This window comes from Trichoderma breve, chromosome 6, assembly GCF_028502605.1.
Source record: "Trichoderma breve strain T069 chromosome 6, whole genome shotgun sequence".
NCBI lineage: Eukaryota > Fungi > Ascomycota > Sordariomycetes > Hypocreales > Hypocreaceae > Trichoderma > Trichoderma breve.
This window is the reverse complement of record NC_079237.1, coordinates 3245929-3480061: the sequence shown is the minus strand read 5'-3', so window position 1 is coordinate 3480061 and position 234133 is coordinate 3245929. Positions and strand designations below refer to the sequence as shown.

The 234133-nt window shown below is 48.8% G+C and overlaps 78 protein-coding genes across 78 annotated transcripts; 32 read left to right on the top strand and 46 right to left on the bottom strand.

Annotated features, from left to right (window-relative positions):
• Positions 1 to 2597: 2597 nt before the first annotated feature.
• On the bottom strand, positions 2598 to 4387 carry T069G_09970 (amidase domain-containing protein; the record flags this gene model as incomplete). Its single annotated transcript, XM_056177180.1, has 5 exons — positions 2598 to 3850; positions 3908 to 3975; positions 4027 to 4148; positions 4203 to 4302; positions 4356 to 4387. The coding sequence occupies 5 exons, from the start codon at positions 4385 to 4387 to the stop codon at positions 2598 to 2600; spliced, it is 1575 nt and encodes a 524-aa protein (XP_056025658.1).
• A 267-nt stretch (positions 4388 to 4654) lies between these two features.
• On the bottom strand, positions 4655 to 6508 carry T069G_09969 (ankyrin repeats (3 copies) domain-containing protein; the record flags this gene model as incomplete). The annotated part of the gene is made up of 2 exons (XM_056177179.1): positions 4655 to 6180; positions 6256 to 6508. 2 exons carry the CDS (start codon positions 6506 to 6508, stop codon positions 4655 to 4657), a joined length of 1779 nt encoding a protein of 592 aa, XP_056025657.1.
• A 1377-nt stretch (positions 6509 to 7885) lies between these two features.
• On the bottom strand, positions 7886 to 9063 carry T069G_09968 (lipid-droplet associated hydrolase domain-containing protein; the record flags this gene model as incomplete). Its single annotated transcript, XM_056177178.1, has 2 exons — positions 7886 to 7959; positions 8013 to 9063. 2 exons carry the CDS (start codon positions 9061 to 9063, stop codon positions 7886 to 7888), a joined length of 1125 nt encoding a protein of 374 aa, XP_056025656.1.
• Positions 9064 to 9789: 726 nt separating this feature from the next.
• Positions 9790 to 11247, bottom strand: T069G_09967 (indoleamine 2,3-dioxygenase domain-containing protein; the record flags this gene model as incomplete). The annotated part of the gene is made up of 2 exons (XM_056177177.1): positions 9790 to 10932; positions 10984 to 11247. The coding sequence occupies 2 exons, from the start codon at positions 11245 to 11247 to the stop codon at positions 9790 to 9792; spliced, it is 1407 nt and encodes a 468-aa protein (XP_056025655.1).
• Positions 11248 to 12624: 1377 nt separating this feature from the next.
• Positions 12625 to 13668, bottom strand: T069G_09966 (uncharacterized protein; the record flags this gene model as incomplete). The annotated part of the gene is made up of 1 exon (XM_056177176.1): positions 12625 to 13668. One exon carries the CDS (start codon positions 13666 to 13668, stop codon positions 12625 to 12627), a length of 1044 nt encoding a protein of 347 aa, XP_056025654.1.
• Positions 13669 to 14462: 794 nt separating this feature from the next.
• T069G_09965 (peptidase family m28 domain-containing protein) lies at positions 14463 to 17675 on the bottom strand (the record flags this gene model as incomplete). Its single annotated transcript, XM_056177175.1, has 5 exons — positions 14463 to 15957; positions 16016 to 16362; positions 16420 to 16936; positions 17004 to 17294; positions 17353 to 17675. 5 exons carry the CDS (start codon positions 17673 to 17675, stop codon positions 14463 to 14465), a joined length of 2973 nt encoding a protein of 990 aa, XP_056025653.1.
• An 898-nt stretch (positions 17676 to 18573) lies between these two features.
• T069G_09964 (ATP-NAD kinase domain-containing protein) lies at positions 18574 to 19890 on the bottom strand (the record flags this gene model as incomplete). Its single annotated transcript, XM_056177174.1, has 1 exon — positions 18574 to 19890. The coding sequence occupies one exon, from the start codon at positions 19888 to 19890 to the stop codon at positions 18574 to 18576; it is 1317 nt and encodes a 438-aa protein (XP_056025652.1).
• Positions 19891 to 20739: 849 nt separating this feature from the next.
• T069G_09963 (heterokaryon incompatibility protein (HET) domain-containing protein) lies at positions 20740 to 23600 on the top strand (the record flags this gene model as incomplete). Its single annotated transcript, XM_056177173.1, has 4 exons — positions 20740 to 21643; positions 21693 to 21862; positions 21912 to 22581; positions 22786 to 23600. The coding sequence occupies 4 exons, from the start codon at positions 20740 to 20742 to the stop codon at positions 23598 to 23600; spliced, it is 2559 nt and encodes an 852-aa protein (XP_056025651.1).
• Positions 23601 to 23914: 314 nt separating this feature from the next.
• T069G_09962 (uncharacterized protein) lies at positions 23915 to 26119 on the bottom strand (the record flags this gene model as incomplete). Its single annotated transcript, XM_056177172.1, has 4 exons — positions 23915 to 24209; positions 24272 to 24325; positions 24384 to 24672; positions 24730 to 26119. 4 exons carry the CDS (start codon positions 26117 to 26119, stop codon positions 23915 to 23917), a joined length of 2028 nt encoding a protein of 675 aa, XP_056025650.1.
• A 1668-nt stretch (positions 26120 to 27787) lies between these two features.
• Positions 27788 to 28284, top strand: T069G_09961 (uncharacterized protein; the record flags this gene model as incomplete). Its single annotated transcript, XM_056177171.1, has 2 exons — positions 27788 to 27801; positions 27858 to 28284. 2 exons carry the CDS (start codon positions 27788 to 27790, stop codon positions 28282 to 28284), a joined length of 441 nt encoding a protein of 146 aa, XP_056025649.1.
• A 1477-nt stretch (positions 28285 to 29761) lies between these two features.
• On the top strand, positions 29762 to 31305 carry T069G_09960 (acyltransferase domain-containing protein; the record flags this gene model as incomplete). The annotated part of the gene is made up of 4 exons (XM_056177170.1): positions 29762 to 29952; positions 30023 to 30266; positions 30408 to 30856; positions 30933 to 31305. 4 exons carry the CDS (start codon positions 29762 to 29764, stop codon positions 31303 to 31305), a joined length of 1257 nt encoding a protein of 418 aa, XP_056025648.1.
• Positions 31306 to 33754: 2449 nt separating this feature from the next.
• On the top strand, positions 33755 to 35518 carry T069G_09959 (major facilitator superfamily domain-containing protein; the record flags this gene model as incomplete). Its single annotated transcript, XM_056177169.1, has 6 exons — positions 33755 to 33957; positions 34007 to 34053; positions 34101 to 34138; positions 34195 to 34521; positions 34572 to 35423; positions 35483 to 35518. 6 exons carry the CDS (start codon positions 33755 to 33757, stop codon positions 35516 to 35518), a joined length of 1503 nt encoding a protein of 500 aa, XP_056025647.1.
• A 1567-nt stretch (positions 35519 to 37085) lies between these two features.
• T069G_09958 (uncharacterized protein) lies at positions 37086 to 38396 on the bottom strand (the record flags this gene model as incomplete). Its single annotated transcript, XM_056177168.1, has 2 exons — positions 37086 to 38077; positions 38135 to 38396. 2 exons carry the CDS (start codon positions 38394 to 38396, stop codon positions 37086 to 37088), a joined length of 1254 nt encoding a protein of 417 aa, XP_056025646.1.
• A 1319-nt stretch (positions 38397 to 39715) lies between these two features.
• Positions 39716 to 41435, top strand: T069G_09957 (calcineurin-like phosphoesterase domain-containing protein; the record flags this gene model as incomplete). The annotated part of the gene is made up of 2 exons (XM_056177167.1): positions 39716 to 39830; positions 39892 to 41435. The coding sequence occupies 2 exons, from the start codon at positions 39716 to 39718 to the stop codon at positions 41433 to 41435; spliced, it is 1659 nt and encodes a 552-aa protein (XP_056025645.1).
• Positions 41436 to 41648: 213 nt separating this feature from the next.
• T069G_09956 (snoaL-like polyketide cyclase domain-containing protein) lies at positions 41649 to 42053 on the bottom strand (the record flags this gene model as incomplete). The annotated part of the gene is made up of 1 exon (XM_056177166.1): positions 41649 to 42053. One exon carries the CDS (start codon positions 42051 to 42053, stop codon positions 41649 to 41651), a length of 405 nt encoding a protein of 134 aa, XP_056025644.1.
• Positions 42054 to 42636: 583 nt separating this feature from the next.
• Positions 42637 to 43290, bottom strand: T069G_09955 (uncharacterized protein; the record flags this gene model as incomplete). The annotated part of the gene is made up of 2 exons (XM_056177165.1): positions 42637 to 43037; positions 43116 to 43290. The coding sequence occupies 2 exons, from the start codon at positions 43288 to 43290 to the stop codon at positions 42637 to 42639; spliced, it is 576 nt and encodes a 191-aa protein (XP_056025643.1).
• Positions 43291 to 46044: 2754 nt separating this feature from the next.
• T069G_09954 (cytochrome p450 domain-containing protein) lies at positions 46045 to 47822 on the bottom strand (the record flags this gene model as incomplete). The annotated part of the gene is made up of 6 exons (XM_056177164.1): positions 46045 to 46221; positions 46273 to 46283; positions 46340 to 46487; positions 46542 to 46880; positions 46935 to 47430; positions 47494 to 47822. The coding sequence occupies 6 exons, from the start codon at positions 47820 to 47822 to the stop codon at positions 46045 to 46047; spliced, it is 1500 nt and encodes a 499-aa protein (XP_056025642.1).
• A 790-nt stretch (positions 47823 to 48612) lies between these two features.
• On the bottom strand, positions 48613 to 50448 carry T069G_09953 (GMC oxidoreductase domain-containing protein; the record flags this gene model as incomplete). The annotated part of the gene is made up of 2 exons (XM_056177163.1): positions 48613 to 50042; positions 50097 to 50448. The coding sequence occupies 2 exons, from the start codon at positions 50446 to 50448 to the stop codon at positions 48613 to 48615; spliced, it is 1782 nt and encodes a 593-aa protein (XP_056025641.1).
• Positions 50449 to 54073: 3625 nt separating this feature from the next.
• T069G_09952 (amidohydrolase family domain-containing protein) lies at positions 54074 to 55483 on the bottom strand (the record flags this gene model as incomplete). Its single annotated transcript, XM_056177162.1, has 1 exon — positions 54074 to 55483. The coding sequence occupies one exon, from the start codon at positions 55481 to 55483 to the stop codon at positions 54074 to 54076; it is 1410 nt and encodes a 469-aa protein (XP_056025640.1).
• Positions 55484 to 56730: 1247 nt separating this feature from the next.
• T069G_09951 (glucanosyltransferase domain-containing protein) lies at positions 56731 to 58507 on the bottom strand (the record flags this gene model as incomplete). The annotated part of the gene is made up of 3 exons (XM_056177161.1): positions 56731 to 57437; positions 57494 to 58328; positions 58424 to 58507. The coding sequence occupies 3 exons, from the start codon at positions 58505 to 58507 to the stop codon at positions 56731 to 56733; spliced, it is 1626 nt and encodes a 541-aa protein (XP_056025639.1).
• Positions 58508 to 62133: 3626 nt separating this feature from the next.
• Positions 62134 to 62910, top strand: T069G_09950 (uncharacterized protein; the record flags this gene model as incomplete). Its single annotated transcript, XM_056177160.1, has 1 exon — positions 62134 to 62910. One exon carries the CDS (start codon positions 62134 to 62136, stop codon positions 62908 to 62910), a length of 777 nt encoding a protein of 258 aa, XP_056025638.1.
• Positions 62911 to 63100: 190 nt separating this feature from the next.
• On the bottom strand, positions 63101 to 64114 carry T069G_09949 (hhH-GPD superfamily base excision DNA repair protein domain-containing protein; the record flags this gene model as incomplete). The annotated part of the gene is made up of 1 exon (XM_056177159.1): positions 63101 to 64114. The coding sequence occupies one exon, from the start codon at positions 64112 to 64114 to the stop codon at positions 63101 to 63103; it is 1014 nt and encodes a 337-aa protein (XP_056025637.1).
• Positions 64115 to 75983: 11869 nt separating this feature from the next.
• On the top strand, positions 75984 to 77231 carry T069G_09948 (uncharacterized protein; the record flags this gene model as incomplete). The annotated part of the gene is made up of 1 exon (XM_056177158.1): positions 75984 to 77231. One exon carries the CDS (start codon positions 75984 to 75986, stop codon positions 77229 to 77231), a length of 1248 nt encoding a protein of 415 aa, XP_056025636.1.
• A 1403-nt stretch (positions 77232 to 78634) lies between these two features.
• T069G_09947 (sugar transporter domain-containing protein) lies at positions 78635 to 80397 on the bottom strand (the record flags this gene model as incomplete). Its single annotated transcript, XM_056177157.1, has 3 exons — positions 78635 to 79380; positions 79445 to 80031; positions 80099 to 80397. 3 exons carry the CDS (start codon positions 80395 to 80397, stop codon positions 78635 to 78637), a joined length of 1632 nt encoding a protein of 543 aa, XP_056025635.1.
• Positions 80398 to 88961: 8564 nt separating this feature from the next.
• On the bottom strand, positions 88962 to 90112 carry T069G_09946 (glycosyltransferase sugar-binding region containing DXD motif domain-containing protein; the record flags this gene model as incomplete). The annotated part of the gene is made up of 2 exons (XM_056177156.1): positions 88962 to 89646; positions 89739 to 90112. The coding sequence occupies 2 exons, from the start codon at positions 90110 to 90112 to the stop codon at positions 88962 to 88964; spliced, it is 1059 nt and encodes a 352-aa protein (XP_056025634.1).
• Positions 90113 to 93490: 3378 nt separating this feature from the next.
• T069G_09945 (retinoic acid induced 16-like protein domain-containing protein) lies at positions 93491 to 96840 on the bottom strand (the record flags this gene model as incomplete). The annotated part of the gene is made up of 7 exons (XM_056177155.1): positions 93491 to 93873; positions 93913 to 93962; positions 94026 to 94886; positions 94929 to 95468; positions 95555 to 96492; positions 96597 to 96704; positions 96832 to 96840. The coding sequence occupies 7 exons, from the start codon at positions 96838 to 96840 to the stop codon at positions 93491 to 93493; spliced, it is 2889 nt and encodes a 962-aa protein (XP_056025633.1).
• An 827-nt stretch (positions 96841 to 97667) lies between these two features.
• On the bottom strand, positions 97668 to 98459 carry T069G_09944 (acetyltransferase (GNAT) domain-containing protein; the record flags this gene model as incomplete). The annotated part of the gene is made up of 2 exons (XM_056177154.1): positions 97668 to 97978; positions 98033 to 98459. The coding sequence occupies 2 exons, from the start codon at positions 98457 to 98459 to the stop codon at positions 97668 to 97670; spliced, it is 738 nt and encodes a 245-aa protein (XP_056025632.1).
• Positions 98460 to 99166: 707 nt separating this feature from the next.
• Positions 99167 to 101162, bottom strand: T069G_09943 (ABC transporter domain-containing protein; the record flags this gene model as incomplete). The annotated part of the gene is made up of 3 exons (XM_056177153.1): positions 99167 to 99293; positions 99368 to 100509; positions 100572 to 101162. The coding sequence occupies 3 exons, from the start codon at positions 101160 to 101162 to the stop codon at positions 99167 to 99169; spliced, it is 1860 nt and encodes a 619-aa protein (XP_056025631.1).
• An 870-nt stretch (positions 101163 to 102032) lies between these two features.
• On the bottom strand, positions 102033 to 103561 carry T069G_09942 (uncharacterized protein; the record flags this gene model as incomplete). The annotated part of the gene is made up of 4 exons (XM_056177152.1): positions 102033 to 102336; positions 103069 to 103231; positions 103283 to 103454; positions 103517 to 103561. The coding sequence occupies 4 exons, from the start codon at positions 103559 to 103561 to the stop codon at positions 102033 to 102035; spliced, it is 684 nt and encodes a 227-aa protein (XP_056025630.1).
• Positions 103562 to 104131: 570 nt separating this feature from the next.
• On the bottom strand, positions 104132 to 107478 carry T069G_09941 (kinesin motor domain-containing protein; the record flags this gene model as incomplete). The annotated part of the gene is made up of 9 exons (XM_056177151.1): positions 104132 to 104191; positions 104253 to 105512; positions 105561 to 105970; positions 106027 to 106110; positions 106168 to 106308; positions 106774 to 106987; positions 107054 to 107178; positions 107236 to 107383; positions 107458 to 107478. 9 exons carry the CDS (start codon positions 107476 to 107478, stop codon positions 104132 to 104134), a joined length of 2463 nt encoding a protein of 820 aa, XP_056025629.1.
• A 1561-nt stretch (positions 107479 to 109039) lies between these two features.
• On the top strand, positions 109040 to 110051 carry T069G_09940 (uncharacterized protein; the record flags this gene model as incomplete). The annotated part of the gene is made up of 2 exons (XM_056177150.1): positions 109040 to 109070; positions 109126 to 110051. The coding sequence occupies 2 exons, from the start codon at positions 109040 to 109042 to the stop codon at positions 110049 to 110051; spliced, it is 957 nt and encodes a 318-aa protein (XP_056025628.1).
• Positions 110052 to 110386: 335 nt separating this feature from the next.
• On the bottom strand, positions 110387 to 112258 carry T069G_09939 (dehydratase family domain-containing protein; the record flags this gene model as incomplete). Its single annotated transcript, XM_056177149.1, has 4 exons — positions 110387 to 111422; positions 111483 to 111857; positions 111909 to 112115; positions 112173 to 112258. 4 exons carry the CDS (start codon positions 112256 to 112258, stop codon positions 110387 to 110389), a joined length of 1704 nt encoding a protein of 567 aa, XP_056025627.1.
• A 1246-nt stretch (positions 112259 to 113504) lies between these two features.
• Positions 113505 to 114482, bottom strand: T069G_09938 (clp protease domain-containing protein; the record flags this gene model as incomplete). The annotated part of the gene is made up of 5 exons (XM_056177148.1): positions 113505 to 113938; positions 113993 to 114134; positions 114190 to 114215; positions 114270 to 114288; positions 114342 to 114482. 5 exons carry the CDS (start codon positions 114480 to 114482, stop codon positions 113505 to 113507), a joined length of 762 nt encoding a protein of 253 aa, XP_056025626.1.
• A 220-nt stretch (positions 114483 to 114702) lies between these two features.
• T069G_09937 (uncharacterized protein) lies at positions 114703 to 115953 on the top strand (the record flags this gene model as incomplete). Its single annotated transcript, XM_056177147.1, has 3 exons — positions 114703 to 114730; positions 114788 to 115024; positions 115079 to 115953. The coding sequence occupies 3 exons, from the start codon at positions 114703 to 114705 to the stop codon at positions 115951 to 115953; spliced, it is 1140 nt and encodes a 379-aa protein (XP_056025625.1).
• Positions 115954 to 117983: 2030 nt separating this feature from the next.
• T069G_09936 (thioesterase domain-containing protein) lies at positions 117984 to 118940 on the top strand (the record flags this gene model as incomplete). Its single annotated transcript, XM_056177146.1, has 1 exon — positions 117984 to 118940. One exon carries the CDS (start codon positions 117984 to 117986, stop codon positions 118938 to 118940), a length of 957 nt encoding a protein of 318 aa, XP_056025624.1.
• A 538-nt stretch (positions 118941 to 119478) lies between these two features.
• T069G_09935 (uncharacterized protein) lies at positions 119479 to 121182 on the bottom strand (the record flags this gene model as incomplete). Its single annotated transcript, XM_056177145.1, has 4 exons — positions 119479 to 119600; positions 119666 to 120136; positions 120202 to 120259; positions 120322 to 121182. The coding sequence occupies 4 exons, from the start codon at positions 121180 to 121182 to the stop codon at positions 119479 to 119481; spliced, it is 1512 nt and encodes a 503-aa protein (XP_056025623.1).
• Positions 121183 to 122371: 1189 nt separating this feature from the next.
• On the bottom strand, positions 122372 to 127009 carry T069G_09934 (ankyrin repeats (3 copies) domain-containing protein; the record flags this gene model as incomplete). Its single annotated transcript, XM_056177144.1, has 6 exons — positions 122372 to 122398; positions 122455 to 123832; positions 123881 to 125249; positions 125306 to 126083; positions 126149 to 126736; positions 126776 to 127009. The coding sequence occupies 6 exons, from the start codon at positions 127007 to 127009 to the stop codon at positions 122372 to 122374; spliced, it is 4374 nt and encodes a 1457-aa protein (XP_056025622.1).
• Positions 127010 to 128307: 1298 nt separating this feature from the next.
• On the top strand, positions 128308 to 129135 carry T069G_09933 (enoyl-(Acyl carrier protein) reductase domain-containing protein; the record flags this gene model as incomplete). The annotated part of the gene is made up of 1 exon (XM_056177143.1): positions 128308 to 129135. One exon carries the CDS (start codon positions 128308 to 128310, stop codon positions 129133 to 129135), a length of 828 nt encoding a protein of 275 aa, XP_056025621.1.
• Positions 129136 to 129268: 133 nt separating this feature from the next.
• T069G_09932 (fungal specific transcription factor domain-containing protein) lies at positions 129269 to 131124 on the bottom strand (the record flags this gene model as incomplete). Its single annotated transcript, XM_056177142.1, has 3 exons — positions 129269 to 130922; positions 131008 to 131044; positions 131097 to 131124. The coding sequence occupies 3 exons, from the start codon at positions 131122 to 131124 to the stop codon at positions 129269 to 129271; spliced, it is 1719 nt and encodes a 572-aa protein (XP_056025620.1).
• A 944-nt stretch (positions 131125 to 132068) lies between these two features.
• Positions 132069 to 132590, bottom strand: T069G_09931 (uncharacterized protein; the record flags this gene model as incomplete). The annotated part of the gene is made up of 2 exons (XM_056177141.1): positions 132069 to 132321; positions 132379 to 132590. 2 exons carry the CDS (start codon positions 132588 to 132590, stop codon positions 132069 to 132071), a joined length of 465 nt encoding a protein of 154 aa, XP_056025619.1.
• A 528-nt stretch (positions 132591 to 133118) lies between these two features.
• T069G_09930 (iron/manganese superoxide dismutase) lies at positions 133119 to 134021 on the top strand (the record flags this gene model as incomplete). The annotated part of the gene is made up of 3 exons (XM_056177140.1): positions 133119 to 133307; positions 133369 to 133836; positions 133899 to 134021. 3 exons carry the CDS (start codon positions 133119 to 133121, stop codon positions 134019 to 134021), a joined length of 780 nt encoding a protein of 259 aa, XP_056025618.1.
• A 1559-nt stretch (positions 134022 to 135580) lies between these two features.
• On the top strand, positions 135581 to 137493 carry T069G_09929 (uncharacterized protein; the record flags this gene model as incomplete). Its single annotated transcript, XM_056177139.1, has 2 exons — positions 135581 to 135621; positions 135681 to 137493. 2 exons carry the CDS (start codon positions 135581 to 135583, stop codon positions 137491 to 137493), a joined length of 1854 nt encoding a protein of 617 aa, XP_056025617.1.
• A 377-nt stretch (positions 137494 to 137870) lies between these two features.
• Positions 137871 to 139622, bottom strand: T069G_09928 (uncharacterized protein; the record flags this gene model as incomplete). Its single annotated transcript, XM_056177138.1, has 6 exons — positions 137871 to 138101; positions 138166 to 139015; positions 139078 to 139197; positions 139257 to 139387; positions 139465 to 139535; positions 139601 to 139622. 6 exons carry the CDS (start codon positions 139620 to 139622, stop codon positions 137871 to 137873), a joined length of 1425 nt encoding a protein of 474 aa, XP_056025616.1.
• Positions 139623 to 140727: 1105 nt separating this feature from the next.
• On the bottom strand, positions 140728 to 141383 carry T069G_09927 (promethin domain-containing protein; the record flags this gene model as incomplete). Its single annotated transcript, XM_056177137.1, has 2 exons — positions 140728 to 141105; positions 141192 to 141383. The coding sequence occupies 2 exons, from the start codon at positions 141381 to 141383 to the stop codon at positions 140728 to 140730; spliced, it is 570 nt and encodes a 189-aa protein (XP_056025615.1).
• Positions 141384 to 142369: 986 nt separating this feature from the next.
• T069G_09926 (ATPase family associated with various cellular activities (AAA) domain-containing protein) lies at positions 142370 to 143931 on the bottom strand (the record flags this gene model as incomplete). Its single annotated transcript, XM_056177136.1, has 6 exons — positions 142370 to 142557; positions 142609 to 142876; positions 142939 to 143477; positions 143517 to 143745; positions 143807 to 143863; positions 143929 to 143931. 6 exons carry the CDS (start codon positions 143929 to 143931, stop codon positions 142370 to 142372), a joined length of 1284 nt encoding a protein of 427 aa, XP_056025614.1.
• A 1385-nt stretch (positions 143932 to 145316) lies between these two features.
• On the top strand, positions 145317 to 146155 carry T069G_09925 (ubiquitin-conjugating enzyme domain-containing protein; the record flags this gene model as incomplete). The annotated part of the gene is made up of 3 exons (XM_056177135.1): positions 145317 to 145574; positions 145650 to 145924; positions 145987 to 146155. The coding sequence occupies 3 exons, from the start codon at positions 145317 to 145319 to the stop codon at positions 146153 to 146155; spliced, it is 702 nt and encodes a 233-aa protein (XP_056025613.1).
• A 789-nt stretch (positions 146156 to 146944) lies between these two features.
• On the bottom strand, positions 146945 to 148263 carry T069G_09924 (coA binding domain-containing protein; the record flags this gene model as incomplete). The annotated part of the gene is made up of 5 exons (XM_056177134.1): positions 146945 to 147534; positions 147613 to 147701; positions 147774 to 147900; positions 147975 to 148003; positions 148103 to 148263. 5 exons carry the CDS (start codon positions 148261 to 148263, stop codon positions 146945 to 146947), a joined length of 996 nt encoding a protein of 331 aa, XP_056025612.1.
• A 557-nt stretch (positions 148264 to 148820) lies between these two features.
• T069G_09923 (radical SAM superfamily domain-containing protein) lies at positions 148821 to 150597 on the top strand (the record flags this gene model as incomplete). Its single annotated transcript, XM_056177133.1, has 3 exons — positions 148821 to 149115; positions 149174 to 150129; positions 150187 to 150597. The coding sequence occupies 3 exons, from the start codon at positions 148821 to 148823 to the stop codon at positions 150595 to 150597; spliced, it is 1662 nt and encodes a 553-aa protein (XP_056025611.1).
• A 1073-nt stretch (positions 150598 to 151670) lies between these two features.
• On the top strand, positions 151671 to 152718 carry T069G_09922 (short chain dehydrogenase domain-containing protein; the record flags this gene model as incomplete). The annotated part of the gene is made up of 3 exons (XM_056177132.1): positions 151671 to 151722; positions 151773 to 152374; positions 152443 to 152718. The coding sequence occupies 3 exons, from the start codon at positions 151671 to 151673 to the stop codon at positions 152716 to 152718; spliced, it is 930 nt and encodes a 309-aa protein (XP_056025610.1).
• A 386-nt stretch (positions 152719 to 153104) lies between these two features.
• On the bottom strand, positions 153105 to 153575 carry T069G_09921 (uncharacterized protein; the record flags this gene model as incomplete). The annotated part of the gene is made up of 1 exon (XM_056177131.1): positions 153105 to 153575. One exon carries the CDS (start codon positions 153573 to 153575, stop codon positions 153105 to 153107), a length of 471 nt encoding a protein of 156 aa, XP_056025609.1.
• A 4508-nt stretch (positions 153576 to 158083) lies between these two features.
• On the top strand, positions 158084 to 159569 carry T069G_09920 (uncharacterized protein; the record flags this gene model as incomplete). Its single annotated transcript, XM_056177130.1, has 6 exons — positions 158084 to 158192; positions 158264 to 158285; positions 158339 to 158594; positions 158735 to 158941; positions 159007 to 159462; positions 159534 to 159569. 6 exons carry the CDS (start codon positions 158084 to 158086, stop codon positions 159567 to 159569), a joined length of 1086 nt encoding a protein of 361 aa, XP_056025608.1.
• A 306-nt stretch (positions 159570 to 159875) lies between these two features.
• On the bottom strand, positions 159876 to 160613 carry T069G_09919 (uncharacterized protein; the record flags this gene model as incomplete). The annotated part of the gene is made up of 1 exon (XM_056177129.1): positions 159876 to 160613. The coding sequence occupies one exon, from the start codon at positions 160611 to 160613 to the stop codon at positions 159876 to 159878; it is 738 nt and encodes a 245-aa protein (XP_056025607.1).
• A 518-nt stretch (positions 160614 to 161131) lies between these two features.
• On the top strand, positions 161132 to 162992 carry T069G_09918 (ferric reductase like transmembrane component domain-containing protein; the record flags this gene model as incomplete). Its single annotated transcript, XM_056177128.1, has 2 exons — positions 161132 to 161585; positions 161644 to 162992. The coding sequence occupies 2 exons, from the start codon at positions 161132 to 161134 to the stop codon at positions 162990 to 162992; spliced, it is 1803 nt and encodes a 600-aa protein (XP_056025606.1).
• A 158-nt stretch (positions 162993 to 163150) lies between these two features.
• T069G_09917 (pro-kumamolisin, activation domain-containing protein) lies at positions 163151 to 165441 on the bottom strand (the record flags this gene model as incomplete). Its single annotated transcript, XM_056177127.1, has 8 exons — positions 163151 to 163196; positions 163260 to 163366; positions 163419 to 163659; positions 163714 to 163769; positions 163848 to 164037; positions 164125 to 164593; positions 164651 to 165096; positions 165152 to 165441. 8 exons carry the CDS (start codon positions 165439 to 165441, stop codon positions 163151 to 163153), a joined length of 1845 nt encoding a protein of 614 aa, XP_056025605.1.
• Positions 165442 to 166375: 934 nt separating this feature from the next.
• T069G_09916 (uncharacterized protein) lies at positions 166376 to 167087 on the top strand (the record flags this gene model as incomplete). The annotated part of the gene is made up of 2 exons (XM_056177126.1): positions 166376 to 166428; positions 166487 to 167087. 2 exons carry the CDS (start codon positions 166376 to 166378, stop codon positions 167085 to 167087), a joined length of 654 nt encoding a protein of 217 aa, XP_056025604.1.
• Positions 167088 to 168249: 1162 nt separating this feature from the next.
• Positions 168250 to 169455, top strand: T069G_09915 (uncharacterized protein; the record flags this gene model as incomplete). The annotated part of the gene is made up of 5 exons (XM_056177125.1): positions 168250 to 168550; positions 168604 to 168726; positions 168789 to 168919; positions 168974 to 169073; positions 169145 to 169455. The coding sequence occupies 5 exons, from the start codon at positions 168250 to 168252 to the stop codon at positions 169453 to 169455; spliced, it is 966 nt and encodes a 321-aa protein (XP_056025603.1).
• An 859-nt stretch (positions 169456 to 170314) lies between these two features.
• Positions 170315 to 171112, top strand: T069G_09914 (acetyltransferase (GNAT) family domain-containing protein; the record flags this gene model as incomplete). The annotated part of the gene is made up of 3 exons (XM_056177124.1): positions 170315 to 170594; positions 170648 to 170779; positions 170850 to 171112. 3 exons carry the CDS (start codon positions 170315 to 170317, stop codon positions 171110 to 171112), a joined length of 675 nt encoding a protein of 224 aa, XP_056025602.1.
• Positions 171113 to 171261: 149 nt separating this feature from the next.
• T069G_09913 (uncharacterized protein) lies at positions 171262 to 171885 on the bottom strand (the record flags this gene model as incomplete). Its single annotated transcript, XM_056177123.1, has 1 exon — positions 171262 to 171885. The coding sequence occupies one exon, from the start codon at positions 171883 to 171885 to the stop codon at positions 171262 to 171264; it is 624 nt and encodes a 207-aa protein (XP_056025601.1).
• A 3018-nt stretch (positions 171886 to 174903) lies between these two features.
• On the top strand, positions 174904 to 176301 carry T069G_09912 (amidohydrolase family domain-containing protein; the record flags this gene model as incomplete). Its single annotated transcript, XM_056177122.1, has 1 exon — positions 174904 to 176301. The coding sequence occupies one exon, from the start codon at positions 174904 to 174906 to the stop codon at positions 176299 to 176301; it is 1398 nt and encodes a 465-aa protein (XP_056025600.1).
• Positions 176302 to 176594: 293 nt separating this feature from the next.
• T069G_09911 (mitochondrial carrier protein domain-containing protein) lies at positions 176595 to 177956 on the top strand (the record flags this gene model as incomplete). The annotated part of the gene is made up of 1 exon (XM_056177121.1): positions 176595 to 177956. The coding sequence occupies one exon, from the start codon at positions 176595 to 176597 to the stop codon at positions 177954 to 177956; it is 1362 nt and encodes a 453-aa protein (XP_056025599.1).
• A 222-nt stretch (positions 177957 to 178178) lies between these two features.
• On the bottom strand, positions 178179 to 179201 carry T069G_09910 (NAD dependent epimerase/dehydratase family domain-containing protein; the record flags this gene model as incomplete). The annotated part of the gene is made up of 1 exon (XM_056177120.1): positions 178179 to 179201. One exon carries the CDS (start codon positions 179199 to 179201, stop codon positions 178179 to 178181), a length of 1023 nt encoding a protein of 340 aa, XP_056025598.1.
• Positions 179202 to 180274: 1073 nt separating this feature from the next.
• T069G_09909 (uncharacterized protein) lies at positions 180275 to 180774 on the top strand (the record flags this gene model as incomplete). Its single annotated transcript, XM_056177119.1, has 2 exons — positions 180275 to 180300; positions 180381 to 180774. 2 exons carry the CDS (start codon positions 180275 to 180277, stop codon positions 180772 to 180774), a joined length of 420 nt encoding a protein of 139 aa, XP_056025597.1.
• A 295-nt stretch (positions 180775 to 181069) lies between these two features.
• T069G_09908 (short chain dehydrogenase domain-containing protein) lies at positions 181070 to 182200 on the bottom strand (the record flags this gene model as incomplete). The annotated part of the gene is made up of 2 exons (XM_056177118.1): positions 181070 to 181716; positions 181819 to 182200. 2 exons carry the CDS (start codon positions 182198 to 182200, stop codon positions 181070 to 181072), a joined length of 1029 nt encoding a protein of 342 aa, XP_056025596.1.
• Positions 182201 to 182772: 572 nt separating this feature from the next.
• T069G_09907 (short chain dehydrogenase domain-containing protein) lies at positions 182773 to 183927 on the top strand (the record flags this gene model as incomplete). Its single annotated transcript, XM_056177117.1, has 1 exon — positions 182773 to 183927. The coding sequence occupies one exon, from the start codon at positions 182773 to 182775 to the stop codon at positions 183925 to 183927; it is 1155 nt and encodes a 384-aa protein (XP_056025595.1).
• Positions 183928 to 184633: 706 nt separating this feature from the next.
• On the bottom strand, positions 184634 to 186218 carry T069G_09906 (aminotransferase class I and II domain-containing protein; the record flags this gene model as incomplete). Its single annotated transcript, XM_056177116.1, has 4 exons — positions 184634 to 185487; positions 185538 to 185943; positions 185999 to 186040; positions 186090 to 186218. 4 exons carry the CDS (start codon positions 186216 to 186218, stop codon positions 184634 to 184636), a joined length of 1431 nt encoding a protein of 476 aa, XP_056025594.1.
• A 714-nt stretch (positions 186219 to 186932) lies between these two features.
• T069G_09905 (peptidase family m1 domain-containing protein) lies at positions 186933 to 189792 on the top strand (the record flags this gene model as incomplete). The annotated part of the gene is made up of 5 exons (XM_056177115.1): positions 186933 to 187036; positions 187135 to 189066; positions 189126 to 189357; positions 189406 to 189654; positions 189748 to 189792. 5 exons carry the CDS (start codon positions 186933 to 186935, stop codon positions 189790 to 189792), a joined length of 2562 nt encoding a protein of 853 aa, XP_056025593.1.
• An 830-nt stretch (positions 189793 to 190622) lies between these two features.
• Positions 190623 to 194473, top strand: T069G_09904 (ankyrin repeats (3 copies) domain-containing protein; the record flags this gene model as incomplete). The annotated part of the gene is made up of 5 exons (XM_056177114.1): positions 190623 to 191237; positions 191332 to 191971; positions 192030 to 192186; positions 192232 to 192636; positions 192709 to 194473. 5 exons carry the CDS (start codon positions 190623 to 190625, stop codon positions 194471 to 194473), a joined length of 3582 nt encoding a protein of 1193 aa, XP_056025592.1.
• A 2247-nt stretch (positions 194474 to 196720) lies between these two features.
• On the top strand, positions 196721 to 197485 carry T069G_09903 (uncharacterized protein; the record flags this gene model as incomplete). The annotated part of the gene is made up of 2 exons (XM_056177113.1): positions 196721 to 196786; positions 196850 to 197485. The coding sequence occupies 2 exons, from the start codon at positions 196721 to 196723 to the stop codon at positions 197483 to 197485; spliced, it is 702 nt and encodes a 233-aa protein (XP_056025591.1).
• Positions 197486 to 198077: 592 nt separating this feature from the next.
• On the bottom strand, positions 198078 to 198866 carry T069G_09902 (uncharacterized protein; the record flags this gene model as incomplete). Its single annotated transcript, XM_056177112.1, has 1 exon — positions 198078 to 198866. One exon carries the CDS (start codon positions 198864 to 198866, stop codon positions 198078 to 198080), a length of 789 nt encoding a protein of 262 aa, XP_056025590.1.
• Positions 198867 to 199914: 1048 nt separating this feature from the next.
• Positions 199915 to 201213, bottom strand: T069G_09901 (exonuclease domain-containing protein; the record flags this gene model as incomplete). Its single annotated transcript, XM_056177111.1, has 1 exon — positions 199915 to 201213. One exon carries the CDS (start codon positions 201211 to 201213, stop codon positions 199915 to 199917), a length of 1299 nt encoding a protein of 432 aa, XP_056025589.1.
• Positions 201214 to 204180: 2967 nt separating this feature from the next.
• Positions 204181 to 204890, bottom strand: T069G_09900 (uncharacterized protein; the record flags this gene model as incomplete). The annotated part of the gene is made up of 2 exons (XM_056177110.1): positions 204181 to 204740; positions 204797 to 204890. The coding sequence occupies 2 exons, from the start codon at positions 204888 to 204890 to the stop codon at positions 204181 to 204183; spliced, it is 654 nt and encodes a 217-aa protein (XP_056025588.1).
• A 2514-nt stretch (positions 204891 to 207404) lies between these two features.
• T069G_09899 (endonuclease/Exonuclease/phosphatase family domain-containing protein) lies at positions 207405 to 209484 on the bottom strand (the record flags this gene model as incomplete). Its single annotated transcript, XM_056177109.1, has 2 exons — positions 207405 to 208585; positions 208656 to 209484. 2 exons carry the CDS (start codon positions 209482 to 209484, stop codon positions 207405 to 207407), a joined length of 2010 nt encoding a protein of 669 aa, XP_056025587.1.
• A 5336-nt stretch (positions 209485 to 214820) lies between these two features.
• Positions 214821 to 216650, top strand: T069G_09898 (methyltransferase domain-containing protein; the record flags this gene model as incomplete). Its single annotated transcript, XM_056177108.1, has 1 exon — positions 214821 to 216650. The coding sequence occupies one exon, from the start codon at positions 214821 to 214823 to the stop codon at positions 216648 to 216650; it is 1830 nt and encodes a 609-aa protein (XP_056025586.1).
• Positions 216651 to 218048: 1398 nt separating this feature from the next.
• Positions 218049 to 219104, top strand: T069G_09897 (uncharacterized protein; the record flags this gene model as incomplete). Its single annotated transcript, XM_056177107.1, has 3 exons — positions 218049 to 218396; positions 218464 to 218625; positions 218685 to 219104. The coding sequence occupies 3 exons, from the start codon at positions 218049 to 218051 to the stop codon at positions 219102 to 219104; spliced, it is 930 nt and encodes a 309-aa protein (XP_056025585.1).
• Positions 219105 to 223210: 4106 nt separating this feature from the next.
• T069G_09896 (uncharacterized protein) lies at positions 223211 to 226123 on the top strand (the record flags this gene model as incomplete). Its single annotated transcript, XM_056177106.1, has 2 exons — positions 223211 to 224570; positions 224616 to 226123. 2 exons carry the CDS (start codon positions 223211 to 223213, stop codon positions 226121 to 226123), a joined length of 2868 nt encoding a protein of 955 aa, XP_056025584.1.
• A 651-nt stretch (positions 226124 to 226774) lies between these two features.
• On the top strand, positions 226775 to 227753 carry T069G_09895 (uncharacterized protein; the record flags this gene model as incomplete). The annotated part of the gene is made up of 2 exons (XM_056177105.1): positions 226775 to 227440; positions 227508 to 227753. 2 exons carry the CDS (start codon positions 226775 to 226777, stop codon positions 227751 to 227753), a joined length of 912 nt encoding a protein of 303 aa, XP_056025583.1.
• A 362-nt stretch (positions 227754 to 228115) lies between these two features.
• T069G_09894 (serine carboxypeptidase domain-containing protein) lies at positions 228116 to 229990 on the bottom strand (the record flags this gene model as incomplete). The annotated part of the gene is made up of 4 exons (XM_056177104.1): positions 228116 to 228959; positions 229017 to 229471; positions 229537 to 229718; positions 229780 to 229990. 4 exons carry the CDS (start codon positions 229988 to 229990, stop codon positions 228116 to 228118), a joined length of 1692 nt encoding a protein of 563 aa, XP_056025582.1.
• Positions 229991 to 230771: 781 nt separating this feature from the next.
• Positions 230772 to 231509, bottom strand: T069G_09893 (ubiA prenyltransferase family domain-containing protein; the record flags this gene model as incomplete). Its single annotated transcript, XM_056177103.1, has 1 exon — positions 230772 to 231509. The coding sequence occupies one exon, from the start codon at positions 231507 to 231509 to the stop codon at positions 230772 to 230774; it is 738 nt and encodes a 245-aa protein (XP_056025581.1).
• Between the last annotated feature and the right edge of the window lie 2624 nt (positions 231510 to 234133).

Here is a 234133-nt window from a genome sequence, read left to right as displayed (position 1 = left end):
ACACAGGTAGGCGTTTATACACACCTTGCATAACGTACTGCTGCACTGCTGCACACGCCAAACCAGCGTTAGTGGCGCCAACACCAACACCAGAAAAAGCCTGTGGCTTGCGACGGAGGGTGGCATTCCTTCGTATTTGGCGGACTGAGGCTAGTTTGCTTTTTTTCTTCTTTTTGTGCTTAAAATAGGATTTGGAGGGTGCGGGAAGGGGAGGAGAAAAAAAAAAAAGAAGGCAAAAGCTGGGGAATGTTGATGATGCTGTTTAGCTGAGATGGGCCAATTTGCACGCTTCGGGGCCGCAATTTGGCGTTTTTTGCGCGAGACTGGTAGGGATTACTGTAGAGAAGCAGAGTTTTCTTTTTTTCGATGTATTGTGCTTGTTTGGTTGCATGTTCTGCTTGGACGAGGTTATACGAGGTACGCGGTGGTACGTACCCTCGTACCTTGCTGGCTTTGGGTGGGTGTGGAGGAGTGGGGCGGGTTATGACGCGGCTTGTGCATGATTTGTGCATTGATGCATTGAGTGGAGAAGCATGTGCATAAAGCTGCATAATGTCACTTGATGAGTGTGAGTGTGACAGTGACAACGACAATGACAACTACAGTGCAGTACTTTGACTCAACTGGGAAATGCTGTAAAGAAAAAAAGAGGAAGAAAGACAAGGAAAGAAAAAGGCCGAAAAGTGTATTCTCCATGATGGACGATGCTAAGACACTTTGAGTAATTCCCTGCGTTGTGGCAACCAGGCAGTGGCATGACATGGCGCCTCACCACCAGCTTTTACACCAGCCTCAAAACCAGCGGCGAAAATTGTTCTTTCTGCCTTCTACTGTCTCTTGTTAGCCTGTTCTGTGTCTAGGTAGTACCGAGGCGCATTCCACAGAACACGCCACGCCTATTTATTAGCATTTTAACTTACACCGACACAAGCACAGGTATACACATGCATGTATTACGTTCCTCGAGGCAGCCTCCGTACAACGCCAACAGCCAGCCAAAAGCCCAAAAGCCAAAGCCAAAAATAATAACTCACAGACGGATCACCGGCAGAGGCGACAAGAATCAAATAGCTTCAACATGCCAATCCAATAGATCCATTGCCAATTCCGGATTTGCTCCCTCCTCGGCGAACAATGACGTCGCGGCGCATCCTCGAAACATCGCCCCTCGGCCAATCATGATGGCGAAGTCGCCCATTTACGGGCACGAGGGGAGGGATTATACACGGAAAACCCTCTACGTCTGACAGGATTCATAGGCGGCCAAGGCATTTTCTCACCTTATTTTTTAAATTCTTCCCTCTAATCATTTCCTTATTTTTTCTTTTCTCCGAGCGTGTGGGACGCTGCAGCTCTTGGGGGATTCTTGGCACGGCATATGTCAGTGTCAGGAGGGCGATCGACAACGCTTGTCTGCAGGGGCCGCCTTCACAATGTGTACTTACTTGCTGCGAACTGGACGATTTACGGGGGGTGTTTGTCTGTCAAAGATGGGGGGCGGTCTCGGATTGGCCGGTCCCAAGTATCTACAGAATGCTGGCTGATGCTGTGCGTGTGTAGGGCAAGCAGGGCGTTGTGTTCCCCCATTATGGATTATCGTCTCCACGATGACACTCACAGAAAAAACTCCCAGTCCATCACATGGGAACACCCAAAACAAGGCAATACCGAGATACAGTGACGTCAGAACCCATCACCGGGGCAGATTGACGTCTTACTTGCCCCAGCTGAATCTGGATTGGATCCCCCCAGTAATCCCAAAATGCCTTTCAGCAAGCCCTTTTACCAGCAAAAAGATTTCGTTCACGAGCTTCTCATTGGCTATGAAAGTGTTCCAGCTTTGCTTCGGCTCGTGCGGGATCTCGGAAAAGAGGCTTCAAGCCATGAAGCTTGAAACCACAAAGCTTGCCATGATCACGGGCTTATACAATGACTTCATCTGTTTCACATCGTGCTGCTGTCGTCTCTATCGTCACCCTCCTCATCCTGCCAGTCTCGCATCTTGGCCGTCGGCTCAAGGCCAAAAGTCAAAATAAAAGAGCATCATCACGACAGGGAACCCCCGTCTCCGGTCTCGTGTCTCCGTAGGCCCGCGCCGTTCTTACCCACCAGCTCCGTAGCCGCGCGATGGTCTGTCGGGATGGTCGCGGCCCACAGAGCCGATTGTACACTACTCCCGCTGTTCCACAGGCGGTGCCAATTAACGAGTATTATAAGCAATTGCTTAGAACACATTTTCTCCAGGTTGATAATCATGGGCCCAGTTTCTATAACAATGGGCCTGAGAACGACCCATTGAACTTAAACGATGGTCCCTGGATTCAAAATCAACGTCACATTTCTCTATATTGCCCGACACAATGCGAATTAACAGTTAAAAACTTCATCTTTGACTACGAATAGCTCCCGATTCCCTGAAAGATGCTGTTATAGATGATGGAGCTCGATTTTGCTTATAACGTCTCCCAGTCTCAAGACCACCATCTTTCGGATATGTCGATCGTTTACTCTAAAATCGCTGGAGAAACTCCACAGAGTAAACTGCATGAATCGCTATCTAGGTGCTAGTTCTATAGCTTCACTTCTTTATATGCCCATCATATCTCGGCCGTCGGCACAACCACCCTCTTCACCGGCCTGCTTCGCACCTTCATCCTCTGCTCATATCCATATGCCAGTCCAATCAAAGTCTTCTCAGACCACTTGTGTCCCATAAAGGTCACTCCAAAAGGAACCCCCGGACCAGTTTCCACCAACTCGCCATCCTCGTGCACCGGCTCCGTGTCCGAGTGATAACCCATCGGCACCGTAATCGCCGGGGCTCCTATCACGGCGGCCCACATCGAAGCCATGCTCGTTGGCATCACCACCGCGGTCAGTTGATGCTTGTTCAGGACCCCTGGGAGACCGCCCGGACCACCAAGTTCCTGGAGACGCTCGTAAGCCGACTGGAACCTCGGATCGGTGTTGTCCCACCCTTGCTCAAAGATGATGTCGTCCCAGATACCTGTGTCACGCTGCGGATATGTCTCTAATGGGTGTTTCTGCGTCTGCTCGCGTATGTCGGCGAGAGTGTGAATGTTGTTTGGATTCGAGGTGAGTTGGGCGAGGTAGGACGCAACGTTGGCGTAAAAATCTGCCCTCATAATCACCTTTTCGGCGTCGCGGATGTCCTTTATCGCTGAGTCGAAGTCGGCTTCGATGATGGTTGCGCCGACGACCTCCAGGATGATGAGCGTCTCTTTAAAGGCTTCGACTTCTGAGGCGAGATGCGCGTCCTTTTCTAGGCTTTGCTCGATGGCTTTCCAGGGGACGCCAATTCGGGCTCCTAGCAATGTGTCCCTGCATGCGGCGACGTAGTCTGGTATGCGAGGGATTGCGGCCGTGTAGTTGTCTTGAGGATCTTCTCCCACGATGGCCTGTAGCAGGTACGCTGCGTCTTTGACTGTTCTTGCCATAGGCCCAACGGTATCTTGATGCTCCGAGATTGGAATGACAAGAGCTCTGGATGTCAGTCCAACAGTAGGCTTGAACCCTACGATGCCGCTCCTCTGTGCCGGACAGACAATCGATCCATCCGTCTCACTTCCAAGGGCCGCCCACGCAAGGCCCAAATCAGCAGCTACCGCGCTGCCGCTGGAACTTCCAGAGGGATTCTGCTTGGTGTGATATGGGGCGAGTGTCTGGCCTCCGTGAGATGACCAGCCGTTGATGCTGTAGTCGCGAGCGCGGTAGTTGGCCCATTGAGACATATTGGTTTTACCCAGGATGACGGCTCCGGCCTCACGAAGCTTCTGCGCGACAAAGGCATCTCGAGGGACGGTGGCGCCGATGAGAAGCTGTGAGCCGGCTACTCGACTCATGAGAAACAGTCAAATTATGTTGAGAGATAGTTGGGAGGGCAAACCTGTCGTGTCCATCTTGTCATGTGTGGCAATGTTGTTCTTGATCAAGACTGGGATACCATGAAGCGGGCTGTCCTCTGTGAGCTCGAGTCTGGTAAACATATAATTTTGGTAGATTTACCCTCGAATAGAGCCAGAGGCTCTCTCCTCGTCGAGGTTCTTGGCAATGTCGAGCGCATCGGGATTTGTTTCCACGACAGCGTGAACTGCCTCGTTTACTTGCTCAATACGCGCAAGGTATGCCTTGTGATGATGAGCGACAGGATCTTTGATGGAAGTTAAATCATATTTACCTACTTTTGTGAGCTCGACACTGGTGAAGTGTCCGCCTTTCAGGCCATCGGCGAGCTGGTCGAGTGTTGCATTAAGGAGGCCAGGTATCGGTCCTGATGAGCCGCTGAGACGTAGTCAGACCATTGCCTCTATCAGAGACTTGGATACACGACTTACACACGGCCAATTTCTGGTAGGAGGTCTCCCATTTTGCTCAGCTCAAGTAGGTGATTTAAGATGCTAAAGTTTTCTTGTCGTGAATTTTGATCCTGCGAGTGACAGTGGCTTGGACGTTGAATGCGGGGCATGACAAAAGTGCCATTCATTGCCCACCAGCGGCTGACACGATGGCTCCGCTGAGAGATTGAAGCTGGGAAAACTGAGAAGATGATTGACTAAGTTTGTAACATCGGAAACTTTTCATTTAATATGAAGCATCTGAATGGTCCGCATATTGAATACAGCCCCCCCAAGTATTAAATTTTTGCTCCTTTATCGAGCAGCAGCTGTATCATCTCTTCTCCCTGCCCTGTGGCGACTGCTGCCTGAAGTGCAGTTCCATAAAATTTCCCCCATGACTTGACCTTGAATCCCCCCTCAAGTAGAATCTTCGGAATCTCCATTCTTTCCATAGTGGGCTTGAAAAGTAGGTATGTATAGCCTATAAGTCCTCGAGCATTGACGTTTGCTCCGTTCTTAAGAAGTATCTCCACAATCTCTCTGTCCCCTCCCGTTACTGCTGCATGCAGTGCATTACCAAAAAGTCCTCTCCCGGCGTTAGTCTTTGCTCCTTTCTCAAGAAGCACCTCCACCGTCTTTACATGTTTATTCCGTGCTGCGCATACAAGCGGGCTGCCGAAAAGTCCTCGATCGTTAACATTGGCTCCCTCCTCAAGAAGCAGCTTCACGACTTCTATGTATCCTTCTAATGCTGCGCATACAAGCGGGCTGCCGAGAAGTCCCCGATCGTTAACATTGGCTCCCTTCTCAAGAAGCAACTTCACGACCTCCATGTGTCCTTCTATTGCTGCGCATGCAAGCGGGCTGCCGAGAAGTCCTCGAGTATGAATCTTTGCTCCCTTCTCAAGAAGCAACTTCACAATCTCCATATTTCCACCTGACGCTGCGAATGCAAGCGTGCTGCCGACAAGTCCTCGAGTATGAATCTTGGCTCCCTTCTCAAGAAGCATTTCCACGATATCTTCATACCCTTCATTCGCTGCTGTGCAGAGAGCGTTACCCCCGAGTCCTAGGGCATTGACCTTTGCTCCCTTGTCGAGCACCATTGCTATGATATCCTTATCACCAGTTTCTGCTGCGTGATGAAGCACACTGCCGTCGACAATTCTTTCCAAGGTGCCAAGTGTGGCTCCTCTGTCAATCAACATGGCTAGAATCACTCTGTTGCCCTTCTTGAATGCCCTAGATAGCATTGTATGACCATAGGGCCTTCCACGAGGATTAACTTTGGCTCCCTTGCTAATCAGCATTTGAACAGTCTCTTCGCTTCCAAACTCCATAGCCGCTTCTAGCGCAGTCCCACAAGGTACTCCTTCAGCATTAATGTTGGCTCCCCCATCAAGCAGACTCACTACTAGTTTAGGGAGCCCACGGGCCGCCAGGATCTGCAGTAAGTTGAGAGGCGCGCGGTTTTGACCGTAATCCACGAAATAGTTATGAAAACGTTCCACTCGCTTAAAAACGGTGTCGTGCTCCAAAGTCCGTAGTAACTCAGCTTGGCCCACCGATGTCGCTTCTTCGGCATGATCAAACAAGTAGCGAGAAGCGTATTCGAGGAAAGGGAAGCGAGATTCTATTCCTTCGATGTTTTGCAGTTCTAGTGATTCCATCATTAAGTATGCCATACAGCAGCCCTTGAGGCGATCATGGCTTTCAGCAATGGGATCTGGTATAAGCCCCGGGTCTAGCTTCTGTAACCTGCTGTTACGAACTAGAAAGTCGTTGACGGAACCATGAATAAACTGCACTGTTTCCTTTTCGTCTTCGCTTGTCTTGACATCTTTGTTTGCCTCGTCGTCTTCATTTGTTTTGCCACCTTGGCTTGTTTCAACTTCACCTTTGTGTATTTCAACAAGCCCCCTGGATGAACTGATGATGCGCCGACGAATGACATCAGTCGTTACCTGCAAAGAATTCCACATGCCCAATGCTTGGCTATTTGTCCCGGCTATGATAGCAAAATAGATTTCCTCCGGTGTTAATGGTCGTTTTGCGAACAAGACGCACTGCAAAGTCAAGATGGTCTCATCCTTGTCAGGATTGTCCCTATCGAGCAGCATCGCAAACATTTCCTCCAATTCGCTGGGCATTGCATCCAACATATCTTTCATAGCCTCAACTCTGCCATCTTCATATGCCTTATTCAATAGCCTAATGACGAGCACAACCCACATAAAAATACCAGATGATTTTTTTCTGATCGCTTCTTCAATCTCTTCATCTTTTTTTGTCAAGTTGGAAGAGATATACTTGATAATGTCGTCATCATGCTTTTTTTCCTTTTCCAAAACCAGTTCTTGATATTTTGTGCAGCGGATGGATGGGAAGTGACGGCTTGATAGACATATATTGAGCGTAAAACCAGCATCTGTCGCATTATTGCTCAAATGCTGCAGAAATTCTGCGACGTTCTGCACATCATCTTTACTGCACTCGTCTAATGCGTCTATTATGAAAAGGAGCGGTCCTGACTGGCATTTTGGTATCTCTGACAGGAAGAAGCTTTTAAGCTCTTGTTCGCGCCACTCCCAGTCCCCCGAGCAGTGGTCTTGCTGTTTTTGGCGATAAATTGGAAGAAGCTGATCATATAAACGAGGCTCATGCCGGAGTAGTTGAAATAGTATGGAACGCAGCATACCCAGAGGTGTTTGCTCAAGTTCGGCCCCTCGAGCGTTGAAGAAGTATGCCGCGATGGCATATTTTGCTTTGGTTTGGCAGTATTGCAAAATATGCTTCATCAATGTCGACTTCCCAGTACCAGGGTTTCCTTTGATCCAAAGAAATCCATTATCGCGTTCAGTTTGCTCATACCAATTCTGGAACAACGGCTTTTGAAAAATCCACTCGCAGGTACCTTGCTGTACCGGGGAGATGTTCTGCAAGCGGGCGTCAAGATCGCGGAAGCTAAGAGAGCGCCGACAGTCTATGCAAGGTCAGTTTTGAATCTCTTTTGGAGGTTAATTAGCTGACCCATCCTCTCTTCCCTTCTAATTGAGCTTGTACTGCAGGGGACGGCGTGCTTTCGGGGGAGACCGCTGCGTTTAATTAGCTTGGATTATGAGAGGAAGAAGTTCCGAAAGTCACTTGAATTTCTGCGGTTCCTGAAGAAGATGTTTAGAAATGCTTGTTGTATTCGAATGTTGTCCCCAAAATTAGATCCACTGATGTTCGCAGAGTGTGCTGGCGCACGGGTTGTGCCCATTCGGTGCCCTGCGTCATCATTCATTATTCAAATACGTCAGGTAATAGAGTTGAAGTTGATGATAAAAGAAGGAATACTCTTAATTAGCTGTGGGAGAGAGTATTGGGCTGTTGTTGGGCATTAAGAGTACCCATGTGTCCTGCAGCTTTATTTATGCAGACCAATCATGTCGAATCCATTGCATTGGTGAGCATGTAATAATTCTGGCAAAATGGGCGTAGAGTATTTGCATATATTCTTTATAATTCACCAATGTCTAAGTTGTCTACAATGTTCGTTGACCGTCTTCAATCTCCTTCACCCACTCGTACACCCTTTTCGCAATTACCCAGCTTGTGTCTAGATTGCCCCAAGTTAGCATCACTCATGTTTAAAAGCACAGCTCGACAGACAAAACTCACGCTCTTTGACGCAAAACGCATGTGGAATATCTCCCTCGTCAACTTGTATCTTGGTATGTCCCTTTTCGCTCTTCCTCTTCTCGATAAACGCATCCCGGACATGGTTCGCCACCCAATGGTCATTTTTACCGTAGAAGATGAAGAACTTTGGAATCTGTTGCTGTGATGTCTCGGCACCGCCTTGAGACTCTCCGTTTGCAGAAATTTTGCTTTTGCCGTGGTAGTAATTGTAAGTATCGATGTCATCGTCTTCGGCCGTCGTCTCCCAGAGCTCTTCCTCCCACTTTTCCTCGCAAATGGTGCGCATCTCTGAGAGACCAAGGTGAATCGCCTGCCAAACGCCACCTTGACTCTTCAACCACCGGGCCGTTACCTCTGCTGTCTGAGGTGTGAAACCCAAGACGTGTCTGATGATCCACAAGACAAACGCATATGGAATACAATTGAGGATGAAGTTTGCTAGATTGTGTGCGTTGTTTTCCAATCGGGGGATGCTCATTACCAGACCAACATTTCTCCCTTTGGGCGAGTCGGCAATGTGGGTGAGAGTCGGAAACAGCAGGAAGCCGTGCCGGAGGTTGAGATGAGGCGCTCGAGATGAATCCTGCATGTGCCGATGAAAGATTTCGACTGAGATGTAAGCGCCTACCGAGTGGCCCATGAGGACGACAAAGTCATATGGCCGCGCTGCCTCTCCCTCTTGGCCCTCGGCACCAGCTTCGTCGGGAATGACAGTCCTGGACGCAACATCGCGATATATGCCGTCAATCTGGCCATCGAGATCCCAGGGCTCGTTGCTGGCGCTGAACGGCTCATGATCATCATCACTGAAGCCCAACAAATTGCGCCCATATATGTCATAGGCGGTGCCACCGGAGCCTTCGTCATCCGCATCGAGCATCCCGCGCAAGCAATCTAGGAAGACGGCGTAATAATTGACGAGTCCCGGGTTGCCGCAGATGAAGTAGATGAGGCCGTGTCTCTGGTAGGGACGGACGCCTCTTTGCCGTGGCTTGGCGAGGAGTGAAATGGCGGGGGCCATTTTAGCTGATAGTTATTGATAATTATCAAACTCTTCGTATCCGCATGAGTTCTATTAGCGATCTGTAGATTGCGAATTATTGGAGCTGATGATGATGATGAGAGTAAAGAGTGATTCGCATTGACTTTACAGAGTTGAGGCTTTGGAATGAATGACGGCAGCTAACGTTGATAACAGCCCGCAGTGGGTCAATGCCGAGGCTCTAAGCTTATAAACTCACTGAATTGAATCCATTGCAATCAACTGGTATCCTCCATAAGGGTAGATGCAGCCGTCATCAAAGTCACTGTCGCTGGACGACAGTTAATACTTGATCGTGATTTCAAATATTTAAGTGAGATGAGAAATGCGACATCATGGGAAAGTGTATTCCAAAAGATGAGGTTCTAGGAAAATCGCATGCTGCAAAAAAAATGGGACGACTCCGGAAGGTGGCTTGGGCAAGGGTTGTGAAATGGGAAGCTCAAGTCGAAAAATAGAGGAAAAGGAGAAGAAAAGGATAAGAAAAGGGGCATTTGCGGAACCAGAGCCATTACTCTACAGTTTGGCACGTAGCAGAGTTGGCTAGACTTGACGATGAAGAGATCATGTTATAGATCAATCCAGTGGTGCAATTCAATCTTAGACGCTATGGACCACAGTAAAACGATATACTTACTAAAAGAAAAGAAAAGCCATCTTGTATCAGGCGAATCGGAATTTTGAGAAATATAATCCATCTAATAACTATTCTATACAGTTTTGGCCGGTCTGGTCCCTAAACCCTTTCAGAATCTTTAACAACTTGGGTACTTGATCAACCGTTGATGCTGCCTCTCCAGTGTGCTCATTATTCGTCTCAGAACCTTGCTCATGGTCTCCCATCTCCCCACTGACTGGACCAGTATCTACACTGGATAATTTGGTGTCCATCTCAGAGATTCTCGCCTTCTTTTTTGAAGGTATTATGATGTACAACGTCACAATAACAAGATGTGCGTCTCTAAGGCTCTTCATCGCCTGGATTGTGGCATTGTATGCAACTACGATCGGCGTATTGGTCCCCCCTTCTTTTGCTATGCTTTGAACGAACGATCTAATGACTTTCTTTCTCAATCGAAGGCTCTGGAGGTATTCTTTGTGTTGGTGATCCATATAAACTCGCACACGATCCAGGAACGAGCTTTTGCTGTCGTCCTCCTCTATGCCCAGGTACGCATCCAGAGTAGGAATCAAGGGACTTTGACCAGCAGTCGGACTGCTGACCTTTGTTAGCATCTGTTCCGAGTTTTCAACCTCCTCTTTACCCTCCCAAACCCATTTCCGACCCCACTTGTCGGCATCAGCCCCAACAAGCCATGGTCGAATATCGTTGAAGAATATCTCAGGTCTGACCAGCTCCTTGGTAGTCATCAAGATACCTTTCAGCTCTTGGATAACTTTAGTTGTTTGCGTGAGATACGTTGTAATGCGATCAACGTCGATGTTATTACCAGCTTCGATCTCATTGGTGGATAGTCTCAGTGACTCAAGTGCTTCAGCGCCTTTGAGTTCCATGCGTAGACCGACAAGATACAATCCGGCTTCGTCTGGAGTTCCCGATAATGTGAGCTGAGACTGAATATTATCACTCATTGGAACGGCGTCTTGACCGCGAGGATCATTGAGAGACCAGTTGTGAAGATCATGATCGGAATAAGTCACGAAAGGCGCATGGTTCAGCTCTGATGAGACACCAAGCAGAGGGACAGTAAGTGAACGAGGAATAGTAATGGACTCTGTTGGAGGGGTAGTATGCGCGTAGAATTGAACCATAAAAGTAAGAACAAGATGTGCTCTTCTGAGCTCTCTTTCACATCCTTTGATGTTATCGATCGATAATACTGGCATCTAAAATGGAATTAGAACAGCACAACTTGATATAACAGTAAATTTTCCTACCTTGTCGATTAACTTCCTCCATGCTGAAGCTTTTTTTTCCTCGACAAATTTCTGTGGGCCACCCAATGCTGCAAGTTGCTCAGCTGCCTTGAAACGCTGTGAAGTTGCAGCATCCAAGGTCGCCTCCCATGCTTCCCATGCAGTAGGGAGCCTTGAAAGTGGCATTTGTGGTGGCAGGAATCCCATTCGCCAATCCACTTGGAAATCTTGGGGAACAGCTGTGCTCCCGTCGGCTGATTTGTATGGCAAGATTTGGGAAGACATTGTTCGAAACTTAGAACTTCAAAGATTGAGGATTTCTTCAGAATTGATTTGATTTGAGAATATTAAACAATATTGCAGACTTGTTTTCTGTTGCTTGAAACGGCTCAGACATATATACATAAATATTGAACAACTGGGTACATTCGACATGATGGAGCATTCATCATTCGTATGCTCACAAAGTTAGTGGTTAGCGCTTATCACGACTGCTCACTGCATCATTTCAAAAAGCAATTGGCATCTTTAAGTGACTGAAGAATTAAACTTCACAGATATACTAAGACGCTAGTACGATGATTTGAAGTCATGAACGATCACTAGCATCCACTTACAGTAAGTTTTGGTCCGGAAAATCAGAGAAACTATCCGAACTCAGGATTCTATCCGAAACTCGAGTTCCATTTCCTCCGGCATTTGTTTTAACTGCATCCTCATTAACTCTTTCTTCACGGTCACTGATGAGAAGAGTTCATCATCGGTTTAGTCTTTCTGGGAGGTATTGGTTTGGTCGAGCCTCTGTGTTTGTCGTTCTGCCACAGTTTTGTAGGCCCTTTCTTCATAAAATAGCCACGTGCAGAACAAAGGGTTTCATCTGTATACAGGTACTATGTTACTGCTGTAGACTTCAGGGGATGCAGTCTATTGTGGCGCTTCCCACACACAAGGTCTTCAGATAGCATACACTGTATGCGGCAGGTGTATTTGGCAAAAAAAGTCCCGAGTAGATAAATACATTAAGGATGTCCATTTACGAAGTTTTCGACTGAATCGGAATGTTTTGGGATCATCTGCAAAAAGATAATTCTCCGATACTGGGAATCGAACCCAGGGCTGCTCGGAGCTTCAACTGAAGTTGAGAGCGAGCGATGTTAGCCACTACACCATATCGGATATCGAGATCAAGCGAATCGCTGTCGCCTGACTCGTGGCATGGTCTCGACATGAAGTAGATGATAACTCCTTGCTTCTGATCGTGTAAACAATTTCTGGAGATTCCTGGGCGGCGAGAATTCCTACCGAATAAGAGTCACAGTTCAATTAAAACAACAACAAACAATCATCTACTATTTGTGCGTATTTGCTCGTGTGACTCAATCTTGAGGCAGGTTGATTGACTTCATCTCACTGATCTGAACGAATGGCAATGGTTGAGGATGAATGTTCGCATGAATCATGTAGAAGAGGCTTTGATACGCGATGCTTTCAGCTCATAGTATCTCAAAAAGCCACACAAATGAAGTTTTATTGCTGAATATCTGCATTAAAAACCCTATTTTCCGAGTCGTGACGCAAAAATTTCCTTTCTTCCTTTGCTATATCCCTTCCAATCCATATCGTGGCTTAAACCTAGCCTGCTTGCCTGCCTCTGGTGAACTATTACTCCGGCTCGGGACTTTCGACCTTGATTGCGATATACTGAGCCTTCTTTCTGAGATACTCAATTTCGCTCTCGATATCCTCCTGCTGTAGCGAGATCGACGGGATGAGGCGGTTAAATGGATGCACATACTTTAGTATCTTCGGTATGTCAGATGTCTTCAGGCGCATCTTTTGTATAGAGATTAGAAGCCTGGTTGTTTTGTAGACGTCTCCATCTATTCCTTGCAAGGTATATTCAAAACTGCGACTTCCATCTTTAACCTCCTGGCCAAACATTCGGCAAACAGTATGCGGCAACCACTCCTCCAAATTGCTATCCTTCCAGGAGCTTTCCTCTAGCAAGCCCAGGAGTTTTTTCTGATCGCGCTCAGTGGTTTTCAGAGTCGCAGTCAGGATTTCGAGGATCTTGTGTACCGAAACTGGTCTCTGAAGAGGATGGAGTTGACCGATTTGGTGTGCTGCATTTTCCCAAGCGCAATGCTTTCGGGATGCTTCGAGCATATCGATCAAGAATCCGAGCTCCAATGTTCCCAAATATGGGTTTGTCGGATCGTTCTCCACCACATATATGAACCCAAAATTGTCGACGCAAGCCCGACGGCTTTCATCCCAAGACGCGTGCTCCTCCATCAGGCGAGCTGCCTCTTTTTGCTGCTGAACAAGTTTCTGAAAGTGGTCTCGCTTCAGGCCCACAGCGGAAGTCATGTTTTCAGCAAGAAGAATATCGATATCCACGGATACCATGGCTAAGACATAACGACTCATTGCAAGTAGAAATGAATTGTCGCCGGAATCATTTGGAACTAGCCCTTCGAGTCTGGGCTGCACAATGGAAATAGGCTTGCCGAACCAGTCCCTTTCCTCCTTAGCGATATAGGGGTACGTTAGGTCGATAACTTCGTTTTTGCTGGAAGGTTCATTCGCACTCCGATCGTTTGTGGTCGGATTATCTGAGATGGAGACATCTTTGGAGACAAGGTTTCCACCAATACCGCGACTGCCATCGTTGATCGAGTTTCCACGAGCCCTCTTTCGGCTCATAGTGTCGTGAGGCTGCATACGTGGCATCGGATTATGATCATCTGCCACCTAACGTTAGAGTGGACAATTGATTCTTGCCGAAGAGTACTCACCGGTGGATAGTCTTGGGGGAAATCTCCCATGAAGGCAGTCTGTGATAGCGATCGAAAGGGAGCCTAAAGTCAAGGTGAGCAGAGAAGGCTTTGTTCTGCGGTGATGCGAGAAAAGTCAATGGAGATGAACGTGGAGAGAAAAGAAGGAGAGAGGAATTGAGAGAGAAAAAAGGAAAGGGAAAAGAAGAAGTAGAATAAGGTGGAAGCCGGCAGAATAGAAGCAGCTGCAAGAATTTTAGACAGCTGTCTGGCAGCTGATGGGCTTCGTGCCATGCGAGGCAGAGAGGCGTGAACATTCAGCAGACGCAGGGATGGGCATTGAAGGCTATTGATCCTGTACTCACGATAATATTGTCACATGAGAAAGGATATAAGCTAGGCTACGAGAACACAACAAAGGATTATACATCAGCCATTTTCGAAGGCGTACATAATTCGTCGCATACCTCCCATTTCCACCAGCCCATAGCAGTTGAAACTATCAATGTCACTGTTTGGCGGCAAAATGTGACAATTCAGATGCTAATGGTAAATCACTACATGCTTCAACTTGCATATATACAAATCTTCGAGCACACGAGTATGATTGGCGAAAATAATTCATAATATTCAGTCATGCTTGGATATCCACAACGTCGCCAAACAATAATGGTAATGATACATACAAGCTCAATAGCTGCTAAACCAAACTGATGCGCTTCATCATGATACAGTAAACTTCTTCCTGACTTCAACAAGACCAACCGCCGTCTTGCTGATGACTGCCCACTTGGGCATGTACTGGTAGAGCTCACGCAGCACTGGTATCGTCTTGTCATCATTCATGTCGCTGTAGGCACACCTCACCGTCACCTCCAAATCATCATCGCCCAGCAGGACACGGCCGTCGTCGGTGGCCAGCTGCAAGGTAAGGTCCCACGGCCCCTCCCATTCTCGTCGGAAGAGAGTAATGGTTCGCAATCCATCGCGCGGGATTGTACCAAATCGGCGGTCTGCGGGGGCTGTATCCTTGACTTCAAATCCAAATACAGGCTGAGAGAGGCTCAAAATGCACATCTTGGTATCCAAGGCGTCCACCTTGAGATTTGCAGTCTTGCCGTCAAGTGACTTTGAGCTCGTCGCAGTGATCAAATCTTTCAGTTCTGTGCCATTCGCAAGATAGGGCGGGAGAGATGACGCATCATACTCGCAGGCAGTAAGACCCGAACGTGTCGATGCTTTGCATTCAACCTCTTGGCCGGTAGCAGATGGGATAGTGGAGACGACTGAGTGAACGTATTCATGGATGCCCGACAGAGAAGCCACGTTTGTTCCAGCATCCACGTCGATGACTTCTTGAAAGTACAATTTGTATCGAGCGTTATTGGAAAATGGGAAAGCGGCAAGATTGTAGATGAATGTGGCGACGAAGACGACAAAGAGAAATAGCGGCACGTGGTGAGTGATGCGGTGCATGAATGGTGTCAGAGGGAGCAGGAGCAATATTGCCATGATCCCGACTCCCATGATGGGAGGCAAGAGACTACCACCATCGGCACCATTCATGGCCATTGCGGAAGTCTGCACCAATCCGAGATTTCCTACCAGAATGACATGGATAGGGGCGAGTAGGAGAAACTGAATTATCCAAGTCCAAGTTGGCAGTCGTCCAGACCACGACTGTTCGTGTTCATACGGAGGGTAACTCTGCAGAGGCGATGGAGCAGGTTGATCATATGTCTGAGCCGAACGTCGGTAAGTGCTGGCAAATGTCGGCTGGTCGCTCGATCCATAACCCTGTTCTCCAGCTCTCAGCGGCGTCGTCTCTGTAGCACTCTCTGCCGCTGCATACCCTTGTTCGTCTTGATCGTCTTCGTTTCCAGTGATGGTGTTATCAGAGCTGGTAATTCGAGTATGTTCTGGGGCTGCGTCGTCTTGATACTGGTTGGCAAATTCTTGCTTTCCTGGTAGTGCGAATTGCTCGACCAGCGAAATGAAGAGCGACACAAAGATGGCCGTGTGGAAGAATGCTGTAAAATAGATTCCACCGATGTGCATGCGATCTTCAGCTAGGGCGGCAATGACTTGAACAATCCAAGAGAGGATAAACAACCAAATGAGGGCAAACCCGCGATGGAGAGCAGTTGGTCTAACAAAGTTGGCGCCTCTCATGATGAGCCAGAAGCTGCAGTAAAATAGAGACAACAGTTGAGCCCAGCTAGAAATTTGTTAGTAAAAAAACAACCATGATGAATGACATCAGAGGCAAAACTCACACTGCATATCCGCTGCTGTAAATGATGAGTGGGTTGACTTTAGCAACGAGGAGGACAGCACCGATTGTCAAACCGACGGCAAAGATGAGGGCCAAAGGATACCGGAAGAAGCCACGCCATCCGCTGAGAGCAATAGGGTCATCATGTATCTCAGAGTGCTCCAACTGAATGTCCTTTGCCCAAAAGTAATATTTGTCAGAACGAATGAGCAAAAACGTGGCAACGGCAAGGACCAGTGGCGTCACGATGAGCAGCGTCAGCGACCACGCAAACAACCCTCTAAGCGGGAACGCTGACCATCCACTGCCATACCAATCAAAATAGACACCCTCGGTGGGCTTGCCAGTCTGAGCCAAGTTTTTATCACCGTCTGGGCGATCGCCGCTGAAGACTGTCCCAGTAACCTCAGAGAATCTCTCTGTAGAGGCCAGAGCAGCAGACAGCATGTGCCAAATGCTGCGAACAGAAGTGTGACGAGCATCGTCATCCTCGGTGTGATAGCGTGAGCGAGGATGATAAAAGGCAATGTCCATGCCTCGCTGTCCAAAGTTGGGCGCGAATACTTCAAAATCCGTTCCGCTCTTGATGACTCCTCGCTCGAACGCGTTTGCCGCAACAACGGATCCAAAGGGATGAGGGCTCTTGGAGTAGACCTCGGCAGCTTCAAGATCCGTGGTTCTGAAAAGCATAGCACGGCCTCCTGCTCCAGCTCCCTCCAAGTTGACAAAGGTGTGGCAAAACTTGAGAAGTGGGCTGTAGCCAAACGCACGAGCTCCCAAGAGACCGTCTTCTTCCGCATTGTTGAAGAGGAGCACAACGCCATGCTTCGGCTGGTGTCCCTCGGTGGTGAAGTAGCTCAGTAACTGTAGCATGCTTACGCAGGACACGCCGTCGTCAGTGGCGCCATATCCGGTTGACACACTGCAAAAGTAAGCATACTGATGATTCATTATCAATTGAGTAAGGGGAAATCGGCATATGGACTTACGAGTCGAAATGGCAGTTGACGAGGACACCGCCAGACTGGCTGTACTTTGCAGCACCAACCTGAGAGGACCACCAATCGCCCTCGGGGTCTTCTTTGCCGTGAATATAGACGTAAAAATTGTCACCCTCGAAATAGTAGCCTTGCCAAGTCTTTGATCCGCCCTTTGTGCTTTGTAGCAGCGAGTCGACAGTCCAAGTCACGTTCGAAATGCGGTCATCGAAGATTGTGGCACCCGGCGCTCGATTGGCTCTCGGCGCGTCAAGGGTTTCTCTAACAGCAGATTGTTCGAACCTGTGATACCTGTCAGCAATCTGAAGAAACGACTCCTAGGTATCCTCGGTGGACCAACTTGTCGTCCCAGATCACTCCTCCAGATGTCTCTGTCTTGTAAGGAACGCCATTCCGGTCCAAGATGTTCTGAGAGCGTTTGATCAAGTATTCGCGGACTTCGGCATTTGCTCGACTGTTGTACGGATGGTACTGTTTCGTGATGGTTTGTAGATCGAACCATGCCTCGCTCAGGTTCAACCCTTGCTTGAGAGAATGGGCGGATGGAACAGGCGGCACCACTTCGTGGACGTAAATCAGCGGTATGGTGATGGCAAGATAGATTACCGTCGTCCAGAAGGTCACGGGCCCCGGGCTGAAGCTGAATGGATTGAGGAACTTCATGGTGATTTTGCGATCGAGAGATGACAATGGTGCAACCCGGAGAGCAGCGCCCCGATCATGGGACGATGCAAGACGAGCGCGAGGAGCTGCGGCTCGGCGAGCGGATGAGGTCTAGCGGCGCAAGCGATGGAATTGGGCAATGTCAGAGCTGTTCTTGAAGGGCGTAGAGGTTGAGAATAAGAATAATGGGAATTAGGTCGTATGCGTCATCCCTTGGCCAGCGCCTCTCGAGACGCTCAGCGTTGGAAATAGGAGAACAAAGGAGGAAGAAAAAGAAAAAGGCTGGCTGGCTGGTGAAGCACAAAGATGCAGGATTATAGTACGAGTACAGGATCAATGCATCATGAGGAATGTGATAAAGCAAGGTACCGTCCATAGTGTGGGGTGTCATGTGCAGCTCAGTGCAGCAGCGCTAGAATTGCAGCCAGTGGGAGCCCTGCGGCCTACAAAAGTCCCCGCTACCACCCGCTGTAGCTCCCCATAGCTGGCAGCTGGAGCTTCTATGGGGTCATAGCTGACGTCAACTTGAACCATCTCACCTCGGTTTTTTTGCGCTAGCTGGGTGACATTTGGGGTTGGAGATGCATTCAATCGCAATGGATCAACCAGCGTTGGGCTATGGAATTGATATCCTGGCTGAGTTGAATTTTTCTGAATAAATCTACAAGCTACAACCGCCTTCAAATAATGGCTTACATTCGCCAATAGTAAACCTTGTACTCGGCTTCTTCCCATTGTAAGTATTGATTTAAACCTTCGAGAACCACCAATTTTGCATGATGGTAATGATATAACATGTTATACAACGCCTACCACTTCAACGAGCTGTAGAATAGGGTATCATTTCGAGGATTGCGAGGTATCCAATATAGATTTACGAGGCTCTAGGCCTATACCACTAGTCAGAAAAGTCCTCGTTGGGGGGCTCTCTGCCAAAGGGGTGATTGAACTTAAGGAGTCCATTGAGGCCGCCAACCCATGGATCATCATCCTCTGTTCGTATCACACATGGGACGCCGCCATGCCACTCCTCGCCAGGCCCTGCTCGCCCAACGAACTCGCCTTCAACGTGAATCTCTGACCCAGGTGAGACACCAGCACACCGTCTGCCATCGATGCTGAGATCTAGCTCGCGGCCTCTGTTCTTGGGGCTCATCCGGAGTGTCACCTTTGTGTCCAGCGGTAGCACGAGGGATCGGAAGCTGAGACTGCAAGGACTGATAGGGGTAATAAGCAGCGACTTTACCAATGGATGCACAATAGGGCCTCCAGCGCTTAGACTATAAGCTGTTGAGCCGGTAGGGGTGCTGATGAGGATGCCGTCGGCAGTCGTTTCGGTCAGAAAATGGCCGTTTTGGTAGATGTCAATGATGGCCAGGTGCGGGTGTGAGCCACGGTGGACTGAGATTTCGTTGATGGCGCGCAGGGGAGGCGATATCTCTTTCGGAGTAGCAATCCCCGACTTTGGCTGGCTCGCCAAAGTATTGGAGACTTGGTGGTTGATGTTGTTACCAGCCCTGTCAAAGATGTCGGCCTTGATCCGATGCCGCAGCAAGACTCGAGATGCTCTGTTCATTCCCAGGCTCTTGCCTTTGACTCGCTCCCAGCCCTCACCAACGGTTCTGCTCGTGTCCATGCCATCATCTCTTCTTCTCGGCACCGCTGCATTGCGCCCCGCACTGACGTCGCTTCCGCTCATGTACATCTCCCTCCACGCTTTCTTGTGCTCTGCAAAATTCCATTCCCCTAGAAATCCCAAGGTTCCCATACTAAAGGCCAAGATTGGAGGAACGGATCCGTGTAGCTTGAATAAGCTTGCAGCACGCAAAACGGTGCCATCACCGCCAAAGGTCGCAATAGCATCGATCTTGTCGGCAATGCTGGTACCGTTGTCGACGACAAAGATGGGGAAGTCGAGCTCTTGTTGGATCGGGACGGCAACGCGAGCTTCAATGACAATGTTGACTTCGGGATAGTCGCTTCGGATATGCTTTGCAAACTGGACGACAGACTCGGTCACCTCGGGAGAGTAGAGCTTCTGCACCAGCAACAGATTGCGGGGTGGCCGCGGCCAGTTTAGTGACAGCAAGGACGAGCCAGGCTTTGAAATCTGAAGGTATCGGGGAATCGTCCTTGCTGGAAGCTCTGCAACACTGCGCGACTGTGCGGGCTTTAAAGCATCCGTGGTGGACAGATGTCGCCGGTTAGAGGCCATCGACGGCAGCCGAGCTGGCCGAGCTTGAGCAAGTTGGCGCCATGGTCCTCGGAGAGCTCGAAAGTGTGTAGACATGACTTGGGATCAAGAGGTGCTTATCATGTTGGCAACGCAACAAGAAGAAAACGGCCAGACTTGGTGTTCACAGAATCGTGAGCCAGGCTCTTTTGCAGCAGAGTGAAGATGGCTTCCATGATGATGGAGCTCTGCTGTGGATGAATTTCTTAGCGTTGCAGCGAGCAGATGTCTAGCAAAAGACAATTTTATTCACATAGAGGAGACGTATTGCTATAGTGTGGTTTACCCAACTATCCGTGTCGATGCTACCATTTGGTGCTTGGACAATGCAGCAGCGCATGACGACATTTCTCCAATACTTGTCTATTCATATTAGATTAGATAGATGTCAAGTATTCGTGCGTCTTAATATCCATGTCAGGCAATTTGTTAGGGCTGCACTGTAGGTACGTCAGGCTGCATGATGTACAAACAATTAGGCGCATAGAGTGATACATTAGTGCCAAGGGAGTTGAGGCTGAGATGAAATCCTGCAGTATCCTCAGTTGTGCTGGGCTGAAAGCTAGGCTGAATGCTGAATGTCCACTCAATCTTGTCCTTAGACGATTATACATGGGCTGTTCATTATGTTCTATCTACATGTAGAAGGTAATATGTAGTCACACAAAGCTGTGTTGCCTCGTAAGTCTCTATAGACACATCTACAGGTACACATATTTAATCTCAACTCCTCCATTTACCTCTAGTCACTTACATATCGTGTAATAATTGTTCTATTTTTTTCATTCCTTGCCCGTCATAATCGCCAATCTCGCATCGCCATCCCTCGCCATGAGTTACCAATTATGCGACCAGTGCCAAAGACTTGAACTTAGCGTTGACATGTTCAAGATTGGCGGTGGCAGCAGTTGCAGCCCCTCGTCATCACAGTCTTTGCGACCAAGTAATGGAAGCCCTTTCTTCGCCACTCTAAAAACAATCGAGGCGAGGGCGTCCGAATGTTCGCTTTGCAAAATCATCGCCGCTGCTATTCCTCCGGAAGTTCGTTCAGAGGTCAAAGCCAGAAACACAACTTGCCACCTGGTGTGGGAACTGGATGGTCGCGATTCTCTCGATCCCTCAAGCAGAAAACGAACACGGCGATTAAGAATCCGCTGGAGTCAGGAGCGTCTCAAAGCTTATGAAGCATATCTCGTTCTCGCCGCACCTGCTTCTTATGACGAGTCCAATCTGGACTACCCTCTTCTGCTGAATGAAGAAACACAGTTCTTGGGTCGGCGCATTGGACCAGTTGTCAATAAGAGAAACTTGATTAGAGAGTTTCTTAGACTATGCGAAAATAATCATGACGAGCGCTGCACTGGAAAGCTGGGTATTGAGGATCCCTTTGCTGAGACACTCAAGCAGTCATATTTTGGAGTTATCGACATTCAGAACCAGAACTTGGTTCCGCTGCCTTATACGAACAACAAAGATTACCTCTCGTTTCAACCATACGCGACAGTGAGCTATGTATGGGGCAACATTCGCGATCATAGAACGACTCTGAGCAACATACAAGACCGATTAAAGTCTGGAGGTTTGGCCGCAACCATCGACGCACTGCCTGTGGCACTTAAACAGAGTATTGAGTTGATTGAGAACTTGGGTATCCGCTACATCTGGATTGACTCTCTCTGCATAATTCAAGATAGCAGCCATTCCTGGAACTTGAATTCTCGCACAATGCACCTAAGTACGTCCTCCCAACCCCATCTTCAAGGACATATTCTTACAGTCTGCAGTTTATGGCAACTCTACACTAACTATTTGCGCCGCGGATGGCGCCAGTGCTGAAGTAGGCTTAAGGGCTATTGATAAGAACCATTCGGTAGAGCAAAATATTGGACAGGTTGCCCCTGACGTTCATCTCGTCTTACATCAATCACCAGAATCCAACATAGAAGACTCTGTGGTAAGCACTTTGGGATCAGCCAAAACTGTCAGTCACTTACACTAAACAGTGGAACCGGCGTGCTTGGACATTTCAAGAGCGTCTCCTCTCTAGAAGATGCCTCATATTCACCAAAGGGCAAGTCTATTTCCAGTGCAGAAGTACTGGAATGTCAGAAGACATCTTTGTCGACAAAACCGGCCAGGGCTGGTCTCTGGATCTCACCGGAGCGCCGCTTCAAACACTGACGCAGCTGAGGCAGAGAGCCCTATGGTTCTATGCAAACTGTGTCAGCTTATACACTAAGAGGGAGCTTTATGAGCCATTTGACATTCTTGCAGCGTTCAATGGAATGTGCAAGCTCATCGAAGGGACACTGAGATCACCTTTCACGTTCGGACTACCGACCTCACACTTTGATTTCGCTCTGCTTTGGCAACCCGTCGGCAAATCATCTCTACTCGAGAAACCCATTTCGAAAGACGAAAAGTATCAGAATATGAAGTTCCCAAGCTGGTCTTGGTGTGGATGGAAGAGTGAGGGTGTACTGTATAACCGGCAAATGATTGAAGGATGTTTGTCAGACGTACGTACCTGGCTGAGGGACCACACTTGGATTGATTGGCATATTCGTGACGGCTATGGAACGCCACAGCGAATTTGGGACAATGCCTGGGCAAAGGAGGATCGAAGTACCGAGGAAAGATGGAGAGGATACCGTGGCAACGACAATAGCAACGGTGATAATGATGGCTACAGATGGGCCAGAGACAGGAATCCGAGCCGCAGCCGGAGTCGGAGTCGAGACAGCAGCACCAGAAACAGAGCCACGGTCAGAATCGTAAACAGAAGCAGAAGCAGAAGCAGAAGTAGGAGCAGAAGCAGAAGCGGGAGTAGGAGCTTGAGCAGGAGCAGTAGGGAAGCTAGCGAGGCTTCACATCCAGAAATTTGGGCATCAGCGAAGCAAAAATCGAGAAGTCGCACCAACAGAGCATTACTCAATCGGATTCCGACTTCCCGACCTCCTCCAGAGTTTCTGAGGCCCGCTTACGATCACCACCGCTACTACGAAAATCGCCGTGACAGGGAGCTTAGGGCTATGGAGGGAATGCTGCCACGACCCCCAGCTATTGATCCTTTCGGCCGTCCACTGGAGGAATCTGCCAGAGCCAACGTCAAGAATCCAACAAAGCCTACCTTTGCGCTTACACTACCGGAATACCCTTTCCATGTCCCAGCTGCAGAATCTAAGTGTCGGACTGGGGACCACAGAGAATTTCCCGATTTACCCATTTTACAATTCTTTACCTGGTCAAACAAATTGCGCATTGCCATCAAAGAGACTGATGCCACCTCTGATTTGAAAAAAGAAAAGCTTACCAATGGCAGTCCGTCACCAACAGGTGCCCAAAGCATTTCCAGCCAAGGACCTCTCAGTCAATGCTACATCCTGGACCGACGAGGTGACCGCTGTGGTTCCATCATGGTTGACTCGGAATGGCTGGCAAAAGGACCCTTGCCGCGTCAATGCCGGTTCATTGCCATTTCAGAGGCCAAGTCGTTTACAACGGAAGAAATGCCCGAGTGGACGTATTACATTCCCAAAGAGAGGGTTGAGTCAGAGTGGGATATATACTTTGTTTTGCTTATTGAGTATCATGCTCAGGAAGGTCTTTGGAGAAGGGTTGCTCTTGGAAAGGTATTTAAAACGGCATTTACTCATGATGAAGATACATGGAGGGAAATTTTGTTGGGTTAGAAAAGCTGCATGCAATCTAGAGGCGCTGCTTGGCTCCATATATGTATTTGCGAAGTATTGGAGATCGTGAATATGTTTATTTATCCCGATAATAATAGCAATAATGAAATACTTGGTTTCATTTTATTATACGAAAGTAGTTATTCGCTTGATTGATTCCACTGGTTCATCAAATGTAACAACGATACTAAATATATTCACTCTATGCCCCCTATGCACTAACTCTACTGGTTGTTGGATTTTCTTCTTTTTGCCACATAAATCCATATAATAACAATAACAATAAAATATGTGATCGAATAACAAAAACGGCTCTAGATTGTCTCTTGGCTAGATGGCGCTGAATTGGACCCGTCCTCTGCGGTCTGGTACGAAGAAGGGGGGCTATCATCGTCAGGTGCCGGGCTAGGAGACTTCGAGTTCTCAATTTTCTCATCCATAGAGTCATTCAATATCTGAAAGCTCGAAAATTGCGTGGCAGACGACTGCGTTATTGCTGCGTCGTATGAACCAAAGCTAGTTGGCACAGAGTAATGCTGCGTGTCTGCTTCGCTGGGGTAATTCGGCATAGGGCTGGTCGGACAATCAACGTAGTGGCTGCTGCTGCTACTAAAGTAATGTGCGTTAATACCAATGTTCTAGTTCAGCAATATCTGATAGCATCTTCTTACCTTTCGCTGTCATAGGAATCATCCCCAAGCCATCGTGGCTCAAAATTTAATGAACTAGGAAACTCGTCAGCGCTATCACAATGATGTTGAGATATCCTTTGCTGCTTCATACCTGATATTATATAAATCTCTCTGGGGCCAGTATTGATGTAAATATCTGGTGAGCCCACGAACTTTGCTGGTTTTAGGAGGTGGTCTGGGTGTACGGCGTTGGTCGAGCATCATGAATATTTCGGGGTTACCGTAGGAAGCAGGTATCATCTCCGTTATCTGTTCCAAGACTGACTGTAATGGAATGACGTATAGCTCTTGAAAGTGGTTGATCCCAATGATGTATCCATAAAGCTTGCTCGTCAGGCAATCTATGACAAGGGCTCCACTGTCTCCAACAGATATTTCGCCTGTGCCATGCATGCAATTAGCAGCGATAGTAGAAAGAAGATTGCAAAAAGCCATACTTGGGTCTAGAAGAGAAACAGTCCAAACTTTGCATAGCTTGCTAAGCTTGTTGGAATTGGCAATAAATGAGGGTATGCTGCAAATAGTGCCAAAGAGCGCGCCCCGAGATGTCATGACTTCCACGCGCCGTTCTTGATAACCCGAGCCAGGGATATCAGGCAGCGCTAGACGGGGTCTTTCTGCTTTCCACTGTTCGCTCTTTTTAATCTCTATCAACGCCCAGTCCAGATTGAGAGAGTCGCTCCATTCAGCTTCCCGAGAACGACCCCAGACTCGGTTGGGGCTGACAGAAACTGTCTCTCCAGAATCCCAACCAAGGTCACTGTATAGGTCTTGTGTGTATCGTCTGCGATCTTGTTGCTGTCCGGTAGCTTGGGGCGGTTGGTTTTCTTTATCACATTCATAAATATCCCTAATTTCAGCCATGTCATACTCTACATCTCCAAACCTGTATATATCCCCATCTCCATCTTCGCCTCCATTAGGCTCGACACTCTCCTCATCCTCATCATAATCCCCACTGCTGTCATTTTCTTCAAAGGCATGAGCGGTTGATAGAAGGAACATAGCGTCCTCCACATTTGGAAACCTGATGCCACAAGTAATCGTACTAATCCTATAATGATCATCATCCAATAGTAGTGCTCCCCAAATGTACGAACTTTCCATTTGAATGTTGAGGCCATCTATAGGGCGTCCCAAATATGTCCAAGCAGGCCCGCTATACCAGTAGATTTCGAAACTCACAGCCATTTTGCTAGAGTTGTATTGCTTCCGGACCTGCGGGCGATGTAGATGGCGCAGGATCCTTTGGCCCATGCTTGTATCAACCTGGGGGTGGCATATTAAGATCGAAGGTGTAGCCTTGTCTATACTAGTGCCGCACATGCTCAATTTGTAGGCCGTTTTAGCTGGATGCTTGAGAATCGTGAGATCGATTTCTTCAAGATTCCTTTGGAAAATATCCATGACAACCGGATATCGTTTGCGGTACTCCTCGGGGATGCACCAATTCGCACGGGGGAAAACATAGACATGACTGCCGTCCAGATGAGTAGCACCAGGAAATTCTTTGGGAGCATGCATGTGGTGCTGATGTACCAACTGCTGATCTGGTGCATTGACTTGCGTGGAGCTTGTCACCAACCTTCCCGCACCAGGGTTGTTCTCTTTAGGGAGTGCATCTGGTCGCAATGCGCCGCTAGATGCTGTTGAGCCTGTGGCAGGAAACTTTGCTACTGAAGCCGAAGATTGCAAACTATGGCTAAATCTTGCATGCAAACTTTTCAACTTCTTGATAGGTCCTCCGGTGCTCGAGCTCCCACTTCGCGTTCTCTTGGCTCCAGCCGAATTCAGAGGTGTTGTTCCTACCGAGATATGGGAAGGCATTTTAATGACGCTTTTAAATGTGTTCAGAATATAGGACCGAATCTTTGGAATCGTATTCTTGTATGTCGGTTGGTTGAGATTGAGAGTATGGTCCGAAGTAACGTAATGCGGGTAATATTGAGTGACATTCAGATTTACGCAATACGCGATTATATGGACTACATACATTTTATCTAAATATGATAAATCAACTATAGTCGGCGGTGAAGACGTAAATTTCGATAGATAAATAAGAGGCGGTGGACAATTCCAGTTCTCCTCACAAGGCTCTGCGATGACCGGCATTAGCATGGATGATTTGTATATTGACTATTGGTCCAAATATGGTCCCGGTGGCTTGGTTGCTGCAAATTGCTGCAGATTGCATCAATGGTGATGTTCATGAGCCAATGAGGCAGGCAGATGCAGCACATACATGCTTGCACACGACCAACATGCAGTTGCATTCTGTGGCGGCTGTGCGTACATGCAGTCAATTATCGGTGAGGCTCGCAGTGGGCGCGGCCTACGACAAAACGCCTTATTTTCCTAAAACGATCAAGTCTTAAGGCTAGTGGTATGAGTTCCATGGATATATATTCTTACCCAAATGCCCGGTTTCGCGAGCTCGAATGTCTCGCTCTTACAAGTCGCCGACAAGAGCTCATAAGGACATAAACGAAACTACAATTTTCCAACTAAAAAAAAAATTATGAATCAATAATAATTAACGAGAAAAACATAGTATAGAGAATCATATATGCCTCTTCTCATTATATACATAAATATATATAGAGGCCATATTTTTTAACAAGAGGGTCAGTAAAGCTGCAATAGCTAGGTCAGAGGAAGGCTACGCCCCAGCCTTTGACATACATATATATACATATACTTCATGTGCATCTTCCTGTATCTATCCATGTCTTTCTGCATTATCGAGAGGCTTACTGGAATTGCAGAAGATCCCCTTATAAGTTCTGGGCTATTTTTTGTATCTTCGCGGTTAATATGGAACTTGGCACTATGGGCTCCTCGCAAATAACATCTCTCAATGATGCTATTATAGCTCTTTGCAATGTAGCCGAACCTGTCAAGTCTCAGTTTGTTGCTTTTCGCCGATTTTATCACGAGATGACACACACTGATGAGCAAACTGGCGACATTTCGATCTACAGTGGCAATCCGGGGCTGACATCTCACACTGCTGTCCTTCGGGCTGTTGATATGCTAAAGTCTCTATGCAATGAAGCATCTGGTTTGGAAGCGTTTCAACAGGCTGCTTTTCCGGATTGTCTACCCAAAGACAGAGAAGTAGCGGCAAGAGTCACCACCCGATTAAGTTTCATGATTGACCCATCATCAAGAGATATCTACTCCATGCTATACAGAATCGAGAACGAGGATGCTTACCCTGTCAAATGGTTGCCGAACCAGACATTTATCCAGTTTTTTCATGCTGTTTTTCCAACCGAGTCAGTGGATTGTTGGCACAGTAACACGGAATGCACGAGTCTGATGGCATGGAATTTGAGAAAGAGATTGGGTATCGAGATAATTCCTACAAATGATCTAGCCGAACATCTTGTATACAACCCAAAGAGGAAGACACTAGCGGTTTTTCACCAAGTCGAGTGGCTCAAGGCCCAAGTGCGATATACAGCGGATAGAAACTTGGAAGAGAGCATAGAGATGAGTTTTGCCAAGTTTGACATCTCAATATTTCTTACGGGAACCTATGCAGATGCTAATTCGAAACCAGCGGGACTCTTCCTCCACAGCTTCTCTTCGAGACCCTGTACACAATTTACGAAATTTTGTTCCGATACGTAACGGACGATGAGTCAGATGCGTTGGCACGAGAGCTTACTTCAACATATGAGCTGAATGATTCGTCTGACGCTGCCTTTGATCCAAATCTCATTGTATGGGACGGCTTGTTTCGCACCCCGCCTTCCTTTAAGCTTGTATACTGGACGAAGAGGTTGAGGAATCTACAAGCAGCCGTGGATCACCCTCCGCCATCGAATGATCTCGTGTCATGGGTCGAAAGACACACATCGGAGAGAACTGCACTTACGGTGGCTCTCATAGGTCTTTTTCTTACGGCGGCGTTTGGGCTGCTCAGCGTTCTGATAGGCATTGCTCAGCTTGTGGTTTCTCTAGAACAAAACAAGCTTGGTTCATAGCTCTGGATGTTAGCCATTTTCTTCTACTACTACTCTAGGTTCTTCGTCACCACTGCTATCATCATATCGTCTTGAAATCTTCTGATGCTATACATGATTAAAGAACATGTCGCTTCAATACATGTACTTCCCTTGGATGGGCACGTGCTGTCGACATCAACGGTATACAAGTATAGGTTAACCACTGCTATCAATAGCAAATGAGACCTAGCTCGTTGAAGAGCCTAGAATTACTATGAAATAATAGTTTAATCACGTTTCTGATAACTCTACAGACTCATTTCAATGCGATCCTCCCGGATTTATCGGGCTGATTGGCTCCATTTCAGTGAATACACGCTGCCACCGCCTGCCGAATGCAGCAGGCGGGGTACTGCGTTGACGAGCTACCGCTGATACGAGCTTTGCGATATTGGGACGGAGGAACTGGATGACCCGCGCAGTGGCATGTGATCAAGTCACTTCTCAGTAATAGCTTTCACGGTTGCATGAAGTAGGAGAGCAAGGCTTCTCGCTAATGGGTAAATCGTCACAAGAGTTTATGTAGTTGAGATAGATGACCTTTTTTCAGTAGAGAAAACACCAGGTCACTCGCTGAATGAGTACATCAGATGCCAAGTGCCGGAACAAGTACCCTCAGCAATATGTCCGCTCAATCCGCCGCCGCTTTCAGTCACCGCCCAAAATGACCAATAATGCCTGTGTCCAACACCAATCATATCCAATCCTATCCGATCCATGCCAGACATCAATCATTTCCTGTAGCCACTTTATTGCCACGACGACCACTTTTTTTTCTGCGGTCGCACCAGCTTTGCCATCCACTGGCAGCGACTCACGGGCTCTGGAAAAACCCGAAGCTCCCGCTAAGCCTCCCAGCAGCTTGGGCTTTGGCCTAGCCCCAGGGCTGAACGAATCCGCCGTGGTTGGGCCAATCCAATAGCGCTAACACTATGACAGACAGCTCGAGCTAGGCAGAAGCAAGGGAGCGAATAAGCAGCCGCAACACCTGCGTCATCATGTGCTGCTCTCGAGCTGGGCCAAACCTTCACCTTACACCGTCTGACCTCGACTCGACTCAAAGCGGAAAAGCGAACAAGCAACGGGTGTCTTGTGTCTCGAGGGCGCTGGAACCGCTCTCTGTTGGCCTGCTGTTACGTCCTGCATCTGACCAGCTGCCCTGACTGGCCGTTTGCTCTAGCCCGGCTTGATCGAGGCTGTCGGCAGTCTACATCCGTGAGCATATCCTATCAGGAAAGGCGTTGCCTGGCGGGCTGAGCTGCCTGCCTGACCTGGCCCAATAGCTGCTGCAAGGCGAGCTTCACCACCAGGAAGCCACATCACCGCCTCTCTTCTGGATTTGTCCTTTATCTGCCTTGGGGCTCATGCCAAACTGCTGGGTTGAGCCTTTTTGTGCGCCTTGACCTATATTTACACCTTAGAACGACGCATATACATATTCCTGAACATTACCTTTATGGCGGTTGATACCGAGGGGTCCGACATTAACATTCCTGCTCCCGCAGCCGCCATGGGACTCACCCAAACGCCTGGAAAAGGCGCTGCGAGCCACGATGTCCACCCGTCGGGCAAGCGGGCTCATGGCCGAGGAGTGCAGATACTACGAGGTCTGGCTCTCGCTGTGTACTTTTTAATCTGCTGTGTGACGTACGTTTGCGATTCACTTGCTAGTAACCATCTCATGAGTTTGGATAGAACAATGCTTACGAGAATGCAGTATTGTCGCTTCGCAAGTCCTCGGTTGTTGGCTGTATTTCGTGAACCGCGAGATATACTATGATTACATGGCCTTGACCAAGCGGTGGTTTGCCATAGTCGTAACTTGGATGACACAGATCTGGGGCCCGGTAACGATCCGAATCAGCGGCGATGAGTCAGTCGCGGGAGAGATTCGTCCCACGGAAGATGGCGGAGTGCAGTTCAACTTTCCTGAGCGTTTGGTGATGATAGCGAACCACCAGGTAAGAAGCTCTGGAGTGCGACAGCGTCGACGCCAGTCGATTAGTCACTCTCATAGGCAATCTCATTCACACGAGGACACTTTGTTTTCGACTTAGTTTTCCCAGGCACTGCTTCAACATTGAGCTGACGAGCTTGAACAGATTTATACTGACTGGCTGTACCTCTGGTGGGTTGGCTACGTCAACCGAGCTTCGGCGCACGGCCACATTTACATCATTCTGAAGCAGTCACTGCAGTATATTCCTATCATCGGCTGGGGTATGACGTTTTACAGCTTCATCTTCATGTCTCGAAAAATGGCAACAGATCAGCCCCGCCTTGCCTACCGACTGAAGAAGCTCAAGCAGACTAGGACCGATCCCAGTGGAAAAGAGTATCGCATACCCATGTGGCTGCTGCTGTTCCCTGAAGGCACCAACATTTCTGGAAACGGTAGACGAAAGTCTGCCAGTTGGGCAGAAAAGAAGGGGTGGAAAGATCCCGAGCACGTGCTGCTCCCCCGTAGTACTGGCAGCTTCTTTTGTCTCAACGAACTCAGAGGAACAGTAGAATATGTCTACGACTGCACAGTGGCGTATGAAGGTGTTGGGTGAGTGTCCTGAGATGCCTTGATCCAATCACTAAAAACCGTGATATGCCAGAGATGACTAACCAGTAATACCTAGGCGAGGCAAATACGGTGAGAACATCTTCACACTCTCTAGTACCTACCTCCAGGGCCGGCCACCCAAGTCCGTCAACTTCTACTGGCGAAAATTCAAGCTTTCAGATATTCCACTCGATGACGCAGACGAATTCGATGCCTGGCTGCGTGCAGAGTGGTACAAGAAGGACGCATTGATGGAACAGTACCTGACCACAGGACGATTCCCTACCATGGCCGGATCCAAGGTCGACTTTATCGAGACCAAGGTCCAAACGAAGACTCCATTGGAGATTCTGCAGGTTTTTTCCGTTGTTGGCATTGCTGGTCTCGTCTGGCACAATTTGCAGCGATTTGGAGGTGCGGTCGGAAGAAGGTTCGGCTTCTTTGTGTAGAGTGAAGGTTTGTCGGTTTGACATTGTCGAATGGAGAAGGGTCTTTTCCATTGGCACCTCACCTTTAAACCCTTTCCTAAGAGCGTTTTGGCGATGTTTGTGGTTTTCATTAGCGTTAGTATGGTATGCTTTCTGGCACGGATTTAGTATTTTCTTCTTGGATAACCAATGGGGCAGGATAATCAAGACGGCGAGTACAGAAGATTAACTGCAGACTTTTGGGCGTCTTCTGCTGGTGCGGAGTTTCGAGGAGGGACTTTGCCTTGGGTGAATCATGAATTACCGAGGCATCGCGTATCATGGTGAACGGAAGGAATCGGGTTTGACTGGGCTTGGCTTGTTTGGCTTGGGTTGATTGGATTCTATTGGATTTAGTACCACTTTACAAGTGGCAATAGTAGATAATGAAGCGTTCTTCATTGGACAGTGTGCTGCTCGATCTGTTGATGCCCGAGGATGAAGAAGCCAGGATGAGGGGACAAAGGAGATGGACCGAGCAAGTTGAGCGATGAGGCGCCGCGTCACCAAGCCTCGAAACGCCAGCTCGACCAAATCGTAGATGAAATTGGTGTAAGAGAGACTGGTGACTGGATGCCAAGAATAAATAGTCGCAGCCCAGACTAGCCGGAAGGACAAGAACCTTGCGAAGAAGGAGTACCAGTAGGTGAGCAGCGAATCGGGTATTTTCTAGTATGTCTTCTTGCTGATGTCGGCGTTGGCTACCCATCTCGCATCTAAAAGTCTGGAGTACATCCTGCTTGGAGCTGAAAACCAAGAGCAATGTCGTTGTTGGAATTAGCTTAGCTCTGAGGAAGGGCGGGTAGATGGGCCGGGGGGGAAGATGGCGAGCCTCGGCATCTTCGAGGCCAGAATCGCTTATAATTGGTCGAAAAGAGAAGATGAGGAGAAGATGGGAGGGGGGAATGTGGCGTTTTTTCGAACCTGGGGAGAGTGGATAGAGGTCGGGAGTTTGTTTACGCGTGGAATGAAGGGTTATGAGATTGTGGGTGTGTACGGACTCTTGGAGTTTCTCATAGGATGGCGGTGATCAAGATGATGGTTGGTGAATCTGATGTTGCAGCACAGATGCCAAAATGCAAGCCTACAGTACAACACGGCATCTCAAATCTGGATGATCCATCAACCGACTCCTTCGCTTCCTGGTACTACATACACACAGAGAATCCCCCCATTTTCATGCACCCCAGTATGAAGCGTTACGCATGAATCGCCAAATCCGACCTAGGGACAGCAAAACCCCCAAGGCCCTAGATAGAGAAAGCATCGCCACTTTTTTGCTGTTGTGATATACACGCGGCTAGCCATTTAAGCTACGCAGCTAGGGTCTTTAGAGTCTTGTCTAGCCTGCTTCTTCCCCGCGGATGGGCCAACTTCCAAATCTGGGGATGATGGCCGGGGTGGTTGTGCAACGCGAGAGTTTCTGTCGTTTGCTTGATGGTATAACGTTATGATGATGGAGTATGATTCATGAGTGACTGCTCACTGTGTTTCTAGGAGGCTTATCTTGCGGTGAAATCTATTCGGATGTGAGATGTTGCGTCTATTTCCGAGTACCGGTGTCTCACACTGCAAAAGACGTAGGCTTCATCGTCCCCTGTATCCCTCGCAGTATGAAGCAACTTCCGTTATCCATATCTATCTGCTATCCGACCAACAGTGCATATCTCAGCCAAGACATCGCTCGGTCCGCATAATGTCCAAGCGTGCGTTGCCCGGCTTCCCCCAGCGGCAAACATGGATGTACGAGTATATCCCCCCTCGAACGAAGCCTGGTCCAACACCCTGGTATAAGCATAAAATAGGCTACTGTTAGAGTAGGCCCAGAGCGGCCCAGAATCTGGACCCTCACAGTTGGGAGTTTAAAAAAAGGGCGGGGACCCCACTTGGAAAAGTCTGGGGCAGAGAGGGCCCGGCTCTTTTTTATTTTTCTTGGCGAGAGGCCGGGATGAGGGATGGCTTGCGAGGAGGAATTCGATGTTCTGTAGCTGCGTGCTGTTACTACTGTACTGGAGGGGGTGAGGGGAATTGGGGACGTTAGTTTGCTCGCCACATGGATAGACATGGATGGGATAGGATAGGCTGGAGAATTGTCTTGGTATTGGAAGAACTAGTAGTATGGATTGAGCTTTGATGTGGATGGTTTGTCCGCGTGGGAGTTAATTCCTTGGTCGCGAGATGCGGAAGAGACCGCCAAGTTTGCTGGGGGGAAGATCTTGGCGACGCATCTGCTTTTGTGTATATATAGGCCGATATGCGTGTACATGATTCTCCCTGCCGATCCCTTTTCGCGTGTCTCTCCATGTCTCTCGGGCGCGGGAACACAAGCACCTTTCCATCCATTACCTCTTTATTTTTCTCATTAGTTTTCTCATCTCTCAGGACTTGACCATTTCCATTTCATACTCATAAGTGAGAAGACACAGACACAATGGCTGAGTCCGAGAAGCGTGACCTCGAGAAGCGCGAGCTCGAGGACGTCGGCGTTGATCCGATCCGCGACTCGGAGAGCAATGCCAAGCCCATGACGCTTCAAGACAGTGAAGAGGACTTTGGCTTCACGCCTGAGGAGCAGCGCAAGATTCTGTGGAAGGTCGACAGACGCTTGGTCGTCACCGTTGGAGCCATGTATTGGTAAGATTGATCCCAATCAACCATAAAACATCATTTTAACGCGTCTAAGTGTCTCGCTCATGGATCGCACCAATCTTTCAGCCGCGAATATCGCAGGTATTTTTCCTGTTTTGAAGTAGAAAACCGCAAGCTGATTCCGTTAGGTATGGGTGTTGAGCTGAAGCTAATCAACAACCGCTACGTAAGTCCTCTCTCAACACCACACCTCTTAGAACAAAACACTCACAAACGCTCTAGAATATCGCCAATCTCGTCTTTTTCACCACATACATCGTTTTCCAACCTCCTTCTACCATCCTCATCCGCAAAATCGGACCTCGTCTACACCTCGCCTTCATCACCCTGCTCTGGGGCGCCGTCATGATCGGCATGGGCTTCGTCAAGAACTTCCCGCAATTAGCAGCGATGAGAACAGTCTTAGGCGTCCTCGAGGCCGGTTTCTTCCCCTCTTGTGTCTACCTTCTCTCTACTTGGTACACCCGCTACGAGGTTGGCAAGCGATATTCCATGTTTTATCTCCTTGGCTGCGTTGCCTCAGCCTTTGCCGGCATTCTCGCCTACGGCGTAAGTTATATTCATTATAAACATGCGCAAAAAACTAACAAAGTGCATAGCTTATGCAACTTAATGGTCGCGAGGGCCTCACCGGTTGGCGCTGGATCTTCATCATCGAAGGCACCCTCACCTGCGCCCTGGGCATCGCCGGCTACTGGCTCCTCGTCGACTTCCCCGACTCAAAGCGTCTAACGTGGAATTTCCTTGGCCAGCGTGAGCTCGACTGGATCGTCCATCGCATTCAGCGTGATCGAGGCGACTCAAAGGTCCCAAAGTTCAATCTGCGAAAGTTCCTTGGTGCTGGAACTGATTGGAAGATTTGGGCATATGCTCTAATCTTTGGGCTTTCGACTACGATAACCTATTCATTGGCCTTCACCCTCCCTTTGATCTTGAGACAAAGCCTCCATTTCTCCATCGGAGCGTCCCAGTGTCTCGTCGCTCCCCCGTATGTATTGGCAGGTATCGTCATGTTCTCAGGTGCCTGGGTGGGTGACAAGCTGCGAGTCCGTGGCCCCATTGTCATCTTCAACATGGTACTCTGCCTCATCGGACTACCCATCATGGGCTGGGCTCCGAGTCCTGGCGTTCGCTATTTCGGCGTCTTCCTTGTCACAGCCGGTGCCAATGCCAATATTCCGGCTGCCATGTCACTGCAGGCGAATAACGTTCGTGGACAATGGAAACGTGCCTTTTGCAGTGCGACCCTCGTTGGGTTCGGCGGTCTAGGAGGCATTGCCGGCAGTTTAGTTTTTAGAGAGCAAGACGCCGCTACTGGATATAAGCCAGGTCTATATGCCTCTATTGCTTGTGCTTTATTGAACATCATACTTGTTCTCCTCCTCGATCTTGGATTTTGGAGAGCAAACAGCAAAGCAGACAAGGAAGGTCTTCTACTTGAAGCTCACGATGTAAGTGACACGCCCCGCTTCTTGACATGTGATAATAACTAATCTGTAACGATGAATAGGAGGATGCTACGCCTGGTTTCAGATACACGTATTGATGAATCTGGAGGAATATGGGTGAATCAAGGTTTACGTGTATATGACCAATAACGGCAACCAATGAGTTGTGATGCTACGTATAATTATTCTTTCTTTTAAAACGACAATAATGATGATATAAATTATATCTTTATACACTATTAAACTCTCTCGGATGATATATAACGATATGAACCGGCTGAACTTGTCGTGAGTGACGAGCTATGTCTCAAACTACGTGACCTGACGACTACTCGCCGCTGGTCAAACGCCCCACAGCTGAAGTAAAACATAAGCTAATTCAAGGCGTTTGAGTATCTGAAAAGTGAGATCCAAGAATATGTTCGTATACCAATTGTGAACAAACGTGACTGCATGATGGGTAGATTACATGGGCCATAAATGATGAGTTTGGGAATCTTGTCACTGCTATCATACTCTCTCCATCTCTCTTTCAAACCGACATATTGAACAGGAAATCCTCTCGCCCTGTTTGCCTCTCATTCTCTTTTCCTTTATCCTTCTTAGTCCTCCCTCTCACCGGTGCATGAACCACCAAACTCGACGCGATTGACGACAAGCCATCTCTATGTTCCGGCGCTTGACTGCCTTCCCCCGAAAACGCTCTCGGAGTGAAGGTCTCATGCTCTGAGGGACCCCTATGACGCACAACGCTGCCCTTTTGCGAGTTGAATAAGACTCTTCGTGCCGGCGTCTTCAGAGGTTTCGTGCGTCTTCTCCCGTCATCACGAGAGCTTCCACCGGCTTGGTTAGGCGGAGGTTGTCTTTTAGCACGTATAATCGGCGCATTGTCTTTTCGGTGCAAGAATTTCTGCGGAATGCCAAACATTGAAGCGGTCCTTCGGGGAGCCTCATCTTCAAACGGCCCGGTAACAGATCTTTCAAAAGTGTAATATCTTTCATCCGGAGAAGCCTCGCGGGTGGCATTACGTTCAAAGATTATGCTAAAGACTGTATATGTTAGGCATGCTAGGATGCCGATAGACATGAGGAGACATATGAAGAAGATAATTGGCCAAAAGTGGTCAGGGAGCATTTTGTTTATTCCGAGGGTATCTAGGAAGGTATTGGACCTATTCGTGGGATATTCAAGAGAGTCAAGGTATATAGCGATATCATTTACATCACAATCACTGCCGCATGTGCGAGGAAGAGCTGGCACCTACGGCCTACTCATCATCACAAGTGAGTTGTTTGTTGTCGCACACTTTTTCTCCTAAAACGTGAATCACCCACACCGTCAGCCTCAATCATAATGAGTGAAAGGGTAATTATCGTAACACTAGTTTGCGACTCCTCTACTACCAACCTTGGCTTCATCAAATGTTTCATTAGTTGACAACTGAATAACTGCTTCTTGAAAAATGAAAACTTTTAATAGAACCTGATGAATGAGGTTTGGCGAGCTCTTTTGCTTTGTAACTGAATGACTTCCTAAGAATAGAATCCTCCCAACGCTCCAATGAGATGTCGCTCCCCTAGTCAAACGCCATAGACATTCCCATTGTATAATCCCATACCGAAAACCCCGTCGTTTAGCTCACCATCACCATCCATGTCGTCTGCTCATAGCAGCCAGTTTGTCTTCGCTCCATCATCGTTTGCTGCGTTTTCCATGTTTGCGCGGCGTTTCTTCCAGCAACGTTCGTCATTCTCTTCGAGGGAACGACGAATGAAGCTCACATCAGTCGCGATTGCTGCCTGACACTCGAGCAGTTCCTTGCTGAGCTCTTTATATGCCCACTCCTTCCATTTCCCCTCCATTCCCATAATGTAACTTCGGATCATGGCCATTCCGTCACGAATCTTGTGGCGTGCCGCGATAGATGTGATATCTTTGCTGTGCTGCAGTTCGTCCAGTTCATTAATGACAGCACAGATTGGCTCCATGGCTTGAGTCTCTCCCCATTCGTAGGTCTCGAGGTCTTCAGTAGCCTCTCTGACCCATACCTCGACTTCCTGCTTCCCTGCTTGTCTGCTCCACGTCTCTAGCCATTCCTTCATATCCGGGGGTAACACTATGATGATCTCCTTGGTCAAGGCTGCCGCACACTCATCGTTTGTAGTCGTTGACCACAACTCTCTCATGATCTTGGTCATATGGGGGACAACCAGATCAACCGCTTGCTGCCGGGTAATCTTCTTTGTTGTCGGGTTTGTAAAAGACAGTAATGGCATCTGGGACTTGAGCATTATGCCAGCCTGGCTCTTGGTATCCTCCATCTCAAGAGACTTATTCAGGACTAGCCAGGACAATCCCATGTCACCGAAGCTGCCAGGGATTTCAGCCTTCAAGGTTTTAGGCTTCCAGTTTGGTATGACGTGTTTGGTTCGTATGATCTTACTTCCTCGCCCGTTATAGTGCTTGACTGACGCGTGTGCAAACTCAAAGACCTTGTATCTCATCATGAGGTAGATAATCTCATCCACTCCATCTGTGTTAACTTTGCGGAGCTGCTTGACAACAATTGAGGCTACCACACTTGTAGCAGGTAGAATGTGGTATCTACCGTGTAGCTCAGAAAGGTACACGATGTCTCTTAGCTTGGAAACGACATCTTTGTAACCTCCCTATCGGCTCCAACGTTGTGCTTCCAGAGCATGTGAGACCAAACATTTGCGGATGCATGCCTCAAAGCAGTCTAGATAATCTCCAGGCTGGAGATGCAGAAGCTGAAATGCGCCTTGCACTAGTTGGCGACAATATTCGCGCTGCTGAATCTTGCTCAAGTTTCGGGTGTCTATGGCGTCAACGCCATTGTAGTCTTTCTGCAATGCCTTAAACTCCGACTGTATTCTCTCCAGCTCCGTCTCGTCCCATGTAATCTGAGGGTCCGAAATCTCACCTATCAGATCATTATCACGATATTTGGCCATGATCGTTTCGTAACCCGTTTGCCTTAGGGAGTGTAATGCGTATGGCTGCTGGGTGGAGGTTGTGGTGTTGGTGCTTGTCAAGGGCCACAACGTTGAGTCGGAGTGTGTGATGAGAGAAGAAAAAGAAAAGAGGTCAGAAAAAAAAACTTCATTTTTATAGCGAGAGGAAAGCAGTCCAACATAAAAATCTGCTCTGGCACCGCGCAGCTGGCAAACAATTCACACGCTCATCAGCTACTGTAAGTGGCGTCAGTTGTCAAGTTCAGGGTGATACCTCGTTGCCAGTTTAGCGCTCTTTTACAGAAACAACCATATCTTAAACATGGAATGGCATTTCAGCGTCCTAGACTTGCTATCTAGTATCACATGTCCCAAATTTAAATGTTACAGACATGTAGTGGTAGCGCCAGATACTGGGAGGAGGTAGCTATAGTGGCAGATGCAAACTTGGGCAGCTGTAAATTAAAGAGTTTCCTTTGCGTCTTGTCCCGACCCGGAAATCATATGGCAAGTTGCCCGATACTGACATGGGGAGGAAAGGGATCTCAATCTTCAGTCCTCACGGTCACGATGAGTGATTCAATAGAAGAAAGCTTATCGAGCGAAATGGAGTGCAAGATCGAGGAGGAGCTGGTTAAACCGGTAATAAACAATGAAATTCTATTATCGAGGAACAACTACAGAATGTAACACGCTAAATAGGATCTTCAAGAACTTGGCTGCATCCAGATGCTATAGATGTTGGTAATGTATGCTATCATCTCATTGCAATCGGTGTCTTGTGCCAGGAGTTGACTTGTCCTCCCTGCATCTTCACGGATAAGCGCCGATGGATGATGCCGAGCTGAAGCGACCGTTACAGTGCAGATGAAGATGCATGCAAGAACAAGATAAGATGCTGATGCCGATGCCCAGACTTAGACCTAGGCTTTAAACTCCATCTCCAACTGAAAGCTGACACAGTGTCTTCCGCACCGTGACGTGACATACCCACGTGGACCTTGGCAACACAAGCCCCATTCGTCAAAGCAAGTCTTGGCCATCAAAAAGTTCTTTCAAGGGAGGCAGGTAAGAAATAGAGAAAAACGTTCAAACCCACAAGACTCGGTGAACAAAACAACGTGGTGGGCGAGAGTTGAGCGCATATAAGAAAGCGAGCGTCTGTCGTCCTGCGGCTTTATCGATACTGTCTGATAAGCTTCAACTCAAGCCTTTTTGGGTATTGATTCGTCACGATTCTCTCCAGCAAGGCTTCGCTAGGCCGTTGCTATACGAAGAATCCAGCCGGTGGGGGCATCTTAAGAGCCAGAAAAATCATCATGAAGGCCTCAATCGTGCTGTCGGCTCTTGCGGGCTGTGCGGTAGCAGATGATGTGCTCTATAGCAGACGGCTGCTCAAGCGAGGGATTGACGATGAAGGACATTACAACATGTGTAAGGCTTCACTTCACTACTCTCTCATCTAGATCTACTATGCTGACTCACTCTTGAACAGCCTTCTTCCACGTCAACGACGTCCATGCTCATCTTGACCAGTACGTCAAGGCCGGCACAGACTGCACCGACCCTTCCAAGGGATGCTTTGGCGGCTACGCTCGCATCAAGACAAAAGTCACCGAGCTGCGCGCCCAGTACCCAGACCATCTATGGCTGAACGCCGGCGATGAGTTCCAAGGCACGCTGTTCTACTCATTCTACGGCGGGGAGAAGATTGCCGAGACGATGAACGACCTCAAGTTCGACGCCATGACGCTGGGAAACCATGAGTGGGACGGTGGCGATGAGAAGCTGGGCTTGTTTCTGAAGAATCTGACGTTTCCTGTTGTTTCCTGCAATGTGAAGAGCGAGTACACAGATCTCAAGTCAACGATTAAGAATTATCACATCTTTGAAGAGCATGGGCTGGCTGTTATCGGGGCAACGACGCCGACGACTCCGACGATTTCGCATGTTGGCGAGCTGACTACCTTTCTCGACCCGGTGGAAGAGGTTCAAAAGGCTATTTGGGAGATTCGCAACACAACGGACATCAAACGCATCGTAGCTTTGACGCACATTGGTTACGACATCGACCAGCAGCTTGCGGCTCAGACTGAAGGCCTATCCCTCATCATCGGCGGTCACAGCCATACGCTGCTTGGAGACATGGAAGGTGCCCAGGGCAAGTATCCGACTATTGTGGATGATCTGGCTGGCAACGAGGTCTTTATCGTGACTTCATGGAGATGGGGAGAAAATCTGGGGTCAATCTCAGTTACCTTTGACGAGGACGGAAAAGCTCTTGCATATCAAGGCGCCCCGATCCACATGGACAACACGACCAAGCTGGAGCCCGATCTTCAGGCCAAGGTCACCGCGTGGAGAGGTCCATTCGAGGACTTTGCCAACGAAGTTATCGGCACAACAGAGAATACCCTCGACCAGACTGCCTGCCAGAGCGGCGACTGTCTCCTCGGCCAGGTCATGGCTGATGCCGCCTTCGAGTACCTGTACAATCTTACCACAGACGCCCCGGAAGACAAGAGGCCGAGCTTCGCACTCATCAACGCGGGCGGTGTTCGGGCAACCATCGATGCCGGCAACATCACGCGAGGCCAAGTCATAACGTCGTTCCCCTTCGGCAACGCCGTAACCAAACTGACCTACTCGGGCGAAGATCTCCTCCAGATCCTCGAGGGATGCGTATCCCGCGTCAACCAATTCAACAACCAGAAGCTCTCATCCTGGTTCCAAATCTCGCACAACCTCAACGTCAAGTATAACCCATCGAATCCTCCTGGGTTCATGCTCATAGATGCAAGGATTTCGGGGCAAAGAATCGACCCGGAGAAGGAATACGTCATTGCTACGGTGGATTTTGTTGCGGGTGGCGGAGACAACATCTTGCCTAAGAGAAGTGATTTCGTGGTGTTGGATACGCTGGATGAGGTGCTGGTGGATTACATTAAAGCGAAGACACCGTTGACGAATGCGCTGGAGAAGAGAGTGGGAAAGGTTGGGAAATGCACAGACAAAGTACAGAAGGTCTTTTCAGCTTAAACATGGAGTAGGTTACATGGGTTATAAATAGATTTCTTTTACAGACACCGTGGATAAGAGACCCATGCAACATGGCGGATCGAGCGTTGTGTCTTTTTGAAGATGCACCGAAGTTGTGGCGAACCTCTCACACCGTATTCAATCTCACATCCACATCCATATCTTTTAGGAAGCGACTTCGTAAACATGTCATTCTTTCATCTCGCCCTCCTCTCAAGAGATCTGCTTCACTACAGACTCTATATCCACAAGATCCCAAACATCCCCAAACTTATTCCCCTCCACAACATGATACAACGTAAACTGCGTCGTCGCAATCTTCCGCCCCGTAGCCTCAATTCCCTGAAAACTCCCCTTATGCGTCCCCGTAACTTTAAAATGGCACGCAAGATAATCCCCTTCAATCGTAAGATGCCTCAACTCCCAGTGCCAGTCGGGAAACGCAGTCACCAGCGGCTCAAACTGCGCTGTGACTTTCTTTGGGTCCCAGGGCTCGTCGTTGACGTTTAAAGGCGAGGTATAAAATTCTTCCATTCCCTCAAAGCTGTGTGAATTGCAGTGTTGGAGGTATGAATCGTACAGCGCTCGGTACTCTTCGACCTTGGTGTTGGCTGCCATGGTGGCTATGAGTTGACAAGCCAATTAATTTGCACGTTTGAGGTTGTGGGTGTGTGATGGATTGTCGAAAAGACTTGTAAAAAAGTTGTCAACTAACTGCTGCACAGAGAATAGAAACTAAACTGCAGAAAAAACAGTTGAATATATATACGCATTTCATCTCAGCTTCCGGGCACCTGCAACGGTAATATCTGCGCTGACTGAGCACAATGCTTATGTTGATTTCGTAATTGTGACAGGATGCCTTCTTGGCGGGCCGCACTGCCTCAAGTAGGAATAAATTGAAGGATGCGCAATGCCGCCCAGGCTCTAGCAGCGCTTTCTAATGGCTCTGTAAGCCTTACGAACAATTGAAGTCGGAATAGGCTTTGGCTCCTTGTTACATTGAGCTGCTTACTGGATGCTCTAGTGACATGCAGCGCAAGCCAAGCCAATCGCACGGTTTGTCATGAAAGAGCTCGAGACCAGAGAATGGTCATGCATGGTTTCCTTGCAGAAAACAAACTCCTTGTATTCTCTCTATTGCTCATAAATGGCTCCTCAAAGTTCCAATAATTCCCAGCCTGACGTACTCGGAGATGTATCACGCCGAAGGGGGTTGCCTTGCCACAGCATCCAGGGGAGGGAAAAGCCCATCAAGAATAGCTAATTGAAATCGTTCTTCATTACATCCTTGACAGTAAATATGGCCTCCAGGGTACTTCAAAGTCTCAGTGAAGAGAGTTTCTTCCTTGCAGACGGTACAGCGCCCTTTCTTGAATTCTTCCCCCTGGCTAGACTCTTCAGCTTGGCGGGCTTCTTCGGTTTCTGTGAGGGTAAAATCAGCGGCTGCAACTGAATTGATCAACGCGATGTGCTCATCCTCTTGACTGGCTTTATGGCATTGGTTGGGTTCGTCTGCTTTACCTGTCTGGGTGTCGAACTGAGAGTCTTCAGTGTGACTGGCGCTGGTAGCCGCAGTTAACGGATCGGCCAGTGCTTCTTCTTTGGGTGCAGGTCCAGCGGTGGCCTGAGGCTGGTCATCATTATCCTACGATGATGCAAATCCGCTGTTCAAGTCACGATCCGCGTAAAATGTCTCCAGTGACAAGAGTTCTTGCTCATAGAGCCAGGCTGCGATTTCGGCATCGGGAGGAGGATCGCCCTCTCGGTGTTTTCCTTTCATTTGTGAATCGGCATCCTGAAGCTCCAAGAATACCATCATCCGTAGTGTTTCTTGATCGATGTTATTGTCCATCTTGGTTGATTTTTGAAGGATGATGCAGAGTAGGAGGAGAGTAGGAGGAGAGAAGAGTAGAGGGGAGAAAGGCGCAGGTGAAGGTGTTTTGCTCGTTTGTTCAATGGTCCGTGCACAAGCATCCGACCATGGATCTATTCTTCTCCATGTTTCCCATCTGATTACACCCAATAGGTGTGTGAGATTCTGGTATGCGGCGCGTATGGTAAAATGACATATTGCGGTGGGAAAATATGAAAAATGCCACTTTTAAGATTCCAGGCAGTTTGTTGGTCGTGTCAAAATTTGTCAGCGTGATATTGATCCCAACAATTGACTTTGAATTCGATGAGCAATTCACTCTTTAGGAATGAGGCTGCTCAAAAAGTGAGGTTTGCGGGCTCGTGCATTAAAACGTTTTACGAAGAAATAAAAGAATTGAAGTATATGTCAGGCGGCCACGGTAAGTTGCTTCCAGGTCCCCAAGTCAAGATAGACAAGCTAGACCTATGTTGATGGTGATGATGATGAATTTCCGTGGTGGGATCCATCGTCTGTCGCCTCAGGTTGGGTTGGATTCTCAGAATCCCGGCGGTGGCCTGTATCATTCCAAGAACAGACGATAATGCAAGATGATACTCGATCTCGTTCTCTCGAACGGCGAAGTTGATCAATGGAGCGGCTGTGGGGTGTATGTGGAAGTGCATGTTTCTCCTGTCACTGAATCTGCGTCCACGCATGGGCTTGCATTTCCACGGGAGCCACAGTGGTCTGTGGGGTTTGGTGAAGGCGACTGGGTGCTTGTAACATGGTCTAGATTGCGGATCAGCACTGTCCAAACCAGTCCAAGGGTGGCTGTAGAACGTACGTCTGATAACGAGTGAGAGTTGAGATTGATAGGATGTGTCGGCATTAAGCGATCCGGATCAGAAGTAGATGTGGTGTGGAGGCTTTTTCTTGGGAAACAAGAGGGTGTCTCCAGCGAGACGGCAAAATGTAAAAGAAATCTCCTCAAGAACGTGCTCTGATGGTCGAGTCTGATCTCTTGAAAAAGCATATCTGCGTAGTCCAATAGGGTAACTAAGAGAGAGTGAGTAATCTGCACTTGGGTAGTCTCTGGAAGAGCACTCACGCCAAACATTCTCGAGATCAAGAGGCTGCAAAAGCTCAAGATGCAACCGCAAAGACACACTAAGGTGATGTGAAGAAGTAGTGCGATGTCGAATGCTAGCGTGGGACATAAGCCGGGCTCTACTTCTGTGCTGTGATCGCAATAGCGATGCTGCACTGACGACCACAGGTTTCAAGATGAATCGTTCTCGTATATCTCTATGCACAAACTAAATCCTGGTGTTCTCGAACTTGAAGGCTTCGGAGGAGAATTATCAACCCGAACTGTGCTGCTAATTCCATCGTACAAACCATAATAAAGAATGGAATCGAGTGCTGCTCAAGCATCTGCTGTTGCGTGAGAGATGACGGTGTTAGTAGAGAAGGGAAAGTGAAGGGGCAAAGTGAAGCAAGCAGAAATACCAAACAAGCTTAAGATTAAGTGCATCTTGCAGTGCAGATTGAAGCGAGTCACTTGATCACACGTGATGCACTCGTCAAGAAGTACTGACAACTGGCAAGCGCCCTCAGTGGCTTATAAACGCGTGATATGCAATTTTGATGCTGTTGTTTGGGCATTCACACCTGCGTTATGGCAGAGATAAAGTTGATATTCGTACATTTCGACATCTTGGTCTGGTATCCAGAAAAGGAGATTGTCCGCTGGGAGCAGCTCCGAGATACCCTCACCAACAGTCATGGTTGACATCCTCTTGGGGGACAGAGGCTTGGCTTGTGCCGCTGTTGAACTCCTAAAGGGCCAACTGCTTCGGCCAAAAAAGGTCACCTTAAAAGCAACCTGTGAGATAGTCAGAGTTTGTTGATAGGCGAGATGAAAAAAAAAAAAAGAAGATGTTGAACTTTAATAAGTCACGGGACCCTGGTCGAGTGAATCACTGCAAGATGGTATATCACTATAGCAACAATAACATCACATCTTCATAGCAGAATTTCACCTTCTTCTTCGCTTTCTACACTCCACTGCCGTATCAGATTCCTTCCAAGCCCAATATCCTGCAAACCATCTTCTCATTAACAATGGCAAATCGTGAAGCAGGCCAATCTGCTTACCAGCAGCAGCTTCCCCCAACTTATCCAGGCCCAGTCACGAGCACAACAGAATGTACATCAACTTCCGTTAGCATCATCCCGCATCATCAGTAAATACATACTCATCATCCATCTAGCACCGTCTCAGAGCCTCCTTGCAAAGCAGCGGAACCTCGCCCCGGCACTCACTTCAACACAAGATCAGAACAAGATGCCCTTGGAAGGTCCCGACAAGGAAGTCTTGGCGGTAAATAAGAAGAAGTCTTAAATCTAGAGACATATAGCTGACGCTATGGCTAGGGGCGGACTTGCAATACGGGTGCTCAGACGCCAGGATCACTTGTCGCGCAGATTGAACACGAGATGCAACAAAAGACTTCCACCTAGAAGTACTTATGCCTATCAGAGTCTACACCTAAGCAAGCCCAACAGACACGGATGAAAAGCAGATACTCTCAACACCGAAGCTATTCATTCTCCAAAAAGAATACACCGCACTGTGGCTAAACATCGCGTCCCTCTCCTCGCTGTGCCATCAATATACGGATCATGGAACCTCATTCTCCATCGTTCTCCATCTCCATCTCGAATATTATTCAGTGTCAAAATTCTTACCTAGAACCTACGATCGCATTTAAAATAGACCGTGTCAATCATGCGTTTCGCCGCCAGAGCATTGCTGTCATAAGAAGGCAGAGGCCCCGTCGCCGGATTCCCATTCTTGTCCACAGCTTTGAAGTCAAACATGGCGAAAAAGGTGGCCGTAGAAACAAATAATTCCAATTTTGCAATCTATTAACCCGTTAGCTTTTCTCTTCAATTATCACGGCTTCTCATGCCTACTCTCATTCCCACTGTGTCAATGTTAGCTTGTGTCATCATAACAGTTTCAACACCAGAGCCCGCTTACAACATGGGTGCAATCCAGTTCCCCAGCCAATATATCCATGCTGGCGTTTCTTATCTTCTCCTCTTTCGGGGAAATATCGTCCAGGATCCCATTTGAGAGGGTCCTTGTAAATCGCCTCGTCCATGTGGATATCGGAAACATGATAGACCTTTCAGCAAAATGTCAGCATCGCTTCCTCTCACCCTTTAGCCATAAAACTTACCGCGAAAGCTTGATTCGGGACAACGACGCCGGTATCACCTAGCACAATATCCTTGCCAGAAGTATTCTGACGAATCGAAGCCCCCATGAGGTTCAGTCGGATGCTATCCCGCACTCCAAAGTCGATACAAGGGAACTCAGACTCCCATGCTTCAAGAGAAAGCCCTGCCAGGACATCTACCGGCGTCTGATCGTTTGAAGTCCGATATTTCTCAACAGCTGCGTCGACTTCAGCTCTGACCTTGGCGTACCAGACGGGGTCATAGGCGAGGTAGCAGAGGATCCACGCGGATTGGACTCCCGTATTGATCAAGCCAGCGAACAAGGCGCCAATAATAAACTATTTGGTAATAGGTTAGTTCAAATCACTTTACCGATCAAACAAGATACTTACAGCCGAGGACAGCAAATCGCTCTCTCCCTTGTCCATCAAGTACTGCATTACGTCTTCCGCCTTTCGACCGCTTTTTCTCCTCTCACGTATTATATCCCCAAACAACATATGCAACTTTGCCCCCGCCCATAACTTGTTGAGCTTCGTAGGCGTAGGTAGCCACGGAAACATGACCTGTATGGCGGCAGTCTTATCCAGCTTCTCGTAGAGCCGCATCGTCTTCTCTTGAAGTGCAGGGTCTTCGGCAACGTCATGGCAGCCGACGGTGCGATGAGTGAATTTGTAGAGTAAGTCATAAAGAACTACAAAGGGATCCAATGGAACAGACGTGTCGATTGCGGAGAAGGCATCGCGGGCGTCTTTATTCAGGTAGGGAAGACAGGTGGCCAAGTGTTCCTTGCCAGTAAGCTTCTTGAAGAGCACTATGAAGTAAGCACTCATATTACAGCCAAGCATATGGTCAATGTCAGGGCCAGCAGAAAATAGTTTCCTGAATCTATGGCCTGGTCAGTCTCTTTCGCCCAGAACGCATGTGTTTATGCAAGGGAGGAGTTCATACCCAGCGCTCAGATCAAGACCTCTCGTGTTAAAATAAGCCGAACGAGCCTTTTCTCCTGAGAGAGCAACGATAGGATACGAGCCATAGTAAAAATTAAAGTAGCCGTTGGGACTACGTTTCGTGCCTTCTCGTAGGAAATCGCCTCTCTTGGTGAAGAAGTTGAGGGAGCCGATGAACGGCACACCCCATTCCGTAAAAGACGCACCCGAAGGGAGGCCAGGCCGCCTCAACAAACGAACAAGGAGCGAGATAACAAGAGTAGCCGCCAACAGCAGAGCGCTAGCAGGCCAATCCCGCGGCGAAGCAAGTGTAGCGACGAGGCTCACCATCGTGGAAACCCTTCAGCAGCGTTTGCGAAAACTTCCAAATAAGCAGAATCAAGATGTCTCTCTTTTCCAACATCATCCTCCCTCCCTTTTTTCGAATGGGAGCAAGACGGGCATTTATACCAACACGATTATACTTTTTCGGAGACCTTGTCCAACCCGACGCTGCGTATTGGCTGCGCCATGTGAGACATCCCCATATAGAAACCGTGATGACGGGTGCGACAGCCGACTAACATTTTTAACCTTCAACCTGTCAGACTATAGCTCTTCTTCTAACTCGGAAAGAAACTAGATCGGAGGGACGATCGATTGACACGAGGGGTAGAGCGGCTTGTTGAATTGAAGAGCATTGTCTTAATTCGTTGCGCGGCATCGCGTGGCTTGGGATACGTGGTCGTACTGCTGAGGATGATGCCGTGTCCCGCTTACAAGATTGCCTTCGGATGCGGAGAAGGGGCATGTCATGCAGGTGAGTTTGCTGCAGCCACTTTGGACGGGATGATGATGGCGAATCAAGGGGGCAATGAGACACTGCCTTGATGTAGACCTCTCATTCACGATTATGGGGTGGCAAGGAGTAAGAGGGAACGAGAACTGCGGAACCGACCCATGGCTATTTGTGACGAAATACTTATTCGATACATTGTATGAAATGTGTAGAACAATAATCGTTCATTAATTGATCCTCTAAAAGACTCATAATGTAGCATGTAAAGACTCAACTGATAGGACAAATCTCTAACAACACCATTACACCCCCACATCCCTTACATCGCTCTAGCATCTCGCATCACACAGCATCACGAGCTGGAGCAATAAATTCCGCCACTGCCCTCTCCGCAATGGCATACAGTGTAGCAGTAAGGTGTCCGCTGATCTGCAACGGTATCACAGAAGCATCCACCACCCGCAGATTTTTCGTGCCATACACGCGGAGCTGCGGATCGACAACTCCACCAAGTTTCCTTGGAAGCATCGCTGCAGTCCCAATGGGGTGTGCGTTCGATATCATGGTACTATCTGTAAAATTCTTCCATTGATTCCATGAAGCGTCTGGTGAAGGAATTCCCTGCGGCACAGCCTCAAAACTAGTAGATATGGGCGAGGTACCCCAGAACGTTGCTGCAAGGCGTCCGATGGCGATTTGAACAATCATGTCAAAGTCAATAGCCATGAATCTCGGGTTGATCTTGGGTGTGTTGATGTCCTCAGACGAGTTGAGGTGTACACTCCCACGGCTGAAAGGCAAAGTACCCCAATATGCTGAAAAAGCACCAGTGCCACTCGCAGTAGATAATATTTCAGCAATGGTCACATCCTTCTCAAATATTAAATCGTATTGAACCCGAAGTAGTTGCTCGACTGCCGTAGCGTTTAAAGCTCTGTTTGTCTCCTTGGAAATCTGCCGTGCCCAGTGCGGTAGGAGCAGCTTTGTTACATCAGATACCCTTTTAAAGCCGTCCCCGAAAAGAGAAGTAGCATTAACAAATGTGGCATATGGTGCGTATCCGGGGAACGTGGAGTTGGTCGAGTAGGACAGAGCCATGTTAGGTTGATCGATCATGTTTTCTCCCACGCCTGGTAGGTCAACAACCGTCTCAATGCCCAGTTCCTCCAATATACTTGGGTTACCGATACCGGAGAGCTCAAGAATAAGCGGCGTACGGAGGGCACCTGCGGACAAGATTACTTCTTTCGCAGCCTTCACAGTCTTGTTCTGTCCATTCGGCATCACGTACTCAACGCTAGACGCTTCAGGAGTCGAGCCCGTGTTATTCTTCCACAGAATCCTAGAAACTGTGCCATTGATTAACGTCAGGTTTGGTCTATCTTGTACAGGCCAGTAAAACGCCGTGGCAGCGTCGCATCGCGTGTTATCGATTGGATTCAGAGTCTGCGGCCAAACGTCGAATCCAGCCGTGTGTCCGCTATTCACATCTCTGTCGAGAGATTGCCCGAGATTTGCCCAAGCTGCCTTTGCGTCCCCGTAGAAAGAGCCGTTGAGCAGGACCGGGCTAAAGGCGACGTCAATATTTCCTGAGGATCCATGGTACTCCTCTTCATATAATGCGCCAACAGCCTCCTGCCATGACGAGGGAGGGAAGAATCGCTCAGCCTTCTTGTAGTACTGTAGCATGGTATCCCAATTCCATCCTGACCCGGGATTGAGATCCTCCCAGGAATCGAATTGCGCTTGGTCTCCTCGAATATATGTCATCCCTAGCTGACTCAGTATTGATCTCATCTCCATTTAAGGGTTTCGTGCATTCATACCATTTATCAAGCTGGTCCCACCTATCCCCTTACCTGCATCGTACGGGAGAACTCTTCCACCAATGTATTCCTGAGGAACACTCGAATAGTTCCAGTCGACAGGTGTCCCACTTAATCCCAGCCATGCGAGCGGATTGACAACGTTTGTGTTGTTTCGTTCATCGGCACCAGGATCAATGACCGCAACGTTAAGGTTGGCATCTTCGGTTAGGCGATTAGCCAAGAGAAGGCCACTTGTTCCTGCGCCGACAATGATGTAGTCGTAAGAATCGATTGGCGTGGCCAATGACTGAAGTGGTAAAAACACGGTGGCCAGCGCAAGAGCGCCAAAGCGTGTCTTGAGAGGCGGCATGTTGTTTTGAGATGAAACCAAGACGCTACCTACGATCAATGTCTCGAAGGTTCGGCCCCTTGCTAGTATATATATCGAAAGTGAGACACATCGTATTGACAGTACTTTTGTATTTCTTTCGTTTAACTTTTTGGAGAACTCTGTTTCCTCGAAACTGGAGATGGAGGCTTGTCAAGTCGTCACGACTAGGAGTTTGTAATGTTTTCGGTCCGATGGTGACACATTAGTCGATAAATCGGCAGTACAGCGGAAGGATCTGCGAGCAAATTGCGCGTGATCAAAAGCAGCATATTCCATGGAGTTCTCGGAGTTTGCCAATATTTGCGAGATCCACCTCCAGGTAAAACATCCTCTTCATCTCATTGTTCTGAGGATAAGGCTAGTGGACACAACCCCGGATATGAGGCCATCAATCCGGGCCTTCAGCACATGTTGAATACCCCAGCCTGCACGATTTTCGAGGGAGCTGTGATCCCTGTTCAGGTTCTCCGCATATGGGGGCTGAGGCCATTTCGGCCTTTCCATGGTTCCTAAAAGGCTAAATAGAGTTGCCTATCTAGTAGTATCAGTGTTTGCGCCAAAAGTACCAGGAACGAGGGGTAAACATGCCAATCGATGAGGAAATGCATGACTTCTTATGCATATTAAGATTTTTCGTTTCCTGGGTGTGTCAAGAATACTCCAAATCTCGGTGCCGTGGCGCTCTGAGAAGCGACATGAAGGCGAGTAAAAATACCCGTATGATCTTGTCATTGAGGTCACACTTGGACATGGGAATGGGCACTTAAGTTCACAAAGGAAACTGACGAAGATTACGATTCTTGTATATCTACTGCTTTGTATCAGGTAACTTTGAGCCCATCATAGTACAGAGACAAAAGTCGCCTTGGCTATCGTTGCTTCCCCCATGATCGTGTTATGTGTGTATGGGATCCCGCGCACCGATTGCGGCCGATTCTGAGCTGGTAAGATCCAGTCACGATGCAAGGAACATGAAACACGAACTTTCCGACCGGAGTCCTTGACGATTCTGTCTCGTGATTTAAGGTGATTATACGGAGATCAATTTCGCATATTTACATATGCTCCATGGACTCTTGCCAATAGTCATCCATCTTGGGATAATGACCTACCTAGTGTTAGACAGTAACCAACAGATGGTAAGTCCATTAGTACAACATTGGCTATGAGACGTACCTTTTGAGAGTCTATGATGCTTTTTTTAGATAAGGCGATTCTGAGGTTTCTTTGACTTATTTTCCGCATTCCAGTTATCGTAGCTTTTTGGTCACTTGGAAAGTCGCCTTTGAACATCTAAGTGCCTAACGTGAAATACCTATTACCCTCTAACTTCTCTTGGAGAGAGATTCTAATGTTTTCTCGTGTACATCCACCTTACTCTCTTCGTTTGACCCATAATGTTGGTTTCCAAAGCATCTCTTCTTGATCTCGCCAGAGACCGTTTGTTGAAGTTCAAGAATGCTCGGAAATGGAACTTCTCGCACAAGGATTGGGTCTTGCAAGCTATTGCGACTGTGTTCCGTCTCTGGGTCCATTCTACTTGTGCAGTAGCAGAATTTGACATGATTTCAGAGAAGAACTGAAAGCCAACCTTACAGGACCTGGGTGTCTCTGTCTGCACGGTGGGGCATCGCCCAGCAGCCCCATGCTGTCAGGCTACCTCGTTTGGTCCTTGTAAAACTTTCATCTACAATAGACATTCCTCTGAATCATTATTCATCTAGCTCTTCACGCAGGGGGCTTGCAGTCTCTGTTGCACCATTCGAGGGAGTTGAAGTGCCGCAGCTGCTCCTCGCCCAGAGCCATTCAACCGCCTCTCTCTCCACCCCCAATAAATCATCAAACTATCACATTATGACGCACTGGCAGCAAGAACAGCATTCACTCTTCCGTCTGCTTCTCCACACCCACCAGATCCATCCACAGCAAGAGATAACGGAGCATTGGAGCAACAGCTCCTGAAATTCTCCCCAACCCCCTAGACTCCATTATCAATCAGAACCAAAGGGCCTTGTAATCATCCCAACTCCCCCAAGAGCTAGCAGTACAAACGCGTTCAAATCTGCATGTTGCTCCACTGTTGATGTAAATAAAACTCTCCGGGCCAATGAGGTTTTCCCGGGTCTTTTCATTCACTCGCTAGTTGAGCCCAATACTTTCTCTCGTTATCTATTAATAAGGATCCTCTCTCTTCTTTCTCTTCTCTTCCTCTTCTTCTTCTTCTTTACCATCTTCACTCATTACGGTCACATCCATTAATTCTTCCAACCACATCACCACATCTTCCCCCATCTCTCCTTGCTTCTCCTTTCATCCAATCACCACATCAGCATTCCAACCATTTTCTCAACAACGAGAAGAATGGTGATGGCTACAAGTACTAGTGAGCCTTCTTTGACTTTTCCTCTCTCGCTTGCCGCCCGTTAACCTCGATTCCAGATTGATACAATTCTCCCTCCCAACATCACGCCCTCCTCAGCGGCAAACCTACCTGTAGAGATGGCATGTGGCGAGCATGCGTGGGACTAGTTTTCGTGCTGGTACCAGACGAGCAGAAGACTAGGCTCACTCATGCTTTGTCGTCTACGTGGTGTGTCGGAGTTACAACTCAGCTGATGCTGAGAATGCTGAGTGAGTCAGTCTTTGTGTTGGTACAAAGATTGGCAAAAGACTGGCTCACTTATGCTTTCTTTTTTATGTTTGTCGGTATTTGGCTCGCCCATCAAACATGGATGGCCTGGTCTTTGTGCTGGTACCAGATTGGCAAAAGACCAGTGCCATTCATGCTTTGTCGTCTACATGGGTTGCCGGAGTTACAGTTTAGCTGATGCTGAGAATGCGGAGTGAGTCAGTCTTTGTGCTGGTACCAGACGAGCAAAAGACTGACTCACTCATGCTTTGTCGTCTACATGGCTTGTCGGGGTTGCGGCTCAGCTGATGCGGAGAATGCAAAGTGGGCTAGTCTTTACGCTGATACAAGACTGGCAGAAGGCCAGCCCATTCATGCTTTGTCATCTATATTGTTGCTGCTCTGCCACAAGGTGGTGTCTTGTTTTGAACGCGCGGTAAGTTCAACATGCTGCTCATATTTTCCATCGTGCATTTTCCTGACTGAGTGTGTGCAGGCGAGAAGGGCCACATTGACGGTGGGCTGGGTTTTCTCATCGGTCTGGGTTTTCTCACGGGGGGGATTCATTGATGGTAACACGTTGGTGGAAGTTTCAGGAGCACTCGTCGAGTCTCTAGAAGAAAATCGAAGCATTCTAGGAGGACGAGAGGTTGCAGATCTCTAGGAGGCATTGGGCGCGAAGGAAAGCGGAAATACTATACTAAATCACATCACACTCCAGTTCAGCCGATGATAGTGCTTGTCATGTTGTATCTTGCCTCTATGTTTCCACTTGATCTAGAAATTACCCGTCGTATGCCAACCCTAGATACAGTATTTGCTTGTCTAGGGCAGTAGGCATATCAAAAGGCTTCATTTCCACTCAAGGGGGCATCATTAGGTCATTATAGCAAGGTTGTACCGTTTGTCGTCATTACCATGATTCTTGAGCACTCTATAGCGGAGAACATTCAACTCCCCAAATCTCTCCAATCTCTAAACATCCCCTCCATGAACCAACTTTCCTCTGACATACACCTGTGCAATATTTCGATCATCCCCCGTCATGACAAACTTTTCCAGCATCCTCTCCGCTGAATCATTCTCTTCATCCAAAGGCACATTGACCCCCTCCCGCCCATCTCGCATATCAATCACCAACGCATCAAACTCCATCCCAACAGCAAACCCACCAACCTGTTCGTCGAAACCTACGACTTTGGCTCCGCCCTTGGTAGCCATGTAAAAGACCTCTTCCCAACTCAGTGTTTCTCCTCCACCTCCTTCTTTGCTGACGCTTTCATCCTTCTCGGACTCGAATTTAGGATACAGTGCCTCTCTTGCATACGAAGTAATGAGAGAATGCCTCATGGCATTCAACATGCTCGAACTATATCCACCACCCGAATCCGTGCCCAAACCGACATTAATCCCCTTCCTGAGAAATTCTTTGACAGGAGCAGCCATGAAGCCTCCCCCGACGGTCATATTGGCGGTAGGACAATGAGCGACGCCACATCCCAAGTCTTGCAGCTTGTTGATCTCATATGGCGTCATGATGGTGCAGTGCGCAAGGATGCTTCGCGGCGTGAGAAGTCCAAACGAAGAATACAAGTCAGCCTCGTTGCTAAATTCCGGGAAAAGAGATAACGTGGCGTTGATTTCCTGTGCAGCCTCGTTGAAATGCGTCTGAATTGCCAGAGAAGGATCTTCGTGCGCCATTTCTCCCAGAGATTTAAGGAGCTGTGCTGTACATGAAATTGCAAACCGAGGCGTCAGTACAGGCTTGACGAGAGAGCCTTCCGGATCAATGGTTCGAATGTGCTGTATACAAGCTTTCGTCGCAGAAATAGACTCCTCAGCAGAAGTCTCGCAGTAAAACGACGGTGAGTTTTGATCCATGTTGCATTTCCCTATCAGAGCCCTCTGACCTCCTTTCAAGCAAGTCGATGCCAACACGCGAGTTGCCTCCCCATGAAGCGAGCCATAGTATGAAGCCGTCGTGACGCCTTGCCTGAGCATCCCCCGAACGAGCTTTTCATAGACTTTTTCCGCATGAGACGCATCTTCAAACTTGGCTTCGTTGGGAAAAGTTATGCCGTCGAGCCAGTCTAGGATGTGCATTCCTTGGCCGAGGCCTCGCTGCATCCATTGTGGGGCGTGGTTGTGCGTGTCGATGAAGCCTGGGATGAGAAATTGGCCATGGGAGAGTTTGGTGAGAGGAGTGTTTTCAATGTTTTGCTCAGCGAGCATATTGGAGATTTTAGATGGGGAGATGTTAGGCTGAATAGTGAGGATAGTGCCGGAAGAGGAGACGGTGATGAGGGCGTCAGGGATGACCTGGAGCTGAGTGGGAGAGAGGGAGTGGATGAGTGTTGCGTGGATTGCCTTGGAGGGTTCCGCCATGATGAATCTTAATTGTGATATCAAGGAAATTTAATAGTATTATTGGAGTGCTGTTGATGCTTGATTCAGCTCATAGATGTAGACACGAGATGACGTTGAGATCAGAATGCCAGAAGAAGCCGGAGCGGGGCCGTGATCCTTTGATCCAAACTTGTCATTCCAAGGCGGGGGCTGACTTGGTTCCTTATCGAACGGCATGTCTTACATTAGGCCATTGTTACAGTTGTCTATCTTATCATATCGTTTTCAATTGTTTCTCTGAAGTTGCATACATGTATATTTACGGAGCAATTGGCGTATTGCACGCTCTGTACTCATTAATCTCCCAGGAAACAGTCATTAAGCTCTGCATCCAACCCACATAAGACTCGCACATACATACATACAACCACCATTAAAATCAACCACCCAAAAGAAAACCCATCCCCAACTCCTCAAAAACAACCAATCCCCAGACCAACAAAACGGAGCAAATAATAGAGATAAAAGGCAAAAAGAATGTCCTCGGTGAGGCTCGAACTCACGACCTTCAGATGGCCCAAACTATCGTTTAGATCATATCGAATTTGATATGAGACTGACGCGCTAGCCAACTGCGCCACGAAGACTCTTTGATGTCCTGCCGATCCACATGATTGGATCATATGGGCTTCACCAATGGGCATCCATTCACTTTGACGAAAATCGCCACCCAATTGACCATGTTTGAAGACCATTTTCACAGACCAAGATTCAAAGTCAGATATGTAGACACAAAATCATTCCTACAAATGTTGGCACGGGATTCTCAATTCTTACAAGATCCTGTATAAACCATCACGATACCCCACACAAGAGGATATCTCAAAACGAATATATATACAAGTCAGAAAGAAGCAAAAAGATAAAAAAAAAAAAAAGTCAAAAGCAAACGGTAAAAAAGAAGTCAAAAAGAAGCAGAAAGATAAAAAAGAGTCAAGAAAGAAGCAAAAAAGGTAATTTAAAAAAGAAGAAAATTTTCAAAGTATTGTAGAATCGTAAAAGTCAATACTGCTACCGTTCTAATAGCCAAAAAAAAACAAAAAGTTGCGGACACGCAACACCAATGATGCCTTGTATATCAAAAACAAAAAGTTTGCCATACAAATCCTGGATCCAAAGATACATGAAAAAAACGACGATAATTATTTCACTTTCCTATAAACCTCCAAATCTACATACACAATCCCACTGTAAAAAAAAATTCCAGAAACCTCCTTTTTTTAAATTTACAGGGCAATCATGGCACCGCCGGCAAGCATGGCGACACCCATGTACAGGGCGACGGACAGCTCACCAATGCTCAGCAGCTGAGAGCTGGGGCGGCCGGCAACAGCGGCGCTCTTGCTGGTAGCAGCGCCCTTGTCGCCAGTGGAGGTGGAACCAGAGTTGACGGGGGCGGTGGCAGTGGCAGCAGCCTTGTTGATGGCGCTGGCAGAGGCGAGAGCGGCAGAGCAAGAAGAAGCAGGCTTGGCGCTGACAACCTGGGCCTGGCCGTTGAAGTCACAGGCGCTGCTGGACTTCTGCTGGGAGTTGTAGTAGGCGTCGAGGACGTAGTCAAGCTTGGCACCGTCGTCGCACATGCTGTAGGCACCGTAGACACCAGTAGAAGCATCACCGTTGATACCGGCGCAGACGGCAGGAGACTTGCCGCAGATGAAGCCAAAGATGTCACCGAAGTCGTCAGAGGAGAGATCGTCGGCACGGACGCAAGACAGGGAGGTCTGCATGCAAGAGCAAAGGCCGGAGTCAGGGGTAGGGGGAAGGTCGTTGATGGCCTGCCAGTCATCGGTCAGAGCAGGGCAGCTGGCGGGCTTGTTGGTAGGCTTGTAGTCGCTGGAGTCAACACCCTTGGGGTCGGCCTTGGTAACCTGAGACTGGAGAGCGCTGAAGTCCTTGAGCTTGGTAACCTGGTTGTTCTTGACGGAGACGAGACCTGGGTATTACGTTAGTCATGCGGTATTCAATTTTTTTAAGTAGTTAAAAACTCACCATAGTCGTTGGCCTCCTCGAAGAACATGTAGACGATACCACCGCTGAAAACCTCAGTCATGGTGTCAGAGTACAGAGCAGCAGTCTCCTGGAAGATACGGTTGGCAGCACCGTCGGGCAGGTTGCAGCCGTACTCGGCGAAGAAGACGGGGACGGAGTAGTTGGAGAAGAAGGTGGTCTGCTCGTCGTATCCGGACTTTTGCATGGAGCTCTGGCCACACCAAGAGTAGATGTTGTAGCCCCAGAAGTCGATGGCGGAGTCCTGCTCGCCACAGTTGAAGTAGTCGGCAATCTCGGCGCGGATGTCGACGTCGTCGTTGGCGGCGTAGCCAACACCCTGCCAGCGGTAGTTCTTGGACTTGATGTAGGCCTTGGTGTCACGGACGGCGGCCTTGACGTAGGCAGAGGCGCCGGTGTTGTTCTTGGCGTTGGAGACCTCGTTACCGGCAAAGTAGCCAATCACGTTGGAGTACTGGGACATCTCGTCGACGACGGCCTTGTAGCGGGCGAAGAGGTCGGTGTTCCAGCTGGGGGTGTCACGGTTGATGGACAGGGAGGGCTCTCCCAGGTCGGAGAAGACGTAGATGCCGGCATCGTTGAGGAGCTTCATGCAGGCGGAGTGATCGGCCGTGGCGTCAATGGCGTAGGTACGGATCACGTTGGTGCCCAGCTGCTGGAGCAGAGGAATGTCACGCTTGCAGTTGGCCTCGTTGGAGAGAGGGTCGATGAAGGTCGAGTTGCCAGAGGTGGTGGTTCCGGCCTGGCCGACATCCTGCTGGTACGCAACACCCTTGATGAAAAACTGGGTGCCGTTGGGGTAGAAGAACTTGGAGCCCTATTTTTTGCATCGACAATCGACGATTAGCGGTTGATCTTTGACGTTGGCGAGTTGAAGATCTGGAGAAGGAAAAGTGGAAAGTGGCTGCTCACCTTGGCGGTAATGGACGGCAGATCAGCAGAGAGGGCGCTGCCAGCCAGGGCGAGCATAGAGACGGAGAGCTTGGACAAGCTCATTTTGACGATTCTTGATGGTTTTGAAATGTGATATTTGCGTTGTTTCTAACGATTGGAAGTGCTGAAGAGCAACAAGGGAGTGGTTAGAATGGTAAAAGTTGATATGGTTGGTGAAGCACCGGAATGATTGTTGTTTCTAAAGAGTGTCTGAAAGGCCAACTGTACGAGGCGGCCACCCTCAAAAATGATGAATTAGCTACAAAATCAAAAGAAAGATGCGAAAAAGAGATCTGAACCGTTCAAACGGCGCCATGGAGCAGGCGGCGAGTGTTTTGTTGTCGCGCCAGGAGAGTCGGAGGATCCAGGGCAAGGGGAAATTAGATGCGACAGAACAGGGGTCACCCCTGGCTAGCAGGCCTAGGCAAGGTACCCGAGCGCCTACCTGCCCTGAAGCCATTGATCAGTGGATGATCCATTTGCTGGACATATGTAGCCACTTGCGCTACTGGGACTAATGGGAGGCGCAGTTGAGGAGACTTGGAAGCTTGTTTTGGGGGAGATCAGGGCCAATGGCGGCTCCGTTCAGGGGGTCCGCGCACCCCAGATCCCCTGTCACAGGACCCTGGCCTGCATTTGAACGGTGCGAGCGAGCGAATTAGAAGTTTGAGTCGCCACTGTCGCATGTGTCGTCGTTTCATAACACTTCATCACACACGAAGGGCTGTACGTCTGCTAAGAAATAACTACACGAGTCTTCTCGAAGCCGAATTCCTGCACTGTGTGCCATCAGGTGAAAACAAGGTGTGGACCCCAGCTCGCTCTGGTGAGAAAATACGGAAAGGGGGCTTTCGAAATGCGACTAAAGAGATGCTCTCTCCACAGGCGTATTTCCCCTGACTACTGTACAGCACGACAATGCGAGGCGAGGCGAGGCACGTTACAGGTCCCGTCTGGGCGAAATGAAGCAATAAAGTGACATTTGACCGCTCGCAGAATGATCTTCACTCTCGCAGTCCTTGCATATTCTGGGCGACTGGTGTTCAAATTAGCATGGAAATGAAGCTTTCGGGGTTCCTAGTGCTTGGCACATGTTTTTGCTTGTCGAGGCACTATTTTTTCTACATTTCTTGTTACGAACAATGAGAATGCGTGGTGATTTGATTCAGCCATTTCAATTACGAGGTACTTGGCATTTGCTTGGTTTTTGCTTGGTATCAATTACAGCCCTCTCCCTTTTTCCCTCGGGTGACGCGTCAAGGGCCTCCAAGTCTCATCTGAGCCTCTTTTCACATGCGACAGGCCGTGCTCGCCTTGTCTTGGCCAGCCTTGTTGGCACATGTTGCTTCATTGTTGCAAAAATATCTGTGCTTGCTTCCATGCTGTAACTCTAACCTCCATACCATACCGTACAGAAAAAGATTCCACCCTCCTCCTCCAGCCGAGCCTCTCTCCTCTCTCCAACCTGTTACTGTTTCGCATCGAAAAAGCGGCTAGCCCAGGAACCAAACATGCCCCCCCGGCCCACCCTCGTCTGACACTCGCATTATTCCCTCCTCTCTTCGCCATTCTTTTTTCGCTGCTCCTCTCTCGATCCAGTTCTATTTTTCCCATTTTCGGGACCTCGGTGCCGTAGTGGCTGAGGAGCTGCGCTACTCCGTTCAACTGCCCTTTCGGACTCGCGATTCGTGAATGTTGCTCTTTTCCTCCCTTTCTCGGAGCCACGGCACACTGATGGGCTGCGCTTCGGATACGGCCCGTTTGGGGAGCCGACTATCCGGCCCTGGAAGTTGCTCCGGGGGCTCATTGACGCTGCTTGTTCTTTTTTTGTTTCTTTTTCTATTCTCGCCTACCTAGGTAGGTGAAGATGCGAGTTTGAATGGTGCTCAGGTCATCCGTATCGTAATGCAATCTGCTCTCTAAAATGGAACCACTCGCTTATGCAACGCCGCAAAGTATTGAATCGATAGAAATGAAACTTATCCTCTCCGCACTTTGTAGTAAAAGTCGCCAATGCTGTAGAGCACTTCGTCCCAAAACTTCATGGCGCTCCAGTTCTCTCGTCTTGGGCGGTGTCGATCGCGGTTCGACAAGTCCCGGCGGTGGTAGTGCCCACACGCATGGTGGTAGACGAGCTCGCCTTCAGACATAGTTAATACGAGTAATACTGATCTGCGCGGAAGTGCGTTGCCACGGATAGCAGATGCCGGAGACTGAAACAGTCTGTGCTTTTTCAACTGGAGTGATGCTGTGATGTGGTTGCTTTTATTGTATCAATCGGGTGCTGATTGGCGTTTGACAAAAATACGTGTAATTTGAGCTTGCATCGAATTGTTTTGGTGGTGGTGATGCAGGTGTTGATGTCAAGAGATGAAAACAGCAGAAACAACCATCAAGGGATGATGGGTTCACCGCTTTATTTATTCTTCCTGCCTGGATTCCTTCCTGACCTAAACAATACATGATCAACTCTGTACGTTTCATCCAGTACAATATGATTCTGCCTCGTGCCTTGGCTTGCAGTCATTTCTTGGTCATCTGCGTCGCCGGCGCCGTGACGGACAGTCACGAAGGATTCCGGCCGCCAGATCGGGTGTCCACTATGCCGATCATATGCATGTCCGAAGGCAAATTCCGTGACCTAGGAGGACTTTTGTCCAACATGCGATCATTGGAGCGCTCTCGTACTCGATTGTACCGCAGAATAATACAATCGAGAGAGGCGCTGATGGTTGGACCCTACGTGCGTTGGCTTGTACATGCGCATTCGTGAGGCTTCCAGCTCGGCTCTCACAGGTGTTTACCCTACAGACATAATGAGAAGCATCGATTAAGGCGCGATATACTAGTTGATTATTATGCAGTTTGTTAGCAGAGGATATAGAATGCTCGCTTGGGCTACCGATAATAATAGTGTGCCTATATAGCCTAGGGTTGTTCTTTGGTGAATGATCAATGCTGTCTTTGTAGAGTGCGGTGTACCAATCTAGAGGCGTGAAAGGGAATACTCCATAGGTACTTAAACGGATCCCCCAGCATCTTGCATCATGGTAAATTTAGAAAGGGTACAAATAGCAATACTAGAAAAAACTAGAAAAAGACATTCCATGTTAGTCGCTAAAGACAACAATACAAGAAATTTAATCGAGCTTGCTTATGCTGAAGTGTGTTTGATACTCCAAACGCAAGGCTGCGATCACCAACCGACTCCACCACTAAATTACTGTACTATTACCACAGCTCCTAAACATCAATCATCCATGGATATAAGTCTTTCTTTATTAATTCTAAAAGTTCAAAAGCTTTCAAATGAATATAAGATGGATTTGATGTCTTCCATGCCCGCTTGTCATTGTGGCTGCTTGTTTCCCAATAGTTTGAGGTAGGGAGAAGCACGACAAGCCACTTCGGCCAGCCACCAAAGGAAGGATCCATGTAACCAAAACCTCACACCTCAACCAACCTCCAGGCAGCTCCCCCGCTTGCTCCCAAACACCTACAATGGCGAATGCAATACCTTAAAAAGGATTCACTACTTGCAGTCTTATTTCTTTCAGCATCAGATACGATACGACGTTCCCCCCTCCAGCTTGCTGCGCGCAACCTGCGCATGACAAAGGCAGCTGGCTGCGATCTTGTCTGCCCCGCATCGAGTGCGGCACGCGATTCACGACTTTTCCAACACAACCATGAATCCAAGCGGCCTCGGGGCGTCCATGTGGGCGTCAGCCAGAAGACGCCCCTACGAGCGATCTTTCGACAGCCGCTCGAAATCCATGCCCCCCGTTTCAGCCTTGCCGACAGAGCCAAGCTCCGAACCGACGGCGGCCGTCCTGCCCTCAGCCTCGTCCGCCTCGCTGTCGCCGATACAGGCCTTTCACAGATTCGAGCAGGCTTGCCAGCGCCTGCGGTGGAAGTACATCGATCTCGAGTCCTCATACCAGCGCGCTTTGTCTCCGCAAGACTACGGCTTCTCGACGCAAGACGCAGAGGTCAATTTCAAGGTCGATTTTCACGAATTCTACGTCCGCATCGAGCAGGCGCTGGTGTTTGTCCTTTTGGTCTTCGGCATTACTGTTCCTCGGGGTAGTGGTGGGCCGAGAAGCCAGGCGGCGCATACGTATCATCATAACGTGCTCAAGACGTTGGAAGAGGAGGATAATCCGCTGTTTGAGGCGCTGGGGAGAGGGGATGTCAATCATGCGCTGTGGAAGGCCAAAGAGTTGCGGAATCGGTGGAAGGATGCGGCTGAAGGGAGAGAGACGCCACCGCTAAAGATGTATGATTTGACGTGGATCGTTAGACAAGTGCTTGGAGGCCTGGAGGTGTCGTATGGCATTGCGGCTGGGAGGATTGAACAGCTCAGGATGGAGGGTGATGGGCTTGCAGAGAATGGAGGTGCAGGCGGTGATGCTGGGAATGGCGATGGGTGGGAATGGATGGTAGAGATGGATTGGGAGGCGTAAAAAACACACGCCAGATGAGCGTCTCCATCTGCTGGACGGTTGGAGTTTTCTTGTATGATACAATACCCGCATATGCACATAAGCCGGCGATTCGAGGTGGGAGCAAAATAGGTTGCTGTTATAGGACGGTCTTTATATATAGAGGAGCCAAACATTGAAGAAACGCATTTAATGACATTTACATATAACTTCAGCATTCCTCCTCCTTTAATTTGTCTACTTTCCCCTTGCGAAATGCCTTTCTTAGAGCACATTTACCATCATTTCGTCCTCCAGCGCGACACTCGGCACACTTTTTGCCGTGATTGACCAGCAGGATGTGCAGTCCGTATTTGTCTTCATCCGGCACCTTTGCTTCCAAATGCGCCTGTGCTTCTTCTCTGTTCGCCGTGGCTGGTCGCCATCCTAAGAGACCTGTTATGCGATATACATGAGTGTCTACTGGGAAGCTATCCCGCTGCAAACAGAACAAGAGAACGCAGCTCGCAGTCTTGGGTCCCACGCCTTGAAAAGAGAGGAGCTCACGCATGGCGGAATCATTGGAAGCGTGGAGGAGATGATCTAGGGAGTAGGTGCCATATCGAGCTTTTGTCTGATGGAGGATGTTCATGATGACTTTACTCTTCACCACGCTGAGACCACCTGACCGGATCGATCGCTGCAGCTTCTCTGTCCCTCCTTCGACAATCGCAGCCCAGTTATCGCTTCCACCGTATGTTTCGTCCATAGCGAGCTTCGCTCGAGTACTGTTTCTATCACTCGTGTTCTGACTCAATATTGTCCTAACGAGGGCATCGAGAACGGATGGCGAATCCCCACATCCGGCGCGCGTACTTGGAGCGACGATGGCTTCTGCTCGGCGCTTACGCTCGCCGTGGAGAGATGCGAGGATGTTATGAGCTAATGAACATTCCTGAGGCGTCGGATGGCGAAAATCTGGGAAAGGGGATGTTTGAGAATGAGCCGTGAATGATTTGAGCTTGCGGGCTTGCAGGATGGCGGCCTTGTCTAGAGATTTTGGTGGAGGAAGTGGTTTGGTCGTAGAGAAGGGTATTTTGGACATGGATAGATCGGATTTGTTGGATTTGGGCTCTGATTTGATTGATGGAACTGTGTCTTTGATGTTGAGGTTGATGTTGGCTTCACGCTTGATGTTGCGGAGGCTGCGCCGTGGAGGCGGCGATTCTATAACTTCTTGTTTCATGGTTGAGGGAATTGTTAAGAGGAAATGCTGGATAATATTAGGTAGTGATGTATAGATTTATTTCTATAGATTGAAAGCATCGGTTTGTCTAAAGCATTAATGAAGCTATTGGCGGTGTAAGATGAGCGATGTCGACGTCAAGTCGATGAGGTCAACGATTGCCACCATGACTAAGCGGCGAATGGCTCCCTTCATACCGTCCACAATTGCATCTGGATTTCTGATGTGACCCAGCATACATTTTCTTTCAAATTAAAAATTGATGTCGTTACTAAAAATGGCTTCGCAGTGGTCAATCATGAGAAAGAGACTCTGATCTGACTTGCTGACGTCAATTTAGCTGCCTCTTCAGCAACCCAAGTCTTCCTATCGTTGACCGTCTCGTCTTGGTTGTAGAAAGATTGTGTGACTTTGCGAGCCTCTCTGACGTGGTAGTTGCCTGATGACCGATTTTTTTTCCTTTAAATTTCTTCAATTTAATTCCTCTTCTTCTCCTTCTGCTTCATTTTGGCTTCGACTCGTTGATGCTTGGCATTTTGGCCCGACTGTCCTATCCCCCACCATGCCGCTCGAGAAGATAGGTCGAAACACATCATCAGCTTCAGGTACGTTGGCCAAAGTAGCTTGGTTGTTTGTTTGGGCTTTCTTGCGGTGACGCCCTGCATAATCTCACTGGCAAAAGCAGCCTACAACTCTGTTCTGGCAAGTGTCTTGACCATGTCTAGGTATCAAGCAGTGATTGCAAACTTTCCATCCAGAGATTATGACGATGCTGCCTCGTGATTTAAGGTGATCATACAGAGTACAACTCTGCATATTTGTCTAAAACGTCTATGCCATTCTCTTCTAAAATTACTATTAAAATGAATAACTAGATCTAGTAGATGGATATAGATTTGGTAGATGTAACTAGGTCAGGTAGATAGAAATAGATATATGCACAAATTTTAATGTAGCAAACAGGCATTTTCTGAATTTGTCCACAATTTCATCCATCTATACTTCCAGATCCGAGCTCAATGAGATTATCTAGCTAGGGCTTGTGCCTAGTACTTGTTTGATACTCTCTTTGGATATATTCTCACATATGGCACAACCATGATCGAGTTGGCTTATATCAGTGCCCAAGCGGTCGTGTCTTCATATAAGGAGTATCGCAAGGCTTTCCTAAACCTGCCATCAATTCTTCTCGATATACTTCTCAATCACCTCTGACTCCTGCTCAGCACTGTTTGAGATTGTAATCCTGCGATTTGCTTCGCGACTCGCTCGCATACGCGCTATGCCATCACGAAAGGCAATACCAAGGTCCCAAATCAACAACAGAACCTCAACTGCTATGACAACAAAAACAAAAGTGCAGATGTTTGCATCTTTAATCTTTCCATCAGCCTCAAAATTTTGACGCCACTGATCCAGTCGAAAAATGAACCTGAGATGAAGTCCCGAAACAAGGATACACCTAGCATTTAGGAGACCAGGATTCGCACAGAGCAGATCCATTTCCGCTTCAACATTTGAAACGACTCGTCCGTACCTACGGCAATACTTGGACCAAAAATACCAACCAAGTCCATTGTAGAATGCTGTGATGGGGAAAGCGGCAGAGGCTAGTGCGGCATAGCATTCATCTTCGATTCGGTGCTGACTGTTAAACTGGCGGATAAGTCCCCACAGCCAGATTTCGAAGTAGACATATCCAATGGCGAGGATGATTTTCACTGATAATTTGAGCTGTAACAATGCAGATACAAATTTTTGTCGACTCGTTCGTTGGTCAACTGCGCCCGCAACTATAGATGGCTTTCATCATGGCATTAGTCCAAAGAGCTAGATTATAATATCAGGTAGAGGGACCAAGGCCGTTATAGATAAAGCGGCGGGTAGCAACGAGTGAAAGAGAGGCCCAGCAGTGAGATGGAGAGACACACCTTTGACGTGGATTGTTCCATGCTTGTAGAAATAGCAATCAGAGTGGTTCGGGTAAAGAAGTAGTAACAGGTGTAGAATGCAAAGTGTTTAGTGCTGAAGATAAGACTTGGACAAAGAAAAGGGGTAGAAGAACGAGGCAATGAAGTGGTATTTATATTTTACTCTCTGCACCAAAGTTGAGTGCCTACACTCGGGTACTACGAGCCTAACATCCTTTGTTCAAACTTGTTCTTGTTCGCCAAGGGATTCTGATCTAAACTTAGAGTACCGCTATAGGAGAACAAAGGACCTGAAACTTCTGCAGCAGGCAGCAATCGGAGCACAAATGATAGAAAGACTACTTCCACATCTTCATTGGAGGATGTCGATGGTCATTTGATCACTATACTCGTATCATGTTCCGTAATTTGGACAGTAGACACTATTGATATGCTTACGCATTGCTGGGGCACCTCTCACCTACGACGTTAGGTAGGTACTTGGTCCATGGCCTGACGGTAGTTGGAGAATCATCATAGGCAATTCTTTTCTACACTATCCCCTCTCATCATCGTTCATCAGTGATGTCTGAATGTGCCCTGTGATATTGATACACACTCCTGAAGGCAGCAGGCCGATTACGGCATTCATCCTGTGGCTTATCATCAAAGGTTCTATGCACACAGTTGGATGTGCCTTCACTTAAGTTAGTTTGCTAGGTATGTAGGCAGAGCCAAACATCAACTTGTATAACAGAAACTTGTTCAATAAATCAGGCTCCAATAGATCATTTTCGGTGGGTACCCTCCTTGCTATCATGTTTGCTCATTCCCAATGTCCTTCGCTTCCAAATACGTCCCAATGTCCCCCTCAAGGTTCTTTTCAGTCATCCCAAGTGTTTTTAATAGTTATATACGGGCTTCTGTGATCATCTCGTCGCCCCTCTTGGTATTCCCATGTGTCTCTCTCGATCTGTTACTTCGGATTCTTTCCAGCAAATACCCCCAGAGTGTTGTAGGCCATACTCCATATAGAAAACATAGGAGCCTAAAAGGGAGTTCGACTATCATGACAAGAATGCATCCATAACAGAAGATGACATTCATAGACTCATCTCTGACCTTGAGCTGCTCAATCCATGCGAAAAAGCGAATGATGAGCAAGGTATCAAGGAACACAGCGTATAAAACCGGAAGGTCTCCCTTCTGAATCTTCTTGATGAAGGAAGATACGTATCGTGGATCGAACATCAGTACACCCTTGATGGCCTTGCAAAGGAATACAATGGTGATGAAAATGCATTCCATTTGATCCGTAATTAGATTCAGATGGCGAAAGCCGCTTACAAGATAGATCAACCAGCCGCCGAGCGCAGAGAATGTAAGCGCATTGTAAATGCCTATTCCAATAAAGAGCCTGATAAAGAATGGATGAGGCGGGTCGTACATTTTTGAGCACTAAAACTATTGCCAGAGGAATTGTGACAAGACACTGAGCCGAGATAGTTGAAACGTGTAGATAATGTTCCAGCTAAAGTAAAGATCAATAGCGAAACGAAAGATGGTTGTTTCGAGATCTCTACCTCTTTCCTAAGAGATGTCAAACAGTGGTGAAGAAGTTCAAAGGCAGTCCGTAGCAGGCGTAGAGTATTGAGTGCTGAAGGGGGGGAGCTGGATGAAGACACGCGCAGAGCGAAGCAGTATTTATGCTTCGCCCTTACCGCTATGTAAGAGGTTATCTGAAATTACTGAGTACATTTACGCGCAACCAGTCGGAAGTTCTTTGTTCAAATTTGTGCTCGTGACCTAGGATGATTCGGGTTTGAGTTTGCCGAAGCTTCGAGGGGCAACATAGGCAACAAAGGGGACAAAAGGGACAAAGAAAAGAACCGCCATAAATATATCGGACTAATGCGTAAATATAACCAGACAGTTACACGAACATAACTCGTGGCTCTGCAATTACGCGCTCTCAGTCCCATAATGTAATATAACTGGATGGCCAATCCTAGGCAGTTCTCTAACATTGTACATATCTACCATCCCAAGTCGTCCATTTGCGGATGTTGATGGTCATCTCATCGCTCATACTTATGCTACGTCTGGGAGATTGTCTTTGTTCGAATTCACTTGGTGAGTTGGGATGACGCCAATCCGAGTTTGCTTGCAGTGGTTTCAAGGGAAAACAAAGGGGCCAATTTCCTTATTGTCTCTAACTTAATTCTCAGGTCGTCGATTTCCATATGTTATAGGGAGCTTTTGTGATAGACTTATAGCGGTAATTTAGTGCTGAACATTAAAAAATCGATTCATTCACAATGTCGTGAGTCTAGCTCCTGATGCGGCCAAACTACTAGGTATCAAACACGTCAAGTCACAAACAGCTCATGTCACATACTTTACAACATTTACAATACATTTATTACAATCAATTGGGTAGCTTTTTACTCGGAAGGTGTATTAAATTCTCCACCGCCTACATGTATTTAGATCATACTTCTCAGCTGGCCTTCTCACTGTCCCTCTACATCCCTCTCGATTCTTTCCGCCATTCCCACGATTTCCAAGCTTTCCGTCCTTCCTGCCCTTCCTGCCCTTCCCTCCCTTCCCAAGCTTTCTATGATATCTTGCATTCTCGACATCATTATATTCATATTCACTCTCTCGGCGTCTCGTTTATCGTGGATATGTTGAGCTTGCGCAACCCACCAGTGCTCTTCAAAACAGTAGAACCAGATGTGATCCAACCATCCCCATGCCAGAGCAAAAATACATGCAATGCAATATGCGACGTTCTCTGTTTCTTCACGGATCTTAAAGTGCGATAGCCAAGTAGAAAGACGAATGAAGAAAACGATTCGAACGGCCATGTCGGCAAGGAAAGCCCAATGCTTGGGGAACACGGCAAAGAGGCCCAAAAGCCTGGGGAATGAAGGCGCGTAGTATTGGGGAAAGAGGGTGACGAAAAAACAAAGGAAATGGGAAACGGCCCAGAAAGTAAAGAAGGAAAATGCAGCTTTGCCGTATCTTGTATCTCCGCCTCGATGCCGATGGTCAAATTCTTGAAATAGACGACACAGCCATATATCGAGGACGACGTATCCAGCCGTGGAGAATGCAAAATAAAAAACTATGAATGCGTAGTGTATAACATCCTTGGCTCGCATCTTTGCTAGACGGCTTGTAACACGGCGTTTGATATGGGGCGTCGGGTTGCAGTGTTGGATTGAAGCGTCAGGTGGAGATGCAAACAAAGTGCATGTAGTGAGCGAGATGAATGAGCTAGACAACCGCAAAGAAAGACAGTACAGCAGTTGTGCCAAAAACGTGTTTCCCGCTGCTGATGGGACACCAAGAAGAGGTCAGGAGTAGAGAAGAAATAGTAGAGATAGAGTGGTGATTGTTGAAGAGAAGAGTTGGGTGAGAACAGTTGAAGAGCAAAGATCTCATGAGAGGGATTTATACTCGCCATTGTCACTAGCAAACGCACGCACCCCATGATGTAGAGTTCTTTTCTGAACGATTGCGGGATCTGAGTGTTTCTCTAAAACTACGATTCTTAGTTAAAGCTCATTGTAGGCTCAAAGAAGAGAAAGTTGGTACGACCTCGGGGGAACACTTTGTTCAAACATGTCCTTGTTCATCGGGGATACCGGCCTCGGCCTGGTACCGAAGCTTCAAGGGAGAACAAAGGCGGTTTGCCAAGAACACAAGAGACTTCAACTGGGGTCAAGCATGTAGGGCTTTGACGCCGTGTTTGTTTCACAATCGTAACCAAGGCAGCTTCGTACAAAAAATCGCATATTAATTTTCAGTCAGCGATCGGGATTATGTATTTCAGGCAGATGCTGATGAGAAATCAAGTTAGCTGACCAACACACCAATGACTGCGTGTAGTTCAAGTGTCAGAATGAGATACGAGGGAAGCCCTTGTCTTTTAGCATCTTAGTAGTAACTGCCTGTGTCTACCTCTTCAAATCATCTACTACTATGAGAAATTTCCGCTGCTGTCAATATTTTCTTCCAGTATCTCCTACTATTGCTTCCTTTTTTAGTATCTACTACTATACTTACATTTCTCTGGTATCTACTACTATATTTACATTTCTCTAGTATCTGCTACTATATTTACATTTCTCTAGTATCTGCTACTATATTTACATTTCTCTAGTATCTGCTACTGTATTTACATTTCTCTAGTATCTGCTACTGTATTTACATTTCTCTAGTATCTGCTACTGTATTTACATTTCTCTAGTATCTGCTACTGTATTTACATTTCTCTAGTATCTGCTACTGTATTTACATTTCTCTAGTATCTGCTACTGTATTTGCATTTCTCTAGTTGCTAGTAGTATTGCCCACAACTTACTTATGTAGCTTTAAATCTAGGAGATGAACGGGATACTAAATAGCCGACTTGTAGTGCCGGCTGGTATTCCCCTATATATAATGCTCGCTATATATTTCTCCGTAACTATCTTTGCCGATGATACCAACATAGCTTTCCATTCTAGGTTCTCATTGCTCATCCCGGTTATCTTCTGAACCGGCATTCTCCATTCTCCCCATTGTCTGCTTCGCCACTCTCACGGACCACCGGCGATTCATGTGCATTAACATCTAGGTAGTAATAGTGCCGATACAAAAAAAAAAAAAAAAAAAATGAGCAGCAAAAGAACGCAAATGGAAGATGAATTGCGTAGAGAACGGTAGCTGAAGTGCAATATTGGGCACTCCGAGAATCACCAGCGGCCTTGAATTGTCCATGCCACTTCGGAAACTGATATACCAAGAAAATATCAAAACCCAGCATAATGCTACCGAATATGAACCCGAGTCTATTAAACGGATTTCTGTAACCTCGAGGTTGGAATTTGTAAAGTCTGTACAAGCTCACAACAAACATTATTCCATGGCCGACAATGGTGATGCTGCGCGCGAGCAAGGCAACAATGGCGTAGTTCTTATCTGCGGATCGAGACTGGCTGCGAAACGCAGGAAAAGCAGGCAATAGCCACGAATAGACGAATGTGAATCCAATTATAAAGCAACCGTGGAATAGAGCCAAGATTATATATTGACGTCGGCTGAAGCTGAGTGTGGATTTGTCATTGGAGGGCTCGTGAGGCGACATGGATGGAAGTGTAAATGCAGCTTTGGTGGATAAAGTAGCGATGAATGATGATAAAGGAGATGCATGACGTGAGAAGGTAAAGGGCTAGGGGAGTATTTATATGTCACTGTTACCATTAAAGAAGTACACAGGTACCTAATGATGCGAATAAAGTACCTTGAAGTGTCTTTATTGGAAACTGATATGTTCTTGGGAAAGTCTTTGTTCAGACTTGCCTTTGTCCATCGGGGATACCGGTCTGGGTTTCATCTGAGGCTTCAAGGGAGAACAAAGGCGATTAAATGAGAAGAGGTTGATACAACTTTTGGAGCCTTAACCTTGATGAGTGACTAAACTCTCATAAGTACCTACGCAATATTTCTTCGTAGGCGTAACAGCCCGAATTTCTAGAATTATCTCACGAGTCCGTAAATGCTCACGCTTAGCTTGATATGACCCATTTTGTAATTCCTTGGTACTATTATTTACATATATCGCAAAAGTATCCTACATAGGTAGGCAACAATGGGCTGCTCTGTATCAACGTATGGTCCGTTACGTCTGGCTCCTTCCGCAGCCAAACAGTTAAACAAGTAACGTCTTAAAGATTTGTAGCATGTTGCATCATTTACCATTACCAGAATTGTTATTCTTCCCACTAGTGCGATTTTCCACTGTAATATAGGTATCAATTTGGATAAAGGATTAAAGATTTAACTAGTATCCGTGAATCTTTCTCAGTAGGCATCTTTGCCAGCTGTACCAACAAACATGTAGCCTTTTACTCTAGGTTTTCGTCGTCCATGCCCGTTATATTCTCAACTGCCTCTGTTATTCTTTTCACGGTTGATTCGGCCTCCTTTAACAGTCTGCCGAAGCTTCATACATTCATCCTTCTATAGTATGAAGAGCAAGGATGAAGAGCGTAATAAGCCGGTAATAACCAGTAAAAGAGCATCCATGCAAAATTGGATGCAAGGAGGACGGTGGCTAATGTGCAGTATGTGGCACTCCGGAATTCACCACTGGCCTTAAATTGCGCATGCCACTGAAGGAACTGATGCAGGAATACGCCCTCAAACAACCCCTGGAAAATATCGACGACCGGATGTAATCTATAGGGGAAGCTCACGGAACCCTCAGATTGGAATTTGTAATGCCTTCTCAAGTCAATCCGAAGTAATATTGCATTGTGGATAATCATGAAGATAAATATAATGAAGATAATAAGGGCGTAAACTTCATCTTCGGATCGATTCTGATCGGTAAACTCATAGTAAGTAGGCAGGAGCCACGCATCGACGAGTGTGAGTCCAATCGCAAAGCCGTAGTTAATCAGAAGTGTGAGCATAAATGCAAAATGGATGAATATTCGTATGCATGGAGCACCGGGAGACTCGTTAGACGGCATTCGATTAATGTATAAACGCAGCTTTGACGGGCAAAGTAGCGGGAAGTGGCGAATAAATAAACAGAATAAACAGATGGCTGATGGCGAAAGATGATAGAAAGTAATTATGATAAGAATTCTTGCATTATTACTAAATGGGCGGCAATATGGGATCAAGGTATAAGAAGCAATAGCAGTTGTAAGTGCAGAGTGTTGATTCTAGAGGAGAAGAATTGGATGAAGGTGGAAGGTAAAGAGTCAAAAGAGGTGTTTATATGTCACTGCTACTCTCAAAGAAGCGCATGTCTGACGCCGTTAGTGAGGTATGGGTAAAAGTCTTTGTTCAAACTTGCCTTTGTTAACGGGACGATTCTGAGTTTCATTCGCCCAGGCGGTTGCTTCAAGGGTGGATAGGGGTGGTCGACTGAGAACAGAAGATGTTGGTATAAGTCTAGGGGTTTTATCTTGACACCCTGTGCTCAGCTGAGCAATGAGCAAAGTTTACACATCACTCACTATAGTAGGTTATAGATGGAATAAATATATTTGACACCCAATGGAACTATTAACATCATCATGTCCTAGTAGTGTTATGCTGGGCGACATATATCAATTCTCAATCACTGATCCAGATCATCATGCCCAAGGTCTGTAGGCGCCCTTCTTACCACCCGCATCACCCACATCAAGCTTTGTATATGAGCCTCTCGGTGTATCCCAATCTCTTAGACTCCTTGTGAATCTGTCTGATCCGGTACAGATGGGTTCTCTTCTCTGGGAACTATATGTAATTTCTTGCCCCACCAGTGCCTTCCACACCACCCTATAAACTTCTCAAAACAGTTTTCTAAATCAATTTTAGAACGATGCTTAAAACTGTCGTGGAATTCGTTCCAAGTCCATCCCTTCTTGCGGGAGCACGCCATAAACACCAGCACGCATATACCGATGGCGAGCAAGACAATTGACGCGAGGAGAAGAGCGCCCATTAGCGCAAGCTCAAACGACAAAAGAACAATCAATGCGATACAGGCCTTTCGTTTTGGAGATTCTCCCCGGGCTGTAAAATAAGGAAGCCACTTGCTCAAACGTGCCAGCAGCAGACTATCGACAGTCACAAAGCCGGAAAGCAAAAGGATAAGAACAATACCGAGTATAACAGCAACACAAATCGCCTGGCCTTTGGAGATTCGGATATCCTTCTTTTTGTTGGATATTTCATGTCGTAATAAGCAAAGACAACATGCGCACAAACCAAGACAAATGACCAGAATCAGGATAAGAGTTAACAATATAGGCGAGGTAGCCTTGATGACGCAAGCCACAAAGCCAAAGAGGCCGAATTTGCTATCTCCGATTCGATGCTGGTTCCCAAACTCGTGGGATCTTCGCCAAAACCACCAGGCGAAGAAGCCGTTTACCCCAACCCAGACAGTGATGGTAATGTATATGCCATACCCAACAAGTAGAGCCAATAATAAGGAGGCGAGCCCAGTCTTTTCCCCCATTGGAAAGTTTAGAACGTGGTGTTTGATCGGGAGGTCTGGTTGAGGCGCGAAGGCTATTTTGACTGGCGAAACAGCAGACGGCTGTAGAGAAATGGATGGCTAAACAATGGCAGATGGAAGGGAGTCAGTACGTATTTAGAATCGACGAAGCAGTAGCAGGTGAAGAGTGTTGCTTGTTGAAGAGAGGAGTTGGAGGAAACATAGCAGAACGATGAAGCGTGGTGGAGGCTTTTATACGCCGTTCCCGTCAAAGAACCATTCACCAAGCGTTGTTCAGCGAGTCTACCATATACCTTGCAAAAGTGAGCTCCTTTGTTTACTTTTGCCTTTGTCGGCCTGGGTGATTCTAGCGAAACATGTTTGCTATAGCTTCAACGGGTATGAGGCCGGGATTCTCACGGCTAGTGAGCGATTGAATAGCGCCCAGAGCTGGGGCTATGCAATAAAACGGCGGATAGGTGCAGGAAAATGAACAAAGGGAACATAATGATTCTTTGTTCTTTGTTCGTTTGTACATGCAGTTGAAACCACCCGCACCCAATCATTCTCAGTTGTATATTAGAGTGGGATATTGGGCCTATCCGCTGCCTGGGTATTTTCTATTTATAAAAAGTACTACTAGGTAGGTACTACGCAAAATTGATTGTGATTGAATGACGGAAAGCTTTGTCTTTCTGATAGGCGACAAGAGTGAATGCATTGTTTTGCTTTGTAGTCTCTACAAGCAGTTGCAGACTGGTGATACACGGAGTACATGTATACAACGGACCAATGATCGCTTTCTTACACTTGCAAAGTGCCCTACTAGGTATCGTAAGAATATCCATACCAAGTCAAAGTAATGTCACTTAAGCTACAAATTGATTTGGCGGGTGTTGTTGGATGCTGCTATAGGTACATGTAGTTAAAGTCAGAGTTGACAAGTCTCCATGGTGAGTGTCCACGGCTTGCTCTGACAAACACCCATACAAACAGACATGGCGATGCTCTTGAGTTTGTTGCATCGCAATTAAATCTAAGTGGTGAGAACTTGATAAAGAAAAATATAATTCGACATCATTGATGCAAGGAGAGCGTGAGTGTCGCAACGATGAACCACACCCAACCAATCGTCGTATTGAAGAAGATGAAGATGCAAGCACTGATTCGTTAGGTAGAGGCCGCAGGCTTCATGTTGTGGCGGTGCTGCATGCCTGACGATGGCGGTGCAAACTCGCCCTCGCGCTCAGCCCAACGGATGGATCCTCCATTCCTCCTCCTGATTGATCGACTCGATGCTGCAGATGCAGATGCAGATGTCGCTGCATCTTAGCAGCTTAACAACGCATAGGCAATTGTCGCCCTGCAGCGTGATAGCTCACAAACATTTGAGTTCTCACAAACTCAACAAATCCCCAGCGTGACCACCACCGGAATCCACCGCCCAGCCACCTCGTGCACCTGCTGTGGAACCACGACACACGACACCAGACACGATGGCCACAGACGACAAGGTTCCGCTCAGGCCGCATCCCCTAGGCCTAGGTGAGAGGCCTAGGTGAAGGTTTGGACGGCGCTTGCCAGGGGGTTCAATCGCTAGGACTGACGCTGGACACGGATGCGATGAATCAGTGCAGAACACGGGGGCGGTTGGACGACTGGACCCCTGGTAGCTTAAATGCGTTGATGCCCTGGGCGAGGACAGCAAAGACTTGAAAACCTTGACGAACCGACGTGGCCCTGCTGATGCTGGTTCTGGTTCTGGTTCTGCAGACGTCAACGAGCAGCTGATGCCTCGTATTTAACGGACACACAGACCTCTCTTCTCTTCTCTTCTCGACGACAAAAGACACAGACAGAGATACAGACACAGACACACACAGACAAAGACGCGACCCCGACTCCGTTCAGTCTCTTCATTCATCTGTTCAACTCCCAGACTCCTTTCAACCCCCTCCCACGAACGATGCCTGCCTTCACCGGCACCACGCCCGAGTCCATGCTCGGGCGCAACGACTCCCTCAACCCCGAGGCCACCTGCAAAGGCTTCACCTCCAACGGCCGTCCCTGCCGCCGCCCCGTCTCTCCTTCAGGCCACCCGCCGCGCAAGAACGGAAAGAAACTGGCGCCCAGCAACGATGACGGCGAAGACTCGTACTGCTGGCAGCACAAGGACCAAGCTGGGCGCTCGACGCGCAAGTCGAGTTCGACCCCGCGGCCGTCTCCCTACGGCGGCGGCATCGCCGAAGAGCGCTCCAGCCTGGATACCCTCGCCGACAGGCTGGGCCTGGTGGACCTGAATGCTCGACCTGGCCGGTACGATCCCGAGAAGCGCTACGGCGACGAGAGGCCCCCCAAGCCAAAGTCATCCACCTTTTGTTTCTGCTTCACCGTGCCGGAAGAGGACTTTGATGAGCCTCCCCGACCTGCTCAGCCTAGACCGCAACCTCAGCCTGTCCAGCATACTCGACCGTCAACCTCCTCAGCCCGTCCGCAAGGTCACTCTCGCCCTACCACCTCTTCGGCCCCGACAGCAGGCCACCTCAAGTCTCTCATCCCAGACGCTCTCGATGCCCACACAACCACGACTCTCATGGCTGAAGTCGCCAAACCGCCCTCTGACGCCGACGAACCCGGCTACATCTACATGTTCTGGCTGACGCCCGAATCCGCCGAACCAGCCCCTGTTGACGCCGCAAGAAGCCTCCTCCAGCCTCCCCCTCACAACGGCGGCAGCCGCAGCAGAAGCCCTAGCGACGTTGTTTCTTCCTTTAACAAGAACAGCAGGGACCCCAAACCAAAGACGATGCTCCTCAAGATCGGCCGCGCTGCCAATGTCCAGCGCCGCATGGCCCAATGGTCTCGCCAATGCGGCCACGACATCACCCTGCTCCGCTTCTACCCTTACATTTCCTCATCTACTCCTTCATCTTACGATGCTTCTTCTGCGTCTCATGCCAGAGGACGGGCTCCTTCTCCACTTTCTGCGGCCTCTCCCCACCCCACGCCTCACGTTAAAAAGGTAGAGCGCCTCATTCACCTTGAGCTCGGCGGAATGGGCCTTCGCGCCGATCTTGGTGCTTGCGAAGCCTGTGGACGAGAGCACAAGGAGTGGTTCGAAGTCGAAGCTACGCGGGACGGCGTCAGGATGGTGGACGACATTATTCGACGATGGGTGGGCTGGGATGACGGTGCTCTTGTGAGTGGACGATGATTGATGAGGGATGGATTGGTTTGATGAGCGAAGGAATACGTTTATGAGCGGAGGAATATGTTTATATGCGCATTGAAATGTTTCGCGATGGTTTTGAAGCATGATGCTTATATGGCATGGCATGGCATGGAACGGCGTTTATGACTCCCAGAATAGAATACAGACAGACAGACAGACATATAGTATACCGCTTAGAAATGAATTGAGCGTTACAGCATTTATACAATGATTCATTGCAGTCTCTAAAAGTGAATCGTCATGTCTTGATCTGTCTCAGCATCAATCCTCAGCAGCATATTGACAAGAAAATAGCCCTCCAGGAGAAGCACATCCCATTTATCAAGATTGATCAGTGCTAAGTCTCCTATTAAAATAGATGCCCTGTACTCTCCACTCAAATAAAATTCATCAATAGTTTCGACTGACGTTCATCCGTAGTATACATCACTTATCGTAGTTCGATGTACATCCCCCAAGTAGCGTGTGTCTCATATGAACAATCAGCGAGAATCCAACATGCGAATTAGAAGACGCAATAGTACGGCACTTTGGATGCTCTCCATCTTTTCCCCTTGGTACATTTTTCTACTAGGTTACTTTCTTTTACGTGCCCCTTCTTTCTTCTAGTGTCTCTTCTTTCTTCTACTATACTTACTTTCTTCTACTATACTTACTTTCTTCTACTGTCTTAGGTACTTTCTTCTATTTTCTCAGGTACTTTCTTCTATTTTCTCAGGTACTTTCTTCTATTTTCTCAAGTACTTTCTTCTATTTTCTCAAGTACTTTCTTCTACCTCTCCATTCATACCTACCTAGTAGGTAGCCAGTCGTTGTAGTTCAAAGCTAAACCCAGATTCTAGGTTTTGACTCGACTAACGAAATTTCAGATATTCGACCCATACTACAGAAGCCACAGAGCAGGTCATATGACGGTCAAAAAACAAGGCGAATTAAACCAAAAGGCTCGAATAATAAACTCTTTAGGGAATTAAGCAAGCTTCAAGCCCAAGAAAACTTGTATTGATTTTTATGTAAATGTATTAATACCTATTAGATATGCTCTCAACTGAGCTTGTTGAGCTTATATACCTGTACATACACACTTGACTGGATTACCACTTTAGAACCAGTCGTTGAACTCAATCGCTTAGTCACTATACTCCAGAGCAAACCGACTTCACCATCACTTCAGCCTTCAAACGCAATTCACATACATCAAGGCGGACAAATCAATGAAAAATTCAAAGCAAATGCAACATGTGATGGTATTGGTATAGTACGACTATTAAACATTTGCATCATAAGTTTCCTTGTAGGACGAGGCCACACTTCCCCCAGGGTATCAACTAAAGCCTACCGCCTGCACAAGATTATCATCGTCAAGATGTTATTAAATCTCCCATTTACTGGGTAGTCTCCTCCTCGTGAGTGTGGATCGGAGGCTTCTCGGTGTCGTGGGCAATCTTGGCCTCGACGTCGCCCTGCTCGGCACGGACAGTGAGGCTGGTTGCGACCTTGGTCTTCCAGGCGGGAGTTCCCAAGTAGGGAATGCCGTTGGGGTCCTCAAACATGGCCTCAGTCTCTTCCAAAGTCTTTCCGGCAGTCTCGGGGAAGACGAAGAAGACGTGGAAGAAGGCAACTGTGTTGAAGACGGCGAAGATGAGGTACGTCTTCCACTTGATGTTGGCAAAGGCCACGGGGGTAAAGAGACCCAGAGCGGTGTTGAAGGCCCAGTTTCCAGAGGTGGCCATGGCGACACCCTTACCTCGGAGACGAAGAGGGAACAGCTCCGGGGGATAGGTCCAGGAGACGGGACCCCAGGTGGGCGCAAAGGAAGCCACAAAGAGATAGGTGCAGGCGATGAGACCCTTGGCAGGGGCACCGGAGACACGCATCGACTGGGCAGCAACGTGGTCGATACCACCGGGAACGACTTCACCGTAGGTGGCGAGAATACCGGCGTTGGCATACATCCACAGGGCCATGAGGACGGAACCGATAAGAAGCGTGGGGCGGCGACCCCATTTGTCGACCCAGAGTAGGGCAGGAATAGTCATGAGAACGTTGATGATGTACTGAATGGACGAGGCAAGCAGGTTGGCATTGCCGCTGTAACCAGCCATGGAGAAGATGTTGGCAATGTAGTACACTGTAGGGAGAATCAATTAGTCCAATGGCGCTCTATAGGTAGTAGCATTCTAAAAGATACTTACTCATGACGTTCATGCCAGTCAGCTGCGACCAGATCTGAGTGAAGAGACCAATAAAGGTACGGTTGAGCATGCGAGGCTTGAACAGGTCGAGGTAGGTGACATCGGCATGCTGGCGCTCAAACTCGCACATATCCTTGATGTCCTGCAGTTCGTAGGCGACAAAGGGGTGGTTAGGGTCACCCTTGCCGTGGACGAGAGTAAGGACAGCTCGGCAGTCCTCCCAGCGGTCCTTGCGGGCGAGCCAACGAGGAGACTCGGGAAGGGGCATCATCATGAAGAAGAGGAAGAAGGCGGGGATCATCTGGAGACCCCATGGGATACGCCAGGCGGCGGTGTTGTAGCTGAGGGGGTTGTCATCGCCAATGAAGGAGCAGCCGTAGGAGATGTAGTACATGATGAGAATGCCCCAAGTGATGGCCCATTGCTGCATACCAATGAAGCGACCACGCTTGGAGGGAGGAGAGATTTCGGCAATGTAGACGGGGACCTGAGCAGATTCGATACCGACGGAGATACCGTTGATGATACGGGCGACAATGAGCATACCAATGTTTTGGGAGGCACAGGAGAGAGTGGAACCAATGACCCTGCAGGTGATGGCGGTTAGCAGGTGAAACATTTTTCTCCCTTTTTTTTCATTGTTCGTTTGCTCACCAGATGATACATCCGACCATGATGGAGTACTTTCGGCCCAGTCGATCAGACAGGGGACCCGAAATCAGAGCTCCCAGCCAGGAGCCAGCAGCCATGGAGGCGGTGATACCTCCCTGGACGAGAGACCGCGGACCACCACATTTGCCATCGGCCGTGGTTGGGGGGTTCTCATCCTGGTTGAAGTAGCAGAGATACGACTGCTCGGCCAGCTGGGCCGACACAGACGAGATGTCGAAGCCGAAGAGCGCGCCGCCGACGACGGACACGCCGGCAATCACGTAGATGTTGCCGATAGCCATGGCTCACTCTTGATGGTTTGTGTAGAGGACCTTGACCATGAATCGTGGTGACAGAGAACGGGAGCAAAAAAAGAGAGGAAGAGGGGATGAGAGAGAGGAAGGGGGAGGGCCTTATATATAGATATATGTAGCTCACTCTCCGTTACGCCGGAATTGTGCGAGCAGCTGCCAGTGAATGCTGCGGGCAGCTGTATGTGTCTGTGGCAGCTTCCTAGGTTTGCCAGGTCCAGGCATGTGGTCCGTGTCCGTGGGCAGAGCACAACGAGACAGACGATCCATCCATTGAATGCTTTTCTCAGACCCCGGCCTCTAGCTTTTTTAGTGTGCTGGAAGCTTTCCTGGGATTCTCCATGGGCAAGCAACAAGGCAGGAGAGTTGCTCGGGGCAAGCCACGGACCGGGGCTCCAGGATCGCCAGGATCCGGGGTATCGAGTACACGACACGCCCATGAGTGGCTCTCGCGGGACGAGTAGCTGGTACTGACGCTTCCGGGATGCGCAGAGGCATATGTACAAGCCAGGAAGCGCGTGTAAGTCGCATGCGGGATGAGGAGACGCTGCCGTTGTGTGTACAGACTCGTACCTTGTAGTCTGTGTCTGTGCTTGCATGTACATGGCCCGAGGTACCGCTCCGAGTACTGCCCCATCCGGCACTTTGTACATGTAAATGTACCATAGACACCGACACCCCTGACCCCCAAGAAGGTCCAAGCCCAAAAGGCTGTTTTGTTCCCCCACCACCCCTCCGAGGTTTGTCTGTATCTCCAGGCCCAGGGATCGGAGCTGGGGAAAGCGGCGTTGGATGTTGGGGATTGGATTGGATCAGGATTGTATTTGTGGGTTGTCGAGGAGGGGGGAGGACGATGCAAAAGTCCAGAAGCAGAAGCGTACAGCGCATGCAGGAGACAGTCAGTATACAGTACGAGGATGAGATTCAGTTTGGATGGTGATTGGGAAGAGAAGAGAAAAAAAAATACACGTAAATGGCGGATGAAATTGTAATCGAAGCCACTGGAGGGGTTACCTTGCCTGGGTGTCTGTACTCGTACTACTCCCAGGTACATACGACACGACACGACTCAATTGATGCATACAAGGTTCGCTTCTTTGTGTTACGTACAACAACAACAGCTTCGTCTCCTAACACCAAGCAAAAAAAATCATCAAGCAGCTCCGCCAAACGTGGTGCGATACCATGGACGCTCGTCAGCTCGCACAAGTGGTACTCGTACATACTTGTCCATACATCCATCGACCCAGGACCGGGTAACACCACCCGCTGTCACACGGCCGAATCTTGCCATTTGCATCCTTGGGCCCTAGCTGTCACGCGTATCACGCATGTTTCTCGAGTTTCTACACGTAAATGCAAAAATATGGCACCCTAGTTGCTCATGCCGCTTCCAAGGCACAAGCTTCTTTGCCAATGCTAATCGAATCCTTTGCCTGTGCTAGCCGGGCCCCGAGTTAAGCCCCATGCTCGAGGATCGCCGGCTGGTGCTGCTACGCTTGCAGCCTCTTGTCCTTGTTCGTCCTCCCGAGTCATCTGGGGGGTTGCATGTCGCCGAGAGTCTGGCCGCCGGAGGGGGGTGAGGTTGGTTGGATGGGAGTCATCTAGATGGCCACTAGAAGCTGGCAAGAGATGGCGATGCAGCGAGTAGAGGCTGGTGCCGGACCTCCTCTTGGCGACGGCCTGCATTTGCTGTCGGCAGCAAGTTGCCGGATGCCTCCAGGGCCCATCTGGCACTGTAGCAATATTGGCATACTGTATCTTATTGTGGTGTGCATGGCATAGCATGGCATGGCATCCGGGGAAGCAGTCTCAGCAGTAGGACTTTGTGGTGGTGCTTCTCATTGTTTTGGGGGCTGCTTTTGACTCATCCCTTGCCTGGTCCTCTCGTCTCGATGCACGATTCACATTCCTTCCGACTATTACTTACCGCTACTATTACAGAGTACCTCTCTACGGGTAGTACTAGACTAAACTGAGCTGCATCTAGCATTTACATCAAACGACACACGCCCACAGCAGCACGACCGTCACATTGAAAGCAGATGCTACACGCCGGCCTCGTATGTCGAAAGATGGAGGTTCATGCTAGCGGAGGCGCCCTTGTCCGCTTGTGGGCTAGCTCCCGACACCCAGTGGCTCGCCGGCCAGGGCTTCTAGGGCATTTAGGCCTCGGCGCCACTGAAAGAGGCGCCTGTGGCTCTCCACTTCCCCGGCTTTGGCCAAATGACGTCGCCTGGCTTGAAATTATCCTCCGGCGGCTTTGGCACGGCAATGCACAAGGGAGCGGCAGTCGTTCGGTATTACTAGCTAGCAGCATCGATGAATGCGTAATAAGGCGAGCGAGGCGATATTAAGCGGTAGGTAGGTAAGCTCTGAGCTGTGCAGTGTTGTTTATATTCCAGTAGTTGCTGAAAGTTGGTGAAATTAGGGCCACTCCATGGTGGCTGGTGAAACCCCAGAAAAAAAAAACAGGAACCCGCAACTTGCATCCATCCATTGTAGATTCGGATTTACTCGTCACAATAACTCAACCTCCAGGCAGCCCCGCAGCAAATACGGCGAACCTGGCCCTCGCTGTCCATCACCGACTCAGAACGGCAGTGATCGGCTTTTACTCTTGCAGAATACGCTCTGCCCACAGTGTTTCACGTGGCAGTCTCGCACGGTATCGCAGGAAAAAGATGCACCCGCACATGACCAGGGCCAGGCATTCGCATCTTGTCTCTTCTCTCTCGCTGGGCCTCATTTGCCAGTGACTCGGCCGGACATGGACCGAGTGCCCACTTCTGATCCTGTATCACGTACGAGTGTACATACAGTAACCTCACTCTCACTCTGACTCTCGACCGTTACTTCGTCACACCACCATCCCCAGTCCAGCTCCGCGTTGGCTGATTCGACGCCGCCCGCTCTCCGCTCCGCATGGCCTATCCTGGCCTTGTCTGTCTCCAGCTCGCCGATCCGCTCCCGGTGTCTTGTCTCGTTTTGTTTTTCTGACTCTTGTCTTTGTGATTATTCACGCCAGTCATCAGGGGAACAGAGCAGCAGTCCCTGCTTCCCCTCGACTCCAACTCAGCTCTTCTTCTCCACTGCGATGGTCCGATGCAACACAAGATTGTACAGTATGGGTAAGCAGCAACCCCGTCAATCTGAGGGATGGAGACCTCGCACATGGCATGGATCCTTCACATACAGTTCGTTCGACACGGTGCCAGCAGCGGCCCAAGCTCTCCATCTTCCCCAAGTCTAGGCATGTCCTTTTGCGCTGCTGAATCGTATCGTTCCAACGTTGATTGTTGACAACCAACGTCAACAACGAGACTGCTTCTCTGCACGTCTTCTTGGACCCCAATCCATCACCTGATATGGCCAAGCAACCAACCTCAACTAATCCAATGCTTGCATTCGCGCTTCGGACTTTATGACGTCGTCCTAACGCCAGCCTTCGGACCTGTCAAAAACTTTAGAGTCGATTCGTAAGAATGTCACCAGCCGACGGCTCTGAACTGAATCCCTCGCGCCTCACCTCGCCTAAATGCCTCCATCTGCACGGGCATCAGCAAGTTTCCGATCAGCCAATGAGACTCCTCGCAGCTTTATTGTTTCTCTATAGAGTTATACCTCCGCGGGCTTTAATCCTTAGAGAGCTGCACACGCCCCTAGCGAGCCATACCAGGGCCCTGCCGCTGGTCCTCTGCAGTCCCGAATTCATGCACAGTGCTTGTATGCCTGTCTAACGCTCGAAATGAAATGGCCGTCGGTTTACCCATGTGGGCGACAGCCGCCGCAGCCCAATCCTGATTATTCTTGCTGAAATGATCATCAAACAGCAGCGGCTTTTTTAGCTCCAAAGCTTTCCACGGACACGAAAGCAAGGGCTAACCGCATCCTGGCTCCCCGGTCCATTTCCATTGGAGCGGATCACAATTCCACGGGGCATCTCCACTGCTGCTTTTTGTCTCTGTTTCTCCCTTCTCGTCTTTTCGGAACGAGTGTGGTTTTCCGAGGCTGTTTCCGTCTGCCTCTCCACACGAGGCTGACAGCATAACCGTGGGAATGGCAGAGTAACAATTGTTTACTCAGCAACGGACAGACGGAAAACCAGAGAAAATCTCATTTGCTCACCGAAAACCCCGACTTTGGTGTGTCAATGCATGTGCTCTGCTTAGCCGCTGTTACTTCACATCGAAAGACGGCTGAGCTTGACTTGAGAAATGCAAAAAAGGCTTGTACCGTACAACGTTGTATCGCGCCCTTAAGCTTGCATCCGAGCCTTAAAACCGCGTGGCCAAATCAACCCGTGATTGGAAACACGGCCAATTGGTGGCCATCTTGTGACCTGTCCCTTCATGCCGTCTCCGCTGATCAAGAAGCCATGGAGCGTTGGCTTGGGCATACATGTATCGTACCATGGGGACCGAAGGGATGCCTACGCTAGATGGAACCAACAGATTTCTTTACATCAACACCCATCTGGAGTGCTGTACACAGTATTCGTGACAGCAACAGATCTTGCAGCATGGACATCTCGTTTCCCCGCCCGTTGTTACCTCAAAGATCTCAGCAATACGGTTCCCAGATCTTGTCGGATCGCCAATCCCAAATTCAGTTTCACATGCCGTCGTTTTCGATGCCCAAGAAACAATGGCTGCAACGCGGGTAATTTCTTCTCGGAGGTATAAGGCGCCACACCAAGCCACCAGTCCCGTTCACATCCTGATTGGGAATCTTTGCGAGCGGCAAGCCACGGCACGAACGTTGGCTGACCTGGCCGGATCGAGTAGCGCAGGCGATGCCCTACAGTAGCTTGGCTGCTTGAGTCGCTTGGGCTGCAGTCAACCATCCATCCATACCGCTAGAGTGACGCCGCAAGCACGATACGAAAAGCCGCTGATCTTCGGCACGGCGCTTCCATGGCCGGCACCGGGTTCTGAAGCTTGACCGGCCTCCCACTCGGTGTTTTGATCATGCTCTACGTAAAAGGAGACCCTGCTCTCGGTGAATAACGCCACAGGCTCCACGGCCAAGTCGGCTGGACGGCGAAGGATTGACACACAATCGGCCCTGCCCTGTCCCGACTAACACCATGAATGCTAATCCTCCAGCTCCAGCCCACTCTTGGCTGCCATGTGGCCATTTGTGGATTTGCAGTGATTTTGCTCTTTTTAGTTTCTTCCTCTCCTCACTTATACACGTACTCTCTCCAGGTACGTCTGCGTGTACGCGTATCCTGAATTACATTCCGGAGGCAAAAAGGGGGAACAAGAAAATACCACAGCACGTGGGAAACAATAGAAGATTCACATTGTCTAATCCGAGACTTGCCGATGCCGAGTTTCACCCAATTCTGCGTTTTCCTTGAAGGAGTTTTGACTTGCTAGCGCCTTGTACCCTGGTCAAGCATTAGCTGACAACTGCTAGTGATGCTGCACGTCGCCTTGGAAAACCCGATCTCGAAGACATCCATGTCATACCTTGGCTCTTGCGTGCCCTACTATAATTTTACAATTGTGATGTCAAACAACAGTCGTGGATAGATTTGTATCTCGGGTTGTTTTCAATCCCATCTCGTCAGCCTCGCCGGAATTAATATGGCATAATCTGGAGCTCCCCACAGCAAGCTATCTCGCCGAGCAAAGATACGCCGAGTCGGCTGCGCGAGGCACATGTCAGATTACCAACAATGCAACATTCACAAGCACTGGCTCGTCACCACGGCCTTATTCGGTACCAAATTTCGTGTCGCCGGTCAAGAGGGAGCTCCACACTCGCCAACACCAGCTTCAGCCCTCAATTCTCGCCGTGGGGGTTGGGAGATTTCGATGTTTGCTCTGAAAGTTGGATACACGACGTCTCTTGTCGAAATACTGGTTAATGCGATGGATACGGTGTTTGAATCTATCTTTGCTGCCTTCGGGCTCTCCTCGGTTGCATTGATCGAAAATTGCGGGCGTATGGGGTCGGCCCGAGAAGCCTACCAGTTATCTCGTAACATTGCTGCCATGTTTGGATACAGGGAGATACCCATCGGAGTATATTTCGTGGGGGAGCGCTGATGAGGTTATCGTATAGTGGAGTTTGTTATCTGGACTTTTGGTGCTGCGGTTTCGACTTGCTTCGGCCCGGCGGCTCAAGGGAAGATGCGTGGTGGCAGATGACCAGAATTGAGGCCTCACTCGATGTCGATATTCATGCACGGCCCGGCGGTGAGTACCGGATGCTGTCGAATGAAACGAGAACAGCAGCGTCTTGCAGCTTGGGACCCCGTAAATAGGCCGATATGAATGTCATGAAGCCCTGTACCGGGAGTCTATCCGGCGAAGAGTGCTTCTTGTGGGTATCACGGTCGAACTTTTGAAAATGAATCCACGGAATGCAATATTTCCTGTACTCTCGGCCAAATACCTTCGCAATGTTGATTTTACGGTACCGTATACGAATGGTCAACTGCAAGAACACTGCGTCCGGTTCTTGCGAAATACGAATTCAGGGGATCAAGAGGTCACAAGATCAAATCCTTGCAGATTCACCGAGAATGACCCCTTGGATCAGTCGTGAAGCATGATGGGAGCGTAGAAAAGACCGAGATTGCAAAATTATCGTGGTGTTGATTGGTGATTTGGGGCAATTGGGTATCTCTAACGTTGCAACACATCACGATTCATTGAGTTTCGCTAGGAAAGACGGAGGAGTGAGTCTAGGAGGATATTTTAGGGTTGGGCGTAGGATGGATGAGCCGGACATGGCTTTCCTGGTAAGCTTCGGATGGTTGTTTTCATCCGTGTTTCCCGCTGTAAGCCGAGGTAGATTCTGTATTCTCGTGCTTCAGGACGTGATTTGGTTTCATCAGGGTCCTGGGTGTTTAGGGTCATGTCCGCTGGGCGTTGATATGAAAGATGCATGATGGACATGAGAGGAATCATTGGGCCATTTGATGATTGTTGAATATTCAGAGTCGGAGCTGCTATGTAGGATGAAACTGTCCTACTGGATGATGAAGCTTTGGTTAAAGGATATGGAAGTTTTACATGATAGCTTACGAGTTTTAGATTATTTGAGATTTTTATAAGTATCTTGCTATGTAGGGCACTGTAACAGCTACGGGTGATATGATATTGGTTCAGTACACTTCATTAATAACCTGACTTGGAATCATCATCTATACTATTGAATGCTCCCCGGAAAGCTCATGGAGAATTTGCCAGGTTCTATGGGACGATTCTCCCATGTTAGGTATTCATTCATTGGAGGAGAGTCTATATATAGAGAGGGGTAATGAAAAGCTGAGAAATTGAACAAATACTCTGCAAAATAAAGACAGCAGCCAGATAGATGTAACTGAAGAGTGTGTTGCTCGCCAAATTCTCGAAAGAAAGGGGGACAAAAGCTTCCTTTATATAGTTTTTACCCGGCCAATCTAAGAGGGGTCTCGTAATTATCCTCTTGTTTACTAGCCTTGTAGATTCTTACATAACTGCCTTGAAGAACTGAAAGAACAAAAGGGAAGTTTTGGTTACTATATCGTACCTATACAGATGCTCGTTTTTTCCAAACAGAGACTTCTATATTTATTTGGACTGTTATGTTGCGAAAGTATCAAGAGCATTTAATGAAATTGGTGAATATGATATTGTAGCTCAGAAGACAATGACTATAGGCAAGGAAACTTATTTCCTTGTGTGAATCGACTTATGTTCGGCCGTTGACAATAAAATCATTACTTCTCTCTATCGTGATATCACACCTCACGAGTCTCATACAACTAGTGAACAAACAGAACCACGATTTTTTTTTCAGGCAATCATAAAGTATACTTTACCATCCTCTTCTTCCTAGTACATATGAATTCGAGCGAAGATTCAAGGTCGCCTACTGACAAAAAGAGCAAAGCAAGGCACGGCAGGGATGTGCAACGAGACTCCACTCTCAGACTGATAAGGTCAAGAGCTCTATTGATGTACCCTAGAAAGAAACTTGATCTCCATTTTTGTCGTTTAACAGCTCAGGCCAGAAGAAGTAGACTCCGATTGCTTTAGCGTATCGCTGAATATCATCTCTAATGTATCTAAAGTTCTAACAAACATCGATAGAAAGAAATTCGTGACCTTGATAATGGACACGCGAATCTTGGCGTCTAGTGTATAAGTGACTCCAAATAATACACATCTGTACTATATCTCCCCTTGTTTCTCAGACTCTTCTCAATCTCTATCATACACATAACGTACACAATTCGCTACAACAAGAAAAGCAGCACCCAATCCAAACACAACAATTCAAACCATCAAAACGCAAGCATTCATCAAAATAACAGATTCTGGTATATCCCTACTATATACATAAAAAAAAAAAAAAAAAAGAAGCAATACGGAATCGCCCCAGAGGCCGTATAACCCAAAAGTGCCAAACTCATAAACAAAGCTCATTTGACACAAGATGCTTTGTAACGTATATCATGTCCATAGCCAAAAACGCTTCCTCATAAAAAAAAAAAAAAAAAAAAAAAAAGTACAATCCCATTATTTATACAAAAGAACACACATCTCCCACATTTAGTCTCCTCTCCATGATCCCTGGAACATGTGTCTCATCATGGCCGTCGGGGGAATACTTCCGTCGTTTGTGCTTTTTGAGTGGTCCTGGCCCATGCCGAAGCCGTCAATGGGCAGGATCAAAATGTCGCCGATGAGGGTGGGCTCCTCCATAAAGGACAGATCCTGAGTATCGTTGAGAAGAGGGTTGTACACTTGCAGCTGCTCAAAGACCATGTCGGTCCAGGCCGCTGGTCCGGTCGAGTTCATGACCTCGAAGCTCTCGGGCTTGAGCTGGCTAATAGGCACCCCGTGAAGAGCCGACAAGTCGTCGAGAGAGTTCAGCACGCGGTTCACCATTCTGGTAAAGACAGGATGGCCAGGAGCAGCAGCAATGGTCCACTGGCAGAACTGGAGCCAGTGGGGGATGTCGGCCCACGGGCCGCCGTCACGGCGATCGAATTCAATCCCCACTATAAGACGGGCTTTGTTCCGGAAGGCTTCCGGGACCCAGACGTCGACGGGCTTGAGGGCGACGGTGTCGGTGTCTGTGTAGACGCCGCCGTAAACGCTGAGGAGAAGGTATCGCAGGAAATCCGACTTTTGGCCCACGTTGCTGATGTTGTGGTAGGTCTCGATGATCTTGGGGTTGGTTTTGAAGTGGCTCTCGACGAACTCGTTACCACCCTTCTGGCCAACCAGAGTGCTGCAGGGATTAAACAGTATAGATTAGTAAATAGAAGACATATAGTCGTGGGATAGCAACCACGGGAAGATGGGGCCACTGGATAGACGTACTATTGCCAGTCTGGGTTCGTGGCTAGCCAGGAAGCGGTAAATTCAAGCTGTCTGGCGTCTATATGAACGTGATTCGGATCGCCCATAAACGGCTGAGTCTTGGGCAAGACTATCTGCCAGATATTGGCGGGAATCAGGTGGCTATCGTTGGACTTGTTGACCCGGCTGGTCCATTCGGGCACGCGGTTGCTAACATAGTCGTCGTGGAACTTTTGCCTGCTCGAGTGAAGCGTCAGGCTGCCGCTCAGCCAGACCATAGAGAGCAGCACCAGGGCGATGCCGACGGCGGCGTAGTTTCGGTAGCGGCGCTGCGAGACATGGCCCAGGATCTGCCTCAGCGGCGAGAACGAGTCTTGCTTTTCGTGGAGAAGCATATTGCTGCTGAACTGAAAGTTGGGGTCGCTGTTCTTTGTCTCTCTCACAAGTGTGATTTCACGATCACGCGACGACAAGAACAAAGAGCGAAAACCGCTCACGATGGTGACAACGACGACGAGGACAAAGAGCGCGAAAGAGAGAAAGAGAAATTACGGCCGCATAAAGAAGAAAGCGAACCACCCCCGGCTGAAGCTAGGAAGCACGACGGAGCCAATACGACGGCCTTACATACTCCTTTGAGCTCCTCCTTGTCGTGTAGGGAACAAATACGTGAGATTAAGCTGTCTTAGAGCATCGTGCTAGCGCTGCGCCAACACAGGCACAGATGGAGCCGGGCTGTGCCTTTTTGACGTTTGTCTCAAATACGATACGGGCACGGGCTGAGCTGCTTAGGCTGTTGTTGGGAGAAATCCATCGAGGTCCAACGTCGACAATCCTCGTAGGATCCCCTCCTCTCCGAACTGGATAGGATGGTTGCAATATCGATGGCCATCCGACAATTTGGCTAAAACATAACTCTGTATTTAAGCCTTTTGTCCTCTCGGCCTTCCTCTCTGGACTCTGGATTCTGGACTCTGGATTCTTCCCACCCCAGTCTTGCCCAGTGGATCCTGCATTCGTCTAGTCGTTCTTAAACAGCTTCATGGCCCGGCGTCTAGAACCCTTTGAACGAGGCCACTCGGGCCGCCGTGATTGGCTGCTGCGCCGCACCATAAGCTGACGTGCCCAATAGCTGAAGAGCGCCATGATGCTGGTAAAATTGCCAGTCCAGTTTGCCGGCTAATGGAGCGGCTAGATATCGCCCAGGAACGAAAAGGCAGGCTTGGCTCTATTGCAAATTTTCCGGAGTGCAGGTGGCGCGTCCCATTTCTTTTTTTTTCTGGCGCTGGTTCTGTGCCTACTGTACTGCAGAGTCAGTATAAACTGAGAATAACCGCTGCGATGCGACTCAACGAGTGACAATCCGCATGGATTCACCGATTTGCCACAGGCTGTTGGTTTGACGATGTGCGAAGGATCAATGCAATGAATTACGAAGAGGTTCGGCGACTGCCTCTTGCAGTTAGAGGTGCGCTGCAGCGGCAGCACGTGAGAAGAGCGTGACGAGGTTTCGGCCCACGCTAAACCCCGTATTCGATGCGCCATCAGACGAGCTTAAACAGCAAATAGTTCAGGGTTCAATGCTAATACTTGCTGGTGATTACCTATGATGGTTTACTGCAAGTTGCAAGTCTCAGTGCTGACATGACCTACTGAGTTGATGATCATCTCGACAAGTTGCAGTGATGACAGTTACCTGTAATAACAGCTGTACTTACGCAGCAACATAACACAACAACACAAACAGGCCACATTAAGCCCTGTCAACCGCGCAATTAAGCTTACCCATCCAAAGTAGCATCGCTCCAATCCCTCTCTCGCCGATCAATTCAATCCCTAACCCGTGATGCCCGTCATCCTTCCAATGTCTTACATCGAAGCGTCTTGTCTTGTCTCAATTTTTTGGCGTGACTTGTCTCGTCTGACCTACGCATGTCTCAAACCGCCCGTCCAACTGTCTTAGCCTCAACCTTGTTTTCTTCTCTTTGTTGCCTTGCTCTTTTTATAGTTGCCAGGGAGGGATGCGTGTGCGCACGGGTACCTTACCCCCTAGGGATGGAAGCAAACATGCATGTAGTGGCGGGTGTTGTTCCGAGAGCTTTGGGCGGCCTGTGAGCAGGGCGATGAACTATATGAGACACACTGACAAAAGTCGGAGCATCATCTCCCTCTTCTGAATCCAAGCTCAACAACAAAGGGCATCATCGCAATTACCTTTGAGTTTCCCCCCTTTTCTTAAATGCAAAGCCCAGTTCGATCGATGCTCAAAGGTGCTGGTGACGCTTCAGTACCTCGTGATGCACAGGGCAAGCCTCATGTCAGCCATCGTACTGGACAAATCATTCCCTGCAAAATCTCATGTAACGCGATTCTCTTTCGGGCTCGAATGATTTAACCATCAAAGAAGCTCTTTCCCGCTCCTTCACACCCAACCATTTATTTTACCAGCCGACAATGATGTTTGCCGCGAGGGTAATCGTAAATAGCCGGTATAACAAGCGGAGGGGACGACAGTACTAGTAGCGCGATGCAGTCCAGTACATATCAGTATCGGCGAAAAAGGTCGACTTCAACGGCAGTGTTGCTGCAAGCCTCGTAGGTAGAATGGATTTCGCTGAGTAAAGGCCCATTATCAAATCTGCTTGGTGAAGCAATCTCTATCAGCAAATGCTGCTGACATCTTGTGAACTAAGGCAGCTGTATTGTCGACAATGAAGCTCAAAAAGCGAAGAAGCTAGGTCACGTCATTGCGTTGCTCTCCTAATACAAGTAAGTTCTAGAAGATAAAGTGAACCATTCAAGGGCAGAAAAAAGACCAAAGTACGTTCGCTTCATATCAAGAGCAACTCCAGCAAGAGTAAAAGGAAGAAACAATTCAGCACAAGCGTCCACATAAGCTTATATATACTAAATAAACCCGTAAACGCAAAATCCACATCCCCAGACGACAAATTAATCCCCCCATACCCCATCCCCGTCCCAAAAACCCGGAACCGCTCCAGCTCCCTCCAGCTCAACCTCCGGGTTCCGAAACCCTCCATCCGTCTCACAAACACATCCGTCCTCCGGCCCCGGAAACTCATCAACCGGAACACTTCATCCGCTTTCACCTACAGCCTCACTCAGCACGGAACCATCCGTCGCTAATCGGACATGGCCATGCACTTCATCTGCAGGCCATCCCATCCCATCCCGACACATCACTTCAACTCACACAGTGCAAGCCAGCAAAACACATAACAAGAAATGCCTGTCAGTCGGTCTGTTTTCCATGGACCTTTCACAGCCAAGCCGGCATACGGCACATCTGCTCTCCTACATAGTACATAGAGTACACCGTACACACATACAAACACGCAAAAAGGGAATATCGTAAACTCATCTGCAATAAACCCGTCGGCTGAATTGCCAACTCCGCTTCCTTACTCATATGCCATCCATAAAGTGACCAGGGGGGTGTGGTCAGGGTATGAGGGATCAAGCAACAAACAATAAGATGAACAAATGAAATCAGCACTCTGTCAAGTTTCCCACCCCCTCAAAAACCACTCAAAAAGACGGATGCTTCTTCCGGTGCATGCAGCTTAGGTATACAGTATGCACGATGCTCCTACTACAACAACACCCTCAAACCCACACACACACACATTAACAACATGGCACCGTAGACAATCACGCTGCCCCGAGTAACTTCCCGTGGAAACTTCTTTTATTCTCCGAAGGAGGGAAAAATATTCTATCATAGAGCAAGTGGCATTCATTATTCAGCATCATCAAACAAACCGCACCTCGTTGAACAACCCAGCCCGGACTTGCATCAAACTAGCCAGCTCCAGAAGGAACCCTTGGTAGATGAGCACATTGGTAATAACATGCGATACCGACACCATGTTCTCATTCGTCGGGCTGGTTGGCTCGGCGTTGTCAGTCGTTTCAGTCACCACCGTTGGCTCAGTGGCAACCTCGCTTCGGTCCGCACTGCTATCATATCCGTCCAGGCTGGACAGTTCGTCTCCCGAGAATAAAGACTCGGGAACATCGGGAGTTGGTTTCCCTTCCAAGTCCAATTGTATCGGCTTGACATGATCGCCTGGCAGGGTTACCATCCGGGCGAGAATGCTTTGGTCCACGGCAGCGAAATCCGCCGGTTGAACGACTATTGAACCCTGCCGACTGCCTCGGTGTTGGTGCCCACCGGCTTCGCTCTGAGCACTTGAAGGGGATAGACTCCGGCTAAGAGCAATCCTGTTGGGGTCAGGCAGTGGCTTGGAGGTGTTTGGCATGGGGCTGGGAGAGAGCAGGTCCGACACGTTAAAGGGCGTGGAAGCACCGGATGTTCGAGTACTATTCTTGCGTCCCCTAGGGGTGACAGAGCGGCTGGGCGTTCCGAGTTCAGAAAGTAGCCGCTGGGCGAAACCCTCGAGTCCAGTTGGACGCGACGGAGATACAGACCGGATAACTTCGTCAAGGCTGGAGCTAGGTCGTGGCGGTGGGGTCCTCAGAACAGGAGGGGGCGGAGGGTTGTCCAGAATTGAATCCGCAGTCTGGAATGCTTCCCGGCGCTGCTGGAGGAGCTCGTCAAACCGGGGCACCGTCTGCTTGAATGCCTCGACTTGGTCGCAGAGACGCTTGAGCACGATGAGGATTCTAGGTAGAGAGTCCTGAGTCCACTTGGGCCGACGCCTGCACTTTTCCATCGAGTCCAGACGATCTGCCTCCGTATCGTCTGAGAATGTAGAGAAGCCGCCAACCGAGTAAGCATCATCTTGCGATCCGAGCTCATCAGCCAGCGATCGATCACCAATCTCAGTCTCGGCATCTGCCCCCGTTTCTGTTTGCGTCTCTTCATCGCCCTCTCCATCCTGCTGTGATTTAGTTTCCTTCTTTTCATCAGACTTTGACTGCCGCTCGTCCTCGACATAGACGTAGCTGCCGGGGCTCCGAGCCAGCCACCCTTCGATGCTCATGTAGCCACATATCGCCATGTCCACGATAGTATCAGTGACTGACAGATTCGTCTCCACCGGATTCATGAAAAAGTTTTCCATCAAGTCAAGGATAGAGTTGAGTAAAAGATCGTCATGGCGAAGAGTGTGCTCCCGCACGTCTTTGGGTGCGCCTGGAAGACTGTCTGGAATTGTAGGCAGCTTGTGATTGTGCTGTGACAGCCTAGGGGCGACAAGTCTTAGAGAGCACGGGTGACTCTCAAGCCGAGCCATGGTGTCTTTCAAGATGCTCTCGTACGTCTCGTTAAAGTCGTCTCGGCCGCCAACGCTTTCTGCCAGGGCCATCAAGTACTCGATTTCTTGCTCGTGAGCACCCACAGTTCGATTGATGTTGTTTTTAGGGAACATGTCGGTTCGGAGGAGGGTGAGGACTGCATATCGATGGTGCCTTTTAACAATTGCTGATACTAGCTGGAGAGTCACGTAAATGGTCTGCTGGTTGCGCGATCGGAGACAGGCAAGAATAAGATCCACCAGGTTGAAAAGGAGAGGAGTCGCGGTTGTATCGGGCTTTTCCGCCATCATGGTAGCGAGATCCATGGATTTCCGCTGGCGAGCAGCGCTTATGGCAGTCCCTGAGGGAGGGCCTTGCGAGGGAACAGTTTCGGGCAAGGCTAAAAGATAGTGAAGAATGAGGTTGATCATGTCGGGGTGATCCAGGGATTCAATGATGCGGCGGAGGTAGGTCAAAACTGCCACAGACGAGCCTCCGTCTATATCGGACGACTCAAGCAATGATGGGTATCTAGAATAGTTGGTCATTAGCGCACGAACCTCTGCATTGCGCAAATATCAGGGGGGGGGGGGGGGGGGGGGGGCATTAAGACTTACAGAAGCTGCTGTAAGAAAATAACCTGAAAGTGCTCCAGCAGTGTCGACTTGACTTCGACTGATTTGCAATGATTCAAGACGTCCTGCCAAAACAAAAGGTGGGACAAAAAGGTCTCGAGGTGGGACTGAAACTCGCTAGAGCAAGAGCTCACAATTTCGTAGTTGGATGTAGGGTGTTGATAGTCGGAGAGGGCGAGGATAGGTGGCAGGTTGTTTGGCAGGTGATCGATGACGAGTTTCCGACTTAGCTGACTGTACAAGGCTCCCAAACCAGTGGCCATGAGAGTGGACAGATCGCTCTCGACAATCCATTGCTCCAGGGACTCGGAGCTCGACGCAGCCTCGATGATGTATAAAAGACCAGTGCGCGCAAAGTCGCCGACCTTGCCCTCGTGGTGGATATAGTCCATCAGGATGTAAAAGAGTGGAAAGTCAGCCCTCTTAGTTCGGCCAGCGAACTTGTCCCGGACACTCGCGGCTCTGTCACTCGGACGGTTGACATCCTGCTGCGTCTTAAACCAAGCAGGAAGGATCTCGGGGTCCAGGCGGATCTTGGTGGTGATGTTGAAAGCCAGCTCCACGACGCGTGACTCGGTATCCAGCCCGAGACGAGCGCTGTTGACTCCTGTAATGCGCACCAGCAGATTTGTCAGACTGGCGGAAAAGGTGTGATTTTCAACAAAAGCCTCCTCCTCGCTCTCGATGAGCGTTGCAAAGAAGAGGACAGCCTCCTTTATGATCCACTCATTGTAGGACGAGGTAGCAATCTTGCCGATGGGCACGTATATCTGCTTGATCGAGGCATACTGGATACATGGATGCGGCAGCGGGCGTCGGCTCTCGTCGCTGAGGATGTTGGTCAGCTCTTGAAGCCTGATCTCGACGGTTTCGGCGGCGTCGATGTCTTGGGACAGGTTCGTAGATTTGCGCCAGATGGACTAGGGGAGGGCAAGATTGTTGCTGTTAGCACGCACGAAAGCGCAAGATGGCCACGACAGACTGTAAAGCACCAGAGAAGAGCAAAAAGGGAGGACAAACTCACCAACAAGCCGGCATATTCCTTCTCGAAGCGATGAAGACGCTTGGCAGGGTCCTTTGCCTGGTCCTGACGAGAGCTCCCGGAGGAGAGGGGGCTTAACAAGCGCGACCACTGCACAGACAAGGATGCGTTAGACTCGGATCCCACGCACGTTTTCTCTTTTTTTCTTTTTCCCGCTCAGGCTCAGCGTCCTGAGGGGATCATCTCTCCCCCTTATTGTTCATGAAGGGCTGCTCACGAAATCCATGGCTCTGGCCGAGTCATGTCTGGCTCGACGCTGTGTCGACTGCAAAGATCGGAGCAAATGCAAATGCCTCGCACTCGCAGCTCGTCTGAGGCGCGGGGATCCGGGCAGAGGCGGGGAGGTTCAAAGGTGGATTGGCGACAGCACAGGACAGGACAAGACTGGGCGGACAAGGGACAAGGACGTTGGAGTGCTTGTGATGATGCCCGGCGAATCCCAGGCGGTGAAAGCGGTGGGGTAGCCCGGACCTGTGCTTTGCGCGTATCTGAGGCGTGCGGCGCGGTACCTGATACTTGCAGAAGGGAGCTTGGCTGGGGTTTGGGGCACCAGCACGTGCGCTAAAAAACGGACCGTCATTTAGGGCCCGTGTAAATGTAGGGTAGCACAGGTTAAATATCAGTTGATCAGGTTGGGCAGCAATGAGTGATGCCTTTCGTCTATGTAAGAGCATTTGGATATTTAGCCATTGCACAAGACACATATAAGATAGATTGGAAGTAGTTGGTCGGTGGGTATCATAGGTACTACTAGGTACCCCCAGATTGGTGTCTATCAACACTAATGTAAATCATCCGGCACAGTTAAAGTTCATCATCTCCATCTGCATCTCAGCACTAGAGCAGACCCTTGACGCAGATACCCGTACCCGCTCTCCATCCCGTCAAGCGAGCCGCAAAGGCCATTCACAGATCCTTTTATACAAATTGCTTCTTTAATGATACGCCGTATAATGCTTGATACAAACTTATATACAGCAATGTTCTATGTACATGCACATCTCCTGATATCTTCACCAGTATCAACACCAACCTCAACATCACCATCATCACTCACCTCACCGTCCTCACCATAACATCCTCAACCTCCCCAACTCCCCTAAACTCCTCCTCCAGCCCTTCCCTCCCAACAATCCCCAATCCCTTCTCCACCTCAACCACCCTTCCCGCCCAATCCCCATTATCAACCCTCCACGTCCCCAGAATCTCGAACCCCATCTTGCCATATAACCCGCGCGACTCCGCAGACGACATCAAAAACGTCGGAACCCTCTCTTTATCGCTCCTCGCTAACACGGCGGCCAGTAACTTTCCTCCGATGCCCTTGCGTTGGTAATCGGGATCAATCATCAAGTGATTTACATCTTAACCCCATCGTCAGTTTGAATCCATCCAAGGAAGAAGAAGAAAATGCTTACAGATATGTCTCTTCCCATCAGCAGCCTTCTCATAACACCCATCCATCGCAACCTGCTTCTCATTAAACTCCTCCCACAACCCCTTCAAATGCTCCTTGACACCAAAAAGCGACGGCCCAGCATCAACCTCACCCTCACCCTCACTAACAACAGCAGGTTCTTGTTCCTTCTCCTCTTTCTTCTTTTCTTCCTCCACGACATATCGCACAAACCCAACTACTTTGTTCGCCTCCTCGTCCACAGCAACCAAATACACATTCTCCGGCTTGTTCACCGCCCTCGCCGTCGCCTGAATCAATATGTCGCGCGGGCTGTGCACGAAAAACGCCCCGTAGAAGCCGTGGTATTTCTCCTGCGCGCGGTAGTGCACGGCGGCGATGGCGGGGGCATCGGCCGGGGATGCGGGCCGTATCGTAACGGAGGCCATCGCCAACTTGTGTTTTGGTTCAAAGGTGATTTGTAGACTCGTTCTTTGTTTTTTTCCCCTCAACCTAAAATGGCACTGGAATGAAAATGGAGATGGGGATTTTTTAACCCAGCCACCAAAGGACCTCGACAGAAAGCCCCCCCGTGTCACTTGAAGGGCGTTTACTCCGCCAAAAAAATATAGTATTCTCACATAATTTAAAGGACCATTATTCCCTCGCCGACATGAGTCACGCCGATCAAAGTAAGCTCGTTGTGATTTCACCAAACTGCCTACACATAATGTTGCATAGAAGACACTCATATCCAACCCCATCAAGTATTGACAAGATCCTGGCTTCATTTCATTCTGTCTAATGCCCTCCCATATCATTCAAACCTAGTAGTAACTAACCCCAAGAAGAAATCTCAAATGATACTACCAAGTCTATCCCGTAAAATTGAAAACAAAAAAACATCGATCATGAATGCATGCATCCCGCATCTCTAGGGTATCGCGGCCGTGCTCATGCGCACTCTCTGCGCGGCTTTGCTTTTTCTTCTTTAACGCGCCATCTTCCCTGATGGGCCTTTTTTTGCCGCGTGTGGACATCCTATCCCATGTAGCCGCCGTCCAATTCCCTGTCATTCATCATCCGTTCTATAAGAATTTCAATTGCCATTTCAATATGCACTTTTAAATTTTTGCGTCTCATGCATTCGCTCCATTTACACAGCACCGGCCGTGATCATCTTCTTGCGAAGGTAGTTCTTGTACTCGCCAATGGTGCCGTCCCATGATCGGATGGTCTGGTTCTCGCACACCAGGATCTGCTTGGCAATCTTGTCCAGCAATCTGTAGAGAAAAAAGTTTGTTAGTATCAGCTGAAAACAACAACAATAATAGTAGAGTAAATGATTGAATCTTACCTGAAGTCGTGGGACACAACAATCACACCGCCGCTAAAGGCGTTGATAGCGTCAGCCAGACTGTCGATGGTGGGGATATCAAGACCGTTGGTAGGCTCGTCAAGCAGCAGCATGTTGGGGCCGTCAATGGCCAACAGGGCAAAGACGATACGGCTCTTCTGACCCTCGGACAGCGTACCCATCAGGGCGGTCTGAGAGTCACCAGTGAGACCGTAGCGGCCGAGCTGCTGACGCCAGTACTGGTAGTCCTGGGACTTCTCCTTGTACTTGTCACGGACAAAGTCCAGGGCAGACTTGGTGAGGTCGAGCTGCTCAGCACTGTGCTGGGAGTACAGACCAAGCTTCAAGTGAGTGTGACGGGTGACGGATCCGCCAGTTGGGGAGAGCTTGCCAGTCATCAGACGCAGTAGCGTTGACTTGCCAACACCATTGGGGCCGACCAGGGCAGTTCGGGAGTCCATATCGAAACCGAGGTCAATATTGCGGTACAGGTCGTCCTCGGGGTTGCCAGAGTAGGAAAAGGTGACGTTGTCAAAAGACAGAACGGGAGGAGGCAGCTTCTCGACGTCGGCAAAACGGAAGGTGAAGACCCTGTCGGCAACGACGGGCTGAATGAAGCCATCGGCCTCCATCTTGTCCAAAATCTTCTGGCGGGACTTGGCCTGTCGGACCAAGTTGGCGTAGGTACCGGCACTGGCAATGAACTTCTTGATGTGGGCAATTTCTTCCTGCTGCTTGGTGTAGGCCTTCATCTGGTTCGTCTCGTTCTCCTCGCGAGTCTTGGCGTAGGAGTCGTAGTTACCACCATAGTACTGCAGGGCCTTTTCGCGCATGTCAATCATGTTGGTGCACACACCGTTGAGGAAATCCATGGAGTGAGAAACCAAGACCAGCGTTCGCTCCCACTTCTTGAGGTACTCTTCCAGCCACACACAGGCCTCGAGATCCAAGTGAGCAGTGGGGTCGTCGAGCAGGAGCAGCGAAGGCTTGACGAACAGAGCCTTGGCCAAGGCAACACGCATTCTCCAACCACCAGACATGTCCTTGGTCTTCTTGTGGATGGTCTTCTTGTTGAAACCCAGACCGGTCAGAATCAGGGAAGCACGGGTGGCGAATGTGGAGGGGTCCATCTTGTCCATGTGCTGCCAGAAAATGTTAGTACTCGATTTGACGACGTTTTGGTGGGAAATATCAGGCAACATACGTCGTAGAGGTCAATCAGGACAGGGCTCTCAGGGCCCTCGTCCTCGAGCATCTTCTCGGCCAGCTTGTCGAGACGCTCCATTTCGTTCTCAGCCTCCTTGACAACCCATTCCAGGGCACCAAGCTCGCTGGGGGGAGCACCCTCGTTCAGAAGGTAAATGTCGACGTGGTCGGGGATGGGGTATTCGCGAGCGGCGATGGCCTTGAGCAGAGTGGACTTTCCGCAGCCGTTCTCACCGAGGAGACCATATCGGCGGCCGAAGGACAGCTCGAGAGTAGAATCGGTGATGAGGACTCGGCCGTGGAACACGAGAGAGGTACTGGTGATCTTGACGTCCTTGCTCTGCTGGGTGGACGACAGCACACCGGTGGTGACTCGGTCTGAAATGCCGTGCTGGTCCATCTGATCGGCCAGACGCTTCACCTCGTCCAGCTTGTCATCAGTGGTGGCGGGGCCATCGGAGTCCGTGATGGGGTTTCCATGGACGTCGAGTTCGGGCTCAGTCTTGCCCTTGGCTCCCTTCTTGCCTGAAGCGGCGGCCTTCTCGGCCTTCTTCGCGAGTCTCTTTTCCTTGGAACTTGAGGGAGGCATTGTGACGGTCTAGAGGTTTTGTTTATGAGAGGAAAAGAGAAGAGAGATGGTGGGGGAGGGAGTGATGTCGTTAGAGAAAAAGAAAATGAAAGAAAAGGAAATAAAGAAACAAAGCAAGTCCCAATTTTTTCCCAGGCGTAATATTCAACGACAGCCGAATACTACTTTTTTCGAAGAGTGCAAGAGAAGAAGAAGAAAATCCGAGTGATGGATTACGGGCTGGAATAATCCGACTGGGCTGATTTGCTGCCTTGGAATTCTTTGAATGGGCGGGGTGAATTTTTTTTTTTTTTGAATGGTGGGGCCCGGTATCAAAATTTTGGCGTCGAGGCAGATAAGGGGGGGAGCCACAGTCAGGCATCAAGCTAAGGCATAAACTACGGAGTACTCGTACATACACATGTAAGAGCCAACACAGCGATTAGATTACGGTGAGTCCGTACCTGAGATCTGATGCCAATTGCTTGTCACGCTGCGATACCTAGAACATACAGTGTTATCCACATAATTTTAAGTATTTTTTCTCCATTTCCGAAGCAGGTCCAGCGTCTATTCCACAGTCAATCTGCTGTCAACTTGTACAGTCTCGCCTTGGCATATGCTAGAAAAAAACCTTGAAGCAGCTTGACGTCACCCTCGCCTTAGTGGGTCGTCACCGCATCTGAGTTTTCCTCGCCTTTCCCGTCTATTTACCTACCCTACACTCATGCTGCCAAATTTGGTAATGACAATATTATCAACATTAAACGAGTATTCTTGGTATCAATTCTTCCAAACATATCCTCCGCAATATCAGTTGTCGCTTGTTTCCTCCATGATTCAATCTCGGTGCCACCGGAATTCCAAAATTGCCTGTCTCTGTGTTGCATCTCATCCGTCGTTGAGACTCTCCTTCTTTCGCCCCTGCGCTGATATCATCGTCTCAATCATGTCCGTGGGCACAAGCTGCGGTTGCGCCTCTCCATATCGCTGATGCTCCATCTCTTCAGCCTCAACATCCTGCTCAGACAGCACATCTGTATTTCTGGGCGCATCTCTCCGAGTCTCTTCTTGTTTTGAACCTGAAGTACTGCTCTGCTTCCCTGAATCAACATCCGATGGTCGTGGCGGTCGAAGCGACGACTTCTCCTCCGGTATAACGGGCATGTCTTCGTATGTCTTGCCGTAAAAAGACCTGTCTTCAGGATGGTGATTCTCCCGAAAAGTGAATATTCTGGAATGAAACCGATCGAATAAATGACGAAGCCATCTGAACATTACACACATCAGCCCAATTTCCCCTTCATGTTGCATACCCCATTCACTTTTCTTACAAAATGTTCGTCATCATCATCAGAAGCGCTGCATAAAACAGCGATGCTCGGAGCAGACAAGGCGTATTTTATTGCCCACTACCACCTAATATACCGTCTAGAAGAAGACAAAGCATGCCTTGTATAGGGAATATGGAAGGCTCGGCAAGCATTGAAATGCTGGTGCCTAGCCGCCCGTTTCAACTTTTGGCCTCTCTGTTAATGCCATGTCAGAAGTGGCGGGAACTAACACGAAACCCGCGGAGCAGGCAGCAAGTTAAAAAACAGAGCTGTATGCAAGGCTCCATATTATTATTTGTTGCATAGAAGACAAATCTACTTTGTATACTTGCAGTTGATATTAGGGGCGGTGACAACATACGCAAGTCATAAGGCGCAGCAGTCACATCACGTAATGGACGGGTACTCTCTCCTTATACCAAGATTTCAATTTGATACTGTACTATACAGACAGGCATCTCAAAAACCCATCTCACGATGAAGTCTCGCTATCCAACTTATCATAAATAGTCTCCCCCTCCAAATGGCTCTGTCTCGGCCCAGCCCCCCTCGCTCCCAAACTCCCCTTCTGAAACATCTGCGCTTCCGCCAACCTACTCGGATCGTCCTCGCTCCCCGGCTCCGCCCTCAACGCCCTCGCCAACCCGTCATTCTTCTCTCCAGCCTTGCCTTCATCAACACCTTCTTTGATGTTCTTGCCATGAGGGCCCTTCGTGTCCTTGATGTATTGATCTGCCACGTAGCCCGGCGCCTCGCCTACAGATTTACCACCACTAACACCCGCGGATTTACCACCGCTACTAATACCGCCTTCGCGACCGGACTGGGCTTTCAGGCCGGAACTTTCAACGCCCTCTTGCTGAGCATTGCGATTCTGTGCGAATTCGCCGCCGTGCTGGACGGATTCTGCGGCGAGTGATTCCGGTGCAACGAGTCCAGCGGCTTCACGATGAACCGGGTCATCTTTGCCCGGGTGGACCTTGACCTCATTTGTTAACACTCATATGCCAATTGATAATTGCTATGATAAATAAGACGCACCTTGGTTCCCGAACTGGGGTTCTTGCGTTCTCGAAGAGTAGGCATATTTCAGTCAATTGGATGCTCTCTGTAAATGTTATGCTATAAGCTGTAGACTCATTGAACAGCCATCTTTGACTTGTGCAACCTTAAATATCAATTCCACCCACGGCGCTTGAATGACATCACAACATTGGCTTTCTCACATCCACACGCAATTGTCACGTCAAGCTTCCACCTTTCTCCAATAACAATGCGGGATTGCATCATAGAGGCTGCCCCTCGACTCGACAATCGTTACCGATCAATCTCGATATGGACATAGCGGTATGGCATGCTGAGGAAGACACTGACGCCTCTCGAGGGCTTCATATTCAATTCCGACATTTGAGCGTCAAGCAAGAGCTTATATAAAGTGACGCACATTTTCATCAACCATCTTTTTCCGTAAAACTCCAATGCCCTTAATACATATCTACTCTTCCAGAGGATATCAGTTCGTCACAAGCCGTCATAAGCCGTTGAAATCACGCCCACCAAACCATGGAATAGATGCAAAACTCCCACAAGTCAAGGCCAAAACACCATAATCCTCCCTCGCTGTATGAAATCCATTTTCCCTCACCTGAGCAATGCTTATAAATCTCCCTTGATCTTCTTGGTTGCTTTCGCTGTGCCAATGTGTGTATTGTGTACCTATTGCATGGGTTAGCCGGGTCAGTCTACATTTGTTACAATCACGGAATTTGTTTCTCACCTTTGTAGCAAATCTCAGGCTGGTCAAAGTCTCCTTCAGATGAGTCTCCAATGGCGATACCATGACGAACATGAGTGTTTTACTGTTTCCACCCAGGCTGTATTGCAGTAGGTGTGTGAGCTTGGAGTTTCGATACGGAATATGGCCTGATCCCCTTCCCAGCGCTTCAATTACGTCTCCCAGGCAACTCAGGCTCTTGTTGATGTTCTGCGTCTCCTTCATCCTGTCGCCTTCGACTTGCGAATGCTTGAGGCGTTCTGATCCGGCTAGGTCAACCAAGTTGAGAGTACCCTCGCATCGTTCGCCCGTTGCTGAGTTTTCGCCAATGAGCTTCAGGATGAAAATGCTGTGAGACCGAGAGGATCGCTCGTTGGCCTTGGTGGCTGCTACCGACCGATTCTTCTGTGCCTCTTCCAGCATCAGCTCTACGGTATCGGCAGAGTTTAGTCGAACAGACTTGCAGCCCATGATGGTCGTCTGCTTCCTGATTTCGTCGTGTCGGATCTCCAGTTTCCTCGTCAGTCGTCCCTCCGCAGTGCGTTCATTGGGTGTTAGCAAGTCGTTTAGTTCTTCGTTGTAAACCTCGACAAAGGAACCCTCCAAGGTATAGTCCCATGATTTCTCCTTGAGCTGGGTTACTGTGTCGTATATCATATGTGTAGCTCGTGGAATCATGCCGTCGGGAGATGACATGGTATACGTCTTTCCTGACCCGGTTTGACCGTAGCAGAAGATACACACGTTGTAGCCGTCCAGAGCGCTCTGTACCATCTGTGATATTTCGTCAAAGATCTCATTGTTTTGTACTTCAGGCGTAAACACTCGGTCAAACTCAAACGGATAGCTCTTCCTCTGGATAACTCCAAGACTGGATTTCTCTTCAGGTCCGGCAACCAGGATCTCTGCGGAAGTCTTGTCGTCGGGATACGAGAGCTGCGCTACCTGACCCTCGCTGTGCCCAAGAGGCGGTCGAACTCGGCACATGACGCGAATGTTGCCCTTGAGCTCCTGGTACTTGTTGAAGAGCACGCGGCGCTCGGTTTCTTCCTTCATGAGCTTCTGTCTTGCTTCTTCGGCATATTTCAGAGCATCTTGAAGCCTGTCTTCCATGGCGGCGAATGCATCGGATTGTGCCTTGGTGTCGGATTCGAGAAACTCGACCTGGGATCGGAGAGAGTTGATTTTCGCTTCCAACGTCGTGTTGGAGGCCGAAAGCTCGGAGATGCTCGTTTGCAAACTGCCTGTAAGCGCCTTCTCGCGCTGCAGATCTGATCGTACACCTTCTGCCTCAGAGCGCATTTCCCGCACCTCTCGATCTTTCTTCTGCAAAACAATCTCCGCTTCCTGTTGCTCATTTCCAATTTTGCTCCGTAAAATCTGAAGCTCTTGCTCCCGTTTCTGCTGCTCATCACGTAGTTCTTGCTGATGCCGTCGATTCAATGCGTCAATCTGTTGCTGATGGTCGTGTGCTTCTTGCGTTTTTAGTCGTTCGAGTTCTCGGCTCAGATCGTCTATTGCTGTGTGGTGTTGCCGCGCGATATCGTCTATTTCGGCTTTATGCTTTCTGGTAAGGTCCTCGATTTGTCGAGAGTGTTCCCATTCAAGTTTCTCGATGTCGTGCTGGAATTTCCGACTTTCTTCTTTAGAGGCGTCGAGATCTGATTTCAGGGCTTCAGTCTTGTCTTCCAATCTTGACTTGTCGCTCTCCAACTCCGAGACTAGAGGAATACATGTTAGTTTCAAGCAACTCGATGAAAGCTCATTTTGTCCTTACCTCGTTTCGTTAGGAACTCGGCCGTGCTCTCTAATTTCGACTTGTCGCTTTCTAATTTTGCCTTGTAGCTCTCCAACTCCGAGGCTGGGGTAAACAATGTTAGCTCCACTGCAATCTAGTTAGAGCTGATTCTGTTCTCACCTTTCTTATTGACCAAATCAAGGGCATTGGCCATGTATGTTTTCTCCTGTTGTGTTGTATGTACCATGGCGTCCGTTACGGTCTTCTTTAGTTCTTGAAAGTGCAACTCCGTCATGCGGACATGTTCTTCGGCATCAAAGGCTACAAATCCAGTGAGGTTAGAATCCTTAGTTAAGAAACTCTTATAGCGCATGGGTGACTTGATGGGGGATTTGGTGGGAGAACAGGGCTTGAGCTGAGCAATGCATCCTTGAGGCTTTTCCACCGGCCGTTTGACTGGCTTATCAATTGGTGTCGTAGAGGGATTTCCCTAGGTTCCCTGCACGGCTACCAAAGCGGATGGTGGCTGTTTGCTGCTTCTCTTCTCATTACCGGGGCGGTGGACAGTGACGTTACTTAAAGCAAGTACAGTGTCTGGAGGCGAGGTTGTCACTTGACTTGTGTTGTGAAGGGAAGTATTATCGTCGAGACAAAGGCCGTTGAATCTCGTGTTCAGAGAGCTGTCTCTGGAAGAGGACAAAGATGAAGAGGATTTTGTATTTCTGATTTTGTGGTGGGAAAGTGTGTTGAAAGCAATGGTCGTGAGTTGCTGGGTGAGGATCATACCCTTACTATCCGTCGCATCTTTGCCTTCCTCTTCTCGAAAGCCCTGTGCCGTCCGTGGCCGTGCTACTTGACTTTTCGATCTCGTATGGTTGGCTGGTGTGTTTGGTCTGGGAACTAATGATTTTTCTGTGGCACCATTTCGACCTGGACCGAAGCTCCTTGCGAAGCTGTTGCTTGCTGAAGGGATTGTAGATGCCGGTCGTGGTAGTTTGAGCTATCATTAAATGTCAGCCATCGAGCCACTGGGGCGTTTACTTCCGAGCGTCCAGGAGATCCCTACTTGTGAGATGTTGGCTAGAGATTGGCCTTTGATGGTGGATCGTGGAAGCGCACTTGTGGGAGTCTTTGATGGATAGTCGAGTGCACGCTCAGCGAGGGGTCTGCGCTTAGCCTCGGATTGGGGAGCTGGCAAACGTTAGCATATCGAGAATATATGGCGAGTATATATCGCTTCTTTCGTACCGGACGGCGGAATCTCGCGCTTGAGGCCCCTCGGCGCGGGGATGGAGGATTGACTTCGAGCATTCTGCTGTGACTCGCTCCACTCGGTCAGTCCTCCGGCGTGCGCTGTCGGAGCTGGCAAGCGACTGATCTTGGAGGGTCGCGCAGCCTGTGGGAGCATTGCAGTCAGCCTTTGACTCTCTGCTATACATTGGCGATCCATGGTTGTGCGAGAGAGCGAACCTGATTCTCGGTAGCGTCCATTGTAACGATAAAGGAAAAAATATCAACAAAGAAACCGAACGTCGGGGATCGCGTCGAAACGGTGGAGCAAGCGCTCCGGCGATTAGATATCGCTGCAGGGCGGGTGAAGATATTCAAACGATGATGGAGGATAGGAGCGTACAAGTGCAGTTGAAGGGCACGGCAGTGCAGTCGTCCCCTGGCTCGGTTGTTGACGCAAGATGATTTGAACGGAATGGCTTGATGCTTGATTTGTGTTATCGGTGTGGAGCAGTTGTTGAGAGCACGGGCCAGGTTATTTACTGCTGCAGGTGCGTCGGCCGGGCAACAGTGGCTGAGGTGCTGTGGCTTGACTTTTGGGCGCAGTCACTTTAGGCACATGGCATGGTGCTTCTCGTGACGCTAATGCTGTAGATTCTACGGCCACGGTGCTAAGACGGAAGAATGCAATAGTAGTTCACGTTAGTCGCGGCTGTAGGAGGTGATGATCGCCTCCTAGGGCTTGAACCCAAGGGTTGCCGGAAGGACACACTGTAATGCCACTGATGTACTATACTGCCTTAACTTACACCACCGGGCATTGTATCCATCATTTTCAGCAGTCCAACATGAGGCAGCCGTCGATTGGCCCTATGGCTCCTCCCTTACCCCGAATGACAGCTCATCATCCGTCTTATATCCGCTGATTTCACATGCCAACCGCAATGACGTCTCTACCTATCTCGCCGAGCGTAGAGTTGCGTGTACCATGTACCGGGCTCGACGAGAGCTGAGAGTGTCCAAAAGAAGCTTAGTGTCATTGCCGCTTTGAAGAAAGACACGACTTTCACATGCCAGTTGAATCGATAACACTTCGTTCGATTTATAATACCTATATTGCAACGTTGTTGAGAGTATTCAATTCGGGTATATATCAATTGTTATTGATCATAATGATACATCACCAGAAGAAGAGTATGTTTTTTGAGGTGATGAATTTGTACTTGGTCAAAATCCTGGGACTACTAGGTACTTCTTCTTTGTACTAAACTCATTACCATATGCGCGTCTCCGTCAATCACAATACCAAAAAAGTCGTATTGGTCCGTTATTCATTTCCATGGATCTAGTCTTAATGATAAACCTATATCGATCATTCCATGAGCTTATTCCATACGTACGTGTCTCATCCATCCCGCGACATGCCTAGTAACAACCCCACCATCAAGAGCTCTAAAAGCAGCGCTGCTGATGTAATCCCACCTCCAAACTTTCCAAACTTCGTCCCAAAGTTATGGAGACCTTTATTCCCATAGCTTTCTCCATGTTCCCACACAAAACCGCATCTCTACTGCTAAAGTAGATACTCCACCCTATCTTCTTCTCAGCTTCCCCCTCCCCAACCATTCTCACGGATTCTATTTTTCTTAGTCAAGAGAAGAGGGGAGAGAAGAGCTCATCCTCTTCAGCTTAGCTGTCTTCAATGTCTCGATAACGCCACGTTGTCTACTCGACCTTCGATATTACAACACAGCCGCTTTCCACGTAGCAGGTGGAGGTACCGGAATAGAAGCAACAATTCAGATACTCAGCTGTGCTCAAGATGGAGAAGTACAGCCAGTTTCGCGACAGAGGTAAACACCTCTTTTCCTCATCCTCTACATGAAGACTGACTTATACGCAAAAAAGCAACCGGCATCGCGCCCTTCCTCCCCGTCTCATCCCCCAGCTCCGCCATCTCGACGCTCACCCACGTCCTGCTCTTCCTTGTCCGCCTCCCCGTATTCCTCACCTACGCTCTCGGCTACTTCATCGTCTTCCACCCGCTGCCGCTCCCCGTCTTCGTCCGCAAAATAGCGTTATGGGGCCTCATGGCCATCCCAGGCATCTGGTGGATTGACCTCCAGCTTGACGGCGTCAAGCGCGGCACCTTGTCCGAGCAGCCCCGCGAAAGAGTCCCCCATCCAGGATCAATCATAGCCGCCAACTTCACCAGCCCCGTTGATGCCATCTATCTGGCGGCTATATTCGACCCAGTCTTTACCATTTCATATCCGGGCGAGCGCAAGGTCAGGAGGATAGGATTGCTGCAAGCTGTGATGAAGGCGCTTGCGCCAGTCACCACGCAGCCCGCACCAAGTGCCCAGTTAGTAGACCTGAAAGACCTGGTGAAGCAGTATCCAAACCGCGTCATTGCCGTGTTCCCCGAATGCGGCACCACCAACGGCAAGGCCATCTTGCCCTTCAGCCCTAGTATCCTTCAAACGCCCCCGGACGTGCACATCTTCCCCGTCAGTATTCGTTACACCCCCTCCGAGATCACGACGCCCATCCCCGGACAATGGCTTCGTTTCCTGTGGACTCTACTTTCTCGACCGACGACGTGCATCCGTGTGCGCATCGCCGAGGGACAAACGAACAAGGCTGCCGCAAAGTCCGACAACATTCCTAGCGATTTGACTTATAGAGGTGGAGCAGGCGCTGGCATCAACAGCGAAGAACAGAAGCTGTTGGATTGGATAGGCGAGGCGCTGGCGAGGCTGAGCAGAGTCAAGAGAGTGGGCTTGACAATGAAGGACAAGGCTGCATTTGTTCGGGCGTGGACTGGAAAATAGGCGTGATTTAGGGCTCTGATCTGTTTGGCTGGTGTTTGTAGGTTATTGAGGTCATTGTACATTGTAACTTCGAATGCGTTGTAGGATGCAGCATAGCAAGAACCGGGGTTTTCGTTTGCCAAGATACTACGCCTATCACTTACTCTTCAAGTATACATGTGTCACTATTTAATGGGACTTGCATTTGACATGTTCAAATATGTAAATGGAACTATAGTCAGCCCTATCAAGCCAATCCATCCGGATATTCAAGCAAAACTCCTCATGCATTACAAAAATAGCCAAGCATCATACTCCTTTTTTCTTCTTTCATTCTCTTTGCCGGGCCGCCCAATTTAAGCAATCGGACCGTCAGTGACACAGCCAGTGCTGGCATCGCTAACCAGCTTGGCGTACTTGGACAGCGTTCCCTTGGTGTATCTGGGCACAGGAGGCTTCCACTCCTTCCTTCGCTTCTCCATCTCCGCCTCTGAAATCTCCAGGTCAATGATGCGCTTGTCAGCATCAATGGTGATCTCATCGCCATCCTTGACGAGGGCAATGGGGCCACCCTCCATGGCCTCGGGAACAATGTGTCCGATGATGAAGCCGTGGGAACCACCAGAGAAACGGCCATCAGTCAACAAGGCAACGTCCTTGCCCAGTCCAGCACCCATGATGGCTGAGGAGGGCTTCAGCATCTCGGGCATACCGGGACCACCCTTAGGGCCATCGTATCGGATAATAACGACGGTCTTCTCGCCCTTCTTGATCTCACCACGCTCTAGGCTGGCAATGAAATCAGACTCGGCATCGTAGCAACGAGCCTTGCCAACGAATCGCAGACCCTCCTTGCCAGTAATCTTGCCAACACAGCCGCCAGGGGCCAAAGAGCCGCGCAGAATCTGGATGTGGCCAGTGGGCTTGATGGGGTTGCTGAAAGGTCGAATAATGTCCTGGTCGGCAGGGAAATCGGGAGCACTCTCAACGTTCTCCTTCATGGTCTTTCCAGTCACGGTAACGCCAGAGCCGTCAATGAGGCCCTCCTTGAGGAGATACTTGAGCAGGCCGGGGGTACCACCGATCTTGTGCATATCAGCCATGACGTACTTGCCAGATGGCTTCAGATCGGCAAGGAAGGGGATGCGGTCAGAGACGGCTTGGAAGTCGTCAATAGTCAGCTTGACTCCGACGGAATCAGCAATGGCAATCAAGTGAAGCACTGCGTTGGTGCTTCCACCAAGAATGGTGGTGACAATCATGGCGTTCTCAAAGGCCTGTCGGGTGAGAATGTCGCGTGGGCGGATGTCCTCCTTCAGGAGGTTCCGGATGGCAGCACCGACACTTTCACATTCGGCCTTCTTTCTCGGGTCCTCGGCAGGGCTGCTGCTGCTGCCAGGTAGGGTCAGACCCATGGTTTCGATGGCCGTCGCCATGGTGTTGGCAGTGTACATGCCACCGCAGGCACCGCTTCCGGGACACGCGTGACGGATAATGTCGTATCGCTGATCTTCGGTGATTTCTCCGGAGATGTACTGGCCGTATGCTTGGAATGCCGAGACAATGTCAATGGAGTCGCCAGTCTTTGTGCATCCGGGCTGAATGGTGCCACCGTAGACCATGATGCTGGGTCGGTTGACACGGCCCATGGCAATAACGACACCGGGCATGTTCTTGTCACAGCCGGGCAAGCTGACATTGGCGTCGTACCACTGGCCGTTCATAACAGTCTCGATACTGTCGGCAATGATTTCTCTGCTCTGCAGTGAGTATCGCATGCCAGTGGTACCCATGGAGATACCATCACTGACACCAATGGTGTTGAATCTGTAGGGAACGAGACCAGCCTTGGCCACAGACTCCCTGACAAGTCCAGACAGATCCATCAGGTGCATGTTGCAAGGGTTTCCCTCGTACCAGACGGAGGAGATGCCGACCTGCGCCTTGTTCAAGTCGGCGTCTGTGAGGCCGGTGGCGTACAGCATAGCCTGGGATGCACCCTGGGACTTGGGCTGTGTGATGTTGGCGGAGACCTTGTTGAGCTTCTCGTCCGCATATCGGGCTGATGAAGTTGACAGCAGGCGACTGCAGGAATGGTTGTCAGCTTGATTCGCATTGACTCGGTTGCGTGTCTTTACTTACGCCTGATTTCTTGTAGAGAGAGTACCGGCTCTTGACAGAACGTTGAACGCCCTTGACGGGGTCTTGAGCAGCGATCGCGAGAGCATCGTGACGATGGGCTGGTGGAATCCTGGGTCCTATTATCGGAGCAAGAATTAGATCTCTGCTAGATGGATGAGCCACGTCGCATTCCGCACAGAGGCGAACAAGAGGGAAAAAAAGAAGCAATTGCACCAAGATGGCTCTGGTGAACTACGAAAAGCAATGGATGTCGCCTCTCCGAATCAACGCTGTAGAAAGAAGAAGAAAAAAAATGTCTTGGACCGCAGATCACGGATGCCTTGGCAACTTGGGCAGCTAAGCCCACACTGACGTACCTGTCAATCAATCAATCAATCCAGCAACTCGCGCCAATCTCCAAAGCTGCAGTACTGTGAGAAGTCGAAGCAAGTCCAAGTGCTGCCCGATGACTCTTCAGCAGTCGATATCGCAAGTAGTCGGACCGCAATGGCTGACGTGATTCTCTGGGGTTTGTCCCTGTGATCTTCCCTGTGATCCCGCGAGCTGCTGCAGAGAAGCTCCCACTAAGAGATTTGATCGCAATTGGGAAAAATTGTTGCCCCGCACAGCCGCTGAAGCTGCGAGAGAGCAGCTAATTGGAGGCGCCTGATTGGCTGGAGCGGGCTTATAGCGACTGGAGCCCCTGCTAGAAGCAAGATGTCCAGATTCCTTGCATGGCTGTAGCTTGTCTGACATGAGATGAGAATCGACTTTAGTCATATCCATCCTGTTGGCTGCTTTACGTGGCAGATACGAAACTGCATTACACGGTGTCTTTCAGCGATAATATTCAATTATTGCACTTTCATGAAGCAAGATTAGAATCCAGGAGATACAAGTTCCTCGGACACCGAATGAAGCTGTCCCACTTGAACCAAAGCTGCCGGTGGAGATGCTCAACTTGCGACGAGCCGATATCGGCAACTCACGATATCTTGTGAAAAGAACCTGTACCGATGCAGCAGAGTATTACTATTTCAAATAAGAGTTGACTCAGATTTATGAGAAGTCTACCGGAGAGATGGCTTCCATTTCTGTCGTGATTTTGCGTGTCAATGCATGATTATTCATTGCTACCTATCTTACAATGAGTGCTGGATCGCCTACTATCGGAATCTCCATGGAGCCATCTCCATATACCAACCATGGCCCAAACTTGGAAAACTGTTACTGTTTGCCTTATTGAGACTATAAGCATAAATATGCTTGAACTTCTCCGGAAGCAGCACGGCTGCGCTCATATCCTTTGCCAGGTATTAGCACACAAAAAAAGACACGATTGAACCGGTGTCATTAGTACTTTCTCTCCTCCTCTTCCTCCTTCTTTGGCTCGGTATCCTTTTCCTTTCTCGTTGTGAATACCTCATCAATGACTCCCAGCTCCAGCGCTTCGTTCACACTTAGGTATTTGTCTCTCTCCATGAGATCGTTAATCTCTTCCAGGCTATACTTGTCAAATCCTTTTGCCTTATTCAAGTGGTATCGCATAATTTGGTTAGACTGCTCTCGTATCTTTTGTATCTGGTTCGCGTAGATCAAAATGTCCGATGCCTGCCCTCGAGTGCCGCCCAATGGCTGGTGGATCATGATGGAGCTATGTGGAAGGGCACTGCGCTTGCCTGCCTCGCCACCAGCTAGTAGGATAGCTGCCATGGACGCGGCACCTCCGATACATACGGTCGCGACGGGAGATTTGATATAGGTCATCGTATCGTATATCGCCATGCCTAATCCTGCTATAAATCACTGTAGCCATGTCGCGGACGAGGATGGGAGCGCACCTGATGTGACGGAGCCGCCCGGTGAGTTGATGTACATCGTAATGGGCTTCTCGGGGGCGTCTGATTCCAACCAAAGAAGCTGTGCTACTATGGAAGCTGACATGTAGTCGTCGATTTCGCCGTTTAAACATATTATTCGTTGCTGGGTTGGTCAGAAGCTGTAGACATGATACTCGTGAATGCCGGCATAAGCCTACCTGTAGGAGCTTTGAAAAGATGTCCCCTTGAACCTGTAAGTACATTGATCACCTAACCAGCGATCCAGAGGTGAGCGTACATGTTTTTCTGCCAGTTGCCTGTTCCCTTTTTAGCCCATGTTCACGGCAACAGCACTGATGCCGCCGCTTACTGAAGTCTCTTCGATATACGGCATAGGGATGTTCATGGATGGGGAGGTGCTGGCGGGGCTGGCGGTGCTGGAGAAGCCAAAGGATCTGGCATGGCGAATGGGCAGTACCCGAAGGCTTGGAAACAATCTTGATCGTAGCATTTCGAAAGAGGATTGATGCGCAACAGAGAGAAGCTGATGAATGGTGAAGGGATCAGCTCCAAAGGTCCAAAGTATGTCATGATGCTATAGCTTGTTCCCCACATTAAGCATCTTATCTCAGCCGAGCTTATCGTTATCGCGCGTCACTCAAAAATTAATCGCATGCACAAGCTGCACTACACACAAGCGACATGATTCTTTGGAATTCAGTCGACAGGCGATGAGACGATGCACGGTGCTCCGCCCAAGTAGCTTTGGGACACTGGGGCCTCGCCAGGCTCAACGATGGCACTCCTACGATAAAGCCTCCTTGACGAGAGAGGCGCTGCTAAGGAAAGTCGAAGCTGGCCTTGGACACGACGCGGACGGCGAGTCATTAACGGTTGATCCCAAGGCCAAGATCATCTCCACGGCGGCTGGAGATCTTCCCATCTCGCCGATATTTGATCCAGCATGGATGCAAGCCAGGAGAAGGACTGAAAAGGCTGCTCCTGGTCCGCCGCTTGGCAGGTTTCGACGGAAACTGGCAAACAATCCATTTGGTATAGCAAGTTTTGTTCCCATGATGAGGGGAGAAAGAAGCTAATAGACAGTAGCACAAGCTCTCGCTACACCAATACGAAGATGCCCAAGCAGCAACACGAGCTTACCACGCTACTTCCTACAAGACTTTGAGCTTATAAAGCACCCGACGACTGGCATGCCCTGGTGGGCTCCCGGCCCGTTATCTTTCGAGCATGTTCAGCCCACAAAGAGATTAGACGAAGCACAAGCCAGCATCAGCAACGGACACGATGGAGAGGCCTCGGCGGCGGAGCCCATGTCGATTCCTGCTGCAGGTCGAAACGATAACGCACAAGCCCCGGAGGAGCATGGCCGCCGACTGCGGAGAGCACCCATAACGAGTTACATGCTGAATCGCAAGCTGCTGGTTGACATGGTTGGTGGGCTAAACAAGAAATACCTCGCAATGCTACTGGCGGCCCGAAGCGGCATGGCTATCGCCCCGGACAGTAAGACTGCTGTCTGGAGGGAAGATATGGGCGATGTGCTCCTGCAGATGATGCGTCAACAGGCAACGGATGCGCTAGCTACTCGAGGCAATCGGTTACACGAACCCAAACACAAATTCATCGAACCCTGTGCGAATTGGAAGGATGTCAAAGGCGTCAGATTGCGGGGCTGTGTTCTCTGGCTGCCTGCGAAGAAAGATGCGGCAGATCAGTATGCAACACTGGATATCGGGGAAGCTCAATACGGAAGGAAGATGGTTGTGCATAATCTACATTGGCTACTCGGCGAGGGGGAGGTGCAGCGGCTGAGAGACTCGGCTCAACTGTTTCGAGATGGAGAAATCTTCGTGCTGAAGCAATGGCCGAGTATGAGCGTGATGAAGCTGCATCTCTTACTGTGGAGGCTACAGGGCTATCTGGCGGCACCGGATGCAGGCAGCTCTCCACGACGGCAGTGAGATGACATGGGCGATGCCAGGCATGTTATCAGCACGGCAACTGGGCGAACCTGGACCTTGTGTATCTGTATGGGTCTGTTACGAGGAGAGTCGCATCGAAGCATGGATATCAATCGCCACGTGAGAGAGCGAGGGAGCAGCACGCAGGACTCTGGGATGAAGAAGATGCCCCTCCACGTGTGCGGCACGAGCAACGGATAGGGCAGTACCTGCAAGTCCCAAGTCCATGTTACGACAGTATGTACGTGACTGCTGCTTCCACTTTACATACGGAGACTAGACTGCTCGATGGAATATTCCTTGCACGCATGCGACGGCGATTTTGGACGCCCACGCGAATGAATCATAATCGAAAGCAGCAATCCCGAACCAAACTGACCACTCAGAGCGCGGCCTGGGCCCCGGAGACGCCGGCCCTGGACACTAGCTGACCTCGGAAGGATGGAGACTTTGGCTCCCCTGCAACTATTCTTGTTCCATCCTAGCTTGCCTAGCTTCGAGAGGTCAGCGTCGTACAGGAACACGGGCGAGATAAGCAAGATGTGCGATTACAGTGATCATCTGTACTCCATGACGGAATGTGTCTGTCTCAGCCCTTCCAATTTCTTTGGCCCGGAGTCGCGGAGTGCGCTTTGGCGAACCGCCGCCTTGTGTAATCTACCAAGGTAAAGAGAAAACAAACTGGAATTCAAAAGCGGGTGTGAAATCGCGGCGGAGATCATGGGGCCCACATGGCCGAAGGCTCAGTTTTTTTTGTTGGGTGAATCGCATACCAGTGGCAATACCTTGTTTGTGCGTGCAGAGATGCAGAGATGGAGAAAGAGACGGGACACACATATGCAGGAGATGAGTTGTCAATCGCGCAATCTTGGTTGGTGCCAGAGTCTGGGGCATGTGTGAGTGTGTGAGTCCGGAGGATTATAGTTGCGAGGACCAATTGTTCCCCCAGGATTCAGCCATTCTTCTGGGAGTTTCTTTGAGTTCGGACTCCGAAGACGACACACGATTCCATCTGCACGATGCATCTCGGGGGACATTTGTGCTTAGATTCGCACAAGGGTCTCAGAAGCTCGATTGAATTGACACAAGGCGGCTCACATGGCACAATCGAGAGAATCCCTACCATGCCAGGCAGTTGAAGCATAGCCATTACATCCCGTCAGCCAGATCCCTGGATGCTCGGCAATGAGTAGCATTTGCTCCGCATTGCTGCTTGTCAGATCAGAGATGCGCAAAAGGCCTCCTCAAGCCAACCGCGAGCTTAAAAAGCCCTCGACAAACGCCAGCTTTCCGTTTGCATTCCCTTTTTCTATGTACTCCGTACTAAGTCTCGTCTTGTTCTCCATTCATATCACCATCTGGCATCCTTGATCCCCCGCAAATAGAACAAGAACCACTGCTGCGACTAGCATTTACATTGGTCAGGGTGACGTCTCGGAGTTCTTCGGTGGACCCAACAAAAATCCTATCGAGGCTCGTCTATTGACTTCGTCTAGACCGGCTCCCTTGGCCCGTTAAATTCGCCGGCTTACGGGGGGCCGTTTCATTTTTCACTTGTCTTGTGTGATTAAAAATCGCCGAATGAGAGATATTTTTTCTTTTTATTCATTCGGCTTCGGGTGATTTTCTTCTGCCTTAAAGCTGCATTTTTCTCTTCCACCGCAAACAGGTCAGGTGTTTATTTGGTTACGGAGTGCTTTTGTGAAGCAGCAAAACCGTTGAGATTTTAGCCTCGCCTGCATAACTGCGGCTTCACCCCAACAACGCCCGGCTTGAGATCCACTGATAAGCGAGGCTAATTGCTGGACCCTGGGGAACCGGAACTTGGGCCGTTTGCAGTCATTCGAGCTTGTTTATTGTGATTTTGACTTTTGCATTACTATTTCTGTCTCTGCTGTCCTCTCCAGCAACTGTTTCTCTCCTCTTCAATCTGTCGCCGATCTCTCAGTTACTGTCTTTGTCTCTGTTCTTGGCGCGTCTCAACAAAACGACCAGCTCAGCTCAGGCTTATCGATAGCCATCCACCAACAATGCGCGGTCCCAACCCAGAGCTGATCCAGCCGGAAGACTGGGCTCGGCCAGATCAGCCCTCGTACAACACGCCCGTCTTCCTCATCCACGATGGCGGCGGCACCACATTTGCCTACCACTGCCTGGAGATTCTCGGCCGCTACGTCTATGGCGTCCACAACCCGTACTTTTACACTGGCGAGGTCTTTGAGGGCGGCATCCCCGAGATGGGCCGCACCTATGCAAACTGGATCCGACAGACGGTGCAGGAAGACGAATTTCCTGCCAGGCGGAGGAATCACGACGGTACAATCAGCATCATGCTCGGTGGCTGGAGCTTGGGTGGCCTGTTGAGCATGGAGGTTGCGCGGCAGCTGGCGGACGACGACGTCGTGCGAGTGTCGGGCATCCTCATGATTGACAGCATCTATCCGGGCAAGTCAAGGTCTACAGGCTACGTCCCTCTCGTGCCCACATCCGGACCTCCCGTCAAGCGTTTTCCCGACGTCGAAATGCCCAAAATCAAGATTCGTGGCCTCAAGGTCGACGACGAGTCCTCCAGCGAAGAAGATACGTCGTCGGACGAAGCTTCGACGGATCGAGAGGGCCTGACGCAGAACCAGATCCACTCCAGGCGATGCATGGCGGAGGCTGTGCGCATGGTACGACAATGGCGTCTTCCCGAGTGGTCTGGCAGGCTCTATAACCGACGGCCGCGGGTGGTGTTGCTGCGCGCAAAGGAATACGTGCCGACAAAGGACGGCCGCATGGTTGGGCTGGACTTGAACCGCGAAGACGAGTTGCTCGGCTGGGGCGATTACGACGACGAGATGTTTTGCGACGTGTTTGATGTGGACGGTCACCATTTTGACATATTTGCGTTTGAGAGGATAGATGCCATGACGAGGACTATCAAGAAGGGCCTTGATAGGCTGGAGGAGTGTTCGCAGATGATGACGTTTGGAGATGGCTGGTAGAGAGAGAAGCGACCGCAGAGCATGCATGGTTTCTAGGCGTTGGCATATTTTTGTTTTGATCTGTTTCAAGCATTGGAGCATTGGTTTGGTTGTTATACCTGCTTAAGTCGGGATGCATTTAGCCGGAGTCTTGGTTGCAATATTGTTATTCTCATTTTCTCTCTGACGATGGCTTTATACAGAGAGTGGTTGCGGTTACGGCCGTGTGGATTGGTTATTACTTGATATCCCTTGCTATATATCAGAAGCATCAGATTCATCAGTTCATCAGATTCATCCAACTTGTTCCTTTACTTGCGCCGTGCCCTTTGAGTAAGAATGTCCGACGAGTCTTTTACAGAATGGAGGATGCTTTGCTACTCGTGTGGAATATGCGTAGTTATATAGTATCTGTACTCCTGCTGTATATGAAACGCGCAAATCAACATCCATCTACACGAAGCTTCTCTAAAACATCCACTTTGAAACATTTTTTCAACCAAAGCGATCTGGGTATTATATCAAGGCTATCCTGGCAAACAAAAACGCACAAACAACATCATATCGTCTCCAGATTCGGATCTCTCTCCAAAAGAGCCTTTACGGCCGCCATGCCCTTCTTCGCCGCCGCAAAATCGACCCAATAGCCTCCTTCCGCCTTTGACATGATAAAGGCAGCTACTAAACGCACAAGTCAAGTCAGAAAAAAATGAATTGTTTAAAAATTAAGGAGATAAACAACTTACGTCGATTAGGATGATTCCGTTCCAGCGAATGTCCCAAAATAATAGGCGATGAATCACTCCCATCTATCGTCTTCGCATCATCGCTGTCTTTCCTCTCAGCCACCACGCTGTCTTTCCTTTCATCAATTGCGCTGTCTTTCCTCTCGCCAACTTCTCCCCCCGTCTTGTGTGCGCTGGCCGCGGAGAACTCGATGCCATGCCACGCATTACACCAGTTCGTCGGCCCGTAACTGAATTCCCACGGCTCGCAGATGTGCATGGGGATGTTCCTCCGGCGGAGCTCGCGTGTCACTGCGAGGCCGCGCTCCATCTTGTCTGGCTTGAGGGTGTCTAGGACAGCGAGGCGGTTTCCGTAGGCGATTTCGGAGGTTGGGGGCTTGGAACGGCTGATTGCTGTGTGGGAGACGGCGAAGATGAGGGCGTTGTGGAGGTAGGAGGTGTTTTTGGGGAGGAGAGGATGGTAGCCGCGGACTGGCGAGATTTTGATGTTAGTTGATATGATATTTATATATGGTGTAAAGATCTAGAAGACTCACGGTTTACTGGACCGGTGACGACTTGTTTCTTGGGCTTTTTGCGGTGCATGTTGGCGAACTAGATGTTGAAAGACAGCATTAGCATCCAGATATTCCATCATGAGATTGGGCATCACGTACCTTGGCTACAATCCCGACAAGTACATCTCCATTTGTAATATTCGCTGCATCAGAGCCGTATTTTGCCTTTAATTCTTTCCTCCATTTGTCCCGTAGACCATTGACTATGCCCACAGGTATGAAAATAGTGCATCTCGTCTCCTTTGGGCGGGCAACGAGTTCTGGGACAATTCCTATCAGTACTTCCGCTCGTTCTCTCTTGGTTCTCAACCGATATGCGTATTTTTTATGAAGCTCTTTGAAGGTAATGTCTTTGTCGCCGTCGAGACCATCTTCTGGCAGTTCGATAAAAGGCTGGGGTTCTTTGCCCTTCATGACGTCTATCCAGGAAGTGATGAGGCTGCCAAAACCCATCTGGTCGCTTACACAGTGTAGTAAATTGAGAGAAATAATCGTGGCATTCTTGTAATATGTGAGATGGACGAGCAGGAGCGGCGTGTCTGGCTTGTCCTGGTCGCGTCTGACAGGCCAGTCGGATGGTATCCAACGCCGTTCCATGACGGTCACATCTTGTAAGATGGTGATGCCTCTTTGTGGGTTATGTTCCGGCACCAGATTGGCTTCTTCGAGCGTTGAAGCAACATTGCTGGTAGACCAGCCGAATATTTCGTGATTATCAGGGAAGGGAGTGATTAAGTGATATTGAAGTAAGCCATCGGCTCCGCTGGGCTTGATTCGTGCTCCAAGGAGAGGTATATGGTTCCTAATTAGCTTATCCAGAGACGCTCTCATGAGTTCGCCATCGAGAATATCGCGGACAACGATGAATACCAATGTGCGAATGTTGTCAATGGGTCGCCATTGGTCTTTTGCCGAAAGAGGAATGATCCTTTCGCTGAAGGATTTCGCCTTGATGCTCATGATGTCGCTGTTCCAGATGTACGTCACAACGGCAATCCTGTTAGAGATGGGTGAAACAATGTGTCAATGGATTGTGCTCTATTGCATTCCTATCGTCTAACTATATATGAGGACTTCCCCTTGGATGTCATCAGCTGATAGCTTGAGGAGGGCTTTGAACTTAATTTCATTCACCCGTGATTAGCGCTTAGGGGGGGCTTGACACTTATCGCACACGAGGGACTGAAGTTCGCGTCTTGGGATTCTGCCGAGAGCAGGATAGTATATGACCAAGCATTGAACCAACGAAGACAAGCGTGTTATAGCTGTTGGTTCTTGATGCATCTATAAATAAGATTCTGCTCTCATCATTGGCACCCCGCATGGCAAATTGAGGAATACGCATTCCATCGCTCACTCATAAGCAAGTTCTTGTTGAAGGATTCACAATAGCTCGCTGTTGGCATGTTACTGCGGCGCGCCACGTTGTCAAGCTCTCTTAGCGCTCTGTAAGCATTAACACCTAGTCTGTTTTGCAATTAGACAAGACAAGAATGAGCAAAATGATTCGTATCGGGTCGTTCGTGAATTGCCGAACTAAGTACAACACGGGCTGGCCATACGTAAGATTGGAAAATACGAGTAAAGCAGAAACGGTTGAGCTAGTTTCGTCGAAAGTTGCTGTCTTTAGTCTACCCCTGAATAAATGGTAACCAACCCGGGTTATTGGGCTGACAGTTACTGGGGTATGAAAGAGATAGGGTCAACGTCTTTAACCGCACTGCCGATTGTCAGATTTAATTACCGACAATACCTGTAAATACTGGTATGAAAGCCTGGATATCGGAGAAGCGTCATTACCAAGGACTGAATACGAATAGGCGATAAGGGGTAACGAAGTAAATAGAGATCTAATATATCATTACTATGCCCTGTTTCTACATACCGCTTTCATGAAATGATAGGAGTTGCACTAAGCAATTGTTTCACCTCCTCATGTCCATTTCGGGTAGCCAATGATAATGGTGTCCGTCCAGATACATCTCTTATATCAGTTTTCACATCCTTATGTGTAAGAAGAAGTTTCACCACAGCTTGATGCCCATGCCTAGCTGCCCAGAATAATGGTGTCCATCCATCCTCGTCCCTCGAATTAACGTCAACCTCGTTTCGGGAAAGCAATAACTCCATCACGTCCCGGTGCCCTTGCTCAGCTGCTCGAGACAAAGGTGTTCGTCTAGAAGTATCTCTGGAGTCAACTTCAATCTTCTTATAAGCAAGCAATAGCTTTACTACATCATGGTGCCCTTGATCAGCCGCCCAGGATAAAGGTGTCCACCCTTTCGTGTCTCTTGAATTGATTTCGACGTCTATGCGATCAAGCAGCAGCTTTACCACGGCTTCATGTCCTTGCTCAGCGGCTCGGGATAGTGGCGTTTGGCCATAATCATCTCTTGAATCGGCTTCGACGCCCTTGCGGCCAACAAAACGCTTCTTGGCGCCTTTGTAATACCGTGCAAACTTCGATAGCAACAGCTTTCGTTTACTTTTCTTTTCTGACGTTACTTGAACGCCATTTTTGTGGTCAAGAAGTAGCCTGACTACGTTGTGTTGCCCATGCCACGCTGCCCATGACAACGGCGTCCTGCCGTCAAAGTCCTTTGAGTCTGGCTCGACATCGTGGCGTTCAAGTAGCAATTCCACTATGCTACCATGCCCGTGCCGAGCTGCCCATGATAAAGGTGTCCGGTTGTATTGATCTTTCGAGTCTGCTTTGGCAATGTTGCGGTTGAGCAAAAGTTTCACAATGGCATCGCGCCCTTGCCCAGCTGCTCGCGACAGTGGTGTTCGCCCATATCTATCGCTTTCATCGGCTTCGCCATTGTTCAAGGCAAGCAACAACTCTACTATTTCTTCATGCCCTTGTTCTGCAGCCAGCCATAACGGTGTCCGTCCGTGTCCATCTCTCGAAGTAGCAACAACATTATGCTGGATCAACATGTCGGCAATGATCTTATGTCCGTTTTTCGCCGCCCTTGAGAGCGGTGTCTGTTGAGATTTATCTACAGAATCAGCGTCAACGTCATTGCAGGCAAGCAACATTTGTACCACAGATCCATGTCCTTGTTCGGCAGCCCAAGATAGCGGTGTCCGCTCATCCATATCCTTTGAGTCAGGCGCAACATCATTGCGGGCCAGCAGCATCTCAGCAATCATACTGTGGCCCTTTTCTGCAACCCACGAGAGCGGTGTCCGCCCATCTATATCTTTTGTATCAGCCTCAATGCCATGATGTGCGAGTAGCAACTCTGCAATGGCTTCATGCCCTCTTTCGGCTGCCAATGACAGAAATGTGCGCTCTTTCTCGCACCTCGAGTTGATGTTGGTCCCAGCTGTCAACAAGATCTCGACGGCCACAGGAAAGTCATTCCAAACTGCGGCGTGTAAGGCTTGAGCCCTGAATTCCATTGCTTTTCCTTCGTGCTCATTGTCATGTGAACCTTGGACCCTTGTCCCCATATTCGATAGGACCCAGCTGTCCAACAAGTAGGACGATGGGCTACCGGTCAGGCTGTTTGCTAGCTGAATGGCAAGGTACGAAACCCTTGCGTCTTGATGACAGTGACTCATATGATGCTTAAGAAAAGACAAGGCATATTTTGCAAACGGTCTTTTTTGCAAATATTTGGCGAACTCATAAAAGTGCTCCAAAGTCCACGATTCGGGAGTAGGTAGTGTCTTTGCCAAAGTAGTGCAGGCAACGCAGAGCATGAGGTAGCGAATACAGATTTTAGACATGAAGATATGAGCTTCGTCGTCATTGCTCATTCTCAACTCTGAGTTTGCTACGCATCCGCCGGAGCTGAGAAAGAAGTCGCGCACAGTTTGATGCATGGCCTGAACAACCTCATTCCCCATAGACTTATTAGTTCGACGGTACGAAGTGCTGGGACGGGCATTTGCCAAGGAGGCACCATAAGGCTGCTTGACTTCCAAAAAGTTTCCTCCGCAGTGAGTGATGCGTGTCTTAGTTGGGATTCTTCCGTCAAAGACATCATCGGAAAGGTCAGATTCGACATCGGCAACACGCGACATTGCCAAGGCGTGCAGTAACTCATTTACCGTCAGAGGTCTCACTGCCCAGAGAACAATTTGGAACATCGTTCTTGATTCTGGAATATATGGTTTGTTCTCGCTCAAGCTCTTAAACATGAGTTTGTAGAAATCGTCCAACTCTGTTGGAAGATGTTCGAGACATTGAAAAATGACGTCTTCAGAATCACCGACCTCTATAGAAGCTTTCAGTCGATCTCCAACAAGCTTCACCCATAGGAACACCCCGTGTGCGTTCTTGATAATGAAATCCGTAGCTTTAGCGAGGAGACGCGAGATATGCAGGTCGTCTAGCATAGAGCGCGCGAAACGGGAAATGTCAGACACGGTCTCTTCGTGTAGCTGTATTATGTTATTTATATTCTTCTGGCGGATGTCGAGCTGTTCCACTGGCCGGCTGGTTATGAATACTTTCACGACACCATGTTTCATCTCCGCACAAAGCTGAAACAAAAGTTTGAGAATATTGCGTCTATCCTCGTATTCAGATTCGTCTACTGCATCGATAATTAGATAGAGTGGCCGCTGCAAGGAGTAGTCGCGTAGGGATATGAGAATACGTTTTAGCGACTCATATTCCCACTCGACACTAGTGTCACTACGAGGCTGGAGACGATACTCTGGTTGAATATGATAAAAGAAGGCTTCATCCTGATATAAGATATCATGGATGATGGACCGTAGCATGTTGTAATGGCTTCTTTGAAGAATATCCTCCCTATAGCTGTAAAAGAATCTGGCTATGACGGCTGAATCTGCGGCGTGTTCTCGTTCAAGTATGTGTTCGTTGAAATATCGTGTAAGAGTGCTCTTCCCACTCCCAGGTTTTCCTTGGATCAGCAACACACGGGAAACGCTTGGTTTTGACCATGCATCATATTGTGCGTGTTCCCAGAGCCACTCAAAGGTACCCTCAGATGCCTTTACGATTTTGCTAAAGCGTGTGTTGACGAAACAAAGGCTGGAAAGACATTCTATAGTATATTAGAGCAGATTCAGCGGCGTATGGACACAGGATTTACAGCCAAACCTTTTCTTTCCTTATCATATTCGATGTGAGGCAAACCATTGAATATTTGCGCAGTATCAGATTCTAGCCCACTAGTGAGTAGAATCTTGGCCTTGGACGTTCGTTGTAGATCCTCGACAAATTCGCGGATTCTCCGAACGAATTTCCCTCTACGGTCGCGAATATGTTCAATCCCATCAATGACAATCGATAATTCCGGACTTTGTTCTGTCGGCATGATGGCCCATAGAGCTGCCCATAAGCCGTCATCTGGAGACTCGAGTAAATTCTTAATATTGGAATTTGAGTCTCTTAATGAGAACCGTTGCATTAGATTCGGAGACATCCTTTTGAAAGTATTACTCAAAATGGTCCTCAGGAATTTGCGCATGATTGACATCTGCCGAGTCTGTGATGAAGTCGAGATAATTTGATGGGCAAGAGCTCTGATCAACATTGCGATAGATGATCCTTTTACTGACGCCGCTGAGCAGAAGAAGTGCAATACGAGCCGATTTGTCTTTGAAGACTTTTCCATTTCTCGATGTAGGATAAAGGACGTTGCTTTGCGTATGTTACACTCGGGCGGTCCAGTAAGCCACAGGATTCGGGAAGAGTCGCCGGTGTCCCATTTTTTAAAATCCGCATTTCTGAAAATCCAGTAATATTCTGGCTTCTCCCAATCTGGTGATGGATGATCGAAATCACATTCTCCTTGATCTATTGTTGGCAAAATGGAGAGAAACCAACTCAAATCCACGGTATCAATATTGGAATCAATCTCAGCTCGAAGCATTTCCTATGAACGAGAAGTGAAGTCAGTCTCAAAATTTCTCTCTCATCGTGAGAATAATCCAATCATACAGTCTTTGTAGTATCATCAACTATGCGAGCTATTGATGGTTGATCTGAATTAACAGCCGCCAGCACTTCTCTAGCATAAGAAGCTGCGGCTGACGCAGCGTAAGGTTGCCAGGCCTTGTTCTTATGTGAATCTGCATAGTCGCAAATGCCTCGTATGACCAGACAAGGGAAACTGTTCATAAGTCCCGCTGCTTCCATCTCGAAACAAAGGATCCCTCCGAGCTTCGAGCTTAGTTTATCTCTGGTAATGCCGTCTCTTATCACCTGGTTTCCAGAGGCTACTGTGCCGTAATGAATCACAATGTCTTGGTTCCGAGGTTTTCTGTGTACCAGTTGCTTGTCGTCGCAATTCTCGCATGTTGGCCCTTCCACGTGCTCATAGCTCGACTCAAACAACGTGTCGGTCTTGGGGTCATCGGGCATGATCCCAAGCTGGTGAGTAATCCTTTGCAAGTATTGCGAGAACTTGCTATTTCCAGACAGATGATCCGCTTGTATCTTTGAGAGTGCATCCAACAGCACAATCGGAGGTGTATTGAGAAAGCCAGTGGTCTCGAACTCTCCAGGACGAGTTTTACCAAAATCGTACTGGACCACTCCCCCATATCCGTTACGCGGTTGACTGACGACTACATCTCCAAGCCGTATGTCGGATTCTCTGCTCGGAACTCCTCCTCCAATGCCCACCAAAAGACCAAATCGAATAGACGTAAACTGCAATATCAACTTGGCTGCGACGGTGGCGGCAGCATTTGTCCCTGTCAAACCCGCTGGTAGACAAGCAATAACGACGTTATGGTCACCGATACGGCCGAGCGTGTACTGGCTGCTCTTTGAACCTCCATGTTTGCAGTCTAGCATCGCCTCTGCCGCGGCGCGCTCGAGAGGGAGTGCGCAAATCCATCCTACCGTATATTCTGTGGCTTTATAGCTGGACATTCGAAGCCTCAGCTTGGTGACTCGGCTGTGCCAGCCGGTAGGTGAGATGTTCTGATGTCTTCTCTATGCCGCTCAAAGACCTGGGGCCCAAAAAGCGAGGAAATTTCATGTGCATGCACCATCCAGGCGAAGGTTCAGGTTGCCAGCTCCCTCAGCAGTCAGAGCGGTAGATGCTCCTGCGTATGCGATTTGGCCGGTAAGATATGGGAATATTACAAACCAGACGTTGTCGGCACGGCTGAGATTCAATGATCTGTGAGGCCTCCGCATCAGGTTGAGGATAGGATTGGTCAGCACTATTCAAGGGAGGATGGCAGAGTTGCTGTGACCCCTGTTACAGGCCGTTCATAACTAGGAGATTTGGGGAGTTGTTAAGTTTGAGTGCTAGTCAACTGTTGGGGATTAAAAAGGCTTCCAAGGTTGCGCAGCCTCGCCTCAATTTTCAGGTAACACCATCGAGCCTTGTCATGTTCAAAACACAGCCACCCTGACAGGTACTGGATTGGTATGCGTACAATGAGAATGCTCTTGCAAGGGTATGTACTGTTGGTTGTGGGGAACCCCTCTTCAATGAATGTAACACTCAACTAAGCTCTTACTAGCATCAATATCATAGTTGATCAATTGACGTCCGAACAGTGAGAGTGAGGATGTTGTCAAATAAGCCGCTCTTACTTTCTTCTGCTGAGAGATATCTCATAAATCGCGGAGGAATGAGCAGAGAGTCATGATCTCCCCCCCTGTGATATGTTATGGGCATACTCCGTATATAAAGCTGGTTTCATGAATGGGCGGCGAACAGGTCTCGAAAAAGGACCAGCTTCGCCAGCTCTGAGATTAGCCTTAATCATAATCTTTTCGACTTATACAGCCCTTTGCCTCTAATACAACTGAATCGGCCACCCACAAAGCCTTATTATATCACATCGTCTTCTATTTCTAATCCTCCGGCTGGTCAGCATCCAATCGAGCGGATCCGATCAGAGCGGCGACGCTAGCGGTCCGTCGCCGCCGCTAAGACAAAGCGCCGACAAGCTCCACCAAGACGGAGATATGAAGGACATTGGATATAACACGGATAGTTACTATGAGTGCTTGTAAGTATATATAGAAGAGTTTATCCAGCCAAGATTTAGATACTACTTGAAGCAACAGATCCGATTCCCTGATTACAATACAATACTCTCACAGCAAACCTCTAGCATCCCCTCACTATCACCATGGCCGTCCTCAAATACGTCAACAAGCTTCAAGGCCACCGGGTCCTTGTCCTCGGCGGCTCTTCCGGCGTAGGCTTTTGTGTTGCCGAAGCAGCTCTCGAACACGGAGCCCAAGTCATCATCAGCAGCTCCAACCAATCCAAGTTGGACAACGCCGTCTCTCGTCTCAAGGAGCACATCAAGGCAGCCAACCTCGGAGACGCGGACAAGCTGCTATCTGCCAAGACATGCAATCTCGGAAATCCCGATACTATTGAAGAACAGGTTGTCCAGCTCTTGGAATTCGCGACCAAGGATGGGAAGCTCGACCATGTTATTCACACAGCTGGCGATGCTCTAAACACCGGCGGTCTTAGCGACGTAACTGTCGAGAAGATCCACGCCACTTCTCAAGTCCGTAACACGGGCGCAATTATTATTGCAAAGCACTTGAACAAGTATATCAACCAGGGAGTGAAAAGCTCATTCACCCTGACTGGCGGAACAAACACCTGGCGCCCGCTGCCCAACTGGTCCATCATTGCTGCCGCTGGAGGCGCCACTGAAGGTCTTTCTCGTGGTCTTGCGGTCGATCTGCGGCCTGTGAGATGCAACTGCGTGATGCTCGGTGGTGTTGAAACGGAACTGCTCGACATGATCCCAAAAGAGCACAGGGAAGCAGTGCTAGACAGCTTCAGGAAGGAGACCCTCACGGGCACGGTTGCTTCGCCGCAAGAAGTAGCGGAGGCTTACGTCTATTTGATGAAGGATTCTTTTGCCACGGGGGCGATTATTGAGACTACAGGAGGTCGTCTTGTTGGAGATACCAAGACTCAGCTCGTACTCTAGGGGGATCAAGCTGTGATATGGAGGTTGTATGTGAAAAGGTGTGTAATGCCGAAATCTCATTAAGCCATAGATATGCAATAGACTCCCCCCAAAAAAACATTTGTCTTTTAACAAACCATGTTCATTTTTTTCTTCAAGTTGGAATAGTAAGCTCATAGTCGTCTGGAATTACGGTCCAGCTGTCGCATACCCCGAGCAGACTCCGCGCACCGCCGGCCTTTGTCTTGCGCGCGAAATCTTCCCCTTGATGCAGGTAAAAGTGCATCCCTTTGCTAAACTTCTGGCCTAGACCTTGCCACACTTCTTTCATCCTGAAAAACGTCATGGTAACAACCTCCAGGTCCTCACGTAGCTTCGGATCACGAGCTGGGGCTGAACCAACACCATCCGTCGGTTTGACTTTTTCGCCATACCTCGAAGGGCAGAAATATTCTGTCATGAGTATCCTAGCGCTAGTGAACAGCAGACACGGAAAATGCGCGTTGCTCACAAAGTCGACGGATACGCGAGAGGCATCTCGAAGAACGGATATCGTGTTCCGTGCAGCAGCGACACAAAGTGGCCAATTCTTAGCCAACTCTGTTCCCGCATCGTCGAGAGATTCTCCTTCCTGAAGAGGGCGGTGATGCAAAAGAATTGTGCAAGCATTCAAGATGACGTTGAGCCAAATCACTTCTATGAACTCGTCGTAATTGGCCATGGAGAGCTCTGTGGCAGAACGAGGAAGCATCAGTCGAATCTTGGCGAGTTGCGTGCAAAGGGTATCTATTCGCTCTTTGCGCCCATCCTCGTCGTCGTCAGCAGCAGGATCGAGCGCTTCGCTAATGCGCCCTAGCATTGCGTATCCCAGAATAAGATACTGCAGCTGGGTTGCCGAGCCTCGTGAGCTTCTGTCTCTCATTGCTGCGATCAAGTTGTCCATGTTATAGGTAAACCGATTCGGGCATCGAGGCGCGGGCACTTGTTCCGACTGAAAGTCGCGTTCTGGCATTGGTAACTCAATCTTCATCCGCCGATCATCAATGGCATGCATCAATCCAATCGGAAAGCACATTCCGCGATCCATGATGAAGAGAATCCATGAGATCCTTATAATCTCCTCTCTCTCTATCCACTTTGCCTTTTCTTGAGTGCCTAGGGTCTTCACAATCATGTTTCGCAGGCTGTCACCAAAGCCAATGGCAACAGTCTTCCTCCAAGCTTCGCCGAGCATCACTATCGAGGTTGAATAATCGACGTATGCCAGCCCAAGATAGACGACTAGAACGGCAGCTTGCATAGTTTGAAGTACGTGGTCCGGCTCTCGTATCTCTCTTGAGACTCGACACTTTGCTTCCTCATACCAAATCTGTTGTAATTTCCGAAACCGTTGGTTGGGATGGGCACCTGCTGAAACAGCAATGATTGCATAGAGCAAGACTGGTGGAATGCCCTCGGCTCCGTGTGATTTGAGGGCGGATTGTATGGTCTCCTTGTGAAGTATAGGGAAGTAACGGTAGAACTTTTCAAAGAACAGCTCGACTAACTGCAATATGTCTGGCAGCTCTGGTAACTCCGGTAACTTCGGGTCCAATGCTGGCGGTGTTGGCAGTTCAGTAACTTGAGCTACAATATGATTTTGTCTTTCCGGGCCAGAAGTATTCATGTCAATTCCTAGAGGCTCATTGTTTGACAACATCCACTCAAACGAATCTTCTAGTGGCGGCGCAACCTCATTGGTCTCAAGTCCTAGCAACGCGTCGATCTCGTCCATCGGCCAGGAATTCCAAGTTGGAAGGCCGGAGTTACTATGCGTGTTTCCATTTGTACGACTCAAAACTTGTCCATGGCGGACATTGTGTCTGTTGTTTCTCTCATAGTAACAGAGCTCACCTCTCGTGGAACAAGATGAGCAAGACGGTCGGCTGCCCTGGTATTGTGTATTAGTAAGGCGGTTGTTGGTTGCTGCTTGTGAGTCTCACATCGCAACGCTTCTTTCTTGATCTGCATCCCCGACACACGTTTTGAGGCTTAGCTGGAGTTGACATGATGTATTTCAATATTTGAAAATAATATGCGAAGGACTAAAGGTTGTCTGTCTCTGTAGTTGCGAACTCGAATGCAGCTCTATTCCTTTGATGATCACGTAAGGCGGCTTCGGATATTTGACTCCTAACTCCGCCGATGAGACTTGTGTCATTGTAGGGCGACACAAGCTCCGGTAGTTGTCGTTTCTCTTCTCCTTAGGTAGGTCAAATGCACGTATTATCGAAGCAATCGTAGTCTATCTGTCGGGAGCAAATCTCATGGTGTGATGCTGACGAGAATGAACATGAAGATTGCTGATGCTTACATCCTGTCAAAGGTGCAGATGACGCTAGCTCCAGGTACTGTTTCTCTCATAGGACTTCGGACATGAAAGTCTCCGGCTCGGCACTCGGAGTCGTGATCCTTCGCGGATTAAAGCATAAACGCTATTGCCCGTCTCTTCTCGACATTGCAAGCAATTCACGTTGAATAGCATCTTCATCCTACCGGAGAAAACCTTTAAACCCGGGTCTTAATTCTCAATTGATTGTTAGCGCTCTATGACTATGCTGCCGAATTCCGCTTGTCAAAATCCACTGTTCTAACGTGATTGTGAAGCCACGTTGCGGGGTCCCGGAATTGAATCCATTACCTTTACTCCAGACTCCTGTCAAAACCCAATACCCATCGCCATCTATATATCCATTCTATAATAGGTGAGGAACCTGTTTTCAATTCCCTCTTCTTTTGAACAATTCCTTTTCAGGGGCGCACAATATTAAACGGTCCGAGTTGCTATTCTGTTTCCGTTCTGGCTGTCCATCAAGGTGCAAGTGCCAGCCCTGCACCAAGTGTCCTAGCTGGTGTCTCCATCAGAACCTTGATGTCTCTGACATATCTGACAATACTCCATCTCAATGCATGGCCTAGAGAGATGGCTGAGCCATGCTGAGGAAATTGAATCCCACGATTCCCTCGGCCACCACGTGGTTGGGGACGGAGCGGGAGTACAGCGATACTCGGCGACCGATGATTCCATCGTTGCCGACCTCAAGTGAGAGCGGTTTATCGAGCGGCAGTTCAATAAAAGCCTTGTCGAATGATTCCGCCGTCGTGGGAAATTGAAACTGCTGAAAGGTGCCGCAATCTTCCACTCTCCTCGTCAAGTCACCGCTGGAACTGTGTGGCAAAGTTAGTTGCAATCGAAGTCGTCGGGGGCCTCAAGTGAGCACGTACTGAATAACGACATGGAGATTTGACAGTGTTCTTGCGTCGTAGGCAGCGTCTGGCGTCAGTCTCGCGTGCGTTGCCTCGTTGCTCTCTGGGCGGCCGGGAGTGTGAAAAGCAAGATCGCCGCAAATGGTTCTCAGCTGGCCGGCATCATCTGGTGAACTGAGGGCAGCAAGTGCGCCTCCACGGGGTTTGTTGGTGAATTCTGGGCCACACATGATGAAGTAAGTATTCGATGCGGTTTTGGTTGGGTGCTCTGATAACAAAGAGTTGGTGAGAAGGGCTGGTGGGTTCGGCCTCTGTTCCAGACCCAAACAGTGCCTTTATATACAAAGAGGAACCGCTCTTTAAATCGTTCAATAGCCCTGTTCATGCCACATGACAAAGCCGCATGCGAGCTTGTTTCATGGCGGCTCATTTCATCTCATCCCTTTGCGACGCAAACGGTGGCTGAGAAGAATAATACAGAGCCATTCAATGTAAGCCACTTGAAACGGTGCCGAGTGGCCCAATCATGGCGCCGCATTTCTCGCCTCCTTTCCCCATACGGTAACCGTAAGTGAGCAAGTTTGAGCGGAAATGCTCCCGAATCTCCAACGTACATCCCCGGTGATCTGAGCGAGAACCTTGATGGAGAATCTGCATAGATGACGAGTGATTCTATTCGTGATACTTGCTGCATTAGTAATTCGCACGCGGTATTGTTGATCACGCCTTTGCTAACCCCCTCTCAGGCCGTGTTAAAAATGGCGTCTCGAGTTATTCTCCTGACGGCTCTCTCCCTGCTGCCTCTTGGCTGTTACTCTTCTTCTTCTCTAGACCCCTCGAAGCCCGAGTTTGCCAGTGTCAAGATTCAAGAACCTCTTACCGACTCTTTCGAGCCCACAATGTCGATTGGCACCTTTTCACTGCCGGCATTGCCATATGCCTACGATGTGAGCCCGCCTTAAGGCTGCTGGTCCATCAAGGTGCTGCGTCCTGCTAACCATGCCCAAGGCCCTTGAGCCGAGCATCTCCCGTCAGATCATGGAGCTTCATCATAGCAAGCATCACCAGGCCTACGTTACCAACCTGAACAACGCCCTCAAGACCTATTCCACCGCCATCACAGCAAATGACGTCCCTTCACAGATTGCTCTGCAGGCTGCCATCAAGTTCAACGGCGGCGGCCACATCAACCATTCTCTCTTTTGGAAGAACCTGTCGCCGTCCTCATCCGCCGACGCAGATCCCGCCAGCGCCCCTACCTTGACTGCTGAAATAGACAAGACCTGGGGCAGCTTGGATGGTTTCAAGGAGGCGATGGGAAAGGCCCTGCTTGGCCTCCAAGGAAGTGGCTGGGGCTGGTTGGTCAAAGACGGCAATACCTTGCGAATTGTGACTACAAAGGACCAGGATCCCGTCGTTGGCGGAGAGGTCCCGATCTTGGGTATCGACATGTGGGAACATGCATACTACCTGCAGGTGAGTTTTATTTTGCTAAGGTCTACTCATTGGATCATGGTTGGCTAATTTTCATTGTTTAGTACCTCAACGGCAAAGCTGCATATGTGGAGAACATCTGGAAGGTCATCAACTGGGCAACTGCTGAAGAGCGTTTCAAGGGAGACCGGGAAGACGCATTCAAGATTCTCACAGCTGCCTTGTAAGATGGTGTAACCGAGTCCTTTGAGCTATGAGGCAAATCAGAGGTAGGCTCCTTGTAAGAATCTTGAAAATTATGAAATAAATTGTGCCATTCCTTCTGCCTTCCTTGTGTGACTGGCATAGATCGTATCCCTTTTACCATCTCAACTGTGTGACCCAGTGTACATGATGCTGTGTTGTACTACTAACGCGCAAATATGGTTATCTTCAGGTACGTCTCATAGCTCTTTTCTCTATGTGACGAGCTTGGAATATCGCGTAATCAGACGAATCTCCTCAATAGGGGCATACATGTTAGATTGCCTCTTCAGCTAGCGTGTCACCATCGCGTTGAGTCGGGTTGAACAAGAACGACCATGGCCATGCGATATAGCCATGCGATGGTGGCTTGTCGTAATGTCTTTCATTTTAATGCAACTTTGAACAGTGACGATATACTGCGCCACTTGGGGACTGCCCACGTGTCTGAGACCTTTACCGTTGTGTTTACCCATGCCAGCTGGCGATGTTGAAACAAGTGATGTCGTAACAACGAGGTGCGCCATACTGTTGGTAAAAAGATACAATGCGAAGCTTTAATACAGTGATCTAAATGTGTCAGAGTAAGTCCATAGTCATCAAAAAGAAAAGGGATATTCCCGTATTAGCACACGTCAAATTGTGGATACGTCAATCTTCTTGTCTATTATTTCAACAGGACCGGACAACGCTGAGTTACTCCATACGTGGGTGACCACTTCCCATTTGAGCTTGACTCGGCTAAGGACCCGGAGTAGTATCTGATGGGGCTTTGGGGATCGATGCACGGCATGTATGCAGGTACCCAGATCTTAATACGAGTAATAAGGGAAAGCACGCATATCCCCCGTCAAGCTTCCCGATAGAGTGGTGGAGCTTCCGTTCATTCATCCTACCGATCTATAGCTTATGAGGCTCTTACTTTTGTTACGACTAAAGAGATACGTGCCGAAGAAAGGGTCGATGTGCTCTCTATAGGGGGATGTTACGATAGAGTCTGCGGTCCACGGCAGCTGAAAGTGTCTCTCATCTTGTGTATCCAGACGGCTCGTGGCATTCTGTGCAACTCATCAGCATGTCCTGAATGAAACAATAGCTTCGGATTCACGGCAGCTATTATCTCCAACCAACGGTTCTAGTGATGTCGAACAGACGACCTGACCGTTACTCGACATACGATCTGTTCTTAGACGTAGAGTACATCATTCTACCGTCTTATGATGATGATAAACGTTGGCGGATCACTTCGAGTAACGTATAGCGGAAATGAGCGTACGGTACGAATCCGTCGGGATACGGGAGCATGCAGCCGCAATACGGACTCGAAGGGGAGGACCTCGTTGTCTCATCCTGAGTGATCTTGGAGGCCTTTCCATGATTCAAGGCATTCCCCAACATATATAAAAGATGGTAGCTCTAGGGGAGATTTGCGATCAAGACTCTGCTTCTCACAGCAAAGACGCAGATCAAAACGGTCCTTCATTTATAGTCACTCGCTACACTACTCTCGTTACAATATTGCCTCGCTGCAACGCCTTTCACCATGGTGAATAAAACGATCCTCTTGGCCCTCATGGGCATTGGGTAAGCTAGATCTGGATTACATGGAAGATGAATAAGGCCTTAAGCTAACATGATAGCAGCGCCAGTCTTGTTGCTGCCACAGATCATACCGTCACTGTGACAACGACCAAGACGGAGACCGTCACGGCATGTGCCTCGTCGTGCTATTCAACTGTGACAAGCTGCACCTCGACTACTTCCTTGACTCTATCTATTTCGTCCACAACGGAGACAGAGACGGTGTCAAAGTCTACTTCCATTGCTACATCTACTACTGGCTCTGTTTCGTCCGGCTCAAGCTCTTCTCAATCTACGTATTCCATACCATCGGTGGTTTCAAGTACCTACAGCACCAGCACAACTACTGGTACAATCTCAACGGGAACTGTGAAGAGCAGCACTTCGTCTTCCACCACTACCGGAGCTTCTACCACCACCACTGACTCGAGCCAACTCCCTGGAACCACCACATCAAACTGCTCTCAAGGATACAACTGTGAATCCCTCACCGCGAGAGGAAGCACAGATTCGTCTGTTCTCTCTAGCACCTCTATTTCCCCATCCATGTCATCTTCTTCTCTGTACTCCACCTCACTTTCAACTTCAACTTCTAGCCGAGAGACTACTTTCAAATTTCCCTCTACTACTCAAGCTCGTGAGACACCTTCATCATTTGACAGCACTACGGGGACAACGTCTGGGAGTTCTACAGTGACCAAATCTGAAAGCACAACAGGGACAGCTTCTGAGAGCACGACTCTGACGACGCTCAAGTCGACTATTACGCAGACTGTGACTGTTCCAGGAAATTCACACTCTGAAAGCTATAGCCACACCCTATCGGACACTGCCAAGTCTACGACGGAGTCTTCCACGCTAACCATTTACTCTACCGTGTCTGAGTCTACCGGGAAGTCTTCGACTGTTTCTTCCACGGAGTCCAAGTCCACACCTACCTCTACTACCACAGGCTCCTCATCTTCGGGAACATCTTCTAGTTCCAGTGGTCAATCTTCCACAGCTTCATCAACGGCATCAACGTCTAAGACCTCTTCTACAAGCACCGGTATAATATCCTCCAAATCCTCCACAACATCAGGAAGTGAATCTTCTACCGCCTCGTCAACAGAGTCTACAACTAGGTCTTCTTCCGCCTCCACCACTGGATCATCTTCAGAGACATCCACAGGTTCTACCAATCAACCATCTACCTCAAGTATCTCAACCAGATACACAACCACTCCATCTGGAAGCTTATTATCTTCCTCGACTTCATCTTCGTCTTCCTCTGCATCCTCGTCCTCCTCTTCCACACAAGTCGGATCCACCGACTCATCAGCTTCACCCGCCACAACCACTCACACCACCCACTCCTCCGCATACACATCCTGCACCGAATCTTCCACAAGTCCATCTCACATCTACACTCTACCCAACGCAACAACAACAACAATCACAGGAACCGGATATTCTTCCCACTCCACATCTCTCAGCACAAGTTCATACATCCTTCCCCCCTCAAGCATCTCTATCGATTCTTCCGCCTTAGCGGAAACTACTTCAAAAGTATCAGGCAGCTCACACTACTCCGTCCCATCTAGCGAAACATCCACTACATCTTATTTTTCATCTTCATCTTCCACTTCATCTTCAAATTCGAGCACCATCTCATACGCATCCACCGCCGACGCAGTCACACAGCCCTCAGCCACTTCCACCACCTTCCACACAACAACCACGACCAAATCATCCTCAAGCGGCGCAACAACTTCAACGGCATCGAGTTCGTTGACTGGGTACCCTGTTCCGCCTTCGTATGGGCCTCCATCTTATGATATTCCGTCGTATGAGCTCCCGCCGTCTTACGGATTCAGGGGCCGAAGAATTTGGTAAATCTCGGATTACGAAGAGCGGTGCTGTTGAGAAGGTATGAATGGAAGAGTAGTAGGGGGGTTGGTAAGCAAACGGAATGATGATGGTTGTTCTTTGGTGGATTTGATGGCTTTTGTAGCCAGTAGTTAACCGAAAAGAGGTATTTTGTCCGTTTCTTTGTATAGGTAGTTAGTCGAATATGTTAGTAAATGCTTCTCATCAGTATCCATATTCTCGCCAACTCTTCTTATCCTATGTAAAGACATACGGAATACTGAATCTATAACTTTTCCTCATCTTGGGCTCTATAATCTCTATACATCTATGAGTCCATCTTTTCCAGGGTTTCATTTAAACAGTTCTTTGACAAACATATCGCTATAGTACCATTTTTCATCTTATTTGCCCTCAGACAAGGACACAACTGCCCACTTGCCGCTCCATGCCCATTTTCTGGCGCCAGAATCACCGCCTCCGCCCTCAAGAGCTCTCAGCTCTTCATCTTTTCCAGCGGGAAGATCAACAACGACATCGGCCTTGCAGGTTCGTAGAGACATGACGTTGACGCCTGAACCAGCGCCCATGGAGCCGAGAGCCTCTGTGAAAGGAGTGGTGGGGTCCCAGGAAGCCTAGAAAGCGTTAGTTAATGGAATTTGTGGATATTGTCATAACAGAGGTTACGAGGTTACTTACATCACCAGTCAGCTTTCGGTAGTTCAAATCACCCTTGAAAATGACAAGCTCAGCCTGCTTTAAATCTTCGTACAGCTCAGGGGCCTCGTGGGGAAGTCGCCAGAAAGAGCCACCAGCAGTCCAGTACCTGTTGGGCCGGATAGCCAGCTGACCCTCACCATGCTGTGTCGCCCAATCCTGGAAGACGAATGACAGACTCTGGGCCTCCTTATCTGACAGAGGCGCGGGGGTCTTTTCCGCGACCGTCTCTTCTTCCGTCGGAGCTTCGAAGAATTTCCTGGGGTTGGCGAGAGCGCTCAGGAGGGCAGCGAAGTCTGCGGGCATAACATCAGAGACAAACCAGGGGATTGACTTGGGGCGGAGGACAATGTGAGTAGCAAGACCCGTGTTGAGAAGGTAGCCAGCCAGCACCAGGTCGACGTAGAGCTCGAAGCCAGAGTTATCAAGAACAAAGTCCACGCGACGCTCCTTTTTGCCCTCAGCTCGAGCCTTGTTGAGCAGATCGTAAGCTTGGGGAAGTTTGTTGACAAGGATATTCTTCTCGGCGGCCTTTCTGGCTTCGCTACCCTGCAGTCTCTGGATATCCTCGTAGGTCATGGTGGTGAGTAGCGACAAATCAGTCGCATTACCCCAGAGGCAGACCTCGCACATTTCCATGAAGAGGATCTTTTCAGCCTCGGAGTCATGAGTGATGTTCTTATCAGCGCGAATCTTTGTAACGATGTCTTCATATCTTGCGGCAAGCTCTGCAACGGCATTGCGAGAGGTCCGGAAGCTGTCGATCTTCTGACGGGCAAAGAGGTCGTAGGATTTCCAGTGCTGAGTCGTAGTGAAGAATGTGTTGATGCGTCTGTGTAGTGATTTAGTATGATAGAGCTTGTAAGAAGTTATTTTTCTGAATTTGCGACATACCGGTACATGTAGCATTCGGAAAACAGCCAGGGGACTTGGAACCAGGTTGGGTTACCCAGCTGCTCGAGCTCCTTGTTGTAGGCGGCCGTCTCGTCTGAGAATCCGTCCTCGACCAGAGGCCTACAAGGTATAACCGTTAATATTTGTCTCTTCTGTTAATCGAAAGTCGGAGTCCATACGTCATCTGTCGGTCGTGCAGCATCTCGTACTTGAGGGCGCCCAGCTGCTCAATAATCTTCTTGCCCTCCGCCTGCTTCTCGGCATCCTCCGTGGCAGAAATGGTTTTGTAGACGTCATCCACAGCACCAGTCTATTAAATGAAGATAACTGTTAGATAGAAATGAAAAACGCTTTGTTCGAAAGCTGTCGAGTCGAGGGATCGCTCACGAGAATGATGGGCCATCGCATGCGAACCGAGTCGCTCGCAAAGGACGTGGGGTCGTTGGTGACCGACTTTGCTGCATCGCGAGTTAGCCATGAATTGATCGTAGCAACGGGAGCAGCAGATGGAATTTTTCCGTACGAGTCTTGGTATCAAACTCCATTTTGACTGGATCAATGACCGTGATTACTGGCGATATCTGTGAGGTTGAGGATGCGAAATAGGCAGAATCAGAATCCCAACCTGACCTTTTGGAGGGGTCCTGGGCTAAAGAAAAAGGCCCCTATGGCGGGATTGGCGGGGTACATGGCGGGGTTATTGTCGGTACCTCAAAGGAGTGCCTCGATTGTGTGCACGAGCAGGTACCGCTGCTGTCAGCACCCCGTACCCCATGGATGCAATTAATACCGCCCGCTTTCAAAGGGGCAATTCCGAGCTCGAGGATCCATATCTGCAGCTCGCGACGTCATTCTGGAGATGCTGAACCATGTGCTATCTCCAGTGGTCTAACTCGCTGAGGACGCGATCTGCTCTTATCATGTCTGCTTCTTCCGTCTTGGCGGTAACGAGGCATTATTTAATACGGCGTTGATTTGTTACGGTGAATCTACGACCCGCATATTGACGTTTGGGTGCGGGCTGTGTGGTTCCTGAATATCAGCTCGTGTAAAACAATATAGCCTTTTTGGCTCAATCTCTCGACTAGGCCTAGACAAGCATAGCGATTGTGGTGCTGCAAGATGAATCTAGGCGTGGATATTACCAGGAATAGCATAGCAACCACATTAGCTGAGGACAAGATCACGTTGATTAATCATTGGATGGATATAAAAACCTCGAGCTTTCTTCTTCTGGCTACTGAAAGCGGTGAATGCTGCCGTTATTCCAGGGTCTGAGGAACGGAATACCCTTTTTGTCATTTCACCGTGCTTGACAATGCTTCATACCTAGGGTAAGGCTAACCAATGGATGTCTTCTCCTGTTGATCACCGTCACTAGCCATGCTACTACATCTCTTGAGCGGTCAGTATAATCACATGTCAAATAGCTCTGCTTTGATCTTTAGTAAAATAGTTCGATGATTTATGTGATGGGGGTTGCTGTACATGGGTAATATGTAGACGCAACAATCACAACTCCTTTCATGCTCTAGTAATAACATCTGGATATCGAAGAGCACATCTAATCTGTGCCAAGTACTACCTACGCAAGAAAAATAATACTACGCCTGTTGAAAACCACGAGACTCATCCTTTTCTCCCAGTACATCACTCCAAGCTCTTGACGTCGTCAAACTGATCCTCCTTCTTGACTTCAACGCCATTCGACACCACCACCTCGGGTACAACCAGCGTATCCTCACTTGCTGGCGACTTGGTATCATTCCTCTCCTGATGATTGGCTGCCGGCACATAGTGGTACAATTTTCTAGCGATAACGAAGCTTCCAACTGACGTTCCCCAGCACAATACTGCGAGAGATGCCGTAATGAACAGCGTCGGGATCAAGAAGAGGCACGCAATGCCGATCCAGAAAAAAGCAAAGGCAAACGCGGCAGATAGGGCCAGGAGAATAGTTGACAACGCAAAAGAGAAGAATAGCAGAAGGGGAAGGAGCGCGAAGAGAGCTTGGAAAACGGTAAAGGACTGTAGAACATACACATGTATGTGTTAGTCAAAGGATGCCCAACTCTCTCTCCCGTCGCGCTTTCTTATATAAGAGGTTTACGTACAAAAAGTATCGGTTGATCGGAGGCAAACGATGATGCTGCATCATATGCGCGTTGACGAGAAGACGGCGGAATCAAAGAGTTGAAAGAGCCCTGAGCATAAGAGTATGCAGTGGATAGCAGCGCTGCCAGACGGCTCTTTGTTCCAGCATTTGCGTCGCCATCGTTTTGCGTCGGGCCTTTTGCGGCGCACATAGTTTTGCAGTAAAACAAGATGGAGCAGCAATATCTTGTGTGTGTTCCTTAAAGCTGTTGCTGTTGGTAGTGGTGGGATATGAAGTGCGAGTTCAGAAGTGAGGTGAGATGAGATGAGACGATATGAATAAGATCAATGATGGAATGGGATCGCTTGCGGGATGGTGGGGGCGACTAGCGAGCGGCTGCGGTTGCGGCTGCAGGAGACCAAATGCGGAGGTGGAGATGGGAAAGAAAGGACGATGATGGTGATGATGCCGATTATGCAGAGGAAAAGGGAGGAAGAGCGGGATGTGCACTCAGTATGTGTATTTGTGTGTGTTTGTTTTGTTTTGATTCTGGCTTGTATACCTAAGATAAGGTGAAATGAGCTGGAAGAAGGGGGTGAGGTGACGTGTGCGCTGGTATTGGCTGATGTCACCACGTGCAAGAGTCTGGTACGTAGACCTGAGATTAATGAAATGGACGAAGGGGGAAATTAAGCGGAATGAGCATTTGGGTGCTGAGATGGTGGTAGATGGGCCTGAAGAAAAGAAAGAGCACTGAATTCCTATTATCGTTATTATACAGGGTAGGTATTGAATGTGCGACAGAGTTTATTTGGGACGTGGAAAAAGAGTAAACTACAAAGGACTTTATAAACCAGGGGTTGGGTATAAACCAGAGGTTGGGCATAGCACAGCACATCATTGATATGGACCCAAACATGGATTGGTGCATAGGCAGCTATCTCTGTTCGGATTATAGAGTACATGTTAACACAGCAAAAAGAGGGTAGGCAGACAAACGACTTGGATTCGTTCATAGACAAGCTTGACTGCATCATTACTTTCGCTCTCGATTCACAGCTCGCATCAACTGGTGGCTGATTACTTTGCCCCGTGGCCCGGCAGTTTCCTATGCTTCTATAAAAGATTCGGACCACAGCAACCCCCGGCTTCCTCAAGAACCACTCACTACCTAATGCTGCACATGGATGCCACACATTACAGATACAGACCCTCCGGCTCACCCTCTTGCTTGGTGCGCAACACCCGCTCTCGAGCAGATCGGAAATCCGCCATCTGCACCCGCATGCGTCGCTCTCGTAGAGCCATCATGCCAGCCTCTGAGCAAATGGCCTTGATATCGGCACCAGACAGGTCATCCTTCTGGGAGATGAACTCATCCAGATCTACATCATCGTTCAGGTTCATCTTGGAGGTGTGTAGGGTGAAGATCTTGCGTTTCGTGTTCTGGTCGGGGTTCTCGAACAGAATCTTTCGATCGATTCGGCCGGGTCGGATCAGCGCAGGGTCAAGCGTATCGATCTTGTTGGTTGCCATGATGACCTTGACGTCGCCGCGGTCGTCGAAGCCGTCAAGCTGGTTGAGAAGCTCCAGCATGGTTCGCTGAACTTCACGCTCTCCTCCTGACGTGGAATCGTATCGTTTCGTACCAATGGCATCGATTTCATCAATGAAAACAATGGAAGGTGCATTTTCACCAGCAACCTATTGTTCTCAGTGTTAGCATCGAATGGCAATTGAAAAGCCGGTGCAAGGGAGAGACAAACCTGGAACAGCTGTCGCACCAACCGGGGGCCATCTCCCAGATACTTCTGAATCAGCTCGCTGCCCACGATACGCAAGAACGTAGCGGATGTCTGGTTGGCAACTGCCTTTGCCAAAAGGGTCTTTCCGGTACCAGGAGCACCGTATAGGATGACACCCTTGGGGGGCTTGATGCCCATCTCCTCGTACAGCTCGGGATGAAGCAATGGCAGCTCCACTGACTCTCGAACCTCTTGAATCTGCTGCTCCAAACCACCGATATCAGCGTAGGACTCCGTTGGCGCCTTGTCGAGCTTCATGACGCTGACAATGGGGTCTGTGTCATCCGTCAAGACTCCAACAATGCTGACGCTCTTGTGGTGCAGCAGAACGCTGGCGCCAGGCTCGAGGAGGTCCTTGTCGACAAAGCTCATGATGCTGACGTAGTATTCAGGACCCGTAGTGCTGCTCACGATGGCATGATCATCGTCAATGAGCTCTTCCAATGTGCCGACGCTCATTGGGCTTCCTCGCATATCGTCGACACGGCCCCGCTCGTCGGCTAACCTATCGACATCAACGTCGGGGCCGGCAATCTGACCCTCCTTGGCGGCCTTGGCCTTGCGCAGTCTCTCTTGGTTCTCGACATATTCTTCTTCGAGGAGCAGGTGGTCGTGGATTCTCTGCATTCGCAGCAGCCGAAGCTTGCATCGGCTCGTGGGATAGACAGCAGGGAGCTTGGCAGCAGCGCTAGTACCGCCAGCCTTTCTCTTCTTGCGGCCGACCCGGGTTGTTGGCCTCGGCGGGGGCTCGTACTTGGGCTTGTCCTTCTGTAATGGGCGTTTAGCTGTGCTGTTCTATATCGACAGTGTGGAGAGGGAATGGATGTACCTTCTTGTCCTTTTCATTCCGTCCCCCCTCACCACCCATACCAGACTGGCCTTGACCCTGGAGAAGCAAATGTCAGCATAGCTGCATCATAGCAAGAACAACAAAGACGCAGTGCAGCTCACCATCTTGACTGGTCAAGCTCTGGAAGGCTGCTATTTGAAAAGTTTGTTTGACGTTTCCTCTCTCTCAAAATAGCAATCCTCTAAGAATCGGGCAAAGCTGGAGAAGAGGCTGAATTGATGATGATAATGACGGAGAGGCGAGTCGGCAGTCGCTAGGCTGATGCTGCACAAGCACCCATGCCTTTGGGCTAGGCGCCAGAGAGACACGACAGCTACAGGCGGATCACGTGCCTTCAACTTCAATACATCACGTGATTAGCAACAGAGAGCTGGATGTTGGGAATTGTCAGCTTCTTCCATTGGGCTTCTGTTTCGATGATCCCGTCATTATTGATGCTAACCCTCAAGCGGATTAGATTCAATCTATTGAAGCTTGTTCGTATAAATGATGCATCTGAATGAATGCAAGATGCATGGATGAATGGACGAATGGTACGTCAAGGATCACATAAGCAAGCAAGCTTGGCTACCATTTATCCACAAGCCAGACCTGATTGTAACGACTGCATCATGCCTGGATAGATGCTACATGTTACTCTTCCTTCGTACATTTTTGTTTCAAATTGATGGAAAAAGATGAGTTGCCCATGCTACGCTACCAATTAAATTGGCCTCCCACTCCCTGCGACCTGGCATCTCTGGAATCTTCCAACGAAACACCCCGCATATACGGAGCCATGTGTGCCTGATTCACAGCCCAGAAAAGCCACTCGAGTTTGTTCACGAGCACAGCCTGTTGCCAATACGCCTCAATATGGGTACCGGCACCGCTACCACCAGCCTTTACCCACCTCGCTCTCCGGAGCACAAGTGACCGGTTGGCTGTCGGTTGCTCTGTGGTGATGCGGCGCAAGGATTCGGTTCCCTGCACGCACTTGGGCTAAATATGGACCTCAATGCCTTACTTCATGCCCTCTGCCTGACCAAATCAAGAGCAAAGCTGCCGTTGCGTGACACTCGGACTGCGGTGGAGGGTTTTGCTCGGAATGTTCCAGCGCTTCAAGTGCCACTCACAGCGAAGATTGACTTCGGAGTTGCACCTACAAAGCCCGTCCTAGGGACCCGGACCCGGTAGCTGCAGCGCTAAAACTGCCCGGCCTGACGTCGATAGCCGCAGCGCCCCTCCTCAATCGATTGCTCCTGGCACACAACGCCGATAGGCGACTTCTCTGCCCATCCAGCCTAAACCCAAAGCCTCTTCGACCACCCCTCTGCCATCGCCAGACTTCGACTCTCTACACCAAACCTCGACAGGCGACATATTATCGTCACCGTGCTCCAACGCTCGCTCCGCCATCGCCAGTATACTTTGGACCCATACTTTCGCTCTCCAATACACACAACCCCTCAAGTCCACGATAGCTTCGGCTACGTCAAGTTTCGGCACCATGTCTAGCAGAGATCGCCGTATAATGAAGGAGCTGCAGGATCTGACCGAGGACAAGGACACTTCCGGCATTCATGCTGCCTTGGAACAAGAGGGCTCGTTGACCGCTCTCAAGGGCTGGTTCTTTGGCCCTGGAAATACGCCGTACGCTGGTGGCAAATTCGTGATTCACATTCAGCTTCCCACCGACTACCCCTTCAAGCCACCCAAGATGAAGTTTGAGACTAGGATCTGGCATCCTAATGTCAGCAGTCAGACGGTATGTGTCACCCATTTGCCGGATTCACTGGACTGCTAGCGAAAAATCTTTACTCACGATTTCGCTTGCTTCTAGGGCGTCATTTGTCTCGATACCCTCAACAAGAACTGGTCCCCTGTCCAAACGATCAAGACGGCTCTCCTCTCCGTCCGAATGCTTCTCGAAAACCCAAACCCCTCAGATCCACAGGACGGCGAAGTTGCACGGATGCTGCTCGACAATCCCGACTCATTTGTGCAGATGGCTCACGAGTGGGCAGTCAGGCACGCTGGTGCGCCGCGACAGCGAAACCTCGACCTAACTATATTCAGAAGCCTGGCCAGACCAACAACTGCTGTCGATGCGAGCCGGTATGCCACGATGCTTATGGATACTCTGGAACAAAGGACAGAAGGCTAACAACAAGGCGCAGGTACCATGGATACAAGCCAGTCTTGGTCGAACAGTTTACGGCAATGGGATTTGACCTCGATAATGTGGTGGCAACTCTCGAGTTTTTCCGCATCGACAAATTCCATGAAAACCTACCTCCGTCTCGCATGTCGGACGTAACAACTCGACTTCTTGGTGAGCAGCCTTAGGAAGCATGAGGGAAATTTAGGAGCCACCAACCTCTCCCCTTCCCAACATCGAGTGGCAAAATGAATTGGAGTTTATTTACATGGACTGAGGGTTGAATTTTTTTTCTGGGTTTTCTGTTTCTTCCCCTGAAGCTCTGTTCTTTGGCTCGGTTGTGCTCCAAAATCCTGTCCCTGAAATTTGTAGACTCGGGATTGACGGGACAGTTGCTTACGAGAGCCGAGTCGCTTATTGAATGGTGGTGACTAACTGGACACCTGAAGAGTCATTTAGAAGTTCAGGAGAGATGGGTGTTTAGGGCATCATTGGTGCCCCGGGAGCGCATGCTATCAGGTATACAGCGACTCTGGAGTTATCAAGGTCGGAATTAGGTAGCATATTGCACTCAATATAGCGTTTGTCTTTTTTATTTTCTGTAAAGTATCATAGGGAGAAACACGCCTACGTATGTTCAGAGGTAGACCAAGAATAGCGAAAAGGCACATTGCCCTCCCATGACACCGAATCTATCACGTACCTACGAAACAACAGAATTAAGCGAAAACAAACAAAGAAGTCAGCCCGTCGCCCTGACAAGGACATATTCTTCCGTTTCCTTCCTATCCACATGCTCCAGAAAGCCATCACCAGCCATTTTGAAACAGCCAACCACTCCCCCCATGTGATGATTTTTTTTTTATAAATTTAGTTTATCTGAATTAAATGATGCAAAGTTCACCAAGTCCACTCTTTGTTGCTTCTTTTTTCTTGTTTCCTTGTAAGAAAAAAACATCAAAAGAACGAGACTTGATTTACAGCAGGTCGCGGCGGACGAACTCGTTGTACAGAGCCTTGCCCAGACCAGCGGGGGAGCGCTCGACAATGACGCCGGCGTTCTCGAGAGCGGCGATCTTGGAGTCGGCACCGCCCTTGCCGCCGGAGACGATGGCACCGGCGTGGCCCATACGGCGGCCGGGGGGAGCGGAGATGCCGGCGATGAAGCTGACGACGGGCTTGCCGCCGTTGACGGTGTTGGCCTGCTTGAGGAACTCGGCGGCGTCCTCCTCGGCGGAACCACCAATCTCGCCAATCATGATGATGCCGTCGGTCTCCTCGTCCTCGATGAAGACCTTGAGGCAGTCGATGAAGTTTGTGCCGCTGAAGGGGTCGCCGCCGATGCCGACGACGAGGGACTGGCCGAGGCCGGCCTGGGTGGTCTGGTTGACGGCCTCGTAGGTCAGGGTGCCGGAGCGGGAGACGATGCCGATGCGGCCGCGCTTGTGGATGAAGCCGGGCATGATGCCGATCTTGCACTGGCCGGGGGCGATGATGCCGGGGCAGTTGGGACCGACGAGGCGGGTCTTGGACTGGGTCTTGAGCATCTGGGTGATGCGGACCATGTCTGATATTCGGGGAACCAGGGGCAAGGGTTAGCTATCGAAGGGGGGAAACTTTTTGTGATATCTATGGTGGGGCTGACCATGTTGAGGAATTCCCTCGGTGATGCAGACGGCAAGGGGGATCTCAGCCTCGAGAGCCTCTTCGATACCGGCGGCGGCCAGAGGAGGACTTTGTTTTTGGAAGCGCAAGTCAGTTTATGCCATTGCATCTTGGAATTCAGGGGGGTTTCGGGTCGCATACGGGACGAAGAGCGCAGTAGCGGTTGCTCCAGTCTCCTTGACAGCGTCGGAGACGTTCTTGAAGACGGGCAGGTCGAGATGTGTCTGGCCAGCCTTCTTGGGGTTTGTTCCACCAACAACCTTGGTACCTAGAGGCGAAAGCGGTGTGAGTATTCGTAGCTCAGTTTTTGTTGCGCAGCAGCATATCGAGGCTTTATCGTACCGTACTCAATGGCTTGCGAGGCGTGGAAACTGCGCATATATCCCCAAGGTCAGCATGTCATTGGCACCCTTTACAACCCCCACGCGGGATGGCTCTCCTGCAGGCAGGCCAGTGTTCAAGAGACGTACGTTCCCTGCTTTCCGGTGAAGCCCTGGAAGATGACCTTGGTCTCGCTGTTGATGCGCAGGTTCTCGATCGTCTTGGAGTACGGAGAGCTGGCCGAGCTGTAGTTACGGCGGGCAGCGTTGCGCAGCGCCGAGCGCGCGGCGGTTCTGGGGATGGCCTGCATGGCTGTGGAAGAGGAGAAAAAGAAGAGAGAGAGGAGAGGGTTCCAAAGAAGGGAGGAAAAAAGAAATCTAGAGAAGCGCCGCGAGTTGCAACGCTGCGAGAGGGAGAGCGAATTGAGTTTTGAGCTGCAAGCTTGCAGAAAGGGAATATCGTCGGTCCAGCCAGCAAATTACCGGCTCTGGCAGCTCTGAATTTCGGGTGCTGCCGGGCGCCCGGCAGTTGGCTTTTTCCGAGCGGTGCAGTATTTTCTGCCACCGAGGAGAAAAAAAAATTGGTTACGGTGAGGGGCATTACGGTGCTCCGTTTGCTTCCGTTTGCCTTATATTTTCCGTCTGTTACTGTGAGCTTTGCCTTTCGCTCCGTAACGCTAACGGAACAAGGCTATTTTTTGGCTGGAGATCAAAACGGCCCCACCGAGGCGATAGTCTGCCAAAAGTTCTTATCAAAACATCAACGAGGGGCATCAAAATCGACTCCAGCCTGTATAATTCACACTCGTCCAAGGCTGTCTTTGTCGTCTGTAGAAACGCGCAAACGGCGCATACGAGATCCGATACAATGGCCACGACCACGATGACGGCGATCGCCACATCGCAGAAGAAGGGCGTCGAGCTTGCGCCAGAGAGCGAGCGCTTCCTGCGGTGCTGCGCAGATCTTGCCAACGCCCTGATCGAAGACCACGAGGCCACCAAGAATGGCCGGCCGGGGCGAGACATCAACCTCAACGCGCTGCGTGCGAAGCTGGCAAAGAAGCACAAGCTGGCCAATATCCCCCCTCTCACGGCTATCATTGCTGCGATCCCCGAACATTACAAGAAATACATCCTCCCGAGACTCATCGCAAAGCCTATCCGTAAGAACAGTCGTATGCGTTGAAGTGATGATCGAGTGAAGGGCTAAGTGGAATATAGGAACATCATCTGGTATTGCCGTCGTCGCCGTCATGTGTAAACCGCATCGATGCCCGCACATCGCATACACTGGCAATATCTGCGTCTACTGCCCTGGCGGACCCGATTCAGATTTCGAGTACAGCACACAGTCTTACACTGGATACGAGCCGACTTCAATGCGAGCCATCCGCGCACGTTATGACCCATTTGAGCAGGCCCGAGGTCGAGTCGATCAGCTTAAGAGCCTGGGACACTCTGTCGACAAGGTGGAATACATTATCATGGGAGGAACTTTCATGTCCTTGCCTGAGTCATACCGAGAGGATTTCATCGCCCAGCTGCACAATGCCCTCAGCGGATACCAGACCTCCAAGGTCGACGAGGCAGTTGAGGCCGGCGAGATGAGCAACATCAAATGTGTCGGCATCACCATCGAGACACGGCCAGACTACTGTTTGCAACCCCACCTTTCAGACATGCTGAGATATGGCTGCACGAGATTGGAGATTGGAGTACAGTCTCTATATGAAGATGTTGCGCGAGATACCAACCGAGGTCACACAGTAGCGGCGGTGGCAGAGACGTTCTGTCTGGCCAAAGATGCTGGCTACAAGGTGGTCAGCCACATGATGCCAGATCTGCCCAATGTGGGAATGGAGCGTGACATTGATCAGTTCAGGGAATACTTTGAAAACCCTGCCTTCAGAACAGATGGTCTGAAAATTTACCCCACACTTGTTATTCGAGGAACAGGTCTATATGAACTGTGGCGAACAGGAAGATACCAAAACTATACCCCCAACCAACTGATTGATCTGGTGGCTAGAATTATGGCCCTTATTCCACCTTGGACACGCATCTACCGTGTTCAGCGAGATATCCCCATGCCATTGGTCACGTCTGGTGTCGAAAACGGAAACCTGCGAGAGTTGGCTTTGGCCCGAATGAAGGATTTCGGCACAACATGCCGAGACGTGAGAACGAGAGAAGTCGGAGTCAACGAGGTCAAGCACAAGATTAGGCCAAACCAGATTGAGCTGGTACGCCGAGACTACGTCGCCAACGGTGGATGGGAGACATTCCTTGCCTACGAAGATCCTAAGCAAGATATCCTTGTCGCACTCCTGCGACTCCGCAAATGCACTGAAAAGTATACTTTCCGAGAGGAGCTTACCGGCCAGCCCACTAGTATGATCCGTGAGCTTCACGTTTATGGCACTGCTGTGCCCATTCACGCGCGTGATCCGCGCAAGTTCCAGCATCAAGGCTTTGGTACTCTGCTGATGGAGGAGGCTGAGAGGATAGCCAGGGAGGAGCACGGAAGTGACAAAATTAGCGTCATTTCGGGTGTTGGTGTGAGAAGTTATTACAAGAAGCTTGGCTACTGGCTGGATGGACCGTACATGAGCAAGTGGCTCGATGGACGGGATGAAGCTGCATGATTATGCGGAACTGCTGGGATTTTGGCATGAGAGTGATGATAAAATTGGCGAATTACATGGCGCAACGGATAGGATATGGATATCATGTCTAAAATAGAACATATTCGATTTACAGGATGCTTTAACAAAACACAATTCACGTTGGATAGTATTGATTCATCGTCACTTTCTCCCTTTCATAAGACGGCTACAGCGTCGTGTAGACTGTGAGAGGGGACAAGGGTAGGGAAACAGGAACAATCAATCATTGAATATATTTAACGGGGACTAGATTGCAAGAATGTCCATACTCTTCATTATGGATTACAAATAAAACAAAATGAAAGCGTGCCGAGTTTTAGGCTGGGGCAGGATATCATTTCCAAGCTGACATGGAACATCGTCCCGGCAAAGGAAACAACCTGATAGCCATGTATAAAATTGAATAAAGACCAAATGGGTACGTTCATCCGTTTGTTAGGTTTTGGCGAGTCATAGGAAAAGAAATCATGATGGGAGCTCTCCGGCTGCCTTGTCCTGATTTTCACCATCATGATCTCCCTGTCCGTTCAATTCATCGGTGTAAGGCAACTCCTGGGATGCTCTCCTAGCGGCCTTGACTGCTGCTCGCAGTCGACGCTTTGCAAATATGCCTAATTTAGCCTTGGTCTGAGGTGTGTGTGAAGCCGTCGGTCGTATCTCAGTCCAGATTGGAATCGCGACTGGGGTGAGAGAGGTATAGCGTAATGTAGACTTCGGTAAGCGGGATCTTGAAGACTGCGAGAACGGTAAGACAAAGACAGTTTGCGGAGATAAGCATATAACAACTCCGCCAATATTGTACCGATCCCTGGGTATACCATCAGAATTTGGAATCTACTATTGAATTCAATGTTGTATTTGCCCTAGGATGCCCATTTACAGGTCGATACCTAGCACGTGCATATGCCATGTAACACAACCTGGAATTGTCTCAGAAGACGTCAACTGTAGGTGGTCTATAAAATGGCCCTCAAGTTCATGCGGGGAACCGAAAGCACCAGGCAGTACCAGCAGTATAATCTGAGAGATCGTATACCTATCGAAGTGAAAAGATGACACTGTCTGTGGTAGGAAAGCATGCCATTATCACAGGTGGTGGCTCAGGTACGACGTCTTGCAGTTGAGTGTGGTAACCTAAGCTGACTTTTCTATAGGGATCAATCTTGCATTTGCAAAGAAGCTCCTCTCTCGCGGATGTTCCGTCTTAATCGGTGACTTGGGCCTTCAGCCAGAAGCCCAGGAGCTTCTGAAGCAATATCCACACGAGCCATCGAAGCCGCCATCTGCTTCCAGGCCGGCTGCACTGTTCAAGAAGACGGATGTGAGATCTTGGCCACAGCTCACAGAATTGACTAGGACAGCCGAGGCAGCTTTCCCACAAGTCGACATTGTCGTACCAGGCGCCGGAATCTTCGATCCCAAATGGAGTTCTTTCTGGGAGCCGCCAAAGTCCGCAACAAATCCAGATAGCCCATCAAGAGACGACGCGCATGGCGATCCGGGTCATTATGCCGTGATCGATGTTAATTTGGTACACCCCATACGGCTGAGCCAGCTCGCCATTGCACATTGGACCTCGCGGCGAATTCCGGGCTCGCTACTCGTAGTCGGCAGCATGGCTGGATATCTATACGGCCTCGGGACGCCTTTGTATTTTGCTAGTAAACATGGCGTCCACGGGTTCGTTCGAAGTCTCGGTTATTTACGAGAAACGGCTGGTATTCGAACGGCGGCGATTGCGCCAGGCGCTGTAAATGTAGGCATGCGACTGTACCCCAGAAATAATGGAGGATGGATGGTGGCTGACTGCATTTGAACATTTAGACACCACTTTTAACCGACGACCCAGAAAGAAGAAGCGCGTTAAGGCAAGACTTGGCAGCAAGCCCTGAGGATATTGCTGACGCCATGTTGGAAATGCTGGAGGATCCTCAATATGGTGATGGGACGATATTCGAGGCGACGGCTGAGGGGACGAGGGTTGTGCCCGCGTTCAACGCCCCTATGCCAGAGTTCAAGGATGGAGCTATAGCAACGTACATGGTTGAAGTAGAGAGGCGATTGATAAAGAAGATTACGGAGGAAGGCCTCAAGGTTTGAGTAGGTGACGCCATGCGAGTTCCTTGTGTAAGGGCAACGTTTTTTATTTCGCTACAAGTTCTTTTATATAAGTTCTTTTATGAGTAGGACTTGAATTCTGGTTGAATTGATTCAGGAGGGACGGGACATAGCCTTTTATCGAGCCATTCACTACGTTTAGGATTAGGTCGCTCTGTGAATAAGTCATTCTATTTATGTATTTGCTATAAAAATTCTGGCACTGATATTTCTATTTTTGATACCAAAAGAAGTTCAACAGAGATCTGGAAATAAGTAGGTTGAATGTACTCTCAGATATGACGGATCTGTAACTTGAATTAGTATTAATAGTCATCGCAATCAAGGGCAAAGATCTTACAGCGACAAGTCCCTAACCCGCGCTGTCATCAAGACTGGGTCACGACGACAGTGTTCGCAGAAACCAGAGCCCAATGCTGCCCGGAGTAATCGCCGCCAGCCAGATGAGCTTGATAAGTGTCAGAATACACGTCTAGGTGTTGGCCTGTCCCCGTGAAGCTGTTGCTCAGCCTGTACGGATAGGCAGGATTCGTGTTCCACTGGTCGAATCTCCAATATTGGCCACTGTATTCTCCAGTATTGGCAAAATGAAGGTTGACGCTATTCACTCCATTGTCATTAACGACATCAAGTGCCTGCTTAACTCCATCGGTGAGGGTGTGTAGGCGATAGTAGCCAGCTGAGTTCGTCGGAGTCAGGAACCAGAGGCTGTTGGAAGTAACATTGGTTGCGTCTACCATAGAGAGAGAGTTGCCATTTCCTGATAGGGCAAGTATTTTAGCTGCAGCCGTAAAGCTGTTCTTAAGGACGTAGATTCTGCTTGTGTCGATGTTCACCATTTTGCCTTGACTCTATGCTAATATGCGTATGTGATTGTAGATTTTCAGCTGGGTGGTGAAACCTTTTGGCTAGGGTTGAGTCTTTATAGTTAACAACGGACGGTTGGATTACTAGATGATGCCTTGAGAATGAATAATTGCAACTACGACATGTTGTGAGAGCTGAATACCCCTCTCTGCGGCTGAAGTTTGTCTCAGAGCGTGATACGAAGGCAGACGACTCTTTCAGCCCCCTTGCAGCTATTCATTAGTCTAGCTTCACAATAGGATTTGACAACTTAGTAAGATCTAGGTTATATGCTATGAAAAGGAGGCAGTGCTGATGGTCTAGACCGCCCTGTGATGTTCTACGACCTTCGTGCTGCATACACGGGACGAGTCTCCGCTGAGCCGCGCCCTGCATAATCACATGTTGAGACGGTTTTACTCGGTATGAGATGAAAGAAGTGAATAAACTGGTCCTATTTGCTGGTTTAGACGATACAATGATCACATGCTCCATCCGTTAGGATTCTAGACAGAGCGCCACCGTCCTAGCGAACAATGCCCTGTTATACAACGATCCCGCGCTTCTATGCAGAGGCACTGCATATCTTATGTTACGGTAGTAGTTATATACCTTCATGAAAAGCACACTGAATTGCCAGTTCTTATGCACCGGCAGAGGTCCATACATAGTATTAAGCATCATACTAGTCTGGACTCATTGTACAAGAGGAATCATGATTTCAGGCACATCTATGTAAATCAAAATGTATGACTCTGGATTGCATTGGCAACGGCCTCAATCACTATTGTAAATAATGTCTCAAAATTCACATAAAGTAAACCCTAGCCATGCATCAGATAGCACCGTTTAAGTATCGTCTATCCTAGGAGCATGGCAAGGCTGCAACCTCAAGATTACGGCGTTTTTCAGTTATTCTGTAATAGGGTGGAGATCGCACAATCCTTTGTGCAACATATGTGAATGTTAGTTTATGCCAACTAAACGATACCAAATGCCACAAAACATGAACTAGCTATTATAGTGGTTCTTCGAGCCTCTCTAGATATATCTAAGCGACTCTTCTTACTAGGGCCGCACCAACGTCTCTGACGGTTAAGGATGCTACACTATATACAACTTTTTCGTGCTCATCCAATTGTAACGTATCACCAGACTATTGATGCAATGTCTTGTAGAAGTGCTGACATACTTTTCCTATATCACATCCTCGCTGCCTAATAGGATCTCAGGACAGTTCCCGACCCGGCCATGGAGCTGTTGGTTCACTGCGGTACATAACCAGCGAGTAACCAAGAGCTTTAATACGGATCCAGGTTGCGGTTTTTTTCTACTTCTGCTATGAAATTCTCGCAATTCTCCGACAACCATCAGTCTGCCAGTCCTAATACTCATCAATTCCATCAAACACACATATGACGGCGCCAATACTTGACTGTGAAGCAATCGTAGTGAGTATATTCTATAGCGGTCGAGAAAGGGTACATAACTTGGACCTATTCCCTCCGATACATTTGTTGGCATATTTTAGAAGCCCGTGGTGCCTACAGAAGAGTTCGTGTAACATTGTGCACCTCGCTGCTGCGCTATCTTGATGCTCATCTCCGCCGCCCCTGAAGAGAAAAGTAGCAAGGAGAGTAATTCTGTTCAGCTAACTTATCCAATATTTTCTTGGTTAACATGGATTCACGTCTACGAAGATCCACAGAGAGCCACAGAAGACTACTATCATTGTTTGAAAGCCAATAAAGGTATGCCGAAAGCTTGAAGAGCCCCTAGAAAGGTCCTAAAGCGGGACGAGGGTGCCGAATTTAATAGTCCTCATGGTTTTGAGGTCGAAAATAATTGAAGATGCTCTAACGAAACATCTAATTGTCCCGAGTCGGTTTGATTCGAGCAACGAGTCCAAAACCTAGACTGACCTAGCCCAGATTGAACTGTGAGGCTGATCTACAGCACTCCGTTGGCTCGGGGGAGCTTTCATACACGCAATAGCGGTTGCAGAATAATATTTCTGCCGCATGTCAGCCTTATGGTTATCTGTATAGTCACAGACGCCCTTGATGAGACGGTTGGGAAATTATCCCATGCGTTGACTCCCTACATCTCAAATCCTTCAACATTCCTTCCTCCACATCCAGGGTCGGCATTTTTGTAAGATTTGTTACTTCACCTAACGCAGTTTGCTCAAAGCCTATCGCGAAAGTGGGCCGGCCTTGTATCTGCCACAGGTTGTCTCAGAGGCGACGTGTTCGTAGATCTTATAGCATTTAAGCCATGATGTTTCGCATTCAATTCCCTCGAACTGCAGGATGACACATGTCTGGTAGCCTACGTATAAACTGCAGTGATTGTGGTCTAATCAAATTCAGTATCTGTCCATGACGATATCCTATTCCCTTGGACATCACCATTGAAACTATGCAACTTCATCTTCCGTATAAAATACCTTTCATCTTCAAAGACGAGCACGGGCATAAATATATAAGACGTACCATTGGCAATGTGATGTGATGTAACCTGCATTAGCCACGGTACTCGTCATTTCCAGCCGTTGAGCTATTGGCTGTGTTTTTGTTGATCCTTTACCGTGTCTCGGACCTCTCCCCAACATGGCAGCCATTGGACGTAAAGATCTGCCACCAACTTCAATAGAAGAGTTATTTCATGAATAACGACCACTGTGGAGAATGAATGGTCAGATTGATGGGAAGAAAAAAACTTTCTATAGGTAGGAAGATACCAACTACGTATTGTCCCAAGCTGTGGTTGGCTACCGCGCCTAATTGAGCGAGTGTCTCAAACAAGAAGCACATGTTATATGGCGCCATGCCTCCTATGGAATACGTCTTGCACTTGTCCAGGCAGACTATGTACATCTATAGTCAGTCAAGATCTACTGTTAATATGGACTGTTATCTTACGGTTTAGGTTTCGAGTAGGATGTATACCCCACAGTTAATAGTGCTATTTTCTCTGAATTCTCATCTTTTCCCATGAGCGCGTGGCTCTTTCTGACCTGAGTCTCAACCAGTGGGATCCCTGGTTCAGTGAGATTGGCAACACGTAGTTCTATCAGGCTGGCGCTTATATGAAGTCAAAGGTTTCAAAATTTGGTGATAGATCAAATAGGGAGACTCCAATTTTCTCACACCGAATTCTAGCACAACGAGACATGGCTCAGACCATGTAAGCATGCATCTTCTGGCCTATAAGAAAGTCTCCTAGGCCCTAGCTACGTCATCTCAACTGCAGAGTTACCCCATGGCCTAATAGACATCAATGCCACATAATATCTGTAATCTCTGTAGGATCATCCGTGCTTTCACCATGGCGGCAATCGCCGATGGCAAACAGGGGATGAGTGGGGTACCAAAGCTTGCCTGACCTCGCGGATTATATAGCTGTTGTAGATACATGCCCTATATACTCTACCTACCTAGCTAAATATAGTACGAGAAGTTGTGCATGATAGTGCTTCTTTCGCCTTAATTCCTCCCTCAAATATAAATCCGAATATGGTAGTGGCCGATTCCAGCAAAGGCATACTAGGGGGGTCACGGCGAATTACAAGACGGCGAGGTGCTTGCAATCGTTGTAGAGCTCGCAAGGTTCGATGTCTGTTTATCCTACTGGCTATTTAATAGTCTGATGATCGTTCTAACCTGAATGCAGGTGATGGAAAAAAGCTATGTAGTGAATGCGAGGTCTTGGTCTCCGATCTAGCCGTGTTTTCGATATGAGACTAACCACCAGAATATAGAGGCTTGGCTTTGATTGCAAATATGTACCGACGCATCAATCACGACCGTCCATCGATGAGGCGTCGCCCGAGACGCCAATCTCACAGCAGATGGAATCGCCATTTGACAATACTCCATTTAGCGAAAATGGCTTGTCTTTTCTCGAACCAGAATATCTTGGAGATACTTTTGCACCCTGTGTTGTTCCTTACTCCACGAATCATCTAGAGCCGGCTGAGTTTCTCAACTTGAATGCGGTTCCTTCTAATGGCACGAGCGACACCACTATACCTCATTGCCATAACCTATTCGATACAAAGGGACAATTTGCATTTAACGAGCAATTATTTGTGGATTCAAAGATGCCATCCACACAACTTTTGTCAAACTCATATACAAGCCCCAAACTAGGCCGTTCGGTAAGAGCGACATCTCCTGGAGACCAGTCCATGTCAGAATTGAATGATGCCAACCCTTTGGTAAGCTGGTCTATTCGTATTTATCTTAAGTATAATTGGAAGGGAGGCATATTAACTTGTTTTTATAACAATAGAACGGTTGTATGTTTAAAGGTACGTAAAAGCTCCTCCTAATACAACTAGAGTGAGATAGTAGAAATGAGATTGAGGCTGAAAGAATCCCAAGTCAAAACTAGACAAAACAGTTTGATAAAGGACACGATACTGGAGAGCATTGAGCAACATTGTAATCAACGGCGACTGGATAAAAACGACCATCTTCTTCATACATTGGAGAAAATGATGACGAAACATGTCACAATCTATCCTCCCGAAATCTTTGGTGGCCTAGAGATGAATGTAGACAATCTTACCATTCAACGAAGATTCGTGTTCGATTTTGTCGACGGTATGTACCATCAGTAACTGTCTTATTCTCGCTTGTTGAAAACAAGTTCATGGCTAACATGTTAAACATAGTGTGTTTGAGTGATCAACTAGGGTAAGATGTCGACCACTAAATTATCCGCATAAGGATTGTGTTGCCAACAACAGCTCTAGTGTCTCTGCATTTTTAGATCGGGCGTCACTGGAAAGCGCCGTTCACGATGCTCTGGGTCAGTTACCGTGCCCGACGCCCACAAAAGCCCTTGCCCATATGGTGCTTGCGCTTGGAACACATTTTTTACAATGCGAAGGCCGATGTGAAAGACTACCAGAACTCCAACACAATCCTATCTTTCACTTTAATGAGGCCTTGAAGTTTAAAGATCAGCTGTTGAATGATATCTTCTCTGTTCAGAGTTTACAGGTAAGATTGGATGTTTCCCTGTCAAGGTATTTCACTAGATGGAACACTAATAATGGAATAAAGGCTCTCGTCGCAATGGTATAGTATTTCTAATACTTCATGACTGGCTAGCTCATATACTAAACTCTCGGCTGCCTTAGACTTTCTTTGGGCTACTCATTGAATCGAGAGAAGCCCGTAGTTTCTTGTTTGACTGCATTCGATATTCACAAATAATGCGCTTGAACAGAAGCAGCTCAATAGATGCATTGTGTGCTACACCAGAAGACAGGAGAAGAGTGAAGAAGGCCATGTGGTTTTTATACGCCATGGAGCAGCGCTTTTGTCTTCGGACAGAGACTTTTCCTGTCAGTCTGTGGTCATTTCTTCATATGACCATGTTACGAACTTTCCAGCACTGACAAACACATAGCTTCTTAATCACGACTTTATCGATCATGAACCGCCAAAACCAGAAGGGCATTCGGCCTCAGTTGATTGGTTGTCAATATTGTGCCACCATGCAAGTCTCTGCGCGTTCATCTTACAAGAGTTCTACGGCCAAAAAGCACTGCAAAGCCAAGGCTCGAGTTACATCTTTGACCTCGAAGAGCAACTCCGTAAATGGATGCAACGACTGCCATCGGAACTTCAATTAGTAGATGGCCAAATAGTTGGCTTGAACACCATGAGATCCCAAGAACGAAGAATAAAGCTCCACATTTTCTGTCTGTACTATGAGATTCTTCTTGCAGTATATGCAAAGCAGACATCCACAGAGTCTCTAGCTGTTACTGATGTCATTATGTGGCCATCATTTGGGGATCAGCAACAAACTTCGGCAGTGAAAAAGCTCCTTGAGGCTAGCCATCAGTTCACCGTGGCAGACGTACGTTTGGATCTGTATGTTTGGTACTACGACGCACTTTCTAATGTTCAGCGTGACTAACAAATTTCCAGGTCATTTTATCAACTAATTCGCGTCGCTTCTTGTAAACTAGCGACTAGTACAATTTGCGATGGTAAAAATAGTAAAGATCTTTCTTACCTTTCCATGGCGGTTGGGTTCTTTGGACGTATGGCGATTGGCGACATCGACGGTCCCCAAGAAGAGGTTACAGAAATTGTGAGGATTGTGCACCAGTTGGTAAAAGAGAATCACGATACTCATTAGTAGTGGAATGAGAAATGGTTAAGATCAGTCAGAAATGAAATTGATGCATTCTCTACTCGTCAACGAAAATATTTGCTGCCTCATCTATCCTTCACTACCCCCTCGTATCTGGATCGAGGTCAATCTTCTTATACTGGTACGTCAATGGTACAAGGTGCAAACCCAACATAAAAGCCCTCATTCAACTCGTCCATTGGCTTCTTATTTGGATTGCTAAGCTCTTCCAAGCAGTGCGCTGCATGCCAAAACTGCTTATTCTCGTCATTGAGCTGCACTTTACCCTCGGCAGCTCGATGAGTACGCCGAAGGAGATATTTGCAATGTGCCAGGTGTTCTTCTCGAGTAGTATAGACGTGCTGGTCAGCGAGAGTTGGGCCGTTGGCAAGAAGTGCAAAGGCACGTTCGCCAACGATGCGATTCTTTCCCTCGGGGTCGAGAAAGTAAGGATAGGGTCCCATTTTGCGATCATGGCTGCTGACGTATTCGCGGTACTCCGATTCTGTCAGGGAATCCATGCATTGCTTTGCTACCCAGTTGTGTGAAAGCAAGTCAAATGCACAGCCGCGCGCTTCCGCTTCTTCTGTGGTGTTTCCGCACTCTAGCGTTTGTTTCTCATATCTAATAACACGAGGAGTAGAGTGAAAAGTGGTTCTCCATGCTGTCACTAGAACTATCCAGAGGCAAAATAAACCGATTGATGTACGGAGTGCGTCGTAGAAGTACTGGAACATGCTGCGAGGGTGAGGATTGGACGGATGAGGCCCGTCTAATTTCTCAGCATCGCCATCAGTGAACGAGTTTGAGGCTGAAGAAACCTCGCTTCCTTGAAGGCGTTCATAAGCAGTCTTAACTTTGAGAGGCCACATATTGAAATTTCTCTCTGAATGACAATTATTCTTCGATTCAAGATTAGAATTGGTGATTCATAGGGCAGCAAGCTCACATATCTCCATGGAACTATGGTATAAGCATCTTTTAGATTAAGCTCTGCGTGTCAAATTGAATTGAGTAAGATGATACTGCGTATTCATATGCTGCACAATGACGATTTGTTGTTTCACTTCGGACCGACTTGGTGTGATGTGCTCGGACTCGGACCGGATCCAATTCTCTACCTCACTATTCCGAGAAATGTTCCACATGCACGTTATTTTGCGGCCTCTATTCTCACATTGCGTCAATAATGATCAATTAAGCTGCGATGAATTGGCTAACGCCTCCTCTCCATCCGACTTCATAGACGTATGAATGCAGATGTACACTTACTCGGACCAGGAACCAAGTGTCTCACAAAGCGGCCTCTGGAAAACACCGACCTTTCGCTGCAAAATGGCTAGCTGTCTTCTTTCTATCCCAACCATTCGACTTAGAGGCCCTTTCTAGAATGGAATCATCTTCAATCTACCTTTCACTGCCAGCTAGCAAAGAACGGTTGTATGACTACGGCCAGGCGATGGATTGGCCCTATCAATTCGTTACCCTCTCTGAGGCTGATAGACACAAACGCCGTATTTTGAACGATCAGTTCGGTCTATACGCACATTTATCACCCCTTGTACCTATCCTTGGTTTGCTCTTAGTGAGACTTGTACGATGGAGGCTAGGTAAATTGACTGACAAACAAGCACCTTACGATGCTGAGGCAACAACATCTGCCGTTGCGTTTTATGAAGCGTCTGTTGCAAGTTCACCGTTGGCTTTATGGCGCCGTTTTACTTGGTGGCTTAGCGACAACGTCGAATTCGCCGGCCTGACCTTGTGTCAAAGAGATCAGTTGATATTTGGTGGTGTCTGGGCGGCTTGGTTGCTATTTCTCTGCACAAAGGACACAGGAACAGGTAAGGATAGTCGGCGCAATCGTGGATTGAAGAATATCTGCTAAAGAAATCTTCTTAGACTATCATCATCTGGCTCGACGATTTGGCATTGTTGGCATATCTCAACTACCCATGCTCTACCTGCTATCACTAAAATGGTTCAATCCAGTTGCGCTCATTTTACGCACATCGCATGAACATTTGAATCGATGGCATCAAACTCTTGGTCGTATAACATACTTATTCATTATGTTTCACGGAGTTTTATATCTCAACTACTACTTTCAAGTCGGGGGATTGCCAGCAGCTTTTCTTCGCGTTGTTCCAGCCCTGGGCATGAGTGGGTTGTTTTGCATGACATTACTCAACACTACCTCGTTGAAACTGATACGTCGGCTTTCGTATCGGGTATTCTTTATCATCCATATTACAGTCGCCCTGGCTCTTCCTTTTATTGTCTGGTTCCATGTTCCTCATGGGAGGATCTACATGGCTGAAGCCTTAGCAGTGGCTATTGTTGATCTTGGTATCCGCCGATATACCAGGGTAACGAGCTTCTGTGCTGTAGAAGCCGTCATCAGCACTGATCTTGTCAAAGTCAAAGTAAAAGGCTCAGAAAAAATGATGAAGAGCATCGCATCTCGCCCTGGGTCGCATATCTACCTGAGCATTCCTCCTACGTCAAGGTCCAAGAAAACTCCTTTATTGTTATCATATCTTGGCTCTGAGCTTATATCCAATCCGTTCACGGTAGCATCTGTTGATGAAGAAGCAGAGGAGTTTATGCTCATTGTCCGTCAAATGAGAGGGCCGACGACGAAGGCGCTTTCGAGCTTTACGAACCCATTGTCAATAGACACCAATGTTGCTCTTAGCTTTGACGGTCCATATGGAGGTTATACCAGTTTCCCTAGCTTCTCTGGATCTGAATTCGATGGAGTGCTGCTATTTGCTGGAGGCGTCGGTGCAACCTTTATTCTGCCGCTGTTCAAGCATATCAGGACAGAGAACCCATTGTTACGGGTTCAGACGATTTGGGCAACCCGCAACATCAATGAAGCGGCGTGGTGCACCACTCAGGCAGACCGCGGCATTTTAGAAGAGGGTGGGTTACGTCTCTTTTGCACAAGAAGTGGATTTGAATCAACAGACAGCTCGGCATACGAATCTTCAAGCATGAGTGATGTTGAAATGAGCAGCCTCGACAAAGAGAGTAAAGTGGACGATAGGAGTGTCCCTGTGGATAGTTTTCAGCGGCCAAATATAAGGCAAATTGTCAACGCTTTTTTTCAGCAAGGCCGTGGTGGACGTGTTGGAGTTGTCGTATGTGGCCCTGATGAAATGGCTGCTGATGTGAGACGGGTAGTGACACACTGGGTCGAGAGAGATAGAGATGTTTGGTTCCATAACGAGAGTTTTGGCTGGTAGAGTAATGATATAGGATGAATAAATATTAATTATTACTACTGTTCTATCACGTCTGTTCTTGTTGATAGTGCATAGTCACTTGATTCAATTGGATATACCTTTACCCCAAACATAGCACCGTTTCCTTGCAGTGATACTTCCATTTTATCAGCAAGATCTCATAGGCTGAGGAACAAGTCAACCAATTTGGGAAAATAGGGTGTTCTTCTGAAGTTAGCTTCAAATAATGAACCAAAGGTCAAGCTAAGTTGCAAGGGAGATTCTCACCCAAGACCACTGACAGGATCCCATCCCTTGACTGCTGGAAAACCAGTTGTATTACACCCCGGATTAGATCCTTCCGTGATATCAACAAAGACTTCGGTATGGGCGTACTAGAATCGGTTAGCCCATGAATATCACCACTGAGAACTGGGACAGCCATACCAAGACAGGGTGGATGAAGCCAACAGTGCTTTTGTTGGCAGCGAGACGGCGCTCGTTTATCAGCGTGATTACAGCCGCCCATATGGGAGCTGAGAGAGATGTGCCGCCGACATGACCCCACCGGCCTCTCTTGAAGGCAACCAGTCTTTCACCAATAGCTGATACGTCAGGGTAACCGCGGCCACCAGCCCTGTAGACACCATCGCCAACATCGCTGAAGTTGACACCAGGATTTTCGTAACTAGTAAAGTTTAAAGCGACTCGATCGAAATATGAGGAGATGGCGTCCGTTTGCCATTCGGGTGCGTCGAAATAGTTAGAGAATCCACCGCCGCTGTACGAGGTAGACGACTCATAGTACGTGGTATTGCTATCCCTAAGCCTCTTGAACTGCGTGGAGCCGACAGCCAGGACATAAGGACAACTTACATCGGCGGAAGGATAAAAGACTTTTCCATCGGTACCAGCACATCCATTATTCGTGAAAAGATTCTCTGGGTAAGAAGCCACGCCATAGTCTCCAGATGACTCAACCACAGTTACACCTTGTAAGGCGAGCTTCATAATCTCATTGCACTGTCGCCTCAAGTACGATGCAGGTAGATCCGCTTCACCGCCGCTGTAAGAGATAGATATAACATTCGTAGGGCGGTATACGCCACATTGCAGCTGACCCTTGTATCCATCGGGATTGGGATTGGGGTACGAAGGATCAAGGCATTCTGGTCTAGTACAGTCACCGGTCTCATTGTACGCTGAGTACGTACAGTATGACCCATCAATTGCATCAAAGAAAGTGTTCCAGAAGCCATGATATGGTGTGTCTGGTGCCTTTTGACTAACTTCATAGAATTGATCGTCTGTTTGGAACAGAACAACGCCTTGTGGCCAAATCAACGGCCAGGCAGCCTCAATGTCCATATCCGCTTCGACACCCGCAACAGACTGGTTATATCCTGGAACGTCTTCAACTGAGCCAATAGCGCCGTCAATGAGTCTTTCCTCTGGGTAGGTGCCATTCGGTATGTGTGGGTGAAGCGTGGCAAAGAATGTGTCGAGATCAGCTTTGCTATAGTGCTCATCCAGACCGCCAAAAATACCAAGCTCATTTCCAGGTATGGCAACTGTATTATTGGGAATGCCGTATTGGGCTCTGATACAAGCAATGGTGAGATCTGTATCGCAAGAACCCGAGACAAAAGGTATTGGCGTCGTACTGCGGTTGCCGCTACCTCTGCCATCTTCATCATTTATATATGGCACATTCTTATGCGCGGATCTGCTCATAGGCTTCTCTTGTAGCTCCTGTACTTGGCGCTGCATCAATTTCTTCAGCTTATTAGGATGGGCTTGAAGCTTGATACCAGGAGTGATGTAGTCTATGTACTCTCGAAGATGGAGAGGGACATAGTACTCCTCGACAGCGACAGTCTTGCTGCCCGACGCAAGGTGCTCATACTCAAAAAATTCTGCAAACAGAACATTTTCAGCGTCTTCAGCTCTTGAATCAAGTTGGATCCACTGCTTGTTGGCTGAAAGTGAGATGGCCTCGTCAGCAAAGCCGGCGCTAACAAGCCAGTCCCTCACAGCATCGAAAGCAGTCTCAGACGGAGCAAACATTTCGATTACTTCTTCTGGAGACATGTGCTTTCCATAATCTGGCGAGTTTGGATTCGAGCTAATACTTGTGTTATTAATGGGAACATTATGGAAGGGCTTAGGATTTTGCTTACATCTTTTGTAGACGACGCGCTCCCTCGTCAATGTTACTCTGCACGAGACCAATACGCATGGGAAGCAGACTATTAGCTGGAACTCTGATTTGTTTTTCCCATTGGCCTTCCCAGTGGGAGTTTTGTCGCTCATGTAGCCTGTGAGAGTCGGGTATCTCACGTTTGGTCAGTGAGGCTTTGCTGCTCTGTGCCGATTTGTTACTCGACAAGCTATCGATTGCAGCACCCATAGCCTCTAACACGAGGATATGAGCGATGATGGTGGATATGACAGTCAATCTCACGGCCATTATGTATCAAATATTACAAGTAATCAATTTTCAATAGGATGATTACGTGCAGTGCCTGTTCCACGTCTCTTGAAAGTCTGCTGTCGTTTGTGGTTGCTTTGCCGCGCAACTGCTAAGCCACTCGCGAAGTATGGTAGCCGACTCCTCTGCTCTATGTGACTATGTGAATATCCAATGGTAGAATCCCCTGAGCGAAGATGCCTACGGTAGTTGTCACAGGCAGCGAAACAAAACGGAGATGAGGTAGTTTGCCATCTACCTAACAGATCTTGTCGTCGCAAACCTCGGTAACGAATTACCACTGGTCAAGCTTATAACACTGGTACTTGCCAATGACCTACGCCAAGAAAGTTCATCATCGAAGGATGAGCGGCTCGGTCCGTCCATTTTATTAGATGGGTCTGCACTTCGGTCCGTCGGATCTCTGAGAGTGAGGTTCTGCGACATTTCCTATTCCGGCAACTGACTTCCACCACCGACGTCGTTTTCTACATCTCGTCATACTAAGTTCTAATGATGCCAAGCTTGTCTCGGAAGGTCCGTTGAGTTTTGTTTGACGTTACTTCTCAGCTGCGACTCTGAAATGCAAAGGCCTATTTGCGATGAAAGAAGGGTACTGACATTGTCTGGGTCCGATAGAAGCTGTGTCGGTGCGTCAAAATGCTTCACATCGAGGCTGTTTACTGTCAGTTCGCTGTGACAAATGATGCAATATTCTAATCTTGTTCCATGTCTTGAGAACTATCGTATTGAGACGTAACTATGGGAGATTCGTCGCTTTCAGGCTATATAAGAAGCCATCCCCCGCGGTGCTTGGACAGTATTCTTGCAACTCAACAACGATAACATCGCATCTAAACCAATATCTTGAACAAAGTTTTTAACGAAAGTTTGATAACGTGTTTGCATTATGCGGTACACTAAAGCTTTTGCTATGGCCGCTTTGGCCTCCACTGCCATGGCGCTCGCGCTTCCAATGGCACAACCGTAGGCAAAACATATTCTCTCTACATATTATTATCAAACGCTAATCCGTATAATATAGCTTTGATATTGTCTCTCGCTCCGAGGATACCGTTGTTCCTGACAAGCAACATTACGATAAGCGTCATGAAGATACAGTTGTTCCCGATAAACAGCATTACGACAAACGCCACGAAGACACCGTTGTTCCTGACAAACAGCATTATGATAAGCGCAACAAGGATACCGTTGTTCCTGACAAACAGCATTATGATAAGCGCAACAAGGATACCGTGGTTCCTGATAAACAGCACTATGACAGACGTAACAAGGACACTGTTGTGCCTGATAAGCAGCATTATGACAGACGTAACGAAGACACTGTTGTCCCGGATAAGCAGCATTATGACAGGCGTACCGAGGACACTGTCGTGCCCGATAAGCAACATTACGACAAGCGAACTGAAGACACTGTCGTCCCTGATAAACAACATTATGACAAGCGCAATAAGGATACAGTTGTTCCCGATAAGCAGCACTACGACAAGCGAACTGAGGACACTGTAGTCCCAGACAAGCAACACTATGACAAGCGTACCGAAGACACTGTGGTCCCCGACAAGCAGCACTACGATAAGCGTACTAAAGATACTGTTGTCCCTGACAAGCAACACTACGACTAGTGTGAATTCGATGATATTTACCTCATGTTGACGCTGGAAGCCAAAAGTATCAATACGGGCATTTAGTTCAGGCTTTGAACTGGCGAGCAGGGGGGTTGATAATGACCAATATGGTGCCGTATGTAGGACATGTGAGGATAGTTCAATTCGCCCTCATTAGCTCTCCCATAGGCAATATACGTGAAATTTATTACCTTTGCCGCGTCCTTAGGAGCTGTTCTATTGATTGACAGGCCAATATCTCATGCCTCAATGTATTGATTAAGCGTTAAACTCTACTGGCTATACTACAAGCACGCCTCATGAGGTCATGGTTCTTTTGCCATTTCTTTTCTCTTTATGGACATTACCATTTCCCAATCTTAGACATGCTTAAAGTGCCTGCTATTCTAGTTATCGCTGTGTACAAAAGTATGCGTTACCAAGCCTTTGACTTATGTTTAAAGTCTTGCATTACGAAGTTGAGTGATAAATTATGGAACCAGTGCAATTACAGTCACCAAATACACCGTCCTTTCGCTTGCCACGGTCGTTGTAATACTTGCACTCTGAGAAGCAAATCATTGTGCTAAATCCGATTATTCGCGATTATTTCTCTACGCCAAAAAAGTTTACACCTTTAACTATTGACTATGACTTCTCCGGGGAGATATGCTTCCGTCTAAGTTAGGTGCATTCATGAACCTATGTAATTGCAAGCGGCCAGATCTTGGTCTTGCAAATGACGGCTGAACCTTTGTGTTTCACTAATAGATAACTTTTATGCAGGGGGGTGCAGCACAGTCCCGTTGGCCGAGTCGCCGCGATTCTCCTACCGATGCGCAATGAGCGACTCTCAGCTCTCAAATCCGAGCCTCGTAATTGAACGTTTGGTACACATAGTTTCCGATCTCCATGGCGTCTTGATTCTCGCATGTTTGAAAGCGGTCCGAGATGTCTGTATGTGTCTTGGTTCGGATAGGTGCTGTACTTCGGTCTTCATGTCTCTCAATTCCGAGCTTGGGGTTACATCATTGGTCTCGGACCTTGTCCCTCGGCCTCGAGTCAAAAGTCTAGCCTGCATGCGGGCATCACCAAACTCTGGAATACCATACATATTTCAGATTTCGCATCCATATGGGCTATTAGCGACCTTACATTTAGTCTATTTTGTATTTTCAAGATGGATCTTGGGTCAGCGTCGAGTGCAGAGAAAGGGCGCTCAAGCCTTGAGGCCGAGAACAAAAAGCTTCTGGGCTATTACGATAGGCCTGAAGATGAGCTTGATTCCACATCCACGTGGATTGGAGAAGACGATGCACCCCGGCGACCAAGAAAATGGAAACCCAGTTCGACAACAGTATGGAGATGGGCGATAACCAGTCTACAGATTATATGCAGTGTACTTGTGGGTGCAGCCATAGGGTATGTGCTGAAACCAGGATGCACTGAGTTGGAGTGCGTCCGCATGACTTCAAGCTATTGTAAGTTGTCCATAATTTTATAGTCAAGTTTGACCAAGCTGACCCAAGCATAGCGCCATTGCTTGAGGCAGTAGAATATTACGATTATCAGTTTGAGGCAGAGCTTGACGCCGAAAATGTGTACAAAGGGCACCCTCGACCAGAACTTGATGAAACTTGGACTCGCGTTGGTAAAAGTAAGCATCCAAACTCATCATTACTTCTAATGCCGTATTTTGTGCTTATTTTACATCACAAGTCCATCCGCTCTCAATGCCTGAAAAGTATCGCGCAGAGTTGAATAAAACAAATTCGGGCATACCTTATCCCAAAGAACAAGGTGGTGGAATTATGGTCGAGATTGAGGTTTTTCACCAGCTCCACTGCCTGGTATTAAATTCTCTGGATCTGTTGGCATTGGAAATTGGCTGACCCGTTGAGTAGAACTTTATCCGAAAAGTCATCTATGCAGATTATTATTCAAGGCCCGAAAACCTGCCAATTGAGTTTGAAGTAACGAATAAGCTATTCTTCAACCACGTTGGTGAGTCTAACTCGTCTGTGTTAACCATGGATTCATGCTAATAACTGGCTTCTTTCTGGGTCTTGCTCTAGACCACTGCATCGATTATCTCCGCCAAGTCATAATGTGTGAGAGTGATGTTACGCCCGTCACATCCAACTGGGTTCTCACTCACCACACTCCCCATCCTGACTTTAATACCATGCACAAGTGTCGAAATTTCACTAAATTGCTGGAATGGGTGGAAGAGCACGACAATGGAGGCGTGCCGAGACAGACACCAAACCCCAGCTGGAAGCCTGCGCCAGGACTTGCAGAGACGATATTGGATTACGAACACGGTTTTCCAATACCACCGCATGGACCTCCAGTCACAGGAAAGGATAAATGGGGCCATGATTAAGTTAGGAACATGTAAGGGCTACATACTTATGTAGCTGATTCATCTAGAGTCTCTTCATGGCGTCAATGCATGTAATAAGGTATCTTAGTTTCCACTGTGAGGCTATAAGAAGGCTATTCCATCAGAACTGAATTCATATGAGAATCAGCACAGTCAGAACTGTACCTGACTTCGCATTATTAGTCGTAACCTCGAGATGCGATAGCTGCGAAGGATGATAATTAATGATATCGGTCGAATTGGCTAATGATGAGCATCAAATGGAGATTATTAGATACATGTACCAAAATAACATGAACAGTATACTCGTCATATTCTCTCTGAGATAATATACATATAACTAACCCGTAAGTTTAAATGCATTTCTTTTATTTTACAACAGAAATGTGCATGCGCTTTGCGCATCTATATCGATCATGACACCTACACGCAATAGCACCGGAAACCAACAACATTAGCATCTGCTTGTGATTCGGAGGAAGAGACTTAGCCGGTCGGCAAAACATCGAGACCGAGTAAGACATGGCGGCCAACCGAATGGAGCACTGAATAGCATGAGGGGAGCACGCTGCATGTACTATTAGTTACGTGGACATTAAATGGTTGGGTGGCCACCTTTCTCCCTCTCATTAGAAGCGGAGAACTACCACTCTGCATCCTCGGTAGGCATCAATGAAATCACCAATATACACATAATTATATGAGATCATTAGTGACATCTAGAAAGTCGGAAATATCTCATCATCGGGATGTATGTTCCTTTGAGCATAAAAAAGCGCCCCAAAACGGTTTTAAGACTAAAATCCTACGCAGCATCATCGCATAATAAAGTCAACCAGCGTCTGCTTTCAGCAACAAAATGCCACTTCAGCTTGAGGACATGAAATTTGGAGACGCCGAGGCGTACGCAAACACGTATGCCACCTCGTTCAACACTGACCCTTACTCGAGAGCTTCCTTCTCAGACCAGACATATGATGAGCGGGTAGCTGGCCTTATTCGCCGCTGGCCGAAAAACTACTGTGAAGCTTTCAATGCCTATAAAAAGGTCGTCGACACCGACACGGGAGAGCTGGTTGGTTGGGTCAAGATTGGGTTTCAGAATACCGATATTGATCCCGATCGATTTACTCCAGCCGGTTTGTGCTCTGTCTTGTTTTGAGTGCCAAATGCATCCAACTAATGGCAATAGACGCCCCAGAAGATATAGTCAGAAATCGTCCACCACCCCCAGAAACCCCAACTGCTGCTCCCGAGGGGTCTGGATTTAGCAGCAGAGCTGCGAGGGCCCAATTTCGGGATCTGGGCAATCGGCCTGCCATTAGTATGTCCTAGGCCATCTTTTACTACGTACATGTCTACTGGGCATTGAAACTAAGCCTCTATTTCTCCAGTTTTGAAGCTCATTGGCACACATCCCAAGGCACAGCGACGTGGTGCGGGGAGCTTACTGATGGCCTGGGTCACAGAGTTGGCCGACCAAGAAGGCCTCGCCTGCTGGGTGACTGGCTCACCAATGGCTATGCCGTTGTACAAGAAATTTGGATTTCAAGTGATGGAAGAGATAACCGTAGACCTGCCCGGAAGTAGCGATGGGGAAACTTATACACATACGTGTATGCTTCGCGAGCCGAAGAAACCCGAAGCCACAGCTTGAGTGCTTCACGGTACGCCCTAAAGGTGCTGGACAAAGAGTCCTCAGATGTGAGAGATAATCTAGATTGTTATTATTGTTTGACTAAACTAATTTATTTCCAATTCTTATTGACCTTGTAACCGTTCTATGGGCTTGGTCGTCCCAGTCTTCTAAGCAATGTTTCCGGGCCTAGCATCTGTAGTTGTAGGAGTCGACGAACTTGCTGCACCTTCTCTTCTAATAAGCTGAAGCGCTCTTTCAGCACATTCCTCAGCCGTGGTGTCTTTTGTATAGATAGTATGCTTTGCAAGCCTCTTATTGCTTGGATGCTCCATAAAATGCTTATTGAGGCCCAGCTCATGGCCCCTCCGCGCTTCTGTAATCTTCAACACCTCATCGACGTCCTCACACGGCATTATCAAGATGACATTTTCGTAAGGCCTAATCAACGCCTCAATATTCTCTAGCTCTTGCGGATTCTCAAAGACTGAATGTCCGGCTCCGAAATCGAGAATCTTGCCGTAAAACTGATCGCCCTCTTGTCTTGCATTCTGCAGAATGTGCACGACGGTCTTGTATTCAAACGTTTTCCAGTGCTGGTAAAATGCCCAGAGACCCTTTTCTTCATATATTTTCGCCGCTAGGTCTTTGTCGTAGCCATAAGGTGCGTAGAGTTCATCGCGGTGTCGGTCAAGTGTATACAATTCTTTCGACAGAGTTTTGGCCAGGATTTTGCCAATGGTAGACTTGCCAGAACCTTCTGGGCCGATTAAGATTATGGTTTCGTCGTACATGATGGTTTTTATGTAGGAATTTGTTATCGCAACTCAAATCGAGTGGCTGGTGTAAGGACGAAGTCTTGGGACTCTATGGAGTTTATGTTAAAACGGTGAGTCATAGCCCAATGGCCAAACTAATAACCGCTCCTTCACCCTGCATTTCTACACTTCTGTGAATGGCTAATTTGTGGGCGCCAATCTCTCATTCATGTTTCCATCCCCGTTATCTCCGGAATGGTATTCCATGAGAACGCTCCAGTGTGATGTATGGGCTCCGGCGACATCGAATCTGCGATGGATTTCGATCATGTTCCCAGCGCGATTTAAGTGAGCCCACCCCATGTACTGCTATCAAGGGGGGACAGGAGTACCAGTACCAGAATTTACTTTAGACTAATTCAGACATTTGGTTTGAATTATGATTTGCGTCCGCACTCTTACTATTTACTTATATTGAACTTTACACAGCAACGGCTTGATACTGTTCCGCCACGGCGATTCCCACCAAACCAACATAGAAGCCCCTTAGAACTATAAACATAAACGCAACCGTCACCCGGCAACGATATTAGGCGTAATGATTTAGTATTGTTTTCCCAGAAGTTATAAAGGCTGCTGGTCCCCGGTCTGAATCTCTTCTCTGGAATTTCTTCTGTAGTCCCTCTCAACATTCATTGCCAAAGTTTCAGTCTTAACATCTTCTTCAATAATCACTAATCCAACAATCACTCTCTTTCCAAACATTAAACTCCGATTTCAAACATTTTATGAAGTGTCTTTGATTTCCAAGCCGCCTACTTGACAAATTCAAGATGCAAGACCCTGCTACTTCTGTGCCCATTATGGAAAACCTCTCTCTTGAAGTCAACAGTCATGCCGCCATGCTCCAGGTTCCACTAGAGATCATCTATCTCATCGCCGACAATCTAGGCTTGTCCGATAAACTCTTTCTTTCACAGACATGTACAGCATTACGGCGAATCATGTTCCGTGACTGGAAGCAAGAAGCGTCTAAGCTTTCCCGAGAGGATAGGTTTGCATTTTGGGAAGGAATTGCACACCAATCCACAAATCACTGGGCCTGTCAGAAATGTTGCAAGCTACACCTTGCCAATGACAATACTCTGAAGACTATAGGAGAATACTGTCCCCCTGCGGTTTCAAACTGCCCAGCCCACTATATCTGGATGGCTGTTTCATCGATTATCTTCATGTTCAATTTGCCCTAAAGCTATCACGGCTGGGCAATATGGAAGAAAAACATCTGAAAATGATGATGAGGCCGTTCCGATCGATATCGAAATTCACGGGCCCTACAAATTACACGGCAGATGCTAGGATTATCAATGAACGGTTTCTTCTTCGTCAAGAATGGAAAGCTGGCGGCCATGAAGACAAATATAATAAGATGTGGTCGCAGACAATAACTCGTTGGACACTTTTCCGAGAAAGAAATATAACAATTTGCCCACACTTGTGTCTGCGAGGTGGACTTAATTACAGTCGAGCAGAGAAGAGAAAAGTCAGTGCTACAATCCAGACACGGAGCTGGACCACCCCTCCTCGAGTAATCACCGATCTTGAGGATGGAATTGATCTTGCAATAGAGATACCTGGCCAGTGGGTATTCATTTCCTGCCCACGTTGTCCTACAGATTGTGGCATAATAGTTTCCGAAGGAAATAAAGAAGCGACAATCCAGTCTTGGCATGATCTTGGCACAGAAAGACCACAGTCAGCTATTCACTGGGGAGTATATGTTAGTACTGGCATTTATGATGACTGGATCGACCGAGGGATGAAAGTGGATTATGCTCATGGTAGTATTCGGGCATTATGGTTGGAGGATGATATTGGCAGACAGGTCCGATCACATATGTAGCTGAGTAAATAGACAAAAGTACGAGACTAGTGAGGTGACATGTAATAAATGCTAGTTATATAGGTTCTGAAATGCAATTTACGCTGTTTCTTTTCTTACACTTACTTTGCATATCATACGATCTCATATATACGGCTCCTTTTGTTTTCCCCCTCGCCTCCTTATTTACACTTTAATACCCTTATAAGCGCCAAGTGAACTATCATGACCATCACAAACAAGCTACTGACTTGACATCGAGATTACTGGCGATTGATGTAATAATTGAAGAGAATATCTTGTTGGGATTGGGTTGAATATAGGAGTTTGTGTAGCCATCAACATCCATATTAGATGCTGTCTTATACCGAGTTTTTAGAGATGTCTTGTCTTGTTTTCTTTAGTTCTCGGGAGACAATTGACTTTACAATTCTCGCCAATCAATTAATTTAAAGCAAGAAGAGACTGAAATATCTTATCCATCTGATAGCAAACTCTTGTTGATAGTAAAGAGGGACGCCTTCACATCTTTGGCATCAAGACGTATTCCTATATAAGTCAAAAATTACGCCTCTTATCGATAAGCAAACAGCCCTTATAGCTCAGGGGTAGAGCGTTGCACTCGTAATGCAAAGGTCCTTAGTTCAAATCTGAGTGGGGGCATGTTTTTTTTTTGCTGTTTTGCTCGCTGAAATGCTTCAATAACGTTTCAAATTGGATAGGAAGAGTCCTTACAAAAAGAAGATTGAGCATCTAAAGAAAAGCTTTTCCTTTTTTTGGAAGTATTCGGGAATGTTTTCTACAACGAATCGCTTGATCCTTTTTTGATAGATGAGTGAATATGAGATTTCTTTCCATGCACATTCCAGCATCTTATTAGAAGCCTCAATAATGCAACTACAATGTGTCTGTCCTGAGTGTTGTCATGGCAATTTATACAGAAATCGCAGCAATGCTGGCTACGTGTGACAACTCACTTAAATGCATGTAGAATTGCCTTTCTTCAATGTTGCAAGATTTCGGGATGCTCCCCGCGTTTGTCAAACCCCTGCGAATCAGGTTGCCCCTCACTTCATGTGCTTTGCCGTCCCCAGCACCACACATACTGGGCAATATCTACATTACTTTTTATCCATTCCCAATCACTTCAATAACGAGACTCTCATGTCAAAATGACGCAACGCAGGATTCCTGTCATTAGTGAGAAGCCAATTGCTCCTGGCTCTGGCGTCTTGGGGGCAGGACCGGAGCCGGATCTCATCAAGCCATGGAAACTCCCTCCCCAAAAGACATATATCTTCAGAAACGCAAATGTCGTTGATACAGCAAACGGGAAAATCATCCCCAATAGCGTTGTCAAACTATCAGGAGGTCTAATCAAAATAATTGACGATAAATCTGCTGAACACTCTGTATGGTATCCTAGCAACGCTATTGTTGTGAATTTGGAGGGCAAATATCTTTGTCCCGGACTGATCGACTGTCACGCCCATATATCCTCTGTGCCAGGAGAAGAAGGTCTTACAGCGAGTATAGTTCATCCCGACATGGCCGTGTCTCACTTCCGTCAGCCTTATATGGCGGCGCAGGTGCTGTACCGAGGCTTCACTTCATTGAGAGATACTGGCGGTGCAACGCTGGCCCTGAAGGAGGCAATAGCAGACGATGTATTTCCTGGGCCACGGCTTTTTATTGCCAACAAGGCCCTCTCTCAGACTGGGGGACACGGAGACTCCAGATCTGCCCACGAAGCGTGTTGTGGCACCACGAATTGCCTTTCCACTGTTGTTGATGGCGTGCCTGCTGCTATACTAGCTACTCGAGAACAGATCCGCCAGGGAGCGGATTTTATCAAGATTATGACCAGTGGAGGTGTCGCTTCACCGAATGATAAACTGGAGCATATCCAATTTACAGCTGCTGAGATTAGGGCAATCACCGAGGTCGCAGAGACGTACAACACATACGTGACTGCCCAAGCCTATACACCTCGATCAATCAGGCATGCTGTGGACAATGGCGTTAAAGGAATCGAGCATGGCAATCTCATTGACAAAGAAACGGCCGAGTACATGGCGAAAAACAATGTGTGGTTTACTCCTACGCTTGTCACCTACCATGCTATGGGCTCCGATAAATACGCTGGGTTTCTGCCACCAGCAAACCGCGAAAAGAACCTTCAAGTTCTGGAGCAAGGTCTTCAATCTCTACGCCTAGCAGACGAAGCCGGAGTTACCATTTGCCATGGATCCGATCTGTTAGGGCCTCTGTGGGTGGAGCAGAGCAAGGAATTCGGGATCCGGGCACAGGCGTTGAGTGCCACAAAGATTCTCCAGGGGGCCACTGTTAATGCTGCGAGGATGTTGAAGCAGGAGAATTTCTTGGGCCAGATTAAAGATGGGTTTGCCGCAGATATCTTGGTACTGAATGCCAATCCACTGGACGACATAACGATTTTAGATGAGCCAGAGAAGAATATTCTTGCAGTGCTGAAGAATGGCCGAGTGTATGAGAGCCGGTGGACAAAGTTAGAGGAAGATGTTATCCGGTCTCAGACAGTGATTGAGTGATCTCAGGGGGAAACAATAATGGATAAGAATCGCATAATAATTTAATCATCAGAATTTCTTCTCGAAAACAAACCTATGATAGCTGTAGTGAGAGAGACTGTGTGCTCTTTGTCTCGAGATTTATATGATAACTGTGAAGCTTAGTCAGCTAAATCCGACGATAGCCTGCAGACTTTCCGATCCCCCAAGCCCAACTCCGGCTTCTCTCTTACAAGCTCACTCATGCCCTCGCTGCATATCTCTTAAACCTGACCGAAACTCTCCCACGATGAGCCGAACGAGCCGCAAGAGCCATGATCTCCGGCCGCTCTGAAGCTCCCATCCTGGCCCCTCTCCCCGACTCAACCACCGGCGTCCTCCCTGTTCTCCCGCCTGGAGTTGAGCTGCCCGATCGCCATCCTCGAAACAATGCCGCAACAGCAGCTTCGGCGGCCGGAGTGCGGGCTCTCAGTGCGCAGGTCGTTGCGTTTTACTTCCGTGCCCCTGCCAAGTCCTTCTTCCGCACCCGAGTCGACTATCTAGCGTATGCTCGGACGATTCATCAGCGGCAGACGAAGAAGCTGATGCAGGCTGTTGCGGAAGATGCGTCGCCGTCGAGGCTGGTTGCGGCTCTTCGACAGACATGGCTATGGATGCGAAGCACAACCCCAGGTGTTTTGACGTCGGCGATCCGACACGAGGGCTGGGGCATCGTACCGCACCAAATCATGCCGCCCTTGATTGCCAACATTGGCGTCAACGCAGTGCTGTATACGGGATATCTGCAGATCCTCGGCCGTCTACATGAAGAGAGCTCCAAGGCCACCAAGAGAGTTTATCCTCCACCGCCTCCCCAGGCTACATTCATGGCTGGATTTCTCGCAGGTGGACTGCAGAGTGTTCTTGCTGCACCGTTGGACGCACTGCAGGCGCGGTATGATCACCGTGATATGATGCCCAACGACGGCAGCGGCCGGCCACGAAGCATGTGGACGTTTAGTGCCGAAAAACTCAGAGAGATCGGGCTGCGAGGCATATTTGCGGGATGGGGGGTTTCATTTTTGAAAGACAGCGTGGGATGCGCAATCTTTTTCAGCACATTCGAGTATATCAAGGCACAATCATACTACCGCTTTGTAGCATGGTACTACGGGGGCCTGGAAGAAGATATCGTAGATCTTCTCACGACCAAGCGTCCCACCGATCGACCCAAAGAAGAGGGTGGTCTTCAGCTCATTCGACCACATTACGCAATAGAGCCCATGTTTCTGCTTGGTGCGGGCATCAGTGCCTCCTTCGCCCAGCAGCTGCTTCTCCATCCTCTCACTCATTTCCAAGTCAAGCACTGGGATCATCTAGAAGACTTAGACGACAAAGCTGCCCGTCTACGTGCATCTCGGGCTGCCAACCCCGACAAGCCTCAACGACGGTTCAGGATGCTTCGCGCGTACTACCATGCATACCAAGAGACGTTGGCAGTGTGCAAAGCTGAGGCATCAGCAGAAGGCCTGAAGCTGGGCAAGTGGCTGTATCGAGGATTCTGGTGGAATACCATTCGGCAGGTCCCGAGCACAAGTGCCGGGCTGATCATCTTTGAACTCATACGACGAAAGTATGGGTTCGGCATGGAAGAGGTACGCATCACCAGTGATGGATACGATATTTTGCTGCATTAGAGGGTAATTTCGAGGATTCATCACACTTGTAATGTTTTGTATTAGAGTATATACATCTCCCTCGGATAGATTAGTAGGTGATAGATCACTCTGCTCCATTGATACACGTAAATATCAACATATTCAATATTTTGTATTAACGATATAAGAAGGAGCCGATTCCTTCGTCAAACCCAGCGCTGTTTTGTCTAACTATGTATCTATGTTTGATCAAGCCATCCTTTATGCTTCAGCTTGCAAAAACTGTGCAAATGAATCCTTCATGGTAGCCTCCAAGGGAATGTACTTGATTCCCAGAAGACGCTCTGCCTTGCTTCCGTCAAGCTGGTAGACGGCCTGCGTCTTACCCGCACCGGGCGTTCCCACTGGCAGACGGCTTTGCAGCTCTGGGAGGGTTTCACGGAGGGTATCTACTGCACTCTGGTAGTCAAAGTGCTGGCCACAGATGAAGCGCTCGCCGGCAGCCTCAGGGCGCTCAAAAGCATTAAGATGGGCAGTGGCAACGAGGCGAACATCAGCAAAGCCAGCGAAGTCAACTGGGGGGACTTCCTTTGCGCCAACAAGACGCCACAGTGCCTCGGAGGACTCATTGAGATGGTGGAGATCAGTGATGGGGCTCAAGTGAGGGCCAAAGATCCAAGGGGGGTTGATGGATGTCAATGAGAACGAGGGCTTCTCAGTTTCGACCCAGTTCCACATGGCTTTCTCAGCGAGAGCTTTGGAAGCGCAATAGGCAGTGGCATTGTCGGCTTTGGCAGCCTCAGCATGTGTCATTGGGTTCCAGTCCTTCTCAGAGTATGTGTATCCAGGACGGTAGCCTTGGCTAAGATCGAGAATGCAGGCAAAGGACGATGTGTTGATGACGCGACGGACGTCAGGTCCGTATTGACGAGTTGCTTCAAGCATGCTAATAGCACACTCAACAGCTGGATCCAGCAATTGAGTAACAGGATCGTCGACTTTCAGGGAGAAGGGAGCAGCAACATTGATGACACCCGTGACAGGCTTAGGAGTACCAACAAAGGCGGGCTCGTAGAGCTCCTTCTTATTCAATTCGGGAACAATGGCGACTGTGAACTTGTCACCGTAGTCGGAAAAGATGGAGCGAACTTTTCCTGCTGAGCTAACTGATCGGACGGTTCCTCGGACGTTGTAGCCGCGATCTAGGGCTTGCTTGATGATGTGAAGAGCGACGAAGCCATTGGCGCCGGTGACGATCAAGGTCTGTTCAGATGGGGCCGACATTGTGTGTGTTTGTGTGTGTGGAATTATAATCTATTTTAGGATCTTGGACAAGGATTGAGTTGTAATGAAACTGTATTGGCAGGTGTCGTAGAGTTGATGCTGTGTGATTGTTGTGATTGTTGTCTGATTACAATTAAGCAAATGAACAGCGAACAGCCACTTAATATACACATTGAACTGACTCCATCGCGGCCACAATAGTCTCTCCATATCCGATTCGGCTGAAGTCGCTCCAAATATCGCCTACATACAAACCCTCAACTTCTCCGATTGAAATAAAACGGCCTTTTCGCCACTTGGTGTAGCTTTCGGTGACTGCAGCTGTCGGTGGGCGAAGCTAGGCGATAAGCTTGACTTTAAAGCCGATCCTGTCCAGTCAGCAAGTCCGAGTGACACAAATGCGGAATGCAGACAAACTAAAAGTTCCTAACCTAGAAGAGGGCGTCCAATGATGAGATCATGACAAGAAGATTTAAAATAAAGTACGGCGATAAAAGTAGAGAAGGTGGTCAGATAGAGTTGATGCCCAAGGGGAAGGCAGAGTGTGGAGGAGATGTGGTTGGATGAGGCGGTTTAACGCCGATGCACGACAGCGTCTTTAACTCTGTTTGGGGGTCAATTGGAGGAATTGGATCCAAGTCTGACTTGTTCTCGAAGCAATCTTTGCGAATGTAACATTGGAAGTGTATGCGCTGTAAGATAATCCGTATCGTCACTGGATTTCGAGATGCATGTTACCGAGGGGCGTCATGATATTTGCAAGATGAATTGTAGAGCTTCCTATTTGGATGGTTAAGAGAGAGCCAAGATGAATGATCATCGACAAGATGAGTCGCAGATTACGTGGATGTCGCACGATTGTGAATGCCAATATGAGAATGGTCAAAACAGAAGAAAAAACGGACATAAAAGGACCCTTGATGTCGCTGTAAATTAAGAAATGAAATCATATCAGGATTTACCAGCAGAGCAATCAACCATCTTTTCATTATACCATTGAAACTTGCAGAATTTCTAAAGCAAAAAGAAATCGAGTATTCAATTTTGACCAATACTTCAACCAAAAAGCCACAATGCGGTTCCAGACTTTAGCCTCTCTGTACGTCAAACCCAAAGAGAGATATATCCAGAAATTGTAAATCAGCTTTATGACAGCTAACAAGTAAACGAACCATCCAGTCTTTGCGCCACTGCTTCAGTCTTCTCGCAGCCTGCCAAGGCCCAAGACACCTCTTGTGCCATTGGCAATGTCGGCGACTGGTTCTCCATGGTTGTCTACCCCCAGATTCACAACGCAACCTACGACTCGACCTTTAACATGGACTACTACAGCCAGCAGCAGATGCCATGGATCTACTCTCTCTGGAAGCCCTTTGGCATGAAGGGATACACCATCACCACTTTGGGGCTCGATGCCCCATACAGTGTTGTTACATACTTGTACTTTAGCAACGCTGAGCAATTTGCCGATGCATTTGCTGCTCATGGTGAAGAGATCTTTGCGCGTCTGCCGCTGTTCAGCAGCGAGTACCCTCCTCACTACGTTGGCGAGGTTACCAACCGAACTATCTAGAGCTACGACGGTAGTCATCGGGAATAGATAGTAAAGCAAACTGGTAGCTCAAAATACTTTCGTTTCTGGCTGTATAACCGTAATCCCGTTGCTCCACATGTCATGCATGAACTAAAGGTTGTTGTAACGTTCTTCCAAGTGAGACTGCAAGTTTATCTCCGAAATAGACTGGGGCAACACGGAATGAGGTCCACATCCGCACCGCAATTCTTGATGACATATTCCTTATATATCCTACTTCGCTAGATGATTAGATCCAGGCCCTCAGATCTTAACCAGCTTACATGTAAATACATCATTGGCTAGACTTATCCAATCCAATCATCTCCAAGCTTACATCCCACAACCTCGAAGCGCTCTCCTGATCGTGAATGTGCGCCGCATGTCCAGGCGCCAAAACCGTCATATCGCCATTCCACAGTTCGCTCTGCTGGCAATCTTCCAGGAAAAAGCCTCCCTTCTCGTCAAAATCGTGAGAAATAGCCGCCCACACAGTTGTTGCAGCGCCTTGTTCCGCATTCTTCATCCTTCTTGAGATCAACGGATCGACGACTTGGGCGTTGAGTTGCGATTCTGGCGTCATTCGGTTGAGTCTCGTGCCGCTGATACCTCCTGGATGAACTGCTAAACCATGCACTCCGCTGGCACCATAGCGTCTCTCAATTTCTAGAGCCATGTATATGTTGGCTGTCTTGGATTGCGCGTATCCGAGCAGAGGCTGATACTCTTCTTCGCGGTCGAAATTGATGTCGTCGAACCGGATACCTGATTGGCGGTGGCCTGACGCTGACAGGCATACGACACGAGAATGAAAAGATGGCGTGCTTGATGCGACTAAGGCATCCTTGAGAGCTTGAAAGAGGGCAAAATGTCCCAAGTGGTTGGTTCCAAAATGCAGCTCAAACCCATCTTCAGTCGTTCCTTTGGGATATCCGCGAATACCTTACATAAACAAGGTCAGTTAGATAAGAACAATACGAGACAAACAAAAGATTAAAGTTTAGTCGAGAGAAATTCCCACGTGCCATTGGGTTCACAACTCACCAGCATTGCAAATCAATATGTTGAGCTTCCCCTCCGTCCGCTTGAGGAAATCAGCGGTAAAAGCCCGTATACTCCGGAGAGAATCCAAACCCATTTCCACATACTCCAGCTTCCCCGCTTTGCCATCGCTCCGCAGCTCTGCTTCCGCCTCTTTACCCTTTTTAGTGTCACGGCCAGTAAAGTAAATGTCCGCTCCTGTTGCATGCAGCGCTCGCACGGTCTGGAATCCGATGCCAGAGGTGCCCCCTGTGACGAGGATGACCTTGCCGCCGAGCTTTCCGTCCAAAGATTGGTCACGCACGATCTTGAGGGCGGTAGGGCGCGCATCTCCGGGGCCGTTTGTATCCCGGTGCTCTTTGGCGTATGGTGCGATGATAGACATGGCGGAGTTCGTGGTTCTAAACGATGTCGAGTATTCAGTTGGCAGTGAATAGAGCGAGATATTCAGTCGCACGAATTTTATGGGACTCTTTTATAATATATCTTCCAGAGACCAAATCAAGAGACATCAAGCATCTCATCAATATTGAGTACTTTGGCCTCTTGATATATCTTCTTCGCTAAGGGTATGCTTCCAACAAATCTTTCACCATACCGAATCTGGCACAGTTTGAAGCGCAACTCCTAACTACCGGTTTTACGGAATTACCATTTAGTGGTCTATGATGATCTGGAATCATTTTGAAGTCACGATTTGATAGGATAGAACAGAAACGGCCACCGGCCCGTGGGAGCTAGCATCGTCGGCCGGATGTGGGGCCGTGGGAAATGGACTTATCGGCATTAGACCGTTTTCTCATAACGAAGAAGACGGTACTCCCCAACATAAAGCGTAGGGTTTTTTGTTTGTTTTCGTGAAGTTTTTGTTTGAGAAATAGAATTGGATAGCCGGATCTTAATCTGTGAGATAACAGAAATTGAAGAGAAAAAAAATCCAGAGTCAATACGAATAAAATGCCTTCATCAGCAACACACCCGGAGTTTGGAGCCCACACAACGGCCCTAACTGTTGCAGCAGCCTTCCCATCTGCCATCTCAGGAAAGACTATTCTGATCACGGGAGTCAATCTCAAGGGTCTCGGCTTCGCTACCGCCGAAGCATTCGCATCCCAAAACGCCGAACTCATCATCTTAGCCGGCCGAACCCCAGCCAAGCTGAAGGAATGTGCCGACGTCCTAGCCGAAAAATATCCAAAGACAAAGTATCGCGTGCTTGAGCTCGATCTAAACTCGCAAAAAGGTGCCAGAGCGGCCGCTTCCACGCTAAACGGATGGGCTGACGTGCCGGCTATTGACATCCTGGTCAACAATGCGGGTATCATGAACGTGCCCAACCGCCAGCTCAACGAGGACGGCATAGAGCGACATTTCGCGACCAACCATGTTGGACACTTTCTCTTTACGGCCTTGATTATCCCCAAGTTGATTGCGGCCGCTCAGAAGCCGGGTGCTGTGAAGGGGGCCACTCGTGTCGTCAACGTTTCCTCCATGGGCGCCAACTATAGCCCCATTCGCTGGAGTGACATCAACTGGGAAAAGACCAACGGATCATTGCCTCTATCTGAACAACCTGATTACGTCGGACTTACTCGCCTATGGCCTGTTGATGTGGAAACTGTCAAGGCTGACAACTATGTCTCCATGGGTGCATATGGTCAATCCAAGGCTGCCAACGTTCTGTTCAGCTTGGGTATCAACGAGCGTTTATACGAAAAGTACGGCATTCTGAGTTTTGCTGTTCATCCCGGGTCAATTGTTACGGAGCTTGGACGAGAGGTTCCTGCAGAGGAGTACAATGCAAGAATTGAATCCTTCAAGAAGAAGGGCATGGTCTTCAAGGACCAAGGCGAGGGCGCCAGCACATCTTTGGTAGCTGCTGTGGACCCTGCATTGACGCTGCCGGCAAAGAGGCCCATTGCAAGCGATGCGGATCTTGCAAAGACCGGCCCGGAGCTCAAGGGCGAGGATGGAGAATGGGAGGGCAGGGGTGTGTATCTGAGCGATTGTCAGATTTATGACAATGCCAAGATTTGGTACACGAGCTGGAGCGAGGGAGAGAAGCTATGGGCAAAGAGTGAAGAGCTTGTAGGCGAAAAGTTCTCATACTAAGTGTGAATGAACACTTGGTAGTAGTTTTGGAATATTCTCTCTATGAGAGTGTATTTATGTATGAACAACTGCACATAGTATTATATGAACTATCATATCTGCCAGCAAGACTGCTTCCTTTGCGAATAATGTTCAAATCCGCCCCTACCCCATTTCACTTTTCTCAGCATGCTAGTTCAATCCCTACTAGTCTACGTGTTTAAACAAACCGCATCATCGAGATCTAATATCGGAAATAAGCGGCCGCCTAGACCCCCTTTCGCCATCCGGAGTTAGTTTTGAAGGCGAATTATATGCAAAACGCTTAGGCACAGTGACCTGATTCCTAATCACTTCCGTGATGAAATAACTTGCTGAATAATATGTGTTTCGTAATCGTTGCCGGTTTTAGCACGCACCGAATCGCTTATAAGAAGCATTTCCCAAAAGTCGGTTGCCAGGTTTAACCTGGATACAACGCTGAAATACAAGTATGGCGTTCCCGTCTCAGAAATCCAAGCCTTTGTACGCATAGTAAAGACATTGATCGAGCCACCTTAGTTAAGAAAATGAGGAAAACAAAGTCTGCTTAGGAGGGTGGGAAGATTGCATGTAATCATTATTGCTGATCGTATTGAGTTCCTTCAATCCCCTCATCATCTTGCCTCATACCAACAGCCGTACTATACTAGAACTAAACGATAGGAGCATTTATAACCAAACAGAGCTAGTGAGTAATGAGAAAATCGCTAATTTCACGATGATCATAGCTAAAATAACTTGACTCCCCTAATAGGTAATTAAGAGTCGACTGGACGCCAGCTCCGAGACTACCATGAGAGTTTATCAAGAACAGAGTGAATCCTTTATCAGTCAGAGAGGCTGTATATTGGTAGGATGGTGAGATAACATACCGTTTAACTCCTTCGCGTACTGTTCGAGGATCATGTGTATAGACTAGTCTAAACCAGCCAGCTTCAAGAGCATGCTCCTCACCAGGATGAAGAAAAACTCCACCATCAAGCAGTTTCTGAGCCAGAGAAAACTCTCTTTCAGATTTAGACAGGCCAGAGCTCTCTGGTGGAAGATAAGAAGACAAGTCAATCCACAGGAAGAGACCAGCATTCGTGCTGCGCAGATGCTTAATACCGATATTAGACAGTTCAGTCGTGACTAGTCTGAAGGCCTCAGAAATGCGGCTCTGTGCCGTTTCTAGAAACTTTCTGCACCACTCTCTGTCTTCAAGCATAGCGCTTGCCACGGTGACCGACATGCCAGAGGGGCTGTGGAAGCGAATAATGCTTTGAAATCCTTTCTGGAGGGCGGCATTGCGGGTAATCAGGGCGCCAACACGTAGGCCAGCGGAACCAAAATCTTTGGCCATGCCATATTCGACGTGAACAAGATCTTGATCAATAAGTCCAGTTGGATCAATGGAGAGCACGGATGTAAAGGGGTGGGTATCGGGCTCTCCTGAGTCGAATACAGTGGAGGCATAAACCTCGTCGCTGATGAAGTGTATGCGGTGCTTCTGGCAAAACGCCATTAAAGCAACAAGGGTTTCTCTTGGATAACAGCGTCCTATCCAATGTCAGCACGTATTCCAGCTTCCGGATATTGGTGGCATATACCAAGAGGGTTATGCGGATTGACAATAAGGAGGGCCTTAACCTTGGTCCCAGCTGCGTTTGATTGAAGCAGCCTCTCTTCAAGGTGAGTTACAACTTCCGGCTTAAAGGAATTTTCCGCATTGGAATCCGCCCAGACCACAGGCATCTCTGCTTTGTTGCCAAAGTCTAGCTCAAACCGTCCATAACATGGCCGGCTAACGAGAATACCATCACCAGGATCGCCAAAGCTGAAAGCCAGAATTTCATGAAGCGCCGTTGCTGTTCCAGTTGCCAATATATCATCTCCAGTCAGTGGCTTATATGGATGAAAATACTCGTTGAGGTGTGTTGCTAGAGCTTTGGGGAAACGTTGTCCACCCGCAGTACTGTATCCATACATAAAAGCAGCTCCTGGGATGTGTATGTTCTATATTGCTTTAGTACAATATGTTGGTAGACATCATGAAGACTCTTATACTGACACCGGAGTTTGCAAACTCCTCGAGTTCCTTAGTAACAAGAGCCTAAGGCAAATATTAGCTTTGTGTAGCTATTGTTGGACGGAAGACTTGCATTTTCTGCAGTTGCAAAGGAGATGACTCCATCCGTGTTCGCTACTGGGTCATACTTCTGGAACCGAGGAGTATGTCTCCAAGGTGCATCCAGATCGGCAGATGTTCGAGAGATTCGTTTAGACAACATTGTACAAGATTGAATTAATTACTGTGATGGGCGCCCAGAAATGAGCACCGCTTGCGGCCGTCTTAAATACTTCATCTTTCACTAAAAATAGTCCTGTAATATCACAGCGGCAATTTTGCCGTGCTAGCTTTTATTATCATGACTTTTGTGATTCACGGTTGACAGCATGTTAGCAACAGGTTCGTGTGAATTCATCAAGTCTGATCCGCGGTCAAGCCGAAACTAAAGATGACAAAGTTCGAGTCATCGCGGAACCTTGATGGCTTCGTGTATCATGACATCGTTTCATCTTCAACTGACCAGTTATGAAGCAGAATTTTGCTCAAATATGCGCATGTGTATGAAGAGGGCGTAAATGATAGTAGTAAGAGGGCGCAAGTCGGGGGCACGACATTTACATGTTCTAACAAGATCAAGATTTAGATACGAGTTTCGGCTCCGGCTCCGGCTTCGGCTTCGGCTCAAACTTGGAGTTACCTATATGGGAAATCAATGATGGACCTACGAATTGCGAGTATAGATCATACAGTAAATGTAGTTACTAGGCAATGACTCTTTAGATATAAATTAAGAGAGAGTATTTTTTTCCCTCTTAATTCAGGCAGTGGGCTTTTGCATCGGGCTCGGCTACTGAGACTACTATTTACCAACTTTGCAGCAATAAACTGCTGAGGAACTCCGCCATCATCATCTTAATTTATACAACTCTAAGCTATGGCTAATCGAGATATTTTGCCTGTCTCTCTGAGGCCTTCTAACTATTCTCTCATTATTACCAATTTGGACTACAACACATGGACTTATACGGGATTTGTAGAGTAAGGCTTCCAGTCTCGGCGTCAAGGAGAAGACAATATCGTTGCAGTCTTCGATGCGTTGATCAAAGCAAACATTTGAAGGCTAATAAGAAATATAGAATCAACGGAGAATTCACTTTACCCACAACCAAGGTGGTACTCAATGCCTTGGATCTCGAAATTAACAAAACAACACTATCCTACGACTCTACAATCTCTGAAGCCATATCGATTGCCCACGATGATCAAGTACAACAAGCAACGATAACTTTCAAAGAAGAAGCACCTGTTTCCAAGCCATCAAAATTATCATTGAGCTTTACTGGCAAAATCCGTCATGACATGACGGGCTTTTATCGGTCAAAATACACACCTGCTACTCCTGCCGCTGCTTCCACACTCGGCTCTGATGCCTCTCACTATATGCTCAGCACCTTCTTTGAGCCTGGGTATGCACGAATGGCTTTGCCTTGCTTTGACGAGCCGAATCTAAAGTCCCCCTTTGATCTGGCCATTGAAATACCCGGAGATCAAGTTGCACTAAGTAATATGCCTGTCAAGAAGATCACCCCTGTGGTCGACAAACAAAACCGAGTGCTTGTTACTTTCGAGCGCTCTCCCATTATGAGTACCTATCTACTAGCATGGGCAGTTGGCGATTTTGAATACGCCGAAGCATTTACAGACCGTCTATACTCAGGACGTCCGCTGCCTGTCCGGGTTTACACAACCAGAGGATTAAAGCACCAAACTCAATGGGCTTTACAACACGCAACCAAGTTCATTGACTATTTCAGCGAAATATTTGGCACTGATTACCCTCTTCCCAAGTCAGACATCTTGGCAGTACACGAGTTTTCTAGCGGTGCCATGGAAAACTGGGGTTTGGTGACATATCGTGTCAGTGCAATCTTGTTTGATGAGCAAACCTCCGAAGAGAGATTCCGAGATCGCATCGCGTACGTTGTGGCTCACGAACTCGCTCATCAGTGGTTCGGCAACTTGGTTACCATGGATTGGTGGGATGATCTGTGGCTTAACGAGGGATTTGCTACTTGGGCAGGTTGGCTGGCCGTTGCTCACGTCCATCCAGACTGGGAATTTTGGACCCGATTCGTTAATGAGGGGATGCAGTCAGCATTCGAGGCAGATTCTATTCGTGCCTCGCATCCAATTCTAGTTCAGGTTGGAAATGTTTCAGCTGTATCTCAGCTTTTCGATCTAATCAGTTATCGCAAAGGCGCGTCTATTATTCGTATGCTTGCGAGTCATATCGGCTTAAATACGTTCCTTGATGGTATATCACTATACCTCAAGCAACATGCATATGGTAATGCAGTCACAGACAACTTATGGGACGCACTATCTGAGGTTTCCAAGGTGGAAGTAAGGGATTTTGTGCAGCCGTGGATTCAGAATATGGGCTTCCCTGTTGCATCTATAGAAGAAAACGGGAACCAAATCACCGTGAGACAAACCAGGTTTCTCTCAACAGGTGATGTAAAACCCGAAGATGATACAACCGTCTGGTGGCTTCCACTATCTCTCAAAGATGTCTCTGAAAAGCAAAACACATCAAACACAACTCTAGCTCAAAAACAAGATACTTTCAACATCGACAAGGAATTTTATATCATCAATGCCAATGCGATTGGATTTTATAAAGTTAATTATCCTCCCGAGCGCCTATCCATTATAGCTTCTCAGCTAAATCGACTCAGCACCGAGGACAAGATCTTCATCGTCAGCTCGGCTGCGGATATGGCGTTTGCAGGCCTGAGCAACACAGCAGCGATGTTGGATTTGTTGAAAGCATTTGGAAACGAGACGCACTACCGAGTGATTAAACAGGTCTTGGACTCCGTCAACGTTGTCCGCTCTATCTTTTATCATGACGATGGCATTAAAAGAGGGTTGGATAAATTCATCCTTCAGCTAATTGAAAAGAATCTTGCGCTCTGTGGATGGGATACTCGACCAGATGAAGACTATAATACAACGTTGACGCGAAGTCAATTGCTTCTCGCAGCTGGGGCAAGCGGGCATCCAAAGTGAGTCCACAATTTTATATCTTCTTTCTTGTCCAACTTTCCATCTGACATTTGCATAGTATCTCAACAGAAGCAAATCGCCGGTTTGTTGCTTACAAATATAATCCCATTTCTGATCCTATTCCTGCAAACCTTCGAGCCATTGTCTTCCGAATTGCTGTAGAAACAAATCCTGTGGACGCTGTTCCCTTCATCATTGAGGAATGGGAAAATACGACCACTATTGACGGGAAAGAAATATGTCTTACGGCGCTCGGCTACACAAAAGACTTGCAACTTGTCGAATCAGATGTAATGCCTATGCTTTTTGAAGCGCCTTCAAATTCTACGAGGGCAAAGATCGTGCCTCCTGGTGATATGCAATTCCTAGCGACATCTCTCGCCGACAATCCTGCAACTCGCCTCTTGCAATGGACTTGGATGAAGACCCATTGGTCAAGCATTGAGACGAAGATTGGAAAGAATTCTAGTCTTTTGGACCGCATAGTTGGCGCAGTGCTTCAGACGTTGACTGATGCATCAACATTGATAGAAATTGAGAGCTTCTTTAAAGATAAAGACACTACTGCTTTTGCCCGCGCGTTGGAGGTATCTAAGGATAGAATCAAGGGTAGAGCGAGATATCTTCAGCGAGATCACAAAAAGTTGAGAGAGTGGTTGACTGCTAATAGTTACGTCTAGATAGAACTTGAAATAGACATTTTAGAAGCCAATATGGCTGGATGATCTTACTCTTGAACTGCGCCCGTAAGAAGAAATTTGGACAGATGTATAATTAATGAGCGCGGTACCTGCATATAGGTTCGCAGTAGAACTAGATGTATAATAAGGCCACAAGGGATGCCGGAGGTCAATAAAGCAATTATTTCCCCCCAAATGCCAAGAGACGAGGCTGTGATACCACTTCCAATTTTGACGAATGAGCTGCAGATGAAGCTACATTGTAATTGTCCTTGATTACCACGTAGCTGATACAGTGGAGATTTCATTGGCTGTCTCATTTGTTATCAGCTCATTCAAATAGTAAGAGCTTACCATTGGAGAGCCTTTGGGCGTTGAGGATTATTTTGTGTCAATCCTGGCAAGTGACGGAACAGAAAAACCGAGGCAGAGAACATTTCGAACACCCGGGCCTTGAATAATACGCCTATAAACCCTAGTTCTTGAAGTATCTGCTACTATAGCTATATTTTCTTTAATATTTTCTATTATATTTACATTTTTCTACGAACTGCTATTATATTTACATTTCTCTAGCAACTACTATTATCTTCATATTTCTCCGGTACTTAGTACTATTATTTTCACACCCCATGCGTTTGCTAAGCTGATTGGGTGCTTATATTGCTGAATATACGCACTTATTCATTTTGCGGTTTCGCTTTTTCTCGCCTCCGCTTGCCGGGATGCTCCGCGTGATCCTACGGATGCCTGAAAACACATGGAAGTCTATGAAGCTTGAATGCGCCCAATTTTTGCGCAACCGGACTTCAGATTTCCAACAAGCATAATAATCTTTGACGGTCCTTTTAAGTATCTACCTGATAATCCACAACATGGGCACAGAGGTGAAAAGCAGAAAGAGGGATTTTTTAAAGCCGCGCAATTGGTTTGGAAGGCCTAGGTCTTCATCTCGAGCATCAAGCGGTCGTCGAATTTCTACATCTGCGAGAGCCAGTACATCGTCTCATTCAGATGCATCTCTAGAGCTATCGAGAGACCCTCTGCTTTCTCATACATCAGAGCGTTCTTCGCGCCAAAGACTATCTGCGCCTCTCGTAGAATCTCAACTGGCGAAATTTCATCTAACCCCGCCTTTACGGACGACAAAATCCCAACCACCGCCGTCGACTAAAGTTTCAGACCTCTGGGCTCGAGCCTTTACTGAGGCTAATGATGAGACTCAGAAATGGATCAAGAAGCATGGACTAGACTCCCCCACAGGTCTTGCGCAAGGCCAGATCAAAGAAGTCATTAAGCTCATCGAAAGCAACAAGCTATCTGAACAAAATGACCAACCCTGGAAAATCGAGATTGGCAATCAGAAGATCATCGTTCGAGAATACATTGCTGATGCTGTTGCCTTTATTACTATGGTTGGTGACGCTGCCATCACTTTTGCCCCTCCACAGGCCAGCGCGCCGTGGGCTGTTGCAAAGGCGGTCTTGAAAGTAAGTGTATTTACACATCTACTAGATCTATCTACGTTTACTAGATCTACCTACATCTACTATTTTTGAACATTCAAAAACTAATTAATGATAGATTCCAGTGAAACAAATCGAGCAAAAGGCCGCTCTCCTGGGAACCATTCAATGGTTTGCACGCATTGTACGTAGAGGGCAGATCTACGAGGCTATATACCTGTATAATGCTGCGGCCACAGATGAAAAAAATAAGCAGAATTTATACGATGCACTCTTGGACGTATACAAGACTGCTCTAGAGTTATTGGCATCTTCAGAGACCTTGTTCGATAGCAGAATAGCCAGACAGGCTTTAAAAGCAGTTTTAAGGCCAGAGGGTGCCACTGGAAAAGTGAAGGACCTATCGAGAAAAGAACAGCAACTTTCTTTAGAGGTTCAAGCTTGTGAGGCCTCGCAGTCTGCCGTTTCATCTAAACAGGCAAACGACAGCTTGAAAGAGTTAAAGAAGCAACTAGATCATATATCGTCGCCACTTCCCCGGATAGACAAAGGGGTGGTCAAGCTCCTTGCAAAAGTGGAGAAAGAGGAGCTAGAGAAGTTGATGGAGTTTATAAGCAAGGAGAAGTTTGGAAAAAGTCACGCTGAGGTTGTAGAAAGAAGGATAGAGGAGACTGGGAATTGGCTATTAGCTAACGAACACTTCCGCGCTTGGCAAGATGTGCCTTCTTCTTCGGCTGTGTTGTGCCTCAAAGGAACTGGTGAGTCGCATCATTCCCTTTCTTTTATTAAAACAGTTCATCTAACAAAGTCGCCTAGTCGGCACTGGCAAGACATTCCTTACTTCCAAGGCGATCGATTACGTCAAGCAGACACTTAATGCATCGCAACATGATGAAGGGTTTGCTTATTTCTATTGCAATCGCGGAACTTCAATGCAAGACCCGATGGTCGTCTTGAGAAGCTTTGTTCGTCAGTTAGCTGGTAAAGCTTTTGATGAACCTACTCTCGTCCAACGTAGCCTCGTACATAAATGCGAGATTGCAAAGAGAGAAGGGAGAGATTTAGGTTACAAGGATTGCAAAGATTTCATTATGGAATCTTTGAATCTATACTCAAAGACGACTATTATTCTGGATGCTCTGGACGAATCTGATATCACCACTCATAACTTGTGTACTATTCTTATCCAAATGATGGAAGAGTCTAGGAGACCCGTCAAGATTTTTATTTCTACCCGACCAGACCGGAAGTATATAAAGGCGTTCCAAGATAGGCGTATTATCACTCTGGATGCTAGCAATCAGCAAGATGACATTGAGAGATTTCTGGATGAGAAGCTTTATTCGACCGAATCGTTTATGGAGCGAAGTCAAGAAGCCCAAGACGAAATTAAACATGTTTTTGCAACTCGGAGCTGCGGAATGTAAGTTTTCATTTAAGACGATGTTATGGCTTGCATGTGGATCGAGATGAGATCTGACACGCGTGATTACAGGTTCCGGTGGGTTTACTTACAAGTGAGAAGCCTTGAAAACCATATCACGGATGATGCAGTCCATAATTGGGCGCATAAATTGCCTCGCAACTTAACAGAAGCGTATGATCAGCTTTGGGATAATATGAGAGGGCATGATGACTTCGATGTCAACCTAGCTGAGCGCGCCATTATGTGGGTGTTGTGTTCATTCGAGCCACTCCGATCACACATCCTCTTAGAAGCCATTCAATACGCTGTCCAAGGATCTACAGTGGTGCGAAAAGAAAAGCAGACACAGCAGCAAATTCTATCACTTTGTCAAGATCTCCTGACTATTGATGAAGAAAGGGGTGTTTGGATGCTACCACATGCCTCTGTGGCTGAATATTTTGAATCAAGAGGTTACACGAATTGGAAGTGCCATGTGTTTGCATCAAAAGTGTGCCTCGGCGTCCTTGAAAATTTTTGGCCAGAAGAGATAGAGTATGAGACTTTTGCAGAATACGTTGGAGACTCTTGGGGCAGGCACGTTGAGGAATACGACCAATGGCTAGAAACGACGGAGGGGGAAAATGAGGCTACGAAGGCTGATCCGGATCTCACAGAGGCCCTAGAGCGCTTTCTCGGCTCACCAGGTGAAAGCAGCGCCAACTATCGACAATGGGCCGAGCATGATGAAAAGCGTTCAAATGATTTCAACCCGAACAACTTGTCTTTACTGGCCGCGTGTCAATATGGATTATGGTACACCTTGCGCGACTGGTGGCTGAACAGCAAAATGACCATAGAGATGGCCTTTGAAAAGAATGGCAACGAAGAGACCTCATTGATGCTCGCGGCTAAGAGCAACTGCTTGCCAATGGTCAAACATTTGGTCGACTTGATTGACGTTATGGATCAATATGCTGCGGAAAATTGCGTTGTGGCGTTGAATTGCGCGCTTGCCGAAGAACATTTCGACATCATGAAGTTCTTTATAATGGAGGCAAAGGTAGACGTCAACCTTCCAAGTCGTAGCAAAGACGGTATCACTGCTGCACAAGTGGCTACCGATTTTAGCCCCGCAACGCTACAATGGATGCTGGATCAAGGCCTGGTAGACGTGCAGAGGGAGAACGACGCCGGTTATATGCATGGCAACATCTTGATTACAGCGGTGTATCGCCAAAAAGTCGAATCGGTCCAAATCCTGCTCAAAGCTGGAGCCAATGCGAATGCTGTCGTGCACAAAGGCGAAAACGGGAGTCCTCTTATCATAGCAGTAGACAATGCGGACCCGGCAATTGTACGGCTGCTACTCGAACATGGCGCAGATCCAAATTTGCCAAGAACTGGAAACTATGGCAGCGCGCTCGAGGCATCAATGACGCCGAGGGGGAATGAAAGGGTGAATCAGAAAGAGCGAGACGAGATACAGCGCATGCTGCTTGATGCAGGTGCAGATCCCACAGCCGTGTCTGACCGAGGGTTTTATAAAAGTGCACTGGCTGCTGCAGCGTTCTGGGGAGAAAAGGAAATCGTCACGGCCATGATCGACCGCGTTGGGGCGGAACGTGCCATCCAAGTCCTTCGTCAGAGCACATACCCAAATATTCAACGATATTTTAAAGACGATGAAGACGTCCAGAGATGGAAGGATACAATCACGTACCTCGGCCAGGTGGGGGTCAATAAAGAGACCCTTCGTGCCATCGGCTTGCGGGAAGATATCGAACTTGAGAGTACTGGTCTCAGCTCTCCGGGCAAGTATTTGCTGGATTATCCAAAGTTAAGCAATTCCTGATTCAAGAGAAATACAAATAAGCCTACACCCTAGCGGCTGACTGAATTTCAAGTGTCAGAACAGGATGGGAAAGGAAGCATTTTATTTCAGCACTTATTTGTCTAGATACCTAGTAGGTAGCAGATATCCAGATCTTTGAGCATCTGCCAGTGTCACTCCTTTCTGTTACTATCGATACTTTATTCTAGTGTCTGCTACTACCACTATGCTTCTCTATTATCTGCTACTACCGCTATGCTTCTCCAGTATCTCCTACTATCGCTATGCTGTTCTAGTATACATGTATGTTACTGTAGTACCTGTATTCCTACCTACCTAGCACCTATTTCTAGTATCTCCCGTTATGACTATTTCATTTCTTTTTGTGAAGCCTGATGTTTTATCTTCTTTTCTTTCTTTTCCAAACTCCGTGATAGCATCGTCCTAGTCATTGCACGCACTCAATACCTGTTCTTTGTCGCTGCACGCACTCGATACCTGTTTGTCACTGCTCATAACACAATATGGAGCATCTTACTAAAGCACGCCAACATCTTCTTCTCGTTGTGCAGCAACTTGTGAGTTTAATCCCCCCCAAATCCTACCAGGCAACCCACTAATCATCACTACATAGTCTTCCAGTGTCGATGTATAGGAACATCGAGAGTCAGAGAATGTGCTACGCGTAAGTCAAAAGTCTTTGTCTTTCAGAATGTTATCTAGTTTGAAAGAGCTTGTGGAACAACAATTTCCTTTCTGTGAGATTCATCAAGAAACCGTCCCTGTGCACATCGCTGCGGTATGCCCAACGCATACAACACACGCTATATGCCATGAATGCATGGCACAAGCCTTCTACGAACGTCCATTGAGAAGCGTTTCACGAGACTGCAATGATTTCCTTGTCACATTCACCAATTTACCCAACCCAAATCGCTGTGAGCCTATTGTCGCTGCGTTTAATACAGTCGATGAAAATTGGCGTCGCCGACATCCCTGCCGCGGTGAGCGAGAGTGCAATTTTTTTGCAAAGCATGATGGGACTTGTGCAAATCCTGAGTGTATCAACTTCTTTTGCCCTCGCTGTGAAACAACCAATCATTCGGCAGCGAGTCCCTGTGGTGCCTGGATAAATGCAGAGACTGACGCTCTCGTTGCGGCGCTCGTTGGCCGTGGCCATTTGATGCAGTGCGCGATCTAGCGGTTGCAATCACATCACGTAGGTGTCTATGTGAAATATTTAATCGCTCTGTTATTGGTTTTTTTTTCTTCTTTTGTTCCCAGCTGCTCATTTCATTTATGTCGGTATTGATACATGTAATAACGGAGCTGTGGACTAGGGGCTCAAGCAAAGAACAGAAAAACCGAGACCTAGAAGGTCTCAAACACCCGTGCGTTAAATTATACGCCAATTTTTATAAGTATCTACTATTATATTTATACTTCTATAATATTTACTACTGTATCTATATTTCTTCAGTATCTATTATAATATCTATATTTCTATAGCATCTGCTATTATATCTATATTTCTGTAGTAGCTGCTATTATATTTATATTGTTTTAGTAGCTACTACTATATTTATATGTTTATAGTAACCGCTATTATAGCTATAGTCAATTTGAGGTATATAGAATGAGTTGGAGGATATGAAATGGCTGCATACGAAAGTCACGCATCCCAATCGGGCCACTCACAACGTGCCACTTGGGTCCCCCTCAGAAGACAAGCAAGACAAATGTGAGGCGAGTCGGTGGGTTGCGACGCAGCATTAAAGTGCCACGTCAACAACCGGATTTACTTGCAAGATCACGGTATTGTTGGTATCTAAGCTTTCACATGAATTGCCAGAATCACATGGCAGTAGAATCTGATGATCAAATACATACATGCATCTGGGCTTGTAACGGGCGGCATGGGAAATACAGAAATGGGGTAATGGTAATGCATCATAAGTCTCAATGGCTTACATGCAGCTACTTACACAAACTCAGAGTCCGCATTACTGACAACGCATCGTACATGCTCGTGCAGCTATCATGCACAGCCAATATGTACTCATTCATAGTGTGATACTCAATTAATTGCTGCACGTCGGGATACCAACATGAAATTAGGCACATGTATAATTGATACCCAACTCGCCATCTTACACCTTATACTCTCAACATTAAGACAAACACAACGCTCTCTTCATCCATCATCAACACTAAACACCACAACACCCATCTTCATACCCAGAATCCCCCATATCCAAAACCCTCACAATGCCACCCCCCAAACCAGCAACCTCAACATCCACAGAAAACCTCCTCCTCAAATGCCAAAAAGAAGTACATCCCCTTGTCAATCTCCCTCCAAATCCTCCATTCAAACTAACAATCATTTCCCTCCAGACTCGCAAGAAATGCCTCCCCCCAGAATGGTCCATCTACCCCCCCAACCAACCCACAAGACCTCCCCCCGACACCCTCGCCCTCGCCATCCAAATCGACGCATCCTCCCCTAGCGCAGTCACCTTTTACGAGTCCGCCACCGACCGCCTCGTCGGCTCCATCGGCTCCGAATACCGCGGCTCCATCGTCGTCGTGCCGTGGCGCCCGGGCCTCAAGTTCGTCTGCCAGTCGACGTGCCGCCGTAGAACCGGGTGTCGCATCGGTGTGGTAAGGGAGGCGAAAGGCAGGGCGGGGGTGAGGATGAAGAGCGTCGGAGTCCGCAATATTACCAATATTCCTGCTGCTGCGACTGTTTCTGCTGTGAAGAGCAGTGCTTCTGCGGAGAGTAAAAAGAGCACTGCTGATGCTGAAAATGCACCTCCGGCTGCTCCTCCAAAGATTGCTTCTCCTACAAGTAAAAGCGGTTACATCAGCCGTATCCCCAGGCGGGTGTCAATTGACAAACCTCCTGCAACCGGCAAACATGTCACTTTTGATGACAAGAGCATCAGCGGCAAAAGTCCCATCCAGATAAACGGCGGCAGATTGCCAAGGCCAAGAGCCAAGAGTGATGTCAAGCCAGGACAGAGATCTTAACGTCACGGATATGCATTTCATTTATTTTCATTTCACTTTCATATCGGTTGGTTAAAGGTAAAGGAGCGACAGAAACGTCAGACATCATGGCCTCAGAGATATGCCACAGCATTAGCGCTTCATGATCAAGAATATCATAGATCATCTATTATTATTCGCTGCTTCAGCAGCCAATTTGCAAAATATCGCTCTATCGCTATTCCAAATGTTCTAAAGAACCAAAACGACCGCCTCAAAAGTATTCCGTTCCTCCGCCAATGTCATCCACGAGCCCATTGTCGAGTTGCCGGCAATACTCGTAAGCGTGCTCCCACAAGCCATCCCACGCAGCCTCCTGAAACTCAAAGAACCATTCGATTGGGGCCCCGGTGGATTCCTCTGGATGCCAATAAGGCCATATTTGGCTCCGTATAGCGTGGCAAAGCTCAACAACGGTTTCCCGATGAGCATAGTATGGCATATATATCGCAATGGCAATATAAAACCGAATTCCCAGAGCTCGGCCCTCGGCCCAAGACGACTGATTCATCTCTGTCCACACCTCGCCGTCGTCACGGTTCCAACACTGGGCCATCGCGTGTACGCTGCAGCACTAGAGCAGCTCGAGGAAGCTCTGTACTCCGTCGCCGGGCATTTCTTCGTGCATCCACTCAGGAATGTCATATCCCGCCTCTGACACCAGGTCACACCGCAGCTTCAGCTCCGCGCAAAACATCTCTCGCTGGTACAGCGTCATGAGCTCTTTTGAATGGTTTATTCTGGGTGGCGCGCTGTGATGATTTCCGAAAGCCGCGTCTCGCACGTTCCAGAGGCGCGCAGCCACCAGTTGCAACTCTTCTCTTGTCGACGGGTCGATGGAGACGTTGCCGTCAGGGACGCAGCCGTCGGGCCATCGGTTGGCGTACTTGCGCAAGGCGTGTCTCCAAAAGGGATCTGGCTGCTGTGGATACGTGTAGATTGTCACCATGGTGTTGATATACGCCGTCAAGTCCACCATGTTACGGAGCGTCTTGAGATCGCGTATCGTGTCCACCGTTGGGCGCTGTGAGAGAGCATACAGACACTGCCAGACCTTCTCTCCACTCTGAGCGACCTTTAGTACCCCCATGGTTAAGAGGCAAATGTCCAGGTTGGAAGGCCCAAGTAAATTGCGCGCCATCGCCTTGAGGATCTGAACCTCGTGCATCTTCATCACGGCGAAAAGATACGGCGAGCTCAGTGCGAGGTTGATGAGCTCAAACCTCGAGTTCGTAAACCCCATGATTCTCATGATAATCTCAGGCGGCATACATTGGAGGGAGGCCTCGTATTTGCCGGCCCATGGCAATGGAGAGCCAGGAGGCGTCGGCAAGGGCTCGGGTTCGTCGGCCAGAAGCGGCATCGCTTGTCTTTAGGATTGCTTTCGTAAACGACAGGCGTAAGTTCCATAATAGTAATACTCAGTATCGATGCTGGCTGTGTTCGCGCGAGAATCACAGGGAGCGGTAACGAATGCGTGATATGTGTGTTTGATCGAGGTTGAGGCTCAAAAGTTGGCGTTTGGCGTTTGATGTTTATAGGCTACTTAATGCGTTCAGCTCATGTTTGCTCAGGCGCAAGGTAGAGGTAGTTCTTGCTGGGAAATAACTCTATAAACACCTAGGGACTTCAATCTGCCTAATCAAGAACAACTCGCAAGGTAGAGGAAGCACTGCAAACGGCCATCGTACCTGGTATATAGGGAGAGTACCTGTGTAGCCACTTGATCAAATGGGGCACTCCATCTGGGACACTCTCACCGAGCAGAGACATCATCGACATATGGCAGTGTGTCTGATTCAATGTTTAGTTTAAAAGATGTATCGCTATCATCAGGCACAATATCGGGATCAGCGTCCACTTTATTTCCATTCATCGCTCCCTAATTACCTAGGTAGTCATGGATTATAAACCTCTGCATACATGTAACAAGAGGACCCTCTCCAAAGCCATCACAGCACATATCTATCTATCTAGATGCTGCATGTTTGCTGCTACTCCATCAATACCACCAAACCAGATTAAAAGACCAGAAAAAAGCCAAAGCTTGAAAAGATTAGGCACAGAACACAGTCATGTCCCACAATCCACCAGAAATATGCGTCCAACTACATGTCCATAATATTCTCCCACGGCAGCGCATCTTCATTCTGCTGCTGAGATGATTCATGCCTGGAAATCCTCTTCAGCGATCCTAAGCCCTCAACCAAGGTTGTACACGAGCTGTCCCTCTCTCGTCATCTCTTTTTCTCCTCTTCTTGTGGGCATGCCGCCCGAATTGCCTCTTCGAGAGTCGTATCGCTTTCTGCAATTTCGTCCGCCACTGTCATAGTTTTGAATCCATTTGCAATCTCAGACATGGCCCTAATCTTCTCATCCTCCATTAGTCGAGCAAGAAGGCTTCCAGATTTCTATGCCGGTGCCCAATCGTTATCATAACTCTCATCCTGGCTCAGTACCCCGCTGTGGTCGTCAAAAATGTCTTCCCCATCCGTATGCTGGGTCGATTCCTGATGAGTGTGTTCGTATGCATTTTGAGACTGGTGGAGCTTGTTGGTCATTGCTTGATTCTCTTGCGAATTTACTTTTTCGAGGCATTTCTCGTAACCCGTTTGAAAGCCACTCTGGAAGGCAGCTTGGTAGGCGGCCTGGTATGCGGCCAGGTACCCGGCCTCATATCCCTGGCTGAATGTGCCTGCAGCTTGGCTCTTGTCCGAGATGGGACCGGAGGTTGTCTCGACATTAGGATGGGCATCCGGAGCGCCCGTCTCTTTTGCCTTATTTTGCGTCTTCGCTGTTTTCGCATTATTCTTGTCTTGACCTGCTTTCTTTCCTTGACCCGCTTTCTTTTCTGGACTTGCATTCTTGACTTTAGGAACTTTCTTCAACTCAGTTTTCCATTTATTCCCCCATTTTTTAAAGATATTAGGCCGCTGGATACATTGCAATGCAATCTCTCTCGATACCAGTGCCTTCTCAAAGACTTTGTCGGTGCCACTGTCGTAAAAAGCATTCTGTTGGATTGGCATACCAAGAAAATCCCTGCAAATCCTAAACATTAGGCATTCTGGGGATGGTTTCTTTCCCCCTTCTTGGCCGAAGATGGCAGATATTCCCAGTATCTGTGAGTCGACAATTGTTGTGTGAAACAAGCGCAGCAACCTCAAGTCGATGCCAGTTTCATACCCGACGAGGATAGTCTTCCGATCAAGGTGCTCAAAAAGCTTCTCTCGTGCTTGTGTCCAACCACGAAGGCACTGTTTCTCCTGCACTGCGGCATCAATCTTTTGGGGGGAGATACCATGATGCTTAGTACGCCAATCCCATATTGGCCGTGATGGCGCAACGAGGGATTCGATCAACGTTTCGCCAGTAAGAACGTCGATGGCACAAATAGCCAGCAATTCGCTTCGATGATTTTCAGCTTCCCCCCATTCACAGCCGATGGAAATAGCTCTTCGTGCTCCAGTCGAAGTTTGTCCATTGGGAGCTGCTACAAACTGTTTTAGCTTAAGCTTTGGCTTGTTCGGAACGCCGACGGGTCGTCCTTCATTCTCAAGGACATGAAGCTCCGCCCGGAGAACTTGGAGCGGATGGCATTTCTTCAACAACTCATCGTAGATGATGGACTGTTGCCTGCTGGAAAGTTGGGAGTACTTGTTGCCTCCATACTCGAGGTTTGGGGGTGGCTGCTGCAACGATGAAGCCATCAGGATGGACAAGAAGGCGGGCTTCGTTAGATGGGCATGTATGAAGAGGTGAGATTGTAAAGAAAGAAGCAAAAGATGTGGAAATGATAGGTATTGCACGATTCTTTGTGGTCAGGGTTGAATAAGTATTGCACGAGAGAGAGAAATGCTGGATGAAGAAGAAAAACAAAACATTGTGCAAAGAATAGCAGAGAGAAATACCGCGGGCCTCGCGTGAACTTGTGGTTGGCAAGGGAAAATCCAAGGGCCGAGACGCGTAGATGCGCGTGTGCGTGTGGGCAGCTGTCCACCAGTGCCAGTTGAACAGAGGAACAATTCACTGGAGGAGCTACAAACACGCATTTCTAGGCACTCAAGGGTTGGCTGAGCATTACTCTGGGCCTTCAAAGTCACCGCATATCTAACATTAGGGAGTGTCCAAGTGCTGTAGCAATGAAAGTAACAAAAGATGAAGAGAACTTGGGCATACTAAGGCTGTATTCACGACATGAAGGAGTCGAACAGCCGCTTCGCGGAAAATAGAGAGCTGAATCATCATAGCCTACCTATGGTCAGTATCACCCCCTCCGTTAATAGAGCCAACAGTCGACAGATGGGGATAGAGTTCTCAGGACTATGAGGGGGAGAAATGGCAGTATTAAAACATGTTCATCAATATCGACGCCATCTCCCTGGCATATTGTAAATTACAGATCGTATCTAGGTACGTGTACCTTACTCTTGATACCACACTCTAGCCCATCCACTGCCCAGCGCCCATACCCTGACTGATGCTATCCTCGTCGTTGCTTTCTCTCATGGAAGATGTATACCTTCACTGGTGGCTCGCCACGTCCGTCCGGTTGATGTCGAATATCCTCCCTTCAGCTTCGTCTCATTGATACAACTTTCATGCCGCCGTCAATCGTGCCAGTTCCTTCAAAAATCGCATTCCCGCCCCTTCCAACTCAATGTGACCACTCCTCACGGGCCGGTTAGGTCATCCAGCTCCTGAAACACCGGGTTGGGTATGTAGTTGAGATGATATCAATGACTTCCTCTGCCTTGATCCGTTCTCCGTCTAGGTCTCTAATGCGGCCAGCATCGCCGTAGAAGAAGCTGTTGCTGATCTTTGCGATCGTCCTCTCTTAGTTCTCGTAGCCTGCGAATTCGGGCGTGACTGGGAGCTCCTTGTCGACTGTGATGAAGCTGGGTGCTGTGGAGGTAAAATACTACGCAACACCAGTTGTGTCGAATTGGTGTAGTATGCATCTCCTGGAGGGAAGTTGGAGTCGGACATAGCCCGAGGAAAGTAGAGTCGAATATGCTACAGAAGTATGATTTGGTCTGCCGCCGAGATTTTAATCTCTCTTCTTGTTCTAGCATCATAATGGTGTATGTCGCTAGTGATATAGCATCCAGTGTTGGGATGCCGTCACTACCGCTCGCCGGGCATGATGATGGGTTCACCTTCCTATGAAATTGAGTCCGTAATAGTACCATTTTATTTTAGATCTATTTCCCACCTCGTTGTGTATCAACTCCGACATCAGGCGGTCCAAGCGAACGTTCGCCGGTTGATTGAGATACGCCTGATAGGCGGGCAGACGCTTGTATGTGAGAACCATCGTGGAAATATTTCGCAAACAGTGATTGAGGAAATCTAGCTCCAGAAGCGAGCGTTAGCAAAAAGAGGTCTCGGACAGAAAGGCCTTATAAGGAATTATCCAAGCCGTACGACAAAGAGGTTCATTGTCCTCTTGTCGAAAGATAACAGAATTCGAAGCAGCACATACCAAGTATAGGCGGAGCAAGCGCCTTGTTGTTCACTCATTATATGTCAACTATTGTGATGACATCTGTTGTCTGATCTTGATAGAACCGAAATTGGCAAAGGGGCGTGTTTCTGTGTAAATCCGAATAAATTGGAATATATTGTCATGGTGGAATAATGAGTACAAATCCGCAAAGTTGGGGATGGAGGTGAAGGTTGATTCGACCTCGAGGTTTTGTGTGATCATCATCCCTTCGCGAATCGAAGGGGTAATTCCCGAAGGAAATCTCGGCCATAGCTCCGATCTCGTCGGAATCCCTTCAGCGAGGGAAAATATTGCGGGTGCTCTCCTGCGGATTCGCTAGGATGTTCATGGCCAGAATGCATTGCAGACTTCACATGTTCAGCGCTGCATATGCTCATGCAACTACAAAATCTCTTTCCAGTGTAAAAGAAGTATCGGAAGTCTTCCAAGAAATCTCCGTACAAAAGCTTGATCCCCGTTCTGACCAGCGATTGGGAGCCGCAGTCTAGCTTCTCGCCACGTTCGATTCTGCCTAATTGCTCGACAAGATCCTCGTAGCGTGGCGCATCGTTATTGAGCATCAGGTATTCGAGTGCTGCATGGTGTAAAGAACGGCTTATGTTCTGGCGAGCAGCCTTCCGTGTTCTGTCGTACGCATTATGCAGATCCAGTGAGATTTCACTCAAGGCGTAAGTTGCCAGAAAATGATTCTCAATTGTCGTATTTCGACGATCCTCTTCGGCTCTGGATTGACCAAATTCCTCTTCGTAGTTCCGCGGAGTGGTGACTCGTGCCACCGTAGTTCATCTCTGTGTCTGCTCAATACGTCAGACTACTGTGAAGGCGTTGGATGACATGCGTCGTTGGCTTTGGCAGTGTACAGGTTAAGCACCAACAATAATCCACTGCTCAATTAGATTAGAGAAAGACTTCGTGCCTGAGTAATTGGATATGATCAAACTTACGGGAAGGATGTTGGTAGTCTGACTGAGGTTGGGTTTATCCGAAACATGGTCGACATGCTCGGGTCGAAAAGGTAAGTTGTTAGTGCGCGGCACCAATTGTGAGAATCCGTCCGTGTCACGTCCCTGTTGTCACTATTGTTCCGTGGAAATCGTCTTCTATCGTGGCGTCGTCGCCTTGGGCTCATTCATCTGATTCTCGTCGCCGCTCGTCGTTGGTGTGCTCTTCAGATTCGCAGTGACGGAAGTAGTCGACGAGGGGTCCGAGCAGTCGAGTACATGTTTTCGGGAGCGTTGGCTGCGGCGTGCATCTGTTCTCGCAACTGTTTCCAGGTTTGGCCAGCGGCTCCCTGATCGTTGGGTGTAAAGGCTGGGCCTTCATCATCTTCAAAGGCTGAGGCTGGGACTGCATCATCATCAAAGGCTGGGGCTGGACCTGCCTCCTCATTTACCGCTTCGCTGGTGCCACTCCAAGGGTTACCAGCAGAATCATCGCTGGTGGTGCCACCCCAAGGGTTGCCAGCATTTTGTTCTGTGCCCCAATCATCGTTGTACTGGGTATCGTCTGCAGCGGCATTGTCTGTGGATTGACCTTCGTCTTTTTGGGCTTCGAGTTCCTCTTTCTTCTGTCTTTCGTCCTCTTTCTTCTGTCTTTCGAAAGCGGCTGGGCTAAGCGTGGTCGCCACGGTAGCCACTCCTCCTTCCAATACTGCGTCAACCAGCTTTGTCGCGAAGGTTGATTTGAGGTAGACAGCTTCCACGCATTGAATAGGCCGTGTACAGTGTGCTTCATTTTTCTATCAGTCCCATCTATTCCTCTGTTCAGAGCGTATGTGCGCTTACCTTCGTTGAATCCGAAACGGGTCTTTCGGTTTCCGCGTCTCTCTGTCCGTTTAAAAGTGGTGTGTTTCGGTTTCCGAGCCGACCAACAACTCATTGAAGCTTCTATCCTCCCAAGGCCTTGGGTCATCGTACAGCGGATGGTCGCCCAAGTCGATCTCACATCAGTGGTTGTAATGACGGCTGATACCTGCTTGGGATGGCGTTCTTATCGCCATGACTATGAACGATGGTCTGGAGTATGCTCAACAAGCCCAGAGCGTGGAAGTTCTTGTTCAACCTCCCATCTGTTCCCATCTGTAAGATGAGGTGTCGCTCCTTTGCGATCCAGTGTATTTGAAAGTTCAATGTTGTGTCTTTTGATAGTGAGGAGATTTTATGGAAATGCGTTTGCCACTATTGTAGACAATCAGCCTCGCACGCTCTTGTAACATAAGTCTTCCAAGTCAAATGCTTACATTCTAGCTCGTTTCTGGATGATGGTTCATCCAGGTGTTATTACGGGTTGCTTGCCGTGAACAGTATGATCGGTGGTGTAAAATGCCAGTTCTGAATGACACACTCAGTGGGAAAAGGATGGATGGGAAACTGCGCCAGGTAGTCTCTCTCCTTCTTCTGTTGTCCTGTTGTCCTGTTGTCCTGTTGTCCTGTTGTCCTGTTGTCCTGTTGTCCTGTTGTCCTGTTGTCCTGTTGTCCTGTTGTCCTGTTGTCCTGTTGTCCTGTTGTCCTGTTGTCCTGTTGTCCTGTTGTCATGTTGTCCTGTTGTCCTGTTGTCTTCGTAGGGTGGGATGCTTGGACTCATTCTTCCAAAGCATAACATCGGCCGTTGGTGACCGGAGAACTGTCTAGGGGAGCCGGCGGGCCTGACTTGGCATACTATGCGAAGAGGAGGTCAATATCACTCCTCCAACCATCATCATTGATAGTCAAGCAATGGGGAGGGAGAATGTCTAGAGTCACAAGAATGAGAGAGGAAGATGATGATATTCATACATACTAATTGATAACTTTCGTTGTAAGTTCGAAGTACCTGGGGATAAAGGCCCCTCGAGTCTTTGTGTACTTGGAAAATGTTTGGCCGGTCTCTGAACTTGACCGTCAATTCTTTGATCGGGGCAACGCAAATTCGAGTTGAGTTTGCAATTTGAACGCATCAGTTCTGTAATGCCGAATTCCATCGTGCTACTTGAATGAGTTCGCGACCAAGTCAATTGGTGTCAGAGCACTTACATGTCTCAGTTGTAATCGCGGGTCGGTCGATAAAAGTCCGCATCGCTCTATCCGAAGCACCATCAATAATTTCATCTATAAGTAGAACAAAGGAAAGAAAAGGAGTGACTGAAGAGTAGCAAATCCAGAGGAAAGAAGCCATCTTTATAATTTTCAAGACAGCAATCTGCTTCCCAACAAGTGCTCATCACAAACAGTGAATGAAGCTCACTCTCACCGACTAAACGGATATCAATGTCAGATTCCTCATCATTCACGCAACTCTCCGCCTTCATAAGGTGATGTGAAACGCCAAAGAAACAACGTGTCATGGACAACTCAGTAATTTTCACGGCAATTTACATGAATTTCAGTCTTCACCGACAGTTGACGCCTCTCATCATCGGATTCTCACATATCAGACGTCAACACCCGCACCACTTCACATGTCTTACCCTAAACTAAGGGAGCGGTTATTCAGCCACCCAACTTTATTATCCAGCATCCCATGTCTTACATAAAAGCTATACGGACTAAAGAATAATCTTAGATACTAGAAGAATATATTTATAATAGTAAATACTTAAAGAAAGTAGTAATAGTAGCAGAAAGTAGTGATAGTAGTAGAAAGCAGTGATAGTAGTAGAAAGTAGTAATAGTAGCAGAAAGTAGTAACAGTAGCAGAAAGTACTAGGTAGTAATAGTAGTAGAAAGTAGTGATAGTAGCAGAAAGTAGTAATAGTAGTAGAAAGTAGTGATAGCAGCAGAATGTAGTGATGGTAGTATAAAGGTGGCTTCTATTTATATTCTTTTTGCATCCCTTTCTAATACTTGAATTCCACGCAGTCGCTAGGGTGTTGGATAATGAATTTGGTATGTTGGATAACATTTCCCTAAACTAACGACTCAAAACTTCATTTTTCACTCAACAAGAAGTACCTAGCCTAAAGCAAAACGAATTCACATAGTACACTGGCCAAGCCAATAATAAAATAGTGCAAAAAGCGCATCAACTCCTACCATTCCTATACAGAGCCGCTGTTCCCCCCGCTTCCACCAAAATCCCCTGTTACACATACATTGTTACAGTCGCCTACACTTCTTGCCGTATCCCCTCCTCCGCTAGGCCGAGGGCCACGCTGTCACTCCGCACGAAAAACAACAAAATTAAAAAAGAAAAAAAGAGGGGAAGAGAGAGAGATAGATAGAGGTGAAGAAAATGATTCCGTAGACTCCATTTACAAAACCCAAAACTACATCCAGATTTTAGGCATAAGAGGTTTCCATTCGTTCAATCACTAGCGGTTTCGTCCTACCCTTTGTATCCTTCTATCCACGCGACACCACCCACCATGCCAACCAAAAAGAGGACGAAAAAAAGAGGAGAGGGAAAATGAGGAAATTATTCTGACACTTGTTTCTTGTCTTTGCGGTTCTTGATGACAAATTCAGACATGATCTGGATATGATCGGCCGGGAAGTGCCAGTTGGGGAAAGCTGGGATACGCTTCATATATGTCGGGTCGGGAGGGCCCAGCAGCTCGACAACTTCCAAGGTGTTGGCTGAATACCAAATGTAGTCGATGACGTCGGCGAACCCGGGCGTGTAGTTGGTAAAGGGAAGCTCGTCCGGTGTGTTCTGAATGGGTGCATAGGAGTCTCGTAAGCTGAAAGGATGTTCAATACCGTCGCGAGTGAAGCTTCCATAGTGGAAGCTGGTCAGCTCCGTATGGTCTGGCGGCACGCGACCCATACACATGAGCTCCCACACCGAGGAATCTTTCGTTGAGTTGAAGTCACCACAGACGATGAGTGGAATGTCAGTGTTGGATCGGTACTCTTGGCTGGGGCCTGGTTCAGCTTGCGGCGGTGGTGGTGGCTCGTCACTGTCCTCGCCTCTCGGTAATGTAATCATCTTCTTGTCTTTGACAGCAGGCCACCTTGCGTACTTCTCTGCCAACTTGGTCACATGCTCCATAAGAATACCCGTCTGGATCAGCTTGACGTCTGCTAGTGCCGAGTCCCACGTTAGATGTGCGTTGACCAGGATGATGCGAGCACCAGTCAGTCGGGACTCAAAGAAGCAAATAACAGCAATGTTGTCCTTTGGCATCACGCGGTTAAAGACGTCATGCTGGTTCTTCATGTCAGGTCGGTTGATGGCAATTGTAGCAAATTCAATCAACTGCTTGTCGAGCAGGATAAATTTGCTCTGCTTGTAGAACACGGCGCAACCATCAACAGTTTGGGCATCCTTTTCAGACATTGTCTTGGCTCTAGACTTGGGCCAATGTACACCCTTGTAGTCCATCTGCGCCAATTCAGGGCTGAGGTCCTCTTTGAAGGCATCGGTGGAGACTTCTTGCAGAGCCAGGAAGTCGGCATCTCGTATCCGCAGCTCTTCCAGGATGCAGTTCTTGCGATACTCCCAGCTCAAAGCCCCGGTGGGCGTGTAACCATACGTTTGCGTTGTCGCATATTTGTCGCAGAGAATATTCCATGAAAAGACCCTGATTCGTTCTAGAGATTCGGGCACGTCCTCCTGAATGATGATTTCTTTTCGCGGGCTAGGGGGGAGAGGAACTGGGAAGAGGAGAAGTTAGCAATGAGTATGAACAAAAGGGAAGCTTGTGACGATTGGGCAGCGACATACTTGGAGCTCCTTCCATCAAAGCATTGATTAGGCTCTTTGTGCCCTTTTCAATTATTTCCTGCTTTATGCTGGGTTCTAATGGATTGCCTTCAATGCCGAGCATTTCTAGCTGATGAAGAGAGCCAAGCTCAAAGGGCAACTCTTGAAGGTTGTTATTGAAAAGAAGCAGCTGCTTGAGGTAAGTGCACATGCCCAATTCCGGGGGGAGTTCGCTGATTTGGTTGAAAGAAGCATCGAGGTGTCGGAGTTGGCGAAGCTCTCCAATTGCGTTGGGGAGACGAGTGAGCTTGTTGGAGGCGATGTAGAGTTCGTTTAGGAAATGGTACCGGAAGAGCTCCGAGGCGAGATTTCGCAGTCCCTGACCGCTCATGTCCATATTGTGCCAATCTTGGCGATTCGTGCCCTTCTCCACATTCAACGGCCTTCTCATATCTGCCGGATCGTTCTCGCTGTCCGCCTGGGTCTTACCGTTGGAGGGAGGAGGGCCGCCAATGCCCCTGTTTTCTGACGCTTTAAGTCTGGCATAATAGTGCGGCTGCTGCTGTTCAGTCATGGCAGCATGCGCCCTCTCTGCCTCCTTGTGAAGTCGCAACTGTTCTTGCCACATTTCATTCTGCGGAGCCTGCCCTGCCCTAGCATTGGTCGCGTGCCCGTTTGAGAGGCCGGCAGAGTTGAATGTGGCAGAGCTTGAGAGGATACCGGAAGCGAAGGATGAGTGATGGCCCAGCCCATTGGCGCTGGGAAGGATATGGTCGTGCTGTAGCCCTTGGTGATGCTGGGGCTGGGAGGGGTGCTGATGCTGCGCATGCTGCTGGAAATTATACAGCATATTGGGCATTCCCCGCCCCGCCCCATTCAGCCGGGCATTGTGTCCCTGCTGGTGGCTTTGTGAGTACATGCCGCAGAGATTATGTTTGACGTTTTAGAGGTCGGCTCTGAAGCCGCGGCGTTTCAGGACCGCGCCGATGGGCGGTTCTGAGAGAGGCCTAGGCCGGACTATAGGGATATCGGTCGAGGAAGGGGGTTGGCGAGTCTGTCGTGGCAAGCCAGTCGGGAGCAGATGTCATTTGTTGTCTAGTACGCGTTGAAGAGTGATTGGAGCAGAGCCCGGGTCGGGGAGAGGGTGGAAGAAATCTTTCCGCTAGACGCGCTGTTCGAAACGAGGGACGCAGGACGGATTATCGCGTTTGCGCATGGGTTCGGCGAGACGGGAGCCCTGGCATATGCAACTGTGATGGGCCGGTGCAGTCGAGCGGATGTGAAGCCGGATCCGACCTCAATTGTCCATGGATAGCTGAGCTCGTCTGAATCCCGGGGGCGAGGCTACGTCGTAAGCTGGCCGAGGTGAGGAGTAGCAAACCGCGGGGTTCGGGGGGTGGCGTAAAGCTCTGATCGGAACAAGGAGAGTTGAGAAAACGGCGAGACAAGAGGGGGCGGGCGAGAAAAAAAAATCCTGAGGTTCTGGATATAACAAGTGCAAACGGTTTGCCGCGAGCTGAAAGGCGACTGCACAGGGAGATGTCAGCCAATGTCTTTGAAAGTCAGGACACGCGAACGAAAGCGGGAATTGGTGAGGGTCCCACTGCAAAATGGAGGGGCCACGTCCGCCAGGGCGACTCACAAATATGAAAAAAATAAACGAGCGAGCGCAATACTGAGATGTTACCACTAGATAAGATGCAACTAATACCTGTGCGGAAGAATAGTGGCTGTCGATATTGAGAGTTGGAAATTCCGGGCCGCTTTGGAGTTGACGATGTGCTTTTGGCGATGACAAACTGCGTCGAGAAGCTGGAAAGGCGAATCACGTGCGGCTGTTGCTCCGCATGAACCGAATCAGTGAGAGCAAAAGTCACGTGACCTTATCTATGGCGTTTTTAAGTGCGATAACAACTACATGCCAGGTTGAAGATCTGGTGGGCTTTGAATCAACTTTATAGTCATTGCAAGCCACGTTTGTGAATTAAAGTAAAGTGTAGAGTGATTTGGTTCAAGAGGCCACGTAGTTCTTTTCCTCTACAGAGAGAAGGTTTGTCGACCTTGAGCTATGGAATACAAACCACCACCTACATCATGTGTTGATGCCTGTGTGCAAGTCTAGGCATTGGCCAGATCTAAAAGTGTGAACAAAGCATCTTGAAATAGACGTTCGCACTCATAGTTTGCCAGATGTGGGTGCAACTTTATTATCTACCGGACAATCTCACATCGGCATGACCAAACCGGAGCTACTTCTGGAGCGATAGCCGGGGACACGCTACGGCCGTACCCATAGACGCAATATCTGACATCCAATACTCAACATATAAGTAGGAGTACAGAGCTTTACACCTTACAACTAGATTAGTCAGTCTATGATTACAGTTCAAGATGTTGATTAATATTAAAATCGCAATCTACGTCATGCCTTTTCAGAACTCAATTTAAGCCGTCTTGTATTGGAAGAGCTTGATGGAGTTACAAGCACCAGATACACACGTCCTTTGTCGTCGCCAGCTTATCGCCCAAGTGCGCAATTTGTTTTCTCTTGCACGAAAGTTGCAGCCAGCGCAAGACTACTAGGACTCACGGAACTTTAACCAGATGCTAGTCAAAATCTTGACCGCATAAATCCTATTTCACATGGGATTCTGCAGTCAAGAAAGCTTCGACGGCATGAGGATACCTGTCGCGGGCCTTATTCCCCATTCGGCGTCCGTGCCGAGACTTGTTTGTCGAGATTAGCACTTTATTCCTTTTCGCTACTCGCGTCTTGGGCACGTCCTTTTGGCAAAAGGAAACTTTTATGTAAAGCAATGTGAAGGCACTGTTATCGGGAATTTCAAGCACGCAAATAGTCGGTGGCGGCGTAGCGAGTTGGCTCTCGATCGGAGAGACAAGCCGGAGCATAGTCCCGTAATGTCTCTTGCCGGCATGCACATGTGATCATCGGCAACACATCCGCAACGGCCTGCCTTTTCCTGGAACATGTCCGAACACGATAGATGGAGTTGATCGGGTCGGATAGAGAGAATCGCAACCGAAAGACATGGATATGGACATGGACATGTCAAAGCAGCTGATAGCAGGCGGCTGGCTGTGGTTGGTTAGATGGGGCATGGAGGGTCTTATCGACGACGGTGAGAGATGCTCCAAGATGTCACGAGGCCACTTGCTCGGTGAGCTGCTGATGCACGGTAATGGTGTGAGTTCAGGGATTTGGCAGTACGCGTCTTGGTTTGCCTATTCTCCCCGTCACTTCTTCATCCCGCAGAGAGCAGCGAGGAGGGGTTGTTGATATAGCAGTAATACAGTAGTAGTTACGTTCAACACGTCCAAGATCATCTAATCTGAAATCAACCTGCAAGGAAATTATATCGACAGCTGACGGCATGCTCGTGTGCTTGGAGCTCCATCGGTTCCCGTCCTTGCTGGCCAGCTATTGGCCCAGCTCGAGGCTTGAAATCAGCCGCTTGGATGACGGCGGATCCTGCCAGGAAGAGCCAAGAGTTTCTGATGAACTGAACTAGAGCTGCAGCCAACCAAAGGAGCGAAGCGGCCTGCTGCACGGGCCCCCAAATTAGAGAATCCGTTTACCGCAAAATGCTGCGAGCCATCGGGCGAGACAAAAGAACAAAGACAGCGAGAGCACAAGCACAGACTCGATGAACGCGGGGAAAACGCAGGGCTGCTCCACACATCCCGGGCGGGTTGCTGCGGTCGCAGCAGACAATGTCACGCAATTGGCAGCTAATCGAAGGGCTAGCAGCAGGACTACTGTAGCAGTTGTAGCTAGCTGTAGGTAGTAGCAAAAGCTAGCAGACGACGGAGCAAAGAAAGAAAAAAGAGAACGGAATGGAACGCTGAAGCAAGCTGAAGCAAGAGGCAGAAGCAGGGTCCAGACACACCTTGGTGAGATTGCGAAATTGGGCAATCGATATAGCTCCAGGAAGATGCATAAGGTGGCGGGAAACAGGACGGGGCTGGCTGATGGGCTGAAGCAAGACCCAAGAAATGCCGAGATAAGAAGGGCCGGCCTTGGCTAGATTGCATTGATTTCAATGCGGTAACGGGGGGAACTTTTTGATTTGCTCATGCTGTGCTTGTGCTTGTGCTTCCAGTTTGATAGTGAGAGTGAGAGGGAGCTCCAAGCCACCAAAGACCGGTGTGACGTCTGATTGACCTCGCCGTCGTTGCGTGCTGGGCTGGAGCCAGAGCCCGCCTCTTCTTCTACCTCCACCAGCCAACCAACCTCTCTCCCCTACCTCTATCCCATCTCATCTTCTTCTTCCCTATTTGTATCCCGTCACTTTTTGCATACATGCAGTCTTCACCTTCAATGGAAATCACCTGCCGCGCTGACTCAAGTGCATGAAGACCGCCGTCGATCAGATGCAGCAGGCTCGCTAATGGCACAGATACGAATCGAGTCTCCACACAGACGTCGGTCAGAGCCAAGAAATTCCCGCGCTGCAGCCTTGCTTGTACTGTAGCAGAATCGCTGCTTAAAGCAAACGGCATCCCCAAGTCGACTCGAAATCGCACGGGCCGAACAAAAGAGACAACAATACGATCATTACAGGCCTTGTCACGTCGAGGCCGCTGCATCGTTGCATCAAAGACACACACCACGGTGCGCAGTTGGCACCTCGTCTTGTTTTCTTCGCTTCGCTTTCACCGTGTCAAGGCGGTTTGGCTGCCAATCCGACGCGCTGCGCTGCTAGGGGTCCATGCTGGCTGTTGGTTGTCTGTGACGGAAGTGTGATCAAACGTTGCTGAAAACAACGGCAATCTGACGCGGCGCCGACGACTTGCAGCAGTTGAAACGTTGAAACAGGCACTCTACAGTACCCTGTGCCATCTGGTTTTGGCACCATTCTTCAACCGCCAGCCGTTGTCGGATGATACGTCACCTCGCTTCATTGCTTGCTTCTCTAGGACGTGTTTCTACTGTACGAGTACATACGAGCGCTTGCACTGCTTGGAGCCATAGCACGAGGGCATCCTCGTACTGCTACTAGCACCACGCCACTGAATCCGGGGAATTTCGAACAGAAGCGAACGGCAGGGAGCATTGAACCCGGACAAAGAGCGGCAAATCGGAAGACCAAGTAAAATACAAGGGAGCAACGACGACACCTTCACAGCCACAACAGAGACGAACACCAGGGACTTGCACGAGAGTGTTACAATATTGTACTAACGGGCAGCTGCCAAATCCAGGCTTTTTGCGCACGTCTGCGTCCGCATCCACCTTGGGATCGCGTCGTTCTGCACAGACAAAAAGAGCTCCAGGTAATAATAACTCGCGCACCGCGAATCCCACACGCAACACAACACAACAGAGAGCGCGACAGTGTCCGCACCGGCTTGTTTCAAAGACAGGGACCAATCTGCAGTCCGACGGATTGGGGGGCATTACAAAGACAGCACACTAACACGACAAAATAAACGCTCCTGTTCGCTTCCTGTCGACTTGGCCCGTTTTGTTTACCGGGCGCTTACCGGCGCAAAACCTGCAGAGCAGCATTTCCGCTTGTGCGCCGGAACCGTCAGCCCCTTGTCCCGCGGTCTCAGAATCGTTCTAGAAGACCGGCTCAGGGTCCCTAGAGGGAATCGCCTGCGTTGGTGAGCCCTCTTGACAAGCAACGCGCCGGCGCTGATTGGCCGGTGTCGCAGCCCGGCAAGGCCGTTTGCGGAGCCTGCATGCATGGGAGTGGCAGTCCGGGCAATAAAAAACTGAATTCGAGTTGAGACAGACGACTCGAAACACGGCCTCGAATCGGGGGGCACGCGCCGAACCCTGACGCTCGAGTTGTCCGGGACTTTGTGCGGCCTTTTGCCAAGCAGCAAACACGGCAGCGTCTCTTGTTCTGTTGCCCCTGGCCGGCGCCACAGCGGGCGAAACCCCTTTGGACTGCAGCAAGACAGGGGGAAACAATTGCGGAACTGCCAGGGCATCGAGTCGTGTGGGCATTGAACGGGGCGGCACGGCCATTGAGCACTGTACAGTACGATACTGACTGCTCACAACCAACCTCAGTCTGGTGCTCGCTACACTGTGTGCCCTCGTCCCTCTACCCCCCAGCTCACTCATTCAATTAATCGACACCTGCTACACCCCCATACCGCGACACGCTGGAGCCCTCCAGGTCCCGGGGCTGGGGCCCACCGACGACGCCCACCATGTCCGACTACAGCGCCGTCTTCCTCTACTCCAGCACTCTCGGCGCGCTGCCCCTCGATAGCAACTTTGCCAGGGCCGCGCGACGAGAAAAACAGCACGCCCGGCGCCCCAATTCGACGTCGGACGCTCTGCACTCTGTCCCAGCGCGACACTCGCGCAGCTCCAGCAGCCACTCGCAACTGTCCAGCTCCAGCTCCAGCGCCCTCGGCCCCGCCGCCAGCGCCTCCGTGGGGCCAGACAGCGCCAGTTTGCGGCTCAGTCCAGCAACCAGCGCCAACACCAAGAAGAGCACAAGCACCAGCGCCACCGGCTCAGCAGCTTCTGCTTCTGCTCCAGCCTCAACAAGCTCCAACCCTTTCTCTCCTCCTCCTCCTCTCCCCCATACTCAATCTCATCCTCCTCCCCCGACCCCGACTCAGTCCAGTTCTACCGGCAGCAGGGCCTCCAGGACCTTCTCCCGCCTGCATCGCGCCAGGCTCAGCGGCAGCGCTTCCACTGTCGTCGATGCCGCCGGTAGAAATGCAAACGTCCAGTCGCCGCCAGAACAGGACAACAACAAACAAATGACGGGCTTTCCCACCAGCCGCGCCGAGTCTGTCTCGTCCGCCAGCGGCCACACGCCTGCCTCGTCGCGCACAATCCTCTCGACCGACCCTTCGGCCACCGACGGCCTGCCCGCCTCGCGGCCCTTTGTCCAGCGCAATGGCCGCACCTTTCTCAACGACCACACGCTCGTCTACCCCTTGCCCTCGGATCTCACCGAGTTGCACAGGCAGGTCTTGCGAACGATGCTGCTGATCCAGGTGATTGGCGCTCCCGTGCTGTCGCCGGACCTGATCAAGAAGCCTCCTCAGCGCGTCCTGGAGATTGGCTGCGGGTCGGGCTTCTGGAGCAACATGTGCCACCATTACTTCAAGAGCCGCGGTCATGGCGGCCTGTCCTTCACCGGCATCGACATTGCGCCGCTGGCCCCCGACAACAGCTCCAGCACCTCGGATGACGCCATGAAGCCCAGCCCCGACATGCAGTGGAAATTTGTCCAGCACGACTTGCGCCAGATGCCCTGGCCGACCCCTTCTGAGGAGTATGACCTGGTCATGGTCAAGGATGTGAGCTATGCCGTGACCAACAAGATGATGCAGCCCTTTATCGAGGAATGCGTTCGCATGGTCAGACCGGGTGGAACGTTTGAGATTTGGGAGTCGGATCACGTCATTCGAAGTCTGCGACCCCATGTTCCCACATCTACTGTTTCGGCAGAAGATGCAGAGGAGCAGGCTGCCGCCGCCAGTCTCGGCGCCTATGTCATTAACCCGCAAACTCCCCTCTCAGTCCCTTCAAACAACTACATTGCCGAATACAACTCGTGGTTGACGAAAGCGCTGGAGAAGCTCGACATCAACCCTCTTCCCTGCACCGTCATTGGCCCAACCCTGCTGCAGGAATACGAAACCTTGGGCGACGTGCGTTCCCGAAGAATAGCCCTTCCCCTGAGCGAATTCCGCTGGGAAAAGGAGGGCATCGGCGGTGTCATCACCACCGACAGCAAGCCCGAGTCCAAGGGCAAGGAGGCGTCGACACCAAAGTCGGACAAGAAGACGCTGACGGCGGGGCAGATTGCGCTGCGTCAGACGGCTTTGCTAACTCAGGTGCAGGAGATGCAAGCTCTCGAGCCCATCTTGCGAGACGTCAGCGGGAAGAGCCAAGACGAGTTGGACATGTGGCTGACCAAGATGATGAACGATTTGATGGACGAGAGCGGCACGTCTCTGGGAGAGTGTCTTGAATTTGGGGCTTGGTATGCGAAGAAGAAGAAGGTGGCTGCGTGAAAGAATGAACCAAGGTCACCAAAATATTTGCTTGAAAAGATTTTCTGACTGGAGGTTTTTCTTTTTTGCATACTCCTTTTTTTCCATTGTTTTTTTGGCGGTGAAAAAAAAGAGTTTTTTGGGATCATCTCTGATTCTACACTTGATGTGCATCTATGGCTGCGAGTTTTAAGGAGGGATTCTCTTGTTTTATATTATATACGTCCCTGCAGCGTCTTTACTTTATTCTTACAACATTATTCCCGTTTGAACAAACAAGGAGCGATGCCTGCTTATATCCTATATATTCATATCCCTGCATTGGTTCTTTCGTTTCAACTCACGCGTCGCTGTCATATCGTTTTCTCAATGCTCGATATCGTTTCAAGTAGTACCTATTATACCCCCCATCGGAGATTTGATTAGCAATTGGAAGAGTTGAGGATGGCATGTATATGGTTTTTTTGTTTTGAATTCTTTGTAAATGAGTGCAGCGGTGCTGTAGATTGGCATTCTGTCTTGTGGTGTGGTTGCGGAGGCGCATATTCTTTGATAATATATTGGATCTACTTATCCTTCGTCAAGATGGGGTTAAGGAGAATCTTACAAAGCTTCAATTTCTATACAAAATATTTTGTCAATGCTTTCTCGATTTTATAAATCATGGTAGTGTGTAATTGGTGAGAGTATCTACCTTTCTTTACGTATTCGGCCTGCTTGATGCCCGCGCGAATCTTGTCTTCGTCACGTTCTGCGGCACGAGACATGAAGGCCTTGTGTAGACGGGGGCGGAAGTAGCCGTATCCGAGGGGATATTCACGCCCAAGATATAAAAGTTCTAATAGGAATTATTCAGTTTCTAATCTTTACTTATGAATTTGTGTGAAAATGAAGATGCGACGCGATGTGCTTGTTGTGACGTTTTGTTCAGAAATGGTGAATACCCTCGGTAAATTTGACGGGAAATACAACATTTAATTGCCGTTGCGGACGGGAATATCGCTCACCTTTATATATGGCAATGACCTGCCTCCTCAGCTCAGCATTGGGACGCATCATGGCTTCTATCTCAAAACCAGATTCATGCTGCAACTAAACAAAATAGAGACAAAAAGGTCAAGCCTTCAAGCTCCAGCTCAAAAGAAACAATGTCATCACCGCCCCGCCACTTTCTCAACGGAGCTAAAATCCCAAGTCTGATCTCTTCCAGCCTATCACAGCTCATCTCCATGCAAGGCTGATCAAACGCCACCTTTTCCGTCGTCGCGAGCCTACATTTCATCATCATCCGATATTTACAACCATCTCATCCCCCCCTCTCTCTCTCAAAAACCCCCCACCGATTTCACTCAATTAATCATCTCCTTGCATAGTTAAGCCTCCTCTCCCCATCACAGATTCTCCCCTACAAAAAAGACGATGCCGCGCCTCCCTCCCGCACTGCAAGTCTTCCCCACGCTCACCCGCTTCGCCATCCGCCCCCGTCGCCTGGCAGAAGTCCCCATCGGAGGCCCTGCAAACAACGTCTCAGCCCAGGCACTACAGCAGAGCGCGATACATTTGTACCATGACCTGGGCGTGCTGGTGTTTGCGGGGTGCTCGGTGAGGGAAGTGAATCGGATAGGAGATGTGCTGAGGGAGGTTGTTGCGTTGGGGGGGCAGGGGGGGTTGGTGACGAGGCTGGATGCGTGGGAGGGCGAGGTTGTGAGGAGAAGGGAGGAGAGTGTGAAGGAGGGGGATGTGTATAGGGCTTTGGATGAGAAGAGGGTGAGTGCTTTGATGTTTGAAGTGAAAGGTGAAGATTGTGGGAGGGATGAGGCTGATTGGGTTGTAGACGGGGATTATCAAGCCTACGGCTTTGCTACGGCTTGCGACGACACGGTTTGAGGAAATTCTCAAGGACAAGGTTCCGGAGCTCAAGACTGCAAAGGACATTGACCTTCGAGAAACACAAGTCATGGTCCCGGCATCACCTCCACCGAGAGGAATTCTTAACGTATGATAACTTTCTTTCAGCTTCATTTGTTTAGCTATGGCTCACGCAGATGGTAACAGAAAACGGTCGACGGACTACGCCAAGTCCCTATTGAGTCCTTCACCACCATTGGCGTCAACCGTGTCAGCGGCTTCACCATCGGAGAGACACGCTTCTTCACCGTCGGCTCAGGCAACTACGTCGGCGGAGCAAGGGCAGACTACATGATGCTAAAATACAGCGAGGACAAGGACAGCAAGGACATCAGCGTGACACCTTACTGGGGCCACGGAAAGCTCAAGCAGCGGCGGCGAGCTAGTGACGAGGCTCAGGGCGCCATCTTTGACGACGTCGTGAGCAAGGTGATGCAGCCGCTGTGGGATGTGGAACGCAGTGTCTGGGCCACCAAGGCAGAGGAGCTGGAGAAGAAGAACAACAAGGAGAAGAAGGAGAAGAAGAGAAGGGGAGACAATAATACCCAACCAAAGACTGCGGCTTAAGCGCTTGTATAATTAAAGAAAAAAAGCAGAATAGCATGTACGATGGACGTTTACGAGTTATGAATCCCTGCAACGAGAATTCACGCTGTACACCCCGCAGGCATTAAATTGTAAGCTTGGTACTGATCATCATCAAATTGCCAAACGTATATAGAAAAGTACCAAACTAACAATTTAGATGCCTGTAGGGTGTAAAGACAAGGGTGGGGGAGAAGACGACTTACTGGTTGTAAGGTGTAGTATAGCGATGGCTTCACAAAGGAAGCAAGGCTAAGTGGGTGTAAACACCGCATATCGGCAGATAAGACCTGTCAAATCTCCCCCGCTCACCAATTGCCGCGCTTTTCACCGGGCACAGATTTAGACACAAAAGTCGCGTGTTTGATGGAACCCCCTCATCTTGCGGCATGGGGGATTGTCCTCAAGAAGGTTATTGGTTGGGGGGTTGTCCTTAAGACCTATTGGTTGGACGGGCAGAGGAAGAAGATTGCCAAGTACTCTGTACTACCTCACAAGGTAGCAGTCCAAACACGCCATTCCAAGGTTCTGGGATCAGCCAGAACTGCCGAACCCAACCGCGCCCAGCCCTGGAAATGACGGGATAGGAAATGACGGGATAGGAAGTGTGTTGGTTGTGAGCGCCGCCCCAAGCGATGCCCGGTGCCGATACGGAGGGGATAGATTAGGTCGGTAGGTAGTCGGGTGTTACTTAATAGACGTCAAATAATTAAGTGAGTCAGTAAAATAGTAGTACCGTAGTACTGGATTCTGACAGCTAGCAGCAGGTAGGGCGAATGTCGCGGGAATAAAAGCTCCATGTAGAAAGGAATTGAACGTCCCAAGATCGGAGCCGCAGCCCCTTAATGCCGTCGTCTTGCCGGCTCAATGCAAATGACACCATCCAAAGCCCACGATAAAGCCAGGAGGTCACGCTGGTCGCAAGCCGCTCGTCCGCGTCTGAGAAGATGGGCTAGTCGACGACGATCACTTTGAGGCAACGAGAGCGAGGGTATCGCGGGGTATCGTGACCCGAGGAGGGGCAGCTAGCCGACTTTCAACCCTGCTCTTGAGCATTGTTTAGCACTCATTGATAGGGCAAGGCAAGGCAAGGCAAGGCAAGGCAAGGCATCCTTCGTTTGCGGCATGTCAAAAGAGGCGTTCCGTATTACGGTGCGAGGATATTGTCAGAGGGAATTGGTCGGTAAGTAAGCGAGTAGCCGATTCGAGGGGGAGAGCTGGTGAGGTTGTCTGCCCGTCTGTCTGCCTCTGCCTCTCTATCTCCCCCCCATCTTGCTCCGTCTCTGCTCCCCCACACAAACAACCTCGCCCAAGACTAGAAGGATTGCCGTCAGCTGGCTTGGTGATTTAGCGTTCCGGGCGGCTGAGAGGCTGGATCGGAGATTTGACCCTTGGACCACGATTACGTTAGCGGCCGTGCAAGCAAAAGGTCGATGCGATGCGATGCGATGCCAATGGTCAAGGCCAAGGAGCGGTCAGAACAGGCCAAGTGCAAGTTGCATGGGAGCGAGAGTCAGCACTCATGCAGTGACTCGCCTGCTGTCTGCCGCTTCAATGTCACGCTGATTCCAACCCCCTTTAGTGGGATGAGGACTGAGGCATCGTCTGTATGTGCAGCGGCAGTTCAGTCAGGGATGCAGCTTGCACGGAGTAGCATTGCTAGCAACTAGCAGCAAACAGTACAAGGACCGTGTCGGTGTGTTTCCGATGAGGACCCCCCACTTTTCGTGATCGCTGTACTCGTACTGTAGAGCGTGAAGAAAGAGTCTGCGCAGGGAAATTAGAGGCTCCATCGGACCAGAGATTTTTCAACTGTTAGCGCCTACGATTGAAAACTGAGAGCGAAGAAGAAGAAGCTTGTGCGACATTAGCGGTAGCGTGAGAGTGAGAATGACTTGACAGCTGATTTCTTCTCTTTTTCTCATTTTTTTTTTCTTATTAAATTTGGCTTGCAAAGAAACATAACATCTGAAAGCGGGGGTCCCTTGAACAGCGCTTGCACGTGCAAGCGGGATGATGTACCGAGTACATGTACGAAAGCGTCCTTTCGAAACACGGAGCGCGTGCCCATCGGCTTTTTCTTTGTGCCAATGGTGATTGGTCTTCCTGGATGGCAGCAGCACGAGATGAGCGAATTGCGGCTTATGGCCAGGGACTTTTTTTATATCTCTCAATTGCTGCTGGTTTAGCCTATGCTACAGTACGACTCTACTGCTGTACACATCTGACGATCTATTGACGCTGCTTTATTTCACTTACACTTTGCAAGTACCAACAACATGGCGACTGGGGTCCCCCTCGGAAGGGGCTGGCAGCGACGTCAGATCCCTTGCCGCTGGCCTCCTTTCCGTTGGTACGTACCGCATGGCAAAAGCTTAACCTGCCCTAGGCCACGCGCCAGCCTATCGAGAGTTTTTCCGGCCAAGAACAGCCGACAGCCTCAATTCAAGTCCCGACGTGGCCTATGAGCCAAACATCAGATTCAGCTGTGCGCTAAAATGGGCTTTGCCAGAAGGATCAGTTGCTGCATCGTTTGCCCGTGGCCCGCTGATCCGGCGGCTCCGGGGGCGACGACCGCTGGAGCTGCTTTGCTCCTGGGGCGCTGAAAAAGCCCACAGCTGTTTGCACCGTTCGGTCTTGGGGCGCTGCTATTTCGGCTTGTAGGTACAGTACTTGACAATTGAATGCTCGGACGTTGGCTCGAGTTCATACCGGCTGGGGGAGGTCACTCGGCGTCCCGGAGAGCTGCAAGGGATACACTAGAGGCCTATCGACTTCCTCCCCTGTCTACTTTAGTTGCCGCGCTTGCAGCGAGTTATGGGCATTTCTGCCGTGATCAATCCAGCTTAGTAGCCTTGTGAATCGTCAAGGTATGCTGGTCCGGTATTATACCACTTGCTGTACTGTGCTCATCACCCGGAGTGGATTATGCTTGTTATCTACCTAAGGTGCTCCTCGAATGTCGTGGCTCTGTCATGTGTCAGAAAACATTGAAGGCGGCGCCAAAGGCTGGAGCACAGTACGGTACATGTACGTTGCTGACTTGTACCTCGAACTGCACTGCATTTGTACCCTTTCGCCGGCCCTAGCGGTCGGACGCTACAAGTCGTCGCTGAGAGTACCTCCTAATACTCCGTCAAAGTACCTCTGCTTTAGTAGCCGAGCCCAGCCCATCAGATGCCTTCGATCAAATGCTAAAATTGATCCAAGACATGATTGCTGTCCGACGCCTCTGGAGGATTGCGTCAGCCGGAAAAGCCATGAGCAAACCCACCGCTTCGTTCCATTGCATTACATTGCCAGCTTCCTCGCGCTCTCAAATCCAGCTGGGAGAATGACTTAGGGACAGGGGCTGCAACCCGCAAGATGCCCGTCCAGTTGCTTGCGCTTGCATGTGCCTTGTGCCGACTGGAAGCAAAGTATGAGTACAGGTACTTGTACAGTACATCCGCTGGCTTGTGAATCCCCACATGCCCCCTTAGCGCGCTGTAGAACGGTAGATCCAGGGCCCGCCCTAGCGCCTCCTGTGCCCTGGAAGCCCGCCCAAAGGCCCTAGAGCTCTGGCGCTGCAAGCCCTGCAACACGGCGGCTTGCCCCCTCTACCACGCTCTAATATTCCCCGGTTCGTGGGTACAGTCGCTGCTTTTCTTTTTTTTTCGCTTCCTCTACCACTTCCAGCAGCTTCTGTCTTGGGGGGTCAAAATCTCACTCCTTCACCCCGAATTCCTCGCAACGACGACGGCTTCTCGACCAGCGCCCACCGACGGCACATTGTTTGGACCGTGCAAAGTGCCTTTCCTTGTTCCCTCTCTTGTCCAGCCGCAGACACACGCCAGCGGTCTCCGAATGACGACGACATCCTGCAATTATCAGCAAACCAACTTCGACTCACCTTCTCCCCCACCACCAAAAAAATAAGGGCAACAATCCTTCCCGCAATCCGACTCCAGCACGCCGACAGAACCAGCACGCGCAGACTGAAGCCAGAGGAAAGCAAACAATCCCCTTCCCGCTGCTGCTGGCCCTGGCCTTGAAACAGGTCTTCAGGGTTGCTCGGCAGTCAGTGGGGGGAGAGAAAGCAGCCGCGCATGCCTCGCGCATCGGGATCGAGCAAGCGACAGTCAGGAGCCGCTCATCGCGACACCAAGGAGAATGGGCTCGTAGCCCCGGCAAAGCGAGTTACTGGCAGGAAGAGCCTCAATCCTCCCGAGGGCCCTGCGAGGCCGGCCGACCATGGCGCGGGCCACGCAGGGCCGCAGTTTGTGCTGCCCAACGGCGTCTCCAAGGCCGCCATCGACTTCCACGACCGCTCCACCGATGCTCGCAGGGCTTCCGTCGGCAACTACTCTGAGACGTCCACGTCCGAGTCGTGCACCTCCCATATAGGTTCCGGTTCTGCTGCCAATGTCGACGGCGGTCATCGCCAGATCGACGTCAATGCCCTCAAGAACGCAGACGTCCACCGCGATTCCGGACCCATCGACATGGTGGCCACCGTCCTCAAGACGCTCCCTGTGCAGGACACGCTCGCCATCCTCATCATCCTCATGCAGCTCCCGACGCTTTCCCTCTCCATCATCTACGGCATCTTTACCTGTCTGACCTTTGTTCCCCCCGTCACCACCAGCTCCGGCATCAACCTCAACTTTGCCGAAATCTTCGATGGCCACTCCACCATGCCCTCCCTCGTCACCGTTGTCTGCATGGACTTCTTCTTCCTCCTCGTCTGGCTGTTTCTGTGGCAGCCGGTCCAGGACGCTATCTTGGATCTCGCCAAACCCATCATCGCCATCACCCTCGGCGGCGGCACTACGTATAGGAACGGCGGCTCCCGAGGCCTTACTACCTGCTTCATCTGGATCGTCATCAACCATGTCATCCGCAGTACGAGAACCCACTGGTCCCGGCTTGCTAGGCACATCCCCGAGGACTGGCAGGTGCCTTCTGCCCTGAGCAGCACGTTCGAATCGACCTCCGTCATGCACGATAAGAGAAGTGCGTTTGCGTGGGTTCGGAGCGGACTGGCTATTCATATCCTGACACAGGGACTCGTAAGATATATTCGTGAGTGGTACTTGAGGAGGGAAAAGGCCAACGCAGCGTCCGGCCAGCATGATCCCGAAGCAGGGAAGCCCGTAGCAACCATTTCCATCAACGGCGAGATTGCCCACGACACTGGCTTTAATACCCCCGATACGGAGACTGGATGCCCCCCTCAACCGGCCGCCCCCGCCTCCACCAACAAGAAAAGAAGAAAGCAAAGCACGCAGGTCAGGCTGCAGCAGCCGCTATGGGCTGCCCTGGCCAGCACAAAGATTGTTGTCATGAAGGAATACGAGTCGTCCCACGTACCCTCGAAATCGCTCGGCGTCAACACGACGGACATTCACAACCTAGGAAACGCACCTTTCAATACACAACCCAAGCAGATATGGATCTCATATATCGGTAGCGACGAAGTATGCTTTAACACGAGCCACTTTCCGGATTTAGACGACGAACCGCCACTCCCCACCACCGCCAACGGACACGCAATCACGCGGCCGGCCGGTGTCGATACGTCCAAGCCCTTTTACGTCAAAGTGAACAACGCATTCTGGCAACCCACACGCATCTTTCCTGTTGTCGAAGCAGACGATGGCGGTCGAGGCGGTACCCGTTGGACGGGAGACATTTATGGCCTCCGCCCATCGTCCAAATACGTCTGTGAGTTTGTGGATATCAGGACTGACAAGGTTGTCTTCTCCACAAGTATCCGGACCATCAAAGAACCCGCCAGAGAGAATAGCAACGTGCCCGTCGCCGTGTCTGGCTCTCAGCAGTCACTACAACCCGATTCCCCCGCCACTACTCTAAGCATCTCCATTGCAGCCGCAGAAGTCAGACTCAACGACGAGAAGAATCGCCTCAAGACGTGGCGGAAAGAATGGAAATCGAGAATCAACGCTCTCAAGAAGGAAAACGAGCTTACGGACAACCAACTAGCCTCGGCCGGCCACAGCGATGACAAGTATAGACAAAAGATCCGCCAGCAAGAGACTCAGAAAGCACAGGCCGAACGCGATACGGAAACTCAAGCCGAACAGCTCAAGAAGTTTGACGGTTCGCCAGAGCTAGCCGAGAACAAGAAGAAGATGGAGCGATCCTACTCGGGCGAGAAGAAGCTCTATGATGCAGCGCAGAAGAGTTTCCGCGAGTACAAGGCAACGCTGGAGAGCGAGGTCCAATCCAAGGACAATGAGAAGGGCAACCTCAATACCAAGCGCAACAAGATTGCCACTCGCATTGCCAAGGTTGAAAACGAGCTCGCCAACATCACCGATGCAAACAACCGGGGTCTCAACGAGGTGGAGCGCCGGAAGCGTGAACGTGCAGGCTGGCAGGAGCAGATTGTCAACTCGGACAAGTCGTTCAACGATCAGCTGGGGCAGAGCTATGCCAACAACAATATGAAGGCTGAGCATCTCCGCAGCCTCCAGAACGAGTTGCAGACAGTTAGAAGCTACATGAGCCAGGCCAACGGCTTGCCTGTTGACATGGCCTCACTCGAGTCAGCCGTCCACGTTCCCTTTCATTCGCCGCAGCCACAGCAACAGCAGTTGCCGCCGCAACAGCAGCCGCAAACTCCTTGGAATCCCAATCCCGCTGCTCCCGCGCATTTCCCTGCCAGTGTCAACTACTGGGGAGGCGTAAATGGCGAGAATCACTCCTCCACGTCTCTCTCTCTGGGTCCTCCCGGCTTGGCAGCCTGGCAATCCCCGCCCATGACCTCTTTCGAGCTCCGCGGCGCCAAATCGCGAGGTCGCAGCTCTAGTATGCTCAGCGACGTTAGCGGTTTCACCCAGCCGAGCGATGAGGAGCCTCGTTCTCCCGTCGGCATGGGCATCTCACGACGCCCCATGTACACGAAGCGGTTCGGCGTGCACGACAGCAGACGGAGCACAGGCAGTGGTGGCAGCGGTGGTAGTGGTAGCATGGGCGATCCGTCCAGCCCGGCGTGATGGCATTTCTTCTTCCTTGTCCATTTGTATTTATGCTTGTGAGTCTGAGAGCTAAAGGTTGTCAACGGTGCTGTTTGTCTGGCAGCGTTTCCCTACCATGGGGATCAAGCGCGCTGGCCAACGTGCTGGAAGCGATGAGTATGTAGTTTGGCATAGTCGCCTTTGGTTTGATGAATGAAGCAGCGCTTTGCAGAATCTGTGTGTCCCCTCGCCGTCCCAAGTGATGTAACTGTGGCTTTTTAAAACAGCGTTTTGCATAGATGATGGTGTGTCTGTCCTGCAACGATTGGTCCGTCTGAAATGGATGGGCAGCCGTTGGTATATATATTACCCCATGGCAAGGCTCGGCCAACAAGAATTAATCTATGCTGCCTGGAGCGGTTACACGAGTCCTATGAGGAGTAGGGAATGAGTCGCCCAATCAATACATCTCTCAGCACCCTTTTCTATATATCTGAGGGGAAGGTGAGCTGTCAGGTGCTTTTGGCTGCATTATGGCTGGGCGCAGGTGAGGAGAAAGGTGAGGAGAAAGTGATGGGCCTCCCAGCGTGAAAAAGATCATCTCGAGGTTTTATTCTCTCTACTCTTTTCTCTCTCTTCTTCTTTCTTCTTTCTAGATTAGTTGATGGTATTTTTTTATGATACCATACCATGGCTTTCTGCGCGCCCTGCAATCGAGTGTTCAAAAACGACGCCGCGCTGGCGATGCATCTACGAGACAGCAAAGCGCACGATTCGGACCCAGACCCAGCGGCGACAATGGAACAGGAGGAAGATGTCTGGAAGTGCGTGCGCTGCGAGGCGGAGTTTGAGTCGCAGGAGGGGTTGACGATGCATGTGCTTTCGTCTGAGAAGCATTTCGCGTGCATGACGTGTTTGGAGGATGGGCAGTGGGAGGACTTTTTGACGAAGAGGGCTTTGAAGAGCCATATGTGGGGGAAGCACAAGCCCGATTCAAGCCAGAGAAGCGGTGAGTCGAAGAAGAAAGATACCAAGGGGAAGGGCAAAGGGAAGGTAGAAGTGCGAGAGACGCCGCTGGATGGGTTCTTCACTTCGTTTACGGGATTCGTGTACGATCCTCATTTGTCGCCGGAAGCCTCGTGGAAAAAACTGAGGAGGTTTCAGGACTGGAAGGGTCTTTCGCCTGATGGTAGGAGGAGTGATGAGGAGAATCATGCATGGGGGAGATATCAGGTGGCGCTTGTGAGAGAGGTTGAGATGTGGTTTGGGGATGAGAAGGATTTGACGGCTTGGAGGACGCTTTGTAAGGCGGTAGGGGAGGTTGATCCGCCGGATAAGATTCGAGAATGCAAAAAGGTATGTGTTTCCTCTATTTCTCTTGATTCTTTTGATAGAGGCTGATGGGAAGCATTTTGATGATTAGATTCTTCGGACCACGCACGTCAACATTGTCGATTTGATAGACTGGGGCAGGAAAGGCGGGGATGAGAATGAGGGGAAGAAGGTCAGGATATTCAAGTCTGTGGGGGAGCTGAAGGAGTACACTGTGAAACACGATAAGGTGTTTGCAAGGGAGTTGCTGAAGCAGTACCACGGAGGGAATGTGGTGATGAAGCACTTGTTGAGGGTGTTTTTCACAAAGGGACGACAACTGGTGTACATGCGGTGAGGCTGCCTATAGCTTCATCGTAGATGCTGTGCGCTTCTGCAGCGCAGTGCAATATTAGTCTGCGAGTCTATTCTAAAGGCTCTATTCTAAAGGTCTATCTACTGTCTGATATGCCGTACCATGCCGTGCCATGTTATACCTTGTTGTGCCATACCTGAGTCCTTCAACCCGTGTTCTTCCTCCATGCTCTCAACAACTATTCTTCAACTCCAACAGCGCCAGTCCCCCAATCACCTCCATCATCTGAACTAACCCTCCAACTCCAACAGCGCCGGTTCCTCAGTCATCACCATCATCTAGATATCCTGACCCTCCAACTCATACAGCTCCAGTTCCTCCCCCAATCATCTCACTCTGCTAATCTAACCCTCCAACGGCTTTGTCGACCCCTTACCTTCCGGGATGTGCACAGTTCCCATCCCGAGAGGCTCCTCAAGCTGCGTAATGTTCCTCAGCTCCGGCAACGTAAACGGCTCCGTTCGGCTCAGGCTGTCGACCCTCCCCAGCAGCTTCTCCAAATGTCGAATCGAGGCAGCCGGAGCATATCCCGGCCCTTGATGTCCTGCCAACTTGGTCACCACAAAAGTGAATCCTCGCTCCTCATGCACTGTCCCCATAACACCCGTCCCGGCTAGCATGTCACTAGCGTAATACACGGTCTGATTGCCAAAGGGGTCGAAGCCGTAAAGGGGAACATAAAAAGGATCTTTTGGCTTGCACTGAAAGCCCATCTTCCCGCCCCATGTCATGTTTTGGATGCCCAAGAGGACACCATCCATGGGAATGACCCAGTCAGCATCGCCATGGGCGAAGATGACATTTTGGGTTGCTTCAATGACTCGTGGGAGTTGCTTCTGGCCTGATGGCAGAGAGCTATCGTTAGGTTTGAAGACCTGACTAGGTGAAACGCACGAGTGCCAAGTAGCCGAAGCGGGAGCATGGATGGCCGTTTTGACGTCAGCGCGGTTGAAATAAGGATTGTCTGTACTGCTGGAATAGGGATCGTCGATAGGGGTATAGACCATAGGGCAATGGTCGAGAATATTATAAATATTGAAACAGGGGTTTGTCTTGAGAATCCCGTTCTGGACGGTCTCTGTCAACGTTTCGATACAAGTCGTGTTTGTAATGGACGTGACGTTGGGCAGCATGCCCGTTACAGGATCAATGATGGGCTGCGTGCCTGATGGAGGAAACGTAAGATACCTGTCATAAAATTCGGTGAAACCACACTCGTCGGAGATTTGGCGGGCAACAAACAACGTATTGTCATCAAGAGCAAACTCAGATGCGTGGCGAGAGATGTAGGGCAGAATCGGGAGGTAGTATTGGACAGTTTCGACAGTTGTAGCTCCGTCGTAAATTATCAGGCCTGCCAGATTGTAATGATCCGTGTCGTTGGCATCAATGAAGTGGCTCGAGATGTATGGACCGTAGAAGCCGCCATACGACTCCGCGGCGATGTAGACACGCCAGCCATGCAAGCCAAAAACGTCGACAAAGTTGCGCCAGAAACCCATGAACTGGGCCGCTAGCTCGTCCTCATTGGTGATGCTGGGTTCGCCCTCGGAAAAGCCCGTGCCGATCGGTTGCTCGATCCAGACGACGTTGGTGAGAAGGTGCCAGCTCCAAGGGTTGCGCTTCGGCTTCAAGGTTCCAGGTTGCCAGGAAAAGGGGCCGTTTTCTTGGAGCAAGGCAATGAGAGACGAGCAGCCGGGCTGTTTGTTTGGGCTCGGTCAGCAAATGGAAATCAGGGGTAGGAGATACTTTAGGTCGAACATACACCGCCGGTGAGCCAGATGACGATTTCCTTATCATCCTTGTGCTCTTCATTGACGGTTGGGAAGAACCAGAAGAACATCTTGTCTTTTTCATCGGTCTTGTTGCTGATTGGCAAAAGGCCCGCGTACGACTCGCCTACGTCGAAATCGACTTCTGGGATTCCAGTTCCATTGACGGCAAACTCTGTGCAAATATCAGTGTAAGGCCAGGACAAGAAGCTATTGGATCACTAGTTGGGACGTACTTTCTGTGACAGAGTTGAGGTATCGCGACGTTGGCTCTGGTTTGCAGGTGTCACCAGTGGAGTTTCTGCCGATGAGCAGTTTGGATTTCGTGGAGTTGACAGGATAATGGTCAAAGGTTTCGACGAGATTCTTAGCGGTGTTGGGTCTGGGTGGCCCAGCAAAGATGCTGTAGACAGCAGGCAACAGGGATAGCACCCAGTGAAGTCTCATTGTGAGGGATGTGAAGTAGGTATACAGATGACAGTGGACAGGATGCTTGTGCAGGGTGAATCTTGGAGAAAGTTTTTGAATCCAAAACTCCGCTTCAGTGTGCATCTTATACAAAGCAGAGTGCTAATGCTTTTTTGTAACTACATGTAGGTATATACAAGCCAAGAATATTGAAATCTCTACATCGCGTACATATCCGCATTGGCTTATCTTACTGTCTAGGCGTCATGTTGAATTGTTTGCAAGTATGTACCCGTGTTGTTAGTCTCCGTATTAGTTTCCGTCTTCTCAATTTCGCTCAGGCATCGGTAAGGCCGAGTGATAGCATCGTATTTGTATGCGGGCGCCCTTTATGTTTGCCCAAGTAAAGCTTTGATCAATAACCATCTATCAATAAGATTGATGGAAACAAATTCAGCCGCACAATACAAGGTTTCATGTTGTTTGCGTATACCCAGCTTAAGCAGCCATTCAATGTAGTGCCAGTAGCCGATATTGACGGAAGGATTTTGTAACTTTACTTTAGTAAAACGATAGGATCCGTGTTCAAAAGGATTCGTCGTCGGCCAGCCTCGTTTTCCGTGTCGGAGATGAAATGGCGGATACATGCATGGTAGGATCTTTTGTTGCGGTCAAAGCTGAAGGGTCGTGTACAACTGGCCTGGATAGCTACGAGTTTACCTTACCAATCAGTACGAAATAGTGAGAAGCATCAAGGCATTGTTCATACGAGGGTAAATTCATGTATCTATAGCGTAATGATCATCGCCCATCAAATCAGCTATTTCTCTATTAGACACAAACATAACAAAATCGCCAATACCGCGCCGTAATAATAAACGCGATAAGTCTTTTTATCCATTGCGGGCCCGTCAGATGCGTAGATCCTATAAGCGAGAACACTAGATAATAATTGTTGCAGAATGCACAGTGGCAAAATCCTGATATCCTTGTCCATTACTACATATCCAATAGAGCAAAGGCATGTGCCAAAGGCGAGAACAAAGAGGGAAGTGCCTGCTCGAAGAACTTTTATGCCTCGGTCGGAAAGCATCATGGGAAGAGTTTTTCTTTCACTTTTTCGGTCGCCCTCGATGTCGTGAAACTCTTGGATATGCATTGTTCCCATGAACCAGACGAAGATGATGCAGTCAATGGTAAAGCTGATGTTCCAAGCTTCCACATCCCTCGCCAGAACCGAGTTCAAGAGCCGCCCCAGGATGCAGTATGAGAAGGAACCAAAGTAGCTGCGCATGAACCAGCCAAACCACTTGGGCCATACATAGCATGCTGTTATCAAGAGTTCCCAATGCAAAAGATGCATCGTTGGCCAGACGCCAAACAGACGATACAGAGTGACAGGCCCCAATACCCACGTTAACACCCAGCGGGTCTTGGCTTGTTCCATGGTCATTAAACCAGCAGGAATAGGACGATCTGGCTTGTTTATGTAGTCTTCGTCTGGAGACGACGTTTGGTTGGCAATGTCAAAGATGTAGTTACAAAGAAGCCCCAGCATGGCTGTTTCTATGAGTAACGGGGTCGTTTCGGCCAGTGGTAAGGTCGTTTTGATGACTCTAGACAGGAGCCCACCCATGAAAATGAACAAAAACCCAGTTGCATTCGAGTTTAACAATCGAACGGTTATATCCAGCTCGCGGAGCACAGTATGCCATAAAGATGAGGACAGAGTCCCAGTCAACGACTCAAATCGTGGAGTTTTCTTCGCCATTTATACAAGTGGATCTGGAAAGGAAGAAACAGGAAGTTGATTCCGCCTGCTAAGTATAACAAGCTAAAGTATTTAATAATGTTGTTTGAATGCTCTAATCTGAATATCTATTTTCAGTATTATTACTTGTTTATATATCTATTATGTATATACTTATCTTTGGCGTCGACAGCCTTGTTTCTTGCTCATATTCGGGCCTTTTTGGGTTCTTTTGATGCTGCTCCCTCCATATACAGCTGTGAAGACGTCAATACTATCCACAAGCATACCGAAAAGTAAGCGAACAAATTCTGATTCAGATTAGCATAGTCAATAATGCGATTATTGCAGCATACATACATGTATGTAGATTCTTTTGTTGCTGCGTTTCAAGTTCTTTGTAATCGCAGCCTTCAATTGTCATCGCAGCCTTGCTCTTTGTATTACATCCTTGAACCCCGAATAGTTTTTTTTTTTTTTTTGGTCCCGCTGATATCCCAGCCTAATATCTCTATTGGTGGAATATCTAACTGCATACAGCTCTGTATAAAAGAAGAATTATCTGGGATGTGGTCATGTTTGGCGGTATCATGAGACCGCGAATGGGCCAACAGGCGCAATAGATGGTTGGGATTTGCTGGCAATCGAGGTGCATGTGACACAGCCATAGAGCACACCTTTACTAATCCTCTCGGATTTACTGATCTCATCGGCGTATATGCAGATACATGTTAATAGTCTACTTGAGGGAATTAAAAGACTCTCTGTAGAGTCGCGTGGGTGACACCCTGTTGGGTGTGCCCATTCCACTCCGCTGATCTCAAGGTCAAGCACAATTTTCCTTGACCTCTCGGTCAACCCGAAACTCCTGAGCACATTTTCCAGTATAGATTGAGCGGTACCTACATGTCGAAGTTGTCATGTAGCGAAGTATCACCATCCAACAGCGGCATGCCAGGCACCAGACTCCTGGTACATGCAGACAAGGCCCCAGATCTATCCATAATGCCATACGACAAAGAAATGCAGGCTTCTACGAGCACTCTACACGTATATCTGAGCCCCTCTTAGGATATCCATGTCTATATTATTTCTATGCTATCCCAAAGATGTTTACGCGAATCAACGGATGCTTATTGCCATCATCTGTAGGTGCATCTTGATCCACCACGGCAAGACTTGTAGTAGTAGTAGTAGTAGTAGTAGTAGCAGTAGTAGTAGTAGTAGTAGCAGAAATCAGCCAATTACTGATCACAGATGAATAAACGAGCAATGCATCATGAACCGGGACCCCAATTATCCAATAGCTCCGGGTGCAGTGACACGTTACGGCTGTCTTTCAATGAAGCAAAGAACATGAATTTGCAGCTCTTGTTGAAGATTATGCGCTAGCTAAGGCTGTTAAGGGGCTGTTAGTGATGTCAGCTTTTTCCGTGCCACTCTTCCAGGATACGTGTAGCTGGAGCTAACAGGTCTTTAACAGCAGATGACCTCTAAAGTTAGAGCCTCAATGCCGACTACTAGGTACATATGCAACATTACCCTGTACATGTAGCTAATAAATTGGTTGCAAAGGGGATAAATATTTGTGCCGGTCGGTTTGAAGAATGAAACAGTTACATATGGTTTTTTCCCCTTTTCGAGTAAATAGCTATTTCTTATATTTATTAGGAGGAGGTTTTCTTCATTGCTTCCTTTACTTATCTCATAAACTGAAGAAGCCAATCGTGGAAAGTATTTTGGATTGCGGAATACTACGAAGTACAAGTGATTAGATAGGCCGTATGACGTAAAATACACTAAGCCAATCAAGGCACATATACAGTGTCATATACGTAGACACTGTCTTCTTGGCACGGAGCTTAGAAAACAAGCTGGGCTGAAGAAAGACGCTATCGCCGAACGGCCCGAGTCTCAGTGAATGAACCAAGAAGGCGGAGAGGAAACGAAAAAAAATTGAGACTTGTGTGACTTGCATCACGTATGTCTGCTTCTTCACAGTTTTTTTTTTCCCCGGGAGAGGAATAGCGAGGATTTGTATGGCTGCATAGTAGAGAGCTAGATAGGTGGTTCTATTGTCTATTACTGTGTGGTGTTTTGCGCTGTGACAGAATGCCCTTTGGTGGTAGCACGCCTGGGCTGCTTATCTCGTCACATTGAGGCTCTGGAAGCATCTCATCTCCCTGCCAAGAGACGAGGCAATCAGTCAGATTGCAAAGAAGAGTAGTGCGTGCTGCAGGGTGTGAGACTAGCGGGTTGGAATATGTATGGGGAATCGGCAGGGTCCCAGTGGTGATGCAGAATGCAGGAGAGACAGCAAAACAAGGACGACCGGAATTAGTATGGAGATGACATGGATCGCTGAAGTACATAACGGTGTCGTGGCGGCTCTACATCTTTCGGATACTGGAGAGGAAGAGGAAGAGGAGGGT